Genomic DNA, 242181 nt, shown 5'->3' with positions numbered 1-242181 from the left:
ATGTTCTACTTTTCTGCACAAGAAACTGACTGCACTAGCGTGAACTAGGGCCATTGGAATACATGGAAAACACTGTGCATGCATTTTTGATGCAGAAAAAAAAAACCGCACTGGATTGCATCTAGTGTGAACTAGCCCTAAACCCCCGATAGAGTCTGTTGTTTCCCTTGGCGTGCACCGCTCTCCCGTCACCAACATTCTCCAATAATCAATGATGGCGTCATTTATTAAACATTCCTACATTTATTGCCTTATTGAAGTAACATGTTTGTTCAACAAACTAGATATCCTCTCATAAAGCAAAGCACAATTTTGTTTTCTTATAAATAGTATAAATTATTTTATTTACATAAACTTGTTACAAAACAAATAACTATATATTTTTTTTTCTTTTAAATATCCAAAGTAATTTTTTTTTCTATCCCATGACATTTGTTTGTTCATGAGCTAAACAGCAGCCAAAAGTCCAGCTGATCAGATGCTCCTGATTATGTGTACAAATTATCAAACTATTCACACATTGTACAGAGAAGAAAAATAGACAAGAGCGAGTTGCTTTCCAAGAACTACATTCACATTGACAACCTGTAGTGCTTGTGTTATCCTGTAATGCAAAGCTTGTACATAATGTCATCCTACGCTGTCATCTTCTAATAGATGGGGTTTCAGGTCCATGTACCGGCCTACACCCTGACCCGTTACAGTGGGGTGTCACTGCTTCAGTCCTTGTGGGCCACATTTGGACGAGATTATCTACAGTTTTGTTTTTTTGATTTTTTTTTTTTAAATAGGGTGCGGATGGGTTAGAATCTCTATTGCTGCCTGTGACCCTCATTGGATACATTTCCTCTCACTTCCTGCTCAGATAACTTCAGGAAAACAAATAGAGTGTTATCATAACAGGAAAACATAAGCGCGTTTCCAATTTTGAAATTAAATACACCTCCAATATGTGAATCCCCCACTAGAAAGTAACACTTTCTCCCTAGAAAGTAGAACTAATAAATAAAATATCTTTCTAAAATTAAGGTAAATTAATTAGAAAGGTATTTTATTTAAATATTTCCAATTTTGCTGTTCCATTTGAGAAAACTCCGCTACATATTCCTAAATCAATCAAAAATGTAGGTGATGCCCTGATTAACTGCAGGCTTTTTGAACAAATGTTAAGTTCACGCTATTGTGGGTTCCCCATGGTAGCATTTGTGGGGGCACAGCAGCCCATTTGAATGGGGTGCTGTACTTACGAACGCAGAGAAAAGGTCCCTGCATCTGCAGAGAAACCACGTAGTGCTATGCAGTTCCCAGCACAGGAAAAACGCTGCGGTTTCCAATGTGGGGTGTGCCATTGAGAATAAACAGTGCATCTACTAACAGCATGACATTTTTGATGCAGGGGCAGGAAAGTATGGGATTACACACAGTCCCACATATGCATATAGTGTGAACCTAATTAAGAGTGAGCCTGTCCCAAGTCTGTCCTCATTGACATACAGAGCAAAAAGCCCAAGCCTTTAACCCTTTGTTAGGATAGAGTGTTCAAATCAGGTTACAATTGATAATGAAGGTCTGCCCAAGCAATACAGACAGGGTTAATTATGGCAAATGCAGTTGCCCAGCCTGCCTCAAACAAGAGAGAACTACCAAGGGTTTTTCCTTGCTGAAGGGTTCAGAGCAGATAATCTACAAAAAAGGTAAACTGCAATTTTTTTTTAAAGTTCTGCTGTGTGAATAGGGACATGTAACAAACACAAAGTAGGCATTATCCCAATTTGGCTGCAAAAACGTGGAAATATACTAGAAGTCTTCATTTATACCTAAGCAATTTGAAGCACATTTCCAGAAGCGTTTTAATGCCGACACTCAAGATTTCCATGTTGTGTTTTTTTTACAAAAATACAAAATAAAAATTATATAACTTTTTAATATGTTTTGTATTCATGTTCATACACCCTGAAAGGCCCATCTTCTCTATTGAATATTTCCATGTTATTCTATTGTGCCCATGTACATGTAAGCAACGGCCTTTACAGAAGCTTCTTTGGGGCAGGATCATGTGTTTTTGGCCCCAATAAACATCAATAGGAGTGGCCTGAAAAATGATTCTGTGCCTAACCGCCATCTTCTTCTTCAAGTAACTAGCTTTCCATTCCACTGGTTAAAATAATAAGAAGCTCAACCCTGAAAAAGCACAAAAAAAAATGCGACCACAGATGGCGACGCTCAAGTGTGAATGTATCCAAAATATTTAACAATTGTTCTAATCCTCATCTATCTGGAAACATTTTTTACTTTTGTTGCTTTCCCTGTGTCTACTGGAGGGAATTGCTATTGCTTCCTGTCCCGGTCACCTAGACAGGATCTGAGAGGCAAGGCAGGGAATTGCTGTGTCCCCAATGGAACACAAGCAGCCGTAGAAATCTGGCAGAGGTTCTAACCCTTGCATGCCCTTTCCAAATTTAGAAAACCAGTTTTGTTAGAAAAAGTAGACTCCATACTCACCACAGGTCACACCAAATTTGGTGGAGTTCCGGTAAGTTAATAAAACCAGCCGTTTCTTTTAGGCCTACAGAACTCCAAGTGGCAAGATCAACAAGCTCTCAACTTTGCCCACCAATTGCAGCTGTTACCAGGGGCTCCCCTCTCTCCAGGTTTAACTTTACTATAGGTTATGGAGGTCAAGGAATTCCACAGGAGGAGTGAGACTGTACAGGAAGTAGATTCAGAAACCATACCGAGTTGATCTCGTCACCAGAGTCCCCAAGACATAAAAAAAAAAACAGCGATTCAACTCATTAGTATCTATTAAAATGGGATTTTTGTACTAAACGGAAAAGTTTCTGAGGGCTCATTGAGGGATAGAGGAATTCAGATACAGCCCATTTCTCAATGGATGAGAAAATAGGACTTTTGCACTCACTGTAAAATCCGTTCTTGGAGTCTACTGAAGAACACAGTCATTTATATACAGCCAGGTTATACTGCCTCCTACTGGAGAATTGGACACTAGCAAAGAAAATGACTATATCCAAATTCCTGGGTTCCTCAATGGCTGAGAAAGAGAAAGTAGGCTTTATTGGAATGATCCTTTAATGAGTGATGTAGGCAGCTATTGGGGACATCTCCTGAAAATGCTAGGTGCCTGGCTGTCAGACTGATCCAATGCCTATAACACTTGAGTCACTCAACCTTGCAATCTCTTTCCTATTAATATTAGCTTGGAGTTTCACGGTTACCAGGCCTAGCAGGTAAATACTGGCAGGGTGGTAACCCCATCAGGCCCCATAGCATATTTAGGCGACTGAGGCTTTTTTGAGTGTTTATTCACACTTTTTTTTTTTTTCTTACCAGATATGGGGGACAGAGGACGCTTTTTGGAAAATTAGGAAATTTATTCCCCCCCCCCCCCAATGGAGTGAATTGGACCATACTTTTTTGCCTTCCTCTGGGTTAACGATCAATATTGGGTTTTGTAGTTGGGAGGTTATATTTATTACATTTTTCTTCTATTGCGTGAACTAGATAGATTGTCACTATAGATAGCCATTGTTACTATATACAGGAGCTTCTTCAGGGCAGGACCATGTTTTTGTCCACATAAATTATTGGAACGGCAAAAAAAAGAAGAAAAAAAAAAAAACACTCTTCTTGAAAAAAAAAAGTACTTTAAGAATTAGGCGTGATGACGCTACAAGTGACGCCGCGCTCAAATGTTAATGCAACCATTAAAAACAACAAGATTCTTCTGTTTGTGTGTGAAAAATACTCAGGTGTGAATGATGCCTAAGGTCAGAAGTTTAATATGAGGGATTCACAGTATTGAAGCCATAGATAGCCAGGCAACTAATATTTTTCGGGGGCTAGGTTGCCTTCTTATTTATCTCAGTACAAGTTTCCAATTACGGAAAGTGGCCCAATAAGAGAGACTCATGAGGATCGCAGCCTACTAGGACTGAAGCAGTGCTCCCCTGCCTTATGTAAGGACAGCCCATCACCCACACAAGCAAAGACAGCAGCCATTTTGTGAGATAAATCCTTGTTGAGGAAAATGCTACCTAATGCCTTAGAAGATCTCAATTATCACCATCCAAATGAATAATTCAAGTCATTAAAACCCTTCAGTGATATCGCTTTTTCTATAGAGATGCATTGTCCTACGTCTGGAACCAGCTCACAAGAGGTCTGCCATGTCGTGAGGTGATAGTCATTTCATAATCTACAAAAAGCGAGGCCAAAGGGACCAGAAAAATTCCTTGGCAAAGGGAACTCGGAGGAAGACATCGTTAAAATCACGACATTCCATTTGGAACTCTGATATAGATTCAGTTTCCACGAGGTATCTGGCTTTTTTTTTTTTTTAAATCTAATTTTTTTTATAAAAAATATTTTTACAATTTTTTTTTAAATCATTAATGAAGTTCTCTATTAAATAAACCACTTTTTTTTCTCCTGAAACAATAGCTAAGCTATACATACACGTTGGTCGCCAACCTTTGACGTCAAGTACCTGCATCGTCACAGGTAAGGGGGGGGAACAGAATGGAGCAACCAAATTAAAACCCAATGCCATAGAGGCCAGTCTGGTCCCTTTGGCAAGATGGGCGTCTTAAGAAAAAAAGAAAAAAAAAATGCCGTCGTAAGTAGTTCTATCGCATTGCCTGTAGTACAAATTTTATAAACTGCAATTTGAGAAAATAAAAAGGAAATAAAAAACAAGCTTTAAAAAAAGAAAAAAAACAAAAACACACAACTGAACATTCAAGTGTTAAGGAAAAGCTAAAGAGTACAGCTTGGAAACTAGAACCAGGCACTTTTCATTTTCCTCTGTAGGTTTTAGGTCTATTTAGTCTATAAATCACACGCAAGCACATATGTGCCCTCGTTTTTGCACACACAGGTATAGAACAAAATTTTCTAAAGAAAAAAAAAAAATTAAAAAGAAAAAAATAAAACATATATAGCCCCTTAGCTACAGCTTAAACTCGCTGATTTAGGCAACTAATAGCAATGGCATACAATTGATAATTATCCACTCCACAGACACCGAGAAACAGAACCCAGGCCTCGCAAAACGGAGGAAATCCCTTAAAACGGTTACACATAGGCATGTCAGAATATAGGCTTGGCAGTGAATCACTTCAAATCATAAAGGTATTCTTTTTTTTATTAACAAATAAATATTAGATGATCTCCATTGTACCAAAACTGGATATAAGGAAAAAAAAAATAAAAAAAAAATAAAAACAAAAGACCTGTGCAAAAATACATATTTCAATATGTACAATCATTTTCTTTTTAACAAAATACGTTTCTTGAAATAGGGATACTTCAATTTTTTTTCCATATGATAGAAGAAATTCCAAAATAAGATACAAAATGTAGGGTTTTTAAAGTTTTTTTTTTTTTTTTTTTTAAACTTATAGTAAATTCATTTTCATTTCTTCAGGTTAAAGAAACAGTAGGAGTTTTAAGGAATAGCTCTATAATACAATCATATTGCCACCTTGTGGAGAATGCTATGGGCTGTTTTTTTGTGTGGACAGACTGGTAAGAAAGTCATTAGGTAGCAAAGCATGCGCCCCCTACTGGCCTGAAACATTAATGATTTCCTAGAATCACCTGGCGAGCATACAGTTTTCAGCTTCGAAGGGCCAGAAAGTTTGCAATATCCATAACGGTATGAAGGAAGCATAATTAAGATCTCAATGTTTATTATTGACAAAGAAGATTGACGCTGTATATTTCCTGACTTCTAGGGCATTATATATTAAAACAAAAGCAAATGATCCCATGATAGCAATCACCATGGGGGTAAGTGGACTTTAGTTTCCACTCACTTTTTTTTTGTTTGCTGCCTTAAAAAGACGAAGCCAGCCGATCACAAAAAAAAAAAAAAAACTGAAAAAAAGTACAATGGAAAAGATTTTCATGGGATGACTTGCACTTGTTTTAAGGGCCAGCTGAAATCATTGCGTTAACACAACCTATTGAAAGTAATGGGCTGCCAAAGAACCCCCCCAACATGCTAAACAAAAAACATATGATTATTTCCAGTAAGGGTAGTGTGTTGTGGTGCTTTGGGGTACTATTCATAATGCATGTCATACGTTACGGTGATATGGAAGTCTAACTGGGCCCCTGCAGTTTGCCATTTCATAATCCGTTAATTCTCTTAAGACAATATTCCCCCAACTAGTTGCATTAAAAACAGAGGTGTCAACATAGGACATACAATGTTTGATGTAAGCTTTGTTTGGAGTTTACTTTTTTCTGAGCAAAGCAAATGGTTGACCGAGAACATCAGAATGCCCTTCATAGTAATGGGCACACAAGAGAGTTGCCAAAGGGCTCTAAAGGGGGTGCCTGACTACACTTGTAATGATGCTGGAGCTGGCTAGAAATGGGAGTCAATCAGTACATTTTTTGGTTGGGTTTTTTTTAAATCCACATGGCAAAAAATTAGTAACCTAGCACTGCCTAAATGCATTTTATATATCAACCAACTGATGAAATGGTAAAAGAATCGCTGATTTCATACATAAGATCGGTGCTTCCAGAATTAGGAAAGAGTACAACAAAAACAGCCTATGAGAATACGTTGTTCGAGCGAACCTTTTCCTGCAACCAATGAGACTCTTCTTCATACGTTGTAATTATCCATATAGAGCCTAAGCAAGAAGCTAATTGATTGCCGGGGGCAAAGCAGGCTTTTTCCAACCAATCACGATGCCTGAACTTGGAAGCCTAAGAAGCCCAACTGGACCATTTCAAAACATAAAAAATTTCTACAGCTGTTAATGGTTTCACAAGTATGGCAGAAAATTGTGAGTTTTGTGTCTGTCATCTAGATCAGCTGGTCTCCCCTGTAGGTTTAACACTATGAAAACCAACATAGCTGAGAGGGCCCAAAAAAGTGACTGTCACTTCTTTAAAAAGCACACCACATGCAAGAGAAGACCTTTTATATTCAGCCATTCTTCAGATTTTCACTCTGTTCAAGAACGATGAGCACCTGAAGAATCTTCACATTTGACAGATGCCTGGTCCCCCTCTGTGCTCCCATTTGCCACCCCTTGTTACTACAGAGCACAGTAGCGGGAGTAGGGGACCCACAGGGTTTGGGAGGGGGGTGCAAGCGTCTGATGCTCCCAAGATGTGTCAGATGTGAGGATTCTTCTGATGGCAGTAGCTGCTGAACATTGGGCAGATGAGAAAAATGGCCAGCAGGCAAGGAAAGTATAAAAGGGCTTTTGCAAGTAGAGGTTTTGTAGGTAGAGCCAGTCACATAGAAATGAGTAATATTCTAAAGTCCCCCTCTATTATATTGCTGCAGCTTATACTATTCTGTCTGTCCTGAGGCTATAGTTTGTTTTGTAGTGTTGACGTGGACAAAGGAAAAGCTTCACAGACACTATCCTGCAGGGGCGGACTGACAACTCATGGGGCCCCCGGGCAATAGGGGATCATGGGGCCCCTGTGTCCTTGCCCAAGCTCAAAAAAGTCTATGAAAAAGGTACCAGGGGCATCTCATGGGGCCCCCTTCTGACCCCGGGCCCTCGGGGAGTGCCTGAGTTTCCAAATGGTCAGTCCGCCCCTGCTATCCTGTTATTTACTTTGTCTCCCGCTCAAGAAGTGCAGGCCCGACTGCTAAATACATTTCAGACCAGTTCTCTAAAAGGGTCCTTCCCTGTCAGCTATTCGCTGCCTTTGAAGCAGCCCTAGGACTAGTGTGCAGCCCCTGAGCCATAGAATGGCTTCCATCAGAGCCTAATCACAGCTATTTGCCTTGGCACTAAATTTCCCCTCTAGATTTAGGCTAGGCTTGCACTTTGCGTTTTTTTTTTATTGCTTGATACGTTTTTCACTGAAATCAATGGAAATGCATCAATACACGTCATAACACACGTCATAACACACGCAACTGCATCATGTGCATGTGTGTTATAACAGAACATTTAATACCAAGTGCATTGCAATGCACATTGAAAACACTGAATGTTAATTTGTGTTGACATGAGTTTCGATACATTTCTATTGTTTTCAATGGAAAAAGCACTAGGGGGCGGGGGGGACGCATAGTTGTGATTCTATTAGATTGTAAGCTCTCAAGAGCAAGGCCCCACCAACTCTCTTGAACTGAACTGTATTGTTACTGTGTCATCTCCCTTTATATTGTAAAGCGCTGCACATACTTTGCTTTAAAAATTCTGTATACTAATGATTCCAGCCTCTGTCATAAGTTTGGGCTGTGCACATTCTGAGCCCCTATCTGAAATCACTTGAGGGGGCTAACACTGCTATTCTGTTACTGAGCTCCCAGTGTTCCTGAGTCCCCAGTGCGGCCGCTGCTCCTATCACACAGACAGATGCAGTGGCCGAGCCTCTTCCATGATGCGGAGCCTGTAAACTGTGCAGGCTCTACGTCACCGAGCCTAGCGCTGCCGCCCACTGTGCCATCCACCCTGGGCATAGCCCTGCAACCACATACAAAGAAATTTCAAGTAGTCACTGCTAGATGAATCTGAAACTATTTCAAGACTTTGAAATAAAATGAAATACATGTCAGCAGTTCTTTATGTTGGGCTCTAAAAAATTTGCATACTCCTTTGTTAGGCTACTTTAAAAAAAAAAAAACAAACCGCAAAATGTACGTTTGATGGTCCTAAGCACTTTATGCCATTGCATCTACAGTGATGCAGTTAAAGAAAAATTGATATGAATTTCTAATTGTGAAGGAAGATATTTTTCTATCTTTTTAGCTGCCTTAAAAAAAATTGACATCAGTGAATAGTAGCTTATGCTGAGCCACTGTAAATACAACGTTAATCACGTCAATCTTCCTCGGATTGGGATGTAAGTATCTAAAGTTTAGTGGTCCTTTAAACTGTAAAGGTTCAACAGCGTGGGGGGGGGGGGGGGGGTTTAAAGTAAAGCAACTTTTTGAGCAGGATTACTGATCTGGGTGAATGTAGCTGCCCACAAACAATTCCTAAGCATCAGATTCAATGATATTAGCTGCAAACAGCTGCAGGGGTAACACTGAGCTTACACCAACAGGGAGTACCAGCACAGTACTGAATGCTCTTCATTTGGTCATGCTGTAATAAAAATGCAGCCTGGCCGGTACAAATGGGACTCGATGCCAATATAATTAATAAGAAAGCAAAGCCATACGGCTGGGTATTTTTGTTCCAGAAAAGGTGGCAACCTTATGAGCTGCTTCGTCACAGGAAGCAGAGATTGGCTTAGTACAGAACACAAATAAAAAGAGATAGTTTTCTCCATTGCTTACAAAAGTATATTAAAGAAAACAGCAGATACAGACTGGGTGTGAAAACCTAAAAAACGTGCATTGCTTTAAAGCATAACTAAAGTTCCCGTCAAAAACAACGAGCAGGCAGGCTCTTTATTGCAGAAGAGACATGCAATGCCTCTTCTACAATAAAATATACCAACCTGCTTGCTCATGGTCTTCCCCAGCATGTAAACAGAGCTGTGCATGCACAGCTCAGATTATATCACCAGCACAGCCCGTGTGCTGGGATGACCGACTCCTGAGCATGTGCAGCTCAGATTATATCACCGGCACAGCCCCTGTGTGCTGGGATGACCGACTCCTGTGCATGTGCAGCTCAGATTATTCACCGGCACAGCCCCTGTGTGCTGGGATGACCGACTCTTGAGCATGCCCAGCTTATATTGCCGGGACAGTCCCTGTGTGTCGGGATGACTGACTCTTGAACATGTGCAGGAGTGACGTCATCCTGTGTCAGCCAAGGAAGGTGGTTGAAGACCAGCACTCAACAGATAATGTCGGAGAGGGACTCTACAAGGCAAGTTTAGCTCTGCTTTAATATACAGGAGAGGCAGAATGGCTGCCAAGTATGGGAAAGAAAGTGCTTGGACAGGATGAAGTTATAAATGGGGAGAAGCACTGTGATGACTAAAAGAGGAACCAAAATGGCTGACAGGCGTATTGTTCTGACAAAAAGTAGTCAAAATGGCTGCCAACAGTGGGAGAGGCCCTGCTCTGGCCAACGGTGAACTCGAAATGACTGCCAGGTTGGGAAGAGGCGTTGCTCGAACGGTGGAGCCAAAATGGCTACTAAGTGTGAAAAAAGCAGGTGGATAATTGTTCTGGCAGACAGCAGAGCCAAAAAGGTCACTGGAAGTGAGAGAGGCTCTGCACTGGCCATAAGGGGAGTCAATATGGCTGCCAGGTGTAATACAAGCAGGTGGGGTATTTTTCTGACAGAAAGAGTTAAATTGGCTTCCGATAGAGGGAGAGACACTGCCCTGACTAATAGGAGTCATAATGGCTGCCAGTTGTATTGTTTCGTAAGGAAGAAGAGTCAAAGTGGTTGCCAGATGTGAAAATCTACTGCTCTGACAGGAAGTGGAGTCAGAACCGGCTGCCAGAAGTTAGCGACTCAAGTCACTGCTCTGACCACCAGGGGAATCAAAATGGCTGCCAGGTGGGACACAGCTGACAAGATGAAGGAAGCATCATGCACTTGATTAATCACCTTCTACCACACGGTAATCTTTGGGAGAGTTAACTAGATTAGTCTGTCTCTTCATTTGGTTTTTAGTCTGAAAACATTACCAATACAATCACAGTAAGTTAAGCGTAAGCTGAAAACAAAAAAATGCTTCTGATTAACTAAAATCTGACATACTGTTTCTGAGAAAATATTATTGACGTTAAAACTCCTCACAGCTTCTTAGCAAGTATAACCTGGAAAAAAAAGGCTGTCCAGCCCGATCAACAGTCTCATTTAATAAACTATTTCTTTTTGTAGTTGTGCTATTTTTTGTTTTTAGTAGTTAATCACTGGATCATTGCTGTTAAAGGGTAAAGCCGTATTCCTCTTCTGAAGGTCGTTGCGTCTTCTCCAATGGACGTTGTTCGACGTCTGAAAGTTACAGTGAAGTGTGCATTCTCTCTCTTTTGCTCTTGCCCGGGCTGGAGGACAAAAGGTGGCGCTCAACCCAAATCGAAATCTTACAGGTTTGTAGCGAGGCGCTCAGTCCACTAACACTGATAGAAGCGGCCGCGGGACTGACTGCTACACACATGGCTTCGGGATTGAGGGTTGGGCAGAAAAAAAAAATCCTGGTCTGGCTGATGCATCCAGAAATCGCTCTACACCTGAGGACCGCAGAGAGTTAGAGAAAACTCAAAGGCATCTTGGAGCCTAACACAGCCAGCCGGAGGTTGCTGATTGTTACCACACTTGTCCAGTTCGTGTAACAATTAACTGTCAGGGACGTGCCTTTGGCTGCAAAGGAAAACAGAGAGAAAAAAGTCACCAAGAAGTCAATGCAATGTGAAAGTTCCAGTGACCCCCCATGAGACATCGCTTTATTCCAGCAGCAGTGAGGAACCAGGAAGGAGCCTTCTACTCCTCATCTAGCAACTCCACCTCCAACCACAAGGGAATGAAGACAGTCACCAGCACTCCAAAGAGAACCTGCGAGGCTCCGTAATGTTGACATTTATTACATGCTGACAGCTATCATACAAAACAGAACACAGAAATAGAACACTGGACTGCTGGTGACGCTCTACATTCTACTGGACTAAAGAAACGGCACCATCCGTCATTACACCCAAATACTCCAATGAGTCATGTGTTGTGATGATGAACTGTGGTCATTACAAACTGCTTTGAGAGAACCAGTAACAACCCAATAAAAAAAAATCCATCACTTAATCTGATGTCATCTTTGTACTGGTAATAGCAGGATAGAAACCGTGTTTGATCTACAAGGTCCCATGCTATGTGGGAACATAGCCACCCTCCTTGGTGTCCAAGATGGACTTCTGTAGTTCCTGCCAATGTATCCAGCACCATCATGTACAAGCACTGTAAGCATTCCATTCAATAAAACTCCATCCATGCAGCACTGCCCATGGGATTCCGGATTTACAGCAAGACCAGGAAAAGAGCAACCATGTTGCTGCAAAGTCCTGCCCTGCTCTCTGCAAGGTGGCTCATTAGAACAAGAAGGAACTGGAAGTTGGAATGTGCGGAGAGCATTGCATTTGACTGCAGTATAAAAGGAGAAGTATGGCAATAACTCTTTTGGCTCTACTTCTCCTGTGGATCACAGGAGTGCCATTAGTTCTGCACTCCTGTGGACCCAGTTTCAGCTGATTGTGAGCTAAAGCCCGCTGTTGGCCGATGTCACAGAACCGGTCCAGGCTGCTGAGAGCTTGAGCCAGCCGCTCCAACCCCTTCCACATCCCGGAGCTCCAGTCAGCGCTGGAGGGGCAGAGCAGAAAGTCGGTGACTGAGACACGAGCTCTCTGCTAACTGAAGACCAAGAAATGAGCAATCAGCGGTCTTTGACCACTCAGGTCTCAGTGTACAGCCAGCATCAGATCCATGCTGCAGCCATCTAGCTATGATTGACTGATTTTATTTTTTAGATTCCTGCACTTCTCTTTCAGCTGTACTGCTCCTACCTGGATGTGAAGTAAGGGAGGGTAATGTATCAAAATTGGAGAAGCCAGAATTTGGAGCAGCTGTGCATGGCAACCAAGCAGATTCCATCTCTCATTTACAAACCTTAAAGCTGATCTCCAGCTTTTCTTTAAAGTGGTTGTAATATAAACCCTTCCATATACCCAGTGAAGTGACTGGCTTCAGATGATGCACAGAGATGAAACAAATCCTCCCACATATGTTGTACGTGTCTATCTTCAGTCTTCTCTTCTCTACAGCCATTCAAAGTGCTAAATTTAGATAGTTTGCCTGAGAGTTCAGAAAAAATAGGGTGGAGAGCTAAACTTACACTCTGCAGAGCTCAGGGAGGAGAGCTCAGAGAGCGGATTGCAGAGAAGAGACATACCCCCCTTTCACACAGCACACAGGTATAGAGCGGAGGCTGTCAATCTGCTGGATGTCCCTCCCCTGTCACCATTTTCTCTTGTTGTCAGGAAATATTGCCAGAAGTGAAGCATGCAGAGAACAGACACTTCATGCTCTGGAGCACAAACTATAGAGGAATATGCTCTGTTCGTATTTCATGTCTAAGGTTTATAACCACTAACTTTAGTTTTGGCCAAGCTGGCACATAAAACTTTCCTACAATAACAGGTGTGCCTACTGCGAGTGCTTTATAAACCGTAAGTAGCTATATACAGTATAAAGAACCGTATTTCAGCTAAGGGACACGAACATCCGTTCCACACCCGAACCAAAAGGGAGTCCGGCTGGATGGAGCTCAGCCATTCATGAGCAGCTTTGTGTTCTCTGAATTAATACAAAGCTTCCAATGATTGGCTGAGGTTACATAAAGTTTATACAGCACCCCCCGGGGGCACGTCTGTTAGTGTACAAAATAGTTTTTCTGGGACATTTTGGCCTTAATGGACTATATATAAAGTGACAGCAGAGGTGGAGACCAGCTTTAACTGAACAAGCTGATGATAGGAGCCGATTGGTTATTATGAACAGATGCCCCAGAATTTGTCGGCTCCAGTTTTGATAAATTCCCCCCTTGAATGTTTTCAAGTCTTCAAAAGGAATTTGATAATCTATTAAGACCCATTCACACCAGCAGGCGCATGTTATGCTCTATATAAACGCACGCCTGCTGCTGTGTTCTGTGAAGGGTCAGCATTGTTAAAACGCATGGCTAATTTTACTAAAAGGTCACAAACTTACATTTCAATCATTTCTACGCACTGCAGCGTGTTGCAGTATGGAGTAGTGTGTGTGTAAAACGCAGCTTAGCCTACTTTTTTCAAGCACACACCAACACAGTGCATTATATAGTGAGCTAAATGATTAGGACATAAGACACATTTCCTTTTCTATGCACTGGGCAAAGCTGTCCAACGCACATGGTGTTGGTGCATCCTATAGGAGCCCCTATGTGAAGAAGTACAACAAAGAGAAGAGTCTCATAACGTCTCTTTCAAGGCTTCCCCATGGCAGATTTTGTCTCTGCCCCTCCCATGAGGCCGGAGGTGAAGGTGTCTCTCTCCTGCAGCTGGACTCCTCAATTGTTTGTTCTAAGATCTGGAAAATCCCAAAGACACAACAAAGCAGCTTTTAATTCGCCTTGACATCCTCCATACAAATCTAAAAAAACCCAAAACAAAAAAAGATCTAAAGCTACCATGCTGGTGTCACTGAAAATACTAATATTTTCTTCCTGCTCCCTGGATGAGAGGAAGGTTTTCTTGGAATGTATTCCAAAGACCTCTCCCATCTTCCACGTAGTGTGATTTGGACGTCATCATTTAGTGAACAATATCCAGGCACGATGTTTTGCCCGGTAGCCTTACACCAACTGCAACGCTCTGCTGCTGTCCATTTAGAAAGCAATGGGTTAATAGCTGCTCAGCTTATTGGGAAATAGCGGTTACCATGGTGATGGCTGCAGTGCGCCCCACCCCCTCCTCCTCGTGCTGTCAAGTTGATGATCGTCTGTGCCATCATCCATTTCCTACCAGTAGCGACGCGGAGAACGTGCATCATTCACCTCGTCTGCTGCGTTGTTATCCAATTAGTGGAGCTGCTCTTTGTGGCTTATTTAAGGGCGACTCCACACAGCCCATGGCAGTAGCAGTGGAATGAGGGTTAGAGGATGAATTGAACCGTATGTCGCTACTCCTTGTTCAGCCCTATAGAGCCGTCCTACTCATATCTTGCAATGAGCCTTTGTCATCATTGGGCACTCTTTTGACCCAAGAGCTTCCACAAATGGCTCAAATTTTGTCTGACTTCTACTGAACTGGCCAAATTTCGAGCTGTGGGTGGCCCTGCAAGCACCAGGTAGAAAACAACCCAACAGCCACTGCGTCCTATCAGATTCCATCACTGCCCAACAGGTGTCATGGCTGCCTGAAGACCATGGAGAATTTTCCATCCATGCTGTTATCGTAGATGGAGGAATCAAGTGATTTTCCTTGACATTCGAGCTGTGTATGTCCAGCCTCACAGCACAGGATATGGCGGTGAAGGTATAGACCTCTGTGACATCCATGCACAAGGTCCCAAAAAGATCAGCCTGTAGCATGATTATTGTGACACAGTCCCAAAAGAGTCGCTCAGTCCAGCACTTTCAAGCAGACAATGAGCAGTTTGGTGACATGGAGGTGATTGGTGTCACAAAGGTGTAGGTGCAATCTGCACACTAGGCTTGTGCAGCCAGTGCCAAGGAAGGTGATGTTCTGAATCGTTACAGCCGTTTATGGGAGAAGTACAGCCTATGGATTAGAGGAGTACAGTTAGTTCTGCACTCCTGTGCCACGTTTTCAGCCTACAGCAGGCTGAAGCACGCTGTCGGCTGATGTCACAGACCCGCTCCAGGCTCTGAAAAGATCCAAACCATATGGTTGGGATCCACTCAGAACCCTGGACCAGAAGCTGACTCAGCCTCTCAGTGAGCCGCTGAGAGCCTGAGCCAGCAGCTCCCTCCCCTCCAAAACACAGCACACCAGTGAGAGCGGGAGCAAAGCAGAAAGCTAGAGGCTGACAATCTCTGGTTCTCTGCTCACAGAATGCTGAGAACTGAGCGATCAGCTGTCTTTGATTGCTCAGTTCTCAGTGCAAAGCTGGCAGGAACAGATGCTGCATCCACCTAGGCGAGTATCTTTTTTTTCCCCCTAAAACTCAAACTTGTCTTTTAAACGGTTTCTAGTTTGGATGCAGTGAGGAAGGATCAGAACTCCCATTGGGTGTTTACAGCTAGCTGGGGACTCCATTAGTGAAATTTCCCTTCACTTCTTGTTCTGCTGACAATGGTTCCACCAATTAGGAAGTGAGGGAAAATCTGCAACTGGGACAAAGACAGAAATAAAATGTGACTTGAGTGCTAGCCTTCCACCCCTCTACTAGAGAAGCAGATTTATTTCTGTCTGTGTTGCTGTAGATGAGTTCACCTTATTTCATGTCTGGTAAACAAGAAAAAAAAAAAAAATCAGGACAGAAAGTGATGAGAACCTTCCCCACTCTATACAAAGCTAAGAAAATAAGATTTTTTTGTACTCACTGTAAAATACTTCTTTGCGTTCACTGGAGGACACAGCTTCTACTTTAAATCATCACCTTCCACAGGTGTCACTATACCCCATAGGTAATCATCTAAAGCAGAAGCAGTGTCCTGCAATGAGTAGAAGCATGAAAAAAAAAATAGTTTTTGGGTTGAAGATACCCTTTAAGGGTTCGTCTTCGGTCACACCAAATCTGACTTTGAAATCATGAGACTTCACAATGTGTGACTTGGAAGGCGTCTGTGCGACTTCATGCACAGATGTCTATGCAAGTCACACCTGAACTGGCAATTAGTAGTACATGAAATACTTTTAAAATCAGTGCGATGCCGACGGGAGTCGAAATCACACTGATATGACCGCTTCCCACTGCAGAAAATATGGTGCAAATTGTCATGCAATTCGAAACTAACAAATCGGATGACAATTTGCATCGGTGTGACCAGAGACTAAAAGTTTTCATGGAAAGAAGTCACTTGGAGAGGGAAATTTTTGTCAAAAAAAAAAAAACAGAGCTGCAATTTGGCAGCTAAATACAATAAACAAACATAAATATAATATATACAAGGTAATTGTTTTACCTGTCAAACACCTTCTGTAATTCTGTTCAGCCAGTCTTTTAAACCATACCTCATAACCAGGCAGGTGTAAATTGTGTTTTTTTTTTTTTATTTTAAGTAAGCTAAGATTTGCAGCTTCCCTTGTCACTTTTGTACCCCCAACCTGCTTATGAACAGAAAGGAGACTTGGGAAGCAACAGAATTAAACATTATTCATCTAGCTCTGCATTCTGGTAGACATATGGATCACAAAACTGGCTGAACAGATTTACCAACCCCTTTTCAGGTAATCAAGAATTTAGCTATTTGCCAGGAAGCTGTAAGTTAGTAGCCTGGCTGTAATGCGGTTTCTTCTGCATCAATGCATTCTGAGACACTGACCAGGATCAAGCACACAGCCAGTAAAGTCAGGCTTGAAGTCAGATCTTCTGATCTAGATTGGAAAACAGTAGAGGACAGAGTACCCTCAGAAACCAGTAGTTTAAAAGAGAACCAACAGCGGTATAAATAAAACCAATAGCTTTATTATATTAAAGAAAAATTTGGTAATAGACCTAATTAGGTCAAAGGATCCTCCATTCACATCAATAAAATGGAGAACGTTATCACTTTAAAATGGCCCGGGCCACACTTACTCAGAATATAACATAGTACTACTACTTTACGTCTTATGTGAGCATAATATGGGGGTCAATAGGTCAGAGTCTTGCATAGTGAACTAGCCACTTGGTCAGTGTATCAAAACCCAAAACTCTGAAACCACTCTCCAAGGACAAGGTCCACCATGGATCCAGGACACTTGTAAATGAACAAACAATTGTGGCAATTTACTCACTGAGTTGACCCAATATTAACCGCAGGTTAACAGTTCATCATACAATATTGACATTACTACCCATTGATGTCTATTGAAGCTGGACGCTTTAATTGTCTTTAATCCACTTGTGGCTAAATTAAGTGGATTTCTCTGAATGAACATACCACCAAATTACAATTTTTTGTGACTGCCATTCCCTATAGGGAAAGTTAATGTGTCAACCTATGTAGTAATTACTGTGAGGTGTCATATTGATGTGGCTAATACTAACAATTTTTGTGACTGCCATTTTATATGGGAGGTAAACTGTTAACCTGTGGGTTAATATTGGGTCAACTCAATGAGTAAATTGCCCCAATTTTTTGTTCATTTACAAGTGTCCTGGAGCCATGGTGGACCTTGTCCTTGTTGGAGAGTGGGGTCTTGGGTTTTGATACACTGACCAAGTGGCTAGTTCACTATGCAAAACTCTGACCTACTGACCCCCCATATTATGCTCACATAAGACGTAAAGTAGTAGTACTATGTTATATTCTGAGTAAGTGTGGCCCGGGTCATTTTAAAGTGATAACGTTCTCCATTTTATTGATGTGAATGGAGGATCCTTTGACCTAATTAGGTCTATTACCAAATTTTTGTGAAGTATAATAAAGCTATTGGTTTTATTTACACCGCTGTTGGTTCTCTTTTAAACTACTGGTTTCTGAGGGTACTCTATGGCCTCTACTGTTTTCCAATGTGTGTTGCGTTTCTTGAGGACCCCACCTTAATTTGCTCAAGGTGAGTCAGTGAATACCATAGCACTGAACCTGAGGGCTCCCTAATTAGGGAGTGGTAATAATAATAAAACATGTAATATGTAGGTTTTATCTTTTGAGTATACGTCTGATGTAGATGCTTATTCCAGGTCAGTGGCAAAAAGACCTGGAAAAAAATATGGGTGTGACAGCCAGCCAACTAGTATTTTCAGAGAAAAATGGAATGGCAGTCTCCAGGTTTCTTTAAGCACAGGTTTCCTTTTAGGATACAGAAAATTCTATATTTCACAAACTAGCGAAGAGGGTATTTAAAAAAAAAAACAGATCCCTCTTTAGTTCCTTTTAACCAGAAATTTGTTTATTATGATCCCCAGCATGATGCCCCGTGCTGTGGAATGGTTAATAAACATTTGCACAGTTGCTGTCTCTTAATCCTGCCTGCTTTTTCGTTAATAGAATAAGAGAAGGCTAGAACCCCTATCAGATCTGTATTTCTGTAGAGGTATATATGCATATAAATATAAATGTTCAAGAAAGTAGGTACAATAGTAAACAGTGCGCTAATCAGTAAGAAATGTTAAAGCACACACACAGTCCACATCCCAAGTCAATGGTTGTAGGAGGGGTGAAAAAATCCTAGGAGCGAATAGAGTGCGCACTCACCAGAAGTGCATATAAAATACACTATGTGGCGTCCTTTATTGGGCTCTCCTTGAGAGCACCATCTCCCACAGTGCCTATCTGGACTAAGGAGTACCTTTGACGCCCATACTGTTTGATGAATCCTGGTTACTACTCTTCGTGGTGAGACAGAGGATGGTGTGGAGTGCGATCTGACCAGAGCTTTGGTGCCAGAGACATTCTGAAGAGTATACCTCTCTGCATGCGTATTTTATACTCACTTCTGGTGAGTGCGCACTCTATTCGCTCCTAGGATTTTTTCACCCCTCCTATAACCATTGACTTGGGATGTGGACTGTGTGAGTGCTTTAACATTTCTTATTGATTAGCGCACTGTTTACTATTGTACCTACTTTCTTGAACATTTATATTTATATGCATATATACCTTTACAGAGCATTCCTTTTGCACTCTGATTCAAGCGCTGCACCTATCTTTCTCCTTTTATTGATTATTGTAAGGTTGTTTGGTTACCTTTTTGGTGTTCTAGCTGCTTACACAAACCTGTTTGTAGCGCTCGCTATACCTTTGTTACACAGATCTGTATTTCTGTTTGTATCCTTGTTGCAGATTTTCCTTTACTTCCTGTCTTATAAATCAGTTGTCATCAGTAGAGGTACCAAATAAAAGATTTGTACGTCCTTAGAAATATTCAGGTATACTATTTAGTCACTGAGTTGTTAGTTGACACTGCTAAATTTAGCCTTGGGCATCTGGGTATCCAAGACTTCACGGCAGAAGATTAACCAATCTGCCTCACCCCATATTCCTTGTAAAACTTACTTAAACCGCTCCTTCCATTTATATTTATGTTCCTCAAATGGAAATATAATTCAGGACAGAAAAAAAAGTTACCGTCTCACCTGATGCCGCAGTGAATTATTGGCCAGCGTCGGCGTTCCTGAAATCCCGCTATTGTGTTTTGTGTGTATGTTGTTGACTGGCGGCAGTTTGGCAACCTTACTGGACTTGCTGCTGTTGTTGGTGATGCTGCTGGGCCCCGCGGAGCACTTGCGCTTTTTCCCCGTCAGTTTGTCCAGGGAAACACGAGAATGGGGGAACGCGTTGTGAGAGTTCACAGCTTGGTCGCCGCCAGCCTGGTGAACAAAGGGCCCCAGCGAGAGCGTGGAGTCGCTGCTGTTCATAACAACGCTCATGCGCTTTATCGATTCCGCAGGGTTCCCGCTAGGGGGACCCCTCCCTGATTGGTCGTGTTTAAGACTCACAGATCGATTGTTCACAAAGTTGAGGCCGACACTGTGCGGGCTGCCGTGCTGAGACAAGGTCGTGCCGGGGGAGTGGTATGTGCCAGAGTTCGCTACACAGTTTTTCCTAAAGGACTCAGTGGAATGAGAAGGGGGAGGCGCTAGCAGCTGGGGTGGGGAGTTGGTTTTCTTTTTCTTTCCTGAGCCGCTGCTGCTGCTGTTGGTACTACTGCAGTTCGTGCTGCTGGCGGGGGATTCCTTAGGTTTCACAGCCTTATTGGATTTTAACTTTTGAGGTTTGCTGGAGACTGGGCTAGGCGATGAGGAAAGCACTGACGGTGTGGATGCTGAAGAAGACACTTGTCTGGCTTGCATACTACTGGTGGCTTCGGTTGCAGTGTGAATGTTTAGTGTAGTTCCTTGGGGAAGGACTTTGTCCGAAGACGTACTGGGAGAGGCGACAGGGGCTTGGGGAGAGGTAACTGTGCTGGGCGGGAGGAAACCAGTGTTGTTCATACTCTGTGACACAGGCACCGAGTTTGTGCTGGTCCGGTGTGGAGCATGCATGGATGAACTGCTAGAGGCCGGAGGAATTTTCCTGGCAAGACAGAAAAGAACATGTGTCATTACAGTTCACTGCGCGAGCAGATGTGCTATTCAAATGATGGTTCTATGTCTCTTAAATCAATGCTTTCTTTCATCAAACAAGATCTGTCATTTTTGCAGCCAACCTTAAAGTATAACTTCAGGCAAAACAAATTTTTAGTTTTGGATTGAGTAAGGTTTAAAACATTTTTGTTTTCTGTGTCCCCATCGGGAAGAGGTTTCCCCACTTCTTGTCCCCAGAGACAACCCATGCAATCCATACATAAAAAGAAACCAAAACAAAAACATTCAAAAATTAAGTTCTGTTTAATAAAATGGCATGACACAGGAAAAAATTATTGAACACTCTGAAATGTATTTAATACTTGATACAAAACACTCTCAGGTTTAATTTGAGGATATGTACATCCAAATTGGAGGAAGGGTTTAGGAATTACAGCTCTTAAGAGTAGCCATCCCCCTTTTTCAAGGGGCAAAAGTAATTGGACAACTGAATGTAGTCATAAATAAAATGTTCATTTTTAATATTTGTTGAGAATCCTTTACTGGCAATGACTGCCTGAAGCCTGGAACACCTGGATATTACCAAAGACTGGGTTTCCTCCTTTCTGATGCTTTGCCAGGTTCTAACTGCAGCTGTCTTAAGTTGTTCTTTGTTTGTGGGTCTTTCTGCCTTTAGTTAGGTCCAAATATATATGGACCTAACTGTATATACAGTATCTCACAGAAGTGAGTACACCCCTTACATTTTTTGTAAATATATTCTATCTTTTCATGTGACAACACTGAAAAAAATGACACTTTGCTACAATGTGACGTAGTGAGTGTACAGCTTGTATAACAGTGTAAATTTGCTGTCCCCTCAAAATAACTCAACACACAGTCATTAATGTCTAAACCGCTGGCATCAAAAGTGAGTACACCCCTAAGTGAAAATGTCCAAATTGGGCCCAAAGTGTCAATATTTTGTGTGGCCACCTTTATTTTCCAGCACTGCCTTAACCCTCTTGGGCATGGAGTTCACCAGAGCGTCACAGGTTGCCACTGGAGTCCTCTTCCACTCCTTCATGACGACATCACGAGCTGGTGGATGTTAGAGACCTTACGCTCCTCCACCTTCCGTTTGAGGATACCCCACAGATGCTCAATAGAGTTTAGGTCTGGCGACATGCTTGGCCAGTCCATCACCTTTACCCTCAGCTTCTTTAGCAAGGCAGTAGTCTTTGAAGGTGTGTTTGGTGTCGTTATGTTGGAATACTACCCTGCGGCCCAGTCTCCGAAGGGAGGGGATCATGCTCTGCTTTAGTATGTCACAGTACATGTTGGCATTCATGGTTCCCTCAATGAACTGTAGCTCCCCAGTGCTGGCAGCACTCATACAGCCCCAGACCATGACACTCCCACCACCATGCTTGATTGTAGGCAAGACACACTGGTCTTTGTACTCCTCACCTGGTTGCCGCCACACACGCTTGATACCATCTGAACCAAATCAGTTTATCTTGGTCTCATCAGACTACAGGACACGGTTCCAGTAATCCATGTCCTTAGTCTGCTTGTCTTCAGCAAACTGTTTACAGGCTTTCTTGTGCATCATCTTTAGAAAAGGCTTCCTTCTGGGATGACAGCCATGCAGACCAATTTGATGCAGTGTGTGGCGTATGGTCTGAGCACTGACAGGCCGAACCCCCCCCCTTTAACCTCTGCAGCAATGCTGGCAGCACTCATACGTCTATTTCCCAAAGACAACCTCTGGATATGACACTGAGCACGTGCACTCAACTTCTTTGGTTGACCATTGTGAGGCCTGTTCTGAGTGGAACCTGTCCTGTTAAATCACTGTATGGTCTTGGCCACCGTGCTGCAGCTCAGTTTCAGGGTCTTGGCAATCTTCTTATAGCCTAGGCCATCTTTATGTAGAGCAACAATTCTTTTTTTCAGATCCTCAGAGTTCTTTGCCATGAGGTGCCATGTTGAACTTTTGGACATTTTCACTTAGGGGTGTACTCACTTTTGATGCCAGCGGTTTAGACATTAATGGCTGTGTGTTGAGTTATTTTGAGGGGACAACAAATTTACACTGATATACAAGCTGTACACTCACTACTTAAAATTGTAGCAAAGTGTAATTTCTTCAGTGATGTCACATAAAAAGATAAAATAAAATATTTACAAAAATGTGAGGGGTGTACTCACTTGTGAGATACTGTGTGTGTGTGTGTGTATATATATATATATATATATATATATATATATACACACACATATATACACACACACATATACACACTCACACAGTATTATACACATACATACACACAGAATGTCTTCATCACGTGATCCCTGTTGCATCATCTATTACCTATTAGTAGTGGCAAAATAATAAAAAGTTGCCATGCCAAAGTCACTGAATCCATAATCTTGTCAGTTAGTGGATTTTTATTAATTATAGGCCACATGCATATCTTCTACACACTTTTAAATGAAATTAGGAAATATTTAAACAGAACTTTTAAATAATTTGACACAATCTTGTTATGTGACCTCTCTGTCCTCATTCCCGTGTCCCTCCAATACAACAGCTGCACCTGTAGCAAGCACTTCCATCTTAATCCTGATCCAGCTCTCTCCCTGTGCCAGACTTATCCAAGATGATTTACTGCATTCACTTTATACAACCAATCATGTGTCAGGGAATTAGAGAAAAGAATAATACTTCTGCACATTACTGGGTGTGTGTAGTAAAAACAGGTTCACTTTGCAGTGGTAAATAACCCTCCATAGGCCATGCAGTGAGGAGGAACTGCTTGGTAGTAGACTTCAAAGGAAGATGTAATGTGAAAATGAATGGGATTGTCATTACTGGTTTCTTTTGAAGGTGCATGCTTCTAGAGCTGTCATTCTCATTCTATGCTCACTTCTTTATGACTCAATGACCCACCGTTGCCACAATCACTGCTCACCTGCATATTTAAAATGTATTTAAAACCAAAAAAACTTTTGCTTGTTAAGTTTTAGATAAAATAGGAAATGCGTAGACTGCTGACATTCTTTGTGTCCCGTTGAGGAGAAATCCCTCCACTTCCTCTTCAGTGTTCAACAGTCCTGGGGACACAAAGTGGTTGTAGGAAATTTTTCCATACTAAGGTAAAAGCTCCTCTTAGACCAGTGGTCATTATCTTACAAGGTATAGGAGGCCTTAGCTTTGGCCCCTGACATCACCAAAGGGCCACACATAATATTCATTGTATGTAATGCTACAGAAAACTGTTTGCAAATATGTCAGGAGATGGACAGTGAATGCAGATATGCTACTGGCATTGGAGACATACTGAGGAACACAGACAGAGTGAACATGTTACAAGAGACTGCTGAAGATCACCACCATTGCAGACCCTTTACAAATCAATGCTCCTATTTCTGACCGTTGTGACCCTCGGGTCGCATTGTAGTAATAAAGGGATACATGTGGCCCTTGGGTCGCAGGTTGGTCACCAGGGTCTTAGATGATGATGATGAAACAGGTGTTCACATTGGAAATGTTTCACTCTATTCCAGTAATAATTGTAACATTTTTAACAGGCTATTTTCTACTGGGGGCAGTTTTTTGCCCCATGTGTGTTAGGGTATGTGAGATGGCGCTTACTAATCCTCTCAGTTCAAAACATGCAGGTTCAGTACTACATCAAGTTTTAATGTACAGAAAGGCAGCTGAAATGTGTATGTATGACAGCTTGCCTTCACTATAGATTGACACAACAGACCTGAACACAGCAAGTGCCTGAGCCCCACAAGTCAAGCGAGACCTGTAAAGATAAAGCTATGGGTGGATTTTTTCCAGGTGGGGAGAGAATTTGTTAGGAGTAGGTAAAAAATAAACTGTCAAAAAGGGTGGAGGGTCCCAGAGGTCCTTTTATATTACCTGGACGTATCTATCTATAGAAACAGTATCTAAGTAATTGTCCACTGGGTTCCATGTAAACACTGGAGCATAACTACATGCTTCTAGAGAGACAGGTCACTCACATAGCTGCTGTGTGAATCACATCTCAGCATGCTGTGTCAACAGGAGCTGGACCACACATGGGAAAGGAGCAGACCGAACAACAAAAAGTGAAGCAGACATTCAAGGAGGTGGGATGCGCAGAGAACAAAAAAAAAAAAAAAAAACGACCAACCCTTAGGCCAACAATTTGTATAATGCCCTATAAACTTGCCAGGTTAGTTTTACAAGTGTCTGCCAGTGTTGGGGGGTTGAGGTTGAGGGTGGGGTGGAGAGTGATTGGGGCAAGTTTTCTAAACTCTATAATCAATAGTCTCCACCCGCCAGGAGCCAACGTTGAAGACATAATATCACCACCTGATTAGCCAACCATCATCTCATGTCAATGGGCTATCTGAAGGAAAGCCTAGGCCTCATTCACACGAGAAGCACATTGTAATGTTGACAAATGGTGTTACATGGTTGACTAATTCTCTTTACACGTGGCACATCTACCTTCTTTGTAAGTAGAAACAAAACAAATCTCCATTCTTGCAGTACGGCATATGAGTTTATAAAGGATCACTGCACAGGTACAGCAAGTAAGAGCAATAAAAACCTTGTGAAGAGAAAGCCAGCACTCACCAAAATCAAACCCTAAGTTTTAATCAAGACATATTGTGTAAAATAATGAAAAATGTGTGAAAGTAAACTTAATATACCAACATTTCACAACCACAAGTGTGTCACCTTAACAAAGGGGACCCTTGTGCCCATGAAATGTTGGTGTATGTTGTAGGTTCACACTTTGTCATTTTTACACAATGACCTTTTCAAAACGGAGTTTGATTTGATGAGTAATGCTCTCTTTTTATATGGGTAATATACGGTATCACTGTTAGCCATGCACTCTAATCTGTGGCGTTAGGGGTCTGGTGCTGGATGGACATGTCTAGAGCATTACAGTTTTGACAGTGCATCTAACCCCTCTCCACTCTGTCCTAATAAAGTGTTGTCTTTAGTGATACTTTTGAAAAGAACAAACTATTGCGGCAACTGCTTGAGCACCCTTGGTGGTGTTATAATTTGCCCCAACCCGTCACTTTTGTTCAACAAATTAGTCTTTATGTAAATGTGGAGAAAAGTATAAATGAAGACATGTAAAATAAAAAGGAGTTCATATACCAAAAAATATTATTAAAAATATTAAAGTGCGTTTCAAACAAAGTGCACTTCTGGTTTTAGCGTCACCCCAACCGACCTAACTCTTCGGCCCCAGTACTTGCCACCACCACAAAAAATTGTGTGTGCTGGACAAGACTTTACAGTAGATCACCATAACATTCTATGGGGTTGCCCCCCCAATACCACAATTATTAGGAGATAGTCCCATTTTAGTCTATGTCAGAGACATTATGATGGAGGAAAGTATGCATCTGGGAAAGGAGAAGGTGGGGATAAAGGAATAAGTGCAATTTAGTTGAAATGTGTACAAATCCTTTAACCAGTTACCAGAACGCAATATTTTTTGGGCAGATATCCTATAATGATGGTGGGTTTCATTATCACATTTTGCTGGCTGGTGATAATACCTACCAAGTGCTGGGAAAATTAATAATGTATTTGGAAGAGGTAACACAGCTCCTCTAAGTTTTGCAGAACTGTATTAAGATTAAGAGAACAAAAAAGCAGAAAACAGAAGAATAGAAAAGAAAAGTCAGAGACATGGACCTGTGACTGAAAAAAACCTGCCTTACACTTTTAAACCAATTTTGCTCTCACAAACTTCTATAGAAAGAGCAAACTGATTTCCCCATCTGCACATCCATACATGCTGCGCTACTGTATTCTGACAGTGGGATTCCCCCGCTGTCAGAATACATCGGACAACGCTGCAGTTGTTGGCTGAGAGCACTGAACTAGTGACAATATACTGACAGTCCTGTGCAGAAGGTGTCAATCACTAGATAGACTCTTCTCAAACAGGAACAGCCATACATGAATCGAAATTCCTGCTGAACTGGCAAAATTTTGATCTATGTATGGCCAGCTTTAGGCAGACTAGAAAAAGACAACGCTGACTAAAAGCTAGGGAACCACGGACAGATCCTCTTCTAGTTCTGAGGTCTAGAGATACCATTTCAGAAAGGCAGGTAAAGAGGTAACAGGGCCTCAAGATCAAAGGTGTCTGAGTGACTGCATGTGTTTCCCATAACAAGCAGACTTTCCATTCTGTTCTCTTGTAAATTGTTAGACAAGAAAAAAAAGAATTTTGTTTTTAAACTGAGGAAAAAAAAAAAAGGCAAACCATCATGGGGTCTCTGTGGAATCCTCCATGCCCTTGTCCTGTGTCCCAAGCTTTATCACACAATGGATATATAGTTGTGTTCAAAATAATAGCAGTGTGTTGAAAAACATGAATAAAGCTCAAAATCCTTCTAATAGCTTTTATTTCCATACACACAAATGCATTGGGAACACTACACATTCTATTCCAAATCAAAACATGAAGAAAAATATATCAAATTTGTGTTGTTCCTCTAAATAAATTGAAGAAAAATGAATATTAGACTGTTCAAAAAAAATAGCAGTGTTTGTATTCTTCTTTACAAACTCAAACATGCACTATACTAAACTGAAAAATGTTTGAAGATTTTGCTTTCCTTTGAATCACTTAATGAATATTTGGTTGTAGTCGCACTGTTTCTGAGAACTGCTGTACATCTGTGTTGCATGGAGTCAACCAACTTCTGGCACCTGTGAACAGGTATTCCAGCCCAGGATGATTGGACTACATTCCACAGTTCTTCTCTATTTCTTGGTTTTGCCTCAGAAACTGCATTTTTGATGTCACCCCACAAGTTTTCTATTGGATTAAGATCCGGGGATTGGGCTGGCCACTCCATAACGTCAATCTTGTTGGTCTGGAACCAAGATGTTGCACGTTTACTGCTGTGTTTGGGGTCGTTGTCTTGTTGGAACACCCATTTCAAGGGCATTTCCTCTTCAGCATAAGGCAGCATGACCTCTTCAAGTATTCTGATGTATTCATGCTTCACTGTCTTCACAGTGTACTGTGGCTTGAATTCAGTGTTTGGGGGTCGTCTGACAAACTGTCTCTGGCCACTAGACCCAAAAAGAACAATCTTACTTTCATCAGTCCACAAAATGTTGCGCCATTTCTCTTTAGGCCAGTCAATGTGCTCTTTGGCAAATTGTAACCTCTTCAGCACATGTCTTTTCTCCAACAGTGGGACTTTGCGGGGGCTTCTTGCAGATAGCTTGGCTTCACATAGGCGTCTTCTAATTGTAACAGTACTCACAGGTAACTTTACACCTTCTTTGATCTTCCTGGAGCTGATTGTTGGCTGAGTCCTTGCCATTTTGGCTTTTCTTCTATCCATTTGAATGGTAGTTTTTCGCTTTCTTCCACATCTTTCAGGTTTTGGTTGCCATTTTAAAGCATTGGCGATCATTTTAGCTGAGCAGCCAATCATTTTCTGCACTTCTTTATATGTTTTCCCCTCTCCAATCAACTTTTTAATCAAGGTACGCTGTTCTTCTGAACAATGTCTGGAACGACCCATTTTCCTCAGAATTTCAGAGAGAAATGCACTGTAACCAGCATGTACAACATTTGCTGCCTTCTTTCCTTAAATAAGGGCAATAATTGCCACCTGTTTTTCAAAGAATGACTGAAAAACTCCACACTGCTATTATTTTGAACATGCCCCTTTCAATTAGTGATTCAATTACACAGAATCAGCAGCATGCATGTCATGACTGTTGGGTCTGTTGGATTTCTATTACTCTACTACACCTGCTAGTAAATTATTTGCCATGTAGAAATATCATTTCTACCAAAAACAGTGATTGATCAGGTTAGTGATGTCTGACTGCTATTATTTTGAACACAACTGTATATGTCAGGGATAAACTGGGCAGGTTGTAATATTGTATGTACAAAAGCACCATATTATTGTACACATCAGTCACATATGTCTCTTGCAAACTGGCTCAGCTAAACTTCTGGTGAAAAGAACCAAGTGAAATCAGGAAATGTAAAACATACAAGTGGATATGGGTTAACCTGCACAAACAGAAATGACGTTAGCAGGATATGGTTATAAGCTCCTTGTACACACACACACACGATAGTGTCTGTATAGTTCCAGGAGGACATCATTCAACTGTGTGCGACCAATACCTTTCTTCTTGTTTTGCAGATACACAATTACTGACAGCAATGATGTTTTTCACTGTCTGAAGTAAAATTCCACCAACAAATCCCCAATGTAACCGGGAATTATTCCTTTCATCATGACCACTGTAAGAAAGCACCTGTTCCATAGACCACCAACAAAAGGGGGCACCGCTCCCACTGACCACCAATGAAAGGGGACACCTCTCCCGCTGACCTACAATGTAAGAGGACACCCATCCCACTGACCACCAATGAATATAATATTATTTAGCAGGGGTTCCCTGAGACCTTAACATTTTGTAAGCATTCCTTCGGTTAAAAAAAAAAGTTTATAAAAGCTGAATTATGCAGACCAACTAGAAATCCTGCTCATCTAACAGGATACACAACCTACCCATCTGTATACAATGTAATCCAATAATGTAAGCCAGCTTTCTACTGCTGTCCCCTAATTACAAAATTCCATTGTGAGATTTCCTGCAGTCACTTTTGGGTAGACCAACAGTAACTCCTGTCTTAACAGTATCGCTAGACCCTGTTCCAACTGGCTGCCTTCACTTGATGCAGAAATGACATTTCATTAACCAAGCAATCACTTACCTCCACATCTGGGAGTTTAGATGTTTGTCCACCATGAAGTTAAGTGCACATCGGATGTGGTCCCACCGCTTGTCGAAAACATAATACCCCCTCCCAATCTGTCTGCTACCAAATGAGCAAAACTGTAAGGAGAAAATGCAAGAAGTCATTTAAAAATATATATTGATTACTTTCACACCATACTATACATATTTAAGGAAAACATGTTACTGTATTAGTAAACTGAAAAATAAGAACCTACAGTTGCCCGAATGTAGCTTAAGGAAATCTTCCCAAAACCTAGGACACTCGGGTAGGTCAACTCATTGGGTTCTGTACCGAATGGTGCCTCAATGCAAAATGTGCAAACTCATCGACCAATAATGGTGTAGAAGGCAGTGTGTCAAAACCTAGCTTCATCAGCTGAAGGACAACACCAAAGCATTGTAATGTGAACAGGGCACATAGCAAAAAATTGTTTTCTATGGGCGCTAGCAAAATTTTGGAAAGAAAATTATTTTAAGTAAAAGTACTACATATATAAGATTTCATTTCAGATTTCACCTGCTTCCACTATGGAGATACAAACACCTTTTCTGTCATCCATTTATTTTTTTATAAATGTGAGATTCTGCAGGAAACCAAAAGGCAATAAACTAACAAGTACTGATTATGTGGAACTGAACTACACGTCCCATCATACACCAGCATTCTCCGGTGGCAAGAGTTGTATTTCAATCAGGTTAAATGATTATATTGCACACTGATAAACTTATTAATCTTGCTATACAGTATCTTCAAAGTGTGTCCAATGCAACTTAATATATTATAAATAAAAGGAAATTACTCAACCTGATTAAGTTTACTGCTCCCACAGGCTGCAGTACAGAGCTTGTCAATCAGGGTTACACCCCCCCAAAACCCTATTTGACTATTTTTATTATTATTGATAACTCATCTTAATACCCCGGTCACATCGGGTGCTACTTGGCATGCAATTTTCATGCCATGCGACTTGCAAATCGTAAGCTAATTTGCACCCTATCGTCCGCAATTACAGCGGTCAAACCAGTGAGGTACCGACTTGGTCGGAGCCACACCGATTTCTAAAGTAGTACATGTACTACTTTTGGTGCGATTTGCATAAACATCTGTGTCAGATGTCTTGCAAATCGCACCTGAAATCGGCATGTTATCTGACTTTGAAATCGTGCAACTGCACTGTAAGTCGCACGATTTCAAAGTAAGGCTTGATGTGACCGGGGTGTTGAGCATCAAGGAAATTTGTATTACAGCATATGAATTTGTTACTATGTGACGATGTCTTATATATTCATGTATTGATGTCGCCCCCAGATGGGAGTGACTGTTCACTTTTTTATTTTTCAAATATGTACTCTGTATTTACTTGAGTCATATATGCTGTATTTACCTTGTGCACGCAGTATAAAACACAGTATAAAAATAAATAAAGAAGACTAATACCACCACTGCTAGAAGGTAGAATTTTTGCAAGAAGAAAATTCAGATGCATCTCTCCAGCATGGATGACAACTTACTTGACTTTCCAAAATAAGTGCAACTAATCTAAAAGTTCAGCTATGCTTTAGTAATGGTAGCATGGAGTTTTGGGGAATATTAATGGATACGTTCACCTTTTTACAAGAGATGAATAAATGCACTTTTTTTTGCAGGTAAAAAACTGAAAGTACTATTTGTTTCTGGAGTCTCTAAAGCATTGCACCAGTGATCAGCAGATCGCTGGTGCCATGCAGGTCTCTTGCAGACCTGTCAGTATATCTGCTTGCCAACACGGAAAGTACAGGCAAGCAGATATACCGACAGGAAAAACCAATTAACTACCATGGCGATCCAAAGTGCCGTGGTAGTTCCATGAGAACTACAAGCTGACAGCCACAAAGGCTACCGGGACTTGTAGTTGATTAATTCACAGAACACCATGGATGAATTTTTTAAAAAGCTAGGGGGGAGGAGAAGATCGCCCGCTAGCTGTCACAATGGGGAGCGGGGAGGAGCACGGGCCGGTCCGTTCGTAACATGTTACAACCTGAATATGGGTGAGGTGAATCTATCCTTTAAGGTCACACTTGAACAAAGACGTGTAAGCACTACGAATAAGTCAGCACTTATTTGCTGCCGAGCACCATACAGTCTTAATGTAAAATGTATGAAACTATAAGAAGTGGTTCTTTTATTATTTGGTTTTGGCAGACTCTGGTAAAAAGTTCTACTAAACTCTGATTTCCCCACACTTACAGCTGCAGGCCGAGGGTGGTGGTCTGAGTAATGACAGTCCAGTTTTTCAGCAGGTTCCTCCTTTTCGTCCCCTTCCCCCTCATCACTAGACAAACGGGAGGTTGGCTCAGCTGCAGGTACGACTGGTTGAGACTCATGCACCGATGGTGAGCCGTTGGGAGCATTACCACTGTGCTGCGCTGGATAACTTGATGGCCTAAAGAAACAAAGTGGAAAAGTATATGTTTAGTAGCAGCTACAAATGCAAACCATCTAGGTTCACAAGGGAGAAAATGAAGTCTTTCAGGTCTCAGTACTCGGTTTTCCCCCCGTGGAACCTGCTCTGTATTTACTTAATTAGAAGGCTGGCAGGTGAAGGTGAATGTGCTTAGCTACAGAAAGCTTTAACTATAAAATTTGAAGAGGAGTTGCTCCACAGAATCTGCGGCTACAGAGGTCAGCGATGGCTCATTTTTCAAGTTTATGCAAATACTTAAAAATAAAAACAATAAAAACCTGTGGACAGGCTATGGAAATTTGTGTTTTTTTTAATCTTACACAGACATGCACTTTAAGAAATAATAAAATACCATGGTAGTCGCATAATTTTGATCAACACTTGGCAAAGCATGCACTGTGTGTATAGGAAAGGTACAGGTTGCACCATGCAAACGGCCTCACCTTGGAAGACTGGGGTTGTGAGGCTTGGCCTTGCTGGGTACTAAAGGCTTCGCTTCGGGAGCAGAGTGTCCATGAGAGTTTTGGTGCGGTTCCTGGGAAGATTTTGAAGGTGAGGGATGTGGTTCCCTGAGCGCAGACGTCTGCTGCTGTTGCTGTTGCTCAGCATGACGAAGCAGTTCTTTTTCCCTGGTTTTATTTTTGTGCTCAGCTAATAACACGTCAAAACCTTTCTTGCGCCCTTGTACTGCTCTCCGGTAGCCTAAGGAATGTGCCTAGGGAAAAGAAGGACTACCTTAATGAAGATGGCAAGAGAAAACTCATAAAACAAAGTTCTTTGGTTAATTTAAACAAAATAATGGCATGATGTGCCCTTCTATAAGTGAATTTTTCATTAAGCTTTTTAATAAATGCAGAAAGATCTCAGAAAATTGTTTTACTGCTTCACTTACAGCTAGACCCACCTTACTTGTCTAAGCTTGCAACCTGCCTTAAAACCAAACTGCAGCCAAACTTTATTGTCATTGCTGTCTGTGTCACCATTGGGGAGATTTATCCTCACTTCCTGTTGGGACAGAAGTGAAGGGAAATCTCTCCAGTAGGGACACAGACTGCAACAAAACACCTTTATTCCAGGTAAACAGGAAGTTTTATAACCACTTTCAAGTTATTACTGTGTTCAACTTCCTGTCCCAGGAATGACTGTTCCCCTCATTTCTTTAAGTCACAGGTTGCCAGAGGGAGAGAAAATGAGGTGAAATCTCCCCCATTGAGGTCATGGAGATCAATAAAAATATGTTGAAAAAAAGTTTGGCCAGACGTTTGGCTTTAGATCGAACCTTAGAATAAGTTTCTCTGTGTTCTTACACTGTAAACTAGTACAAACAGTAGCTTTCACTGTGGAGGCCTCTTTAGATATCGCAATAAGCAGCACACTGACAGCTAAAAATGATGCTAGGACATCTTTGGTGATGTCAGAGCTGTTTAGATTATCTAAATATCTTCTAATAACCATTTTGCCATTGTTTCTGAAGCTTGAGGCAAAGGATCCATTTTTTTTACCTGTTCTGCACTCATAAAACTGGGAGGCAGTGGAACTATGCAACATCTACAACTGCTGCTGACAGCTATAAGATGTAAGGCAGCGGGAGTACCTACATAGCTCCTAGTCCTTTTAATGGTTTTGTCAGTGTATTGCAGTTAGGGGTAACCATAAACATACAAGTAAATTCAGGGTTTCTGAAATTCCACTTATGTTATGTGGTCAGTGTATACAAAATACATGAGCAGCAAGATAGAGGAAAGGACTTACCTTGCATGTCAGAGATCTAGTGCAGGGCTTCTTTGTCTCAACATCGACAACTCCACAGTGTATATCGGGGTCAAACTCTCGATCTATAGAATATGAGACAATTGGAAACCAAACTACAGACAGCAACAACATCAACAACCTGTCTAATAAAGGGCAGGGGGAATGAACAAACATGTATCGGGAATGAAAAGTTCCCTGAGGGCAGAGATCAATGAGTGGCATATGCATATACTCCTGAGCTGGAAGATGGACTTCACATAGGCTAGAACCACATGCAGGATGCCTAGAAAATGCACACCTTGTTGCCCTCAATGGACCAGGGAATCCAAATGTACTGCATGCAAAGAAAAACAGAGGGCGCACAGGCCTAGTGCATTACCTTTAAAAAAATCATTTATTGTATAAAAGAAGTGGTAATATACTCACAATGGATACAATGTCAAGGGCACATCATATAAAGTACAGCAAGGTCCAATCACACTGGATGATATCTGTAATGGGATTCTTAGACTTCCAAATGGCTGACACATTTTGAGGACTTGCCTCTTCCTCAGGGCCAATAACTACCATGCCTGTATCCTCTCTTAAATGTACTTTATATGATGTGCTCTTGACATTTTATCCTTTGTCAGTATATTACCACTTCTTTTATACAATAAATTATTTTTAAAAGGTAATGCTCTATGCCTGGGCAGAGATCAATGTTTTATTAAATTACTACCTTTTCTTTTTCCGTTTTTTCACAACTTTCCACACTTGGCATTAATCCACCTAATACCTTCTAGCCAGCAATGAAACAGCCATAGTGGAAAGAACGGGAAGGATACAAAAGACATGGCAGTCTAAAGAGAAGTGGCCCAACAGTATGTGAATTTGAGCAAGTTGCTCTGGATCAGATTATATCCAGTTAGATTTTGGTTTTCTGACTTTCCTAAAATTAACTTTTTGCTCATCAAAAGTCCAAAAAACTGGATACAAAATGGAAATGTTTGTTCTACAAAATATTACAAATCAAAAAGACTCATCTGAAAAAAGCAAATGTTGTTAGTGCTCCAGCACTAATATTCAAATATTAGATAGACCATGGTCAGGCAGTGTGACCAGTTTATGGAAGACTTATAAAGAGATTGTATCTCTAAGGGCTCATTCAAATGCGTGCTCAGTCCTGTGCAGCGGCCAGAGCGGTTTGCTTTTTTTCTACTGCCGAGAAAGTAAATGTGTACGCACAGTGCGTACTCACCCGTACAGCCGAACTTAACAGAAACAAGAACACCACCTGAATGAACAGAAGGCTGACTGACAGCTGTGGTATACACAGACAGATCGTGTGCTGAAAAAGTGGTTAAAAAAGGCGCACCAGTGGGGTTCCCCACTTCAAACAAAAACCTTGAAGCATGTGGAAGCTGGGTTTCTATTACTTAGAACTATACCTGTAAAATATAACAAAAGTCGTACATACCAGACAATCTCTTGTGTAAATATTTCCTACAGTTTGTATCTTCAGCTTTCTTTTCCACATTCGGAGGAGTCGAGAGAATTCCTTTACCATTTGGTATCTGTCCAGGGGAAGGCAAAGGTGGCTTTGGTATTGATTGCCAGTTAAGGCCAGTCTTTACTGAGGAGCTGACAGAAGAGGAACAGGTAGACCCAGCAGCCGATTTTTGCAACGCACCATCCGTTTTTTGGATTGTATGCATCTTCTCCACTTTAACAGATGGGGTCATTCTGTAGGGCAGACAATTTTTTTTTAGTAAAATGAAGGACTCTGCTTAATGCTTTCAGTGCCCAACTAAAGCCTTGGTAAAAATTCTGGTATTTATACTGAGCTTCTTGAAGCTACAACAGCCTTATGCATGTCAGAATAACTTTTTCCTGATGCAACAGTTCTTTGTTCATTTCAACAGTAGGAAATAGGAAACCAAAACAGTATATTTAGAATACCTAGACTCAAATATAAAACTCACCAAAAGTACAGGGGTTAGAAAAAATTAAAACACTACTTTATTTGCAGGTGTGAGAGTGAGGGCATGTTTCGCATTGAAAGCAGAAGTGAGGTAACATTCTTTTGCTTCTGCTGTGTGATGAGACACCTAGCTAACAGGTGGGAAGCTTCACTTTTATCATTCACTGTGTGTTCTGCTAGTAATACATTGTCATGTCAGAGCTTACTGAGCTTCAAAGAGGGCAAATTGTTGGTGCCGCTTAGCTGGTGCCTCTGTGACTGAAGTTGCCAGTTTATTTGCTGTGCTGCGAGGTACAGTATCAAAGGTTATGACGGAATATACAGTTTCCAGGAAAACGTCTGTGGTCAACTGACCAAAAGAGACAAAAAGGACATTGCGCAGGATTGTGACCCGGAATAAGAAAACAGCTGCTGCAAAAGTGACTGTAGAGCTCAATCTCAGTCCCATGAAGACTGATTGGCATTAGCTTGCATTTTGTAATTGGCCTACCCCCCAGCAAAGCTGGAAATTGGAAGTTACATGAAGAAGCCAATAGTTAAAGTGGTTCTAAAGCCTGAAGGTTTTTAACCTTTGTGCATTCTATGCACAAAGGTAAAAAAAAGTTCTCTGTGTTGTTCCCCTCCAGAGCCCTCTAATACTTTCCTGAGCATGATCTTGATCCACTGATGTACATGGGAGCAGCGGCTCTCCCCTTCTCCATAGCCAAGTGAGCCAGTGAGGATGGAAAGTGGTGGAACTGAGCCTCGCTCTGTGTGTCAATGGATACACAGAGTAGGGCTTGAGAGTGAGCAAGCACACATGCCCCCATACCAAACAACTTGCTATAGTTGTACTCAGCAACGGGGAGGGGCCAAGAGCACCAGCAGGGGACCTGACAAAAGGAGGATAAGGCTGCTCTGTGTTCAACCATTACACAGAGCAGGTAGGTATGACATGTTTGTTATTAAAAAAAAAAAAAACACCACCAAACAACAAAAGCAAGCCTTTAATGTCACTTAAAATTTGTCCTTTCTACCTGTATCAAGAACACCCCCGACGTGTAACTTTTGACACAAGAAAAACACCTGTGTGCGCCAAGCACTATGGCCAACTTGGGAGGACCTATTTGAAATACTACATGTCTGATTGCAAAAGACACACAAGAACAATGGATTAGTTACCCAATGGTCAGTATTCCATCATGATCAATAAAATGGGGATGGAATTCAAAAATAATATTGCTCCTTTTACAGGATAGGGAATAGGAGAATGGACCCAAACTGGTCCAGTCTATCATTATAGCTGCTCTGGCATTTCTTAAACACAGAGGAAGTGTAGCTTACATTTTGTCTTGTGGTGCTTTGCTGTGTTGCGTGGGATGCATCGACCTGTTGTTCCCGCCTATCTGTAGCTTTTCTTTGGGAGATTTTATCAGCTTGGAGTTGGAGGAGGCACTACCACTAGCACTGCTGGATGTCCGCGTGCTGCTGCCAGCCACTCTGTTTTTAGTTGAAGGCGTGGAGTAGAGGGAATACACAGATGATGATGGAGGTGTCAGAGGGGCCTTGCTGGAGGAACCATGTCTTCTTTCTGGAATAAAAGGAACCTGAGTTAATAACCAAATGTCAAAGAAGATGATTTCAAATCAAGCAGCTTCACATTTCACAACAGTATCTTTTGTTGTATTATTTATTGCTGATTTATCCTATGGCTCTAAATATGTGGCTAAAGAATACCTGTTTAGATTCCACCTCTGCGCTCCTCTGACCAGTCTTGCTTTGGGGCTGCTGTACAACAAAGCATACCTTTAGGCTGTAGACTTAATTGGAGATTAGACCTCAAGTGGAGAAGATCTTTATCCCTTTCTACATTACACTGCAATGCACATGGGTAGTGATCTGCACCTGCAATCATCGGCAACTGTTGAACCTAGCCTAAAACTAGTCTTTAGTACAGACTCTGCCTAGCACTAGCAGCTCATCGACTTAAAGCACAGCTTCACCCAAAAGGGGAAAGTTTCCCTTTAAGTCCTCCTCACCCCTTCTGCCTCATTTGGCATGTCCTTTTTTTGGGGGGAGCGGGTATCTAGTTTTGACAGGTACCCGCTCCCACTTCTGCTCTGATTGCCTAGTTTCCTCCCCCAATGTTCTGATTGCCTAGTTTCCTCCTTCCCCGCAGTCTTCTGGGATATGTCACAGGTCCCCGAAGACTGTGGGACCATTCACAAAGCGCAGTGCGGCTGGAACATGTGCAGTGGGCAGCCTGCTGTGAAGCTGCAATTAGCATAGCCGGCTGCCCACAGTTAAGATGCCGGTGCCAGGAACCCAAAGGCTAGTGAAGAACTAACCTGGGTGAGGATGGCACTGGATCTCTGGACTGGTAAGTGTCCTGTTATTAAAAAAATCAGCAGCTAGAGGATTTGTAGCTGTTGACTCTCTTTTTTTCTAGCGTAAAGATGCTATGTAATGCTCGGAGGTGTATTATAATTTCTTCTCTTTTTAGAAGACCTGGTTATTGATTATAAAGAAAATTGGATAGACAGCCAGGTCCTGAAGCAAAACACGCCTGTGTGATAAGGCTATATTGGATGTAGCTATTCTACTCCTGCTTCAGAATTGTGACTTGGATTCACTTTATGGGTCCAGGGCTAGTATGTGGCATACAGTATGGGGGAGATTTACGACAACAGGTGCACACAAAGCTGGGTGCAGCTGTGCATAGCAACCAATCAGCTTCAAGATTTTATTGTGAAAGTTTAATGAACAAGGTAAAGTTGGAAGCTGATTGGTTACTATGCATAGCTGCACCAGAATTAGTAAATCTCCCCCTATGTGTCCGTGATGGATGTGTGGGGGTGCCAAATCCCATAGGAATTTCTGCTTTCCGACAAATTCCCGTTAAGATGCTTAACAGCATTCTATTCTTCAACAATCCTAGAAAACCAAGTTTATCCATGGCTGTACATGTGAGTTAAAAAAAAAAACAGAAACAAAGCCCTAGATTAGAATAGAAAAGTACAAAGTTCCGGAAAGGCTGATACCTCCCGGTGAACACCATTTACAACACAAGCACAGCAAAAGCCACCGAAGAAGACGAGAAAGCGGACGGATTCTGCAATGACTCAGATCACTGGTGGCTTTTTTTTTTTTCAAAGCAATGAGCAACAATCCCCTGACTGTCACACTGCTTAAAAAAAGAAAGCTTGCCGAAACATTCTAATGCAGGTCCACCTGTGACTCTGGAGCTGGAAAAAGTCATGTTGAACAGCAGCAAATGGGTGTCCTGAAGAACTATTGAGTGGAAGGGTTGCTCAAAACAACCAATCGGCTGCCAGATGTGAGCTGTATTATGTGGACTACGATGGGAAATGCTCTCAATGGAGTGTCATTTGACTGACATTTATAGTAGAGATAAAAGGCAAGGTTTTGTTTTTTTTGGATATACTAAAGAAGGGTTATAGCCCCTGTAAGGTTATTTTTACCATCTGTGCCCACTGGGGAGATTTCCCTTCACTTTCTGTCCCATAACCAAAATAAAAAATGAGTGAAAATATTCCCAAAGTAAGGGGAACCTTGGTTGTCATCAGAACCCCACTGGGAGATTTCCTCCCTATTCCTGCTCTGGGGGGGAACCCAAGAACTGGTATTTTCTTTTACTTTCGGTGATAATGGTATACAGGACAAACAGAGAGGGTGAATCAGCAATACAAACCTGACAGGTTTTTTAATCCCTATCCACTTTAGCCAAATCTAAAAGAGTTGTGCCTTCAGTTATACTTTTAACTGTAATTTAATGTGGATTTCGGGTATCTATACCCAGTTGGGGAGATTTCTCTTCACATTCTGTTGTGGAGATAGAACAGAAAGTGAGAGAAATCTCTACAAAGTGATTTTTTCCTCTATTCCTGTTATGGGGACAACTGAAAAACTTTGGATTCGCATCACTTTCTGTTTCAGTGACAATGCCCCACAGGACAAACTGAGAGGGTGAATTTCCCCGATGGGAATCGCAAAAAAAAAAAAAACTCCAAAAAAACTGGCTGCTCAAACCGGAAATTGATGGATTGCTATACAAACTTACTTTATTAGCATCCAACTATAGACTGATCATTGAGTCCATTTTCACTTTTTCCAAGCCCCGATGAAGCAGTCTAGATCCCATGAAACGCATTGGCTTTACAAAAAAAAATAATTAACAGCAGTTCTAATCCATTAATCTACCCAAAACATTAAAAAAAAAAAAAAATTGAAGAGCTGAGCTTTGGGTGGACTTACTATTCAAACGGCTATATTATACAAAAACAAACCTAGTAATACAATTTAGGTCCGGTTTATACCCTTCCCAGACATGAATTGCACAGGAATGTACAGTGCGTTCCTGTGCGATTCACATGCAGTGTCATTTCAGCCCATTCATTTTGAATGGGCTAAAACTGCGCCACACCAGCAGTAGTGCATGCGCTACTTTTTAAAACGCACTACAACCGGATTGCATAGTACAAATGTGCCATGTGTTCCGGTGTGGGCAAACATATTTGCAACCTGCACTTGGGGTGTCATTAACTTTGCATTGACACCCGCTGCAGATTGCAAATGGAGTGCGTTTTACATGCAGTCTGAATCACTCAGGAACGCACAGCATGTTCGTGTGCAATTTATGTGTGGGCATGGTGTGAACCGGCCCTAAAAGGGACTCACCCTAGTATGTGTAAGTATCTGAATCTCCATTTTAAAGGAGGTTCTAATAAGTTCAGTCTTCCTTCATGGTGAAAGCTGCGTGTGTTGTTGCTCCCTTGTATTCTTGCCCCATCAAAGCAGAAATGTCAACACAGTGTCAGGAAGTAAGGCCCTCATGCAGAATGACCAGGCTCTTGCCTGACTTCAAGGCTGACAACCAATACTCAGTCCAGGACACTGGAGGAGAGCAAAATTGTCAATTAACAAAGTATTTAGTTTTATTTCCTGTGATCCTCACAGCACCTTTGTTATATGACCGTTTTTGGGTGTCCATGTCCTGTGTTGGAGACAGGATAGCCTTACAGCCCAACACTTATGGAGAATTTAACCTCCCTAACGGTATTCCCGAGTGTAGCTCGGGGTAAAATGTCAGTTCCAAAAGCGGTAACCCCGAGCTACACTCGGGCTTACCATGCAGCGCTGCATAGGGAGTCCCTGCAGCACTTACCTTGTCCTGCGCTCCCGCGATGTGTCCCCTGCAGCTTCCCCGGCCATCTCCTCCGGCAGATGCCGGCATCCGGCTCCTGTGTTGTCGGGACGTACGGGCGCCGCCGCCGGCGGGAAATTTGAAAATTTTAAAAAAATGTCATTTTTTTCAAAACTATTTTTCATAGTAAAACATTGCTGTTTCAACCCATTTCACATACATTTTGTCCCGAGTGCTTTGTCCTGTGCCCTGCCTGCATTTTGTCTGTTCTTTCTGCCTGGAAACTTAGAAAAGTCCATGGCATCCAAAAAGTGTCCCTTTAGGTCAAAAGCGGGTTTAGATCAGCTAGAGAACAGCGATAGTAAATCAGAACCACTTGCAGAATTGAGTGATAATGATTCGTGGGGGAAATTCGTCATCAGACACTGAAAACAATTTTGCGACTTTGCTCAGCAATGTGCGAACTTGGCGCTATATTTCAAATTTCAGTGTTTTTTGTTTGATTATATTATTGAATTAAATGTAATATTATTATATTATTTTTTATGATTATTTATTAAATTATAATTTATGATTTTGTGTTTCAAATTTTATCATATCCGGGATGTTTAATAGACTCTTGTTCGGACAGATTTCAGTGAGTTATTCCTAAATATTACAGCCTACAATAAAAAAACTACATATTTCCATGCAAAATAATGGTACCGCTTTCAGCACCAAAAATCTGAAATAATCATACCGCCAGGGAGGTTAAGCAAATCAAGAATACATAAACACCTGAAATAATAATAATAAAGTATCCTCAGGGGTAAGGCTGCACTATAAGCAAACAACAGTGTAGACTTCAATTATTACAACTGCCCATTGGTGACTAGTTCTCTTTAAAATATGCATTGGTAATAGCTGAGAGAAAGTGTCATGGCTGCCAGCCTTTGCGTAATAAAATGCCACACAAGAAGCAATTAAATGCTAAGCACAAGCGCTGTCCTATTAATGAGGCACCGAATGCTGAAGCCAATCATAAAGGCTTATGTCACGATTTCATTGTGTATATGTGCAAATACAGCAAACTGTTCACTTACATTGCTGATTGTTACACTAAATGCTATCATGTAAGCTGAGGTGTCATTCAGGTTCTGTGGTCCTCGAAGTAGACATCTCTGTACAAGAACATGGGCAGCACAGTGGCCAAATGGTTAGCACTTCTGCCTGGCAGTACTACGGTCGTTGGTTCAAATCCCAACCACGGTACCACCTGCCTGGAGTTTGCATGTTCTCCCTGTGACTGCGTGGGTTTCCTCTGGATACTCCGGTTTCCTCCTACACTCCAAAGACATGCAGGTAGGTTCATTAGATCCTGTCTAAATTGTCCCTAGTATGTGTATGTATGAATGTGAGTTAGGGACCTTAGATTGTACACCTCTTGAGGGTTAGGGACTGATGTGAATGTACAATATATATGTAAAGTGCTGTGTAAATTGACGGCGTTATATAAGTACCTGAAATAAATAAAGAACAACCAAAGCTGAAGCAGGATATGAGAAGGTTCAGACACAAAATCATGGTTGTGGCAACTTGCAGACAACCACAAAGTGGAATAGACAGACATTAAAGATTATATTTTTTTTCTGCTGTGTGTGTGTGTCATATATGTGTACTTTATTAATCATAGTCTATCATTTTCATATACTTCTTCCATCTGGAGTATCTGGTTGGTCTGCCAGTCACCTTTCTTCCTTGTTCAAAACTGACCATACAAAGCACAGAAGCCGATCTACGCTTCTGAAGTCAGCTGTCATCCTACTGCTGGCCAGTCATAGGTACAGAACACTGTGCAGACACACAGCATCAGGGGCGTCCCTAAGGTTGGTGTCACCCGGTGCGGTAACACTTGGTGACACCCCCTCCCGACGATCCCCGCAGGATGGATCGGATCTGCGGATTGAGCATAATGGATCGGAGTCTGATCCATTATCCTCCCCAATCCGCAGATCCGATCCATCCTGTGGGGATCGTCGGCTTGCAACCTATACGGGGCCAACTGATCTCTCCACAAGCTCCACGAAAAGGGTAAGTTTTAAAGCAAGCCGAGGATCTCCGCAGGATGGATCGGATCTGCAGATTGGGAAGGATAATGGATCAGACTCCAATTCATTATGCTCAATCCGCAGATCCGATCCATCCTGCTGGGGATCGTCGGCTTGCTTTAAAACTTACTTTTTCGTGGAGCTTGTGGAGAGATCAGTTAGCCCCGTATAGGTTGCAAGCCAACGACCCCACAGGATGGATCGGATCTGCAGATCGAGCATAATGGATCGGACATGCACTGTGCCCCATAACCCCGCCCTCCCCACTAAAAGGAAGAAGAGATGCATAGTTGAAAAAAAAAAAAAGGGAAGAAAGGTCATTTCTGAAGCTAAGCAAAATGAATCATCCTGCCTGCCTTAGAAAATGTCTAACAGTGTATGCTCACATTTACTTTAAAGCTGAATTCCAGGTATGAAAATGTTTGCAATTTTTAATCCAAGATACACCAAAGTAAGTGTGAATGTGCCACGCCTGGCTGATCTCTGTGGAAGTGGACAATCATTGCAGTAGCCACGGATACTACAGCGATCGTTCACTTGGCACAAGTGTCATTCAGATAGGACCTCTTATTTTTGTCAAATACAAGTGATTCTCTGATGTGATGAGGTGGGGTCATGATGTCACCACCTCATCCACCCAGAGAACATTTTGCATTTATTAAAGCACAACTAAAAGGCAAAACTTTTTTTTTTTTTTTTTTAGTTTTGGATAGATTGATTAGAACCCTATCAGTTTTTATTGCTGTCTGTGTCGCCGTTAGGGAGATTCACCCTCCCCTATTTCTCCTGTTTACCGTAATCATCAAAAGTGAAAGTAAAAGATAATCCCACATTTTGGGTTGTCCCCAGAAAAGTAACAGAGGAGAAATCTTCCAATGGGAACACTAGTTCTGATAACCTGGGGGTCCCCAAGGAATTTGCTTAATTTGCAGAGATTTTCTCACTTCCTGTTTTGGCTATGGGTCAGGAAGTGAAGGTAAATCTCCCCCCATGGGACATAGATGGCAAAAATATAAACTGACAGGGATAATTCACCCTCCCTTACTCTATCCAAAATGGAAAAAAAAAAAAAAAAGTTTTGTCTGTAGTTCTACTTTAAGGAAAATGCAAGGTGTTTTCAGAATGGTGCCCATACCGTGAACAACCCCGCGTTCAATATTCAGCTGGGCAGCTTCTGGGCATGGGACCTAGACGATTGCAAGGATCACTGTAGTAGCGGTGCCAACTATAGTGATTCTTCGCTTCCACAGGGATCACTGATGGAATATACATACTTAGATTGGTTCAAACAGGACAAATGTAACCATGCAAAAATATTCATACCTGAATTTCATCTTTAAGCGCCTGGTCTGATGAATCACTCAAAATACAGCTTAAAAAAAAAGAAAAGAAAAGTATTCTCCAAATGTAGGTCAATGTTGTGCAGCTGCCTCTTTGGGCCTGATTGTGGTCTGACATGGGTCTTCGGGGGCTATAGCAAGCAATGTGTGGTTCTCAAAAGGAAACTACAATACAGCAAGGGCCGGTGTAGATGGGATTCTTTTCACGTCAAGCAGGTTTTGCATCTCTATTCAAGACTACGGGAATGCAAAACCTGCTTAAAACAGATCAAATGCAGCTCAGATCGTCAACTGCAGTTCAAAACGCACCTGTCAATGAATTCTGAAAGATCTTCTGAAAGCTTCTCAAATTGACACCAAACTGATGTCAATCACAAACCCAGAGCCTGTTGTCAAGGGGCCCTAAAAATGTTATATTCAAGCGCATCTAAACTTAAAAACAAAAATGTTATATATTTCAGCTTTCCCCATCAGATGTGGTGGGCATATTCGTTTATTTCAGGCTTCCTTGTCCTAGGGTGACAACGCTCACTCCTCAGCTGTATCTATAGAGAGAGACATAGTTGTCACACTAGACTGCTCTCCTGATTTGAACTACAATCAGGTCTTCTCCTCTCATCTAGTGTAGTTAGTCACATTCAACTGGACTTATTTTTATTTTTTTTTTTGGTTTTGTAGCTTATCTAAGCCACTTTGTCAGATTCAATGAGTGCCAGAAAACTACCCCAACATTTATATCCACACAGGTAGCACAGAGACCTTGATCCAATCTCCATGGAAGTGAAATATTACAGAACAAATCTAGTTCAATGTGACCTGGATAAACAAGAACATTCAGATGTATTCCTCTCCATCACATGGAGGACCCATGGAGGAGGGCTTGTAGCTTACAGTAGATGGCTTGGAAGGAAGATATGACTGTTTGTGCTTTCAAAATGACAAGGACACTGCATTTCCTGCAGGATCAATATGTATTTTCTGTACTTGCTGAAAATTTATTTAGCTTAGCCTGAACAATGAAGACTAATGCAGCTACTACATCTAAGGGCTGTAAAGCAGCAATGTGTTACTTTTTTATCCTTTCGGTCCATGTTTTAGATTCATGAAGACACACTGCTAGTGTCACGGAATGCCACTTTGCTGATTTGTCCACTGTAGTTTCTTCAGAAACAGACAGTTCTAGGAGTGTCGACCTCCTGTGTCCATTGCTATGCTCACTGGTTCCTCCAGCCAACCCCTACAGCACTATAGGGCACAGCCATGACATGGAGGTCCTGGGGGAGGAACCAATAACCACAGTGATATACACAGGAGATTGACACCTCAGGAAGTGTTGTTTCTAAAGAAACATCTGCAGATGATTCCTCTTCATCAAAGCGGTTTTCTGAGACGCAGGCTGAGGGGAGTATTTACTCTTCTTGTTCACACTGATGCGGTGCAGGATTCGCAGCGATTCCGGTGCATTTCCCACACAGCATCACAATCGCACTCCAATCATGCAAACCGCTTCAGGTGTCAATGTTTTGTTAATGACACCCCAAAAACAGGTCATAAAATGCAGTGCAATTGGCTGAATCGTTCAGACCCAAATGATCCGATTCCAGCGTGCCTGCACCTTTTGGGTGAGATGTGATTTGAGCCATACAAAATGAATGCACAGTGGCTAAATGGTTAGCACTTCCGCCTGGCAGTACTAGGGTCGCTGGTTCAAATCCCAACCACGGCACCACCTGCCTGGAGTTTGAATGTTCTCCCTGTGACTGCGTGGGTTTCCTCCGGGTATTCTGGTTTCCTCTCACACTCCAAAGACATGCTGTAGGTGAATTGGCTCCTGTCTAAATTGGCCCTAGTATGTGTATGTATGACTGTTAGTTAGGGACCTTAGATTGTACACCCCTTGAGGGTTAGGGACTGATGTGAATGTTCAATATATATGTAAAGTGCTGCGCAAATTGATGGCGCTATATAATTATCTAAAATAAATAATAATGTGCTCAAATCGCACTGCAAAGATATGCATGTGATCTGTACAGGATGCAGTTCCCGCATCAGCATGGACCAGCTCTTACAGGTATGGCTGTTATTTCAAATTGAATTTTTGTCTCCAGTCACTAGAAGGCTCCACACAAGCGTAAACTTTTTCATTTTAGTTTTGGACAGGGGACATACTTTTATCAAATTTTTATAGCAGTGACCCTCAGGGGATATTTTACCTCAATTCCTGCCTGTGTGATAACAGGGCAAAAAATTGAGGGCCAAAGGAGGTAGTATATCCCCCCCCCCCCCACACTCATTTGCTGCACCATAAATCTTATGTCTAAAACAGAGATCCCCATACAGATTCATCTTCAGTGGATATCTGTATTTTACAGCATTCACTTCCCAGCTGTTGAGATAAAATCATAGCCACAAAAGAAAACAAAAAAAAGTATGTTTTTAATCCAGCTGTTGAATACACACTGACAGAGAAACAATAAGGCCCCATTTACACAATTGTCTGAGGGTAGTAAAAATAGACAATTGAACTGTGGTTTTACCAACCCTCAACTGCCCAGCTGCAAATTAGGATAGCCAACAGCCATATTAATACACATTGCTGCGATTGCAGCATGGCAAAAATTATATTAGAGGTCATGTTCGGCAGGCAGTAACGCCACCAAATGCGGTTCATTCAAGCAAATGAGGACTCACTTTAAAGGTGTGTAATGCATGTGGTGCTGTGGCTTTTCAAATGGTGAAAACAGGCTTCCAGGAGGCGAAATTTAGCTTTCAAGCTTTCTGCCAAATGCCTGAGAAAAACAGAGCCACCGTGCAGTTTTTAGAAATGCGGCAATGATGGCAAACAAGCCCTTAGATACAGCCATTGTGCAGCACTACTAAAGAGAAAACCGGTTCTGCATATGTATTTAGAAAATATAGCATACCTCCGGTACATAAATGGTTACAAACTACACGTACAGAAATGGCGACATGCTTATACAATTATGTACATGCATCCAATTACTATCACACATATATGTGTTAAAATGACTCAGTTGTTCCTGAAGCTCTATTTCAGGCAGACATAACATCAATGCATCTCTGAAATCAGGTATACATCAGAAAATGTATTTAATTGTTTTTAATACAAGCAGTGTCTATCTTTTGACCCAATATCAGCCTACTGCAGTCTCTGTACAGAGCTCAGAGATGGGGGAAGCACTACAATGAGCCAATCAGGTGTTTTGTACTGCAAGAAGCATGTTAATAGGAGGAGAAAGCTGTACTTCTCATTTCACTGCCCAATCATAGGGCAGGAATGTGAGGAGACCTGTAAGTGAAAATAGAAGAGCAGCACAGAAAGATCAGGCCTCATCCCCTGCCAGACGGAGCTATGCAACTCTCAGGACAGGATGGACAAATACAAATCCTTTGAGAGGTAACACAGCTTTCAGGTGAATTTCATCTGAATTTAGCAGTTTGTCTGGAGGTCAGCTTTGCAATATGCTGGATATACAAATCCTGGCATGCACTATCAGCTACAGACTGGAAGAAAAACTCTGAAAGATAGTGTCACCAAATTAGTACAAAACACACTGATGCAGACTTATGGAGCTTAAAAGCCACAAAAAATGTAACAACAGAGCTTTGGGGATTTACATACCGATTAAAATATGTATGTTAAAGGACTAGTCCATCTCACACACACACAAAATCTCATTCTACATTTCATGTTCCGTGTTTTGTCTCAAAGAAACCCTGCTATTACCAACAAATACCTGTCGAATCTTGCAGAAATCCAGTGAGCTCCTAATTTCCTGTAAGGAGGTGACAACTCTGCAATAGTTGTGCTAAAAATCCCAAGCAGAGTTGTCAGCTACTTCTCCCACTTAATTTATAGATATGAGGACAGGACAAGGTATAGGACCATAGCCCACCCTTCAGAAGTAAGGATACTGACAAAATGCCCTATGTCCCAAAAATGTCACTGCTTCCTTCTAGCCTGAACCCCTCTTTAGACATCAAAAAATATGGCTGCCCCTATTATGATCGATAGGCATTTTAGTATAATAATAATTACATAACCCCTACCTAGGGCCTAACCTCCCTTGGGCCAAACAACTCATCAATCACCATAAACCTGGTTGCTAGCAAACGGCGTTCATTGACGTTAATAGGAAACACAACTCCTACATGAGCTTTTGAACTTTGGCCAAGCTTACTCAAATGACATTTTCAGAATCGCTTATGTGGCCCGCTTGCAAGCTCTTAATCCCTCGTTTACCAGATTATCCACTTTGATCAACTCGAAGCTAGAGAGACAACTTTAACGCACTGCAAGGATCCATCCCGACAAGACGGCGTTAATGAAGAAAAAAGGCGGACGGGGGGGAAAAAAAAAAAAAAGCGGAGAGGACAGGAAAGATGGAATGCAACATGACAACAGAGATGAAAGCATGTAGATACATTTGTTTCCTGCAGTTCCGTGTTGTGCTAGAGCACAGCCATACCCACCTTCTGCAAAGTCCATGCAGAGCTGGGCTTGCAGCCAATTCCAGCCTTGTGTTAGAGAGAGAAGCGAAAAAAAAAAAAAAAAAAACGCCCTCCCCACAACACGGTGCGTGATCAACCCTTTGTAGCAGCTCCCATTCACATATTTTGTCTGTGTTCCGTTGCACACTCTGTTCCTGACAAGTAAGACCTTGTTGTCATGCTTTGGGGACTACCCACACACTCCTGCCCGGGCTCCATATTTGTGCTTATGTAACATTTGCCAGTATTGTAAAGTGAAAATCAGGCACACAGGTCCTGGCAGATAAAGAGGAAAGAGAAAAAAAAAAAAAAAAAAAAGTGGGAGGGAGGAGGTGGAAAAACGAAAACAAGGGGGTGTGGTGTTCAGATTTTTTTTAAACCAAACAGTTGGGAGCTGCGGGGTGATTCTCTTTGAAAGCAAACAAGCTGGAATGGCAGAATGGGAGGTTAATTGTGACAGTTAATAGTCAGATCGCGGGAATGAGCAGGGATTTTTATGCAGACGATCGTGCCAAGTATTTTCAGGTTTGCATGCTGCCAACCCATAAAGCGCAGTTGAAAATTGCAGGAAATGACAGCCCAAATCTCAATGTAATACTTCTAGTGGAACTAAAGTGACACAATAAAAGCTGCAAGCAGGCAGGCTCTTTGCTGTAGAAGATGCATGCTATGTCTGTTCTGATAAAAAACAAAAACTTACATGTCAGTGTGCAATCTTATTTAAAATGCACGCTGAACTTCACATGTATGGGAATTGCGTCATTTCCCTGCCGGCCAATCAAAATGGCCGAAAAGCGTGTACCTGGAAGAAGCTGGCGCCAGTGAGGGAGGTCGCAGACGTTGCATCGCTAGAGGTATTTCAGGGCCTCTGTGACTCCATGCAAACAGCAACATACACAGATTACAAAAATATATAGGAGCTGGTTTAACTGCCAAAGGATTGAACAAACAAGGAAGGAGACTATTCTCTGCTGTAGTTAGGTAACACACACAGGTCTTGTCCCTCCCCCTCCCTATGACTGGACAAGGAAAAGCAGCACAGTGATGAGATCATCTTTCTGTCACTCTGCTCTCTACTCCTATCAGCATTCTCTCTGCAGTGCAGCATAACTGGCTGATTCCTTGTGCTGCTTCTCCCTCCTCTAGTCTGAGCTCTGCTGTAACAGGGGATTGTAAAAGGCTGATCCCAAGCCAAATTCATGTGCTGCTTATAAAATAATATATTTTATAATTTATTAATAAATACAGAACTGCTTTAAATTGTGTCCTTTATATCTGCCAGGAGTTCAGTGGACCTGTCTGTTAAGGAAGAAAACAGTCATTTTTACTGTGGGCACCAAGTACCTTTACAATTATTATAATTCTTAGATTGTAAGCTCCAAGGAGCAGGGCCCTCGAACCCCTCGTGTATCGCACTGTATTGTCATTGTACTGTCTCATGTATTGTCTCCCATTGTAATGTACAGTGCTGAGCGAACTATTGGCGCTATAGAAATACTATATAATAATAATATTAAAATGGTTTTCAGTGTGCTCTGAATTGCCACCTCCTGCCGTTCAATAACCCAGTGTAGCGGCATTGGATTATTAAGTGGTGGCAGTGCGAAGACGGAATATAATGCGCAGTCTATAAAGGTGCGCAGTCTATAAAGGTGCTCTTAATCAGGCTCTGTTCATATCTAGGCATTAAGTATGGCTCCTGAACATGCGTGGTGCGACTTGTGCTTTTTGCACGGCATTTTGGGATTGCGATCCCAAAATGATGTGCAAAACAGGATAAATTGCACTACGCATGTTCAAGTGCCATTCATATTCAAAAGGACCAGGAGCAAACCGATTCGACTTCGACTTTCCACAGGTGGCTGTACTTCTAATCCCCAGCAGATTGTTTCCCGATTTTCGGACTTCCTTTCGCGCCTCTATGCTGCCCCAGATCCTTTCCCTGTGGCCCAGGCAGAGGCATTCTTTCAAGACCTCCATCTTCCTGGATTAACCGAGGCAGCACAGGCGGCCCTCAACGCTGGTGTCACCGTACCGGAAGTGCTCCAAGCGATCAAATCTTTACGGTCCACCGCGGCCCCAGGTCCCGACGGCTTCTCCGGTCTCTATTATAAAAAATTCTCAGCCCTATTGGCGCCCTTTTTAGCGGCCTCTTTCAATGAGTTACGACAGGGCTCTTTGCCCTCTCCGGACGCACTTAGGGCACATATCTCTATGATTCCTAAGACGACCGACGATGTCCAGGAACCGCAAGCCTTCCGGCCCATTTCTCTTCTTAATGAAGACCTGAAGATATTGGGCAAGATCCTTAGTTTTCGCATCAATAAATATTTGTGTAGCCTGGTCCACCGGGACCAAGTAGGGTTCGTCCCCGGGAGGCAGGCGGGTGATAATGTCCGTAAGGTGGTCCATCTTATACATTTTCTGCAACAACGGAAAATCCCAGGATTCCTACTGTCCTTGGACATATATAAAGCTTTTGATTCTCTATCTTGGGAATATCTGCGGTTTGTGCTGTCTCGTTGGGGTTTCGAGGATTCTATTCTCTCTTGGATTCAGGCCTTGTATTCCTTTCCTTCGGCCTCCGTTAAATACGCTGGGTATTTCTCGGATCCCTTTCCTGTTGGGCGAGGGACGAGGCAGGGTTGCCCGCTGTCCCCAGCGCTCTTTGTCCTGGCGCTCGAGCCACTGGCTTTAGCGCTCCGGACCGATTGCAATATATCGGGGGTTCCATACTCCGGGACAGGAGTTTAAGCTGAGCCTCTTTGCGGACGATGCCCTCTTGACCCTTACTAATCCTCCGACGACGCTTCCTAACTTGCAACGAGTTCTTGAGCGCTTCTCCTTGATTTCGGGTCTATGTATCAACTTGGATAAAACCGTCGCTCTCAATATTACTTTGGCTTCAGATTTGGTTTCGCGCCTACAATCCCACTTCCCTTACCGGTGGGCTTCCTCTTCTCTGGAATACTTGGGCATTCGCTTGACCCCCACCTATGACTCCCTTTTTGCTGCAAATTATTATCCTTTGCTTAGCTCTTTATCTTCTCTTATGCATTCCTGGCAATTTCCGCACCTGTCTTGGATAGGACGAGTTCATTCAGTGAAAATTACCATCTTGCCGAAATTGTTATATTATTTTCGCACCCTCCCGGTGCGGGTTCCTCCTCACTTTCTTCGGTTGCTTCAGGCGAAGTTTATGCGTTTTATCTGGGCCGATAAACACCCCAGAGTCTCTAGAAATACGCTCTTTGCTCATAGACTCCAGGGTGGTCTTGGGGTACCCAATGTAGCTAAGTATTATCAGGCGAGCCAGATTGCCCCGCTGTCTATGTTGCACGCTTCCTCCGATGTTCCTCTCTGGGTCCTGCTGGAACTACCTAATTGTGCCCCTATTGCACTGTCGACACTCCTATGGCTTCCCCCTGCCCTGCGCCCTATGGCGCTGAGTCCGATGTTGCTCCATGGCCTACAAGTCTGGGACTCGGTACGTTACTCCAGTGGCCTGATGTCACCCTTTTTGCCCTTGCTTCCAATCGTTAACAACCCTCTTTTCCCACCGGGTCTAGATCACCCGAGGGCATTTTCTCGGTGGGTGGCTCATGGTTTCTCACAGGTGCAACACTTTTTGATTTTTCGGTCCTTTCCCGCCTGGAATGTCCTTCGGGAGTCTCGGGATGTTCCCCCAGCGGAATTTTTTCGGTACCTTCAATTGCGGCACTGGCTACTTTCGCTGAGAGCCACTTCTGCTTTCCCATATCAGAAATCTGCCTTTGAACGGCTTTGCCAGCAGCACCCGGGCGCCCCGGGCCTTATCTCCCTTCTTTACGCAGCTTTGAACAGACGCTCGTCTCACACTTCTCTTTCATATGTTGTTCAGTGGGAACGCGACCTGGGAGTGGCTGTGGATCCGGAGGACTGGAGTAGGGCCTGGTCACTCATAGCTAAATGTTCATTTAATACGACCACGCTGGAAGCAGCCTACAAGGTATTGTTCCGTTGGTACTGGGTTCCGGCTCGTCTGGCCCAGGCTAACCCTGCCTGTAGTGATCGATGTTTTTGGGGTTGTGGCCATCGTGGCGATGTACTGCATATCTGGTGGTCATGCCCGAGGTTGGTTCGTTTTTGGTCTCGTGTGTTTGGCCTCCTTTTCACTTTGTTCCATCTCTCCATACGCCGGGATGCTCGGTATGCTTTGCTTCATTGCCCCATACCGGGCCTCTTGGCTCGTCAGCAGCGGTTGGCTTCCTATTTGTTTTTATCGGCTACTAGGACAATTGCTCAGGCCTGGAAGAGTCCGTTTGTACATTTCCAGGGGGTGCGGGATCGTATGACTACTATGATGCTCAACGAACAGATGTCGAGTATATGCAACGACTCTCAACATAAATTTTTGAAAGTATGGGAGCCGTGGTTGCAATACGCCTTTCCCACGCTCCCCCCGGCCAGTGTGGGGAGGTAATGGAGTTTGGTATTGGCGCTCGTGGACCCCTGCTCTTTGGTTTTTTTTGTTTTTTGTTTTTTTTCCCTTTCTTCTCTGCTCTTCTTCTCTCCTTTTCTGTTTGTTTTGATGTGACAGTGGACAACTGTCTTGGTGGTCAGGAGGAAGACCGTCCCTTACACTGGTGGTCAGGAGGAAGACCGTCCCTTACACTGGTGGTCAGGAGGAAGACCGTCCCTTACACTGGTGGTCAGGAGGAAGACCGTCCCTTACACTGGTGGTCAGGAGGAAGACCGTCCTTTACACTGGTGGTCAGGAGGAAGACTGTCCCTTACACTAGTGGTCAGGAGGAAGACCGTCCCTTACACTAGTGGTCAGGAGGAAGACCGTTCCTTACACTGGGGGTCAGGAAGAAGACCGTTCCTTACACTGGTGGTCAGGAGGAAGACCGTTCCTTACACTGGTGGTCAGGAGGAAGACCGTTCCTTACACTGGTAGTCAGGAGGAAGATCGTCCTTTACACTGGTAGTCAGGAGGAAGACCGTCCTTTACACTAGTGGTCAGGAGGAAGATCGTTCCTTACACTGGGGGTCAGGAAGAAGACCGTTCCTTACACTGGTGGTCAGGAGGAAGACCGTTCCTTACACTGGTAGTCAGGAGGAAGATCGTCCTTTACACTGGTGGTCAGGAGGAAGACCGTCCCTTACACTGATGGTCAGGAGGAAGACTGTCCCTTACACTGGTGGACAGTATAAAGACTGTCCCTTACACTGGTGGCCAGTATGAAGACTATGGCTTTCACTGGTGGTCAGTATGAAAACTGTCCCATCCACTGGTGGGCAGTATGAAGAATGTCCCTTACATTAGTGGTCAGTATGAAGAATGCCCCCTTACATTAGTGGTCAGTATGAAGAATGCCCCCTTACATTAGTGGTCAGTATGAACAATGTCCCCTTACAATGGCACTCAGAATGCCAAACTTTGCACACCCTCTCTACGAAGATCATTGGTGGCATAGTGCTGGCTCTGCTGGGTGGCACTGGACACAAACTATGCTGGCACCATAAGATGGGAGGTGAATCAGCCACAGCTCAAGGAACTGCTATGAAGCTCTGCAGAAACCCTAGGGATCCATGGAACCCTGGTGATAAATAGATGCCCTAGTGTGATTCAAGCTTCAGTATGGTCTCATAATAGTTGGAATAGATCCAATACTTTGTCAGATAACAAAAGTAACAGATGGCAATACCATAATGGCTACCTGCAGAGAAAATCATAGAAAGCTTTAAGTGACACTACTTTTGTACTCTTATCAGCCTGCAGAAACAGCCTTGTGCCTTAAAAGCTTGCTATGATTTCCACTGCAATTAAAAAGCATCACTCTATTACTTTTGCTGTTCCGACAAAAGTAGGATTCTAGACTTGCCAATCACAAATGCATCTCCCGCAGCGTAGGTCACATCAACCTCAAGAAAGGAGCAGTACAGCAAGATTTTCTTTTAACATGAAACCTACGTGATAGGTAATTCAAAGACAATTGTAAGTATCTATGCACAGGTTACTTAAAGTGGACCGAAACCCTCCAACCCTTTAAGGCGAAGGCCGTTGCCTTCTTAGCCTCTGATTGATCTGCAGTTACCATGGCGCTGCACATGTGTATCAGTTATGACACCAGCCATTTAATGGTTTGGCGGTTCAGCTGAGATCACCAGCACATGTGACATTTATCAATCACGGCATGCCTTGACTGCAACTGTTTTTGGAGACTGATAAATCGACGGGTTTAGTTCAGCTTCAAAAAAACATGAGAGGATTAAATACATGATGAAAAATATTGCAAACCTGTTATCACATCTAACACAAAGAACTAAACTGTAAATGCAAACTAGGCATCACCAAGTGCCAATTTCACATAGAAGTCTATTTTTGAAGAGTTTCCCCGAGACACATGGAGTATATGAGGTCCGGGCCATTTCAGTACTAAGGAACGCCCCAATCCCAAAATGCAATGTGTGCCCATCTCAATGGAATGCTGAACTCCTGCACCATATTATTGTATGTACTGGCCAAGATCTTTGGTGTTGAAGTTTTAAATTACATCCTGCAGGCGTTGGGGATTTGGGTGCTCCCACCATATCCAGCAGCGACTTGAAAATAAGTTATAAAAAGATTGGCAACGAAAGATACCTAGTTTGTACTTCGGGACTTCATTCCACCCTTAAAATAAATAAATCAATCAATCTTGTGCCCAACCAATATTAAAAAATATGCTTTCAATAAAAGAACCAAAAAACAAAAAACACTCCAGTCTTCCAGTTGTACAGGCTGATTTCTCTCCTGTACTGAAATTTCCTACTTTTATTTCACTGCACAGTTAGCTTTCCACAGTGCTCATTAGAAGCTGCAGGAAATCAGATTGAGACCACCTCATTTCCTGGCTGAAGACATCCAACATCACTTATCCCATTCCTTCCCATCCTTGCTGTATGAATAGATGCTCCGCATTATATGTGGGTATTACCTAGGACACTTTTTGTGCAAATACAGGCTGCCTAGGAACACCCACTCTTTCAGACTGCCATCCATCACAAAATGTTGATATTCACATAACTACTTATCAGTACTGAGGCTCTTGAGAGAGTACGGAGGTAGGGTGCAAAGGTTTTCAGGAAGCTATGTACAGAACCCTGATGGCCCCTCCCACCAGCCACGATCTGTCTGCACTGCATAGAGATGCAAAGATTACATTACTGGGTCTAAAATAAGGTATGTAAAGAAAAGAAAAGGATTTGTTTAAAATATTAATTTGTATGGTGAGGGGGCACATGGAACAAGGAGAATATATCAGATTAAACTACAGATTTAAATTGCAATGACTGAACATGAACACAGTAAAATTTGTAAAAATTCCTCCTGACTGCAGAAGATTATGTCTAGAAATATAGCCATCCAGATTCATGCTTGTGCATGTGAGACAATGAAAGGCAAAATACATAAAGCAGTAAACAGGCAAGCCATGACAACATTATCTGTTTGATGTTAAACTACAAAGTTGTTTCGAACATGTATGGCCATACACAAATGCAGGGTTTTATGTCCATCTGTGGGTGTTAAAGTTGTATTACATAAAAGCATAACATTTCTATTACTCTTACAAGGCGCAGATATATACCCCTATGATACAGTATACAAAACCTCCCCACAAAAAGCCATAACGAGACATTTAGCAGCAATGGCAAAATGAATCACATAATAAAGAGATAATGATCACCAGGCAATATCACCTGAACTGAAACTCATCAAATAATGTTGGTGCATGGGGAGTCATCAAAGTTAAGTGGGCCATGAATGGTTGAAATCTGGGCTGGTTCAGCAGGGACCAGCCTAGATTCAAACTATGTATGGACAGATGAATTGTACCTAAGCTGATCGATCAATTGATCAACTTGGTTATAACCAGCCTGTTGGATTTTTACATGCGATTATTGCTAGCAACTATTATAACAACTAACATCAATCATTGTGTTCTCCCGGCAAGGATGGCTCCCCCCACTGGGAGAACACAATGGCTCCGCGGTAGGGATTCAGTTGTTGTCAGTCAGTGTTGATGGAAAAATCGAGCGATTTTATTTCCTGTAACATCGCTCCATCAATGGCTGGCTTAAGTTTAAGGCAGGCCATAGATTATGCAATTTTCTTTCCTTCCACCCAGGAAACTGCTTGATACCCCCATAGACACAGTCAGTATTGATCGGGGAGTCACTCCCGCAGAGCTACAGTGTTCTCGGAGGGAGCCTTCCCTGCCAGCAGAATATAATGATTAGTGTTGACGGCTAAAGTCACCAGCACTCAGAAAAAAACACAACAGGCTGGTTGTGCACAAGTTGATGGAGAGAGCTACTTGTGCATTAGCAGGGTGCCCATACAAGGATCGAAATTCGTCCAGTCCCTGGTGAACCAGACGAATTTTGATCTATGTATAACCAACTTAAGTAAGACCACATGTGGCTCAGTAGTTATGGTAGCTACATGAATTAATTGCAATGATAAAGCTTAAAAACTGTATGCCCAGAGCTTTGCAAATACTTACACGTGGAATTTTTTTACATGCTAATACAATGACTGCATGAGCAAGTAACAAATGTTCTCATTCCTATGGGGGGAGGATTCTCATTACTCGTGTCACACTGCAATGAGTTGGGCAGGAGAGATCAGAAGGTTGGTAGCACTAAATTCGTGTGAGAGCCAAGATCTCCAAAAACCTGATCAAGGGGCACAGATAGGAAGAACTGCCCAGTATATTCCAGCTCTTGCAGTCAGAACCAGGGGCGGACTGACAACTCATGGGGCCCCCGGGCAATAGGGGATCATGGGGCCCCTGCGTCCTTGCCCAAACTAAAAAAAAGCCTATGAAAAAGGTACCAGGGGCATCTCATGGGGCCCCCTACTGACCCCGGGCAGTGCCCGAGTTTCCAAATGGTCAGTCCGCTCCTGGTCAGAACCCTTTGTCATACTTGAAGGCTCCATGTACACTGCAGCAGATAAACTCACGTTCAGGAGCTTTTCTGCGTTTTTTTCAGCAGCCCCTGAACTCTCCCTAATGTTTTCCTATGTGCCCATGTACACATAGTCGTTTACAGACAGTTGAGTTTACAGTTGTTTTTTGAACGTACCAAACGTGCGTTCAGGAGTAGATTTTATCAGCGTTTCAAACGCCAACATTTTTTTTTTTAACTCTTCCACTTCCAGATGCTGTCCAGAGCCTTTTTTCATCATGAAAAATGCATGCAAATTGTCCTCCCGATACCCAAATGTACCTGGTTCACCATACTTTGAGGTTTCGCATGAAAGAAAATATGTTAGACACTGCTGCAATAATTTCTGCACAGAAATGAGCTGGAACACATCCAAACACCAAAAAAAAGAAAAAAAAAAAAAAAAAAAAAGACAGCTAATCTCAACAAATACTGCTCTCACTGCTTCTACTCTCTATTCCTCTCAAACAGTCTGAAATAGTTCATTTACCATTTTCCAGTGCATTCTGGGCACTTGGGAGGTTCTCCCGTGCTTATCTTTAAAAAACGCTTCTGAACGCAAATGCTCATAAAACGTGGCTAAACACGGTATGCAAACGCGGCAAAACTGATGTTTTTTAACCTGCGTTTTCCTGCTGTCAATTTCCAGCGTTTAGAAGAGTTCTCCAAACGCACCGTGTACATGGAATCTAACAGAGGTGTGCGTGGGATAATCATCTCCTCCCTTTACCACCAGAAGAAAGGCTTGGACAATGCTTGTTGCAAGAACACTTTGCCACATTATTGGCTCTTGCACTGCACAGGCACCTAAATGGATGGAAATGATGTCTCAACACAAGCTACATAGATGCCTATCCGTGTACTACTCCATGCAAGCCTTGTTCTGTTCCAATATGCCCTGCCTTAGGTCATCAGATAGAAGTACAGTCTGTACTTCTGGCAGCGCAACACAGAACAGAAAGTGAAAACAGAACGACGGGGCCCATGAGGATGCCAGTTATAATGGAGACAAAATGTACATCAGCTTATGACATAAAATGTAGAAAAAGAAGTTTTGATACATATGCTACACGAACAAGCAAAAAACATCTGCTCAAAGTGAGCTACAGTACATTGTGTGACATGGAAGTTAAGGCAAGTAAAAAGAATGTTGCAAGGACATTCATTCTGACAAAAAGCTTCCCATAAATTATGTGTATTTATAAAACTTTATGTATGTTATTTAGCTGTAAAATTCTACCTTATGTAGAGATCATAAAATCTAGGGCCATCTTGGATGTGATGATAGCCTTCCCATTAGATTCAGAGCCGTCACTCAACTGACATTCTATAAAGCACATGTCAAATACACAGTCCGCCAGGCCATTTCATGTGGCCCTCGCACCTCTCCTGCAGGTGTGGCACCCAGCCTCTCAGCAGCAGAGAAGAAGACAGAACTCCTCCTACAGATCCCTCCGCCTCTCTGTGCAGCTGCAGCACCCCCTTGTCTCTGCTTACCCTGGGCTCAGCATTCAGCAGTCTCCAGAAGCTACCTCCAGCTTTCCACTGGTCCTTCTCCAGATCCTGCACTTTCTACTTCCCAGCTGTGCCCCAGCTTCTTCCTGGCAGCAGCACAAAATAAGGGGGGGGGGGGGTGCACTGCGATGTGCAGGCAGGGAGGAACTCTACCGAGTTCTGCTATAAGGGGGGTGGGATGCTCTAGTCTAACAGATACAACTGGCCCCTTGAGGGCAACCATAATGCTGATGAGGCCCCTGAAGAAATGGAGTTTAACACCCCTGCTCTATAGTATTTCCCTTAGCTTCCACCCTACAGCTACATAATCATTTATGGAATGGAAACACTGCAAGTACAATACTTTATTGTGTGCTTTTACCTTCAGTTTTTTTTTGTTCAAGGTTAGTCTTTAAAGTGACTCGGTCACATTACTCATTAAGGAAAAGTGTAGACCTTGTAAAAGCCCACTCCTGATCCAGATCTACTCACCTATATCACACCTACCCATTACTCCGTTGCTCTGTCAGTCGGGAGTAAAAACTTGTGTAAACACAGAGTTGCACAGCCTCAAACTTTACAAAAGGTTGATGCTCTTTTCACATGCTGAGGCCCTGCAAATGGCAGTTCAGGCCCAAGCAGTGCACCCTGGAGGTGGTCACATGCTCCCCCAACACAGAGAATTTCATGAAGGCCCCAATGGAGAAATGGAGCATCATGGAAGTACGATGGTCGGTTGGTTTGGGGGCTTTCGAGACACTTTATCAATCTGCTCAGAATGGGAATAAGCACTCTTTAAAGGGACCTCCTAGCTTCCCCACAGTTGCAGTGTTTGCTAGGCAACATTAACAGTTCACTAGTGGGATTTCTTTGCTGCCTGGACCACTCTTTGGTTTCTAATGTTCCAGCAGTGTACACAAGAACATCTCTCTGAACTGTCACACATTCCTCTTGGATCTGTTCACCGAAGGCTGTGGATCTTTCTGATGTCCCAGAAACCAACAGCACTTTAAATGTATGCTCCATAAGCACGCCTGCTGTGGACACTGCGGATCAAGAGCACAGCTCAACACAAGTGGCAAACACCATAAAGCCTGAAGGCATGACGAGATATTCATGAACACATAAGGAAAGCTTTCGGTGATGCCTAGAGGGTCACCTCAATGCTTAGCAAAGAAGGAAACAATAAGAGTCAGAATATATCTTCCGCAAAGTAGATGAAAACAGACAACAGATGAAAGTGGATGATTGCAAAGCCGCATCAGCACTATTGTGTCAAATCTGGATTCCTTCTCAAAAGACGGATCAATGTAGGGAAGCCTTACAAAGAATGTTGCAGGGTGCAGCTTTGCAGTAAATGCATGCATATAATATAGAAAAACTACACAGCTGGTATAATAAATTATTCACACCTGAGGCTCATCTACATATCACCAATCGTGCCTTATTTAAATATACCACCAAACAGGTTTTAGGTCTGGGTTACTGTAAATCAATAAATAAAAAAACTATGAAAAGTGCAAAAATAATGCAATACAAATAATTTACATGGTAACAGATTAAAAAAAAAAACTTTTTTTTTTAAATTTTTTTTTGTAATAGTCATCAGCAGATATTATATGTTTATTGGTTGTTTATATTATTTGACATTGTTAATTATACTGGCCCTTTAAATAATAGGGGGTCATATAGTGATTACCGTATTTTTCGCCGTATAAGACGCACCTGACCATAAGACGCACCTAGGTTTTAGCGGCAGAAAACAGGAAAAAAAAATTCTGAACTAATGGACTGCAGACACAGTACAGGAGATGACCAGAGACTGCGGACAGCACAGGGATGACCAGAGACTGCGGACAGCACAGGGATGACCAGAGACTGCGGACAGCACAGGGATGACCAGAGACTGCGGACAGCACAGGGATGACCAGAGACTGCGGACAGTACAGATGACTGCTGACCTTTGGGGAGGTGGGGAGCGGGTACCTGAATTTGACAGGTACCCGCTCTTACTTTCGCTGAGTTTTTGTTTGATCTTACCTGTTCCTCGATCCAGCCGTGCGCTGTCTTCCCGGCTTCTGTAATGGCGCTCGGCATGACAGCCGGGTGCCCAGTGCGCATGAGCGAGAAGCACTTGCGCTTTGTAATTGGTCCGGCGGCTTCTGGGATCTGTGATGTGTCCCAGGTACCGCCTTACCATTCACAAAAAGCACCGCTTCTTGCGCATACGCACTTGGCACCCGGCTGTCATGCCCAGTGCCCACACTACAGAAGCCGGGAAGACAGCACGCCGCTGGATAGAGGAACAGGTAAGGTCCCGCTGCAGAGCTGAGCGGCCGGCCCGGTATTCTGACACGGCCACGGTGGAAATACCGGACCGGCTGCTCCATATTCGCCCCATAAGACGCACTGACATTTCCCCCCCAGTTTTGGGGAAGAAAAAGTGCGTCTTATACAGCGAAAAATACAGTATATATGTTTTATTTTTTTTTAGATTATTTTATATTGATTGTATTTATTTTGTCTTATTTTTTATGTGATTATTTTCATTTTTATGTAATATTTTTTTATCGGCTATTTAATATGTTATTTGTCTCAATAATGGATATATCTGCAGAGATCGAGCGGTATTGTGTCACCAGAATGCTGCTTATCGATTGGTTGCAGCATTGCTGCAATGCAGATTTAGTTTGTATATATGTTGGTATTCGATGTCTGTCATCCATGCCGCCCCTTGAAGACGGATGACGAAACGCGTAGGGAAGGGCTTAGTAGATGGGACGTCAGGACGCTCCTCGAGACTGCCGGCTGTGATCGCGGTGAGCGAGGCTCGTCCCTGCTTTAGCTTTTTGAGACTGATATTGCTGATGTCGGTTGGACAACTTTCTTGTGAGTGCATATTTAAGGATACAATAAAAACTATCTTTGTTTTAATATACTGCACCATGATACTCTTCTTTGATTCCCTGAGCATTTCCAAAGTTATGAAGGCATGATGACCACTTGCAGTAAAGGCTGTTCCATGTGTGCTGATTTGGCTGATTGCAGTCTATTGCTCCTAGATACTCCAACAGATCATCGCTCCCAGAGAAATTGCTATTTTTGCTGATTTATAATTTGATCAGCAAATAGCCCTGGTGAGTTTACCCATTTCGGTGGCGGATTTTGCTACGTGGTGTTTTTTTTTTTTTGTTTAAGAGATTTTTTAATCACTTATATTGGTGTTTGGACTTATATATGAATTACAGACATTTATAAATATATTTTTTATTTTATTTATGTATTTATCTGCATTTTCATGTGATTTGGTATTTAGCGCATTCCTTTATATATTAAAAAAAAAATAAACTCACCAATCGTGGAAACACTTGGATTTATCTCACCTTCCCCTATAGGATTATTCCCTACATCGGCGATTCCCATTCTTTGTCACACGAATAGCAATTGCGATTCTACAGTGCTTGGGCTATCAAGGGAGCTATACCTATACGTAAGGCGGCAGTTGCATTTTTGCAATTCTGCTTCTGGCACAATGTTGCCAACTACATACTCTAACGATAAGTATACATGGCCCTAAGAAATACACTATCACCAGCATGGAAGAAAAAAAATATACATTTCAGATTTTGGAAACACTCTAGTTGTATTTTTATGCCATACGCAGTCATTTCTGAGCTGTAGCTGCAGTACTTCTTTTTCACTGTTAGATGTCCTCAGCCTTTCGGTTGAATGACAGCCAGCGTCATTCCACCCACTTCCTGTGAGCCTAGCCTGTAAAGGACCCACCCCCTGGCTTCCAGGAATATGCTGCAGAGATCGGCGACATATGCCTGAGATGGTGGACTATACTCAGAGAAAAGAAAAAAGCGGGTATTGATATTTTAAAGATAAAAGAAAGGTGAAAAGTGCTCCAGGGGTGGGTGGGGGGTTGGGGTTAAAGGCTACACTTCAACATCAAATGTACTTGATGCACATGAACCAAACCATGTATATCTAGTAGCCATTAGTGGTCCACTTAATGTCATGGTTTCATCAACACACTTTTTGGTCCTATGGTAAAACATTTACAATTTACCACCCTGCAGTTTACTTAGAATACATAGATTAATTTGTTAAAAAAAAAAAATATGACACAAAAGCAAGTTTGGGAAAAGGTCAGCCAACATTGTGCCATAGCCCAGCCCAACATGTGTAACTATATGGCATCAGATCTAGATATCTTAAATCTCAAAAAGTACGATGCAAATTATATAAAGTACAAGGCATTTGTTTTTCTTCAGTTTGTATGGACGCATGTCTTTTTTTAGCCATGTTTTCTCGTCTTGATATAAGCAAAAGCTTAAACAAGTAAAATGCGATAAGGATATAAAATCCAGCACAAACACGTGAATAAAAACCAAAGTGAAGTACCACAGAAACCATTTTTATTTTACGATTTGCTTTTATTTAAAAGCTGCTTTAACCCTTGCCTGCAGGGTAAACAAATGTTAACGCTTGAACCTAGCTGTGCAACCATGTTAGTAAATATCATCATAACTACTTAGTGCAGTGGTTCTTAACCTTGTTGGAGGTACTGAACCCCACCAGTTTCATATGCGCATTCACCGAACCCTTCTTAATTGGAAAAATAAAATATGATTTTTAAAATTCAAAACATAGGTATATATTTATACATAGGTGCACAAAATGAACAAAACCGTTAAGAACAAAGAACAAAACCATTAAAACATGATTTTCACACAAAAACAAAAACATAATAATGAATATTTACTGCACGAATCATATGAGTCGGGTGTGGGTCTTCACCTCTGCCGAACCCGCAAGACTGACTCACTGAACCCCTGGGGTTCGATCGAACCCAGGTTAAGAACCACTGACTTAGTGTATCCAGATGAATGATACCATTCTTCCAGGATAAATCAGTCCTTCATTTGGTAGTTATGTTAACCCTCTTGCTGCTTGTCCTGGCGTCCCTTTAAAAAAGTGCTGCATGCCCGGGAGGGGTGGGGTGGCTGTCTTTGACAGCTCAGTTTCTGTGCTGGAAGTGCGCTCTCAGCACAGAAACATAAGCTACCCAGCGATGTATATGTGCAACATTTTAAAGCTTGCTTTTGCCATTGTGCATAATTGTCACATGTGTGGCAACTGATGGTAATCGATATCTTGATATTTTTAATCAAAGGAAAATTAGCTCAAAATAGTGAAAAAAGAAAACATTTATTTATTTAAACTTCATCTGATCATAGGGAAAAAGAGCAGACAGGTGGTGCAAACACCTAGTGCATTATCCAAGATTTATTAAACGATGTAAAAGACAAAAGCACGCTCACAGACATAGTGGGGTTTATTTACTAAAGCTGGAGAGTCCAAAATCAGACTCCCTTCTGCATAGAAACCAATCAGCTTCTAACCTCAGCTTTTTCAATGAAGCTTTGGCAATGAAACCTGGAAGCTGATTGGTTTCTTTGCAGAAGGGAGTCTGATTTGGCACTCTCCAGCTTTAGTAAATAAACCCCAGTATGTATAAAAAGCTTTGCATAATAGAGATGGCCGCAACAACGGGCAAGGAGTTCTAGTTTTCCTTGTGGTCAGGTGGCTGACGCATTTTGGGGACGAGTACCCTTCCTCAGAGCTTCAGCTGATCATACCCGATTTTTAATACCATATAAGTGTATAATATTTGTAGGGGTAGTAAAGCCGAAAAACAATAGTGCGCTTTTTTATCCTATCTAAAAAACCACTGACACTAAACAGCTCTGGATCCAGCACATATGCACACACACACACACACACACACACACACACACACACACACATATATATATATATATATATATATATATATATATATATATATATATATATATATATATATATATATATGACACTGGCAGCAACAGGTTAAATCGTGTTAACCACGTGCTCTCCAGAGGATTTACCCCCCTCTTCCTGACCAGGCCATTTTTTGCGATACAGCGCTGCGTTACTTTGACAATTGCACGGCTATTCAACGCTGCACCCAAATGAAACTTATGTCCTTTTTTCCCCATAAATGGAGCTTTCTTTCGGTGGTATTTGATCGCTTGTGCGCTTGACCCTCTGAGGACGTGCATCGCACGAAACGCGTCAGAGGGGGCTACAGCTTATGGACATCTAGCCACTGTTTGTGGCCAACTATTTATGGTCAGTACTCTTCTTTTGTTTACCCCTTTTTTGACTAATAAACGCTAGTCTCAACATTATTACACTATGTGGCGTCCTTCATTGGGCTCTCTCTGAGAGCACCATCTCCCACAGTACTTCTTTGGATCAAGGAGTTCCCTGACGCTCACACGTTCGGATGCTACTTGGCCACCTCTCCTTGCGGTGAGACAGAGGATAGGACGCAGTGCGACCTGACCAGAGCCCTGATGCTGGAGAGATCTTGCAGCAGTTACTTCCTTACATGCGTTATTTTAACGCACTTCTGGTGAGTGCGCACTCTATCTGTTTTTCCTGGATCTCCTTTACCTTGTACTACCATCACCCTGGGACGAGAACTTTTTGTGCGCTCTCAGCACTCTTTATAGACTCTATGCATTATTCACCTCTGTGGTATATCTGTTTTGACCACTGATATTTATATTTATCTTATAGAGTAATATTTATATTTTTGTTTTAGCGCTGCACCTATTTTTCTTTTACTATTGACTATTGCAAGGAGGATTGGTTGCCTTTTTGGTGTTCTAGCTGCTTGTGCTCTTGTACCTGTAGCGCTCGCTATACTTTTTTTCATGCGGTTTTTATTGTTTGCGCTATAAACAAAAAAAGACTGACAATTTTGAGAAAAAAAACTTTTGACTTTTTGTTATTAAACATGTCCAGTGAAGAAAAAAAAAAAATTTAATTTCGTCATAAATCTAGGCCAAAATGTATTCTGCTACATGTCTTTGCTAAAAAAAAAAATAAAAAATGCCAATACGTGTAAATGAATTGGTTTACATGACAGTTATAGCGTCTACAAATGGCAGTATATATACTGGAATTTATTTATTTTTTTTAATACTAGTAATGGTGGCGATCAGCGACTTACAGCGGGACTGCGGAGGGCATTCTGACACTGGGGGGAACTGTCACCAACATCCCCAGTGACACTAATACAGTGATCAATGCTAAATAAAAAAGCACTGACACTGTACTAATGACACTGGGCAGGAAGGGGTGGATATCTGGAGCGATCAAAGGGTTAACTGTGTTTTACTGTGTGTGCTTTACTAGGGAGGCATGCTATTTTGTATTGCTCTGCTATGCAGAACAATACAAAGCAGCATGCTAGAGATGTTTTGTTTACATACAGACATCTCCCGTCAGTGATACTCGGTGATCACCGGGTGCTGGCAGGGAATCTCCAGCCGGGACCCGGTGATTGACAGCTGTAGCCACCAATGGCGTGCCCCCTACCCGGAAATGCAAAATCACGTATATACACACACGTGATTTTACAGTCCTGCCACCCTGTAGCAATACTTGTGCTATAGGGCGGCAGGGAAGCGGTTAAGAAGTGCCCGTGTTGATGAAGCCCAAGTAGCGGGTAGTAAGGCCCTGTTCACATGTACTGCTGTAACACGCTTTTTACCACACTGGATGAATGCAAGTCACTGCTAGGACACACAGAGATCAATTGTTTTCTATGTGTTCTGTACATACTGTGAAACAACTGTGAGGTGCGGTGACCTACAATAAAATGCAGATATACTGCATTTTATCGCAGTGTGCAGGAAAGGATCGCATGTCACTGTACAGCAGTGCAACAGAGCACGCTGCTGTGCAGTGACATGAATGAAGTTTCACTTTGTGCACTTCAAATAAAGTTGACACACAAAAAAGGGGAAGTGTCAGGTGTGCTGAAACGCACACACTGCAGGCTCTCTGCGGCCAGAACAGAGAGCTGCCTGAACACTAAACTGTTGCAGTTTAGTATGTGGCCAGTGCTACCAGGCCCTAAAACTGCACAAATTTACCCCAATACTAGAAGTAAGCAACAAATAAATTCACACACAGAAAAAAAAAAAAAAATCTTTTGTTGCATCTCAGTGATGCAGATCTCCTTCAGCCTCTGTCTACATGCACTTCAGTGATGACTACATGGTAAGCAAATGTTAACTGTGTACCAGGCCTGCAGAATGTGTGTTGAAATAGCTACGTCTAGTTTCCCGTTGAAATGCGACGCAGGAGCACAACTGAAAAAGTGTTGTCATGCCATAAGCGTCAGTTCAAACTACTGCGACCTGAAAGTCATGCGACTTTGCCAGGCGACTTCAATACTATTCTGATGCCACTTTTGTGCCATGCAACTTTGCCTGTGGCCAATGAGAACATCAACTACAGGTATTCTTCCTGTAATGTCAGATCCAAATCACATCAATATGAATGAGGATCCGACTTGGGAGGCGACTTCCATTAAAGTCTATGGGCACAAGTCAGATAGAAGCCGCCTTTAAGTGGTACAGGAACCTTTTCTAAAGTCGGAGCAACTTCAGTAGTGCTAATTAAGACAGCTCTTACTGACTTACATGGGATTTCACATATCATGCGGCTTGGGGCCTCACAAGTCGGATCCCAAGTCATGGCAACGTGAACCGAGCCTTACAGGAAAGGCCTAAACAAAGGCTCTCATGGCAGGATAACCAGATTTTAAAGAAATCTGCAGATTTCAAAATATTAACAACTTCAGCCTCAGAGACATACCCTTACATCACTAGGTTGAAGGGGTTATAAATAATCTTCAGACCTAAAATAATTTTTTAAACCTGTGCAAAAAAACACACAAACGGCTAGAAGAGTGAAAGGGTTAAATACATTCCAGCAATGGTAACAATGTAAATACCTCAAATATTTTATATCATCACACCTAGTGCCAGCATAGTGCTGTAGGGTCATTGCATTTATTTTTATAATGCAGAATAAAGTCAAATGTGTTCAGTGCAAAAGGCGGTGTAGGGGGCACTGTGATAAGACCACGGCATCCATGCTGATTAATGAAGTGACTCAGGCTCCTGTGTATGTAGCAGACGTCACTGTGATTCATACACACAGTCGACAGACTCATCACAAGCGCAGTCATGGCAGTGTGAGCCTTGTGCACGTCTCATAGGCAGCTGACAACAACATTTAGACATTTCAGTGTTGGGGACTCCCCCTGTTGTTCAATCCCGGTAATGTTCCTTCCATAGAACAGGTATGACAAGTCAGCACATAAATATACAAAACACAATAAAATGTCGGTGCTATTAATGTCTGTACAGGGCTAATTCTATGTTTAAACACAGGAATATTCAGCAACCCTTTGGCTTAGCTCATGGGGGCGTCATTCTAAAAATTGATATGATGTAGATTTTCAGATTGTGGCTGAAAAATTGTACAAAAGGGGTTCAGGAGGCGATGCTTCAGCCTCCTGAATGTTTTTTTCTTTTTTGTTTTTTTACTCGATCCCCTAATGGGATTTCACATTAGAGCTGAAGTTTATGTATGGAAGATTTGGAGCTACGCAAGTATGTGCCATATCTGTGGGATTCCTCTGAAAGTTGGAACCACTGTAGTGGACATCGCCGATTGCTGCTGGCTTCCAGGCCCCATGTTAAGCGGCTGCACTGCTGCAATGTGAACACATGAAGACACTTGCTCGGCACGGGCACCATTTTCTCACTTATGACACAGCGTACTTTGGATGGGGTATCGGCATCATGATCTACGCTTCATCCCAGGGGCGGACTGACAAATCATGGGGCCACCGGGCAATAGGGGATCATGGGACCCCTGTGTCCTTGCCCAAACTCAAAAAAGCCTATGAAAAAGGTACCAGGGGCATCTCATGGGGCCCCCTACTGACCCCGGGCCCTCGGGCAGTGCCCGAGTTTCCAAATGGTCAGTCCGCCCCTGCTTCATCCAGAGAACATTTTGTATTCATTAAGAAAATGTAACTGTTACTTAAAAAGCAAAGTAACCGCTCAGCATGGGACCCAGAAGTCAGCGGCAATCACTGCAGTAGCGGTGCCAAGTAAATGTGTGTGCCATACCTGTGGAAGCTGGAAATCCCTGTAGCAGGCACAGATGGTTTCCGGGTCCTGTAACCTGGTTCTTAGTGAACAAAGGATGTTGCTCACTCGGTATGAGCGCCATTCAGATAATACTTTGTGTTTAGTCAATGAATGCAAACTGTTCCGATTGGATGAAGCGTACATTGTGATGTCAGTGCCCTGTCCCTCCACCTCATCCAACCAGAGACCGCTTTGCCTTAATTGAGGAAATGCAAAGTATTCCCTGAATGGTGCCTGTGCTAAGCGAGCAACTTCATGTGTTCACAATGCAGCCGGTCGACAGGAGCTGGAAGCTAGTGTAAGTTACTAGAGTTGTGGTGTCTACTACAGTGACTTCCAGCTATCACAGGTATCCAAACAGGTATGGCACCTCCATACTTACACCGCTCCAATCTGGACCAATGTAATTATGTCAAAACTGCCCCACTTAAACTTAGAGTGGTTGTAAAGGCTGAAGTGTTCTTTTACTTCCATGCATGAAGGTCAAAAACCTTCTGTGTGCTGATCCTCCCACACATACTTACCAGAGCCCCATCTTGATCCAATGTCTGGCACAGGAGCCTTGGCTCTCTCTTTCTCCTCACTGGCTGAGACACAGCAGTAGGAACCATTGGCTCCCACTGCTGTCAATCACAAGCAGTGAAGAGGGATCGGGGGCAGGTGTGAGCCACTCTCTGTGTCTCTTATATACACACTGAGCGGGGCCCAGAAGTGACCATGCACAAGGGGTGGAGGGTTGGGGGGGAGTGCTGCACCACTAAGCAAAGCATTGCACCAATGAGAGCTCACTCCTTGGCCCCTCATGTACATTTGCAAATGGAAAACACAGATCAACCACCTATCTTTACCGCCCCTCTGCTGCCAGTGTGAACCAAGTAAAAACACCTTTACAAGATTTCCCCCCCAGATCCTACTGTTTATTGGGTGATAATAAAATTTACCCAAGAATTAAACATGACTGCTTTTCATAACAAACATCAAGTACAATGTGACAAAAAATAAAATTGGCACTTAATGTTCTGGCCCAATTCATTTTAAAATGTATATTTTCAGGAAAAAATACACTAAAATTAATTTTAGTGCAAATACAATGTTATACTGATATGTTTGGTAAAATATTAAAGATGGGGTTGCATTGAGTAAATAGATAGCAAACATGCAAAGTCTTAAACTTGTGCGCACCCATGGAATTGCAAAAAAACTATGGTACTTATAATTTCTCCATTCATCACCAGTCATTGTCAGCCAGTCAGTGATCATCACCGGTTTAGAGTGAACCGTGAACTATGGCCCTAGAATTATTGCTCACTCCAACATTGGTGAAGATATCTCACGTGTGGCACAATTTATGTTACATACCTTGCCTTATGTAAGGTATGGGTAACGGGGTGCTTTAAATTCTTCTTTTATTCAGTTTTTAGTTTTTTTTTTTAACACTTTCATTCAGCCCACTGACTGAATGGAAAAAAACTAATGGTCTATGCCCAGATTAAATGTGAATGCACATTGCTTACACCGGGAAAAAACAAACAAACAAACAAAAAAAAAACCAGTATTATTTATTTATTATTTATTTCAGGTATTTATATAGCGCCATCAATTTACGCAGTGCTTTACATATATATTGCACATTCACATCGGTCCCTAACCCTCAAGGGGTGTACAATCCTTAACTCATATTCATACATACATGGGCCAATTTAGACAGGAGCCAATTAACCTACCAGCATGTCTTTGGAGTGTTGGAGGAAACTGGAGTACCCAGAGGAAACCCACGCAAGCACAGGGAGAACATGCAAACTCCAGGCAGGTGGTGCCATGGTTGGGATTCGAACCAGCGACACTAGTACTGCCAGGCGGAAATGCTAACCATTTAGCCACTGTGCTAAATAATAAGGTACATATTCTATTGTTGGGCCCATAGAAAATAAATTGGTCAATTCAAAAAACTTACTAAAGCACCCAGGCACAAGGTAGGAATGGGTGTTGAAACAAATACAGGCGTATATAACATATCCATTAACAAAAATGGTGAACAGGGAATGGAAGAGCAGAGATGGACAGGTCAAACAAGTATTTAAAAATTGTCAGATTCCTGGGGAAATATGTTAAATAGACGTGGTGATGAAACATTTGTCCTTGTATGAACTGAAAAGAACTGAAATAACCCACCGACAGAAAGATGGCAGCTAGAGGACAGAAACACTACGTGATCTTTCTGTAGAACTCCATCCACTACTCTGGCAGAATACCAGCAATTGGGCAATTCCAGCCAATCAAATCCTTCCCCGAGATCAGTGAGCCTTTGGTCACTTTGGACAGACATCCACTTTCTGATTGGACCAGCAGAATTGGACGCTGAATAGTTGTCTATGTGTATGTGTTTACGAACAATCCACTTTCTGAATATGTCATGCGTTGTCAATGCTGCTACAAGAATATTTGTAAAAATATAGAATCTGATTGGTGCTATAAACAGGCGATTGTAACAAGTACAGTAAATGAAGTGATCAGTCTCTACCCGCCAAGCAGAAATATTTACCTATTATGCGAATACTTTCTCATCTCCATCACGTTCACAATCGAATGCTGGAAGTCTCTGGGGGCCTGAGATGGTTATCTGTATCACAACAATGTGGCTGTAGTACAAAGTGACGTCTCTACTATACAGTGTCACCAATTCACAGTCTGAGACCTGAGTTTCTGTAAAGGGGATTTGTCACCGAGGAAAAAGTATCTGGATGGGCAACACTTGGATAGCATAAAAGAGATTCCGGCCTCTCAATGCCAAGATTCAGGAGGACATTTAACAAATGGAATAGTTCATTGCACATGGCCTCTAAATGCTCTATACAGCTATAGATGACACAAGGGGGCTGTATTATTGTATACATGGCTGTGCGCGTTATGTTGTGAGCTCCAGATAAATCTATTTTTGAAGTGTGTTCGGTAAAGTTTAGTTACCTCTAATTCTTGGTATACTATACCCAGAGAGTTTGAGGAAGATGCTAAAACTCTCCATTGTATTATGCTGCATTCTGGTATCAGCTTTGATCTTCTGACTGTTGCTGTGTGTTTCCCTGCTCCCAGCACAATTAAGGGGGGGGAAGCTGATCGCTTTCTATTCAACTCCTCCATTCAGAAAAAAATATTGTATTCTGTTCACTGAAGATGAGGCTTTATCTGAATGGACAAGATGAGAACCTGGCATTCACCAGCTCTTGCTCCTCCCCTGGTCCATTCAGAGAAAGCATAATTGTCAGTGAAAGAAAATGAGACGTTTTCTGAATGCGGGAGCTGAAGAGAGAGAAACCTCCCTATATCGCTGTAGGACCAGATGAGTCGACAGTATAATTCAGCATAATACAACAAAGATTTTTCCGCATCCCCAGCAACCAGCTGGATGTAGTATACCAAGGATAAGAGGTAACGAAGCTGGATCCAGCACACTTCAAAAAATTTTTTTCAAGAACCTAAATATTCATTCTTCAGCACTATCCACCCACCCAAGTCCAATTCATCAAGTCGTGGAAAAACAAATTCCTCCAACATGTTCACATACCGGTCTGAATTCACTTATTCAGTGTATGGACAATGGGGGGCGTCACCTACCTGATATGATTTTCAAAACTGTGTAAAACAGAACTTTAGAGATGTACCTACATTATTAAAGACGATAAAAACAATTCTGATTCATAAAATGGGTTTTATTGCGTTTTGAAAAAAGGATGTTATGTTGCTGCACCCTGTATGTGTATATATATATATATATATATATATATATATAAATAAGACATTTTCTCTTTATACAAATTTCTTTCCACTTAAGTTTTTTTGGGGGGATCTTAATATAGTGAAAAGCTGACTCCCAGAAGTCAAATGTATTCGTTATTCATATACTATTACATAAACATGACTTTTACTGAATTAATGTATACTAATGACACCAGTTTACATTAGTATGCCAGCATTTAAAATCGAAAAGGATGAAACTTATTCCATTTCCAATCAAGGACCTAAATTGACATGGAAGTATACTGATGGTATACTTCCAAATACCCACTGGAATAAAGTTATGACTTATTTTACTTTATATTCTCCTAGATACACAGTTTACCTCTAAACTGATTTATAATCTTGGCCCTTATTTAGATTGCATCCTCACTCCATGGGAGTTTGGGGTGGGAAGTCATCTGAGCACTGAGATTTGTGGCTCTACAAAACTGTCAGCTGGACTCAAGTGTGCATAACATCACATAACACAGGATTGTAGTTGTGAGATATAACAACTACAGGGATCTGTTAAATACGGTTATGGATATTTAGGAGCTGGAAGACCGCAAGTGTTTATCAGAATTTAGAGCAGCAACTGTATCATCACAGGTTTAGAAGCATATCTAAGCCCGAAACCAAAAATGTATTATATTGCAACGTATCTGTCCTTAGATCTAATGGCTGCCTTAGTTTACTAGTTTGGCTTTTTTTTCTCTTTTTGCACCCGGTAATTCTGCAAATGCTACATTTCCGGTCCCAGGGTGGCTATGCTCACTGTTCTTAATCTGTGGAGGGAAGCCATGGTTGTCACTAAGCGGATTCCTTATCTTTGTTGCATAGGTAGGTGTTCTTTTGTAGTTCACAGAAGGTAGCTGGGAAAACTGACAAGACTGTGATATATCAAACAAGTGTCACCGTTCAAAAACTCGCCTGTGTCTCCCAGTCTGGGTGTTGTGCAGGTGAATGCTTGGGAGCCAGTCCTTGCTCCGTATATCACCCTGCCTACACAGACCGCCTACCCCTAAGGTGATTCACCCTTCCAGGCTTAATCACAGAAACACAACAGTATGTTTGTGCTTGTGTCTGTATCTTGAGTAAAGTTCTCACTGGCCAGCGTTTATCATTGTGTGGCTTTTTTGCATGTTTGATATAGAAGTTCAGTGCACTGGAAGAAGTTATTGAAAATTGTTGGTAAGATAACCCACTATTTGCATTTGTTTTCTTTTTTTCAAGCTAAGAACAGCTGCAATATACATGTGAGTTTAACCACCAGCCTACAGGACACTTTTTCTCCTTCACTGACGTGCGCTAATGAGGCTGCACTGATGGGCACTGATAGGCTGCACTGACGGACACTGATAGGAGGCACTGATGGGCATTGACAGGCATCACTGATGGGCACTCATATATGGCACTGATAGGCAGCACTAGGCGGCACTGATAGGCAGCACAGATAGGCGGCACTGACTGGCACTGATGGGTGACACTGAAAGGCAGCTCAGATGGGCACTGAAATGTGGCACTGATGGGCACTGGCAGGTATGAGCACTGAGAGCTGGCAATGATGGATACTGACAGGTGGCACTGCTGGGGCTACACAGATCATCAGGGCACACTGATCATCAGTGCTCTGATGATCTGTGTACATGTCCCCTCCGAGGAATGCCAATTACCGGCTCTCCTCTCCTCATGCGTGACAGCTCGTGGGGAGAGAAATGCCGATAACCGGCATTTCCCTGTTTACATGTGATCAGCTGTGATTGGACACAGCTGATCACATGACCGAGCCGACATCTTCGGCTCTTTCAGTGGATCGGTGATCCGCTGTGTCCGAGGGACACAGCGCACCGCCGATCGCCATGCGCTCAGGGAGCCGCTCAGGCGCGGTTAGAATCGGAGGACGTCATATGACGTCTTCCCAGAGAGAACCGCCTTGAGTCCGTCATTTTACTATATGGTGGGCGGGAGGCGGTTAAAAGAGGACCATGATTTCCTGCGGGAGCACTATTTCTGCAGACAGCTGCCACACAAAGCGATAAGCATCTGACAGATCTAGCAGCCAGTCACAGCCGTTCACATGTAATCGAACATGTAGCGATTACCTATGGAAGATCAGCCCTGGGCGCAAAGTTTCCATCCGGAGCCGATCATCAGCAAGCAATCTCTGCATGTCCGACTACATGCGTATGGCCACGTGCGCTTTCAGCCTCTCACTGCTTTGCATGGCAGCTATTTGCAGAAACCCACCTGAATTTCCCACAGGAAATCGCAGTCTGCCCTTAAATGCACCTATGAATGAGGCCTAAAACGTTTGTTTTTAGATATCATTTGAAGCCAAACTGAAGAATTTTTTTATCGATTACTGCAATGAAGTTACACCTATAAATTGTAATAGTCTTTTTTTATGTGCACTTTTGCTGCAGCCTTTGTTAACCCTTTACCACTGCCTCCTACTGGCCTATTAAGGGGTTCTTAAAGCTGGAGGTCAGTATCAGGCTCCCGTTAATGAGATCAGTGGATCACAAGTCTGTCCCACAGGCTCCTAACTGTAAACAGTGACTGCTTACTTGGCCCCCAGCACCATGTGAGCAGATCCAGCACAAATCAGCAGTACCAGATGTACATATATACACTCACCAGCCACTTTATTAGGCACACCTGTTCAATTGCTTGGTAACACAAATTGCTAATCAGCCAATCACATGGCAGCAACTAAATGCATTTAGGCATCTAGATGTAGTGAAGATGACTTGCTGAAGTTCAAACTGAGGATCAGAAAGGGGATTTAAGTGACTTTGAACGTGGCATGATTGTTGGCGCAGATGGGCTGGTCTGAGTATTTCAAAAACTGCTGATTTACTGGAATTTTCACGCACAACCATCTCTAGGGTCTACAGAAAATGGTCCAAAAGGAGAAAATATCCAGTGAGCAGCAGTTGTGTGGATGAAAATTCCTTGTTGATGGCAGAGGAGAAGGGGCAGACTGGTTGCTGCGACATTCAGATGGTAGGGTCAGAATTTGACGTAAACAACATGAAAGCATGGATCCATCCTGCCTTGTATTAACGGTTCAGGCTGGTGGTGGTGTAATGGTGCGGGGGATATTTTCTTGGCACTAGCAAGGTGTACCTAATAAAGTGGCTGGTGAGTGTATGTGCCAGTATGGTATTAAAAGTCTACCGAACTGGTGCCCCATATATGTGTATGGTCAGTGGAAACAGGGTAAAATACTCTGTGCTGGCGAAAGGAGTGGCAGGGGAACGCAGCAGAGAAGAGTATAAAGTGTTTAAGGTATGGGCTTTTCAAAGACACGGTCCTATTGCCCTGAATCAGCAAGGTAACAGCATCTCTTTAAGACTGAACTTCTCTTTTGGGGACACCAGAGGACTACGCTTACTTTAGTTCTCCTGTGACCCAGATTCAGCTTACAGCAGGCTATTGGCCACTGTCAGCAAACACAGCAGAGCCACTCCAGGCTCTCAAGGATCCCAACAATACTGGTGGAATCCACCCGGCTGCCTGACTGACAGCTGGCTCCATCTCTCAGCGTGCAACGGAACGTTGGAGGCGGCTGCACCAACCTCTCTCCCTAAGTGCTGGAGAAGCAAAGCAGACCGAGAGCTGAGCAATCAGTCAATGTGAGATATTGGCAGCATCACACAACGATGCTGCAACATAGAGGCAAGTACAGATGATTCTTTTTTCCAATCCCATACTCTTCCTTTAATTCATCAGTTGATAGGAAACAAATATTGATGACCTATTGGCTTGTTTATGCCAATTTCCCAGCTTGTGCTATTGAGCTGGGTAAAACAAGCTTCTTACAACAGGAGGAAAGAAGGAAATGGGAAATGTGAAAAGATGACAAGAGCTCCGTCTGCTGTCAGGATAGAAATTCATATGCAGAATTAAAAATTTCTAAAAAAAAAAAAAAAAAAGATATAAAAAATTGAATAAAAATGTTATATATATATATATATATATATATATATATATATATATATATATATATAAAAAAATAAAAGTTCTGACCATAACCAAAATACATACAAAAGTCTACAAGTTCCCTTTAACGCTAGAAGGGGACCTTTCCTGTTGAATCAACTACCAGAACAAACATAACAGGTTAATCTGAAGGCTTCACTGAAAACCAATAATTTGTGTTAAATCCTCCGAGAATATTTTCATTTTGGGCTGTCAATGACAGGCACTTTACAAAACATTAGAACGGATGAACAAAATGTGCCATCTTTAATCCTGATTTAACAACGTTATTAAGTCATAGTTAAGCACTTACCATAATGTGATTGAAATGCTTGCGGCTTTATGACCTGATTACATTGGTTACACACAACTAGATAAAACTCATCGTAGGCCGGGCACAGTCCAAATATCGGCATGTCTGTGAAAATAAAAAAAAGGAGCATCCTTTAGAGTTATGAAAAGCAAGATAGCAAATTATATATTAGTACTAATCAAATTTAAAACTGCCAGTCTGCAGCAGCTAGAAAATGTAAAAGAAAAAGCAAGATTTGAGATCTCTCATGGTTAAAAGGGACCTTAATTTAAAAACAGGGTGGATAAAAATCAATAAAAAAAAAAAAAAAAGGATTTTTTTTTATTTAAATCGGATTTTTTTTAAAATAAAATGCTTTTTGAGGAAAATATATTACCATCCAAAGGTTATTCCATCATGAAATAAAGATTAGTTTTTTAATTATGTAGAATAAGGCTGTATATGTTTAATTTTTTTGGTAAATAAATTCCATGAATCCATTCACAATGTCATGCTCTTCCAGAGGTTTTTGTAAGATTATTGGGCAGTTTCTCTGCCTACAAGATATTATCACAGATGTTGGTTTACTTTTGCAGTTCTCAAAACTGAATTTGACTCAGCGGAGATCACATGCCTCTTCTTCACAGCAAAAATGTTATAACATGAACAGAGTTAAGAAAAAGACCTTAATCCTAACTTCTACAAACCTATGAATACAGAATCAACCCCTTCAGTGCTAAGTTTCAAGAAGTTCAGTGAATAGAATAGAAACAATATTTTTCTGATTGTTTGGAGTGGAATAGATCTGCACAAGAAGAAAGTGAAACTAAGTGTGAGGAGGAAGGGGCTGACAGTCTACGTTTCTTAAAATATATATATTTTGTTTAGCCAAATTAGTTAACAAACATGGATGTTTTGTTTAAGCAAATAACATATGCTGGAATGTTATTGTTTCAGTTGAATAAATCTATTTAAATTGTTATTATTAAGGTAATGATTATTTTTCTCCTTCCTAAGTACAACAGAAAAGTTGTCCAAATATGAATGATTAACCTATTAAACTGGGGATAAAAAAACTAATATGAAAAGTTGTTATTCTAAAAATCTTCATCTACTTGCATATTAAAGTTATACCAGCAAGAATTAGTCTTTATGTAGAAAACTAGGATTTAAATCAAGCCTTACTGACTAGTGATTTAAATCAGTTTGATATAAATCAAATCCACCCTGTTTAAAAATAAAAAACAACAGCAGTCAAATCATCTCTAGCTGAAATGTGCTGTCATCAGACTTAATATTATTCATCATGAACACTGTCAATATATCCTGTCTTTAGAGACAGTCAGGAGTGGGAATCTGAGAATCAAAATTATAAATTAAAAAGGATAAGTTCACCCATTTCTAGGGTGAAACATGTAACATGTTCCCAATGCTGCAGCCGCTGCCCCCCCTCGCTGTGACAGAAGTACAAGGAGAGGTTTTCCATATTAGCTGTCACTTTTTAAAAACAGTGCAGCCGTGCGGGGCTCCACCCACACGGCCGCATCATTCATTCAGTGTTCTGTGCATCAATGAGCTAAAAGTCACAACAGCCTTAGCGTCTGTCGGCTTGTAGTTCTCAATGAAATCTCACAACACTGTGGAGTGCCATGTTAGCTCACTGAATCTTCCCATCAGTATATCTGCTTGCCTATACGGGATGTACGGGCCAACAGTTCTACTGACAGGACAGCATGAGACCTGCATGGCACCAGCGATCAATGCTTTACAGGCTCTTGCAACCAAAAATAAATGCACATTTTTTTTACCTGCAAAAAATGTGCATTTATTATATTTTGAACTAATCCTTTAATATATATATTGATATAGTCATCACAGACCCTTTTTATTTGACAGTTTTAAGGGTGTTGTCTGAGAACTGAGCTCAGGTAGGAGATAAGACAGCCTCTGTGGGGGGCCTTACTGACTGAAATTCACAGCTTGAGAGGGAGAGAAAACAGTGCAATAATATAAACAACTGCTATCCCCTAGAATGGAAAGTTCATGCCAATTTATAGCTTCTCTTTAAAGCAGACATTGCATGAAGTGCCTTACCCCTTCCGTCTCCGAACATGCAAATGCCACCATTGTGTGGTCCATGATTAATCAGCAATTTATTGCTGTAGCCCATGCTAAATACAGGAAGCATCGTCCTCTTCTGGCAGGTGCCCCAGCAACTTCCCCTCTGTGCACTAAATAAAATCGTCCTGATATCATCAGTCTGCCTCTCCACCTCACCCAATCAGAAGAAGGCTTGTATCCATTGAAAAGTAAAATAAAAAAAAGTCTTCTTCTGAGGGGCGAAGTGCCGGATCAAGCAACTCATTTTATTGAGTACACCGAGAAGTCATTGGAACAGGGACGCTGCTGGAGGAAGGACGCTGCTTCTTGTGTGTAGCATAGGTCACAACAGTAAATTGCAAATTCACCATCGCCCACACAGAGGTGACATCTGTATAATTCATGGCCAAACTGGCCCAAAGTAAGTGTGTAAGATAATCCAATTTCTGGAGTTCTTTATTTTTGGGGACATTTCCACTTCCTGTTGAGTCTATGGGGGCCAGAAGGGCATAGATAACTCACTGATGGGAATCCCATAAACTGTCCAGAGGTTCTAACCCAAGGGAAAGGGAAGGGGTTTATCTGCCTACACTAAGGCAATAGACTGAGCAAATTTCTATCCTGCAACAACGGGTCACAGTCAGTGTTGCTAGGGGAATCCCTCCCGTATAGCTATTGTGTTTTCCAAGCAGGGGGATGGGGGAAGTTATCCACGCCAAAAGAACAGTGATTATTGCTATCAGCTATAATAGTCATCAATAATCACATGCAAAATCCAGCAGCATAAAAAAAACAAAAACAAAAACTTAACTGATTCCCCCATCCACGCATTCGCGTTAGAAGAAAGAATCCTCCCCGCTGTGTTGTCATGTTCTGACAGAAGTGACTCCACCCACCATCAGAATACACTGATCAATACAGCAGCCGATTGGCTGCATACACCGATGTATGCAGCCAAGCGGCTGCTGTGTTGACCAGTGCATGCAACCAAGCGGCTGCTGTGTTGACCAGTGTATGCAGCCAAGCGGCTGCTGTGTTGACCAGTGTATGCAGCCAAGCGGCTGCTGTGTTGACCAGTGTATGCAGCCAAGAGGCTGCTGTGTTGACCAGTGTATGCAGCCAAGCGGCTGCTGTGTTGACCAGTGTATGCAGCCAAGCAGCTGCTGTGTTGATCTGTGTATGCAGCCAAGCGGCTGCTGTGTTGATCAGTGTATGCAGCCAAGCCGCTGCTGTGTTAAGCAGTGTATGCAGCCAACCGGCTAATGTGTTGATCAGCGTATGCAGCCAATCGGCTGATGTGTGGATCAGCATATGCAGCCAATCAGCTGCTGTGTTGATCAGCGTATGCAGTCAATCGGCTGCTGTGTTGATTGATCAATACAGTAGCCAATTGGCTGCATACGCTGATCAAAACAGCAGCCGATTGGCTGCATACACTGATCACAGAAGCCGATTGGCTGCATACACTGACTGAAAAGTTTTCAACAAGCCAGTTCATGAGAAGTTGATCAATAGATTGACTACTCAGGAACAGGGTTAGATGGATCGAAAATTGGACAGTTTCTGCTGAACTGACCAAATGTTAATGCATGTATGGCCAGCTTAACTCTCTAATTATAATTAAATCTTTTCTACAGGCATATAAAAAAATGACATGAACATAACATCATTACCGAAAAAATAAAAACCAACAGGTCAGCTTTACTAAAAAGCCGCTTGCACAATGCGGGAGGTGTGCTGTACAGACAGCACTGATTAAAGATATTGTCTTTTTTTCCTGGCTTCAAGTTGTGAGCTACTAAGCACAGCATGGCCGGGTCACCAAGTAACTGAATTAGCCCCGCAGTCAATATTTACTTACGCTGTCAGCAACCATGATCATCACCTCTGACAAAGTCAACAGTGACTTCTCAAACAGATTGGAGGTTCCAGCGATACTGGGACCATGCCACCGTGTGATAAATCCGGCGCATCTATACTACGACAGATTGTTCTTGTGAAGGCGAAAAAGCATGCCGTGGAGTTAATGACAGACGACTGGACAGAAGAATTTCCTATTTATAGAACAACGCTGAAATCACTGAATTCCTAAAGAAATTCCAGATGTGGCGGGAGCAGAGACTGCTCCATTACCTTCAAACAGGATGCAGCTGCTGGGGGTTCATGTACAACAAAAGCTTTAATCTTCTCCATACACAGGACAATTTGCAGACAATTTTACCAAATTTAACCAGAATGTGATCACAGAAACCAATAGGATCAATATAATATACCCCAAACTGCTGGTAAAAATGTGTCATTGTTCAGTTACATTTGGGATTGAAAACTAGTTGAATTTGGTTACATCCGCTGTTTGTTAAGCAGGCTATACAGTGGGGATCGAAAGTTTGGGCACCCCAGCTAAAAATTTGTATTAATGTGCATAAAGAAGCCAAGGAAAGATGGAAAAATCTCCAAAAGGCATCAAATTACAGATTAGACATTCTTATAATATGTCAACAAAATTTAGATTTTATTTCCATCATTTACACTTTCAAAATAACAGAAAACAAAAAAATGGCGTCTGCAAAAGTTTGGGCACCCTGCAGAATTTATAGCATGCACTGCCCCCTTTGCCAAGCTGAGACCTGCCAGTGTCATGGATTGTTCTCAATCATCATCTGGGAAGACCAGATGATGTCAATCTCAAAGGTTTTAAATGCGCAGACTCATCTGACCTTGCCCCAACATTCAGCACCATGGGTTCTTCTAAGCAGTTGTCTAGAAAACTGAAACTGAAAATAGTTGACGCTCACAAAGCTGGAGAAGGCTATAAGAAAATAGCAAAGCGCTTTCAGATGTCAATATCCTCTGTTCGGAATGTAATTAAGAAATGGCAGTCATCAGGAACAGTGGAAGTTAAAGCAAGATCTGGAAGACCAAGAAAAATATCAGACAGAACAGCTCGCAGGATTGTGAGAAAAACAATTCAAAACCCACGTTTGACTGCACGATCCCTCCAGAAAGATCTGGCAGACACTGGAGTTGTGGTACACTATTCCACTATAAAGAGTTACTTGTACAAATATGGTGTTCATGGAAGAGTCATCAGAAGAAAACCTCTTCTACGTCCTCACCACAAAAATCATCATTTGAACTTTGCAAATGAACATATAGCTAAGCCTGATGCATTTTGGAAACAAGTTCTGTGGATCGATGAGGTTAGAATTGAACTTTTTGGCTGGAATGAGCAAAGGTACGTTTGGAGAAGAAGGGGCACAGAATTGAATGAAAAGAACCTCTGTCCAACTGTTAAGCATGGGGTTGGATCAATCATGCTTTGGGGTTGTGTTGCAGCCAGTGGCACAGGGAACATCTCACGAGTAGAAGGAAAAAAGGATTCAATAAAATTTCAGCAAATTTTGGATGGTAACTTGATGCCATCTGTGAAAAAGCTGAAGTTAAAGAGAGGATGGCTTCTACAAATGGATAATGATCCTAAACACACCTCGAAATCCACAGGGATTACATCAAGAGGCGTAAATTGAAGGTTTTGCCATGGCCTTCACAATCTCCTGACCTCAACATAATTGAAAATCTATGGATAGACCTTAAAAGAGCAGTGCGTGACAGACAGTCCAGAAATCTCAAAGAACTGGAAGACTTTTGTAAGGAAGAATGGGCAAAGATACCTCAAACAAGAATTGAAAGACTCTTGGCTGGCTACAAAAAGCGTTTACAAGCTGTGATACTTGCCAAAGGGGGCAGTACAAGATATTAACTCTGCAGGGTGCCCAAACTTTTGCAGACGCCATTTTTTTGTTTTCTGTTATTTTGAAAGTGTAAATGATGGAAATAAAATCTAACTTTTGTTGACATATTATAAGAATGTCTAATCTGTAATTTGATGCCTTTTGGAGATTTTTCCATCTTTCCTTGGCTTCTTTATGCACAATAATACAAATTTTTAGCTGGGGTGCCCAAACTTTCGATCCCCACTGTACATTAAGCAATTGTATTTCCACGAGTTGAAGGAAAGAAAATTGCTCGATTCCCCCATCAACAGTGAATACCTCCCATGCAGCTTTTGTATTCTGACAGATTTCCCGGCATCCGAATACAATGATAGTGATCAAATGAAAATCCCAAACAGGCTTGTTGTACGGAAGTCGATTGATGGATCGATGTCAATACAACCAGCCTGCCCATAGATGAATCGAAATTCAGCCGATCCCTGCTAAACCAGCCAAATTTCAATCCATTTATGGCAGGCATAAGGCTAGCACGGAGATGAAGTCCATATCTTAGATATAGAAAATAAATACACATAGATATATATATATACACACACACATACAGATATTAGAAACCCTTTAATCCAATTACACATTCATTAAATCATCCCTAAAGCTGAACTCCAAGAGAAAGATGTTGTCTAAATAAGGCCCTTTTTGCACAGGGCGGACTCCAGCACTGGATCCACCTGCTCAGCAGGGAATCTGTCTGCCGATCCCCACTGAGCAGGGGAATGACAGGTCCGTGTCGGCTCCATCTATGTAGAGTGAACACAGCCCACTGTGTTCTATGGGGCGGGCAGATGGAAATGGACTGCCTGTTTCCCTCCTACTGCCATCCAATCCGCCAGATGGATGGGGAGCAGATACCTATCCATTTGTTTTTAGTGGACAGGATTGGATCGGAAGTCGGAGAGTGTCATTTGACATCCACTGCTTCACAGTGGGCAATAGAGGGTCCGCCCAGGTGAAAGGGGCCTAAGCATGATATGCATTCTTCCATGAATCCTAGTAAACGTTGTGTATTTCTTCCAGTTCTATAAAGTAATCCAGTGTGAAACTTTACCTCTGTGCAGGAGATTCATGTAATCAAGACTGCTCAATACTATTCTCTCTCCTTGTGCAGGGTGACTGGTCTTGTCTCCTCCCCCTCCTGTAGCTTTCTGCAGGCAGCCTGTAGGGAGTGAACCTGCTGGGTCCCTCCCACAGCTCTGCTTTCTGCACAGGCTATATATAGCATATATAGATATCACTGCTACTTTAATGACTGGGAATTTGGTGCGCAAAGTGGATGTATTTACTTTTCTGGCTACTGGAGAATATATATGGAAATTAAAATTTTTGTGCCTGAAGCTCAGATTTAAAAGTACCAATTTAAAGAACCTGAATTTGGCTTGGTATCAACATCTTGCAGTTCATGATCAGCAGAGCTCGGATAGGGGGGGGAGAAAGAAGCAGCACAACAGTCAATCAGAAAAAAGGGCATGCTGATAGAGAGAGCAGAGTGACAGATGAGCTCATCAGTCTGCTGCTTCTCCTTTCACTGTCCAATCACCTTTCACTATGTGCAAATATACATGGGGGGTTGAATTAACAAACCTGCAGAATGCAAAATCTAGCACAGCTCTGCATAGAAACCAATCAGCTTCCATTTTTCGGCGAAGCTTAACTAAACAAAAGTGGCGTTGCACCAGATTTTGCACTCCCCTGCTTTAGTAAATCAACCCCATTGTCTCCTACCCTGCCAGCCTGGTATGTGCTCTGAACTACACATTCTATGGCGGGTAAAATGGTTCTATCATTTTTTTATTTAAAAAAAAAAAAACCCAAAAAAACAAAAACACACATTTAGGTCAGACGTAATCATTTAATGTTTATACATTCTTCTTCGTTAACATAGTTGCAATATACATGTGTATGTGCGTGTAAACATGTATATAGACGTGCAAACACATGTATGCACATAAATTACTGCACTTAAAGGTAACATTTTCTATTTTTGTTTTATATTTCTGTACTCATCGCTGTATAAAGGGCGTATTAATAATTACAGAGCTGCAATTAAAAGGAACTGAACTCTGAAAACTGTCCTCAAAAATAAACAGGCAGGAGATCATAGGACTAGTCACTAGAATTAGCTGTGGTCTCCCTGCAGCCGATATTCCCCCATTACTGACTTATCATGCCATACTTTACACTTTGCGTCTGTGGATGCGGAGATCATAGTAGAGCAGGGTTGTTTGCTTCATAATCGCAGGACGGCCAGCAAGGAAACCAGTAGCACAGTACTGACATCGCCAAATCTCACTCCAAAAACTGGCTAGACTAGCAGTCATATATAGCAGTGCCTTAGATCTCACACTGCAGATATTCAGCAATGAGCCTGTGGGCATAGGAGTATCTAAGAACCCTCAAGTACCAAAAGTGCACTGCTATTATTCAGGAGAAATTCCAGATAAAAAGGAACATTATTAGGATAAGGATTATTTATTTCAGGTACTTATATAGTGCTGTCAATTTACACAGCGCTTTACATATATATTGTACATTCACATCAGTCCTGAACCCTCAAGGGGTGTACAATCTAAGGTCCCTAACTCACATTCATACATACACATACTAGGGCCAATTTAGACAAGAGCCAATTAACCTACCAGCATGTCTTTGGAGTGTGGGAGGAAACTGGAGTACCCGGAAGAAACCCACGCAGGCACAGGGAGAGCATGCAAACTCCAGGCAGGTGGTGCCGTGGTTGGGATTAGGCACAATCAACATTTCTAGATGCTCGCATAGAAAATCTTCACGTTTTGAGTCCAGGTCTCCATTACGGCTGGGTGGGACATCATAGGGTTGATTTACTAAAACTGGAGAGTGCAAAATCTGGTGCAGCTCTGCAGAGAAACCAATCAGCTTCTAGTTTTTTTCTTTGTCAAAGCTAAAAGTGGTTCTAAAAGTAGAAGGCTTTTTACCCTAAAACATTCTCTGCATCAAGGTAAAAAAAAAACAAAAAAAAAAAACCTGCGTGCTGCGCCCCCCCACCACCCAATACTTACCCGAGCCCGATCTCAATCCAGCGATGTGCATGACAGCAGCAGCTCTCTTGGTTCTCTCCCTCCTCATTGGTCCAGAGACAGGAATGGGAGCCTCAGGCTCCCGCTGCTGTCAATCAGAACCAGCAAGGAGGGAGCTGGGGCGGAGCCAGGCTGTGCTAAGTGTGTGGCTTGCTATGGTGGTACTTGTCCTTAGGGAGGAACCAGGAGCATTGGCAGGGGACAGAAGAAGACGAGGATCGGGGCTGCTCTGCACAAAACCAGACCACGAAAGTTACCTTTTGTTATATTAAAAAAAAAAAAAAAAGTAAAAATATTCTTTACAATCACTTTAACTGAACAAGCTGAAATTAGAAGATGACTGGCTACCAGATTTTGCACTCTCCACCTTTAGTAAATCTACCCGCATGACTTTTATATCAGCCTGGAGTTCAGCTTTAAGAATCGGTGATTGATGTGTCAGCAAGGACCCCCCCCCCCCCTTTTGTTATTGATGATTTGTAGAGCGGCAGACATCTTCCATACTGCTGTACAACACAAGGACATGTAATATATGTACATACACACACTCGGTATGCCAGCTGTACTAACAGAGCTTACAATCTAATTCAGAAGAAAGGGATACAAGAGACTGGGGACAAGAAAACCGGGACGCAATGCAAAGTCCTAGTTTGCACAGAGCTTGAGAATAGGTCAGGCCCTGCTCTGCGAGAATGATTAGACGTTTGTCTCAGGCGGCGGGCCGCTGCTGCAGCATCAGGTAAGAGAAGAGAAATGTGACAGGCAGACACTGAGCCGAGTCTAGGGGGAACGCCTACTTTGACCTACATGTAGAACAGCTGCAACTTTCACACACACTCTCTCTGCACCCTGAATGGGGGATGGGAACATTTAGGCATTCCCATACACAGGAGAAGCACAGGTCCCCTGTGAGCATGGACTACCTTCAAAAGGGCAATGCTGTGTTGTCAACAGAAAGCTCAAGAGGCAAACAATAGCTCCAACCTGCTGGCATGCAGCTCAGGCCATAGCAGCTGAATGAGCATTTCGTCTGCTCAGACAATATTTAAGCTGGTGGTCTAAGCGGAGGTCCTAAGATGCCTATAGACAAAGCAATTGTCGCATGGTCCCCGTATTCAGAAACACGATTTCCACATCTCCTACACAGCACGATTGCAGTTGGCACTGCTGAAATCTTTTGTATCACAAATGAAAACTGTGCTATGAAGAAGCAACTTCAATATGGGTGCGTACAGGGGCGGACTGACAACTTATGGGGCCCCGGGCAATAGGGGATCATGGGGCCCGTGTCCTTGCCCAAACTCAAACGGTATGAAAAAGGTACCAGGGGCATCTCATGGGGCCCCCTACTGACCCCGGGCCCTCGGGCAGTGCCCGAGTTTCCAAATGGTCAGTCCGCCCCTGGGCGCGTACAAACTATAAATGCAGTTAAAAGTCGCTTCACCTGTTATTACATTTTATTGATAAAATTTGCAATGCATTCAAGGAGCCCTAGTAGTTTACAAATCGTGGTGCAATGTAGACAAACAAAGATTCTTTAAAATACATATTCAGGCTAACTGTGGTTTTGAAAAGCCTGCCCAGAAAAGTAGCATTCTGAATGATCAGCGCAATCACGTCAGCTAGGACATAGAGGGTCTGTTGAATGAGCCCCCACAAAAGGAACAAGCTTGAAGTTGCAGGTATAGTTCATCCACAAATATGCCCATGCACTCTCCCAACCACCACAAGAAAATCGCTTTCATTGCAATATCCACAGAGCCACGCATGTGCGCTCCCTCCCCATTACAACAGCTCTGAGCTCATCACTCCTGGTACAATATCCACAGATCCACGCATGTGCGCTCCCTCCCCATTACAACAGCTCTGGGCTCATCACTCCAGATACAATATCCACATATCCTCACATGTGCTCTCCCTCCCCATTACAACAGCTCTGAGATCATCACTCCAGATACAATATCCACAGAGCCATGCATGTGCTCTCCCTCTACATTGCAACAGCTCTGAGCTCATCACTCCGTATACAATATCCACAGATCCACGCATGTGCTCTCCCTCCCCATTACAACAGCTCTGAGCTCATCACTCCGGATACAATATCCACATATCCTCACATGTGCTCTCCCTCCCCATTACAACAGCTCTGAGATCATCACTCCAGATACAATATCCACAGAGCCATGCATGTGCTCTCCCTCTACATTGCAACAGCTCTGAGCTCATCACTCCAGATACAATATCCACAGATCCACGTATGTGCTCTCCCTCCCCATTACAACAGCTCTGGGCTCATCACTCCAGATACAATATCCACGCATGTGCTCTCCCTCCCCATTACAACAGCTCTGAGCTCATCACTCCGGATACAATATCCACAGATCCACACATGTGCTCTCTTTTCCCATTACAACAGCTCTGAGCTCATCACTCCAGATACAATATCCACAGATTAATGCATGTGCTCTCCCTCCCCATTACAACAGCTCTGAGCTCATCACTCCAGATACAATATCCACAGATCCACACATGTGCTCTCTTTTCCCATTACAACAGCTCTGAGCTCATCACTCCGGACACAATATCCACAGATCCACGCATGTGCTCTCCCTCCATATTACATTAGCTCTGAGCTCATCACTCCAGATACAATATCCACAGATCCACGCATGTGCTCTCCCTCCCCATTACAACAGCTCTGAGCTCATTACTCCGGATACAAGATCCACGCATGTGCTCTCCCAACCCATTACAACAGCTCTGGGCTCATCACTCCTGGTACAATATCCACAGATCCACGCATGTGCTCTCCCTCCCCATTACAACAGCTCTGGGCTCATCACTCCAGATACAATATCCACAGATCCATGTATGTGCTCTCCCTCCCCATTACAACAGCTCTGAGCTCATCACCCATGGCATGTCTACAGATCCACACATGTTCTCTCCCCCCGCCCCCCCCGTCACAGCAGCGCTGGGCTCATCACCCATGATGTAATGTCTACAGATCCATGCATGTGCTCTCCTCACTGTCACAGCAGCACTTAGCTTATCACTTGTGGTGAAATGTCCAGTTTGACACCAGTGGACCGCCAGTTTGACACCCGTGGTCTAGGATATGCAATTTAAAGAAAGCTTAAATTGTCTACACTATGTTTTCTATGAATAAACCCAAAGTGGTGAAATGTGCCAGTGTAGGCATTCTCTAGGCAGGGAACATCTTTGTGGTTACCAGTAAAGTCTTGTGATGTCACTAGAATACGGCTGCTTTATTTCTTGTGGTGTGTCTGGAGCGAGGATAGATCCCATTCAGCCCGACACCTGATTTCTGGGAGACAGAGGAACTCAAATTTTAGAGTGGAGGATGTTTGTATATCTTCTCATCACTGGCATTACTTTAATCTGAATTGTGTGATTTATTGGAAGCAGAATCCATATAGTACCTTACACGGTCACTTGGAGTGTGCATCCTCAAGCCTGCTCTATTTACCTTCCTATACCACCAATCCTATTTAAACTGCCAAGGTAGGTCTGAACTGGATTGATGGCTCAGAGAATCTTCTATGCTGATATATTTCAGCTCTCGAAGTGTAGAGTGTTGGCCACATTGGGGCAGCAGAACCAGAGTTAATAGGGCTTGACCTTTCATTCTCTATGGTAAGTTGGCACTCTTCTTAGGACTGGTGCAGTAAAAAGAGGGAAGGGTATCATCAGGTGGGCATCCCCCTCTTGACATTTCCTTGATGAACCCACTACCTTTTTCTAAGGAATAAAATCAAAGAGTTGTATGCCAATAGCCCATGTACAACCAAACTTTATGATTCATTGGGGAAATCAATTGGCCGGGTTGGTTGTTTAAAAAGGAACCCAACAGAAATACAAGAGCCACCTCTTTTTAGAATGCAAGCTCTAAGATCGATAGCCTTATCCTTCCTTCACTACTTGGCATATCAGCAGCAAAAACGTATTGGTAACAATTATTTTGTGGATAGCACCATCTAAGCGCCATGTCAAGGGTAGCAATACTGTACAGCTACTGCAATGGATTAGCAAGTGCGCACTGTGTTTTTGCAGAGAAATGACAGCTTAAAAAAATAGAACTTCGGAACTCCTTGAAATCAGCTCCAGATAGCCCCGAGCACTTACTGACCAAACTGAAAATTGGAGGCGGGAAAGTAGGTCACTTGCAGATGACACACTGTTGCTATCTGGCTAACACAGGAGTCAGTGAGGTCTATTGGGTCTTTGTACTCTGTCACCTCAAGGTTTAAAGTGATTTGATAATTATAGTTCTCACATGAATTACAACTAGAGGAATCCAGAGATCTCATTTATGTGTATGGGTATACATAAACAACCATAAACAAAGAACTATCAGGAGAATTCACTACAGCATTTTCTATCCTTTTCTGGTGGTATGGCCCTTTAAAAGGTCCTGCACCAGATTCAAAATGTCATGCCGCCAATTTCAGAATCTCTACTGAAAATGTGCAGCAGATTCAGGCAGTTGTTAATAGTGATATTTTTTCAAAGCAAAGGTATTCCTGCAAAAAATCCCAGAATAATTACCTCCAGTTGGTAGAGAAAAAAACTGGTAGTAATAAAGACCAACTGTAAGTTGGTAAACGGAGACAGGCAGAGTACCTGTCTCTGTACACATTGCAACAGGGTAGCATTTTTGCTACTGCTACCACTTCTCCACCTGCCACTGGCTGATAAGGACACTTTTGGCTTCACAGACACTGACAGTGGGCAGAGTCTGAAGGGAAATCTGAGGAACTAGGTCCTCCTTAGGTTGGCTCTCTCTCCTACTGTGTAACAACAGGCAGTGGATGGATACTATAGCCAATAGCAAGCTGTCTATTGGCTATCAATCCCTTTACTGCCTACTGACAATCACTAGAATAACTGATAGGGAAACTAGTGTGTCTGAATTCCCATCAAATTTCAATAAACTCCAGCCACTACTCTGAGAATGCTCAGCTACACTTAGGACGGAGTGGCCACTTTCAGGTTTTAGTGTGCCTCCGCACGTTGTGTCCTAAATTCTGTTGCCCACACCGACATTTGTTGTGCAGAGGTATGATGGAATTCTGAAGTGTCGAAGACACTCTAAATACACCTGAATATCTTTCTATAGTAAAGCTGAGTGCAGTACTAAAACACGAACCAATCACAACAAGCCTATTTACACTTTTCTACACTTGGATTCGTTTATTTATGTATTGTAGATATTGGGGCAGCACAGTGGCTAAATGGTTATAACTTCCGCCTGGCAGTACTAGGGTCGATGGTTCGAATCCCAACCACGGCACCACCTGCCTGGAGTTTGCATGTTCTCCCTGTGCCTGCGTGGGTTTCCTCCGGGTACTCCAGTTTCCTCCCACACTCCAAAGACATGCTGGTAGGTTAATTGGATCCTGTCTAAATTGTCCCTAGTATGTGTATGTATGAATGTAAGTTAGGGACCTTAGATTGTACACCCCTTGAGGGTTAGGGACTGATGTGAATGTACAATATATATATATATATATGTAAAGCGCTGCGTAAATTGATGGCACTATATAAGCACCTGAAATAAATAAATAAAATAAATATTCATACTGCTTCCTAATTAGAAATTAGTAATGTAAATGCAGGCAAAACTGCTCTCTATGGCAGCCTCTCTCAACCAGGGTTCCTCCAGAGGTTGCTAGAGGTTCCCTGAGAAATGAACAAATTCTGCCTCTCAGATTAGTAAACACTGACTCCAGCATCAACGTTTTTCTTTTAAGTTCTTTGTAAGTGGGGTATTCTTTCTACTGACCACCATTGTAAAAAGACCCAATGTAAAAGGACACTTTTCCATACCACCAATGTGAAAGAACACAGTTTTATTTTCTGGTCATTCTGTCTTTATCCATGCCAATGTGCCATAAGCTGTAGTATTTATTTGCAGTTATTTCAAGTGTTCCTCCATGTTTTAAAAAAAAAAAAAAAAATGGTTGAAAAGACTGTTCTATGTTATCAACCTTTTCAGTTCTAAAATCACATAAAATTGGTTGTAAAGGCAGAAGGTTTTTTTTTTTTTACTTACCTGCATTCTGTACACGAAGGTAAAAACCTTCAGTGTGACACTCCCCCCACAGCCCCCCTAAAACGCACCTGAGCCCCCACTTGATCCAGCAATGGGAGTTTGGGCTCTGCAGGACTCCCTCTCCTCATTAGCTGAGACAGCAGCAGGAGCCATTGGCCACAGCCAGTGAGCCAACGAGGAGAGAGCGGGGCCGCAGCTCTGTATGTCATATGGATACAGAGCAGGGCTCAGGAGCGAGCACGCACCAGTGCCCCCATAGCAAGTGGCTTGCTATTGGGGGCACTGCTGGTGGAGGACCCAAGAAGAAGAGGATCGTGGCTGCTCTTAGTAAAACCACTGCACAGAGCAGCAGGTAAGTGTGATGTGTCTGTGTATATGTGTGTGTATATATATATATATTTAAACTGTAAGCTCTCATGTGCAGCACCTCCTAAACTTCTTGTCTTGAACTGTATTGTAATGTACTGTCTACCTTTATTTTGCAAAAAGCTGTGCAAACTGCCTCTATATACAGTCAGGTTCATAAATATTGGGACATCGCCAGAATTCTAACATTTTTGGCTCTATACACCACCACAATGGATTTGAAATTAAACTAACAAGATGTGCTTTAACTGCAGACTGTCAGCTTTAATTTGAGGGTATTTACATCCAAATCAGGTGAACGGTGTAGGAATTACAACAATTTGCATATGTGCCTCCCACTTGTTAAGGGACCAAAAGTAATGGGACAGAATAATCATAAATCAAACTTTCACTTTTTAATACTTAGTTGCAAATCCTTTGCAGTCAATTACAGCCTGAAGTCCGGAATGCATAGACATCACCAGACGCTGGATTTCATCCCGGGTGATGCTCTGCCAGGCCTTTACTGCAACTGTCTTCAGTTCCTGCTTGTTTTTGGGGCATTTTCCCTTCAGTTTTGTCTTCAGCAAGTGAAATGCATGCTCAATCGGATTCAGGTCAGGTGATTGACTTGGCCATTGCATAACATTCCACTTCTTTCCCTTAAACTCTTTGGTTGCTTTTGCAGTATGCTTTGGGTCATTGTCCATCTGCACTGTGAAGCGGCGTCCAATGAGTTCTGAAGCATTTGGCTGAATATGAGCAGATAATATTGCCCGAAACACTTCAGAATTCATCCTGCTGCTTTTGTCAGCAGTCACATCATCAATAAATACAAGAGAACCAGCTCCATTGGCAGCCATACATGCCCACGCCATGACACTACCACCACCATGCTTCACGGATGAGGTGGTATGCTTAGGATCATGAGCAGTTCCTTTCCTTCTCCATACTCTTCTCTTCCCATCACTCTGGTACAAGTTGATGTTGGTCTCATCTGTCCATAGGATGTTGTTCCAGAACTGTGAAGGCTTTTTTAGATGTCGTTTGGCAAACTCTAATCTGGCCTTCCTGTTTTTGAGGCTCACCAATGGTTTCCATCTTGTGGTGAACCCTCAGTATTCACTCTGGTGAGGTCTTCTCTTGATTGTTGACTTTGACACACATACACCTACCTCCTGGAGAGTGTTCTTGATCTGGCCAACTGTTGTGAAGGGGGTTTTCTTCACCAGGGAAAGAATTCTTTGGTCATCCACCACAGTTGTTTTCCATGGTCTTCCGGGTCTTTTGGTGTTGCTGAGCTCTCCGGTGCGTTCCTTCTTTTTAAGAATGTTCCAAACAGTTGTTTTGGCCACGCCTAATGTTTTTGCTATCTCTCTGATGGGTTTGTTTTGTTTTTTCAGCCTAATGATGGCTTGCTTCACTGATAGTGACAGCTCTTTGGATCTCATCTTGAGAGTTGTCAGGAACAGATTCCAAATGCAAATAGCACACTTGAAATTAACTCTGGACCTTTTATCTGCTCATTGTAATTGGGATAATGAGGGAATAACACACACCTGGCCATGGAACAGCTGAGAAGCCAATTGTCCCATTACTTTTGGTCCCTTAACAAGTGAGAGGCACATATGCAAACTGTTGTAATTCCTACACCGTTCACCTGATTTGAATGTAAATACCCTCAAATTAAAGCTGACAGTCTGCAGTTAAAGCACATCTTGTTTGTTTCATTTCAAATCCATTGTGGTGGTGTATAGAGCCAAAAATGTTAGAATTCTGTCGATGTACCAATATTTATGGACCTGACTGTAAATACCATCAAAAAAGTAATAATGCACCTCAGCCCATGGAAAAACACAATTACTGAATTAACAACAATGCAGCCTACCACATTCCTCTGGATATTCATATCAGCGAAATGTCTTTTTTAACTGTATTTGTTTATAGGGGATGTAATTCAGCATGAATGGAAATGCACATATGCCTGCATGTTTTTCAAAGCAAAAGTGTGAATCAAGCCTAGAAGGGAAAATACTACTAGATGTATATTTTAAAAAAAACAAATAAAAAATAACTTATGAAAAGATACTAACATAGCAACTAGTTATGCATTAATGAAAATCGATGGCTGCCTGAAAATTGCCTCTTTTTAAAAACCCTTTTTGGAACTAGTGACCAAGGAAGCTTAGATGATCTGACCAAATTTAGCAGTGTCAGCCATGTGGCAAACAACCTGACTATAAATCTATGACTAATATGTCAGTTTGACAGCATGACCTGGGAACTAGGAATGTGAACAAGTGTGCATTGCTAGTTGGCTGCAGCAATATTAACAAACATTTACATGGCACAGGGCACGGTGAAGGAGGAATTAAAAATATGTATTTTAGTCATAAAGTGGTTCAATTGACATCCCACTATTCCCTGCACATCAGATTTCAGACTTGGGAGTGGGAGGTTATGCTTTGTGACCCAATCAGGTCCTTTCTCAATGCACAGGGCTGCCAATCTAAGTCTAGCCACACGTGCAGATTCCTTCTTAAACACTAAACATTGCAGTTGAAGGAATCTCCCCTGCTGGCTTTGCGTGTTGCTTGCAGGCACCCGAGGTTGTCAGAATACCTGAACAAGAGTACATCTGATTGGATGCGCTCATTGTTTGGCCAACAATTATCCACCTGACTCCAACAAAAGCAATGAGCAGACTGAAGATATAAAAACTTCAAAATTACTATAGTAAAACAGTGGTGTCACCTTTCTGGCAGCACCGTATGGCTGGGTGAGTGGACAGCAAGACTAACCAAACAATATTTTGGCTACTAAATGGTTCACATATAAGCACATTAATTATTTAGCTTCCACATTCCAATGACTTTTACAAGAACCACTCTATGAAAATAATCTACGGTGAGTGGCCCTTTAATAGGACATGATATTCATCATGATCTAAAAGCAACCAATCAAATCAGCTTTATCAAGATGAAATAAATTGCCAAAAACTGAAATCCTATTAATATAAAAAGTAGTATATAGGTGCTAACTAATGTACATAATACCATTGTGTCTTATCTTCAGCCATATATAATATAGCTGTGCAAGGAGCATTGCACAAAGTACCATGCCAGCCAATCAGAATTCATCCTGGACTTGCCAGGCTGAAGAAAAAATAAAAGTGATTGGTTGCTATGGGTTACTACACTCCGCAGAGTTTATTAAATAAGAGTCCATGTGCTGTTTAAACACTGGAAATAATGATTGAAATGTTGGTTTTATTAACCACGCCGCGGCTGTCTAACGCTGAGCAAATAACGATCTGCTCTAATATTGACACTAAAAAGCACGTCTCTTGTGGCAGTCCCAGAAAAAAAAAAAAAAGTCTCCTTTCTCAGGCATCACACCGCCGAGTGATAATTGCAGGAGACACTGTCAGAGACCACAGTGGAGCAATCCGAACAGAGACGGAATAAAGACTCTGACAATATGCTGGGGGCTACGGGAGCAGATTCTACGGCTTATTCGAGGGACCAAAGTGCGCATTAGCTCGGCTTATAATAAAGAAGCAATTAGCTGAAGATCTGTCCAGAGTGTGGCCTGATTTCTGGGCTTTGTACTGAATGCCGAGAGAGAGTCACACATTATTAGATAATTAGAAGGAGAAATAAATAAAAAGAGGACATCATCTATTTTTTTCTGTTCAAAAAAAGAAAAAAAAAAAAAGGAGATGTGCTATTCGCCAACTGACATCATAAAACATTTATCTCTGAATTCCAAACGTCAAGCTAAGTGCATGTCGACATCTTGGGAGCCCTGAGCCATAAATTGGGCTACAGGGTGTCTACAAGGCTTTGGATGGGGACATAAACCTAGTTCTACAATTAAAAAGAAACATCGAAAATATAACTAAAATATTGCAAAAATGCAACATAAGAGATCATTTGGGTGATTTGGTCACTTATAAATCAGATCTAATAATCATTCTCCGTTTGTACACCCTCCCCATCCAACATCACCTGGCTGCCAAATATTGTTGTTAAATCTCCCTCCTGACCTACACAACCTAACATAGTAGAATGTCCAGGATGATGCGACATCTTTACATCAAAACTTCTTCACATTCCTTTCTGTGCATGTCGTCCCAAAGTACTTCTCTCCCATGAACAGAAAAGAATGCAGAGAAGAAGTTTTGCTGCACCAGACCTGAGGAAGTAGCCTGAGCCACTATGAAATGCATTGAGGGAATTTTTCATATCAGGATGAAGTTCTATTGATGTTATGGCATCTCATCATCCTGAATGTTCTACAGTGGCCAAAAAAGAAAAACACGAAAAAAAAAAAAAAAGTATGTGAGCCCTTAGGACTTACCTGGCTTTCTGCAGTAATTTGCCATAAAATGTGATCTGATCTTCATCTCAGTCACAACAATAGACAAACACAATGTGCCTAAGCTGATAACACATGAAGAATTCTATTTTTTTTTTGCTTTTTTTGAACACACCCATTAAACATGCACAGTGCTAGAGCAAAAAGTAAGTGAACCTTTGGCATGAATAGCTGGCTGAACCACCTTTGGCAGCAATGAATTCAAGCAAGCGCTTTCAGCATTTCTGGTTGGTGGGATGTAGTTCACGAAGTGACAACTCAATGTGCCTAAAAGCTGATAACGCACAAACAATTCTATTTATTTATTTATTTTTTTGCTTTTTTTGAACACACCCATTAAAACATGCAGAGTGTGCCAGAGCAAAAAGTAAGTGAACCTTTGGCATGAATAGCTGGCTGAACCACCTTTGGCAGCAATGAATTCAAGCAAGCACTATCAGCATTTCTGGATCACACCTGCAAAACATTCAAGAGGAATTTTTGACCATTCTTTACAAACTACTTCAACTCAGACACATTTGTAGGATGTCTGATGTGAACAGCTCTCTTGAGATCATTCCACAGCATCTCTATGGGGATAAGGTTTCAGCTCTGACTGGGTCACTCCATTTCCTTAGCACATTTCCTGTTCCTGAAGCCAGTCTGTGGTGGGTTTACTTCAATCTTTAGGGTCATTGTCCTGCTGCATCACCCAACTTCTACTAAACTTCCGATGGCTGACAGTCACCCCGACATTATCCTGTAGGATGTTTTGGCAAACTTGGGAATCCATTTTCCCCTCAAGGATGGGAAGTGGTCTAGGCCCTAGAACAGTGAAGCAAGCCCAAACCATGATGTCCCCTCCACCATTCTTCACCGCTGGGATGTTTTGATGTTGGTAAGCTGTGCCCTTTTTGAGCCATACGCGGTGCTGAGGATTGTTCCCAAACAATTCAACTTTCACCAGTTCATAAAACATTTTACCAGAAGTGTTGCGGTTTGCGGAGGTGTGCTTTGGCAAACTTAGGGCTTGGTCACACTTGACTTCTCCCCAAACACCCCTATAGCGTTTGACAGACGTTTGGGGAGCGTTTGAGGAGCGTTAAAAATTCTCCCCAAAGGCTTAACGCCCTATGCGTGTTTATGAGGCGTTTCATAGGTGTTTTCCAAGCGCTACAAATCACACCACAGATGCCTATAATGAAGTTAATGGTATTAACGCCCCACAAAAACCCCGCAAATGCCTGCCAGGTGTTTGAGGAGTGTCACCATAGACTTGGATGGGAGGCGTTGAAAGGCTTCAACTGCTCTTGACCCAACACGTCAATTTTGCCGCAACGCTAACGCTTCAGTATTAACAGTACTGTGTGCTGCCATGTGTGTAATTTTCATAGGCGTTTGAGGAGCGTTAAAAACACCCCTCAAACGCCTTCAAAACACCTGCTTACAACGCTAGTGTGAACTGAGCCTTAAGGTGTGTAGCAATGTTATTTTTGAAGAGCAGCGACTTCCTCCGTGGTGTTATGCCATGGATACCCTGCTTGTTCAAACACTTCTGTATGGGAGACTCATGAACAGGGATGCTTGCCAGTTCCAGTGATGCCTTCAAGCCTTTAGCTGTTACTCATGGGTTCTTCTTTACTTCACTGAGAATTCTGCATTCCACCTTGGGAGTCATCTTGGCTAGGTGCCTACGTCTAGGAATAGTAGCCACAGTACTTAGCGGTCTCCATTTATAGACAGTTTGTCTAATGACTGATTGATGCCTAAACACTGAGATTGTTTTGAATCCCTTTCTATCCTTATGGAGATCAACTACTCTTGATCATATGTTTTTAGAGAGTTCCTTTTTGTGAGGCATGATTCAAATCAGCTGATGCTTCTTATGAACAGCAATCTTAAAATGTTTGAGTGCCTTTTATCAAAGTGGCTCTAAGGCTCTGTTCACACTTGTGCAACTTGTCATGCGACTTTGGACAAGATGCAGCCCATTCTTCTCAATGGCACCCATTCAGCTCTATGCGACTTAAAAGTTGCATCGATTTTAAAAAGGTTCCTGCACTACTTTGATGCGACTTGAGTGCTAGAGTATGTAAAGTCAAATTGGAAATCATTTCATTAATTGGACTCGAGCTGTGCAAACTACTAACTTCAATTAGCTTTAGCGGAAGTAATTAGTCTATGTGTTCACTTACTTTTTCCTCCGGCACTGGGAATATTTAATGGGTGTGTTAAAGTAAAACACAAGAAATTAGAATTGTTTATATGTCGTCAGCAGCTTAAAGCGGGACTCTAGGCTCCCCTAAAATTAAAAGTCAGCAATTAAAAGTCTACAAATCCTGTAGCTGCTGACTTTTAATAGAAGAACACTTACCTGTCCAGGTATACACCTATGTCCTCACCCAAGCTGATTCTTCAATCGGCTTTGGGTGCAGGCGCCAGCATCTTCAGTAAGGGAAATCAGTAGTGAAGCCTTACGGTTTCATAGCTGGTGTCCTACTGCGCATGCATGAAGCTTGCTGCACTTTGTGGATGGTACCGCAGTCTTCTGACACCTGCAAAGTGTCCACAAAGGCTGCAGGGGAAGGAGGGTGCCAAACTTCCATCTCAGATCAAAACCAGGTACCCACTCCCCCCAAAAAAAGTGCTAAATGTGGCATTGGGAGGGTGGGGGAGGCAAACAAGCGGAACTTCCCCTTTTATGGTGAAGTTCTGCTTTAAGCACATTGTGTCTATTGTTGTGACTCAAATAAGGATCAGATCACATTTTATGGCAAATTACTGCAGAAAACCAGTTAATTCCAAGGTTTAACATAGTTTTTCTAGCCACTGTACATTGGAAAACATCTTTTCTTCCCAGAACTGAAATTCCTATAAAACCAAAACATTCAGGTTTTTTATGAGGTCTGAATTGAGATAGATATTCTCCAGGGGCCTTAAAGCCTAACTCCAGGCTAAGGTGGCCCAAATGAACTATTTTCTTTACTAAGCGATGTGTCTGCTGTGAACACTATCATATGGTACTAGCATTAACTACATAAAAGTAGTGGTGCAGTGAAATGAAAATTCTAGTGCCGAAACTGAAACTTCAAAATGCACTTGGCAAAAACTCCAATCTGAAATGCAGTGTTTAAAAATGAATATATATTTTTTATAAAAAAATACTCTTTGATTAAAAAAACCAAACAAATAAAAACACAATATATACCCCAATTTTTTTGAAAAATATGAAAGAGGATGCAACGGCGAGTAAATGGATACCCAACATGTCACGCTTTAAAATTGCGCACGCTTGTGGAATGGCGTCAAACTGAGGTACTTAATTTCCATGGGTGATGCTTTACAAATGTCTACAGGTTACCAGTGTAACGTTACAAAGGATGTCTAGTGCTAGAATAATTGCTCTTGCTCTGACGTTCGTGGTGATACCTCACGTGTGTGGTTTAAACACCGTTTACATATGTGGGCGTGGCCTACGTATGTGTTCACCACTATGTGCGAGTATGGGGGGACGGGGGCACTTTAACCTTTTTTTTTTTTTTAATGTAATGTTTTGGGGTTTTTTTGCACTGTCCCTTTAAAAAATTTTTTATCACTTTTATTCTTATCACAAGGAATGCATGCATCCCTTAGATAGAAATAATTAGTGACAGGTCCTCTTTATGGAGAGATATGGGGTCATCTCTCTTCATAAGACCCCACATCTCTCCTCTGCAATGTAAAGCATTAGATCAAAAAAAGCATTGATCTAGTACTTTAAAAGAAAAAGAAAAAAATGTCTGGAACTGGAAGTGACATCTCTCTGGTCCTCCAAGGGTATAGAGATGAGTGGAGGCCATCTTTCCTTCACTAATCTTTATGTCCAGCGCCGGGAGATTGTTCGATGGTTTCTCAGGTAAGGCTGAGAACTACCGAGCGGTGGCCGGTGGCGGCAGCGGGATGGTTTTTTAGCACCTATATCGGTGCTTTTACAGGCTTAACAAAAAAAAACATCTATGTTAGCCTATGTGTCCATACACACACTAGGCATTTTCAGGAATATTAGAAGAGGAGCATTTACAGGCAGAAAAAAAAGCCATGACCAGTGTGTTGTGGAGAGCAGCTTTTGGGCAGAAAAACACTTCATTCACTACAATGACCAGAACAAATGAATATGCTACCAAGCGGAATCCATAAGCACTCAAATGCCTGGCGCACCTAACTTGCCTAAACGCACGTGCCATATGCAGCTTTAGGCACATTCTTAAGCTACTTTTTCCTGCCCGAAATAAAAGGCCTTCAGAGGAGAATTTCAAATGGGCTGTGTGCATGAGGACAGAAAGCATCTCCCAGTGCAACATAATACATAGTAACAATTATATTACAATTACAAGACATAAAACATCACAGATCTTTCATACGTAAACTCAAATTACTATGTATTTCACGTAACTGACACATAGGAAGAAAGAAGTTGATACTATGTGATTTACTTAAAGTGAAGTTCCAGCTGAAAAAAAAAAAAAAAAGTCAGCAACTACAAAAACTGTAGCTGCTGACTTTTAAAATACAGACACTTACCTGTCCCTCGGTCCAGGTCTAGGCGATCGAAGTGGGAGCGGGTACCTGTCAAATTCGGGTATCAGCTCCCCCCTCGCTCCCCAAAGGTGCCAATCCTAAATAGGGAGTGGGGGACAAAGCATTAAAGCGGAACTTCCCCTTTTGAGTGGAGCTCCGCTTTAAGAATGGATGGACCTGATCTTTGAAGTTTGTTTATTTTTTTACACAATTGACCATAATTGCTGTGTATTTATTTGCATTACTCAGACAAACATAAAAAAAGTACCGCTATAAGGCTCCTACCACTGATATCAACCAACTTGACATGCAATAAACTAGTGCAGATGGAATTTAAAAAAAAAAAAAAAAAAAGCTTATCAGGCTACAATATGCTACAGAAAAACAACAACCGACTGCAATCAGGTCGCCAACTCACTGTGACCAAAACTGAACAAGGTAGTGTAAGATGTCTTCAGTTTGGCTCTCCAGCCATAGGAGAGGTTCTTCAGACACGTTTCACCCCCAGTGGGCCCAAACTGTTAAGTCCACTAGTGGGCAAAATGCACCTGAGGGACCTTTCCTGTAGCTGGAGAGCCGAACTGATGCCAACTTACACTACCTGATTCAGTTTTGGTCACAGTGACTTGGCGACCTGAGTGCTGCCTCTGTGTGAGGAGACACCTAGCTAACAAGCGGGAAGCCTCACTTTCATTGTGTGTTCTGCTAGTAATGCATGTCAGAGCTTATGGAGTTTCAAAGAGGGAAAACTGCTGGTGTCAGCTTAGCTGGTGCCTCTATGACTGAAATTCCCATTTTACTGGTTGTGTCATGAGGTACAGTATCAAAAGTTATGACGGCATATAACTTGTCTGATAAGCATAAGCACGATAGCCATGGCCAACTGACCAAGAGAGACAAAAAGGACATTGCGCAGAACTGTGACCCAGAATAAGAAAACATCTGCTGCAAAAGTGACTGCAGAGCTCAGTCTTCCAAAGCCCGCGTCCACAACAACTGTGCGAAGGGAACTTCATAAGCAAAACATTCATGGGTGAGTTGTAATTGCCAAACGAATAGTGACCGATATTAATGCTCAGAAGAGAAGAGTGGTGCCACACCCATAAATTATGGACCATTGATCAGTGTAAGACTGCAATGTGGTCAGATTAATCTAGCTTCACACTGTTCCCAACCACAGGACATGTTTACGTGTGCTGAACACCGTCCCAAACTTACGACCAGGACTGTTTTGTGCAATGGTGAAGAATAGAGGGTGCACAGCCAAGGTTTGGGCAGCCATATCTTGGTATTCTGCAGGTCCCATCATCATCACCTTGAAAGGTAGAGTCACTACCAGCGACTATGTACACCCTAGAGTGCAGTCAATGTTTCCCGAAGACAGCAGCATTTACAGAGACGATAATGGTCTGATTCACACAGCTGGTGTTGTCAAATCATGGTCTAACAAGCATGCAGACAAAGTCTCACACTTCCCTGGGCGCTGCAATCACCGGACCTCAATATCATAGAGCCTCCAATTTAGGAGAACAAGGTTCTGGCTCATTTTCTGCCTCGGGTATCTCTGTGAGAACTGGAATGATTTTTGCATGAAGAGCAGTATCAGATTCCATTATCCACCATCCAAGACTTATATTTGTCAATTCCCATTTGAATTCAGGCCGTCTTGTTTGCCAAAGGATGTCCAACACCATAATAGGTAGCGATTTTGTTCTTTCTACTGGTGTTTCCATAATTTTATACACACACATTGAATTATTAGTGTGTTGAGTTATTTCAGATTAGAAGAAGCGTGGGGTGGGGATTAATTTTATATAAAAGTAGCGCTGTATTCCAGCACTATCTCAAGGGACTTCCTGTCTGCTGCCGAAACGTAATCTAGTCTTGCCAAATGCTATTATTTTAATTATCAGTAAATAGAAGGCTTCCTTTGATTGGCCGAGGTGGAAATTGTGATCACCACATGCCTCTCCACTTTGTCCAATTAGAAGTAGTCTTGTATTCATTGATAAAAAATAAAAGGCTTCATCTGAATGGCTCAGAAGCACTCAGCCAGACTCAGTTTTGTTCTGCCAGCAGAAGGGAATCTCCTGAGACACTGCTGGAACGCAGCGCTGCATTCTCTATGAGGCTGATAATGATACAGCACGATACAGGAATGACAGCAGCCGCATCACTTTATAAAGGAAATAGTTTGTTTGGATCACCTTGACCAAAACTATTTCAAGTGAGAAAAAAAAACAAAACACAGAGTTAGGCTTTAAATATTGGTTGCCCACCAGCAATGGCTTTCAATATCAATACAGATTTAAGTACAGATAAATCTTCTTGATTATCCTAAATAGCCTCCTGAAATATAGAAAATGTATCTACTACACTATAAAGTGGTTTCTCCCGTCTTCCTATTTTTGACAAACCCAAATATGCTTTAGAGTTATTTCACAAACACCCGCAGACAAACTGGTCTCTAAGCACTCCCTCCTGCTTTCTACATAGAACAAGCACATACATTCAACCGATGCGAACAAGTCACGCTTGGCCTCAGTTGAAGTATAATGAAGTGTTCTTGCATGACAAGACCACTTACTGTTATCTCACATATATATTCTTATTATTGTAGCCAAATTTACCACCCTAACTCCTCCCACAGTTTTTACACTACGTAGACAGTAATATACTGAAACGTACGGATTGTTCCCGATTGGTGTGCTATTACTTTGTGGAAGGTTTGCCGAATGGTTCACGAAATATAGGCGTTTTTGTGGTGAAATTGGTCCCATAGAAATGAATGGCGGAATGTTTAAAACTAGAGTGGGAGCTGACAAAAGAGTGTGAGATGAAAAATCAGGACATGATTTCTAAACTGCCATCACTCCCACCTACACAAATCTTATATAAAAACGCTCAGCTATCTCTGCTGCCACTAAAAATGCTCACGGCTAAGCCATAGTCCTGATAGTTTTCACAATATGACCATTTGTTTGCAACTCACGCCGCCCATTGACATTCATTGAAACTCCACTCTAGCCACCTGAAATTTGAAGTGCAATTTCTAAACTGCGACTGTACCTTCATTTTTAATATTTCAGAGACATACTACACATCAAAATGTAGGTCTGGGTCTTGTGATTCTCACAATATAAAGCTCTTCGGTGTAGGATTTATAATTTTTACACTACAACCGTTTGAAGATGGCAACCGGCAGTGAAGTGAGCAAGTTGGAGCAGTTTGTTTTTAACCGCTCCTCTGCCCTTGCTGTAGGGTGAGTTGCCATAGGAACCCAGGTGTGTGAGCAGGCAGCAGAGTGACAAAAGCTACTCCGCCCACTCCAGTTGTAGACTACTGGTGGAGGCAAGAACACTTCACACAATTTCCCCAGAAATTGTAGCTTTTCTAGTTTATAAATATTATAATCAATCAGTATTCTAAAAATCTTACAGGCTTACTTAGCAAAGAATTATATTTACGCTGTGACTCTTCATTCTTAAAAGTCAGAGTCACTTTAAAAAGGTTAGTTCTCTTTTATAATAAAAATTATAGTGCAGTCAAGGGGCCCCAATAGTTTCCAAATCATGGTGTAGTGTTGAGAAATTTAGCTAATTTCTTAATGGTCTTAAGGCCAACTGCGTATTCCCAGCCAAAAAAAATGTAGTACTCAGATTGGTGTTGTCCTACATAAAAGCTAGAATGAATAGTATGCTCAGCACACCCTCATCATCAAAGGAACGAGCTTGGAGCTGTTGTATTGCTCACCCACAAATCTGAACAGTGTAGTGTTGCTATTTGTTCCTCGATCACAGCAGTGCTGAGCTCATCTTTGCTTTGACAGGGGGAGGCTGAGCACACTGTGCATCTGTGGATTTGTGGACAAGGGAAAGCGCGCTGGGCATGAGTGAGTTTTTTGGCCAAGGGAAAGAGCGCTGGGCATCCATGATAATTGTAGACAAGGGAAAGAGCGCTGGGCATCCATGAGAATTGTAGACAAGGGAAAGAGCGATGGGCATCCATGAGAATTGTAGACAAGGGAAAGAGCGCTGGGCATCCATGAGAATTGTAGACAAGGGAAAGAGCGCTGGGCATCCATGAGAATTGTAGACAAGGGAAAGAGCGCTGGGCATCCATGAGAATTGTAGACAAGGGAAAGAGCGCTGGGCATCCATGAGAATTGTAGACAAGGGAAAGAGTGCTGGGCATCCATGAGAATTGTAGACAAGGGAAAGAGTGCTGGGCATCCATGAGAATTGTAGACAAGGGAAAGAGCGCTGGGTATCCATGAGAATTGTAGACAAGGGAAAGAGCGCTGGGCATCCATGAGAATTGTAGACAAGGGAAAGCGTGCTGGGCATCCATGAGAATTATAGACAAGGGAAAGCGCGGTGGGCATCCATGAGAATTGTAGACAAGGGAAAGCGCGCTGGGCATCCATGAGAATTGTAGACAAGGGAAAGCGCGCTGGGCATCCATGAGTTTTGTAGACAAGGGAAAGCGTGCTGGGCATCCATGAGTTTGTAGACAAGGGAAAGCGTGCTGGGCATCCATGAGTTTTGTAGACAAGGTAAAGCGTGCTGGGCATCCATGAGAATTGTAGACAAGGGAAAGCGCGCTGGACATCCATGAGTTTTGTAGAAAAGGGAAAGAGTGCTGGGCATCCATGAGTTTTGTAGACAAGGGAAAGCGTGCTGGGCATCCATGAGAATTGTAGACAAGGGAAAGCGCGCTGGACATCCATGAGTTTTGTAGACAAGGGAAAGAGCGCTGGACATCCATGAGTTTTGTAGAAAAGGGAAAGAGTGCTGGATATCCATGAGTTTTGTAGACAAGGGAAAGCACGCTGGGCATGCGTGAGTTTTGTGCACAAGCAACACAGCAGCTCTAAGCTCATTCTTGATGCGGATGACGTGGGTGCGCTCAATGTACGTTACATCCACGCTTACGTACATTACAGCTCCAATCACTTTAAATGCTACTTTTTCGGCCAGGCTTTACTTAAGCCGTGATTGGCCTACAGGTTATATAATTTAAAAGGAAGCTCAATTTCTCTACGCTGTGATTTGTAACTAATGGGTCCCCTTGACTGCACTGCAAATGTTATTATAATGGTGAACTATAAACAAACCAGACCCTCTGATGAATTTCCAAAGGAGGTCACTTGTAAGGTGGAGCCGCAAGTGTGATGTCATCTTGCTAGGGGTGTTTCCCAGGAGCGACAGGAAGTAGGACGGATCTGTATTACCCACAGAGAGAGCAGTATATGGAAATTTGATAAGAAATTATTCTGCCTATGTGAATGTCTTCTTAATCTTTTGCGAGAAACAATCTGAGTTTAACAGAAAGCACAACAATGTGTCTTTGTTATAGGCCATGTACACACTGGGCAAATGGCTATGTGGCATACAGGGCCATCTTTTTCTAGTACATGGATGTGCAGGTGTTGCGTACATCCACATGCCGGTGTCCCATTGTTGTCTATTGAGACACGTGGCTGCACAGATACAGCCGCTGCATCCCAACATGACATGTAGGTGTGGGTCCCAGGGCTCATCTTGTGTCCGTGCAGCCACGGTGTCCCAACAGATAACAATGGGATGCCAGAACAGGGAGACACACAACCTGTGCATCCAAGTGTCCGTAAAAGATGTCCCTGCATGGGGAACGCAGCTAAGAGCCCCATGTGAATGAGGCCATATGAAGCTGTGCTGGGACTGCTGATAAATCTGTGGAGGAGTAACCCTTCAGAGTCTTTATTTTTTCCACACACATTTTTTATTGATCACTACAGAGATATTGATTTTGAATACCTTTTAGATTACTTACACATGCACTATGGGAAGATTAGACTGGAGATGAAATGAATATACCTAGGACTGATTGATGAACATACATGTTATAAGTGACTTCTGAACCACAAGGATTGCACGTCATTCGTTATGCACGATTAGTGGTCTATCATACATAGGTGTTCCTGCATTATTTATGTATATGTGTGGTCACTATTGATATCATCATATTGGTTTGTTCATATTTTTATCACTTTTTATTAAGTAGGATGATTGTGTATTTAGGAGCGCTGTCTGGAGAGTCAGAGTCTGGAGCGGCACCTGGCTCAGTCTCTCAATGAGGAGCTGAGAGCCTGAGCCAGCCACCCAATCCACAGCTCAGCGCTCCAGTGAGTGCAGGGAGGGACAGAGAAAACAGCGGTGGCTGACAGAGCAGCTGTGAGAACTCAGCGATCATGTGATCGCTGAGTTCTCACACTTTGGGCCGGCGGGTGGGGCCTTGCTGCATCCACCTAGGTAAGAATAATTGAGGGGAAAAAAGCCCACACTTCTTTTAAGTCTAACATTTTCTGCTCTGTCCACTGCCTGACTTCACACACAATCTCCAATCTCCTACGGGTGTAGAAAGTATCAAATACCAAAGCTATGTTACACTCTTCCACTACAGTGTTCTGTTAATTGATGCCGTTATGTGCACTCAGAAGCTGAGAGACCGGCTGTCAAGCTGTCATGTTTCACATGACTGTCATATGCCTTTAAGTGTTCTTTGCATTTTGTCTCTGCTCCTCCCTTTCCTTTGGTTTAGTTCTCACTGTATAGATAGCCCACCCTTTTTCCCAGTAATGCATTTCAGCTTCAAGCAGGGTGGATAAAAATCAATGACTTTTTTAAAAAAAAAATCAGATTTTTTTTATTTAAATCGGATTTTTATTTAAAATCGGATTTTTTTAATTTAAAATCGGATTTTTTAAATTTAAAATCGGATTTTTTTAATTTAAAATCGGATTTTTTAATTTAAAATCGGATTTTTTTAATTTAAAATCGGATTTTTTTTATTTAAAATCGGATTTTTTTTATTTAAAATCGGATTTTTTTAATTTAAAATCGGATTTTTTTTATTTAAAATCGGATTTTTTTTATTTAAAATCGGATTTTTTTTATTTAAAATCGGATTTTTTTTATTTAAAATCGGATTTTTTTAAATAAAATGCTTTATGAGGAAAATATATTACCATCCAAAGGTTATTCCATCATGAAATAAAGATTAGTTTTTTAATTATGTAGAATAAGGCTGTATATGTTTAATTTTTTTGGTAAATAAATTCCATGAATCCATTCACAATGTCATGCTCTTCCAGAGGTTTTTGTAAGATTATTGGGCAGTTTCTCTGCCTACAAGATATTATCACAGATTCTTGGTTTACTTTTGCAGTTCTCAAAACTGAATTTGACTCAGCGGAGATCACATGCCTCTTCTTCACAGCAAAAATGTTATAACATGAACAGAGTTAAGAAAAAGACCTTAATCCTAACTTCTACAAACCTATGAATACAGAATCAACCCCTTCAGTGCTAAGTTTCAAGAAGTTCAGTGAATAGAAACAAAATTTTTCTGATTGTTTGGAGTGGAATAGATCTGCACAAGAAGAAAGTGAAACTAAGTGTGAGGAGGAAGGGGCTGACAGTCTAAGTTTCTTAAAATATATATATTTTGTTTAGCCAAATTAGTTAACAAACATGGATGTTTAAGCAAATCACATATGCTGGAATGGTATTGTTTCAGTTGAATAAATCTATTTAAATTGTTATTATTAAGGTAATGATTATTTTTCTCCTTCCTAAGTACAACAGAAAAGTTGTCCAAATATGAATGATTAACCTATTAACCTGGGGATAAAAAAACTAATATGAAAAGTTATTCTAAAAATCTTCATCTAGTTGCATATTAAAGTTATACCAGCAAGAATTAGTCTTTATGTAGAAAACTAGGATTTAAATCAAACCTTACTGACTAGTGATTTAAATCGTGATTTAAATCAGTTTGATTTAAATCAAATCCACCCTGGCTTCAAGCCTCATGTCTTATGGAAGTAGATCACATTATGATCTTTTGACCCATCAGATGTTCATTGTTCTAAGATTCTCTCAGTTTATGGAATAAACTTCACAAGATCTACAAGGTGTCATCTAGATCGAGTCACCGCCTGTGTTATTAAACTAAAATTGGAGTTATCGCTATCTCATCACAACTGTAAGTTACAGTTCACCCCAACTCACGCTGGGGATCACGCTTTCAATGCTTAGATTGGAGAGACAGAACACAAGCCATCAATTGCCAGACATCAGGCAACCTTTGATTCTAAAGGTGAGGAGTCAAGAGTCAAATTAAAGGGAGCAAAGGTAAATCTTTGCTTGCGTGTTGCCATAACATGAATATGTGAAGAACCCTAAGGACACCGACACAAAACTGCCTTAGAGTCAGTGCTGCAGGTGAGCTGATGCAAAGAATTACTCAAAGAAAAACAGCCAACCAGCTACAGAATAGCCAAAGAAACTAGAAACCGCGAAGACACTCTTAGCATTAAAGTGTATCTAAAGTCTATGTTTTATTTATTTATTACATTTCCATGTTGTCCATGAATATGAGACGCCAAAAATTCCTCCCATGTCTATTGGTGGCTTTCAGTGAATCAAAGGGGAAAAGTGATTGGAGAACTTAATTAACATGTATGAATCAGCTTGTATGAGAACCCCCTTCCGCCAAAGTTAGTTCTCTACAGGGGAGCATTTGAAAAAAGTAAAAATGTGTCTACTCATTTGTAGTGCATCTACATTTTCCCCAATCTTTAAAGTACAACTACAGGAAAAATGTGGAGAGGGATTAGAATCCCTGTCAGGGTTTTATTGCTGTCTGTGCCCCCATTAGGTAGATTCATCCTCTATATTTGCCTGTTTATCATTATTACCAAAAGTGAAAGTAAAACAAAATAAGAAAATCACAAATTTTGGGTTAACCACGAAAAACTAATAGAGGAGAAATCTTCCAATGGGAATGCTAGTTCTGGTCACCTGAGGGCCCCAAGCGATTCCCTTAATATGCAGGTATTTCCTCTCACTTCCTGTTTTGGCTATGGGACAGGAAGTAAAGGTAAATCTCCCCAATGGGACACAGAGGGCAAAAAAAACCTGACCAGGGTTATAACCCTCCCTTACTCTATACAGCATGAAAAAAAAAAAAGTTTTGCCTTTAGATCTATTTTAAAGAAGAACTATAGGCAAAACTTTTTTCTTTCATTTCAGATAGAGTAAGGGAGTGTTATAATCCCAATCATATTTTTTTTCCGCCATCTCTGTGACATTGGGGAGATTTAACTTCACTCCCTGTCCCATAGCCAAAACAGGAAGTGAGAGAAAATCCCTGCAGATGAAGGGAATTCCTTCGGGACCGCGAGGTCACCAGAACTAGTGTCCCCATTGGTAGAGCTCCCCAGCCATTACTTTTCTAGGGACAACCAAAAATTTGGGATTTTCTTTTACTTTCACTTTCAATGAGAATGGTAAACAGTTGAAATAGAGAGGGTGAATCTCCCTAAACGTGGACAAAGAGAGCAATAAAAACTGACAAGTGTTCTAATCCCGCCGCAATCTATCCAAGACTAAAACAAAAAGTTTTGCCTTTAGGCTACGTTCACACTAGCGTTGTGTGCAGGCGGCAGAGAGGCGTTTGGGAAGCGTTTTTACCGCTTCCCAAACACCTCTGGCAATTCTGCACATTGCAGCACATGGTGCTGTTCTAATGGAAGCGGTAGCGTTGCGGCAAAACGGACGCCTCTGGACAATTCAGGAGACATGGAAGCCTCCTATTCTTGTCTATGGTGCCGCTGTTGCGGGGCATTTGCGGAGCAGTAACACCATTCAAACGTCGTTGTAGGCGTTTGTGGGGCGTTTTTAACGCTCGGCAAACGCCTAGCCACCGCCGCTAAACTGCACATGCGGCGTTTACGAAGCGTTTGCCGAGCGTTAAAAAACGCTCTGCAAACGCCGGACCAACGCTTGCCAAACGCTATAGGGGCATTTGGCAAGTGTTGGTAAAACAGCCAAGTGTGAACGAGCCCTTAGTTATACTTAACTTCAGTTTCAGACATGAAAAAGATAGGACTCTGGTCAAATTTTAATTGTCGTTTATGTTCCTGCTGGGAAGAATTACTCTCTCTTTTTGTCCTGGTGTCACTAGGAAAGAAAGTAAGTGAGGGAAATTCCAAAATTTCAAGTTGTCAGCAGAACGGGATTACAGGGGAAATCTTCTAATAGGGACACTAGCGGCTTTGGTGGCGTTTTCCCTCCTTTGGAGAGATTTCCTCTTACATTCTGTTGTGTATACAAAAAAAAAAAAACACTTGACAAGGGTTCTAACCCTTTCATAAGCTTTCCAAAGTAATACAAAAAAAGCTTTGGCTTAAGGTTCATACTAGTTTGCACTTTTAAATGCAACAGCTAGTGCAGTGTTGGGTCTGGTAGAGATGAAAATGTGCAATCAACGCACACGACCTGCGACCGTGGGCTGGAACCAGACACGATCAAATGGAAAGAAGGTCACCAGCACACCGAGGATCACCAATATGGGTCCAAAAGCTTTAATAAATGAACACATAGTTACAGCAAGGCAAGGTTTCGGCGTCTCGCAGGACCCCTTCATCAGGCATGTGACCTGTCACATGCCTGATGATGGGGAGCCATGTTATGTGTGTTTCAGTGCATCACACTGCTGTTTTTTTCCAACTTTATTTGAAGTGTCATTTATTGACACTTCATTCAAGTCACTGCACAGCAGCATGACAACATACAGTGCCGTTCAGTTCAGTGCAGAAAAATGGAGATATTGTGCATTGTTCAACATTCCAGTGTACCACACATCACAAAATCATTGTGTTGTGAACAGGGCACATAGAAACTGTTTTCTGTGTGTCCTAGTGGTGACCTGTATTTATCCAATATGAAAAAGCACGGGTCACCACACATAGATGGGTAGAATTTCGAAGGAAAATTCTAAGAAAATAATGTTCTATGAAAGTGTGTTAGTTTCTCTAATCATTAGTGGGGTCAAACCATCATTTGTTTTCACCTGCAATGACGAGAAAAATCAAGATGAAAATGTTTCCTCAAACTAATTTCAAACATTGTATGTGATTTTTGTTCGGTAGTCTATTCCTAGTGCCAAGTCTATTCATTCCAAAATCAAATTTTAAAAGCAAACAATCTAACAAAATTCAAATGTTCTGAAAATTTTTGCTAAGACTTTTCTTAAGAAATTTCAATCGAAATTCTAACCATCTATGGCCAGCTTTGGGCCTGTTCACACTAGAACGAGGTGCGGGAGACCCGAGTTCCTTGCCAGTTTCCTGTACTGTCCATGTGCTCTGCAGCGGGTGTTACTGCAAAGTTAACGACGCCTGAAACTCAGGTCATAAACACATGCGATCCAGTTCCAGGGCATTTCCAAAAACAATGCACGCTCTACTTTTGGTGTGGGGCGATGCGATTTCAGCCCATTCAAAATGAGTGGGCTGATATTACACTGCACATAACTGCATGTGAATCGCACCGGAAGCGCACAGCATTGCAGTTCCTAGTGTGAATGAGCCCTTAGGCATACAAGCTATTAGGCTACAGGGTAATAATTACAAACTAAAACATATAGGAACCTACTGTTCAAGATGCAATCAAAAACAATGACCAACTGCCTAAAAAGTGTTAGCTGGAGTTAGGTTCTTTTCACATTGATCCGCTGTGGTTTCCCTACAGCACACTGTTCCCCCCCGCTGCAGCTCTGTCCGCTCTTCATCTCCTACGTGTGCCCCCATAGCAAGCCATGTGCCGAGCCTACTGCTCTCAGCCTGTCCTGTGAGACCAGGGAGAAACCAAGGCCGCTGCAGGTGAGCAATGCATTACAGTTAAAAAAAAAAACAAAAACAAAAAAAAAAAACACCTTTCGACTTTAGAACCACTTTAACCGCTTCCAGTCCGCCCTATAGCAGAAATACTGCTACAGGGTGTCATGGGTGCGCAAAATCACGTATACATACGTGATTTTGTATTTCCGGGTAGGAGGCGCACGAGTGTCCTACCTACACCACCATTCACGGCCACAGCAGTCAATCACTGGGTCCTGACCAGTTCTTATTTGCCAGCGCCCGGTGATTTCGGACGATCTCCGATGGGGGGAGAACCGTTGTGTTTACTAACAGTTCTCCTCCCCGTCAGCTTGGGCACACTGATTGGATGGTTGTGCACAGCACAGCCATCCAAATCAGTGTGCTTACAGTGAAGCACACTGACACGGCCCCCTAGTAAAACACACCCAGCACACAGTTAACCCTTTGATCGCCACTCATGTTAACCCTTCCTGCCCAGTGCCATTAGTACAGTTACACTGTCAGTGCTGCTTTTTTTTTTTTTTAGCACTGATCACTGTATTGGTGTCACTGAGATGTCACCAAGTCAGTTCCCCCCCAGTGTCAAAATGTCCATCGCAGTCACGCTATAAGTCTCTGATCACCACCATTACTACTAAAAACAATAAAAAATAATCCCAGTATCTATACCGCCATTTGTAAACGCTAAAACTTTCACGTAAACCAATGAATTTACACGTATTGGGATTTTTTTTTAGCAAAGACATGTAGAATACATTTTGGCCTAAATTTATGACGAAATTACATTTTTTACATTTTTTTACTGGACATGTTTAATAGAAAAAGTCAAAAATATAGTTTGTTTTCTCAAAATTGGTCTGTTTTTTCATAGCGCAAAAAATAAAAAAACCGCACAGGCGATCAAATACCACCGAAAGAAAGCTCAATTCATGGAGGAAAAAAAAAGGATGTAAATTTTGTTTGGGTGCAGTGTTGCATGACCACACAATTGACAGTAACACAGCGCTGTAACGCAAGAAATGGCATGGTCAGGAAGGGGGGGGGGGTTAAATCCTCAGGAGGGCAAGTAGTTAATGAAACAATTTTCATTTTTTCATTAATATGTCCTACTGTGCTGTATTTTACCAGCAGCAGAACTGAATTCAGGCAACACCCGTATAATAGCAGGCAGGGGAGATCCCTTCCATAGGCGACAGTAAATCTAGCTGTGTATGGCTAGCTTAACCTTTTGCAGCCCAAGTAATGCTTATGTGTGGTGGCAAAGAGGGTGGGCTTTAACACCTACAGGACACACAGACATCTATAGACAATAGAAACACATCAACTATGGGGTTTTACCACCCCCCAATGTAATTGAGCCCTTACTGTCCTAAGTCCCCTATAGGACTGCTTTGCACCTGCAGTTTTCCTGAGTGTTAGCTGCGCTTCTGAAAGCACACCAAAACTCCTGGATTCAATTTGAGATGGAGGACCGCATCAGAGGGTTCCAAGGGCTATGGGTTGGGTACCTCTGGGTTAAAGAAACTACAATGGTGTGTATACAAAACAGAGAATACTGGGAACTCTTGTCTACAAGACAGTGTGTAAGAACAAAAAAAAGAAAATTAGCATTTGTACACTAACCCCCTAAAGCACCAATCTGTATGTAAATACAGTACAACACTTTGCAAATCACCTCAGGTCTAATCAACAGTCCAAAGACAATACAAACTCAAGTAAAAACAAACAATGATCCCAAATAGCAGTAAAAAAAATAATCACCACAACTACAAAACACAAAAGACTCAAACTAAGTATCCTAATAGGATTAGGACATATAAAATGTATTTAAAATAAAATGGGAGAGTGGGTATAGCTTTAATCAGTCTTCTCTGGCTCTACCTGTGCCAAAGAACCCATGGCCTACTGCTGCCAATCAATCTTTCTGAAAATGTTAGTTGCCTGGCTGCAATAATAGGCCGGAGATTCGAACCATCTATAGGCAGGCTGTTTGTACCCAATTCGAATGTTGTACGACTTGGGTAAAAACCAGCATGTCGTTTTTTTCATGCAATTATTGCCAGCGGTTATAGCAACTAGCAACAATCGCTTTGTTCTCTTGCAATAATTGGCTCCACCCTGTGTCTCCCCATCTGGGAACACAATAAGTTTGAGGGAGGAATTACCCCATCAACGGGAATCCAGTGATTTTCTTTCTTACAACCTGTGTTTGCAGGACAGAAAATCAGTCTATGGCCAGGTTAACTTTTCTTTTCTCTGCTCCAGTCACGTGAACCCCTGTCAGTGAGCAGCGGCAGCAGGGCAAAAAGGATGGAGCACTTGACAACGGCTGGGAATTCCAGGAGCTGCGATGTCACCCATAGGCTCTCATGTCTCAGCTGTTGTTGGCACTCCCTCTTTTCCCCTGCAGCTGCCACTCACTGACGCAGGGGAGCCAAAGCTGTGGAAGTATATCAGCAAAACAGACTAAAAATAGGTAACTATACACATATTACAGGATAGGTAGCGGGGGGGGGGATTTTTAAGTACCGTTAAGCCAGCCATACTTGGATCAAAATTTGGCCAGCTTAGCAGGGACCGGACGAATTTCAATCTATCTAGTCGGATTTTTCCCTAATGATCAGAGCAGCAGGCTATAACCAGCAACACAGATCATTGTATTCTGCTGGTGGGGAAGGCCCCCCACCGGCAGAATACTAAGCTCAGTGTGAGTCATTTCCCCATCCACATCAAATATGTAGATGGCTGAACTAGTCCATCTTATAAATTCAACCTGCTGGTTGAACAAAAAAAAAAAAAAAATCATGTATGGCCAAGCTGTAGCAGGAGGTAATTACCTCAAGCCAATATGCAGATCAGAAATTCCTGCTTGACTGGCTGTGTGTCTCCTGCAGATAATGGACTCAGAAGTACTGAACCCTGCGACAGCCAGGCAACTAGCATCATAAGGGGTTCAGCACCAGAGCCCTTCGTATTTTCCTCAGTGCAGGTTTTCTTTAACAAGGATTAACCATTCTGAAACCTTGTGGGAGCAGCCGCAGTTGGAGAAAGTTTGAGACTCGATACTGAGAATGCAACCAGAAGGTGTGAAACCAGCACAAGCACAGCCTGAAATATATCACTCAGAAGTAAATGAATATGCACACTGTGTACAGAAAGATCATTGGACTCCATTGCTCACTTCAGCTTTATTCCAAGCTGTCATGCTTACCCTCTTGCTTCAATCCTTTGAGTCAATGATCCAGAAAAAAGTATGTTGGTCAGGACTTTTAACATTACTTTGAGTTGCCTGATCTGCATACTTTACACAGGTCAATGACTCAAAGTACTGATGCCAGTGACAGTCAGATAGATAGAAGGATGCAAAAAATGTCAGTCTGTGTATTTTCCTTATGAAATATTTGCATAAATTATGTCAATGCTGATTGACTTGAAGGAGATATTTGGGGTTCTGAAAAAACCGAAACAAAAAAAAAACCCTGCATATTCACCTATGGCTGTATCATCAGTGTGATGGTGCAGCTGTCCCCTGCTGGCTCTAAGACCAACTGATTATCACATGACTACTGATTGCTCAGTTCTCAACTCACTCTGAGCAGAGAGTGGTAACTGTCAGTCACTGCTCTCTACTCTGCAGATCACATGACTACTGATTGCTCAGCTCTCAACCCACTCTGAGCAGAGAGTGGTAACTGTCAGTCACTGCTCTCTACTCTGCAGATCACATGACTACCGATTGCTCAGTTCTCAACCCACTCCGAGCAGAGAGTGGTAACTGTCAGTCACTGCTCTCTGCTCTGCACTTCCAGTGCTCACTAGGCTAAAGAGTGGGCAGGAGCGGCACACAGAGGCTGACCTGGCGCCAGTCAGGATCCTTTCAGCACTGGGCTCCGCTCTGTGACACCAGACTTTGGCTCATTTTGGTAGATTCTGTGTCACAAGGGTGACTGTGACCCTGAAGAGAAAAAGCTTTGGCCAAATGTCTTTTAATACCTACAACATGTTTAGATATAGGTAGTGAGCACGTGCAAAGAGAACAATGGCAGTAGCACCAAAGAGAGTTGATAGCAATGGTAAAGGACCATGGCCTTTAAACACATCTGCACCTTGACAGGATGGCTCCAGCTTAACAGCACTGGGCAATGTGAAAATCCACCAATTGCAATACACACATAGGGTCCCATTCATAAACCAATTTCATATAGTGGGTTAATGGCTCTAGAACCCTGAAGTTTGGTTCAGTTAAAGTGTTGTATTATTATTTCATGGTGTACCTATGGAGAAAACTAGGCTGGCAGCTTGTGTATACTGAACGATTTCCACAATCACCTTGAAATGTGATGGAAATAAATAAATATAGAAGTGAAGCACCACACCGTAACATTTGAGTCCAAAAAAACAAAAAACAAATTTAAAACATAAGTTGTCTATAAAAGCCAACAAAACGTCAGGGGCTAAACTCTGCTTCTTTCATCAGAACTTGAGGAGACTAAGAAATAAAAGGTATTCAGACTCAAAGAATAATGGAGTTTTTGTGACAGTGAGAGAACTGGCACAGCAACAGTCAGCAGCACAGGCTACAACCACTGTTCAGTGTGTTCAGTGGATTCTGAAAGCAGGGAACCCCACTGTCAGAATACAACAGAGGGGGAATGCCTCTATCCACCTCGCTGGTGTGGTTGAAGGAATCTGTTTATTTTCGTTCGGCCCTCTGGTTCCTAGCTAGCCTTGCTCTCATCAAGCCCCGATAAAGGGGAAAGTTTAGCCCCTGAAACTTGTTGGCTTTTATACACGATCTAAGCTTGGAATAATTCTCTTCTTTGGACTTGAATATTATGTTGTAGAGGCTCGAGCCTAGGTTTACCCATTTATAAAGCAGCAACATGTCCTAACTGCTACAATTTGACTGAACACCACATATAGAAAACTCTGCATACCAGTATAAACAGTGCACTTTGTGTTTCCTCAATAGGAGTCAATAACGCTGGTAACATTATCTGTGTAAAGTCACGTTAAAAACTTGAGTATTTCAGCGTTTTTGTATTAGCGCTTAGCGGCGTTTTGCTGTGCTTGCGTTTTTTAGTTACCAAAAAAAAAATTTTTTTAGTAAAAAAAAGGAAAAAGTCCAAAATCGCTGGTTTGCCTCGATTTACTGTGTTTTTCAGGGTTAAAGCGTTTTTACAGCTAAAAAAAACTCCTCTAGAAACCCACTAGTGCTGGGTTTTTTTTCCACCCAAAAAACATTGATTACAGTGTATGTGTATATGGACACATAGGAAAACATGCTGGGGGGTTTACTGGCTGTAGAAGAAAACGTCAAAAGCCAAAACAGCCGCTGTAAAAACGTGCAGTGTGCATGAGGACTCACTGTTTAAGTACCAGTACCAAATAATAAGTGCAGTACCTGTACCTCTATGAATTTTATAAAGCACATGTACCTTAATAGAACGATTTGCACAGCACTTTCTATGTGCTGTTGCAAGTGCCCATTTACTATAACATGCCTGCACCTACAGTATTTATAAAAGAAAAAAAAAAAAAAATATATATATATATATAAAATGGAGAAAAGATTTGTTGGACATCCAAGGAGGAGGAAAGCAGCCTCTACCCACTACACAAACTTGACACAGGCATGTGATGGGGCCTGTGTTCTCTCCGTATGATTTCTTTGCAGTATGATGCAGAGTAATATACTACAGGGCATTACAAGCACCCCACTGCATGGTGCGCCTGTACAAACCCCAGTACGCCTGCACAGTATGGAGCATCTGCTGCAATGCTCTGTTTATGTCCCCTTAGGGAAGCTTTGAGGGTCAAAGCCTGCCTCAAAAGTAATAAATCGGTTCTTAGAGGGCACTAGTAGGGTTAAATCTTCTAACAGAGACAAGTATGAGATCTCCCTGCTGTAGATTTGGTCTTCTCTCCCTCAAGGTCCCTCCCTCTCTGGTCTGTCCAATATATCAAATCAACATTACACACTATGGACAATTCACATCGGGGATTCAATAATGACCGTGGTCACTAAGGGAAATGTTTATATGTCTAATTAGGCTGCAAATGCCATTTAAGGGTTCGCAAACATGGACATACAGTTTGCTGCGTTCACTCTGCTAATTTATACGGATCTGAAAACAGCAGTATTGTATGCTATTGACACATGCACACTGGTTCGCAGTCTATAGCTGCGTAAGCAAAAATGTGAAAAATTTGTGCTGTGTGATTTAGACTTCAGGTCATTCTGAGTCTACACTGCCATAGATTGCACACTATGGTTTATGTTGGCCCTGAAAGGAGCAGTAGGCCTAAGCTCTTTTGGCCATACTTCTCTTACGGATCACAGAAGTGCACTTCATTGTCCCAGGCTAAAGCCTGCGGTCGGCTGATATCACTCAGCCAGTCCAGGCTCAGGATGGATCCCGACTTCAACGTTGGGATTCACCTAGATGCCTGGACTGACATCTAGCTCAACCTCTCAGCGTGCCACTTACAGCCGCCCCCTCCACAGCCCGGTACTCCAGTGAGCGCTGAAGGGGCAAATCAGAGAGCTGGTGACTTGACAGTCATCAGCTCTCTGAAGACTGAGAACAGAGTGATCAGCTGTGTTTGATCGCTCAGTTATCCGTCTTAAAAGGCAGTGGGGACAGATTCAGCATTGGACTGATGCTGCATCCACCTAGATCAGAGGTGGGCAACTGTGGCCCTCCAGCTGTTGGTGAACTAAAAGCCCCATCATGCCTCTGCCTTTGGGAGTCATGCTTGTAACTGTCAGTTTTGCAATGCCTCATGGGACTTGTAGTTCTACAACAGCTGGAGGGCCACAGTTGCCCCCCCTCCCCGACCTAGATGAATATAACTGTTTGTTTTTTTACTTTCTGAACTTATCTTTAAGAGAATCACTCATGTGGCAATGCAAAATGACTGAAGAGAGATCGCTCTGTACTGCAGCATAAACTACTTATTCAGGGCTGACATAAAAACAGTGAGTAAAATCAGCAGTGCAGGTGGATCTAGCCCAACAGCTACAAGTGCCTGTACTGTATGTCAATATGAGCTAAAATCCAGTATGGACCACTTTCTACATAGGAGCTTGCTGCCGGAAAGATCCTGCATTAGTGGTGTACGTTTGTGTGCATGGGTCCTAAAAATGCCAGCTGCTTGGCTGTCCATCTGATGCAACAGCTTCAATTCTTTCAAAACCAAGAGTTCTGACTTGACTTTCTGCACACCGGTTCTGACGAATAAAGGAAGCCAGCACATCATTCAATTTAAAAAACATGCTGCAGAAACTAAGCCCTGGTTCACACCAGTGCGACTAGTCATGTGATTTGACAGTTTCAAATCACATGACAAGTTACACTCTATTGTTGGCAATAGAACTGTTCAAATCGGTGCAACTCAGACTTTGCGTTGCCGCACCAATTTGAGAAAAAAAAAAACTTGCGCTGTTTTTTTGCAATTTCAGGTGTGGTTTGCATAGACAACTGTGCATTAAGTCACACAGATGTCAGTCAAATCTCACGGACATGCGGCTTTGAAATCGTGTGACTTAAAGTGAAGTTGCAAGATTTCAAAATCGGATTCAGTGTGAACGGACTGTAAAGATCAGTTTTGGGTAGGGTTTGCTTCAGGCGCATACTAAAAGACTGGAGCACTGCTTGCACCACCTTCCTTTTTACAATAGCTTTGCATTTAAGGGAGATATGATCTTCATGTCATCTGCACTGCCAAGTCTGACAGGTGCAGTGCAGTATGCCAAGCACAACGCACTGCAACATGCCATAGGCACAAGTGTGCAGAACCCCAAAGGACAGTCTGATGAGTACAAGTTGGATAAGGTAGCCCTAGACTTTAAAGTTCATCACCCCAACTTTTGCCCTTGTGGGGAAAGTCACCCCATCTATCTGTCCTGATGACCATTGTCAATAAGACAGGAAGAGAAGGGAAATCCAGTATTGTGTGACTGTTACCAGAAGAGTAGACAGGAGATATTCCAACGGCAACACCTGTACCAGTGACACATCCAAGAGGGGATTTCCCCCAACTTTGGAGATGTTCTCCTACTTCCTGTTTTGTTTTTTCTTTTGGGTGGGAGATTTCCCCTTATTTCCTGTCCTAGAAACAATTACATCAAAACTAAACTAAACAGGTTTGGATAAAGATACCAATAACCAACGGCCATCTACGGCAGTCCCTTGCCAGCCTGATGTACAATGTACCAGGAGTTCAGATTTGATGGCAAATCATAGCAATCACTCACCCTCCTTACTGAGTCTCATGGCTTCTCGTTTCTTATCAATCTCCTTTAAAGTTTCATCCAGTTCTGAAAAGAGATCAGACAGATATAGTTAGTGTGACACAGCCAGCAGTATTTAATAAAAACGTCCAACTTTGTTGTTGATTCACATATCGGGGACCCAGCAATCCCTATTCAGTCAAACACAGCACGTTTATAGTACATAGAGATAAATAGGTCTCAGTGCCAGCCTGCCATGGCACCTATTCTCCCCGGGTCATGTCATTACTGAACTGAGCCATGTGCTTCTAAGTTTGGATCTACTACTAAAAACTGCTGAACCATGATGGGGGCAGAGTGGAGGGATCCCGAACTGTAAAGACATAGGTTGGAAACGTCAATTCCTGCAGTGCTCCTGACTTGGCTCACGTGATCCTGAACATGAGGTTAGATTACATGACCTGCAGTTACCTCAGGAACATTCTGGCTTGGCCTCAGATGTGGTCAGGAGTTGGAGCACTGCACAAACAGTTGCTTTCGACAGGTATGTTTTTATTTAGGGATGAGGATTGGTATAGCCGACACACGTAAATAAACTGTATTGAGTAAAATGTGCATATAAAATGTCCTACGCGTTTCGGCAATAAGCCTTCGGCATAGCTATGACGAAGGCTTATTGCCGAATCGCGTAAGCCATTTATAGGCACTTTTTACTCGCTTAACAAAGTTTATTATTCAGGAAGACGAGTGCCGGCTATACCAATCCTCATCATTCAGTTGCATCTGTGCTGGGAAGACACACAGAGCCAGAAAACTGACATTCCACCTCCGTGGGGACTATCTCTGGGTGTAGCACCTACTTGTTCACAAACGTTTTTATTTAAGACCCATCCCCCATAGTACATGCTCATTAAGGCTAGATTGGGGGGAGGGTGGGAGTTAGAGGAAGAAAGTGTAATACTTACCTTATTCCTGCTGTCTGTGTGACCGGTCCCCAAGAGAGCTCTAGCTGGTGGTCACACAATGATGACATTAAGTACAATGCAGGATTGACTCTTGCATTTTATGTGGGAACAGTGAGGCCACCCACTCCCAGAGCAGCGGAGAGGAGAAGATGGAGTGAGGAGTAAGGCAAGTATTACACCTTTTTTCCTCTACCCCCAAACTTAAGCATTTAACAGCTTCCATGCCGTCCTATAGCAGAAATACTGCTACAGTGCGGCACAGGTGCGCAACATTATATAATATATATATATGGTTTTTAAGTTCCGGGTAGGGGGTGTGCTCCCTACCTGTGCCACCATTTGCGGCCTCGGCTGTCGATCACTGATCCCCCGCCAGCACCGGCGAATTCCGAGTATTACCAACAGGGGAGAGACCTGTGTATAAACAACACAGATCTCTCCCGTCAGCTCCTGAACGCTGCTTTGTATGTTTGTATGGCTCTGCATAGTAGAGCCATACAAAGCACCGTGCCTACAGTGTAAAGCACACAGTTAACCATTTAATTGCCCCACATGGGTTAACCCTTTGAGGACCATAAGATTACAGAACGCCAAAAGTATCAATTTTTTGTTTTTAAAGTTTGTACACTTCCGTTGCTGTAAGTAAGCCATTTCATGAAATAATCAGCAAAAAGCTAGATCCATTTGTTGATGAGAACTAATATTTTGACTCGAACCAAAAAAAAAAAAAAAAAAAAAGTATTTTACGTTCTTAATCAGATGATACAGGCAATTAAAAACATGGGACAAATACGTCCCTTGGTCCTCAAAGGGTTAACCCTTTCCTGCCCAGTGCCATTAGTACAGTGTCAGTGCTTTTTATGAGCACTGATCACTGTATTGGTGTCACTGGGGATGTCAGTGACACCAAGTCAGTCCCCCCCCCCGTGTCAGAATGCCTGCCACAGTCCCACTATAAGTCGCTGATCACCGCTATTACTAGTAAAAAAAAAAATCCCAGTATATATACCGCCATTTGTAAATACTATAACTTTCACATAAATCAATTAATTTCCACGTATTGGGATTTTTTTTTTTTTTTTAGCAAAGACATGTCGCAGAATACATTTTGGCCTAAATTTATGATGAAATTTGATTTTTAAAATTTTTCTACTGGATATGTTTAATAGTAAAAAGTCAAAAATAATGTTTTTTTCTAAAAATTGTCAATAAAGCAAAGTAGATATACTGACAGGAAGAATCAATGAATCTACCACATTGACAGGCAGCGGTACCAACAGTGGGAACATGTTCCACTCAAAAAAAAAAAAAAAAAACAGGTGGAGCATGTAGCATGTTCCCAAAGGTGACCCTTGCAGTGCAGAGCCCCCATTACAAGGGAATCTCAACAATCCCAGAGTTCAGTTGAAGGCTCCGTTCAGATGTTGTGTCGGGGGAATGTGAAATCCCACTTGCCATTTCCAAAGTTCCTGCATATTGTGCACAGGACAGCCCAGTCCCTTCCAGAGACTGCCCTATGTATGTTTGTCGGCCAAAAGAAACTCCTGTGTGATTTGTAAACACGCATTTTGCAGAATCGCACTGCGCTTGGGGTCTCATTACGAATAACAGCACCCAGACGCTTCTTGCTTGATTTGCTGCGATTTGTAATCACAAGCAGAATTCCGGAGATTGTGCCCGCTATTCCAAATTGCCTAATGTGAACGGGGCCTAAAGTGTTAGTTCACCTTTACAGGAAAAAATGAAAAAGGTGAACCAACACTGTACACCCTCCGCATCACCCACGGTCCCTGCTGTACTTACCTCTGTAGACGAGGAGCTGTCAGTGTCCATACAACTGGTCCAGCGTTCTGCGGATTTTCTCCTTTTCTGTCCAGCGCATCTGGGACAGACTAAATTGATTTTGATTGGTCAGCACCTGCACAGTGAATCGCTCCAATCTGTCCCAGAAGAGCAGGAATTTCAAATCCCTGGACTGCTGGACCAGCTGCATGGGTGCTGACAGCTAATCATCTATGGAGGTGGGTACAGTGGTACTGCGGGGGAGCAGGGTACAGTGGTACTACGGGGGGCGTGGGGTACAGTGGTACTACGGGGAGCGGGGTACAGTGGTACTACGGGGAGAGGGGTACAGTGGTACTACGGGGGGAGTGGGGTACAGTGGTACTGAGGGGGAGCGGGGTGCAGTGGTACTGCGGGGGGAGTGGGGTACAGTAGTACTACGGGGGAGCGGGGTACAGTGGTACTACGGGGGAGCGGGGTACAGTGGTACTGCAGGGGGAGTGGGGTACAGTGGTACTGCAGGGGGAGTGGGGTACAGTGGTACTACGGGGGAGCGGGTTACAGTGGTACTGCGGGGGGAGTGGGGTACAGTGGTACTGCGGGGGGAGTAGGGTACAGTGGTACTGCGGGGGGAGTGGGGTACAGTGGTACTGCGGGGGGAGTGGGGTACAGTGGTACTGCGGGGGGAGTGGGGGTTGGCACACGGAACACTTCTATCCTGGAAGAAATAGAGTGAGATCTATGTGGTATCCACAGCACTTTACAGACGGGTTGGTGAGGAAGTGAGTGGAAATCCAGTGCCTGGAAAGTGCAGTGTGACCTGTCTGGGGTGTTCCGTCTGCCCATCTATGACCTGTGATCACACGGATCAAACACGGACTGCAATGTATCCCTAGGGGCGGGCACATATAAGCAGTCTTGTGCACATCCGGGACTGTTCAGGGTCATCACACCGCACACAATACATCCAGGTCTGAGCTGAATGGATGTAAACAGACACATTCCAGGGACATATCCTTCGTGGCAGAGCTTATACCTGACAGGGGATCTGACATACATTTCCAGGGGCATATCCCAGAAGATGGGACTGTGCTTGAAAACTGAGTGCATTGGTGAGCTGGGATTTCCAGGAACATGTGGGCCCTGCAGGGATTTCCTAGCATTTACCATCCCCCAACCTGACACGGAGCCAAAGTAACCCCAGTATGGGCAGTGCTCAGTCTGAACTATATCCAGGGACATATCCTTTGTAGTAGACCTTATACCAGGCAGGGGATCTGCCATACATTTCCAGGGACATATCAGAACTGGAGACTGATATCCAGAGACATGCCCCCCCAAACCAGGGACAGGTCACCCCCATCCATTTCCAGGTACAAATCCCCCAAACCAGGCACTGTGCATGGAGACCAGAGAGGGGTGACAGCCATGGACTTACAGGGACAGGAGACCTACCCCTTCTATACATTTCAGGGGACAGGCGACCCCCCTCCCCATACATTTCAGGGGACAGGCGACCCCCCCTCCCCATACATTTCAGAGGACAGGCGACCCCCCCTCCCCATACATTTCTGGGCACAGGCGACCCCCCCTCCCCATACATTTCTGGGGACAGGCGACCCCCCCGCCATACATTTCTGGGGACAGGCGACCCCCCCCGCCATACATTTCTGGGGACAGGCGACCCCCCCCCGCCATACATTTCTGTGGACAGGCGACCCCCCCCGCCATACATTTCTGTGGACAGGCGACCCCCGCCATACATTTATGTGGACAGGCGACCCCCCCCCCCCCGCCATACATTTCTGTGGACAGACGACCCCCCCCCCCGCCATACATTCCTGTGGACAGGCGACCCCCCCCCCCGCCATACATTCCTGTGGACAGGCGACCCCCCCCCCGCCATACATTCCTGTGGACAGGCGACCCCCCCCCCGCCATACATTTCTGTGGACAGGGGGCCCCCCGCCATACATTTCTGTGGACAGGGGGCCCCCCGCCATACATTTCTGTGGACAGGCGACCCCCCCCCCGCCATACATTTCAGAGGACAGCCGACCCCCCCGCCATACATTTCAGGGGGCAGGCGACCCCCCCCCCGCCATACATTTCTGGGGAAAGGCGACCCCCCCGCCATACATTTCTGGGGAAAGGCGCCCCCCCGCCATACATTTCTGGGGAAAGGCGCCCCCCCCCGCCATACATTTCTGGGGAAAGGCGCCCCCCCCCGCCAAACATTTCTGGGGACAGGCGCCCCCCCCCCGCCAAACATTTCTGGGGACAGCCGACCCCCCCCCGCCATACATTTCTGGGGACAAGCGACCCCCCCCCATACATTTCTTCTTCGGACAGGTGACCCCCCTCATTTCTTCTTGGGACAGGTGACCCCCCTCATTTCTTCTTGGGACAGGTGACCCCCCCCCATTTCTTCTTGGGACAGGTGACCCCCGCCATACATTTCTGCTGGGGACAGGTGAACCCCCCCCCACACACACATTTCTTCTGGAGACAGGTGACCCCCCCCCCCATACATTTCTTCTGGGGACAGGTGACCCCCCCATACATGTATGGGGACGGGTGACCCCCCCATACATTTCTTCTGGGGACAGGTGACCCCCCCATACATTTATGGGGACGGGTGACACCCCCCCCATACATTTATGGGGACGGGTGACCCCCCCACACTTCCAGAGCCAGGTGAGCCCCACATCCATTTCCAGCGACCCCTCCCCCCATTTAGGGCGACAGGTGATCCCCTCATACATTTCTAGGGCCAGGTGACCCCTCCCCCTTCCATCCATTTCCGGATTTCCGGGGACAGGTGACCCCCGTCCAGGCACATTTCCGGCTCTCACTCACCGTCTGCCCCGTGCAGTCTGGTCGCCTCCAGCCAGTTGGTCCAGGGTTGTCCCAGCATGGCCCCCGGACTGGGTTGGGCCCCCGTGGCTCCGTCCCCCTGGTGGTGGTGCTGCTGCCGCCGTTGCCGGGCCCCCGCTCTGCGCTGCTCCCCTCTGACGTCATCCTCGGGCCGCTCCGACATTCTTTCCGCTACAATGTATGAGGAGAAAAGTGATCAGAGGGGGGAGGGGAGGAGGAGCGGGCACCCCCCACCCCGGACACAGCGTGCCCCCTGCCCGGCTCCTCCCTCCCCCCTCCCGGCAACAAAGGGGTTAAACACGTGTATACACAGCGCCACGGCCAGCGCCGGCGACACACACCGCCCCTCCCCCCCGCCGGCACCAGCTTACCGCTCGATCCCGGGGGTTAGGTCAGGCTCGGGGCCCCCAGGGGGCCACAGCGCGTCATCACGACCCCCAATCTCCCCCGTATGACCCTGCCGGGGATTCCGGAGGCCAGAGCGGAATTACAGGTCTTCCTTCACCCGGCTCGTCCCTCCCAACCCCCGCCCTCCCCGACAGGAACTTCCCGCACACACAGGGGGAGGGGCGGGGGAGGAGCCGGCACACACCAGCTGACAGCTCACACACATGTCACCGCACAGAACACTCTACTACACAACATACAGCCGCCGAACACCCTCTACTACACCGAACACACAGCCGCCGAACACCCTCTACTACACAACATACAGCCAACGAACACCCTCTACTACACAACATACAGCCGCCGAACATCCTCTACTACGCCGAACACACAGCCAACGAACACCCTCTACTACGCCGAACACACAGCCGCCGAACACACAGCCAACGAACACCCTCTACTACGCCGAACACAGCCAACGAACACCCTCTACTACACCGAACATACAGCCGCCGAACACACAGCCAACGAACACCCTCTACTACACCGAACACACAGCCAACGAACACCCTCTACTACACAACATACAGCCAACGAACATCCTCTACTACGCCGAACACACAGCCAACGAACACCCTCTACTACGCCGAACACACAGCCAACGAACACCCTCTACTACGCCGAACACACAGCCGCCGAACACCCTCTACTACGCCGAACACACAGCCGCCGAACACCCTCTACTACGCCGAACACACAGCCGCCGAACACCCTCTACTACGCCGAACACACAGCCGCCGAACACCCTCTACTACGCCGAACACACAGCCGCCGAACACCCTCTACTACGCCGAACACACAGCCGCCGAACACCCTCTACTACGCCGAACACACAGCCGCCGAACACCCTCTACTACGCCGAACACACAGCCGCCGAACACCCTCTACTACGCCGAACACACAGCCGCCGAACACCCTCTACTACGCCGAACACACAGCCGCCGAACACCCTCTACTACGCCGAACACACAGCCGCCGAACACCCTCTACTACGCCGAACACACAGCCGCCAAACACCCTCTACTACGCCGAACACACAGCCGCCAAACACCCTCTACTACGCCGAACACACAGCCGCCAAACACCCTCTACTACGCCGAACACACAGCCGCCAAACACCCTCTACTACGCCGAACACACAGCCGCCAAACACCCTCTACTACGCCGAACACACAGCCGCCAAACACCCTCTACTACGCCGAACACACAGCCAACGAACACCCTCTACTACACCGAACATACAGCCACCGAACACACAGCCAACGAACACCCTCTACTACACCGAACACACAGCCGCCGAACACCCTCTACTACACGACACCCAGCCGCCGAACACCCTCTACTACACGACACCCAGCCGCCGAACACCCTCTACTACACGACACCCAGCCGCCGAACACCCTCTACTACACGACACCCAGCCGCCGAACACCCTCTACTACTACACAACATGCAGCCAACTAACATCCTCTACTACACCAAACACCCTCTACTACTACACAACATACAGCCGCCGAACACCCTCTACTACGCCGAACACACAGCCAACGAACACCCTCTACTACGCCGAACACACAGCCAACGAACACCCTCTACTACACCGAACATACAGCCAACGAACACCCTCTACTACACCGAACACACAGCTAACGAACACCCTCTACTACACGACACCCAGCCGCCGAACACCCTCTACTACACGACACCCAGCCGCCGAACACCCTCTACTACACGACACCCAGCCGCCGAACACCCTCTACTACACGACACCCAGCCGCCGAACACCCTCTACTACTACACAACATGCAGCCAACTAACATCCTCTACTACACCAAACACCCTCTACTACTACACAACATACAGCCGCCGAACACCCTCTACTACGCCGAACACACAGCCAACGAACACCCTCTACTACGCCGAACACACAGCCAACGAACACCCTCTACTACGCCGAACACACAGCCAACGAACACCCTCTACTACGCCGAACACACAGCCAACGAACACCCTCTACTACGCCGAACACACAGCCAACGAACACCCTCTACTACGCCGAACACACAGCCAACGAACACCCTCTACGACGCCGAACACACAGCCAACGAACACCCTCTACGACGCCGAACACACAGCCAACGAACACCCTCTACGACGCCGAACACACAGCCAACGAACACCCTCTACGACGCCGAACACACAGCCAACGAACACCCTCTACTACGCCGAACACACAGCCAACGAACACCCTCTACTACGCCGAACACACAGCCAACGAACAACCTCTACGACGCCGAACACACAGCCAACGAACACCCTCTACTACGCCGAACACACAGCCAACGAACACCCTCTACTACGCCGAACACACAGCCAACGAACACCCTCTACTACGCCGAACACACAGCCAACGAACACCCTCTACGACGCCGAACACACAGCCAACGAACACCCTCTACGACGCCGAACACACAGCCAACGAACACCCTCTACGACGCCGAACACACAGCCAACGAACACCCTCTACTACGCCGAACACACAGCCAACGAACACCCTCTACTACGCCGAACACACAGCCAACGAACACCCTCTACTACGCCGAACACACAGCCAACGAACACCCTCTACTACGCCGAACACACAGCCAACGAACAACCTCTACTACGCCGAACACACAGCCAACGAACAACCTCTACTACGCCGAACACACAGCCGCCGAACACCCTCTACTACGCCGAACATACAGCCGACGAACACCCTCTACTACGCCGAACACCCTCTACTACACCGAACACACAGCCAGCGAACACCCTCTACTACACGACACCCAGCCGCCGAACACCCTCTACTACACGACACCCAGCCGCCGAACACCCTCTACTACACGACACCCAGCCGCCGAACACCCTCTACTACACGACACCCAGCCGCCGAACACCCTCTACTACACGACACCCAGCCGCCGAACACCCTCTACTACACGACACCCAGCCGCCGAACACCCTCTACTACACGACACCCAGCCGCCGAACACCCTCTACTACACGACACCCAGCCGCCGAACACCCTCTACTACACGACACCCAGCCGCCGAACACCCTCTACTACACGACACCCAGCCGCCGAACACCCTCTACTACTACACAACATGCAGCCAACTAACATCCTCTACTACACCAAACACCCTCTACTACTACACAGCCGCCGAACACCCTCTACTACTACACAACATACAGCCGCCGAACACCCTCTACTACACCGAACACACAGCCGGCGAACACCCTCTACTACACCGAACACACAGCCGGCGAACACCCTCTACTACACCGAACACACAGCCGGCGAACACCCTCTACTACACGACACCGAGCCTCCGAACACTCTACTACACAACATACAGCCGCCGAACACCCTCTACTACACCGAACACACAGCCGCCGAACACCCTCTACTACTACATACAGCTGCTGAACACCTTCTACTACTACATACAGCCGCCAAACACCCTCTACTACACCGAACACCCTCTACTACACAACATACAGCCTCTGAACACACTCTACTACTATACCGAATACCCAGCCGCCAAACGCCCTCTACTACACCAAACACACAGCCGCCAAACGCCCTCTACTACTACATACAGCCGCCAAACACCCTCTACTACACCGAACACCCTCTACTACACAACATACAGCCTCTGAACACACTCTACTACTATACCGAATACCCAGCCGCCAAACGCCCTCTGCTACACCGAACACACAGCCGCCAAAGGCCCTCTACTACTACACAGCCGCCAAAGGCCCTCTACTACTACACAGCCGCCAAAGGCCCTCTACTACTACACAACCGCCAAAGGCCCTCTACTACTACACAACCGCCAAAGGCCCTCTACTACTACACAACCGCCGAACGCCCTCTACTACTACACAACCGCCGAACGCCCTCTACTACTACACAACCGCCGAACGCCCTCTACTACTACACAACCGCCGAACGCCCTCTACTACTACACAACCGCCGAACGCCCTCTACTACTACACAACCGCCGAACGCCCTCTACTACTACACAACCGCCGAACGCCCTCTACTACTACACAACCGCCGAACGCCCTCTACTACTACACAAACGCCGAACGCCCTCTACTACACCGAACACACAGCCGCCGAACACTCTCTACTACACCGAACACACAGCCGCTGAACACCCTCTACTACACAACACAGAGCTGCTGAACGCCCTCTACTACTATATACAGCCTCTGACCACACTCTACTACTACACCGAACACCCAGCCGCCAAACGCCCTCTACTACACCGAACACCCAGCCGCCAAACGCCCTCTACTACACCGAACACCCAGCCGCCAAACGCCCTCTACTACACCGAACACACAGCCGCCAAACGCCCTCTACTACACCGAACACACAGCCGCCAAACGCCCTCTACTACACCGAACACACAGCCGCCAAACGCCCTCTACTACACCGAACACACAGCCGCCAAACGCCCTCTACTACACCGAACACACAGCCGCCAAACGCCCTCTACTACACCGAACACACAGCCGCCAAACGCCCTCTACTACACCGAACACACAGCCGCCAAACGCCCTCTACTACACCGAACACACAGCCGCCAAACGCCCTCTACTACACCGAACACACAGCCGCCAAACGCCCTCTACTACACCGAACACACAGCCGCCAAACGCCCTCTACTACACCGAACACACAGCCGCCAAACGCCCTCTACTACACCGAACACACAGCCGCCAAACGCCCTCTACTACTACACAACCGCCGAACACCCTGTACTACTACACAACACACAGCCGCCGAACACCCTGTACTACTACACAACACACAGCCGCCGAACACCCTGTACTACTACACAACACACAGCCGCCGAACACCCTGTACTACTACACAACACACAGCCGCCGAACACCCTCTACTACCACACAACACACAGCCGCCGAACACCCTCTACTACCACACAGCCGCCAAACATCCTCTTCTACCACACAACACACAGCCGTCAAACACCCTCTACTACCACAAAGCCGCCGAACACCCTCTACTACACAACATTCAGCCTCCGAACACCCTCTACTACACAACATTCAGCCTCCGAACACCCTCTACTACACAACATACAGCCGCCGAACACACTCTACTACAACTATTCTAATAGTTTAATATAACGCAGCAACATCCACACATGTAGGACACCCAACATTAGAGGTGATTTATTCTCCCAAAACAAATACACCTTTGCACACTGGTACTGACTAGTATTCCAGTGTTTCTCTTCTCCCTCAGTTTTTCCCCACCAGCTTATGTGACCCCAGCACTGATGGAGGGAGGTCAAACAGGATGCTACGCAGGCAGCTGACATCCTCTGTATCAATCATGATGTCATTGGTTGTCTAGATGTCAGCAGCTAGAAGGTTGTAATGGTGGACAATGAAAACCTGTGACTAACAAAAAGGCAGGCTTGTTCCGTCCGCTGGCTTGTATACAAGTTTTGGGCAATTTTTAAAAAGTTTGCTAAGGCACCCTGGTTGAAAGACTGATTTACTATACATATCACTACACACCATCTACTATACCTTCTACGCACCATTTAAGCCCCGTACACAAGGGCTGATTATCGGGCAGTATCAGCTGGTTCAACAGAAAGCGGCCAACATTCAGCCTGTTTGAACGGCAGCCAGTCCGGCTACTGTTGAAGGTGCATGACCGAAAAAGGTCTGCCGATCGGCTTCTGATCAGCGCTCTCAGCCAATGGCTGAGAGGCCATTGGTGATCTGGCCAGTAACACTTCTTGTATTAGAGCATCCCCACTCTGGATGAAGGAGCACAGGGGGCACCTTTGGACAGCAGCATTGGTTATCTGGCCAGTAACACACCTCCTGTATTAGAGCCCCCCCCACTCTGGATAAAGGAGCACAGGGGGCACCTTTGGACAGTGGCTGCTGTGGCTCTCAGCCACTGCAGGGGGGAGAGCTTGTGTTTGTACAGCAATGTGTCAGTTTTGTTTTCATTCAGCCCGCTGGGTTGAATGAATAAAAAAAAACACAAAACTGATGGTGTGTACGGGGCATTACTATACCTTCTTCACACTGTACACCTTCTACTATACTTTCTTTACATCATGCACATCATCTACTAAATATTAGTTACGCGCACATCTCTACATTGTACATATCAACTACTATACCTTCTACACACCATACACTATACCTTCACTACACCATCTACTATACCTTCACTACACCATACAAGTCATCTGCTATTATACCTTCACTATAAAAAGTTAAATGGTGATGAGCTCATATCAGCACACACCCTACCCACACAAAGGCCTAAAATATAACATTTATTTCAAACCTTTGCTAAAGTATTACAAAATGTGACAATACCTCATGTGACCGACTACCCACAGGGTGAGCAAAACGTGTTTCAAAAGGAGACCGATTTACTTCTCTCAAGACTGATCATTACTGTGCAACAAAGATTCAATATTCATAATCTCTTTGACACTAGGGATACAATATTGTCCATTTTTTTTCTTTCCCTGAAAGAATATAAAATCATACATGCTTAACCCCTTCCTTCCGGCCCTTTAAGAGTTTCAGGCGCCAGGAGGCGGTGCGGGTGGGGTGTGGTTTAGGGATCATGGGACCGCCGTGACGTCATCACGGCGGTCACATGATCAGGAAAGGTCCTGTTCGAAAGAGCAGACTGGGACCTTTCCGTGAGTACCAGACGTGTGATGGGAGCGCACAGAGCGCGCGCTCTCAGCACATGTGTTTTTTCTTACATGAACGCAAATGTGCGGCCACTTGGCGTCTAGGCCCAGACATCGGGAGGCTGGACATTTGTGTGCGGCCGGCGTAAAGGGGTTAAAGCGGAGTTCCAGTCATTTTTGTGTTTATTAAAAGTCAGCAGCTACAAAAACTGTACACACACTTACCTGTCCCTCGGTCCAGCGATTGTTCTCACCTGAGCCATCTCTTCTCTGCCTCTTCTCTCCCCGGCATCTCTACTGTGGGCACCAGGCTGTGACAGCTCGTGGCGGGTGCCCACTGCGCATGTGCGAGTCGCGCATTCTCATTGGTCCAATAGTCCTCTGGGACCTGTTAAGGTTCCCAGGAGACTGCGGGAAGGAAGGAGGAGGCCGAACTTTCGGCTCACTTTGCCTTGGCGAACTGAGCAGGGAGTGGGTACCTGTCAAAAAGAGGTATCCCCCCTCCCCCCCAAAAGGTGCCAAATATGGCATTGGAGGGGGGGGGGGGGGGAGACATATGTGGAGCTTCTGCTTTTGAGTGGATCTCAGTTTTAAAAAGTTCCCGAAACCCTAAATGTTTCACCCTAATTTAAATCAAAGCAGCCACATGGCTAAAGTAAACTAGTTTCCTTTGAAACAAGTTTTGCTCTGTGAGTAGTCGGTCACATGAGGTTTTGTAACACTTTAGCAAAGGTATTAAAATAAAAGTGATACTTTAGGCCTATGTGAATAGGGTGCAGTGATTTGAGGACATCACCATTACTGATTAGTTCCCACATTGGGGCCATCTGATATATTATTTGAGAATCAGGCTTTTGTAGTATTGAAAGTATACCTTCACTACATCATGTTCTATACCTTCACTACACACTAGTCACGACCTATACCTCCACTACACACTAGTCATTATCTTCTTTACAGTATCTCACAGAAGTGAGTACACCCCTCACATTTTTGTAAATATATTCTATCTTTTCATGTAACAACACTGAAGAAATTACAATTTGCTACAATGTGACGTACTGAGTGTACAGCTTGTATAACAGTGTAAATTTGTTGTACCCTCAAAATAACACACAGCCATTAATGTCTAAACCGCTGGCAACAAGAGTGAGTACACCCCTAAGTGCAAATGTCCAGATTGGGCCCAAAGTCAATATTTTGTGTGGCCACCATTGTTTTCCAGCACTGCCTTAACCCTCTTGGGCATGGAGTTCACCAGAGCTTCACAGGTTGCCACTGGAGTCCTCTTCCACTCCTCCATGACGACATAACGGAGCTGGTGGATGTTAGAGACCTTATGCTCCTCCACCTTCCGTTTGAGGATGCCCCACAGATGCTCAATAGGGTTTAGGTCTGGAGACATGCTTGGCCAGTCCATCACCTTTACCCTTAGCTTCTTTAGCAAGGCAGTGGTCCTCTTGGAGGTGTGTTTGGGGTCGTTATGTTGGACTACTGCCCTGAGGGGATCATGCTCTGCTTCAGTATGTCAAATACATGTTGGCATTCATGGTTCCCTCAATGAACTGTAGCTTCCCAGTGCTGGCAGCACTCATGCAGCCCCAGACCACGACGCTCCGTCCACCATGCTTGATTGTAGGCAAGACACAGTTGTCTTTGTACTCCTCACCTGGTTGCCGCCACACACGCGTGACACCATCTGAACCAAATCAGTTTATCTTGGTCTCATCAGACCACAGGACATGGTTCCAGTAATCCATGTCTTTAATCTGCTTGTCTTCAGTAAACTGTTTGCGGGCTTTCCTGTGCATCATCTTTAGAAGAGGCTTCCTTCTCGGACGACAGCCATGCAGACCAATTTGATGCAGTGTGCAGCGTATGGTCTGAGCACTGACAGGCTGACCCCCCACCCCTTCAATCTCGGCAGCAATGCTGGCAGCACTCATACGTCTATTTCCCAAAGATAACCTCTGGCTATGACGCTGAGCACGTGCACTCAACTTCTTTAGTCGACCATGGGGAGGCCTGTTCTGAGTGGAACTTGTCCCGTTAAACTGCTGTATGGTCTTGGCCACCGTGCTGCATCTCAGTTTCAGGGTCTTGGCAATCTTCTTACAGCCTTGGCCATCTTTACGTAGAGCAACAATTCTTTTTTTCAGATCCTCAGAGAGTTCTTTGCCATGAGGTGCCATGTTGAACTTCCAGTGACCAGTATGAGAGAGTGAGAGCGATAACACCAAATTTAACACATCTGCTCCCCATTCACACATGAGACCTTGTAACACTAACAAGTCACATGACACTGGGGAGGAAATATGGCTAATTGGGCCCAGTTTGGACATTTTCACTTAGGGGTGTACTCACTTTTGTTGCCAGCGGTTTAGACATTAATGGCTGTGTGTTGAGTTATTTCGAGGGACAGCAAATTTACACTCTTATACAAGCTGTACACTCACTACATTGTAGCAAAGTGTCATTTCTTCAGTGTTGTCACATGAAAAGATAGAATAAAATATTTACAAAAATGTGAGGGGTGTACTCACTTCTGGAAGATGCTGTATCTTCACTAAACACGTCACTACACCATATACATAATATCCATTTTCTACACCATACACATCGTTCACACCTTACCTATACATACTGAATCATCTATACCTTCTGCACTCACATGTCACTACAATATACACATTGGGGTTTATTAATTAAAGCTGGAGGGTGCAAAATCAGGCTCACTTCTGCATAGAAACTAATCAGCTTTCAGGTTTTATTGTCAAAGCTTAATTGAACAAACTGAAATAGAAGCCGATTGGTTTCTATGCAGAACTGAGCCTGATTTTGCACTCTCCAGCTTTACTTAATATACCCCATTGTCTACACCTTCCCTACCCCATATACATCATCCACACCTTTTCTACATGACATCACTACTACACCATACACATTGCTATCTCTTATATATTTACCATACACATCTACACCCACCTTACACCTTATCAGCTGTACCATCTCTATACCTTATATACACTATATACATCATCTATACAATTACTACACCATGCGCATTGTCCACACCTTATACATACTATACACATCATCTATACACCATACACATCATCCAGGGTGGATAAAAATCAATGCTTTTTAGAAAAAAAAAAAAAATCAGATTTGTTTTATTTAAATCAGATTTTTTTAAATAAAATGCTTTTTGAGGAAAATATATTACCATCCAAAGGTTATTCCATCATGAAATAAAGATTATTTTTTTTAATTATGTAGAATAAGGCTGTATATGTTTAATTTTTTTGGTAAATAAATCCCATTAATCCATTCACAATGTCATGCTATTCCAGAGGTTTTTGCAAGATTATTGGGCAGTTTCTCTGCCTACAAGATATTATCACAGATTCTTGGTTTACTTTTGCAGTTCTCAAAACTGAATTTGACTCAGCGGAGATCACATGCCTCTTCATCACAGCAAAAATGTTATAACATGAACAGAGTTAAGAAAAAGACCTTCATCCTAACTTCTACAAACCTATGAATACAGAATCAACCCCTTCAGTGCTAAGTTTCAAGAAGTTCAGTGAATAGAATAGAAACAATATTTTTCTGATTGTTTGGAGTGGAATAGATCTGCACAAGAAGAAAGTGAAACTAAGTGTGAGGAGGAAGGGCTGACAGTCTAAGTTTCCTAAAATATATATATTTTGTTTAACCAAATTAGTTAACAAACATGGATGTTTAAGCAAATAACATATGCTGGAATGTTATTGTTTCAGTTGAATAAATCTATTTAAATTGTTATTATTAAGGTAATGATTATTTTTCTCCTTCCTAAGTACAACAGAAAAGTTGTCCAAATATGAATGATTAACCTATTAAACTGGGGATAAAAAAACTAATATGAAAAGTTGTTATTCTAAAAATCTTCATCTACTTGCATATTAAAGTTATACCAGCAAGAATTAGTCTATGTAGAAAACTAGGATTTAAATCAAGCCTTACTGACTAGTGATTTAAATCAGTTTGATTTAAATCAAATCCACCCTGACATCATCTATACCTTATATACACCATACACATCATCTACACATTTACTATACCATACGCATTGTCCACATCTTATATACACCATACACATCATCTACACATTTACTATACCATACGCATTGTCCACATCTTATATACACCATACACATCATCTATACCTTCTCTACACCATACACATCATCTACACATTTACTATACCATACGCATTGTCCACATCTTATATACACCATACACATCATCTACACATTTACTACGCGCATTGTCCACACCTTATACATACTATACACATCAACTATACCTTATATACACCATACACATCATCTATACCTTATATACACCATACACATCATCTATACATTTACTATACTATACGCATTGTCTACACCTTATACACATCAACTATACCTTCTCTACATCATACTTTCCATCTAAACCTTATATACACCATACACATGGTCTACACTTTCTATACACCATATCATCTACACCTTCTCTACACCATATACATTGTTTCTACTTTCTTTACACACGTCACTACTGTATACCATACAAATAGTCTACACCTTCACTACACACAGGTTCTAACTTCAACTTTCCATAGGCACAGCCATATATTTCCTGTTACCTTTACCTTCTATACACACATCCATACATTCCCCATCATCTCCCCCTTCAATAGATATATTCCCCGTCATCTCTATTTTATATACACATCCATACATTCCCCATCATCTCCCCCTTCAATAGATATATTCCCCGTCATCTCTATTTTATATACACATCCATACATTCCCCATCATCTCCCCCTTCAATAGATATATTCCCCATCATCTCTACCTTATATACACATCCATACATTCCCCATCATCTTTATCTTCTACACATATCCATAAATTCCCCATCATCTGTCTCTTCTATGCATATCATCTCCTTTTTTGTACATATATCCATATATTTCACTTTCTCTACTGTCTACAGCATTGGTCCCCAAACTGCAGCCCCTTGGTTGAAAGTAATTGGCCTGTGGTACACTATTCCTCCCACTGACAATAATAATGGGATATTATATTATTAATAATATATTAATATAATATCCAATTATGTTTGTCATTGTACATTTATATACTGCTCAAAAGAATTAAAGGAACACTTTTTAATCAGAGTCTAGCATTAAGTCAGTAAAACTCCTGGGATTTTGATCTGGTCAGTTACGTAGCAGAGGGGGTTGTTAATCAGTTTCAGCTGCTTTGGTGTTAATGAAATTAACAACAGGTGCACTAGATGGGCAACAATGAGACAACCCCCAAAACAGGAATGGTTTTACAGGTGGAGGCCACTGACATTTTTTCTTTACTCATCATTTCTGACTGTTTATCACTAGTTTTGAATTTGGCTAGGGTCAGTGTCACTACCGGTTGCATGAGGAGATACCTGGACCCTACAGAGGTTTCACAGGCACTCCAACTCCTCCAGAAGGCAAATCAATACATGAAGGTTTGCCATCTCTCCCAGTACAGTCTCAAGAGCATGGAGGAGATTCCAGGAGACAGGCAGTTACTCTAGGAGAGCTGGACAGGGCTATAGAAGGTCCTTAACCCATCAGCAGGACCGGTATCTGCTCCTTTGTGCAAGGAGGAACACTGCCAGAGCCCTACAAAATTACCTCCAGGAGGCCACTGGTGTGCATGTCTCTGACGAAACAATCAGAAACAGACTTCATGAGGGTGACCTGAGGGCCCGACGTCCTCTAGTGGGCCCTGTGTTCACTGCCCAGCACCATAGAGCTCAATTGGATTTGCCATTGAACACCAGATTTGGCAGGTCTGCCAATGGAGCCCTGTGCTTTTCACAAATGAGAGCAGGTTCACTCTGAGCACATGTGACAGACATTAAAGGGTCTGGAGAATCCATGGAGAACGTTATGCTGCCTGTAATATCGTTCAGCATGACCGTTTTGGTGGTGGGTCAGTGATGGTCTGGGGAGGCATATCCATAGAGGGAAGCACAGACCTCTACAAGGTAGACAATGGCACCCTGACTGCCATTAGGAATCGGGATGAAATCCTTGGACCCATTGTCAGACCCTACGCTGGTGCAGTGGGTCCTGGGTTCCTCCTGGTGCATGGGAATGCCCGGCCTCATGTGGCGAGAGTAAGCAGGCAGTTCCTGGAGGATAAAGGAATTGATACCATCGAATGGCCCCCATGCTCACCTGACCTAAATCCAAAAGAACACCTCTGGGATATCATGTTTCGGTCCATCTTACGCCACCAGGTTGCACCTCAGACTGTCCAGGAGCTCAGTGATGCCCTGGTCCAGATCTGGGAGGAAATACCCCAGCACACCATCCTTCGTCTCATTAGGAGCATGCCCCAACGTTGTCAGGCATGCCTTCAAGCACATGGGGGCCACACAAATTACTGAATACTATTTTGAGTTACTGCAATGAAATTTCAGCAAAATGGACTAGCTGGCTGCATCATTTTTTCACTTTGATTTTCGGGGTGTCTTTGAATTCAGTCCTCTGTAGGTTGATCATTTTCATTTCCATCAAACGATGGAGCATCCTTACATTCCTAACACATTACCCCGTCCATATCAGTGTAGATATGTGTACAGACACATTCACAGTTTAACCAATATCTAGAGTATATATTATACACAGCTACATTTCATATCATATATACACCTAGCTAAACATACGTCATACTCTTCTCTTTTTGTTTATTCTTTTATAAAGTCCTGATAATAATCTGTATGTTATATTCATAAATCCACAGATTTACTATTTGTATATTACCCATACATGTTGCTATCAGTGTCAACACACAAAATGTATACATACATCTACATATTAAAATTAAATCATCTGTTCCATTTATACACAAACATCGACAGAATTTCTCTTATGTATTCATTATAAAAGACACAAAAGTGGAGGAGGCAGCATTTTTTTACGTCACAACCCTACAGGCACATGGATTTCCCATTATCTGTACCTTTTGTACATTAGTCACACACACATAGGAGGCTGGACCTTACAGACTAGCTGACAGCTCACACACATCATATACTCTCATACAGACAATCACACGTCACTACCACCATACAGACATGTACATTTACCATTGTCCAGCCTACCTGTTACCTATGCACAAAACACAGTATACTCTTCCATATCCCCACCATCACTATATAAGATCTGCACAGTTTATAAATACAGTTGCAAGAAAAAGTATGTGAACCCCTTGGGATTACGTGGAGTTTTGCATGAATTGGGCATAAAATGTGCTCTGAACGTCATCTAAGTCACAACAATAGAAGAACACAGTCTGCTGAACATAATACTACACAAACATTAGATGTTGCCATGGTTTAATTGCACATAACATGTAAACATTCACAGTGCAGGGAGGAAAAAGTATGTGAACCGTTGGACTTAATAACTGGTTGACCCTCCTTTGGCAGCAATAACCTCAACCAAACGTTTCCTGTAGTTGCAGATCAGACCTGCACAACGATCTGGAGTAATTTTGGACCACTCCTCTTCACAAAACTGTTTCAGTGTAGCAAAATTCTTGGGATGTCTGGTGTGAATCGCTCTCTTAAGGTCATGCCACAGCATTTCAATCGGGTTGAGGTCAGGACTCTGACTGGGCCACTCCAGAAGGCGTATTCTGTGCTGTTGCAGCCATTGTTTTGTTGAATTACTTGTATGCTTTGGGTCATTGTCCTGTTGCATCACCCATCCTCTGCGGAGCTTTAGTTGGCGGACAGATGGCTGTACGTTTTCCTGCAAAATGTCTTGATAAACTCTGGAATTCATTTTCCCATCAATGACAACAACCCGTCCGGCCCTGAGGCAGCAAAGCAGCCCCAAACCATGATGCTCCCTCCGCCATGTTTTACAGTGGGGATGAGGTTTTGATGTTGGTGTGCTGTGCCTTTTTTTTCTCCACACATAGTGTTGTGTGTTCTTCCCAAACAACTCAATCTTGGTTTCATCTGTCCACAGTATATTTTGCCAGTAGTGCTGTGGAACATCCAGGTGCTCTTTTGCAAACTTCAAACGTGCTGCAATATTCTTTTTGGACAGCAATGGCTTCCTCCGTGGTGTCCTCCCATGTACTCCATTCTTGTTTAATGTTTTCCTTATTGTAGATGTGTCAACAAAAATGTTAGCATGTGCCAGAGATTTCTGTAGGTCTTTAGCTGACACTCTGGGATTCTTCTTTACCTCATGCAGCATTCTGCGCTGTGCTCTTGCAGTCATTTTTACAGGACGACCACGCCTAGGGAGAGTAGCAACAGTGCTAAACTTTCTCCATTTGTAGACAGCCTGTCTTACCGTGGACACATGAACATCAAGGCTTTTGGAGATACTTTTGTAACCCTTTCCAGCTTCATGCAAGTCAACAATTCTTGATCGTAGGTCTTCTGAGAGCTCTTTTCTGTGAGGCATGGTTCACATCAGACAGTGCTTCTTGAAACCAGTAAACCCAAAACAGGTGTGTGTTTTTTAAGGGCAGGACAGCTGTCAGCAACACATCCAATATCATCACACTGATTGGAGTCAAGGTTGGCTCACTCCTGGCTCCAATTAGCTCTGGGAGAAGTCATTAAGCTAGGGCCTCACATACTTTTTCCTCCCTGCACTGCGAATGTTTACATGTTATGTGCAATTAAACCATGGCAACATCTAATGTTTGTGTAGTATTATGTTCAGCATACTGTGTTCTTCTATTGTTGTGACTTAGATGACGTTCAGAGCACATTTTATGCCCAATTCATGCAAAACTCCACGTAATCCCAAGGGGTTCACATACTTTTTCTTGCAACTGTATATTACATGTACACACAGAGGATGTATGTGTGTGACCGAAAATACACATCATTATGTATAATACACATTACTGTAAATATATAACGTGTACATCATTAACACTAAATATGTGCATGAAGGAAGGCATCTGCTGGACCAAGTGACATCACACAGATAAGTGAGCCAATAAATTGATATGTTGTTAACTACTAAAAGATAAAAAGGGAAAACAGAATAGGACGGAATAGAATAAAATAGAAAAAAAAAACCATTTTGATTTAAACGTTTTTACAGTCAGCTTTAGTTTGCAGAAAGGGGGGCAATGTTTTTAGTAAAGATTCCAGGGTTTCCCAATATTTTTTTTATACGTATTGATTAATGCACTCAAAGTGGTTGTAAAGACTAAAGGTTTTTTTTACCTTCATGCATGAAAGTAAAAAACCTGTGTGCAGTATCCCCCCCCCTCCCAATACTCACCTAGGCCCCCCCCCCGATCCAGAGATGTGCACTGGAGTCTGGCCTCCCTCTTCTCATTGGCTGAGACAGCAGTGGGAACCATTGGCTCCTGCTGCTCTCAATCACAGCAAGTGAGCCAATGAGAAGAGGGAGGCCACACTCCAGTGCACATCACTGGATCGAGAGGGGGCTTAGGTGATTTTTCACATACGGAGCTGTGGCTTGGCCCTACCCTCTCTCTTCTCATTGGCTGAGACAGCAGTGGGAACCATTGGCTCCTGCTGCTATCAATCACAGCAAGTGAGTCAATGAGAAGAGAGAGAGGGCAGGGCTGAGCCACAGCTCCATGTGTGAATGGACACATGGAGCAGCAGGTGCCCCCATAGCAAGCTGCTTGCTGTGGGGGGACCCATCAGGAGGGAGGAGCCAGGAAAGCATGCGGGGGACCCGAGAAGAGGAGGATCCAGGGTGTTCTGTGCAAAGCCACTGCACACAGCAGGTAACTATAGGCATGTTTGTTATTTTTTGAAAAAACATTTTTTTAGAAGCACTTTAACCTCCTTAGCGGTATTCCCGAGTGTAGCTCGGGGTAACATTTCAGTACCAAAAGCGGTAACCCCGAGCTACACTCGGGAATACCATGCGGCACTGCTCCGGCATGTGTTCTTCACTTACCTTACCCTGCGCTCCCGCGATGTGTCCCCTGCAGCGTCCCCGGCCATCTCCTCCGGCCGATGCCGGCATCTGGCTTCTGTGTCCTGTCCCTGTGACGTCGGGACGTACGGGCGCCGCCGCCGGCGGGAAATTTAAAAATTTTAAAAAATGTCATTTTTTTTTTTTTTACATTTTACATAGTAAAACATTGCTGTCTCAACCAATTTCACATACATTTTGTCCCTAGTGCTTTGTCCTGTGCCCTGCCTGCATTTTGTCTGTTCTTTCTGCCTGGAAACTGAGAAACGTCCATGCATCCAAAAAGTGTCCCTTTAGGTCAAAAGCGGTTTAGATCAGCTAGAGAACAGCGATAGTAAATCAGAACCACTTGCAGAATTGAGTGATAATGATTCGTGGGGAAATTCGTCATCAGACACTGAAAACGATTTTGCGACTGAGCTCAGCGATGTGCGAACTTGGCGCTATATTTCAAATTTCAGTGCTTTTGGTTTGATTATATTATTGAATTAAATTTTTTATTATTTTTATATTATTTTTATGATTATTTATTAAATTATAATTTATGATTTTGTGTTTCAAATTTTATCATACCCGGGATGTTTACTAGACTCTTGTTCGGACAGATTTCAGTGAGTTATTCCTAAATATTACAGCCTACAATTAAAAAAAATACATATTTCCATGCAAAAAAATGGTACCGCTTTCAGCACCAAAAATTTGAAATAATCATACCGCCAGGGAGGTTAAAGACTAACTCCACTTTTGCTGAAAAAAAAAAAAGAAAAAAAACATTCCCCTCTGGGTGATCTATGTACTGCAGGAATTTTAGCAAACTTTGTGCAGATTCCTACCTTTTCCTGCTCTGAAAGTAAAGCTGTTTGTTCCACTATGTCTTTTGCATACTGATTCTAAATGGAAGTGACTAATTCATTTTAATCAGTTGGTGCACTATCTGTGTTCTGATGAGAAAAGTTGTAGTGTCTGCATCCCTTTAGAACAGCGGTTCTCAACCTGGGGGTCGCGACCCCTTTGGGGGTCGAACGACACTTTCCCAGGGGTCGCCTAAGACCATCGGAAAACACATATTTCCGATGGCCTTAGGAACCGAGACACCGCTCCTCTATCTGTCTCCAGGTGTGGGCGGGATGACATGCCGTCCCTGTCATCTGGACACACCCCCGGGATCAATCCTTCCTCGTCGGTGATTGGCCGCCGGAACTGTAGCTCAGGAGAGGCACACAGGCGGCCAATCACCGGCGAGGAGGTGGAGCTTGGAAAGGAGGAGCCGAGCGGCACCGCGAAGATCGAGCAAGTGAAGAGGAGGAGAGCGGCCGGAGAAGGAAGACATCTGACCGGTAAGTGTCTGTACCATGGGAGAGGGAGGGAGCGAGCGAGCCCAGGCTGGAGCAGGGGTCAGCAAGATTGGTGTCAGTGGGAGGAATAGTGCCCAATCATTGGTGTCACTGACACCAGTGTTGGGGCACTATTCCTCCCACTGACACCAGTGTTGGGGCACTATTCCTCCCACTGACACCAGTGTTGGGGCACTATTCCTCCCACTGACACCAGTGTTGGGGCACTATTCCTCCCACTGACACCAGTGTTGGGGCACTATTCCTCCCACTGACACCAGTGTTGGGGCACTATTCCTCCCACTGACACCAGTGTTGGGGCACTATTCCTCCCACTGACACCAGTGTTGGGGCACTATTCCTCCCACTGACACCAGTGTTGGGGCACTATTCCTCCCACTGACACCAGTGTTGGGGCACTATTCCTCCCACTGACACCAGTGTTGGGGCACTATTACTCCCACTGACACCAGTGTTGGGGCACTATTCCTCCCACTGATACCAGTGATGGGACACTATTCCTCCCACTGACACCAACGATGGGGCACTATTCCTCCCACTGATACCAACGATGGGGCACTATTCCTCCCACTGATACCAACGATGGGGCACTATTCCTCCCACTGATACCAACGATGGGGCACTATTCCTCCCACTGATACCAACGATGGGGCACTATTCCTCCCCCACTGACACCAATGATGGGGCACTATTCCTCCCACTGATACCAACGATGGGGCACTATTCCTCCCACTGATACCAGTGTTGGGGCACTATTCCTCCCACTGACACCAGTGTTGGGGCACTATTCCTCCCACTGACACCAGTGATGGGGCACTATTCCCCCCACTGACACCAATGATGGGGCACTATTCCCCCCACTGACACCAATGATGGGGCACTATTCCCCCCACTGACACCAATGATGGGGCACTATTCCCCCCACTGACACCTATGATGGGGCACTATTCCTCCCACTGACACCAATGATGGGGCACTATTCCTACCACTGACACCAATGATGGGGCACTATTCGTACCACTGATACTAATGATGGGGCACTATTCCTCCCATTGACATCAGTGATGGGACACTATTCCTCCCACTGACACCAATGACATGGCACTACTCCTCCCACTGCAAAATTACAGTTATGAAGTAGCAACGAAAATAATTTTATGGTTGGGGGTCACCACAACATGAGGAACTGTATTAAGGGGTCGCGGCATTAGAAAGGTTGAGAACCACTGCTTTAGAAGTTATTCACCATTACGCTGATGATAGTTTGAACTTTCAGATCGAAATACTGTAACATATTCTGTAATGCCTTGCTTCATTTCATGGAAAAATACACACACACACAAACTATTACATATAATAACTCTTAGGGAGTATCTCACCCAAAATGGCATCTTTGTTGCAGAGGATACCTAAAACCTGACTTGTATCTTAGTGCAGAGATCTTCACCCAAGCAAGAATTGACATTTCTGGGGGCATTCTGTACACCAACTGTCCACAAAATGCCTCCAGATTGTCATATTGCCATGAATTTTACAAAAAATGATGGTGCTGCAGAATGAAAAGGAAAGGTCAGCATTCAATTACAATATGGATTGTGTATGCTATAGTAATTTTTTTCTTTATTTGCTATATATTTTTCCAGAAAAGTGGAATTAACATTCAAATGAGAAAAGAAGCATTAATCTTTAAAGTGACTGTAAATTTTTTTTTTTATGGGGGAGGGCTAAAGATGGTTGTTTACCTTAATGCATTAGAGTAAAAAACCTTCTGCCTTCAGAACCACTTTAAAGTGGCATTCCATCCATCCTCCAGAACCATGTACACCAGTTCAGCTGCATTGTGGAGTAGCAGGACCCTGAGAGCAGCTGGGGCCCACTACCAACAGTAGGTTACCCATCATTGAGCTAGGGAGGGGTGGATCCCAGTTTGGTACAGTATAGTACCCATGTTTCAGAGCACTCTACAATAACAGTGAAATGATGGAAGCACACTGGAGGAGGGAAGTTTACCATGCTAACCAGGACATCAGGTTTGCCTTGAACTAGCACACACTCTACATTATATGGACAGCACACGTGGATCATAGATATATACACGTGAAACTCGAAAAATTAGAATATCGTGCAAAAGTTCATTTATTTCAGTAATGTACCTTGAAACGTGAAACTAATATACGAGATAGACTCATTACATGCAAAGCAAGATAGTTCAAGCTGTGATTTGTCATAATTGTGATGATTATGGCTTACAACTCATGAAAACCCCAAATCCACAATCTCAGAAAATGAGAATATTACATGCAATCAATAAAACAAGGATTGTACATAGAACAATATTGGACCTCTAAAAAGTATAAGCATGCATATGTACTCAGTACTTGGTTTGGGCCCCTTTTGCAGCAATTACTGCCTCAATGCGGCGTGGCATGGAAGCTATCAGCCTGTGGCACTGCTGAGGTGTTATGGAAGACCAGGATGCTTCAATAGCGGCCTTCAGCTCTTCTGCATTGTTCGGTCTCATGTCTCATCTTTCTCTTGGCAATGCCCAACAGATTCTCTATGGGGTTCAGGTCAGGCGAGTTTGCTGGCCAATCAAGCACAGTAATCCCATGGTCATTGAACCAGGTTTTGGTGCTTTTGGCAGTGTGGGCAGGTGCCAAGTCCTGCTGGAAAATGAAGTCAGCATCCCCATAAAGCTCATCTGCAGAAGGAAGCATGAAGTGCTCCAAAATCTCCTGGTAGACGGCTGCATTGACCCTGGACTTAATGACGCACAGTGGACCAACACCAGCAGATGACATGGCTCCCCAAATCAACACAGACTGTGGAAACTTCACACTGGACTTCAAGCATCTTGCAGTGTGTGCCTGTCCATTCTTCCTCCATACTCGGGGTCCTTGGTTTCCAAATGAGATGCAAAAGTTGCTCTCATCAGAAAAGAGGACTTTGGACCACTGAGCAACAGACCAGGTCTGTTTTTCTTTAGCCCAGGTAAGATGCTTCTGACGTTGTTTGTTGTTCAGGAGCGGCTTGACAAGAGGAATACGACATTTGAAACCCATGTCCAGGATCAGTTTGTGTGTGGTGGCTCTTGATGCACTGACTCCAGCCTCAGTCCACTCCTTGTGAAAATCCCCGCCACTTTTGAATGGCATTTTCCTGACAATCCTCTCCAGGCTGCGGTCATCCCTGCTGCTTATGCACCTTTTTTCTTCCACACAACTTTATATTAATGTGCTTTGATACAGCACTTTGGGAACATCCAACTTCTTTTGCAATTACCTTTTGAGGCTTTCCCTCCTTATGGAGGGTGTCAATGATGGTTTTCAGCACAACTGTCAGGTCAGCAGTCTTTCCCATGATTGTGATTCCTACTGAACCAGACTGAGAGACCATTTAAATGCTCAGGAACCCTTTGCAGGTGTTATGGCTTAATTAGCTGATTAGAGTGGGACACTGAGCCTAGAATATTGCACCTTTTCACAATATTCTAATTTTCTGAGATTGTGGATTTGGGGTTTTCATGAGCTGTAAGCCATAATCATCACAATTATGGCAAATCACGGCTTGAACTATCTTGCTTTGCATGTAATGAGTCTATCTCATATATTAGTTTCACCTTTTAAGTTGCATTACTGAAATAAATGAACTTTTACACGATATTCTAATTTTTTGAGTTTCACCTGTATACTAACACCCAAATAGCACCGAGGTAGTTGGAGAAAGATATAATGTCTCAAGGTGACCCCCTTTCTTGGGTCTACCGGAGAAAGGGGACCACCCAAAAATATTGTTCTTGAGATCTCATTTCCTCCTGCCTCTACCTGGGTGCTCTTTGGACAATCTGCCCCTTCAATTTGTTAGTATAATGAAGTATATTTTCTATGCACACTGTATAGGATACTAGTCCCATGTTTCTTCTTGATTACTACTGGTAGGGATTGATAAGATTGAATCCCTACTGGGACATCTGGCACCGGATTTTCTGTATAGCTCTTATTTTGTTGATATTGGGTGTGCAATTGATATTTCTACCGATTGCCTTATAGCTTATTTCACACCAGACACGCATCTCCCAATTTTGCAGCATCTGTATCAAATTCTCATTGTTTTCACAGGACTCATTCCTGCCATAGCACAGCACTGCAGCACACAGGAAAAAAAAGACCTGCATGCTGCATTTTGGGTGCGATACCCTGCAAGATGCCATTCAAATTTACAGAAAGTGAGGCTTCTGACCACAGCGCAATGCATCAAAATGCAGCATAACGGACTGCAATGCCTCTGGCTGTACAAGTTGTGGTGTGAATAATGCGTCATAAACGCTGGACATTTTTGCTCTCTCTCCTAGATGCCTTTCCACCTGGCAGCGGTGTTTTGGAAGAAAAAAAGCTTGACGCTTGTAAAAGTATGTGACTCATTTAGGTGTGTTACGAACTTGGTGTTAATTCATTTCATTAGCTAGAATTATAGTTTTTTCTGGCCACTGAAAGGAAAAACACGCCTAGCGCTTAGGCACACTGAGCATTTTTTTCTGCCAAAATGCCGCTGCTCCTGGAAGTGCTGGCAGTGGGGTTTTTTTCGGCCTGTAAACGGCTAAAATGCCAGGGCATTTAGAGGCAGAAAAAAAACCCAACAGACTCCCCTAGGAGCAGCATCAATAACATGAAGCCTAAGACTTAAAGGGTTTATTTATACAAGATAAGGATTTTTAAGAACAGGCAAAACACATGGGCGTGAAATCCCATGCTTTTTACCTTGCCCTGCTTACACCAGGGCTTAGTGATGTGTTGTGGACAAAAGTGCCACATGCTGCATTCAGGGTGTGTTCACCTGGATTTTGTCATTTAAATCAACTGAAATGAGCACCTTTTGAAAATTAAATGTCATTCAATGTGCATTAACACATCCAATATGACTTGACCTGCTGATCTGTGTATGCCTAGCATACCAGTGATTGCACATTTCACGAGAACAGTCTGGGATGGTTTTCTTCCTCTTTAAAAAGCACCAGTCATAGGGCTTAAAGCAAACCTGTGTTTTGCCCATGCAGGCCAGAACAACATGTTTGCTTTAACCGTCTTCCAGCATCACATACTCACCTTTCATCATCAAGTACTGAGCATGTGCAAAATAACGGCTCACTTTAACCATATGAATACCGGGCAATTTTACACCTTCCTGCCCAGGCCATTTTTCAGGTTTCAGCGCTCTCACACTTTGAATGACAATTGCGCGGTCATACAACATTGTACCCAAACTAAAATTTTATCATTTTCTTCACACAACTAGAGCTTTCTTATGGTGGTATTTAATCACCGCTGGGGTTTTCATTTTTTGCTAAATTATCAAAAAAAGACCGAAAATTTTGAAAAAAAACACATTTTTTTTGTTTTTGTTTTTTTAAAAGTTTGCAAATAAATAATTGTTCTTCATAAATTTAGGCTGAGATGTATTCTGCTACATGTCTTTGGTGAAAATAACCCAAATTAGGATGTATTATTTAGTTTGTAGGAAAGTTATAGAGTTCACAAATTATGGGATAGATCTGAGTATTGATCAACCCTGAAGTACTGACAGTCAATCTAATTTCTTGAGGTCCAAGAATGTCAGAATAGTACAGATATCCCACAAATGACCCCTTTTTGCAGAGTAGACAGTCCGACGTACTTCATAAGAGGCATGGCGAGTTTTTTGAAGTTGTATTTTTTTTTCATAATTTTTCGGAAAATGAAAAAATGCAAAAAATTATTTTCACTATTTTTTTTTTTTTACATACTGTCACCAGTGCAGTACAGCGTCATCATATAACTGGATGGCGGTGAACAGGGACACTGACTGGTGACAATATGAAAAAAAAAAAAAAATTTATTATTTTTTATTACATTTGTTTTCTTTTTTTTAAGATTTTTTTTTACATATTTCACTATGTCCAAAGTAGTACAATGTTACCATAGTAACATTGTACTACTTTGGGGAAGTGATCAGTATTTTCTTTCTGTTTTTTTTTTTTTTACACAATTTGCTTATAGCAAAGAATTACTTTGCTATAAGCAAGCATTTACCTGAATGACATCCATTCACTCAGGGTTTTTTTTTTTTTTTGTGCTTAGCTGTGATTTGGCCACAGCTAATCACATGACATGTGCATGTGATTAGCTGTGACCACTCACAGCTAGACAGTAGTATACAATGGATGGCATGAATGAAGCCATCCATTGTATACAACTGTCATGTGACCTGCTGCGATTGGTAACAGCAGGTCACATGGTACCGGCAACGGGGCCGATACTCAGATCTGTCATCGGCCGTGTCCGAGGTACACGGCCGGTGAGAGATAGCGCCGCTGCGCCACTCTGCAAGCGCGAAAAGTGCGCATGTGCAGGAGGACACCATTTGGCGTCCAACCGGGAAATCCAGTACATTTTGCCGGCCGCCTTTTGGCCATTGGCCGGGCGTGTATTGGTTAAGCATGAATGTAAAACATCAGTCTAGCAGGCTAGCAGCTAATGAGGTCTGTGGAAAAGGTTTTATCTTTGTAATTCAGGCACTCCTGCCAGATACAGTAGCCAGAATCATGACCTTTGCTGCAGCAATAGTACTGCTTGGTCAACAACAACCAACACTCCCATCACACTGCTGACTGCAAAGCAGCCCATGCATTCATCTTTTTCATTTAACCAGCAGGTTTAACGAAAAAAAAAAAAAAAAAGGATCGGATTCCCCCATCCACACCTTCAATGATCATTCCTCTGTGCAATTGTGTTTGGATGGGGGGAAGCCTTCGCTGCTGTCAAAATAAAATGATCAGTGCTGCTGGCTATAGCCAGCGACACTGATCGATTAGGAAAAACCCAACAGGCTGGCTGTACAGAAGTGTATTGGTAGATAGCCTTCTGTACAACCAGCCTGCCTGTACATGGATCAAAATTTGGCTGGTCCCTGCTGAACCAGATGAATCAATGTATGGTCAGCTTAACAGCAGCAGAAAGCTAATGAATCATCACTTGCCTTCATATCCTGCTGGCATGTTCCCTGTTAACACCATATGGATGCAAAACAGCCTAACTGGCTCTTGCTGCTGCTCCTCCCCTTTGCAGCCTAAGTTCTTCAGTACAAAGGACTACAGACGGCCAATATCATTTACACCAGTCACATTTAAAAATACACTTAACATACAGTAGCTGCATTGATTGGTCATTTTTAATATTTGTCCGCTTTAAATAATAGGAGTCTAGCTTTAAATAATTAGAACTGTATGGGCTTACTTACAATATGTGATTTTTTTAAACTCCTATTTTGCTTTTACATTGTTTTGTGTCTGGTACTTTAGCCTGAGTCAGGTCATCTGAAATCTGACAACCATTGCCTATGAGTGATTTACTATAAAATATTCAAGTTTACAAAGTCAACATCTGTCCCCCGCTGGCTCTAAGGGTGAGAACTCAGTGTTCACTTGACTGTCTGCTCTGCCCCCCCCCCCCCCCCCGGGGGCTTACTGGAGCGCTGGGCTATGGAGGGGAGGTAGCGGCTGGCTTACGCTCTCAGCAGATCACTGAGGGGCTGAGCCAGGTGCCGCTCCAGACTCTGGGGTGGATCCCGACTTTGAAGTTGGGATCTTTTCCCACTGGATAGAGAGTGGCTGATTTCCCCGTCTGAGGAGGGCTGCACCCCTGAAGCATTTCATTTGGTTGTCGCTGTCCTGGTACCCTTGGCTTCCATTTTGGCTGTGCATATCCTGAGGCGCTGGAGAGTACATACGATATCTGGGATCTTTTCCCAGCCTGGGGTGGCTGAGTGATGTCAGCCCACTGTCAGCTGAAACCGGGTCACAGGAGTGCTGAACGAACTGCACTCCTGTGATGCACAGAAGTACTGCCAAAACAGCTTTGGTTGTACATCTCCTTTAGCCCTGGTTCACATATATGCGGCTGTGCGGGCCGCGTTTTGCGCGGGCAGGAGAGCCCATTCATTTGAATGGACTCCTGTGCCCCGTGACACACAGGGAAGAAGTCCCTGCACTTCTTCTGAAACCGCAACACGCACTGGAACCACGGTTCCCAGTACCGTTGAGTTTTCCAGTGCAGGCGGCGTGCCATTAGAGCTAATGGCACCCGCCCGTGGGTCCACATTCCTCTGTGCGGGTGGTGCGGCTGCACGGATTTTCATGTGGATTCACAGCGGTACCACACGCACAGATGTGAACCAAGCCTAAAAGGAGCACTCCATCAGCAGGTGGTTAAATGTTGATAAGGGTGCATGCACGTGGTCCCGTACAGCACATATTGGGGTGTCATTTTCTACTCGAGAGTCACAGATGCAGCATATAGCCCACTGCCATCAGCCTGTCAAAATCAGTAAGAGACTGCTAGCAGAGCATACGTCTCCGTACGCAAGTCTGGGGCAGCGCATACATCTCTGTAGGCACGTACCACTTGGATGTCCAAATACTGCCATACAGCCACTTTGTATTTCAGCCTGTCATTGGTTTTGAAAAGTTGCTGGCAGAAGGCTGTACCCTGCACCTGTGACTTCTAGGTAGAGAAATATGCCCAAATGTACGCTGTACGACCCCCTTGAGACCAAGTGCTTGTAGTTTTTTTGTGTCCATATACATTTTCCCTTTTTGCATAAGGGGGCAGCCGTACCAAAACACAATAGCTATTTGGACTTAAATATTACAATGTGGTGCTTCAATTCTAAAATTCTCATCCCCACCTAAGGCCAAAGTGATCATGGAAGCCCTACAATGTGTAAAAGCTGCCGACCCAATATTCAGATTCTCTCTCTTTTTTTCTTTTACACAGCTATTGTAATATTGGACTACAGGAACACTATAAAATAAGTATACAGGGAAGTCTTCAGGGCTCCTATCCATTCTCTTAAAGTAGTTCTGTGCATTAAGGTAAAAAACTTTCTGCTAGCAGCTCCCCTCCCCAGCCCTCCCTTATACTTACTTGAGCCTGATCGAGATCCAGCAATGTGCTGGACTGAGAGGCAGCAGAAGGAGCCATTGGCTGTCAATCACACCAACTGAGAAGGGAGTGGGGGCGGGTCCGAGCTGCACTCTGTGTGTCAATGGACACACACAGCTGACTCAAGAGCGAGCTCACACTAGTGCCCCCTAGCAAGCCACTTACTATGGGGAAACTTGGCAGGGGCGGAGGGGCCAGAACCACCAGCAGGGGACCCAAGAACAGAAGGTTTGGGGCTGCGGTGTGCATAACCAATACACAGCGTACGTAAGTATCACATGTTTGTTATGAAAAAAAAAAACCCTTTACAACCACTTTAAGCAACTGCTGCCTATGTACTGTCTCCCAGCTACTGAGTGTGCATTGGATAAGGTCAGGCAATTGATAAAGACAACAACAAAATCAATACGGCAAAGCAAGGAGGCAAATATAAATATTTCACAAGTAAGCCTGCAGAATTATAATCAATAAATGAATGAAGAATGAATGTTCAGAGTCTCACATGAGCTCAGTTGGGACTGGTTCTCTTTAACGCACTGGTGGACCGCTACACTTGTAGAGGAACTTCTGCACTGCACACACATTGCTTTTTAGGAATATTATTTTGCGTGCGACACGCTTGACTGACAAGCATTTATTTATGGACTTCTAATTCCCAGCAATCCATTTCCTAGTCCTCCTGATAAGGCGAATGAGCCGAGTGCATGTATGTAAATAGGGTTACTGCACCTCTTAGGGAAGTACGGAGACACAAAACTACCATACTACATATTTAAAATGAATTAATCTATTTTTTTATGCAAAGCCACGGTTGCCAGGCAACATAATTTCAACACAATGGTCTACTCTACCCTGATCCTGAAGCAAAAACAGAACAATTATATGACTACTGCCTGATCTGTGACAACGTGACATGATTTCTGAGCTCACGGACGTGACAGATCCAGCGCTCGGCATGTGGAAAAGGCAAATCTATTATTATTTATTACAGCCATTTATACAGGCCTGTCAATGTACGCAGCACTTTATGTACTATCCATTCACACCAGTCCCTGCCCTCAAGGAGCGTACAATCTAGTATCCCTATTTCACATATATACACATACTAGGGACAATTTAGACAGGAGTTAATTCAAGTGATTGTAAATGATTTTTTTTTTTTAATAAAAAACATGTAAGCTCCTTGAGCGCAGCGATTGATGTAAATGTACAATATATATGTAAAGCGCTGCATAAATTGACAGCGCTATATAAGTACCTGAAATAAATAATATTATACTTACCTGCTCTGTGTAAAGGTTTTGCACAGAGCAGCCCCGATCCTCCTGTTCTTGGGTCCTCCCAACGCTCCTGGCTCCCACTCAGCCCCCCCCCCCCCCACATGCTCCAATAACAAGACGCTTACTATGGGGGCACTCGTGTGTGCTCGCTCGCTCGCCCTGCCCCCACTCCCTCATCAACGGCTGTGATTGACAGCAGCGGAAGCCAATGGCTCCTGCTGCTGTCTCTGAGCCAAGTAGAAGGGAGAAAGCGGACAGTGCTGATGTTCTCGTGCACAGCACTAGATCAAGATAGGGCTCAGGTAGGTATTTAGGGGGGCTGGGGGAGATTGGGAGGGGAGCTGCATGCAGAAGGTTTCTTACCTTAGTGCATACAATGCATTAAGATAAAAAAAAACCAAAACTTCTTTTGAGAGTAGGAGGAAACTGGAGTACCTGGAGAAAACCCAAGCAAGCACATTGAGAACATGCAAACTCCACGCAGATGGTGTCCTGGATGGGATTCAAACCTAGGATCCCAGTGCTGCCAGGCAGATTTGATAACCTCAGACACCTATGAATTAAAATTGCTGCAAGAAGTATGCTCTTAATCCACTTAAACCTGAACTCCAATTAAATGGTTAAATACACATACATGTGAACCTTCCAAAGGATTTTGTTTATGTTCAGCCAGTCTTGTGGTCCTAATACTCCTGCCAGACAGAACAGCATGGTGACCAAGTAACACAGCATGGTGTAAGCTTGTTAAGCAGTGTTACTTTAACATCCCTTTGCAAAACAAAGGGGGGGGGGGGGTTAAAAATAAATATAAAATTAGAACTTATAAAATATTAAAGATACACACATACCTTTTTTACAAGGGTCTCTTGGCCAGTCTGGTGATATCACGGGTCCTTCCTCTTGGTGGAGAACCTTACTACTGCACTGAATTGCTTGCAAGTAATAAGATGTGAGGGCCGTTCAGTGCAGTAGTACTCTGAGCCCAGGCAGGCATGATGACATACAACTAGCGGGTGTGTCCATGACAGCCTGGGCTCAAACGTAGTTGGTTGAAATATGCTGGCCACCATTTAACCTGGAGGACTGGCAACATCCAATCCAGAGAGGACTGCAGTATTACAGTGAAAGATGACTTTTTTTTTTTGTGGAGCATCTAAATTTTAATGGAGTTTTATCAATAATAGTTTTTAATTGCTACGTAACTAGTGTTTTAGTACATCTGCATGGAGTTTGACTTTAAAGTTTAACTGCACTTCTAGTGCAGCTACACTTTTATTAGTACGCTCCCCTCCTATCCCCTCTTCCAGTCTTATACTCATCTGTCCCGGATCTGCCAAGATTTCAGAACCAACGCTTTTGGAAGACTTTATTCATCTGGCTGCCCTATGCGAGAGAAATGCACAAAAGAGGTGCCTGGACCATTTTCACAATTGCGCCACACCAAACTACATTGTACTATGTTAGATTAGTTTTACTATGGTACCATGCATTTTGGAGTGTGCGAACGCACGTGTTTGCAAGATGCATAGGGGCGCCATTAAAAATGGTATGGTACTGACACTGGTATTGCACGTCTGTAAAGAGGCAGTGTGTTTTCTGCACTGAAGCAAAGAACAAGATTATGAGTGCATTCCCACAACGCACTGGTGTGAACAAAGCCCAGATGGATGTTAAATTGAGCCCCACAGTGAGGGCTTTTTATCAGTAAGTTCACCCATGACACTTCCTGTTTTAATATTACTGCGTCCTGTTCTCTGGACAGAGGGGAACATGTTGTCTATAGGAAAGTCATCATAGGAAGCATTGGCTGAGCTGAGAACCCACCCTCCCCTCCTGAAGACCGCTGGGATATATGACATCGTTTGCCTAGGCATGGAAACCAGGAAGTAGCTGAAGAAATGTAAACAAAGTTTAAAACAAGTAAATATGATATACTTTCTATTTATCTATTTACTAATGCTACCAGCATAAAAAAATTAAAAATAGTCAATGTTGATTGAGAGAGTGAAGTTCTACTTTAGGGTGGCAGTACCTTGGTTAGAAGAATTGTAAGCTTGGGATTAGGTGGTGCCAGAGCATCAGGTTACTGGCATATTCTATGCTATTTTGTAAAATTTGTACTAAACTACTCCCAGTGAAAAACAAAAACCGCCAAGGGCCCTTAGACAAATAACTACTATTAGGCCTTCCTTTGATGCCTCTGGGTGTCCCTGGTCTTGGTGCCTCCAGCCCCTGCCAGAAGGTACAGCTGACTATTTTTTTCTGTTCTCTACCACATCTTACCTATTCACTACCCAATTTGCTCTGCATGCATTTAAAACACTTCTGTTAAGTTCTAAATAGTTTTGATGCCACAGTTATAGCATCCTTTGCCTTCAGAATGGAATGTTGAATATAGATCTTGCTGGGTTATCTATTTTAACAAACTACTGAGGCCCTCATAAATAGCTAGAATTTTGGCCAATTTGCTGCTAAATCAGCCAAATATATGAGCTATGGATAGCCCTGTAAGCACCACCCTACTCAACAAACGTCGATTAAAAAAAAAAAAAAAAAAATCGACTGAGCTAGGTGAAATATAATCAGCCGAATACTGACTGAATCCTATCAGACAGCCTTGGGTGTTGTGGCTACCTGCATACAATGGCTGGCAGTGGAGATTGCTCCTTCTACACATTTTCCTTTGTCCAGCCTATGGGTTTAAGGAGAGAAACCCGAGCTGGCTATTGCTTGTAGCTTACCAAACATTAGCTAAGGTCTGCTATCTGAGTGTGTAAACAAACAGCCACCACTCTTTGTAATCAACACTTTCAGCCTGGGTTGACACTTGTGTGGTGTGGGACATCACATGTGATTGCGCAGCCTATGGCATTAGGGTTTGCACCCCAAAGCTCAAAACACACTTTTATAAATAAATGTAAACAAACATTTTATTTTTATTTATTTTAAGGTACTTATATAGCTCTGTCAATTTACGCAGAACTTTACATATATATTGTACATTCACATCAGGCCCTAACCCTCAAGGGGCGTACAATCTAAGGTATTTTAAAATAGATTAACAGCTTCCCGAACACCCTATAGCAGAAATACTGCTACAGGGCGGCACGGGTACGCAAAATCACGTATATATAGATGATTTTGCATTTCCGGGTAGGGGGTGTTTGCAAGGTGCGCGCGTGTCCTACCTGCACTGCCATTAGCGGCAGTCAATCATCGGGTCCCGGCCGGTGATTATTCGCCGGCGCCTGGTGATTGCCAAGCATCTCCGATGCAGAGGAGAACTGTATGTAAACAATACAGTTACATGCTCTGTGCTGAATGGCCTGCTGTTCATTCACAAACTAAAGCATTGTAAACAAAGGCCCAGGGAGCAGGGGGAATATGTGCAGCATGGAGTGATTAGGGTGTGCTCAGGCACCTCCAGGCACCCCTTTTGCGCACGCCTATGTTCGCACAGGAATTGCACCGCATTCTTGTGCAAATCACATGCTATATCTGTGCGGTGCACACATTCATTTTGTATGGCTCAAATCGCACTGCATCCACACCAAAATAGTGTAAGACCCATTTTTCGCCACACCTGAATTGGATCGCATGGGTGTTCAGAACCATTCAATCCGATTCTGGCAACCGAACTACATTTTGTGAGTTGTTTTGGGGTGTCATTAATTTAACATTGACACCCACAGCAGATCGCATGAATGCGACGCACAGGATTCGCTGCGTTTCCTGCATCGCATACATGTGAACCGAGGCTTAGAGTGGGGCTGAATCCTATGACATGGTCCCAACACCAATGGACACAGCTCTCACAAAGTCAATCATCTTGTCTGATGTTTTTACAGTCACAGATCCCCCATCTTGACTAACTAGCCAAGTCACCTTAAACCAGTTCCATTTCTCCCTTCTATTTGTTTTTTTCCTTTAACATTATTGGCACTTTATTTTTTAGTAATTTTGTCAGGTACCCACTCCCACTTCTGCTGGAATAGCCTAGGTGATTCCATCAGAAGTTCTCCCCCTGCCTGATACCTCTTGGGCAATGTCACAGGTCCCAGCAGTCTGTGTGGCCATTCATAAGTCGCATGCACAGTGTGAAGCTGGCTGTGAAGCTGCAAGGAGTTACATCCGACTTCTCACAGTAAACTGCCTGGAACCCCAAGTCTAGAGAAAAACTGGCCCGGATGAGGACAGTGCTGGATCACAGGTAAGTGTCTTTTTAATGGTTTTTCACAGAGCAGCCCCGATCCTCCTCTTCTTAGGTGCCCCCCCCCCCCCAGCCGCTTGCTTTTGGGGCATTCGTGCACGCTTGCTCCCGAGCTGACTGTGTGTCCATTGACACACAGAGAGCACCTCGACCCCTCCCCTTGCTGGCTGTGCTGGTTGTGATTGATAGCAGTAGGAGCCAATAGCTCCCACTGCTACCTCTCTGTTCAAAGAGGGGAGAATGAGCCAGGAGAGCTGCTGCCCTCCTGCACATTGTTGAATCAAGATCGGGCTCAGGTAAGTATTTAACCTCCTTAGTGGTTTTCCCGAGTGTAGGGTAAAATTTCAATACCAAGAGCGGTAACCCCGAGCTACACTCGGGCTTACCATGCGGCGTTGCTCAGGGGGTCCCTGCAGCACTTACCTTGTCCTTCGCTCCCGCGATGTGTCCCCTGCAGCATCCCCGGCCATCTCTTCCGGCCGATGCCGGCATCCAGCTTCTGTGTTCCGGTTCCTGTGACGTCGGGACATACGGGCACTGGAACCGGCGGGAAATTTGAAATTTAAAAAAAATTTCATTTTTGCTGTCATTGCTGTTTTAATACATTTCACATATATTTTGTCCCTACTGCTTTGTCCTGCGCCCTGCCTGCATTTTGACTGTTCTTTCTGCCTGGAAACTTAGAAAAGTCCATGGCGTCCAAAAAGCGTCCCTTTACGTCAAATGCGGTTTTAGAACAGCGATAGTAAATCAGAACTACTTGCAGAATTGAGTGATAATGATTCGTGGTAAAATTCGTCATCAGACACTGAAAACGATTTTGCGACTTTGCTCAGCGATGTGCGAATTTGCCTCTGTATTTCAAATTTCAGTGTTTTTGGTTTGATTATATTATTGAATTAAATGTATTATTATTATATTATTATTTTTTATGATTATTTATTAAATTATAATTTATGATTTCGTGTTTCAAGTTTTATCATACCCGGGATGTTTACTAGACTCTTGTTCGTACAGATTTCAGTGAGTTATTCCTAAAAATTACAGCCTACAATAAAAAACTACATATTTCCATGCAAAAAAATGGTACCGCTTTCAGCACAAAAAAAATCGGAAAGAATCATACCGCCAAGGAGGTTAAGAGGGGCTGGTGGGGAGCTGCATGCAGAAGGTATTTTCCTTTAATGTACAAAATGAATTAATGTAAAAAAACAAACAAAAAAAACCTTGTACCTTTAGAACCATTTTAAAGTGAATTAAGGTTATATTAAAAGCAAAAAAAAAAAACACAACAAACATGTCATGCTTACCTGCTCCGATCCTCCTCTTCTCGGGTTCCCCGTCAGTGCTTCTGCAATGTGCCCCCAGAGCAAGCACCTTGCTATAGGAGCACCCAAGCAGACTTGCTTCCGAACCGCTGCTCTGTGTATCCATTCACACACAGAATGTTGGCTTGCCCCCCTCTCTCCTCATTGGCTCACTGGCTGTGATTGACTGCAGTGGGAGCCAGTGGTTTCTGCTGCTGTCACAGCCAATGAGGAGAGAGAATCCCCAGAGAATCGAGGCTCTAGTGCACATTGCTGAATCACAATGCGGCTCAGGTAGGTATTAGAGGGTGCTGCCTAGAATACATTAAGTTAAAAAACCTTGAGCCTTTAATTTAAATTGAGGTTCTAGTTTGTGGTACAGATGAGTTCCATTTTAATCAAACAGTTCCCCCTCTACATCATACATGTCTTAACTATAGTAAATGTGGTCCCTCAGTGGATTTTCTGAAATTCCATAGACAGAATAAGAAAGGAATTCTGTGTAATACACATCCTCTGTTATTCAACAAGACACACTCTACATTCCTAAAGGTTACTTTTTCTAATTAGCAGGTGAAACAACTCTGCTAAACAGCTGCATATACACAACAAAAGGGCTTTGTCATGGATTGCCCTAAAAAGATGTGTCCCTTCAACAGCCCAAAATCAGTGTATACTCAAGACATCATAGGTGACTGAGTGCATTGTAAAGCGACTACTACTGGGCTCATGTAATAGACATCTCTCATTAAAGGTGTCTGATATTGGTTTACTAAAGTGTGATATGGGGTACCCCAAAAACATCAAATGTCCACGAACAACCAGTGACCCAAAATATCTGACAAATACATTTTTCTTCTAAAATACATACAAGGCGGAGAACAGAAAGGTATTCTCCATGATGGCTTATCTTGAAGAAAGACAACGTTCAGCCAGCAAAATCCAAAATAGCCAAATCTGTCCTCAGAAAGAACAGAAAAGATCTGGATGCCTGGAAAAGTCGAAAAATGGCCAGAGATATAAAATAATTTCCTGCGCTAAATGTGATTGACTGAATCAGTATATCTTCTATATGTGAACACCTTAAAAGAATAGTCCACCTTTCTGACCAAGTTTCATGTTACACCCGTGCTTAGAGTTTAATGTATAACATGGTTCTATTCCCCAACCCCCACACTACTTAGCACCACTGAAGATTTGCCTGCTGTTTGTGTCCCTGGTAAGGAGACATACTTTCTCCATCTGTCCCAGTGAGCATTGTCATTGGAACTAAAAGTGAGGGAAAACCCCCAAATTTTTAGTTGTCATAACAGGAACACAGAGGAAACCTTCCAATGTAAACATTTTGGCATGTTGTAGTTTGCACGATTTTTACTTTGCTTTTTGCTGCATTGCTCGCTAGTTTTTTCACATGGCAAAATGTGTGTTTGCTTCTGCGTTTTGGGTGGTGTTCACAATAATGGCCGAAAGTGCGGCTAGTTCATTTTAGGTGTACAAAGGTGGCCATACACTATACAATCTGATTATATCATCTCATTTAGATTTACCAAAACTATATAATAAGAGGACACACTATCTATCCAATCACTCTGTATAAAGTCAGGGAGACCCTTCCACTATAGTTGATGGTAAAAGAGATTGTACAGTCAGATTGTAAAACATATGGTGAGCTTTACATACTTCCAAGACACACTTCCCTTGTTTTCAATACTACTGTTCTATCCACATAGGCTGTGATCGCTTAGCTCCTGCACACTCTGCCAAATGAACGATCTGTGCAAGAAAAAAAAAAATCAATGGAGTATTTAGTGAGAACGGTGATCGCTGATTGCATTGGAAATTCATGCACCCGCAGATGTGGGCGGAAGCCATCTCCTGTAGGGGCAGGGCAGGTGCAGGCTGTGTGTTAAAGAGGTCAGCTGATGAACTACTTCCTGTTCTGTGTATTACTGGTTTTCACAATGTAATGTCTGTCCAGGAAGTAATACAGAAATGTTCTATACAACCAACTGGAGGATGAGGTAAGGGATGGTCCAGGAAGAATAGAAAGGTTTTTCTTTTCTGCAAAATAAGTTTATTAATACTATATTGGTACATTGGGAAGCTGGCATTATGAAAAGAAAAAAAGTTGAACTTAGGCTGGCCATAGACGGGCCATTTATCGGCCGAATTGTCGGCCGATAAACTAAAAATCGGTCAGCCCCGTTGCCGATGCTGCCACCAATGTCAATGAAAAACGGACGTTTTTCGTGGATTTTCCAGCATGACCAATAAAAATAAACGAGAAGATCCGTGAAAAACGGCTGACGGGCTGGTCCCACTAACGGCGTGAATATCGGACGATTTTTCGTGCGGACGAAAATTCGGCCGATAAACGACCCATCTATGGCCTGCATTAGCCTTTAAGCTGGCCATAAATTGTTAGAATGACCTAACAGATTAGCATGGTGGATGGAGGAATCCTCCCTGCTGTGCTATTGTATTCTGACAGCAAGGACTCCTCCACTGTCAGAATACACTGGGTGGCGCTGCAGCCACTGATCGAATGAAAAATTTCCAGCATCTCATTCGATAAAAGACAATCGACAGATCGTTGTCTGTCAACGGGAAAGACCATTGATGGATAGAAATTCAGCCTGCCCCTGCTTAACTCACCAAATTTCGGTCCATCTTTAGGATCAGGCCAGCTTTAGGAACAAGAATTCCTGTTATTGAATAGTGCAGTTACACTGCATATGATTTCAATAGCTGATTAGTATATAATGGTGAATGGTCAATTAATCAATTATCCAGGGAAAAAAAAAACAAATCTGTCCCTAGAAAGTGAAGCTCAGACAGCCACATACCTTTCAAGGATGCATTCCTACAACTTAAGGATGTAGTTACTGATTTATGAATAGCTTCAGAAAAGATTCCTAGTTTTCTGGTTCTTCCTTCTGTAGTGCAGCTCTGCAGAATGGAACATAAAGAACAATATAATTACACATAATACAATATGCAAATGAGAACTTCACTTTCATTAAAAAAAAATGTAATTATAAAATAATTGCATGGCATTACGATATGTAGTGTTATTAAAGGTTAACTCCAACCAATGTTATTTTTGGCTGTCTGCAGAGAAGACTACTTTTCTCTTCCGGTTCTGTCTGACAGATGTCACCTAGATAGGCAATATGGGAGAATCTATGTCTTGGGGACAAGAACAGTAATCTGACAGAAGTTTGAAACCATCTTTAGGACCGCTTCACACCATGAAAAGCGCAGTCCTGATGAGTTTCTGCATGCGAGTTTCGGATGTGTTTCTGCTGTCCCCAATGTGGTTTTGATGAATTTAGATGCCTTATGGAGTGTTTCCGTGCGTTCCTGTACAGTTCTGTGTAGAAAAAAAACGCAGCATGTTCTACTTATCATTTCTGCACTGGAACTGACCGCACTGGTGTGAACTAGGCCATTGGAACAACAACAAAACATGGAAACCAAGTAAAGGAAAATGAGTCCCTGTAAGAAACAGGTAGCAGGCATTGGACCTTGGAAAAGTCCTTGTAATACAAGACCAGCTGGTCTAGAAGGAAGGCCCTAAGCCTTCACTCACCTGACCCTATAGGGCCAAGAAATGAAAAATTTGTACATGAAGACCTTGTCAATAAAAAAAAAAAAGACATTCACTTCACCATGGTGAGAACCCTGAAATAACTAGAACCATAACCTGAGAAGGGTATGAAAATGTCTCAAGTCCAGCAGAACGGAAGGTTAGAACCTAACTACAACCCAGATGGAGCACAGGATACGCTAGACACACCAGTTATGCAAAAGACACCTCTGGAGCACGCCTCAAGTGGGATCCTAGGGAAAATATCCTGCCTAACGTTGCATTGAACCCTAAGTCAAAGGGCTAATAATGCTCCAAACTCCCTATATCCAACAAGACAGGTGGACCCGTGGTACCAGAACCAAAAGTCTTATCAGGACATTGAAGAATGCTTGCAGGACAGTGAATCTAGGGCAGGGAACAGGGCAGGCAAGGCCTTCTTCACAAATATGCAGGTCAGCCAAGGGAGAGGGGCCTAACCTCAGGTTGACAGGCCCCAAGAAAGTCCTTAGGGCATGTCATGTCCTTGATGGAGGACACATGCAGCAGGAGACATGTTTCTTCTTCTTCCTGCAGACAGCACAGGGAGACATGGGGCCCTCCACATACATCCTTCACCTGCAATGCAATTTCTGAGATACACCTATGTGTGTGAACTTTTTCTCCACGTCTAGAAGCTACCAGTTGGGAAGCTCTGTTTTCCAGGGGGATCGCCCTTAAGTGAATCAGTACGGGTAAAACTGAGATCCATAGTCCATAGTGCAGCCCATAACCAGACTTGCAAAAACTCAGACTTTTCTCAGCAATGCTGAACTAAAGACATCCATCTTGTTAGGATTCTAGCAAAAACCTGAGAGATGCTGGGTACAGGAGGGGTTATCCTGGTTTGGCCTACAGAATTTTTGTTTGCCAGTGTCCAGTCCTCCTGTATGAGGCAGTATAACCCGAGTGTATATGACTTTGTGTCCCTCAATGGATAAGAAAAAATAACCAACTTCTGTAGTCCCAAGATAAGAGCAAGAAGGACCAATTAAACTTCCTGGGATAACAAAGGAAGTGTGCACAGGACACAGAATAACTATGAAAGCGGTTGTAAAGGCTCTACCTTCATGCATTCTATGCATGAAGGTAAAAATCCTTCTGTGCGCAGCAGTGCCCCCAGCCCCCTCAATACTTACCTAAGCCCCATCGAGATCCAGCGATGTGCATAACAGCCGCTCATTGGCTGAGACAGCAAGCGGATCAATCACAACTAGTCAGCCAATGAGGAGAAAGAGGGGGTGGGGCCAAGACAAGCAGCTTGCTGTGAGTGCACCGGACAGAAAGGAGGAGCCAGAAGAGCCTGTGGGGGACCCGAGAAGAGGAGGATCCAGGCTGCTCAATGCAAAACCACTACACACAGCAAGTAAGGATAGACATGTTTGTTATTTTAAAAAAAAAACAAAAAACAAAAAAAACCTTTATATTAACATTGTATTTTTTTGCACTTTTCAAACACAAAATGCATTAACCACTTGCCTACCGGGCACTTTTACCCCCTTTGTGCCCAGGCCAGTTTTCAGCGCTCTCACATTTTGAAGGACAATTGCGCGGTCATGCAACATTGTACCCATATGAAATTTTTATCTTTTTTTCACACAAATAGAGTTTTCTTTTTGTAATATTTAATCGCCACTGGGTGTTTTATTTTTTGTACTATAAACAAAAAGAGCAAAGAATTAAAAAAAAAAAAAAAGTTTTCTTTTTTCTATTATACAATTTTGCAAACAGGTAATTTTTCTCCTTCACTGATGTGCATTGATGAGGCTGCACTGATAGGTAGCACTGAATGGCGGTACTGCTGGGCAGCATTGATCAACTGTGCTCATCTGCCCTGTGACAGCGTGAGGAACGTGCAGCCGATAACCAACAACTGTATTTACTCAGTGATCTGCTGTGTCATTGGACACAGCTGATCACATGATAAAATGCAGTGATTGGCCTTACACCTCATCACCGGGAGATGCGTTTGTCATTTACTAGCCCCTTCCTTTCTGAATGAACACAGTGAGTGATTGGTATGGCTTTTTGGCTGCAATTCTTCCATGAAGACCACTTCTGGCCACACTTCTCAGGACAGTACATAGCTGTACCTAGGTACCACTGGTTTTTGCCAGTTCTGTGCTGAGGGCACTGCTGGACATCTTCTGATGTTAAAGGGAAGCATGATGTGTCTTTCATAGTAGTAACCTCTGCTTTTGAAGTTTTACCTACAGGTTTGGCTTACCTGGTTTTACCTGTAGTTTTACTTACAGGTAAGGCTTACCTGTAGGTACAGTGAATCTCTCCTAAACTTGTTTAGAAGACATTCACACTGGATACAGCCAGTGACGTCACTGGAGCCAGAAGGGATGGTAGTGGTATGCCGTCCCTTCAGAGTGCATGAACATGCACTCTGAGGGGACAGCATACCACTACCATCCCTTCAGAGTTGTGTTTCGGAAACAGTGACTCCCGTATGTATGCGCGGGAGTGACGTCATTGTGGCTCGGCCATTCAAAGGACCGGAGCCAGCGAACCCAGAAGGAAGGCTGGGGAAGATGACAGCACACCACTGGAGGGCTTTGTTCTAAGGTATTTCATAATGTGCTATTATGCAATGCATATTAGCACATTATGCCATTAGTTTGTAGGGCCATTTTTTTTTAAATGAAAAGCAGAAGTTCACTACCGCTTTAGGTTTCTTTGTGCTTCTTCCAAAGGGCTTGAACAGCACATCTTGAAAATCTTTTCCTGGGAAAGACCTTACTGATGCAGTATTTCTACCCTGCGGTTGGTTTACTAAAACTGGAGAGTGCAAAACCTGTTGCAGCTCTGCATAGAAACCAATCAGCTTCCAGGTTTTGTTGTCAAAAGCTTAATTGAACAAGCTGTTAGAAGCTGATTGGCTGCCATGCACAGCTGCACCAGATTTTGAGTGCACCAGTTTTAGTAAATTTACCCCCTTGTGTATTGTTGCTGTGCTCAGTCTTGGCATGGTGAATGACCTGTGACATGAAACTCTTCCTCAACTTCAACTTAGTAGCAGAGTTTGGCTGTTCCTTGCCCAGTTTTAAGCTTCCTACACAGCTGTTTATGGCTCAGATAATGTCTGTGTTTCAAACTACATGTAAAATGGATGATCATTAGCACCTGCTTGGTATAATTGGTTAATTATAAACCTGAAACAATTGAGTACTGTCTGTGATATTTTTTTTATAAACCTGATTAATCCTAGAAAATCCCCGACTTTATGCAAGTGTAAGAATCGATGCTGGTTTAAAGCCAAAGGGTGGTCATACAAAATATTGATTTGATTTAGATTTTTTTTCTGTTCGCTCACTTTGAAACAGCAATATTTTGATCCATGTATGGCTGCCTTTGCATAGTGTAGACTACAGAATGTATGGATATGTCGATAGATAGATAGATAGATAGATTAGATGCGGAGTATGTATAGACAAGGCCATGGTAGTCATAACCCTCTAGCAGTAAAGGAACTACTAGTCCCAGCAAGACATAGAGAGTGGGAATTGGAGAGAATGTACATAATCCATGGAGAGCACCCTGAACCCCTCAGGAACAGAAGGAACTACTAGTACCAGCATTCCTTATAGGTCGATGCCATAGACAATGATCTAAGAGGTACTAGGACTAATTGGGTAGTATAGAGAATGTATGGACATGACGCATGATGGGCAATCTGCACCCCTCCAGGATAGTAAGAACTACTAGTACCAGCATTCTGATAGATACTATGGTTAGTTGGTTGGTGCAGACATGACCCATGGTTAGAGCCTGCATCCCTCCAGCACAGGAAGAACTACTAGAACTATCTAGATTGATAGATAGATATGGGTATTTCAGAATATATATGGACATGAACATGGTGGCGGCACCCTGAACCCCTCCGGCACTGGAGGAATTCCTAGCATCAGATACACTATATTGCCAAAAGTATTTAGCCAGCCCTCCAAATCATTGCATTCAGGTGTTCCAATCACCTCAATGGCCACAGAAGTATAAAATCAAGCACCTAGGCATGCAGACTGCTTCTACAAACATTTATGAAAGAATGGGTCGCTCTCAGAAGCTCAGTGAATTCAAGCGTGGTACCGTGATAGGTTGCCATCTGTGCAATAAATCCATCCGTGAAATTTACTTGCTACTAAATATTCCACGGTCAACTGTTAGTGGTATTATAACAAAGTGGAAGCAACTGGGAACAGCAACTCAGCCATGAAGTGGTAGGCCACGTAAAATGACAGAGCGGGGTCAATGCATATTGAAGCGCACAGTGCACAGAAGTCGCAAACTGTCTGCAGAGTCAATGGCTAAAGACCTACAAACTTTATGTGGCCTTCAGATTAGCACAACCACAGTGTGCAGAGCGCTCCATGGAATGGGTTTCCATGGCCGAGCAGCTGCATCCAAGCCTTATATCACCAAGTGCAATGCAAAGCGTCAGATGCAGTGGTGTAAAGCACGCCGCCACTAGACTCTAGAGCAGTGGAGACATGTTCTCTGGAGTGACAAATCACGCTTCTCTGTCTGACAAACCAATGGACAAGTCTGGGTTTGGCGGCTCCCAGAACGGTACTTGCCTGACTGCATTGTGCCAAGTGTAAAGTTTAGTGGAGAGGGGATTATGACGTTGGATTGATTTTCAGGGGTTGGGCTTGGCCCCTTAGTTCCAGTGAAGGGAACTCTCAGCCCCGGTTCACATATATGCGGCCGTGTTTTGCGCAGGCACAAGAGCCCATTTATTTGAATGGACTCCCATGCCCCGTAGAGAAGTTCCTGTACTTCTTCCGAAAACGCAGCCTGCACGGGAACCTTTGTTCCCAGTACGGTTGCGTTTTCCAGTGCGGGCAGCTCCACAGTGCGGGTCTGCAGTACTCTGTGCGGGTGGTGCGGCTGCATAGATTTTCGTGCAGATCCACAGCAGCACCACCCACACAGATGTGAACCTAGCTTTAAGGCGTCAGCATACCAAGACATTTTGGACAATTTCATACTCCCAACTCTGTGGGAAGAGTTTGGGGATGGCCCCTTCCTGTTCCACCATGACTGCGCACCAGTGCACAAAGCAAAGTCCATAGAGACAAGGATGAGCGAGTTTGGGTTGGAGGAACTTGACTGGCCTGCACAGAGTCCTGACCTGCGAGCCAGGCCTTCTCATCTGACATCAGTGCCTGACCTCACAAATGCGCTTCTGGAAGAATGGTCAAACCTTCCCATAGACACCCTCCTAAACCTTGTGGACAGCCTTCCCAGAAGAGTTGAAGCTGTTATAGCTGCAAAGGGCGGGCCAACTCAATATTGAAACCTATGGACTAAGAGTGGGATTCCATTAAAGTTCATGTGCGTGTAAAGGCAGGCGGCTCAATACTTTTGGCAATATAGTGTATATAGGTATGTATGTACAGCATATGCGCAGAGTATGTACGGACAAGGCCATGGTGGGCACCCTGCACCACTCCAGCACTGAAGGACCCGCTAGTACCAGATATACTCTGTGTATACGTATAGACATGTCCATGGTGGGCCCCTGCGCCCCTCCAGTAGTAGGGGAACTCCTATTATCAGATCTATACGTACAGAGTATATATAGACATAACATGGTGGGCCCCTGCGCCCCTCCAGCAGTAGAGGAGCCCCCAATATCAGATATATAGCTATGTATGGACATTACATTTACAAAATATGTATAGACATGGCTATGGTGGGCCCCTGCGCCCCTCCAGTAGTAGGGGACTCCTATTATCATATATATATATACATACACACACACACAGAGTATAGACATGACATGGTGGGCCCCTGAACCCCTCCAGCAGTAGAGGAGCCCCCAGTATCAGATATATACGTACAGAGTATATATAGACATGACATGGTGGGCCCCTGAACCCCTCCAGCAGTAGAGGAGCCCCCAGTATCAGATATATACGTACAGAGTATATATAGACATGACATGGTGGGCCCCTGAACCCCTTCAGCAGTAGAGGAGCCCCCAGTATCAGATATATACGTACAGAGTATATATAGACATGACATGGTGGGCCCCTGAACCCCTCCAGCAGTAGAGGAGCCCCCAGTATCAGGTATATACGTACAGAGTATATATAGACATGACATGGTGGGCCCCTGCACCCCTCCAGCAGTAGAGGAGCCCCCAGGATCAGGTATATACGTACAGAGTATATATAGACATGACATGGTGGGCCCCTGCACCCCTCCAGCAGTGGAGGAGCCCCCAGTATCAGATATATATGTACAGAATATATATATAGACATGACATGGTGGGCCCCTGAACCCCTCCAGCGGTAGAGGAGCCCCCAGTATCAGATATATACGTACAGAGTATATATAGACATGACATGGTGGGCCCCTGAACCCCTCCAGCGGTAGAGGAGCCCCCAGTATCAGATATATATGTACAGAATATATATAGACATGACATGGTGGGCCCCTGAACACCTCCAGCGGTAGAGGAGCCCCCAGTATCATATATATATGTACAGAGTATATATAGACATGACATGGTGGGCCTCTGCACCCCTCCAGCGGTAGAGGAGCCCCCAGTATCAGATATATATGTACAGAATATATATAGACATGACATGGTGGGCCCCTGAACCCCTCCAGCGGTAGAGGAGCCTCCAGTATCATATATATATGTACAGAATATATATAGACGTGACATGGTGGGCCCCTGCACCCCTCCAGCGGTAGAGGAGCCCCCAGTATTAGATATATACGTACAGAGTATATATAGACGTGACATGGTGGGCCCCTGCACCCCTCCAGCAGTAGAGGAGCCCCCAGTACCAGATATATACGTACAGAGTATATATAGACATGACACGGTGGGCCCCTGAACCCCTCCAGCAGTAGAGGAGCCCCCAGTTTGAGATATATATGTACAGAGTATATATAGACATGACATAGTGGGCCCTTGCACCCCTCCAGCAGTAGAGGAGCCCCCAGTACCAGATATATAGTTATGCATGGACATTACATGTACAAAATATGTATAGACATGGCTATGGTGGGCCCCTGCGCCCCTCCAGCAGTCAAGGCACTACCAGTCCCAGCATGCACGCCCACTCTCCGTCCTGACCCATCCAGCCCCTGTACTCAGATGACCCCAGCTGACTGAGCCGCCTGCGGCCCTCCCGCACTACAAGTCCCAGCATGCCTCGCAGGCCGCACATGCCCCCCGGTGTGTAGAGGGCCCCAGTCAGCGTATTTCGGGGCGGCGTGTCCTGCCCCCCGCCAGTGTTCCCTCACCTATAGAGAGCTCGGCCCGGTGTGTGCGGCCTCCATACTTGTCCCCGGCTGCTGCATTGTGGGAGTCTGACCTCACTACCCGCCGACATGGGAGCCGTCACCGACGGTAAGTCAAGGCCCTGCTCCTCCCCATAGCGGCCCCCCCGCCCAGGAGACTACACAGCGGTCACCGCAAAGGCCGCACAGCAGCCCCGGGTTGTAGTTAGCGCTGGGCCGGGATCGGAAAGCTGAGTTTCTCGCGGCCTAGACTCTACACCACGGCAGTGAGGAAAGAGGGAGCCCGGGAGTACGGGCCTCAGTGTTTCCCCGTCTCTATATTATTATGTGTGTGAACTCCTAGTGTAAGAAAGGGCCGGATATGTGTGTCCGGGGTCCTCTCCACCATGAGGAGGGGATTATACTGGAGGAGGGATGGCGGGAGAGGAGAGCAGGCCATGGGCCCCTAGATGTCCTCCATGGACTTTATTCTGAGAATATGATGTTCAGAAAATGATTAGAAGAACATTGAGGCATTCAGGAGCCCGGGTGTCCATTACTGCATCCAAGCACATTATTGTGGAGGAGGGGAGGACTGAGGTGGACAGACAGACAGAACTTTGTCTGTTTGTTTGTTTTGGGTGGAGGAGATGCTTCACCCTCTATGTTCCCCGGTGACCTCCACCTACAGCCTCATACAGAAGCCCTCACCACCCTCTGAAAAGCGATCTACTGTGGGCGATATATCACCTGTTGTAACCCTGAAAAGGCCGAACCGCTGCACTGCAACAGCATGCATTGACACAGTTGCAGGGCAGTCATGGCGTGGCCTCATTCACTTGAATGGGTGGCATTCAGAGGTGGTGCTGCCTGCCGAACACAACGTGGGGTTCACGCTGCATGTATACTGGGGCTCTTCTAACCCAGGGATAGGCAACTGGTGGAGATCGACCTGAACAACTTAGGCTGCTCATACATTATACAATTTTCTGTCCAATTTCTGCCCAATTTACCTTCAACTATGTACTGCAAGAGCCTGCCTAATTGGATACAATTGAAAGTGTTTAGGTTTGACCTCGTATTATATGGTTGTTGGTAAATCTAAAGCAAAATTCTCAAGAAAATTTTACAGTGAATGGCCAGCCATACATAGGTCGAATTCCGAACGATATTTCAATTGAAAATCGAAAACATTGTTTGTTCTGTAATCCGATGGTGCCACCAATGATTTCGAAAATTGGTTGTTTTTCATGAATTTTCCAGCATGCCCGATAAACGAAATGGGGAGGAACCACAAAAATCGGCCGGTGCCATTGCCCCAGTAACAGAGCGAAAATCAGCCGATTATTCTTAGGTCCGATTTTCGAATGAAAAATCGTTCAAAAATCTACCCATGTATGGCCGGCCTTAGGGGAAATCAAAGCTCCCCGGGCACAGTGTCACCTCCTCACATCTGATTTAACCGCTAGCCTGCAGGGCACTTATACCCCCCTCCTGCCCAGGCCAATTTCCAGCTTTCAGCGGTGTTGCACTTTAAATGACAATTGCGCGGTCATGCAACACTGTACCCATATGAAATTTTTTTCATTTTTTTGTGACAGAGCTTTATTTTGGTGGTATTTAATCACCTCTGGGATTTTTATTTTTTTCTTAAACAAACCAAAAACCACTGAAAATTGTGAAAAAAAAAAGTTTTTTCTTAGTTTTTGTTATAAAATTTTGTAAAGTGATTTTTCTCCTTCACTGATGTGCGCTAATGAGGCTGCAGTGATGGACACTGATAGGCTGCACTGATGGACACTGATAAGTGGCACTGATGAGGAGGCACTGATAGGTGGCATTGATGGGCACTGAAAGGCAGCACTCATATATGGCACTGATAGGCTGCACTGACTGGCACTGATAGGTGGCACTGATTGGCAGCACTAATAGGTGGCACTGACTGGCATTGATAGGTAGCACTAAAAGGCAACTCAGATGGGCACTGATATGTGGCATTGATGTGCACTTGTAAGCACTTTAATGTGGCACTGATGGGCACTGGCAGGTGGCATGGATGAGCACTGATAGCTGGCACTGATGGACACTGACAGGTGGCACTGCTGGGGCTACACTGATCATCAGGGCACACTGATCATCAGTGCCCTGATGATCAGTGTAGATGTCCCCACCGAGGAATACCGATTACCGGCTCTCCTCTCCTGTCAGCGTGACAGCTCGTGAGGAGAGAAATTCCGACATTTCCCTGTTTACATGTGATCAGCTGTGATTGGACACAGCTGATCACATGACCGAGCCGACATCTTCGGCTCTTTCCGTTGATCGGTGGTCTGCTGTGTCCGAAGGACACAGCGCACCACCGATCACCACACTGCGTGCTCCCAGAGCCGCGCATGCGCGGTTAGAATATAACCATATGATGTCCATATGAATCATATGATGTCCTCCCAGAACGAGAGAACCGCCTTGCGTCCATCATTGTACTATATGGCAGGCGGGAGGCGGTTAAACCTCTTAATTGCTGTACTACCGTGTCACAGCAATCATGGGTTTAACCATTTTCCTGCCGGGCACTATCCCCCTCTGGCCAGGCCAATTTTCAGCTCTGTTGCACCTTGAATGACAATTTCACGGTCGTGCAACACTGTACTCATATGACTCTTTTTTTTTTTCACACACACAGCTTTCTTTTGGTGGTATTTATTCACCACTGGAGGTTTTTATTTTTTGCACTAGAAACGAAAAAAGAGCAAAAAATTGGAAAAAAAAAGTTTTTCTTTGTTTCGATTATAAAATTTTGCTAACAGGTATATTTTTCTCCTTCACTGATGTGTGTTAATGAGGCAGCACTGGTGGGAATCGATGATGCTGCACTGATGGGCACTGACTGGCGGCACTGCTGGGTGGCAATGATGGGTGGCATTGCTGAGCATAGATGGGCACTTTTGGGGCTGCACTGATTATCAGTGCAGATGTCCTCTGTGAGACTTGCCGGTTATCGACAGTACTTTCCTCACACTGTGACACCTTGAGGAAAGTGGTGCCGATAACCAGCAACTGTATTTACTTTGTGATCAGCTGTGTCATTGGACACAGCTGATAACATGGTAAAAGGCCGCTTTGATTGGCCTTTTACCTTGTCATGTGATCGGCTGTGTCCGTAGACAGCGCCAGGGCAAGCTGCTGGGGACGCGTTTTGGGAGGACGTCATATGACACCCTCCCAGAACTGGACAACAGCGCTGTAGCCGTCATTTGGCTATAGCCCCGTTGTCAAGTGGTTAAATTGGGTGATAACATATCAACATATCGCCTCACTACCTTTCAAACATACTTATATCGCTTTGCAGAGGAGCAGTAGTGTCTGCTGCACTTGTGAATGAGCCCTTAGTTGCTTTCGGCACGCTTAGGGCTCGTTCACACAAAGTTGGGGGGTGGTAAAACCCTGTGGTTGAGTCAGTTTTACCACTCTCAATCCCTACCCTCTTTAGCTCCTGAGATAGCAGCCAAAGGTGTACACATGCCACAGCAGGAATTGCACCCATTATTGATTCTGCTGTGTGCTACCACCTGTCAGTGTAGACCCATTCAAGTAAATGAGAGGAGAGCCGGTAATGGGCATTCCTTGGAGGGGACATGTACACAGATCATCAGAGCACTGATGATCAATGTGCCCTGATGATCTGTGTAGCCCCAGCAGTGCCACCTGTCAGTGTCCATCAGTTCCAACTGTCATTGTTTTTTTTCAAAATTTTCAGTGGTTTTTGGTTTGTTTAAGAAAAAATAAAAAAACCCAGAGCTGATTAAATACCACAACAATAAAGCTCTATCTGTCACAAAAAAAATTGATAAAAATGTCATATGGGTACAGTGTTGCATGACCACGCAATTGTCATTCAAAGTGTGACAGCGCTGAAAGCTGAAAATTGGCCTGGACAGGAAGGGGGTATAAGTGCCCTGTAGGCTAGTGGTTAAGGTACAAACACTTCAGGATGGAATCGATGTTCTCTGTAAAAAAACATCCTTTACCCAGATTGTTTCATGGCTACGCTGGATCTGAGGGATGCGTAGCTTCACATCTCCATACAGCATGCATGTCAGAAATACCTAAGGACAGCGGTAAGGATTGGTACAGAAATCCACCAGTGTTGGGCTCTACCTTTTGGTCTGGCCTCTGCATCAAGAATTTTTACGAAAGTGCTTGTGGAGGCCTTGGCCCCCATAAGAATGAGATCTATTATGATCATTCCCTATCTGGACGATCTGCTCTTCATGGCCAGGTCTCACCAACATTTGACAGGATCTGCGTGTTGCCCAGGACTTCCTTCAGAGCCTGGGGTGGCTCTCTGACTAGATCAGGTGCTGGCAGAGCTGCAGAACAATTTGGCCATTACAATAAGGGATATCAGGAGGGCAGTAGGTCTCATAACATCATGCTTCCTGGCTGTTCCCTGGGCGAGATTCCACCAGTGCCCACTGCAGTCTTTTCTTCTGAGGGTTTGGAACGGGACAGGTCTGCACTGGATCTTCCAGTCTGGGGTCTGGAATGGACCACACCATATCTGGCTATCATCACGACCGATGCCAGCAGCTTTGGATGGGGAGCCCATCTAGGCGGCAGAGCGGCCCAGGGGTCGTGGTCCTTGGGGAAAGGTTGGAGGTCCTTGAATCAGAGGGAGCTTCTAGCAGTCCAGAGAGCGCTGGATGCCTTTCAGGCAGATCTAATAGACTGTCACCTGCAGATCTGTTCAGACTTTGACTACAGTGGCATACATCAACAAACGGGGGTACAAGAAGTCTTCCTGTCCAAGCAATCGTGGACAGCATACTGTCTTGGGCCAAGCAAGATTTGTGTTCGATATCTGCCAACCATCTGAAGGGAACCCAGAATTTCCTAGCCGACTTTTTAAGTCGGCATCCAGTCAAGCACGACGAATGGTCTCTCAACCAGGAAGTGTTTGCGACTATCACTATGAAATGGGTCATGCTGGAGGTGGATCTCTTTGCTTCCCAAGAAAACAGGAAGGTCAGCCAGTTCTTCTCCCTAAATCTGCGGGATCGGGCCTTGGGTGTAGATGCCCTCACAAATGTGTGGGAATTCAGTCTTCGTTATGCGTTTCCACCAGTGAGGCTGATCCCATCAGTGCTGCAAACATTTTTGGCGAAAAGGACAAACCTCATTCTGGTGGCCCCATTTTGGCCGAAGAGACCACGGTTCTCTCTGCTGTGGAGCCTTTCCTTTGATCCCCCTTTCCCTCCTCCAGAGAGGGAGGATCTAGTCTCTCAGGGTCCAGTGCTACACCCTCAGGTGAAGACTTTGAAGTTGGTGGCGTGGCTACTGAAGAACAACTCCTGAAATCTCAGTGGTTTTTTGACAGAGTAGTGATGACTTTGGTGAACTGCCTCAAGCCAGTAACCAGAGCTATTTATACTAAGGTCTGGAAAAGGTTCAACTCCTGGTTGTCGGATAAGGGTCGGAGCCCTCTGGATATCCCAGCGGTCCTAGATTTCTTCCAGGATGGGGCAGATAAGGGCTTTTCGGTTAGTACTTTAAAGGTGCAGGCCTCGGCCCTTAATGTTTTCTTTCAGGTCCCTCTTCAGCAGAGGATCCCTTTGTAATTTATTTTTTTCAGGGCCCTTTTTGTCAGGGCTCCGGGTATGACCAGAGGTGTGTGGACTGACACAGGGAAACGCAGGCTTCAGATATAGTATAAACAATATAATTTATTTAAGACTAAACAATACATAAACGCAGTGCAAGACTAAACATAAACACAGTGCAAACAAACCAAACCAAAACCCCCAACAGATAACAAAAGAACAATACTAAGCGTAGTCGGGCAGGCAAGGTACAAAGGAGCAGGCAGAGCGTAGTCAGACGGGCCGGGTCAGGAACAATCAGGCAGACAAGGTACCAAAGGAGCAGACTGGAGAGTGGTCAGGAATAGCAGAGGTCAGGACAGGCGGAGTTCAATCAGAGACAGGGGCTCTTGGGAAACATACACCAAGGCCCTGATTGCAAGTCTGGCCATTCCTTATATGCACCTCCTGCAATCAGCCTCAGGTGTTTTGGCTGACTGCAGGAGTGAGCCTCTGGTTGCTGAGAGCACCCGCTGGCCAGTCCTGGTACTGCAACCCACAAGGCAGGTGAGTCCCACCACTATTGGCGAGTCCATTCCTGACACTTTCCAAGTCCAGGCTGGTGGTGGTCAGGTCCTGTCTAGTTTGGGATCTGTCTTTAGTCCTTAAAGCTTTGTTCCTTTGAATCTCTGGAAAAGTCTTCAACAAAGTTTTTAACTCTTAAAACTGTATTTTTTGGTAGCAATCACATCAGCCCGTAGAGTTAGTGAATTACAGGCGCTTTCCATTAGGTAACCCTTTTTGTCAGTTCTTGAGAATAGAATTGTTCTCAAAACGGATCCTGGGTTTCTTCCCAGAGTTTCCTCCTCCTTTCATAGGTCCCAAGATATAATTTTGCCAACCTTCTGTTCTGCTCTCGTAAGCAAGGAGGATGAAAGATTGTTAGATGTTAGAAGGAGCCTTTTGGCCTATCTTAATAGGTCCAGAGAGTTCAGAAAATCTGATTCTCTTTTTGTTCCTTTCGCGGGAACGTGGAAGGGTTTCGGTGCTTCTATATCCACCATAGCCAGATGGATTAGGATGGGTATTTTGGAATCATATAATTTATTAGAGATTCTGCCTCCGTTTGGTAATGCACACTCAACCAGATCCTTGTCAGCATCCTAGGCAGAGAGAGCTGGTGCCTCACCAAAACAGATTTGTAAGGTGTCCACTTGGTCCAGCTTTTTTAACTTTGTGAAATGTTATCGCCTGGATCTGCTTTCTAGTGAGGATCAAGCATTTGGGCGCAAAGTACTCCAAGCAGTAGCCCCACCCTAGTGAGTAAGTTCTTGATTATTATCTCAAGGGGCTGTCCTGAAAGACTTTTTTGAGAAAACCAGAGTTAGACTTACCAGTAACTCATTTTTAAGTCTTCCAGGATAGCCGGGATTTCCCACCCTAATGTATGTTTATGCATAAATGGTTATGTCTTTTAGTGCCTTCCTTTGGTTCTTGGGAAAACTGAAGAGGGAGGCCTGAAGGTCCACCTTTTTAAGGTTCTGGGCTTACGCGTTTCCTGTCCCAAAGGGAAGAGCTCTACGTCTCAAGGGGCTGGCCTGGAAGACTTAAAAAAATGAGTTGCCGTTAAGTCTAACTGGTTTTCTCCCAGCAGGAGAAAAGCAGCTTCAAAAACACTCCTCAGCCATGTTTTTGCAAACACATTTAGGCACATCAAGCGCTTGGGCATTCATTTCATTGTCCAGAATATTATTTATTTTGGCCATGGAAATGAATAAACAAGAGCTAGACGTGCCTAATGCTAAGGCGTGTTTTGGTGGGGTTTTTTTTTTTTCATGTGAAATGCTTCTCTTTTGAATGCACAGGTGACTTTTTTTTCTTCCTCTAAACTCTCTTATAAATGTCTATAGTGTACATGGACATAGAGGACGTTATTTACTAAATCTGGTGCAACTCTGCATAGAAACCAATCCGCTTCCAGGTTGTATTGTCAAAGCTTAATTGAACAAGCTGAAGTTAGAAGCTGATTGGCTACCATGCAGCTGCACCAGATTTTGCAGTCTCCAGTTTTAGTAAATCAACCCCATAGGCTAAGATAGAAGGGAGTTTAGAGGTAGGGAAAAAAAAAGTAAAACGTCAATTTTCGTGCTCAAGTGTGCATGAAGCCTTATTGTGTAAGGCACTGTTATGCTTCAGAGCCAGGTTGACTCTGAGGAAGAGGTTGTGTCCTCGAAACGCGTTAGCAGTTGGTCATCCAGGGTTCCATCGTATGGACTCAGATGTTGTTTGGATCATACATCTTGTTCAGTTTGACATGCCTGTGTTATTATGTCCATTGTGAGTATGATACCTATTTTGTTTCTTCAATAAATTATTTTAAACGATAATGCACTAGGTCGGTGCGCCCTTTTTCTGTTTCTCCATTTATATCCAGTGTATTCGGACCACCCCAGTCTGTTGAGGGCAGCAAGCAGTGCATATTCCAGAACATTCCTATTGAGTACTTTCCTACTGAGTCCTTTCCTAGCGCAGGAGTAAAGTGTTTGTTGTGTTGGGTTTGCCAAATGCGACATGCCATTCCATTTTTGCCGTGGACTGTGTACATCCCTGAGTGACTGTATTTCTTTGTTTGGGTGGGCAGTTTGCTTTCATCGCTTCAATGCTTCCCATGTGAACTAGCCATAAACCAGGTGGTGAGGGTGGAATGTTGGTGTTTGTGTTTGGTTTCTTTTGGGTACCAAATGTGTAGCTGGATTCAGTACGTATCACCGCATGGCCTTGGGTACATTTGTTTCACTCATCCCGGTTTATTAGTAATGAAGTCCTACAAGATTTAAACATTTTGTTTCTGATATTAAATAACTTCTGACAAACAAAACAACATAATTTTTTTAAATGTATCTTTTTTTTTTAGATGAAGTTATTCGTAAACGTCTTTTAATTGATGGGGATGGCGCTGGTGATGACCGAAGAATCAATCTGTTGGTGAAAAGTTTTATAAAATGGTGTAACTCTGGATCTCAGGAGGATGGGTAAGGATATAAAACATAGTAGTTCTTTCATAATAATGGAAACCTTTCATTATATGTTGTGACTTTTTAGATTTCTTCAGTTTTCAGAAAGTTGGCACAAAATTGATTTTATAAAATATCCATTATCTAATGAATAATGGTTCCTTTTGAGTAGCAAACAAAAAAAAAAACATTCTCTAGGCCTTAAAACAAACTCGCATATGAGATAAAAATATTATCTCACTGAAAGACTGTATAAACTATGTATTGCCTAAGGGAGCTTTTGACAAGTGGCCGGGCGTCGTTAAAAACAGGTGGCTGAGCCATGGTTTTACTACTCCTTGGCTGCCCACCCAAATTGTAACAATACAGCTGGACAGGGCTGCACACATGCCTCAGGCATAGAATTTTTAACTCGTAATGCAGCACTGCTTGTCAAACGCACTCACTGAGTTCAGAGTGGCTGTACCACAACAGTGAGCCAAATGCTCGGCTTGCAGTTGCACATGGTCCTACAATATAAAATTCAACAAATAAGTAAAAAAAAGAGCAATAGAACCTTCTGAGCCACTGCTCTCTGAACAGCAATCCACAGTGGATCGCTTTTCAGAGGGAGTTAAGCAGTAACGCAAGTTTGAAAGAAGCGTTAAAGACAATTCCAGGCTTCCTGTCACTTTAAATCAGTTATTTGGGCTAGCTGGGACCAAGCAAGTTATTTGCATGCCAGAGTGGACAGGCTGCTGCTAAGGCGGTACTATACTATAGTAACTTGTTCTAATACAGTAGGCAGCCATGTGTTCTGGCAGCAGTACCAGAGACTTTACCTTCACTATTGGATACAGACCGAGTAATTTTTCCCATATTCCACTATTTAGGAGATTGTTTACTTCAATGAATACAATGCTTCCTTTGTTTGACCAAGGTGGAGAGGTGTGTAGATGACATCAAGATCTCCACCTCGGTCAATCGGAGGAAACCTTGTATTCAATGAAAAAATACAAAGCTTCTCCAATCTATCTATCTATCTATCTATCTATCTATCTATCTATCTATCTATCTATCTATCTATCTATCTATCAATTGTTTCTGTCCCAAATGTCAGAAATCCAGTACCCTTGACCCCAGTATCCAGCAGTTGAGGGGAAGTCTCTAGGACACGGTGGTTTTCTTATGTAGCACAAGGAAATACAGTATACAGCTTAAGCAGCAGCCACTCCATTCTGGTATGCATATCATTTTTATGGTCCAAACTGACCCAAACAAATTATTTAGAGTGCCAAGAAACCTGTGATTCTCTTTTAAAGGAAATTCTAGTAATGTCCCCTTTCACATTAGTCAGAAATGTGCATAGACATCCACTTTCTTCACCCCCCCCATGTATCCCAATATGTAAAGCTTGGTTCAATGATACACTAACAAAATCTGAAATACACTTGCCCATTGACTTCTATTGCTTTCCCAGGAGTCTCACCCTAAGCTCAGAAAGAATTCAAAACAAGCAGAACGCTAAAATATCATCTAAAAGTAAAAGTAATCTACAGGCAGGCAATAAGGCAATGGCACAAGCCGATCTTTTTATGCCAGGTCCATTTTAAATGAGTGTTTCTTAAAGGATGTGTATACCACTGATGTACTTCTTCTGACTGGTAAACAATCGGGAGTACACCAGTGGGGTACGCTGAGCATAAAAAAAAAATACGGATAGAAGGCATTTGGTCCACAGTTCTATTACCTCTGTTCTTTCGTTTCTGGTAGTGAAATTCAGGTACTACTTAAGCCAGCCATAGATGGATCTAATCCTGTCCTGTTCAGCAGGGAACAACTGAGTTTCGATCAATCTGCGGGTAGGATGGTTGTACTGAAGTTGGTCCTTTTTGATCAACTTCAGTACAACCAGCCTGTCAGATTTTTTTTAATTTTTTCTGCATGCAATCACTGCTGGTGGCGTGGTCATTGTGTTCTGTCGGCAGGGAAGGCTCCCTGCCGGAAGAAAACAATAGTGCTGCAGCAGGGATTCCCCGATTAATACTAATTGTGTTGATGGTGGAATCGAGCGATTTTTATTTATTTTTTTTTCCTGCAATCAGGGGTTGCAGGAAAACAAATTGTATATTGTTTGGCCTTCTTTAGACTTAGCAGAGGTTGAGGGTGTACGTAGTTGACCAAGGACTGCAAACACTGACCAAAAACCACTTCTATATAAAATTTCACTTTCCAGCTATATGTTTTCACACTTTTCTCTGAATTTTCCAGATACACCCAATACCAGCGGATGCTTAGCACTTTGTCTCAGTGTTCATTCTCCATGGGAAAAACTCTCCTTGTACATGACATGAACCTGCGGGAAATGGAGAACTATGAGAAGATCTACAGTGACATTGGTAAGGATGAGCAATGCTGAATTCTCCATCTGTTATGTACTTGTTCCGTATTTGAAGTTTGGTCCTAACTAATCTCAAATAGACTCTTTTTGCCCTGTTTTGCATTTTAATAATGTTTTCTGCTTCAAATAGACAAGTGGGGGTGTTTGTACTTGGAACCCCTGTGGATTTGTTTGGTGTAACACAGCCCAACCTGCCAAACCTGTTTGCCTTTAGTGGGTTTCTGGAGCAAACAGGTTTAGTAGGCCAAGAGGTGGAAGCTTCAGAGCTGCTCAGTGGTGTCACTCCAGCAGCTGATGATCAGGGGTGGGCTCCACACATGGCAGGGGAGGGGTGCATGTTGGTGTACCATTTTCTGTCTGAAAGTGTAAGTGCCTAGCACACTGATACATTTTACTGCCTATCACTGCAATCCACAAACCAAAGTGATTTACAGTGCCATGCACTGGACGTGGGTTCCGCAGCTCACTGCTACAGTAATGGGTGGTGGTGCTTTTTTTTTTTTTTTTTTTTTTAATTATTTTTCTAGAGGATGTTTTTGTGTGCTAAGGTGCCTTGCTAGGTCAAAAATAGACACATCCAAAATATGATGAATATGCCGTTATTGCGACATTATCTTTTAAAAGCAAGGTACAGACTTGTGTTCATTACTAAAACTTTAGGCCACAGATTAGGGTTCAAAGCATGTGTTGACCCTTCCTTAGTCTTGTTTATGTGCAATATACTGTATGTTCAAAATAAATGAGCTGTGTTAATGCAGTGCACCTTAATGTGCAAAAACTAGTTGTGGTAATGCAAGTATATGGGGTCCTAGAATGTCTTGAACTGAAAATAAAATCTCCTAAAGAATATGCTACTGAAAAGAACTGAGCACTGTTAGGCACATATATAAAAATTAAAAATTCAGTCCTAAATTTCTAAAATTTCTTTTGACCCCTTTCTATTTCTATTTTCTCTAAGCTTGGCACTCCAACTTGAGTGTCAGGAGACAGAGGTCACCTGAAGTCTGGAATATGAGAGTTATGCTGTTTTCATAATCCCAAGTTTTGTCTCCCAGCTCCTGAGAGTACATAATGGGACCACAGTACAGACCCCTGTAGTTTAAGGCTGTGTTCACACTACTACAGCTGCAATTTAATCCGATTGTCAGTGCAATTATGTAGTGCCACTTGGTTGTGTTTTTGATACTATTGCGTCTTTTTGGTAGGAGAAGGAGACCTGATGCTGGTTGATAAAAAGCCCTAATAACCTGCAAAAATGCATGTGCTTGCTTTTTTGATATGTTTCCATTGAGGTATCTGTAGCCAAATTACAGTCCCATCAAAGTCCCCTTTTCCAAAAACACGGCCATGCTGGACGGCGTGGATATAACCGAGCACCATAAAGAATAATGTGATTTTCGTTGTCATGCGATTCTGTGCGACTCAAGTAGCATCTGAAATCGCACCAGTGGGAACCAGGTCTAAAGGAACAATCCAGCAAAGCTTTTCCTGATATCTAATATACACATGCTAATACTAAACCACTGGTGCCAAAGAAGGAACAGTACTAGGAACTATAGAACTTTTCAGGTGTATGATTTCATAGGTCCAGACCATTCAGAAGATGAGGTTGCTAGCAACTTAAAGCAGAGTTCCACTCACTCTGTAAAAAAATAAAAGTCAGCAGCTACAAAAACTGTAGCTGCTGACTTTTAAAAAAACAGCCACTCACCTGTCCCACGATACCGTGTTGCCCCCGCCGCACCCGTTTCACCAGCCTTCCTGTATTCCAGGAGGCCGGCATCTTCAGTGTGGGCACCCGGCTGTGACAGCTTGCGGCTTCACAGCCGGGTGCCCACTGCGCATGCGCGAGTAGTGCTGCACTTCCTGAATGGCCCTGTCGTCTTCTAGGACCTGTCACGTGTCCCACAAGACTTCAGGGAGGGAGGGTAGGAGGACAACTTCCATTTCCGATCACCTAGGCGATCGAAGTGGGAGTGGGTACCTGTCAAATTCAGGTGCCAATCCTTAATGGGGAGCGGGGAACTAATCTTTAAAGCAGAATGTCCCCTTTTGGGTGGAACTCCGCTTTAAGGGATTTTGCTGGCAGAGACCACGTTGTGTAGAAAATGAAGGCAAGGATTGAAATCCATTTGCTGCTTACACTTTGAGTCAGTTTATATGAAATGTTTACATGTCATTAGAGTGTGCTTTAACTTCATTTTTGATATGTGAATGCATCCTGAAATATAGAACATAAAGGGAGCCAATACCCTATACTAGGTAGAATAAAAAGTTTCCTGCATCGAGGGTAAACCTCAGAAAGTCTAGTACTTCCAGATATGGGATATACATAAAATGTCCCCTGCCTTTCTCGCAGTTCAGCAATCGGCATCTGAGCAGCCAGTCACCAAGAATGAACTGTGTCCCTGAAGGTGTGCATGTGTTAACTTTGTGCTCTAATTTCACCAGTTTTGGGAAAATCTGATGGCAAAAAATGGGCAGGTTCAAGTTTTTTTTTAAAAACACAAGTCATAGCTTAGTACACACTAATGCAAGCTCTTCTGTTCTGGGATCCCTCCTTATGTCAATTAAAAAAATGTGCAATTAAAGCGGAAAAAGAAAAAAAAATCACCTTAAACTATAGCTTCCGGTGGCCTTCTGTAGGTGTTCAGGATCCAAGATATCATGGGAAGACACCTTTAGCAGAGTGCATTTATAAAGCATTTTCCATGTCAAATTTTTAAAATTAAAATAATAGGTTTGTTATACTTACCTGCAATTATTTTGCACAGATTGGGCCCCAAACCTCTTCTTCTGAGGTCCTCCACTGGCGATGTCCGCTTGTCTTCTTTCCCGCAAACCGCTTGCTATGGGGGTAGATGAGCAAGTTTGATTCATAGACACACAGCAAGGCTGGGCCTCACCTTCTTCTCACAGAATTTGATTGACAGCAGCAGGAGCCAATGGTTCCTGCCTCAGTCCCTGTGAGTTAACCACTTGCCCTCCAGAGGATTTACCCCCCTTCTTGACCAGGGCATTTTTTGCATTACGGCGCTGTGTTACTTTAACTGACAATTGCGTGGTTATGCAACGCTGCACCCAAATTACATTTAAGTCCTTTTTTTTTTTTTCCCTGAATTGAGCTTTCTTTTGGTGGAATTTGATCGCTTGTGCGGTTTTTTATTTTTTGTGCTATAAAAAAAAAGACCGACAATTTTGAGAGAGAAACAATATTTTTGACTTTTTGCTATTAAACATGTTCAGTAAAAAAAAATCACATTTCGTCATAAATGTAGGCCAACGACTTATAGCAGTACTGCGGCAGGCATTCTGACACTGGGGGGGAACTGACTTGGTGTCACTGACATCCCCAGTGACACCAATACAGTGATCAGTGCTAATAAAAGCACTGACACTGTACTAATGGCACTGGGCAGGACGGGGTTAACATGTGGGACAATCAAAGGGTTAACTGTGTGCTGTTTTACTAACGTGTGTGTGTGTTTTTCACTGTAAACACACTGCTATGTATGGCTCTGCTATGCAAGGGCATGCATAGCAGTGTGCAGGAGCTGACAGGGGAGATAACTGTATTGTCTTCATACAGTTTTCTTCTTCCGTCAGTAATGCTCCTCAATCACTGGGTGCCGGTGAGTAATCACCGGCTGGGACCTGTTGATTGACAGCCGAGGCCAGGAATATTGTTGCGGGTAGGGCACGTGCGCAGCTTGCGCGCACCTCCTGGCCGGAAATGGAAAATCACGCGTGTATATATGTGTGTGTGTGTGAATTTGAATGAGGACTCCGTTAAGTATTTAAGGGAGGTGGGGGAGCTCAGCAAGTTGTAACATTTTTTTTTTCCTCTGAAGTGTAACTAAACCCACAACTGTATATGCAGTAAAGCATGCTTGTTATACTCACTGTGGAACCTAAAGGGTTAATCCTCTGCATTGTGTAAAAATACTGTTTGATCCTGACTTCTCTGATCCTCCTCTTCCAGTGTCTCCCTCTTCTCTCCTGATAAGACATATCATGTGGAGACACTCTGCACATGCTCAGTTTTGTGTGTATTGCTAGAGAGGGTTTTTTTTTTTGGAAGAATGTGTGTGATCAGCACAGGGCCAATCAGCACTGTCCAGACAGAGGTCAGGGGGTTCGACATCCTCCTAGAGAAAACTCCTCCTACAAGCTTAACCAGTGCTCTGCTGAACACTGACAGAAGTTACAAGACTGCTCTAACTACTGATGAGAAAAGGTATTTAGCAGTTTATATTTACTAAAATAATTGCATTTCCATGATCTGTGTACTGTGGGAGATCAGATATAGTGAATGCAGGGTCCTGGGAGACCAGATATAGTGAATGCAGGGTCCTGGGAGATCAGATATAGTGAATGCAGGGTCCTGGGAGATCAGATATAGTGAATGCAGGGTCCTGGGAGATCAGATATAGTGAATGCAGGGTCCTGGGAGACCAGATATAGTGAATGCAGGGTCCTGGGAGACCAGATATAGTGAATGCAGGGTCCGGGGAGACCAGATATAGTGAATGCAGGGTCCTGGGAGACCAGATATAGTGAATGCAGGGTCCGGGGAGACCAGATATAGTGAATGCAGGGTCCGGGGTTTAGTAATCAAGGTAAATAACATTTTAGCTTTAGAACCACTTTTAGGTATGTGGGACGTCACTCCCACTTAAGTGAGGCTGTCATCTTAGGTGACTGTTTTGTTTATTTTTTATCTTTTTGTATCTTTTTTTATGGTTTTCACTTAGCAGTTATAAATCAGTGGATGGGGGCTCTCAGATAAAATGTCAGAATGACCTGCTGATTTTTCTTTTCCAGAGAGCAGTATTGCAGCAGCACATGAGAAAATAGCTGAATGTAAGAAACAGATTTTACAGGCCAAGCGGATCCGAAAGAATCGTCAAGGTATGACATGTTTTTACTGTACGCTGAACCTTATAGTGTATGTGTGACCACGTGTTATGGAACATAAGATCAGAATATATGGTATGGCTTTAAACTGCTAAACCTTAATGTTTAATGCCTCATGCACACTGGACGTTTTGCCTTGAAGCCTTTCCTCCTGGCAGCAGTGTTTTGGCAGGAAAAACACTTGACCCTTGTAAAAGTCTGTAGATCGTTTAGGTGTGTTAAGCGATTGGGCGTCAATTCACGTCATTGGCGCCAATTCACTTCATTGAAATGAATTATAAACAAACAAGTGATGCTGCGCTGCTAACACACTGTACAAAAAAGCGTAACTAAATAAATTGTCCCAAATTTAGATCATACACTGAGAGATCAAACAATCTTGATAAAATAACAATTCTTCAATAAATCTTGTGGTGTCTTCTTATATTAATGTCCCAAAGCCCATCAAGTGAGATTATGCAAAATCAAAAAACGGTGTCACCTCTGTGTCCTCAGAACTCTCACCTTAGAGCACATGAAAATGCGCTTTCATAACGAATAGACAGGAAGATTTTCCAATTTCTTAATCCATAGCCATATGGTAGTAATCAGACATCTTAAATGTGCATTTGACTGTCAGATCAGAGCTAGGGATCGGTCCCTTTAAGCGCAATGAAGGTCTCATATATCGATCTTAAAAGGAACAAGAAAAACTCCCAGTAATATTTATTGAAAAAGTGTTACACTCACATGTATTCAAAGATAAAAACGCTTTAAAACATAAAATCACTAAATGCAGGCTGTGAATCCCATCAGCTGGTTTCAGTAATCTCGTCTGCTCAGAGCCACGCCCCTTATGCGTTCCGTCACTTTTTTCATTTAAATTAATTAACACTCAAAAGCTAAATGCGCCAAGTGATTAAGCACGTTTACAATCGTCAAGCATTTTTTTCCTGCCAAAACGCCACTGCTCCTGGATGCGCTGTCAGTGGATTTTTATTCTGCCTCTAAACTCCTCTAAAAGTCTATATGTGCAGTGGCCAAAATGCTCAGTGTGCCTTAATCTAAAGTTTTTAAGGTAGTGGTGTTGATCAAGGAAGTTTTCCTTTCAACCTCATATCAAATCTCTCACAAACACATGCAGACTCCACCTCCGCAATATCGCCAAGATACGCTCCTTCCTTACCCCAGACACCACTAAACTACTAGTACACTCCCTGATTATCTCACGCCTGGACTACTGCAACTCCCTCCTCACCGGCCTACCCCAGTGCAGGCTCTCCCCGCTTCAGACCATCCTGAACTCAGCGGCCAGACTCATCCACCTCACCAGCCGCTCCACCTCTGCCACCCCCCTCTGCCTCTCCCTCCACTGGCTCCCCATTGCCCAACGCATTAAATTTAAATTGCTCACCTTGACCTATAAGGCCATTCACAACACTGCCCCTAACTACCTCACCGACCTGATTCCCAGGTACCACCCTACCCGTACCCTTCGCTCTTCACAGGACCTCCTTCTATCTTGCTCCCTGGTCTCCTCCTCCCACGCACGACTGCAAGACTTCTCCAGGTCCTCCCCCATCCTCTGGAACTCACTACCCCAATCCATCAGACTGTCACCTTCCCTCCTCACCTTCAGGCGCTCCCTGAAAACCCACCTCTTCAGGGAAGCCTACCCCACCCTCACCTAACAGCCGCTGCCCTTCCCTCCTCCTACCACTCCATCCCCCACAGCCGTTTCCTCCTGTGCCTCTACCCCCTCCCTCCTAGATTGTACGCTCGAAAGAGTAGGGCCCTCTAACCCCTCGTGTGCTGTTTGATGTTACTGTTCTGTTTCATGTATTGTCCCCCCTCTATTGTACAGCGCTGAGCAAACCCTTTGGCGCTATATAAACTCGATAAATAAATAAATAAATAAGTGTAATGTGAATTCTTAGTCCTGTATTAAAGGATAAGTTCATTACACCCATATTCAGGGTGTAACATGTTATGAAAGCATCAGCCCCTGCTCCCTGCTGATCCCCTGCTTTGACCTCTGTCAAATTTAAAAAATGCAGCCGTGCGGGGCTCCACCCGCCCGGCCGTTGCACTCCTTTGTGACGCTGTCGGCTTGTAGTTCAAAATAAACTACCATGGCGCTATGGAGTTCATTGCATCTTCTTGTCAGTATATCTGCCTGCTTGTACATCCTATACAGGCATGCAGATATACTGACAGATCTGCAGGAGACCTGCATGGCACCAGCGATGTACCGATTGTTGGTGCAATGCTTTACAGGCTTCTGCAGCAAAAAATAATAAATGCACATTTTTTACCTGCAAAAAAAATGTATATTTATTTTTTTTACCAAAAGGTGAACTTATCCTTTAAAATAAAAAAGATGAAGGGCCAGTAAATTTAAATTACATTTTTTTTTTATGAAAGAACTGTTGAGGGCATATGAATAGAGAGAGACCTTTTATCAGAGTATGTAGTTCCCTTGTATTTGAAATAAATTTGATAGACATACAATATGAAAAAGTACAGCACTAATAAACAAATTAAATGTGCTATATCAGAGACTGGCCACACCCTCAAATAGACAGTATGAAGTCCATAGGAACAATGTCCTGTAAATTATTATTATTATTATTATACAGTATTTATAAAGCGCCAATAGTTCGCTCAGCGCTGTACATTACAAAGGGAGACAGAACATGTGACAGAACAATACCAATACAATGCAAAACATGAGGGGATTGAGGGCCCTGCTCTTTCGAGCTTACAATCTAGGAGGGAGGGGGTGGTGGCACAGGAGGAGATAGCTGTGGGGGATGGAGTGGTAGGAAGAGTGGAGGAGGGAGGCAAGTTAGCAGGGGGTGGGGTAGGCTTCCCTGAAGAGATGGGTTTTCAGGGTGCGCCTAAAGGAGAGGAGAGTAGGTGATAATCTGATGGGTTGGGGCAGGGAGTTCCAGAGGATGGGTGACACCCTGGAGAAGTCCTGGAGGCGGGCATGGGAGGAGGAGACCAGGGAACTAGAGAGAAGGAGGTCTTGTGAGGAGCGGAGTGTGCGTGCTGGGCGGTACTTGGATATTAGGTCAGTGATGTAGTTCGGGGCAGTATGGTGGACAGCTTTGTACGTCAGCGTTAGGATTTTGAATTTGATCTGTTGCGCAATCGGAAGCCAGTGGAGGGATTGGCAGAGGGGGGTGGCGGAGACAGAGCGGTTGGAAAGGTGAATGAGTCTGGCAGCCGTGTTCAGGATGGACTGAAGAGGGGATAGCCAGCGGCGAGGCAGGCCAGTGAGGAGGGAGTTGCAGTAGTCGAGTCGTGATATGATGAGGGAGTGGATGAGCTGTTTAGTGGTTTCTGGGGTTAGGAACGTGCGGATTTTGGCGATGTTGCGGAGGTGGAGTCTGCACGAGTTTGTTAAAGATTGGACTTGGGGCTGGAAGGATAGGTTGGAGTCAAGAATGACACCCAGTACTCTGGCCTGCAGGGCGGGTTTGATGGTAGCGTTGTTGGACGTGACGGAGAAATCAATGGGGGGTGGTGTCCGGGCTGGGGGGAAGACAAGAAACTCGGTTTTGGAGAGGTTCAATTTAAGGAAGTGGAGCGACATCCAGTCTGATATGTCGCTCAGTAGGTGTGTGATTCGGGCTGAGACCAAGGGGGTGAGGTGGGGGGTTGAGAGATAGATTTGTGTGTCGTCGGCATAGAGGTGGTAGTTGAAGCCGTGAGAGTGTATGAGTTGGCCAAGGGAGGAGGTATAGATGGAGAAGAGAAGGGGCCCGAGGACAGAGCCTTGAGGGACCCCAACAGAGAGGGGGAGTGAGGGGGAGGTGGTAGCATTATAGGTAACGCTGAAAGAGCGTTGTGACAGGTAGGATGAGATCCAGGAGAGAGCAGAATCTCTGAGGCCGAGGGAGTGTAGTTTTTTGAGGAGGAGGGGGTGGTCGACTGTGTCGAAGGCCGCAGAGAGGTCAAGGAGTAGGAGCACTGAATAGTGTCCATTAGCTTTGGCGGTTAGCAGGTCGTTGGAGAGTTTGAGTAAGGCAGTTTCGGTGGAGTGTAGGGGACGGAAGCCGGACTGTAGGGGATCGAGGAGGTTGTTGTCGTTGAGGTGAGAGCATAGGCGGGTGTAGACTAGGCGCTCGAGGAGTTTAGATGTAAATGGGAGCAGGGAGATGGGTCTGAGGTTGTTCGGGTCATTGGGGTCCAGGGAGGGCTTTTTAAGTATGGGGGTGATGTGTGCATGTTTCAGAGGGGAGGGGAAAGTGCCTGAGGAGAGGGAGAGATTGAAGATGTGGGTGAGGGAGCGTAGGATGGAGGAGGAGGAAGGTCGTAGGAGTTGTGAGGGGATAGGGTCGAGGGGGCAGGTGGTGAGGCGGGCATCAGAGAGGGTCTTGGAGACTTCCTCGATGGTAGTAAGGTCAAAGGTGTGGAGTGTTGGGGGAGCTTCAGTATGAGGAATGTAGGGTGGGGTGGAAGAGGAGGTCAGAGCAGTGGTGGGGCCGTGGGAGAGGGGTGATGAGGGGGTAGCTGAGTGAGGGTGAAGGGGGTTGGAGAGAGTTTGAGCAGCGACGAAGTCCCTGCGGGTTATGTCGAGGGGGAGGGGGGATAAGGGGGTAGCTGTGTGAGAGGGGACAGGTTGAGAGGGCGTGTGAGTTGCGGCAATGTCCTTGCGAATTGTGTCAATTTTGTTTTTGAAGTGATTGGCAATCTCAAGGGCAGTGAGTGAGGTGCTGGGTGGAGGTGGGGGTGGAGAGAGTAGAGAGTTGAAGGCAGAGAAGAGTCGGCGAGGATTGGAGGAGAGGGCCTTGATGAGGGTCAAGAAGTAGGCCTGTTTGGCAGCATGGAGGGAGGAGGTGTAGGTGCGGAAGGCAGATTTGTAGCGGGTGAAGGCTTGTTTGGATTTGGTTTTGCGCCATAGTCGCTCCAGGGCACGACTTTGTCGTTTGAGGGTTTTGGTGTGATCAGTCTGCCAGGGCTGGAGCGGTCGGGGTCTGGTGTTGCGTGTGGTTAAAGGCGCTAGTGAGTCAAGGGCTGTTGAGAGCGCATTGTTGTAGGCGGTCAAAGCCAAGTCGGGGCAGGACAGGGGGAGGATGCGGTCGTGGAGTTGATCAGCTGCAGAGTGGAGGGAGGCAGGGTTAAGGTTGCGGAGGTTACGGCTGGTAGTAGTGTGATATTTGGAGGGGTAGGCGTTGGAGGACGAGGAGATAGAGAAGGTGATCAGGTTGTGGTCAGAGAGAGGGAAGGGGGTGTTAGTGAGGTTGTGGGGAGCACATCGGTTGGAGAAGACAAGATCAAGGATATTTCCGTCGGAGTGGGTGGTGGATTGTATGCACTGTGCAAGTGCAAAGGAGGAGGTTAGGTGGAGGAGACGGGCTGTGTCCGGGTTGTCGAGGTTGACAGGGATGTTAAAATCCCCAAGAATTATGGTGGGTAGCTCAGAGGAGAGGAAGAAGGGTAGCCAGGAGGAGAAGTCATCCAGGAAGCGGGGTATGGATCCAGGAGGCCGGTATATCACAGCAATCTTCAGGGGGGTTGGGGAGAATAGTCGGACGCAGTGGGCCTCGAAGGAGGAGAAGGATAGGGAGGGGGGGTTTGGGAGGACTCGGAAGGTGCTCTGCGGTGACAGGAGCAGACCAACCCCACCACCTTTACGACCGTTAGGCCTGGGTGAGTGGGTCCAGGTGAGACCTCCATAGGAGAGTGCAGCAGGGGAGGTAGAGTCAGTGGGCTGGATCCAGGTTTCGGTGATCGCCAGGAGGTTGAGGGAGCGGGAAACAAAGAGGTCGTGGATGGCGGTAAGCTTGTTGCACACCGAACGGGCGTTCAGGAGTGCACATGAAAACGGGGGAGAGATTTTAGGGAGCAGGGAGACAGATACTAAGTTGCGGGGGTTGCAGTAGGACGTGAAAGTGGGAGGGTGTTGAGCGGGTGAGGGAGGTGGAGGGCCAGGATTTGGGGAGATGTCCCCCGCGGCTAGGAGGAGGAGAAGGGTGAGAAAGGTGGCATGGGAGCGGGATGTGCAGGAGCGTGAGAAACTCCTAGTGGAGGTGTTGGGGTCAGTGGGAGAGTGGAGTAATAGGAGGAGGTGGTGGGTGCCATAGAGGGGTGAGGGAAGCAGTGAGGACACGATATACAAATGTTTGGGAGGGGCAGAGGGATATAGTGAATGGAATTTGGGAACGGAGGAGAGGAAAATGAGAAGGAGGAGTGGAAGAGACATTTTGGGGAGGTGAAGAGAGCAGTAGTAGGGAGATGATAGCAGTGAGGGGGAGATGTACAGGTTGTGGGGTGGAGCAGAGGGGTAGAGAAATGAGATTTGGGAACAGAGGGTAGTAATATGATGAGAAGAGAGGCGTATTATATAAAGGCACACAGAGTGGGTCTCAGGCATGTAAGAGGTTTCCCAGGGTGTTTGCTTGCAGTCTTCCAGCATGCAGTAGAGCTTCTAACTGTTGTTGTGTCTTCCTGCTGCTTGGGTTCTCCTGCTTTAGTTCAACTGCTGCGTTTAACTGCTTCTTCTACGCACTCGTTCGAAGCCGCACTCAATCTGAAGCAGCACCCCATCAGAGACTGTGCCCCCCATCAGAGATCTCCCCCATGAGCTGATCTAAATTTATAGGGAGATGCTCAAATGAGCATTCAACTCCACCCCAATTAGAAGCTGATAAAGATCACATGAGGAGTGGGGGATGATTCTCTCAGGAAACAGACACCGATCGTAAAACGGGTGCAGCTAAAGGTGAGAACTGGTCAACATATACAAAAATATAAATACACCATTTGTTCTGAATATAGCAGGAGTCAATGCGTTTTGGAGTTAAGAGTGGAGGTAGGAGAAAGGAGCATTTACCCAGGAGGAAGGCAGCAGGAGTCAATGCGTTTTGGAGTTAAGAGTGGAGGTAGGAGAAAGGAGCATTTACCCAGGAGGAAGGCAGCAGGAGTCAATGCGTTTTGGAGTTAAGAGTGGAGGTAGGAGAAAGGAGCATTTACCTGTGAAAGTAGAGAAGGCATAATTAGATTGCTGCGTTTAACTGCTTCTTCTACGCACTCGTTCGAAGCCGCACTCCAATGACAAATAGATGAAATGGTGACTTTGTTACTCCCAGTGAGGCACTCGTCAAAACCGTGTAGGAAATATAAGAAATGCGCACTCACCAGATGCACATTAGGTAAGCGCAATATTTATAGTGCTTACCTAATGCGCATCTGGTGAGTGCGCATTTCTTATATTTCCTACACGGTTTTGATGAGTGCCTCACTGGGAGTAACAAAGTCACCATTTCATCTATTTGTCATTTACCGGACATTGTTCCTATGGACTTCATACTGTCTATTGAGGGTGTGGCCAGTCTCAGATATAGCACATTTAATTTGTTTATTAGCGCTGCACTTTTTCATATTGTATATATTCAAGAGGTTATATGGTTTCCTTGTAGTGTATCAGCAGCTTATGTTCTCATCATCTTAGCGCTCGCTGAATCACCTTTAAATTTGATAGACATAGCTTCATAAATTACTAGGTTGAAAAACAATTAAAAACCTCTCAATTGCTGACAAGATAGAGAACAGAGCGATGACCACATCAGTGTGACAAGGTCACTTCATTGTCCAATCAGCTGCCCTGGGACTGGTCCATGACCAAGCTGTAATTTGCCAACTGGAGAAAAGTTGTCACTAACCTGGCTATGCAGTGGGAGAATGGTGCATAAAGCACACAATTGAGTGGACATAACAATGTGTATTAGGTTGTTCACTTGGAGTTCAGCTTTAACTGTACAGTGGGTATTCAGTCTCTGCAAAGTTGTGATGGTGATGCACATATTACTTAGTAGATTCAATAATATTAAGTTTGTTTTATAGATTTTTAAACTGTTTTTTTTTATCTTTCCAGAGTATGATGCATTAGCTAAAGTGATACAGAATCACCCAGATCGTCATGAGACATTAAAGTATGTATTTCTTAGCTGTCTTGCATTATTTTATGGGAACATTTTGTGAATGCATAAGAGCTCATATAGAATTCACATATTCACCAGCACACCCAGGTTCTCCAAATGTAGTCTAGAAGGCTTTTATTGCAGAAAGATCACATCACAAAGGAACAAGTGCATTGTTTCAGAGCCTTGTAAGACCCCTTTGTCAGGCATGTGAAGCCTTTCGGACTACATTTGGAGTTCCTTGGTGTGCTGGCGAATATGTGCATTTATCTGTGATGTCTCCAGTATCCAGCTGGTAGTTTTTGTAGCACCCGCTATTGATGAGTCATTTTTCCATAAACGTGTGCAATGGGAGGGCGGCATTGTGGCTTAGTGGTTAGCACTTCTGCCTTGCAGTAATTGGGTCATGGGTTCAATTCCCAACCATGGCGCCTCCTGCATGGAGTTTGCGTGTTTTCCCTGTGTTCGCTTGGGTTTCCTCCCACACTCCAAAGACTTGCTGGTAGGTTAATTGGCTGTTGCCTAAATTGTCCTAGTTTCATCCCTGGCCACGCGGGATTTCCTGTATGGTAGGGGTTGGGGAAAGATCTGGCAACCTACCCTGTAAAATAATTGCTAAGAGAATTCATGGAAAAAGTTGCTTACGAGTGACGGTCCATGCAGTCGCCAAGGGTCAGATATAAATGGATAGATAGAGAGAGAGAGTGCAATGGGATATAGATAAGCTCATATAGACAGGCTTTTTTCTGTGTCTCACATGAACTTAAAACGCAGGCCAGAAGGGTGTCATCTACGTCAATGGTGTAATGTGATGGCTCTGCGGCTGCATTTGACCTGTATTGTGCGGCTTTTATTTATTTTTTTCTTTATTTCAATTTTAGGATTTTAAAGTTTTTTATTGAGATGAATTTGTATTTCAGGCAAGATAGAACCCAAATTCAACCCATTGTTATGGCTATGTGTTTGGCATTTAAAGCTGATCTCCAGCTTTTAGCAAAATTATAAATATTTGTGGACCCAGCTGGTCCAAATTAACTATTTGCTTCACTAATACATGTGCCTGCTGGGAGCACTGTGTACATTCTATGCACTGTATGTAGCATCAGCTACAAACAGTATACAGCACTGTGTTCCGGTAGTGCAACTCCCGCAACAAAATTGAGTCAGTCTGAGTGCTGCTTAGCCACTCATTGATAGCTGTGTATTTCTGAATGAATAGAAAGGTTTCTCTGATTGGCTGAGGCGGAAATTGTGATGTCATCTGCTCTCCTCTCTGCCTCAGCCAATCAGAAGAAGCTTTCTATTCATTCAAAAAATACAAAACTTCCTGTGAGTGGCTGAGCAGCGCTCAGACAAACTCAATTTTGTTCCAGGAGTGGGAGAGGAGTTTCTCATCTCACTGCCAAAACACAGCATTGTATACTGTATGTAGCAGATGCTGCATTCAGGGGTGAATTTACTAAAGGAAAATAGATTGTGTTGTTGCACTAATTTTCCCCAGAGCTTAGTTAATGTGGTGAAGCTTCACTTTGTAAAGAGCAAGGGGAAAAAAAAAATAAAACAGAGTTTTTGCTTGCACATGATTGGATGATGGAAATCAGCAGAGCTTTACTAGATTCACTAAGCTCTGTGAAAAATGAAAAATTATTACAACTGAGCTTGCAAAATGCACGCTCAGTTGCATCACTAAAATGCACTACTTATACTTCACTAAAAGCTGAAGATCAGCTTTTAAGGCAGAACTCCGGGAATTGTTTTTCCATGCAGTGGTGCTGTGCCTGCACTGAATTAGTTACCTGCTTGTTTTGTCTAGGGGTTCATAGAAATGCTATATTCCCCCCCCCCCATCCTCCAGAAAACCGTGCTCGCCCACATCCAGTGGTGGAATGTTCCTGCTGTCCTCACATTCAGAGCTGGTCTATGGGCGTAATGACATCATGAAATGCCTACTGCACAATACCTTTAGACCACCTGGCGGTGAGTATGGTTTGGGAGTAACAGGTACCAGTCTTGCACGGTGTGGATCTGATTATGTAAGTATATCTCCGCTCTCACCCCTACACAAAAAGAGCAGTTAACTCATGCAGTGCGGTCACTGCCCCAGTGCATGGGAAGAAACATTTCCATGAATTCTTCTTTAACCACTTCCAGTCCAGACCAATTCTGACATTCCTCTCCTACATGTAACAAACATAATTTTTTGCTTGAAAACTACTTAAAACCCTCAATATTATATATTTTTAAGCATAGGTCCTGGGGAATAAAATGGTGAATGTTCACAATTTTTTAATGTCACGCGATATTTACGCAGCGGTTTTTCAAACTCAATTTTTTTGGGAACAAATACACTTTAGTGACGTTAAACTGTACTTTTAACTTCCACATCCTTTATAATAGGTCATACTCTCCAAGCTAGATTTTCCAAATTACTAGAGATGATGGAAAGTGACAAAACAAAACGCTTATATTTCAGTATGAGAAGTGAGACTCTGGTTTGAAGCTATGGCATTGCACTAAGTACCTTAGTTTTGTGATTGTGTACAATGGGTTACATACTGGTAAAATGTAGGGCTGTTTCATTTATTATGCAGATTTTAGACAGGTTGTAAATCTGCATAATAATTTGTGCTGTGTGTAATATTTCAGGCAACTGGAAGCATTGGACAAGGAGCTGAAGCAGCTGTCTCACACCAAGGAGAATGTTGAAGACAAGGTACGAATTAATTTCTGGAAGATATTGCTGTGTACTTTTAGCTACAGAGCTTACTGTGATATTCTGTCTTATTTCTAAATGTAAAAAAAACTGCCTAAAATATGTAAAGGTGATAGTTACGCGCTACACCTACAATTGAATGAATACAAAGCTTCTTCTGATTGGCTGAGGTGGAGATTGTGATGTCATCTGTCCACCTCTGCCATTCAGAGGAAGGTTTGTATTCATTCGCAGAATACAAACTCTCCCTGGTAGGGTGATTTTATCACTGTGGGACCAATCATTAATGATCGGTGTGTTTGTTCATTACTGATTGGAGTTTATACACTGCTGAAAAAAAATGAAAGGAACACTTTGAAAACACATCAGATTTCAATGGGGAAAAATATCATTCTGGATATCTATACTGATATGGACTGGGTAATGTCTTAGGAACGTAAGGATGCCCCATCGTTTGATGGAATTGAAAATGATCAACCTACAGAGCACCGAATTCAAAGACACCCCAAAAATCAAAGTGAGAAAATGATGCAGCAGGCTAGTCCATTTTGCTGAAATTTCATTGCAGCAACTCAAACTGGTACTCAGTAGTTTGTATGGCCCTCATATGCTTGTATGCATGCCTGACAACGTCTGGGCATGCTCCTAATGAGACGAAGGATGGTGTCCTAGCGTATTTCCTCCCAGATCTGGACCAGGGCATCACTGAGCTCCTGGACAATCTGAGGTGCAACCTGGCAATGTCGGATGGACCGAAACATGATATCCCAGAGGTGTTCTATTGGATTTAGGTCCGGCAAACGTGGGGGCCATTCAATGGTATCTATTCCTTCTTCCTCCAGGAACTGCCTGCATACTCTTTCCACATATGGCTGGGCATTATCGTGCACCAGGAGGAACTCTGGACCCACTGCACCAGTGTAGGGTCTGACAATGGGTCCAAGGATTTCATCCCAATACTTAATGGCAGTCAGGGTGCCATTGTCTAGCCTGTAGAGGTCTTTGCATCCCTCCATGGATATGCCTCCCCAGACTGTCACTGACCCACCACCAAAGCGGTCATTGTGAACGATGTTACAGGCAGCATAACGTTCTCAACGGCTTCTCCAGACCCTTTCACGTCTGTCACATGTGCTCAGGGTGAACCTGCTCTCATCTGTGAAAAGCACAGGGCACCAAGTGGCAGACCTGCCAATTCTGGTGTTCAATGACAAATGCCAATCGAGCTCTCTGGTGCCAGGCAGTGAGCACAGGGCCCACTAGAGGACTCAGGCCCTCAGGCCACCCTTATGAAGTCTGTTTCTGATTTTTTGGTCAGAGACATTCACACCAGTGGCCTGCTGGAGGTCGTTTTGTAGGGCTTTGGCAGTGCCCATCCTGTTTCTTCTTGCACAAAGGAGCAAATACCGGTCCTGCTGATGGGTTAGGGCCTTTATGCTCCTTTCCAGCTCTCCTAGAGTAACTGCCTGTCTCCTGGAATCTCCTCCATGCTCCCGAGTCTGTGCCGGGAGACATGGCAAATCTTCTAGCAATGGCACGCAGTGATGTGAGTTGGACTGCCTGTGCAACCTCTGTAGGGTTCAGGTATCGCCTCATGCTACCAGTAGTGGCACTGACTCTAGCCAAATGCAAAACTAGTGAAAACAGAAAAGATGAGTAGGGAAAAAATGGCAGTGGCCTCCACCTGTAAAACCATTCCTGTTTTGGGGGTCATCTCATCATTGATATGCTGTTTTGCTGGATATGTTTGTCACTGATATATTAATATCACCCAGCTGCGCTGTGGGACCTTTCCTTCCCTTTATTTTAATATTATTGTCTGTACACGTATGCTTTTTTTTCATAAACCTTTTTAAAACTTCCCATGAATGGCTGAGTGGCGCTCAGCCTGACCACTTTGTTCCGGGAGAGAGATGGGAAGTTGCCCAGCAAGCACGCCTGTTAATGCAGTAATAGTTTGTTTGGGCCAACCTGGCCCAAATCATCTATTTAAAAGGACATTAAACATGGAGATCAGATATAAGTGTCATATGACATTAAATTAAGGTATCGGTGTGCAGCAACTTGATGTAGTGAAGTTTTGGGTCAGTTGACATGCCACTTATGCCTAAATTTGTAGAGCTGCATATTCTGTAAAATACATACATAAGTGCAAAGGGTAATGTTATGCAAAATTTCATAAGAACTAGTCAGATTTTACCTTTTAAACAGTTCTGAGTTTAAAAAAAAAAGAAGAAAATTATGGATTGGCTGATAATGCCTTACTGATTAATGATCAGTAAATTCACTTGTTATGCAGGCCATAGATGGGTCGTTTATCGGCCGAATTTTCGTCGGCACGAAAAATCGGCCGATAATCACGCCGTTAGTGGGGCCAGCCCATCAGCCGTTTTTCACGGATCTCCTCATTTATTTTTATCGGTCATGCTGGAAAATCCGTGAAAAATGGACATGGGTGGCAGCATCAGCAACGGGGCCGACCAATTTTTCGTTTATCGGCCGATAAACGGCCCGTCTATGGCCTGCCTTACTCTTCTGTTTGTGTTTTCTGCTTATCTTTTACATTTAGCCCTCTGGTATTTAAGAACCAGACAGCACAAAACACAGGCACATTTAGAATGAAATGATAATTATCTGTACATGTACATTTATAGAATCATATAATAGTGTTTGGAAATGAATTCATCAATATTTGTCTTTGTTGTCTTTTAGCTGGAGTTAAGACGAAAACAGTTCCACGTCCTCCTCAGCACCATTCATGAACTCCAGCAAACCCTAGAAAGTAAGCTCTGCTGTCCAATATTTATCCTTTTGAAAGTGTCAGGGATGTGAGTAGATGAGCTTTGCTTGTAAGGTAAAAAGCAACCACAGTGTGTGCTATACCGTACCAACCAATCATCTGATCGCTGATCAGTCTAAAGTAAGCTAAAGGTAGCCAAACATTTATTAACCTCCCTGGCGGTATTCCCAAGTGTAGCTCGGGGTAAAATGTCAGTACCAAAAGCAGTAACCCCGAGCTACACTTGGGAATACCATGCGGCGCTGCATAGGGATTCCCTGCAGAGCTTACCTTGTCCTTCACTCCCGTGATGTGTCCCCTGCAGCGTCCCCGGCCATCTCCTCCAGCCGATGCCGGCATCCGGCTTCTGTATTCTGGTCCCTGTGATGTCGGGACGTACGGGCGCTGGAACCGGCGGGAAATTTTTTAAAATTTCTTTTTTTTCAAAACGAATTTTACATAGTAAAACATTGCTGTTTCAAACCATTTCACATACCCTACTGCTTTGTCCTGTGCCCTGCCTGCATTTTGACTGTTCTTTCTGCCTGGAAACTTAGAAAAGTCCATGGCGTCCAAAAAGCATCCCTTTAGGTAAAAAACGGGTTTAGATCATCTAGAGAACAGCGATAGTAAATCAGAACCACTTGCAGAATTGAGTGATAATGATTTGTGGGGAAATTCGTCATCAGACACTGAAAACGATTTTGCGACTTTGCTCAGTGATGTGCGAACTTGGCGCTATATTTCAAATTTCAGTGTTTTTGGTTTGATTATATTATTGAATTAAATATATTATTATTTTTTATGATTATTTATTAAATTATAATTTATGATTTCGTGTTTCAAATTTTATCATACCCGGGATATTTACTAGACTCTTGTTCGGACAGATTTCAGTGAATTATTCCTAAATATTACAGCCTACAATAAAAAAACTACATATTTCCATGCAAAATAATGTACCACTTTCAGCACCACAAATCTGAAATAACCATACCGCTAGGGAGGTTAATATAATTAAAATGAATATTTGATGATGTGACAAAAAGTGAAAATTGAATTGGTATTGTAAACCACACACCCGTGAATTGATCAATGTAGTGAGGTTTCGATGTTGGCAAGCAGTCTGCTGTGGCAGAATTTCATCTCTTATTTCTGATTGATTGAAATTAATATCTACATGTGTGTCAAGCACCAAAAAAAAAAGTCTTCCTGTGAAAAAAATATTTATTACTCACCCTGTGAATTATGTGGTTCCTTCTGCGAACACCCAAGTGACTACAGAAGAACAACAGTAGTGACATAGAAGCCAGGGAACAGTGAAGAATCGGGCATTTGACACTCATGAAAGTATGTCGAATGCTAGAGATGCTTCAGCCAGTGTAGATCCTTAAGAGGGTGAAGATCGGAAAGACACATTTTTTTGTTTGCAACAAGTCACCTTAATCACCTACAGGGGTACAAGATACAGTGTTGCAGATTGAATGACAAAAAAAGGGGCAGATGAATATATGGGATACTTATTTCTTTATTTGTTTTCTAGATGATGAGAAACTGGCTGAAGAATCTCAAGATGTGCAGATGGAAACTGGAACTCAGTAGACATACACCTTTTTTTGTGTCTTGTTAGTTTAGCTCCATGTTTTCTATATATTCTTTAATATTCTGGATTTCATGTTGAAGCTGCTTTATAGTTCAACTACAACCAGAACTTTTTTTTAACTTTTGGACAGAGCAAGAAGGGCTAGAGCCCCTGTCCTATTTTAACACATCATAAAAGCAAAAGCTATGTTCTGTCTCTGGTATAGATTTTTACAGGAAATATTTGTTTTGCATTTGAACCATTTTTTTTTTTAAAGTTAAAATAAAATGGAGTAAGATTTTGATTTCATTGCTGTTCATTAACTTTCTTTTTTTATACTATCAGAATTATTCAGTAAGTCAAAAAACAAATCTATATAAACCAATCAATATTTCACTGCTCTGACACATGTGAAATGGCTGCTATCAGTTTCTACACTTTATACATCATGTTTGTGGTATGTATTTTAATTGTATGTGAAAATACATTTTTTATATTTACTATCTGACAGGATTTTAGCTTAAAGTGGTTCTAAAGCCTCAATGTTTTTTTTTACCTTCATGTATTCCCCCTGCCCCCCCATACTTGCCTGAGCCCTATTGCAATCCAGCGCTGTGAATGAGAGCTGCAGCTGTCCGGGCTTTGTCCTTCCTCACTGGGCAGATCAATAGCAGCAGGAGCCATTGGCTCCCGCTCCTGTCATTCAGCTCCAGTGATGAGGGAGCAGGAGGTGGGGCCAAGTCCCGCTGTCTGTGTCAATGGATGCAGGAGCGGGACTCGAGAATGATCCTGCACAAGTGCCCCTATGAGAATCTGCTTCCTATTTGGGGGCACCAGCAAGAGGGGAGGAGCTAGGAGCACTGGCAGGGGACCCAAGAAGAGGAGGATCGGGCCACTCTGTAGAATTCTAAGTATAGACATGTTTGTTGTGGTTTTTGTTTTTTTTTTTTTCTTTTACAACCACTTTTAAAGACATAGTTCACCTTTACCAAAGAGCTGCCTTTGCAGACAAGGGGCGTCTGTAGTTAAAAACAAACTGTGCAGCTCTGACCAAAGTTGAAAAAAATTCCCCTGCTATAGGTGTGGGCCATTTCCATACCTCCTGAGACCTTAGTAGGCCTCACTTAGCAACATCCTGGGAGTATTCCAGTCAGGCATCATAAGGTACATAAATGGCCTACACCTATAGCAAGGGTATTATTAAACTTTAGTCCGAGACACACCTTTTGTTATTATCCACAGACACCCCTTATCTGCATAGGCAGGTTTCTGGTAAAGTTGAACTAAAATTTAAAGAAATAAAGCATGACAATTAGGGAATGAGCAGATTGATGTTGGCAAAATTGCATTTCAGAGTTAAATGTTGCCAAGATGGAAACTCACACCTTTGCTCATTGAGTTGCCTAGGTACATTTGCTTGAACAACAAAAGATCTACTTTTTACATTTTAGGGGACGTTTTGGAGGGGTTTTTTTTTTTTGTAGTTTCATTTATTTCCTTTAGGGGCATATAAAGGTTAAAGGAGAAGTAGGACCAAAACTCTTTTGGCCTTATTTCTCCTATGGGTCACAGGAATGCACTATGTGTTTTCGGTATAAAGTCTGCTGTGGGTTGGCATCACTCAGCTGGTCCAGACTCTTTGTTGGGAGTTGGGATCCCAACTTTTTGGCCTCAGTCAGCCGCTCCCACCCCCTCCACATCCCAATGCTCTAGTGAGTGCTGGAGGGGCAGAGCAGAGAACCAGTGACTGAAATCATCAACTCTCTGATCACTGAACACCGGGAACTGAGCGATCAGCGGTTGATCTCTCAGTTTTCGGTCTTAGAGGCAGTGAGGGACAGAGGCAGCATCGGAACAATGCTGCATCCACTTAGGTGAGTATGATTGTTTGCTTTTTTTTTTAATCCAACATTAGTCTTTTAATGTTACTTTTACTAAACATTCATTGGTGGTGAATCAATCACTGTCATTTAAAACACATACTCTTCAAAGTCACTCCTGTAGTTAATGTTTGAGTGTCAGATTCGCAGATTTATAAATATGCCCAATTTGGGGGTTTTTTTTGTGTTATTCGTGTCCTGCAGCTTTTTTTTCTAATCTTGTTTGTGTTGTTTTATTTTCTTTCTGTAAAATAATGAAGCTAATGGAAGGGCTATTTTGGCCAAAGAACAAATCTAGGATGAATATAGGAGCATACCTAATCCTTAGGAGCCATTAATAGTCCATTGCACCCTTTACCTGGTTCCCACCCGGCCAATAGCAGACTGATGTCTGGGTGAGCCTTTCCTCACTCCGGGTGGACGTCATATGACGTCCTCCCGATCAAGCCACTAGTGCTGAATGCTGAACTCTAGACAGAAAAACTTTGCTTTAACCACTTGCCGACCACCTACAGTACATTTACTATGGGTGGGCAGCACATGCTGGCTGGATCACATACATGAACGGTATCCAGCCTGCACAGGTTTAGGAGCGGGCTGCGCAGTGCACCCAATCCCCCCATTCTACCACAGATCTGGAGGAAATACACAAAGTACACCAAGATTCAGGAGAGAATGCACATCTCTTATCTCAGAGGTGCACGTTCCCACGCGTCACATTTAGGGCAGTCCATTTAAAAAAAAAATTAAAATCACACCAAACTGTGGTACCATGGGTTTTGGCGGGTGTGAACACGCACCTGTTTGCTAGATGGTTGGGGGGAAGCATTAAGAATTAAAGGCAACTATGCGTGTCTGCAAAAGATAGTGTGGTGCAGAAAACATGAGATCTTGCACGTGTTGCCACACCGCGCCTGGTGTGAACAAGACATTGATGCATTCTGTCAAAATTGCAGCTTTTCGAATTTCTCAATTGTTACCATTATATAGGAGAATTGAGAACTCCCACTTTTTCATTCCTAATGGCACTGTTTTCTCTTTGTGATATATTAAAATCAAAGATGCTTCAATCGCTTTTTATTTTTTGTCTTACGTCAGCAATTTGCTTACGTGCAAAGAAAGCAGAAAAACAGGTTCACTATGTTATTATTAGCAAGCTTTGAACATTTAGTTCTATCAGCTATCACAAAGTGGGCCGATCTCAGCCATCCCAGGGTACGTATATAAAGGTGGGTAAGTGAGCGCAAACAGATCAGGTGAGCAGCTAACATACAGGGTAAACCTCAAAACCTTGGAATAAGACTTATAAATGGGGTATGTAGCGCTAGAGAACAGATGACAAGCACAGGGACTGTTACAATATGAAGTAATCACATAGAAGTTCATATAATGACTCATATATATCAGTCAGAAGCAAAACAGAGATGATCCAATGCTGCTCCAGATCACATTCGGTGAGATATAGGAAGATAGTGAGGTTGTGCGCTTACCACAAGTACACACAATATGAGCATTGTATGCAATTCAACAGCAACCGGGCATCATGGTCTGGTCAATAGCCTGGGCACCCTCTGGTCATATCCGAACATCCAGGACACAGGTACACCGCTAACCAAGCTCCCTCTGGCTTTCCAATCCAAAACGTCACCTTACATAAGCTCATTAAAAAAACGATCCGGGAGGCAAGAAAGCGCTTATAGTGAAGTACGTTTATTAAAAACACAAGATGTAAGCAGAACGACCAGAACTTACATCGACAAACTATACATCCAGGCCCAAATGGTTAGGCTCCCTGGTGGTTAGTGGTTAATACAACATGCACTGCATACAGATCCAGGTCCAATAAAAAAAAAAAAAAAAACATGCAGTGCATGTTGTATTAACCACTAACCACCAGAGAGCCTAACCATTTGGGCCTGGATGTATAGTTTGTCGATGTAAGTTCTGGTCGTTCTGCTTACATCTTGTGTTTTTAATAAACGTACTTCACTATAAGCGCTTTCTTGCCTCCCGGCTCGTTTTTTTAATGAGCTTATGTAAGGTGACGTTTTGGATTGGAAAGCCAGAGGGAGCTTGGTTAGCGGTGTACCTGTGTCCTGGATGTTCGGATATGACCAGAGGGTGCCCAGGCTATTGACCAGACCATGATGCCCGGTTGCTGTTGAATTGCATACAATGCTCATATTGTGTGTACTTGTGGTAAGCGCACAACCTCACTATCTTCCTATATCTCACCGAATGTGATCTGGAGCAGCATTGGATCATCTCTGTTTTGCTTCTGACTGATATATATGAGTCATTATATGAACTTCTATGTGATTACTTCATATTGTAACAGTCCCTGTGCTTGTCATCTGTTCTCTAGCGCTACATACCCCATTTATAAATCCCAGGGTACGTGATCCTAGTAACAACAGCAGATACATGGAAAACAGACATTCTTAAACTTGTACTTTCTGGTGTTCTTTTTGGAAATTCTCTGGAACTGCTTTGAACACTGAAGGATTTCATCTCCCAGAGACTGACATTGACGTAATTCCTCGTGTCTCTGCTCCAAGAGCTTGCTGGATTTCTCTGCTATTGTTTCAATGAGGTCATCCACCTGTAATATAAAAGGAAATGTGTGATTTTACAAGTCCTTTAGCCAGGGCAGAATTGAGAGGTTTGGAGTGTGCTTTACTTTACATTCTAGCAATCGTCACAGTGGGGCCCATCCCTGCCTGTGCTTTGCTTTGAAAACATACCCGCTGGGTCCTGTTTTTAGTTCTTTGTGTCCACTTGTACCCGTTCATTCCACTAGTGCATGTACACTAAGAAGAGGACCCAGCATGGGAAGCTTCCAGTGGAAAAACTTGAGGGTCTGTCAGGGTTGTACAGTGGAGATCACTGGAATGGTGAGGAAGGCAAGTATGTAATCAGTTGGGCTTTACTTTTTCATTTAAACATGACATCCAGGTGTGGATATTTTTACATAGGAAAGGTGGTGGTGGTGGTGTATGTCTCTATCTGAGAAGTGATCTCAGAGCGAGTGTGAAAGAGGACCTAGTTGATGGAGAGTGTGATGAGGCTGAAGTATTATGGGTGGAACTGCACATGGGGGTGCGTACTACAAAGGTAATCATTGGAGTTTGCTCTAAGCCTCTCCGTGTTAATGAGGAGGTGGAGACTCAGCACCTTGCACAGATCGAAAGGGCTGGGACAGTGATAATAATGGGAGATTTTAACTATCCGGAAATTGACTGGAGTAATGGTACTGCAGGAACAGTTAAAGGGCAAAAATTTTTAAACTTACTACAGGACAATTTTATGGTACAGTTCATAGAGGCCCCTACTAGGAATGATGCTCTGCTGGACCTGGTCATCTCAAACCATGCAGAGCTTATTACGAATGTCCATATAAAGGAACATCTGGGTAGCAGTGACCATAACATGATTTCATTTATTGTTAGCTGTAAACAGAAAGCACATACGGGAAAATTAAAAACACTCAATTTCAAGAGAGCTAATTTTCCAAGGCTGAGAGCTGCTCTCCAAGACTTAGACTTGGGAGGGAGGGAATATTGGCATTGATGAACACAACACAGAAATGGGATTCTTCAAAAAGACTGTATGTGAACACACTGCAAAATATATTTCCATGGGCAACAAGTTTAAAAGGCTAAAATCAAACCTATGTGGCTTACGGCCAAAGTTAAAAAGGCTATAGATAATAAGAGAAGAGCCTTTATTTATCTTTATTCAATATAAAAATGAAGGCATGCTATCATCATTTAAACATTACAAAGAATATAACAGAATATGCAAAAAGGAAATAAAGACCGCAAAAATTGAAAACGAATGACAGATTGCAAAAGATAGCAGGACCAAGCCCAAAACATTCTTCAAATATATTAATAGTAAAAAGGTCCAGTCCAGCATGTAGGCCCTTTACAAAATAATGTAGAGTGGGTTACTGGGAACAAAGAGAAGGCAAATTTATTTAATACCTTCTTCAGCTCTGTTTATACAAAGGAGCCTGGGGGAGCTCTTGTCCATAATGGGCATGGTATTGACACAGCTCTAGGTGATCCACATTGGCTCACAATTGATATCCAAAAATATTTAGACAGAATAAAGGTGAATAAAGCACCTGGACTGGATGGCATACACTCACGGGTCCTTAAGGAATTGAGCTCTGTCATTTCAAAGCCATGGTTTCTAATTTTTAGGGACTCTTTAATGACTGGCATAGTACCAATGGATTGGCGTAAGGCCAATGTGGTGCCAATATTTAAAAAGGGGTCAGAATCTTTACCAAGTAATTATAGACCTGTTAGTTTAACTTCTATAGTTGGGAGAATACTGGAGAGTTTAATAAAAGACCACATAGATGAGTTCTTGCTGGAAAAAAATATTTTAAGCAACAGACAGCATGGATTCATGAAAGACAGAAGTTGTCAAACAAATCTTATTTCTTTTAATGAGGAGGTGAGCAAATCCTTGGACAGAGGGGTGGCGGTGGACGTTTTATACTTGGACAGAGGGGTGGCGGTGGACGTGATATACTTGGACAGAGGGGTGGTGGTGGACGTGGTATACTTGGATTTTGCAAAAGCGTTTGACACAGTTCCCCACACACGGCTAATGTGTAAGGTAAAGTCTATGCGCTTGGAAAAATCCATATGTAAATGGATAGAAAACTGGCTAAAAGATCGTATTCAGAGAGTAGTGGTTAATGATTCATACTCTGAATGGTCTAGGGCAGGGGTAGGCAACCTGTGGCTCCCTAGCTGTTGTGGAACTACATTTACCATGAGGCATTGCAACATTACAAAACTGACATTTACAGCTATGACTTGCAGAGGCATGATGGAACTTGTAGTCCTGCAACAGCTGGAGAGCCGCAGGTTGCCTACCCCTGGTCTAGGGTCATCAGTGGTGTCCCCAAGGTTCAGTGTTGGGTCCCTTACTTTTTAATATATTTATAAACAATATAGGGTCTGGGATTAAAAATCCAATTTCAGTCTTTGAAGATGACACCGAGCTGTGCAGTGGAATAACGTCCTTACAGGATGTCTCCAATTTACAAGCCGACCTCAATGCATTGTTTCATTGGGCAACTATGAGGCAAATGGGCAGCACAGTGGCTAAATGGTTAGCACTTCCGCCTGGCAGTACTAGGGTCGTTGGTTCGAATCCCAGCCATGGCACCTCCTGCCTGGAGTTTGCATGTTCTCTCTGTGCCTGCGTGGGTTTCCTCCGGGTACTCCGTTTTCCTCCCACACTCCAAAGACATGCTGGTAGGTGAATTGGTTCTTGTCTAAATTGGCCCTTGTATATGAATGTGAGTTAGGGACCTTAGATTGTACGCCCCTTGAGAGATAGGGACTGATGTGAATGTACAATATATATGTAAAGCGCTGCGTAAATTGACGGCGCTATATAAGTACCTGGAATAAATAAAATAAAATAAATGAGGTTTAATGTTGATAAATGTAAGGTTAGGCACTTGGGGACTAAGAATATGCATGCATCGTGCATACTAGGGGGGGTACAATTGGGGGAATCAATGGTGGAGAAGGATCTGGGGGTTGTGGTAGATCACAAGCTTAATAATGGCATGCAATGCCAAGCTGCGGGTTCTACTGTAAAGCGAGCAAAATCCTCTCTGGTATTAAAAGAGGTACAGACTCCAGAGAGAGATATCATATTACCCCGTTACAAATCATTAGTAATGCAGGCCATAGACGGGGAGAAAAACGGCCGATTTTTCTTTTAAAAAACGAAAAATCGGTCGTTCAAGCGGCCGACGTTACCATCAATGGTAAAAAAAATCGGCCGATTTTCATCCCGTCTACAGCCGGCAAAAAGTGTCCCTGCAGAGAGCTCCGCTATTTCTTTGACAGTTCTTTGACAGTTCCTTGACATTTATAGAGGTTGCAACAATGTATCTATTTGTTTCCATTTAGGATACAGATGTTTTTATTCGGAAACAAACAGATACAATGTTGCAACCGCTGTAAATGTCAAGGAACTGTCAGAGAACTGTCGAAGAAATAGCGGAGCTCTCTGCAGAGACACTTTTTGCTGGACTGGAATTCCTCTTATTTTCATCCTACTTCTTCTTCATCCTCTTCTTCTTCATCCTCATCCTCTTCTTCTTCATCCTCATCTTCTTCATCATCCTCTTCTTCATCATCCTCTTCTTCTTCATCCTCATCCTCTTTTTCTTCATCCTCGTCCTCTTCTTCTTCCTCATCCTCTTCTTCCTCATCTTCTTCTTCATCATCATCCTCATCCTCTTCTTCTTCTTCTCCTTCTTCATCCTCATCCTCTTCTTCTTCTTCATCCTCTTCTTCTTCTTCATCCTCTTCTTCTTCTTCTTCATCCTCATCCTCTTCTTCATCCTCTTCTTCATCATCCTCATCCTCTTCTTCATCCTCTTCTTCTTCTCCTTCTTCCTCATCCTCTTCTTCATCCTCATCCTCTTCTTCATCCTCATCCTCTTCTTCTTCATCCTCATCCTCTTCTTCATCCTCTTCTTCTTCATCCTCTTCTTCTTCATCCTCATCCTCTTCTTCATACTCTTCTTCTTCATCCTCATACTCTTCTTCTTCATCCTCATCCTCTTCTTCTTCTTCCTCATCCTCTTCTTCTTCCTCATCCTCTTCTTCTTCCTCATCCTCTTCTTCTTCCTCATCCTCTTCTTCTTCTTCTCCTTCTTCTTCTTCATCCTCATCCTCTTCTCCTTCTTCTTCCTCATCCTCTTCTTCTTCATCATCCTCATCCTCTTCTTCTTTTTCTTCTTTTTGTCTTCCTCTTGCAGGTCACTGCTCATGCGCAGATTTTTTATCGGTAAAAATCGGCCGATTTGCCCACTATTGCCGCGAAAATCGGCCGATCGGCAAAATCGGCCAATTTTTTTCCAACTTTACCGGAAAAAAAAACGGCCAAAATACAGAAAAACGGCTGAACAAATAGCCCACTAACGATCCGAAAATCGGCCGATTTTATTTTCGGCCGAAAAATCGGCCGATTTTCGACCCATCTATGGCCTGCATAAGACCTCATCTCGAATATGCAGTTCAGTTTTGGGCACCAATTCACAAGAAGAACATTGGGGAACTGGAGAAAATACAGAGAAGGGCAACCAAACTGATAAGAGGCATGGAGGAGATCAGCTATGAGGAAAGATTAGAGGAACTGAATTTATTCTCTCGAGAAGAGGAGATTAAGGGGGGATATGATCACCATGTATAAATACATCAGTGGTTCGTATAGTGAACTCGGTGTAGAGCTATTCACCCTGAGGTCATCACAGAGGACAAGGGGGCACTCTTTACATCTGGAGGAAAAGAAATTCTAATCTCCAAACACGGAAAGGTTTCTTCACAGTGAGAGCTGGGAAAATGTGGTATAGACTCCCTCAAGAGTTGGGGGATCGGGAAGGAATTTTTTTCCCAGCAGGTGCAAATTGGATCATGCTTTGCTGGGGGGTTTTTTTGCCTTCCTATGGATCAACTGTGGGTATAGGATTATAACTTTTTTTTTTCTATGGTTGAACTGGATGGACTTTTGTCTTTTTTCAGCCAGACTAACTACGTAACTATGTAACATTGGTCCAGGTCCTGCTTAGACCACTATAACTATGCATGCACAATACCTGGCCGATCAACTTGGAAAATGGAAATCACTGAAATAGGCACTACTACTAAAGTCTCAGTTAATGCAAAGCATTCTTCAATTGAACAAGGTGGAGATCGTGTTGTCACCAACCAACCTCAACACCTTGAGAACACCTTGCATCCATTGAGAACATGCAAAGTATTTTCTAAATGAAGCCAGTGCCAAGCAGGCAACCTCCTGTGTCCAGTAAGCAGTCACTCAGCACAGGACGTGGAAGTTAGTGGAGATCACTGTAGTAGCAGTCCCTTAAACAGTGATTTCCAGCTGCCTTGGGATAGACCCTCCAGGACTTCTCCAGGGTGTCGCCCATCCTCTGGAACTCCCTGCCCCAACCCATCAGATTATCACCTACTCTCCTCTCCTTTAGGCGCACCCTGAAAACCCATCTCTTCAGGGAACCCTACCCCACCCCCTGCCAACTTGCAAACCTCCTCCACTCTTCCTACCACTCCATCCCCCACAGCTATCTCCTCCTGTACCACTATCCCCTCCCTCCTAGATTGTAAGCTCCAAAGAGCAGGGCCCTCAATCCCCTCATGTTTTGCATTGTATTGGTATTGTTCTGTCACATGTTCTGTCCCCCTTTGTAATGAGCGAACTATTGGTGCTTTATAAATACTGTATAATAATAATATAATAATAATAGACCACGTAAGGTATATGCATTGATACATTGGTCTAAGTTGGAGCATAAAAATATCCATACCAGAAATTAATTGTCCTTCAAACCCTAATGAAGTGGAAAACTTTATATCCCCTGAAACATGTTGGCTTCTTGTTAGGACCTCTGTGGCAAAATATACTCTTTGATGCCTAAACCCTAGGTTTTGGTGTTCTTCCTCCCCCCTACACCTTGTATGGTGTCATGTTAAGATGACGCTAGGTGCACACCACCCTGGAAACAAATAATTACCCCCTAGCAATCCTGCCACCCAAGACCACTGCCTGTGTTTGCAGAAATGCATCCCTGATTTAATGCATGTTATAGGTACAACGGAGAAGCAATTGTTCACATTTTTTTGTTTTACAAGAATTAGACGTGTTATGTGCGGCAGCTTTGTCAGTGATCTACACAGCACTCACTTCTCTTTTATGGACAAGCTATCTGATACAATCACTATTAACTGTTCAGCATGATGATTTACCTGCATCTGTAGGCCATGCACTGTATATTCAGACTGCTGTTTCACTTTCTCCACAGCCTTCTTCTTCCGTCTCATCAGTGCAAAGTGTCTCTTTTTAGAAGAATATGAGCCCTACACAGAGGAGAAAGAAGCTATACAATTCACTATAGCCAAACAATACACACATTCTAGCTGTAACTGTAATTATAATAACAGTAAACGCTGGTTTGAAAAAAAAAAAGTGATCTATTCAAGTATGTAAGGTATGTAAAGTATGCTTAACTCAGAAAAGTACCTTGGTTTCAGCCCCCTCCACTTCTGTTCTGACTTTTTATTAGAGGGTGGCCCCTTCTCTTGCTCACTTCTGAGACGGACTATGAACTATGGGCTATGTAGCAGGGGCGGACTGACAACTCATGGGGCCCCTGGGCAATAGGGGATCATGGAGCCCCTGTGTCCTTGCCCAAAATCAAAAAAGCCTATGAAAAATGTACCAGGGGCATCTCATGGGGCCCCCTACTGACCCCAGGCCCTCGGGCAGTGCCCGAGTTTCCAAATGGTCAGTCCGCCCCTGCTATGTAATGAGCATAAAGTAGTACTTGCTTTAATGAATTCTAGGTATTTAGCTATACATCATATGTAATTATACATTTTATGATGTTCTAATGGTGTCTTTAGAGTTCTGACCCTATATACTCCCGATGAAGCGGACATTGAATTTTCAGGAAACGTGTCATGTTTAAGGCTGCTTAATCAATATTGTCATGGGGCGATAATTAGAGAAAAATCTTTGTAATCATGTTTTAATAGTTGAACAATTGATTAGGTATGACAAGTAAAAGGGTCATTTCATTTTTTAAGATACTTATAGTTGACGCTTGGTATACAAAGATACTGTATATACATATATAAAGTAGTACCACTTGTAACCAAAAGATGGCAGTGCAAAATCACGCATGTCAAACTGATGTATCCACTAGATCTGAAGTTGATCATTTTGTGTACTTGCAGAGTATAAAAACAAAAATGGGTGTAAAATCATTAGGTGAGTCGACAAATCTGTGGATATCTTCAATAAGACAGAGCCACAAAATATGGAGGAGTATTGCATATGAAACAATGCCACTGAGTGTAGACACCGGCTGTATGTTGCATTTAAGACATACCATAGAAGCGTATTGGTAGTTTTGGGGAATACAAAAGGCAGTTCTTGTCTTAGCAGAAGGCCTGCTTCATACCATTAGTGGTACTACATTAATTATGAGCTTTTCCATTTAAATAGATATTTTATACATATGCTGCAATAATAGGTAATTAAAAGTGCTAAAAAATTACTAAACAAAAAGGGGACTCTATGTATTTATTACAGGTATTTTTATAGCGCCATCAGTTTACGCAGCGCTTTACATATATTGTACATTCACATCAGTCTCTAACCCCCAAGGAGCTTACAACTCAAGGTCCCTACCTTGCATTCTTACACACACATACTAGGGCCAATTAAGAGAGGAGCCAGTTAACCTACCAGCATGTATTTGGAGTGTGAGAGGAAACCCATGCAGGCACAGGGAGAACATACAAACACTGTGCAGGTAGTGCCATGACTAGGATTTGAGCAAATTACTCTAGTTCTGCCAGACAGATGTGCTAACCACTTAGCCACTGTGCTGCCCATCGATTCTGACATCAAGCCACTGCTGGGTCACATGACCATTGCCAAAGCATTAGTCATGTGACCTCTGCCAGAGGGACTGATGTGTATGCAGAGCCAGTCCATTACTGTTTCTGTTTAAATGGTGATTCTGCCTTTTTTGCCGAGACCACATGATCAACGCATTGTTCGTGTGACTCTAGAAATCATTTTTTTTTTTTATGCTCAGGTTAGAATTTCAACACTTTCAGCGATGTCTTGTTACAGTGTGAGTGTTAAATATTTATAAAAATGCATATGTCCATTTTAAAATCTATATTATACACTATATCAGTGTTTCTCAAGCTTTTTGCAGTCAATTTTGCACAATATCTAAGCATCCCATTCTAAAATGATAAAAAAATAAAAACCTACTAGTTTTACCTATTGCAGCAACATTCACACATGTAGGACACTCGACATTAGAGGTGATTTATTTTTACAAAGTAAATGCACTTTGCACACTGGTACTTACTAGTATTCCATTATTTCTTCTCCCTCATGTGTTCTCCCCCACATAGCTAATGTGACCATAGTGCTGACAGAGAGGGGCAGGGGGTCAACGTCCTCCTTATCAACTGAAGACATCTGCTGTTGTTAGTATGCTGGTGGCTGACCTGCACTGGTGCTCAAGGCTGTAATGTTGCACAATGAAAAAACCTTGGTCCACCCACTGACACAATTTTTTGGCAATTTGGGGCAATTTTTAGGTATTTTGCCAAGACACTCATGATGAATCCACAAGGCACCCTGGTTGACAGAGGTTGCAGTATATGGTCAGAAGTTTGTGGACACCTGACCATCGCACCTATATGAGGTTAGATTTTTTAATGTCCCATTCCAGAACCAGGGACATTAATAAGGAGTTGTCCCCATCTCCCTTTCCTTGCAGTTAGTATATCCTCCACTCTTCTGGGAAGGCTTTCTATAAGATTTTGGAGTGTGTATGTGGGAATTTGTAACCATTTAGCCAAAAAGAACCTTTCTGGGGTCATGTACTGATGTTGGATGCAAAAACCTGCCTCACAGTAGGCTTTCCAATTTTTTGGAAAGGTGTTTAGGTCAGGTTTCTGTACAGGATGTCTCAACTTTTTCTACACTAAATTTATCAAACCAGGTCTTTATGGCACAATCATGTTGGAACAGAAAGGGTCTTTTCCAAACAGATGCCACAAGACTGGAAGCATATGATTGCCTAAAATGTCTTTGTATGCTGAGGTATTACCAGTACACTTCACTTTAAACACATGAATTCAACTATTCAGAGTGGCATCTACATATTTTACAGCAAATGGGATATCTAATTTACATGCTGCCTATACCTGTCTCTATAAATGCAGCCTTGGGATCAAGAGTCCATCTCCATACAGACAGAAATGATGTGAAGAATTACTTAGATGCTTCACATAGAAGTTCAGCTCCAGCTATCTTGAAAAGGATAATATGGGTCTAGGGGACATAGAGAAGAAGATCTACTTGCCCGATCTTTGGTTCCTCCATGCTGCAAGATCAGTCCCTGCAGTGTTCTCTATTTTATGCTCTATGGTTTTGATGGCTCCAAGATGGATGCAGGGTCTATGGCCCTCCAATGGACATGAGGGTGCTAAGGGGCACTCCATTTCCAGAGCACAGGGGAGTGCCATCTACCGGGGGAGTGCAGGATTGGGTAAGTAAAAATTATGTACTTTCCCCTAGATTAAACAAGCAGTAAACCCTTGCAGTGCTGATGCAGCCCCACTGCACTGGACGATTTTCAAATGTCCCCTGGAACTGGGCTCTAATAAGTTGCTACCATAAGATCTTCCATCTGGAACACATAAGATTTTTTAGCTATACCAATAATAAATCAAATTGTTTTATAGGTGATTTCCCTGGTAATAATGTCTTTTTAGGTAAATTGGAGTTGCTCAATCATCTTTGGAGGTGTGAAGCTGTACATTGGGTGTTATGTTGTTTTGGATGTGGTCACTTACCGACCACAGCTGTTGTGATCTACCAGTGAGCCTAAGTAATGTGAGAATACGTGCACGTAGAAGTAAGACACTGGCACAAAAATGCAGTTTGCCAACTTCCTAAAATTCTGTTTTATTGAGGAACTAACAGTAACATTTATAGGTCTCATGATGCAGGCAAAGCATATACATTGATTGGGTGAAAAGTCCACTAGGTTTCTGTGTGTTCTTCCATCCGTGTTGATATCTTCCAATCATTGTCCCCAAAACGACTCATTCCCTTTTATGGAGGTTGTTTATGTTAAAAGATACTTTTCTTCTAATGAGTCACCTAGGGTGAGACTCCGGATGAAGGCGCCATCTTAATTATCATTGTTCTGTCAACCTATATCTGATTGTTTACTTAAGAGAGTAAGGAATTTTAAAGAGCAAGAAGCAGAAAGTAGCAAGACTAAAATTGTCATTTTACTGATCATCTAATAGAACGTGGACTGTCTATCACAATCCACTACAATGTGGGGTGGGATGAGCTGTCACACTGTCACAATTCGTTTAAAAAGAGCCCTTTGGGGGCTATGGACTTTTACCTTCTGCAGGCCGGTGGGAAGTGAGGTGACAGACACGCGCCTTGTCATTCTCTTGGAGCGCACAATGAGGTTGTCCGTCGTGAGTTGCTCCGTCTCTGCCTCTACAACATTAACATCCAGTTGGAGAATTGCTTGCAAAGAAAAATAGTCTTATAAGTTACACTGAGCAAATAACTGTAATTACATGGCAGAGGTGTAACTTAAAGCTACCGGGCCTCAATGCAAGGATTAGAGTGGGACTTTCTCATACAAAAGCCTTTGACAGTCCATGTAATCAGTGAGGTGCTAATATGTCATGCATGGATAATAAATATCATGTAAGAAGTTATAAAATGCACACTGTGGGTCAGACCCTCAGCCAAAAGTCAAAGCATCTGATTTCTATGGAAAAAAGGTTGCTCAGAAAATAGCAATTCTTCACAAGTATATTTAAAGTACAACCAGATCCATCACATTTAGATACTATGTGATGTGCAAGCCTCATAAAAAAGACTAGTGACTTCCTTTACCCTTCCTGACTGAGCCAAATCCTCCTTCATTTGTGTCTCACACATTCCCTTCCCAGACACTGCAGCTCATAGTGGGAGGGTTTCAGCAACAGAGGCAGTGCAGTCAATCCAGAAAACATTGGGCAGGATTGGGTGTTGCGGGGTGCTGACTAACAAGCTACAGACTTGTGAATCAGCAGTGACAATGCTAATAGACATGTCCCTGGAAATATTTTTGCAGTAGTGCAAACAAGGCAGAGAATGACAACACTGCTATGAATTCATGAGCAGTGCAGCATTGTTGCCACTGCATCACAGGAAGCTGCATTAGGTGGACTTCACTAGCAGGCTCAACAGGTATTTGTGGAACTTTGCAAGAGGACTAAGAAAACCTTAAGTGCAGATGCACTTAAATTAAGGACTGCAGAACATTTTCTTTTAATGGGAGGCCACTGGTCTTTCAGAATTTGTGCTAAACTGATTGACAAAAAAGTTCAGAAATTCAAACTGAAATTATGAACCGTTTTGTCTTGCCTGACACACAGTCACCAATCAGAATTTAACTTTCCAGCTGTCATTTGATGAATTGGAACCTGTTTTACTTAAAAGGGAAGGTATGACCTTTTTAATTTGCTTTAGATAAATATATAAAAGAGATCAGCTTGATGTTAAAACTATATTATTATTTGTAAAAGTTTTTTTTCTATTTGTAATTTGTAGCAAAATATGTGTAATGAGACAACCATATTGGTTTATTATATATGCAGTCTCTGCTTCCTGCTTTGCAGTGCTACACAGTAGTTGTGCTGTACTGCCCCTATTCACAATGTAAGTCTATAAATCAGCTGATTTACTGAAAACAGACTCCCTGTATGGCTGATATTTTAACAGTGAGTGTTCCCAGGGCATTTGTTAGAAACCACAGGGCCCCAAACAGCCAACCTGACAGGGCCCTTCCCAACAGAAACACAGTTTACTATGCTTCGGTTTATGAATGAACACAGTGAGAGATCAGTACCGATCACTCATTGTATTCATTCAGTGAAAGGAAGGGCCTGGTAGATGTGACATATTTATTAGGGTCCTATTGTGTGCTTGCAGCTGCCGGTGGGAAGGAGAGGAGGAAAGCTGGCAGCACTGCCGGGGTGGGGGCACACAGGGGGGGCTAGGGCAGCAGGGGGAAAATGTATTGTACACAGGGAGGGTGATGGGTGCAGTGAGGAGGTCAATTACTGGAACAGATCCCCTGTATGTTTCACTCTGCAGCAGCTGAAAGCCAGCGGGAGGCAGAGGAGAAGCTTTTAGCTGCTGCAGAGAGAGCCTTATATCGGCTGCCTCCCCTGTGCTCATTACTCTCCCTGCCCACATCTGAGTCACCCAGCTGCGTGGGTCCCCCTGCTGGCCTGGGCCCCATATAAAAGGACTGGTGATACCCCCTTATCCACAGCCCTGAGTGTTCCCTGTAGGTGCAGATAATCTGTAATTAAACTGTTACCATGTTTTTTTTTCGTTTGCTGGACTGCATCTTTCAAGATGAAGAAATAGCCTTTGGGTGGATCTCACCTCTTTCACACTGACAGCCCAGCCACCTACTGGAATTCTAACATTACAGCCACATGCTTTGCAACTGCTGCAATGTGGACTTGCCTGTCAAACGTATCCATTTAAATCAATTTGGCAACACCACAAACATTTGGCTTGCAGTTGTGGCACAGTCCTGCAGTGTAAAAATAATATGTGGCAATTAAAAAAACAAACAAAAAAACAGACACCTGGAGGCGCTACTGCTGCTTCCTGATGCCCCTTTTTTTTCAGTCCAGGAAAGACCCATCCCAGTTAAAAGATAAGTTCACATTTGAGAATATGTTACATGTTCCACGCGTTTTTAGCTGCAGCCGCCACCCCCTTCCCCTCTCTCTGACAGATAGTACGGGGAGAAGTTTCCCCGTACTGTCTGTCAGATTTGAAAACAGCGCGGCGTGGTAGTTCATTGAAGCTTCCTGTCAGAATATCTGCTTGCTTGTTCATACGGTACAGCAAACAGATATTCTGACAGGTCTGCAGGAGACCTGCATGGCACCAGTGATCTACTGATCGCTGATGCAATGTTTTCCAGGCTCCTGCAGTCAAAAATAATAAATTACCTGCAAAAAAATGTGCATTTATTATTTTTGTCAAAAAGGTGAACTTATTCTTTAAGGAAGAAGAGGAAGGACACTTGATATTATTGGACTGGCCTGAAGAATAAAAATATACAGTTGCAAGAAAAAGTATGTGAACCCCTTGGGATTACGTGGAGTTTTGCATGAATTGGGCATAAAATGTGCTCTGAACGTCATCTAAGTCACAACAATAGAGGAACACAGTCTGCTGAACATAATACTACACAAACATTAGATGTTGCCATGGTTTAATTGCACATAACATGTAAACATTCACAGTGCAGGGAGGAAAAAGTATGTGAACCGTTGGACTTAATAACTGGTTGACCCTCCTTTGGCAGCAATAACCTCAACCAAACGTTTCCTGTAGTTGCAGATCAGACCTGCACAACGATCTGGAGTAATTTTGGACCACTCTTCTTCACAAAACTGTTTCAGTGTAGCAAAATTCTTGGGATGTCTGGTGTGAATCGCTCTCTTAAGGTCATGCCACAGCATTTCAATCGGGTTGAGGTCAGGACTCTGACTGGGCCACTCCAGAAGGCGTATTCTGTGCTGTTGCAGCCATTGTTTTGTTGAATTACTTGTATGCTTTGGGTCATTGTCCTGTTGCATCACCCATCCTCTGCGGAGCTTTAGTTGGCGGACAGATGGCTGTACGTTTTCCTGCAAAATGTCTTGATAAACTCTGGAATTCATTTTCCCATCAATGACAACAATCCGTCCAGGCCCTGAGGCAGCAAAGCAGCCCCAAACCATGATGCTTCCTCCGCCATGTTTTACAGTGGGGATGAGGTTTTGATGTTGGTGTGCTGTGCCTTTTTTTTCTCCACACATAGTGTTGTGTGTTTTTCCCAAACAATTCAATCTTGGTTTCATCTGTCCGCAGTACATTTTGCCAGTAGTGCTGTGGAACATCCAGGTGCTCTTTTGCAAACTTCAAACGTGCTGCAATATTCTTTTTGGACAGCAATGGCTTCCTCCATGGTGTCCTCCTATGTACTCCATTCTTGTTTAATGTTTTCCTTATTGTAGATGTGTCAACAAAAATGTTAGCATGTGATAGAGATTTCTGTAGGTCTTTAGCTGACACTCTGGGATTCTTCTTTACCTCATGCAGCATTCTGCGCTGTGCTCTTGCAGTCATTTTTACAGGACGACCAAGCCTAGGGAGAGTAGCAACAGTGCTAAACTTTCTCCATTTGTAGACAGCCTGTCTTACCGTGGACACATGAACATCAAGGCTTTTGGAGATACTTTTGTAACCCTTTCCAGCTTCATGCAAGTCGACAATTCTTGATCGTAGGTCTTATGAGAGCTCTTTTCTGTGAGGCATGGTTCACATCAGACAGTGCTTCTTGAAACCAGTAAACCCAAAACAGGTGTGTGTGTTTTTTAAGGGCAGGACAGCTGTCAGCAACACATCCAATATCATCACACTGATTGGAGTCAAGGTTGGCTCACTCCTGGCTCCAATTAGCTCTGGGAGAAGTCATTAAGCGAGGGCCTCATACTTTTTCCTCCCTGCACTGTGAATGTTTACATGTTATGTGCAATTAAACCATGGCAACATCTAATGTTTGTGTAGTATTATGTTCAGCAGACTGTGTTCTTCTATTGTTGTGACTTAGATGACGTTCAGAGCACATTTTATGCCCAATTCATGCAAAACTCCACGTAATCCCAAGGGGTTCACATACTTTTTCTTGCAACTGTATATAGGTTTATAAAACAAAATCAAAGACAGATTTACAATGCCAAATGTGAGTCATATAAATATGAATAAAAAGTAGTAATAGCAATGTTTCCTGGGATCTCACGCTGACCCTCTTGCCTTAATGTTTGAGTTATGGACCCAGAGTATTCAGGAGAGGACTTCAGACTTTCTTGACATACTGTACAATACTTGTTTCATGTCAATAATTCTGAAAGTATTGAAGACCGAGGATCAGCATAATAAGCAGGTAGCTCACAATGGCAGCTACCACATTTATTTAAAGTTTAGGTATGGCTTTTTTTGCATAGATTCGTTGGTCCAGCTTGAACCAATACAAGTACAGTTGTGTTCAAAATAATAGCAGTCAGACATCACTAACCTGATCAATCACTGTTTTTGGTAGAAATGATATTTCTACATGGCAAATAATTTACTAGCAGGTGTAGTAGAGTAATAGAAATCCAACAAACCCAACTGTCATGACATGCATGCTGCTGATTCTGTGTAATTGAATCACTAATTGAAAGGGGCATGTTCAAAATAATAGCAGTGTGGAGTTCTATTAGTGAGGTCATTCATTCTTTGAAAAACAGGTGGCAATTATTGCCCTTATTTAAGGAAGGAAGGCAGCAAATGTTGTACATGCTGGTTACAGTGCATTTCTCTCTGAAATTCTGAGGAAAATGGGTCGTTCCAGACATTGTTCAGAAGAACAGTGTACCTTGATTAAAAAGTTGATTGGAGAGGGGAAAACATATAAAGAAGTGCAGAAAATGATAGGCTGCTCAGCTAAAATGACCGCAAATGCTTTAAAATGGCAACCAAAACCTGTAAGACGTGGAAAAAAGTGAAAAACTACCATTCGAATGGATAGAAGAATAGCCAAAATGGCAAGGACTCAGCCAACAATCAGCTCCAGATCAAAGAAGGTCTAAAGTTCCCTGTAAGTACTGTTACAATTAGAAGACGCCTATGTGAAGCCAAGCTATCTGCAACAAGCCCCCGCAAAGTCCCACTGTCGAAAAAAAGACGTGCTGAAGAGGTTACAATTTGCCAAAGAGCACATTGACTGGCCTAAAGAGAAATGGCGCAACATTTTGTGGACTGATGAAAGTAAGATTGTTCTTTTTGGGTCTAGTGGCCGGAGACAGTTTGTCAGATGACCCCCAAACACTGAATTCAAGCCACAGGACACTGTGAAGACAGTGAAGCATGGTTGTGCAAGCATCATGATATGGGGATGTTTCTCATACTACGGTGTTGGGTCTATTTATCGCATACCAGGGACCATGGATCAGTTTGAATACATCAGAATACTTGAAGAGGTCATGCTGCCTTATGCTGAAGAGGAAATGCCCTTGAAATGGGTGTTCCAACAAGACAACGACCCCAAACACACCAGTAAATGTGCAACATCTTGGTTCCAGACCAACAAGATTGACGTTATGGAGTGGCCAGCCCAATCCCCGGATCTTAATCCAATAGAAAACTTGTGGGGTGACATCAAAAATGCAGTTTCTGAGGCAAAACCAAGCAATAAAGAAGAACTGTGGAATGTAGTCCAATCATCCTGGGCTGGAATACCTGTTCACAGGTGCCAGAAGTTGGTTGACTCCATGCAACACAGATGTACAGCAGTTCTCAGAAACAGTGCTTATACAACTAAATATTCATTAAGTGATTCAAAGGAAAGCAAAATTTTCAAACATTTTTCAGTTTATATAGTGAATGTTTGAGTTTGTAAAGAAGAATACAAACACTGCTATTTGTTTGAACAGTCTAATATTCACTTTTCTTCAAATTTGATATATTTTTCTTCATGTTTTAATTTGGAATAGAATGTGTAGTGTTCCCAATGCATTTGTGTGTATGGAAATAAAAGCTATTAGAAGGATTTTGAGCTTTGTTCACTTTTTTCAACACACTGCTGTTATTTTGAACACAACTGTATGAATGTGCCATACCTGTGGGATCCCTGTGGGAGCTGAAAATCATTGTAATAGTGTCTGCTACTAAAATGATCATTGCTAGCTTCTGTGTTCCATGTTCAGCGGCTGTCCTGCTACATTGTGAACACAGGGCATTGCTAGCTAGGTATAGGTGCTATTCATTTTTCCTCAGTGAATGCAAAGTCGCTCTCTGATTAGACAAGTCAGAGTTTGTGATATCACCTCTCCTCCTCATTCAATCAGAGAATGCTTGAGAAAATGCAAGGTGTTCTCTAAATGGTGCCCATGCCAAGCAAGCAACCTTATTTGGCATGGGCTTTCTACTCCAAAGCTAGTAGAGATCACTGTAGAAGTGGTACCTACTACAGTGATTTCCAGCTTCTACAGATACATACCTACATTGATTAAAGCTGGACCAATGTAACTAAGCAAAAAAATTCATACCTATACTTCAGTGTACTCGGTCAAATAATTTGGACCGCTTGTCCAGTAAAAATGGAGTTCTTCACCCCACCTCTATGTATCGGTGTAACCCTTGTCCCACTCCTCATCACATTCTCCATCAAAACAAAATTGCAGTCATGAACTGTTTCTTTCCTGGAACTGAAGGACACTTCAGTCCAGCACATCTCACCTACAATAAGAATGTCACAGCTATATTGAGGTCAGCAGTCTACACTTCACTTTAACACTACTTAGACAGCACAAAAGCCTACAGAGACCTTACAGATTCCAATTCCATTTTTTACAAACAACTGACCATCTTACCAGCCTGTGATATCCTCCTCCCTGACCTCTTGGCTGTCTCCCGTGTCAGTGGCAGATGCTGAATTATTTTAGGAAGGCGATACAGTTTTGGGGTTGTCATGGGTGAACAATTCTGAGAATATGTGGCGTTGCCGAGTTTCATGGATTGGGGTTCCTTTACTTTAGAATGGATGATCTTGCTCAAAAAGAACTTCATTTTGTGACCGAGACCTCTCTTCTTCTGCTCTGAGGCTGTAAAAGATCCAGAGTCACTGTCACTGTTTTGTTCCTCCTTTGGGACCAGAACATTTTGATTCACTAGATTCTCAGAGACAGTTCTATGCCACCTGAATAAAAAGACAAAATGTGCCAGGGATATCATCAATATGCTATAAGATAAGTAACTGAAATCTAAATATATAGAAAGACTCCTGTACAATCACTACTATGATGACTAAATGATGGATATATAGGTAGATATATGAGAATGATGTATTCCCTCCACCGAGCGTGTATCGGCAGAATGTGGCAAAATGTGTTGCTGCTATATCAAATATATGTTCACATCACATATAAAGAAATACAATTGAGTGATTAAGTGAAAGAGTGCTACACATAAAAATAAGTGAAATACAGACTGCTGAAATCATTTCATCAAAACATACAGTGATATTATCAGCTTTCCTTACCTCAGACAGTGACAGCACTGAGGAAAGATAATGCCGATAACCAGCATTTGCTTACATGTGATCAATTGTGATTGGTCACAGCTGATCACATAGTAAAGAGCCAATGTGATTGGTTCTTTACCCTGATCAGTGATCCGCTGTTTCCGAGCGATGCAGCCCACTACCGATTGCCGTGCTGTGTGCCCCCGGGTGAAGCTCATGAGTAGCTTGACAGGGAAGACATCAAATGACATCTACGTGAGGGACGGAAGACCCACCTGGCTGTCAATCTGCTATAAACCGGTCGGGATCTGATTAATTACTTAAAGTTACCCTGCTGTAACAGTGCAGACATCTACAGGTACTTGCATGTGCCTGCTTTTAGAGCAAGCCCCTCCCCCCCACTGCCCAATCACCAGGCAGTTCTGATTGGTGCGGTACTGACACTTCCTTTTAGTGTCAGAGATTGCCACCTCTCTCCTGCCTACATACATAACTGTTGACCCATCACTATAATGAACTGCTTCACTGGCCAAAAGAAATGTATGAGAGACAGGAGGGTCAGGTAAGCTTGTCCAAATAGTCGGAGCTTTGCCCAGTCACATTGGCCCGGTATTCAGATTTCGTGAAATCTGCTGCAGGCACTTCTAAGTACCTAACCTTTTTTGTTAAAGGAAAAATATTACTTTAACCATAACCCCATAAGGCTGACCATTACATGATTATATCCTTGTAAAAAAGTAGGAACTAGGCTGGACTAGTAATGGGTACCACATCCCTCACCAAAAAGTATAAAAAGAACAAACTTTTAAGGCCTGTCTATGTAGTAAAAAACTATACATATTGTTTTGTTCACATAGATCATTAAAAAAGGAATAATAAAAAGACAAAGCCATATATGGCAAATGGTAAACATGAATACATTTTTGCCTTCTCATTCAAATAATGCCAGTCTTTGCATATGAACATATGTACATCCTTTAAAAATAACATCATAGTTTTTCCTTTCTTGACTTTTGATGTGACACAATACACTTGGGCAAAGATGGCAGATGAGGTGTCAGGGCAACATAAACATGAGCATGTGCTGAGAAGAAAAAAATATATGCATGTACTGAGGAAAAGACATGGAATAATTACCAGTGTTGTACATGCCTATGCTCGTTTGCACAGAAATGTGTGCAGGCACATACGTGTGCATGCTAGTATAGGTTTGCACATTGGTGCATCTTTGCACACACCGGCCACCATAATTGGTGTTGAACACTCTACGTAAGGTCAATAGCTGCACTCAGAGATTGCTGGATGATCTTCATCTATCAGTGCTCCTTGTTCCTGTGTATCCTGTATTCTTTGGACTACCCGTTTCTGGCCTGTATTGCCTCTCGACCTTCCTGCTGTCTGATTCCTGGTTTTGACCCTGGCTTGTGCTTCTTTTGTCCAACTGTGTGCGACTCTGGCTTGCTTTTCTGATTACTCTCCTGCCTGCTCCTCTGGATTCCTGTGTATGACCTTGTCTCTGTCCTTGACCATGCTTCTGCCCACTCCTGGGCTTCTCTTCCCATGTATGACCTTGGTTACCATCCTGACTATGCTTCAGTTTGATCCTGACCTTACTTCTTCCTCAGGTATCACCTTGCTTGTGGTCACTGCCTTGGTCACGCTAAATTTCCAGGAAAAACAGAGATTGTGCTGACAGTCCAGCTGCCAGCTACCAGCTACCCTGTGGTCTTCCATGCAAGCACATCAACCTAAATGGCACCCATGTTTCTTTGAGCCTAGGACTCCCTTTTCTCGCTTCCAGGGGTGCCTGGCTCTCAGCCATAAGGGAAGCCCTCTCGTCAGATCTGCCTCTAACCAGGTACTGTATCTACTAAAAATCTGGTCTGGTATCATTGAAGAAGGCATCCAGCTGCTCTCTGGCCTTTTAAGTACAGACACCTTTAAGGCATAGCTCCCAACCGTCCCTGATTTGGAACAAAGTCCCTCTGTCCCTCTTTTCTCCTCATTTGTCCCTCATTTTGGTCTGTCTTGGTTCTATATAGTTGTACATAAAATGCACTATTATTCTTTCAAAAAGTGTTTTACAGTGCTAAACCTTTCATCTAATTTCTAAATTGCTGTATATGTAAAGTCCAAAGCCAATCTATAGGAATAGTGGCAACAGCCAATCATGTTTTGTACAATTCTCCTTTAAAGGGGGTGTGGCAGGGGGCATGTCCTAGGCTTACATACTTTTGCTAATAGGTGTCCCTTATACCCATCTCAGAAAGTTGGGAGGTATGCTAAGGATCTTAGAGATTGTGTGCTGTTTAACCCATACAAATCATTAGTAATACCTCATCTGCAGTTTAGTTTTGGGCACCAATTCACAAAAAGAACATTGTGGAACTGGAGAAAGTACAGAGAAGGGCAACCAAACTAATATGAGGCATGGAGGAGATCAGCTATGAGGAAAGATTAGAGGAACTGAATTTATTCTCTCTTGAGAAGAGGAGATTAAGGGGGGATATGATCAACATGTATAAATATATCAGTGGTTCATATAGTGAACTCGGTGTAGAGCTATTCACTCTGAGGTCATCACAGAGGACAAGGGGGCACTCTTTACATCTGGAGGAAAAGAAATTTAATCTCCAAACACGGAAAGGATTCTTCACAGTGAGAACTGTGAAAATGTGCAATACACTCCTTCAAGAGTTGGTTCTGGCCTGCTCAGTGGATTGCTTTAAAAAAGTCCTGGATTCTTTCTTGGAGACACAGAATATAACTGGATACTAACATGTATAGGTAAAGTTGATCCAGGGAATATCCGATTGCCTCTGGGGGGATCAGGAAGGAATTTTTTTCTCTGCAGGAGCAAATTGGATCATGCTTTGCTGGGTTTTTTGCCTTTCTCTGGATCAACGGTGGGTGTAGGATTATAACTTTTTTTTTTATAATAGTTGAACTGGATGGACTTTTGTCTTTTTTAAGCCAGACTAACTATGTAACTATGTGACCCCATCTGGTACTAGGAAGTCAGCTGCACGTCTAGCAAGGGGAACACCAGCTAGTGTTCCGAAGAGCTTTGTCCACCTGGCCTACTTTTAAAGGGATACTGCTCTGGGGCTCTAAAGAAGTTACTACTACTACCACTTTTACTACTTTTTTACTACTGCCTTAAAGCTGAAGTCCACTGTTTGATTCAAGCATTCATTGCCCTAAAGATTAGATAAAGTCCTCAAGTGTACACAGTTCCTATTTCTGGAGTATCCCAGTCATCTCTCTCATAGCTATCCAAGGTGTCCAAAAATAAAAACAAGAAAAACAACACCCCTAGACTGGTTATTGGAGAAACGTGTGAATGAGCCTATGTGCCTGGCTGTGGGGCAAAGTAACTGGGGAGGACCTGGACAGTTTCACTGCGGCTCCTATGGGAGTAGCGCTACAAAAGCAATGGATGGTATTTTGTGGTTCACTTTAACAGACAAGCTGTGCTATCTTACAAAGGAGGAAGAAGAGTGATCGTGGGATTTTTCAGACCACAAAGACTATTCAAAATTGTAAATCTTCACAGGGAGATATATCAACGACAGAACAAAGGCGACACAAATATGCAAATATATTAGTGAAATATTACAAGATATTTATAGCACATGTAAAAAAATCAACTTTGAATCTAGCCTTGACTGCTACAGCCTGCTTGCATGACTGCATTAAGTTTAGGCTGAATGGTTCAAAAAAAGGAAATATCTTCCAATTCAAATATAAAGAAAATGAATTGAAGGAAAAGATTGCAAGACATGCAGCCATCTTTTTTTTAGTTTGCATACATATAGCTGATTGACTGAAATCTCAAACCGTATCTATGTACACCTCTTCTCTTTGCCACTTGATAACCTCCAATAACAACTCTATGCAGCTGACACCCAAATCTATCTCTCCACTCCTCACTTCACCCCTTCAGTCTCCTCTTGCATTACTAACTGCCTTATCAGCATGGCTGTCACACCACTTCCTTGAACTAAATCACTCTAAAACCAAACTGATAATATTTCTTCCAACTTATGCCGTCCTCCATGACTTTTCCATCAAAATCAGTAATACAACTATCAGTCCTCCCCTCACACCAGGATACTAGGTGTAATCCTGGACTCTGTCCTGTCCTTTCAGCCCCAAATCCAATCACTGTCAAAAGCTTGTAGACTTCACCTCTGTAACATCTTTAAAATTCACCCCTTTTAACTAATGAAATCACTGAGCTACTCATTCACTCTCTTGTTATCTCTTGACTATTGCAACTCCCTTCTATAGGCTATCCCTTCTTCAGTCTTCATGAATGCTGCTGCCGTCAGACTCATCCACCATACCAACCACTCAGTATTTGCCACCCCTCTCTTTCAATCTCTCCACAGGCTTTTGCTGGCCCAATGAATTAAATTCAAAATACTAACAACAACATCAAAAAGCCATCCATAACTCTTCCCTAAGCTACATCACCAATTTTGTCTTCAAATATCACCCAAAATGTCCTCTCTGCTCCCCCCCAAGACCTCTTGCTCTCTAGCTCCCTTGTCTCCCCATCCCATACTTGTCTCCAGGACTTCTCCAGAGCCTCTCCCATCCTCTGGAACTCTCTACTTCAGTCTGTCCAGCAAACTCCTACTTTGGCTGCCTTTCAGAAATCCCTGAAAACTCATCTCTTCAAGGAAGCCTATCAAACCTCCAACTAAGTGAACTTTTAACTCTTTCATCAGCTCATTCCTCACAGTTATAACTATTTGTACCACTTGCCCCACCCTATTATTTTGTAAGCTCTTATGAGCAGGGCCCTCTGAACCCTCTTGTATTTTTTTGTATTGTAACTGTACTGTTTCCCTTTATATTGTAAAGTGCTGTGCAAACTGTTAGCGTTATACAAATCCTGTATAATAATAGTAATAATTATGCTCCCAGATACACATGGACTTGCGTACTGGTCAGATGACCCTTTTTTGAAACACTAGCCAGCCAACCTCCTGTAGGGTTCTGAAAACCCCCGCTGTGTTCTTGAAAAGGATCCCTGTTTTGAGTCGCAGTAAACAAAACAAATCTCTGCCAAACAAGGATACAGCACAAGTCTAAGGGCCTGTTCACACCAGAATGGGGACCAGCATTCTGTGTTGTACCACCTGTGTCACCTTGCGATCTGCAGCGGGTGTCCTTGAAATTTAACGACACTACAGGTCGCAGAAGATCACATGGTACAAAGCTGCATTTCCAAAAGTAGTGCATGCATTAGTTTTGGTACGGTGCGATTTCAGCCCATTCAAAATGAGCCATTCCTGTGTGATTTACATTCAGTTCCTAGTGTAAATTGGCCCTAAAGGAGAGCTCCACATTGTCCATTTTCATTTTCAAATTGCTGCTTGAGCCATATAGTATTGTAAAAATTATTTTCCCAATTCAAACTGCAGCTGCTGAGGTCTCCTAAGCTGTAAAAAAAATTACGATACAACCACTAAAGCTCACTACTAATGGGATGCCTACACTGCAGGTTCCCATATCAGAGCTCTGTGATCCCACTATGGTTAATGAACCAGACTCTACCATACAGAAAGCAGGACAGGATGAAACCAACATTTATCTGTTCAGAATAGAAAAAGAAAAAGTAGGAAACTGCAACAAACTTTGATAAAATGCTACATTGTACACACAATCACCTGCCAGTTTATTAGGTACACCTTGCTAGTACCGGGTTGGACCCCTTTTTCCCTTCAGAACTTCCTTAATTCTTCGTGGCATAGATCAACAAGGTGTTGGAAATATTCCTGAGATTTTGATTCATATTGACATGAGTTACTGTTGCCTTACTTTCTTCTCAAACCAGTCTGCCCATTCTCCTCTGACCTCTGATATCAACAAGGCATTTTCATCCACACAACGGCCACTCACTGGATATTTTCTCTTTTTGGACCATTCTCTGTAAACCCTAAAGATAGTTGTGGGTGAAAATCCCAGTAGATCAGCAGTTTTTGAAATACTCAGACCAGCCTGCTTGGCACCAACAACTATGCCACGTTCAAAGTCACTTAAATCCCCTTTCTTCCCCATTGTGATGCTCAGTTTAAACTAAGTCATTCTCACCACGTCTAGATGCCTAAATGCATTGAGTTGCTGCCATGTGATTGGCTGATTGGCAATTTGTGTTCCCAAGCAATTGAACAGGTGTACCTAATAAAGTGGCTGGTGAGTGTAGATCACCCAAAAGAGGATAGTCCTCTCCTTTTGTTGTTATTGTCCAAAAGTGGAGTTATTATTATTATAATACAGGATTTATATAGCGCCAACAGTTTGCTCAGCGCTTTTAAATATAACGGGACACAATACAGCAACAATACAGTTCAATACCAGAGGGTTAGGAGCTTACAATCTAGGAGATACTTCTTAAAAGCTTGCACAGCATCTGGTTAAGTGCCTGGTCAAACCATACATACTCACATATCCTAGACCTCTTCTGCAGGGTGACTGAAGCACACTTTGGGCAAACGCTGGTATCTGGGCATTCAGTTATACATATCCCCGCCAATGGCAGGGAACACTCTCAGATATGATTCTCATCAAATGTGTGCCATATTTACCACCCTGCTCTTTGCTGAGGAAACCAAACTCATCCTGGCACCATTCCACTGATAGCTGGGAGTACGGCATCACACGGTACCACCAATAACTGTGAACACTGATCCTCATCTTCTGTGTGCCACAAATAGCTGATAGCTGGGGAACCCGGTATAGTTCCGTAAGTGTCCCACTGATAGCTGGGGAACCCAGTATAATCCCGTAAATGTCCCACTGATAGCTGGGGAACCCGGTATAATCCCGTAAGTGTTCCACTGATAGCTGGGGAACCCGGTATAATCCCATAAGTGTCCCACTGATAGCTGGGGAACCCGGTATAATCCCGTAAGTGTCCCGCTGATAGCTGGGGAACCCGGTATAATCCCGTAAGTGTCCCACTGATAGCTGGGGAACCCGGTATAATTCTGTAAGTGTCCCACTGATAGCTGGGGACAACTCATCTCTACTCTGACCCTGCCAGAGATCCAGGAGCTGACATCTGTCAGTAAACCAATGAAGGTATGAGAATTCCATCCTGATAGGTCTCATGAGGAGCACAAAAGAGGAACACGGTTTCTGGCTCAACTTCAGAATTAATGGGAGTAGGGTCCTATGGGGTAGGAGCGAGGGCAAAGTCTACCCAAACATATGCCACCATGGAGTCTGTCAGGACAATATCTTTAGGGCCAGTTTTCATTAGGAATCGCACAGGAAAGAGCTTTGCGTTCCTATACAATTCACATGCAGCTTTCAGCCAATTCACTCTGAATGTGTTTGCATCCAGGTTTTGGGGATCATTAACCTAATATTGACACCCACTGCAGATAAAAACTCCAGTGCATTTTGAGTGCAGAAAATGCTCACCTTCTGGTGTGAACTGGCCCTTACATTTTCAGCAACATTTTGTCAACTTAAAGTGTATATCCACATTTGCAGTCAAATTGGAGAACCCTGCAGCCATTCTATATTTGTTTTGTGTTCCCATTCACACAACATACCTAAAAATAATTTTACCTTTTTAGTTGTTGAATGGATCAGGATTATACATAGGTTTCTACAGGCAGTTTCTTTTGTTTCGTATAGCTTCCAATCATGGGATGTACTGAGGGACAGTGTACTGTCATGCAGTGTACCCCCTAAACCTTAAGAACCCTAACCTTTGCTTAGAACCGAAGGTGTGCACATCTAGTTTGTTTACAATTGACAATGAGATTTTACAGCACACTACAGAGTTAATTGTGATAAATATAACTCCCCAGCCCCCTCCTAAACTTTACAAAGTAGGGGAAAACTACGTAGAATTATTAAGCATGGAAAAGCATGTTTTTGTAAGTTATGCTATGTGAATGAGAACAGGTAACAATTATAAATATAGGTGTTATATAGGGACCTTTTATTGTACGCTCCTTGAGGGTTAGGGACTGATGTGAATGTACAATATATAGGTAAATCACTGCGTAAATTGACGGCGCTATATAAGTACCTGTAATAAATATCCCAATTTAGCAGCAAAAGTGAAAATACATTTTAAGGTGAGCGTAGGATTAAGTATTGGGAATACGTACCTAGCCATGCCCTTTCTCTTTGCCTTTGGAGTATTACATTTATTCTGCTGTAAAAACTTTGCTTTCTTCAGCAGGTTTAAAGATTCTGATGAGCCTGATTGATGTTCCATGATTTTGTAAATTGTTCATATTCTAGAGGGTGCCACGATATCCAGAAATTATCCTCTTCAGCTCCTAGTCATTAATTTTGCCTTGTCATAGTGAAATCACTTAGTTAACAGAGACAGTTCTTGCAGTTCTGGTCTGAAGAGCGGGGACGCGTTAGTTGCTTTGCGTTGACAGAGAGCTGTTCCCAAACTCTTCCCAGTAGTAAGTGAAAGATTCATCACTGACTTGTGAGATTCCATTTACATCTCTGACCTGTTCTTGGGATGTGTACATGTGAATACATGAATTGTAATGACAGTGAACTCAGAGTTCTGTGTTTCCTAAATTTTGACCTGGACAATAGAGAAAAATATATTTATCTCCTAATAAATCCAGAAAACTCAAAAAGAACAAGACTTTAAAGAGGATCTAAACTCACCTTGGATCCAACGATGTGGCATCCCAGAGCTCCTCACCCGGCCACTGACATCTTCAGGTGGCCGGGTTTCGGGGCTCAATCGCTGGCCACTGTCAATGGCCAGTCGGGGATGATATCATTTCCGCACATGCATGGAAGTTCAGTCAAGTTTGGCCTTTCGTATTTGTACAGTGAGCTGTTACAGGGGCGGACAAGCAGGTAGGTAACTTTAATGCAGAAGAGACAAAGCATGTCTTTTCTGCATTAAAATTCCTGCCTGTTTACCTATTTCTATTTTTGTACCCAAAGTTCCCCTTTGAAAATGGTTGGTTTCTCAAAGAAATATTTACACTAATATCTTAAAATCAAACAGCATTACAGTATTTAGTATGACCGAAACCGAAATTGTGGATGCCACTCAGGCTGAAAGGATCCCAATCAATAAAGCCAACTTCTGTGAGTGCAGGCTAGAACAGACCTTGTCCTGGCTCCAGACAGCAATTTAAGGGGGGGGGGGGGGGAATGTCCATGTGAGCCACACATCTCTGCAAAATCAGGCAAGAAAGTGTAGCAGCCTCAGCCTGGGATCCAGCCAGGTCACGCTCCCACCACGTTTCACTTCACCCTTGGAGTTTAATCAGTGGGATCGTGATTAAGCTCCGGGGCAGAGTGAAACGCGTTGGCCTGGCTTGATCCCGGTCTGAGGCTGTTACACTTTCTTACTTGGGGTTTGCAGAGATGTGCTGCTTATTAAGACATTTCCTTCCCTGTACATAGCTTTATTTAGTATACCGAAGATGAGTAGCCACTCAAACTGACCCGATGTAGCCACGGTGTATGGCCTCAGCCAGCACTACTCCGGCCACATACTCTGATGTGTTATGCCCCATGCACCTTCGGGTATGGCTACACTTCTTGATTGGTGCACATAGACTACGCAGCAGAGTGGCTAAATGGTTAGCACTTCCGTCTGGCAGTACTAGGGTCGTTGGTTCGAATCCCAACCACGGCACTGCCTGCCTGGAGTTTGCATGTTCTCCCTGTGTCTGCGTGGGTTTCCTCCGGGTACTCCGGTTTTCTTCCAAAGACATGCTGGTAGGTTAATTGACTCCTGTCTAAATTGTCCCTAGTATGTGTATGTATGAATGTGAGTTAGGGACCTTAGATTGTATGCCCCTTGAGGGTCAGGGACTGATGTAAATGTACATTATATATGTAAAGTGCTGCGTAAATTGACGGCGCTATATAATAACCTGTAATAAATAAATAAATAGACACCTTCTCCCATGTTCTGAGTACTGGCGGGGTGATCCTGAAGCCTCCAGTTTGGAGTGGCGCTACAAGCCTTTTATGAGCACTTTATTCAGCCATATTTAGTAAGTACATTAAAATGTTTTAGGGATAGGTGGATCCATTTCTTAAAACAAAAACAGATAGCATAGTAGTTCAAAGCTCTTCAATGAACATAAACCCCAAGGCAGATGAAGATATACATGAGTGCTTCCTTAGGGGAACAGTAGGGGTTATGTTCTGTAGAATCCAAGAATATCAGCAATATTAGAGGGACGTACCTTCAACAGAATTAACCGTTTACTTTGGAAGATGACATTGGTCCATCAAACGCATACTGTAGGCATCATGCAACCTAATCTTGACAGCCATCTTCAAAAGATATCTTATAGGGTCACACTGTCTCCGAAAGTACAAGGCACACAGCATGGCTCCCAAAGTAGCATGGTCTGAGCAGTGATGGGAGCCATGCTGTGAGAATTGAGATTCTGCAGGGGAAAAGTTGCAGTTCCTCATCTTCTGGACCTTTTGCTTGGGTGGTTATGGTGCCTTGGTTAGGATGTGGTGGTGTATTCTGGCTATTATCCCAAACAGATATCAGGACAATAGAGGAGAAACACACAGAAATCAGATGACCACTTTACAGGGATTGGGTTTAGGAGTAAAGTTGGGATGAGAAGGTAGATTTAGTACCAAAATATTTTGTTGGAACTGAGAGCTAAATACCACTTTGCATCATTTTTTTTCAAATATATTTTATTTAGCCCATTCTTCTTTTTTTTTTTTTCAACATTACACTTCTCCAAGGGGAACACATGAGAATAAATGGATGTTGGGGAAGCACAATAAATAAAGAGACCTTGATATTCTGTTGGCTGAGGGTAACTCAGAAACTTAGAGATCTATTAGTAAAAGCAGCACACTTTACACATATTACACATAGTTAGGCACACATGTAACCCCTGATCATCCTAGATGTTAATCCCTTCCCAGCCAGTGTCATTAGTACAGTGACAGAGTATAGTATTATCACTGATCACTGTATTAATGTCATTGGTGATGTCAGTGGCAGTTAGTCAGTGTCAGTAAGTGTCAGATTGCCTGCCACACTCCCACAACCCCATAATAAATTGCTGATTATTAGCAGTATAAAACAAAAATCCAGTATACAGTATATCCCATAGTTTCTAGGCGCTATAACGTTCACACAAACCAATTAATATACACCTATGTGATATATTGTTAGGTGACAGGTTCTCTTTACTGAGATATCAGGGATCTAAAAGACCGAAGATTTCTCACCTGCCCTTTAATGGTCCTACTGGAGATTACAGTCCATTAGCTTTTTCTTTAATCGTGCTGACTATGAAAAGTGACACCAAGACCTGGAAGTGAAGTTTTGCACACCGTTTCTGGGTCATGAGCAGGAAGAGGAGATCAGCAAACTGATGGTCACTAGTCTCCCTCCCTCTCCCCAGTGGCACCTGCCATGCTGGTCCCAGGTCTGCCAATAAGTGCACAGAGCCCAGGAAACATGGTGGGGGCAGTGGAGGGGTGGCAGTTGCTGGGATGTGTGGAAGCAATTTGGCAGCTTCACAGCTACTGAATCACTTCCATCTGACAAGTAATATTACCTACAACTGTGGCAGTAGAAGGGCTGAAAGCCTTTACATTTTATTATCTTAGAGTTAATAAAGCATGGTCCTAGAATTATTGCTCTCACTCTGATATTCATGAAAATAACTCACGTGGTAAAATTCATATTTGTGGTGTTGAACCACGTTTGCATTTGCGAGGAGTATGCTGTAAGCAAGTTAGAAATTTGCATTTTGTAGAACAGTGTAGTGTACTGCAGAGTAGTGTAGCATAACATAGTGTAGAGTAGTGCTGAGTAGTGTACCATAGTGTAGAGTAGAGTAGTGTAGAATGGTGTAGTGTAGAGTCATGTAGTGTAGCGCAGAGCAGTGTAGCACAGGGTTGCATATTTGCATTTACATGTAGTGTGCTATAAGTAAGTTAGTAATTTTCATTTTGTAGAGTAGAGTAAAGTACTGCAGAGTAGTGTAGCATAGCATTGTGGAGTAGTGTAGAGCAATGCTGAGTAGTGTAGCATAGTGTAGAGTAGAGTAGTGTAGAATACTGTAGTGTAGCAGAGCGTAGAGTAGTGCAGTGTAGAGTAGCGCAGTGTAGAGTAGCATAGAGCAGTGTATTGTAGCACAGAGTAAAGTAGCGCAGCATAGAGTAGTGCAATGTAGAGTAGCGCAGCATAGAGTAGTGCAATGTAGAGTAGCGTAGAGCAGTGTATTGTAGCATAGAGTAAAGTAGTGCAGCGTAGAGTAGTGCAATGTAGAGTAGCTCAGTGTAGAGTAGCATAGAGCAGTGTATTGTAGCATAGAGTAAAGTAGCATAGAGTAAAGTAGCGCAGCGTTGAGTAGCATAGAGCAGTGTAATGTAGCATAGAGTAAAGTAGTGCACCGTATAGTAGCGCAGCGTAGAGTAGTGCAGTGTAGAGTAGCCCAGTGTAGAGTAACATAGAGCAGTTTAGAGTAGCATAGAGCAGTGTAATGTAGCATAGAGTAAAGTAGCGCAGCGTAGAGTAGCATAGAGCAGTGTAATGTAGCATAGAGTAAAGTAGCGCACCGTAGTGTAGCGCAGCGTAGAGTAGTGCAGTGTAGAGTAGCCCAGTGTAGAGTAGCATAGAGCAGTTTAATGTAGCATAGAGTAAAGTAGCGCAGCATAGTGTAGCGCAGCGTAGAGTAGTGCAGTGTAGAGTAGCGCAGTGTAGAGTAGCATAGAGCAGTGTAGAGTAGTATGGAGCAGTGTATTGTGGCATAGAGTAAAGTAGCGCAGCGCAGTGTAGCACAGCATAGAGTAGTGCAGTGTAGTGTAGGGTCTGGCCATAGAAGGATTACTTTGACACAGTTGGCCAGCCTAAACATGCATTGTGTATGTGAACCAGAAATCCTTGTCGTTATGCAAAGTTTGATAGAAATGTACAAGAGTGTATAGCAGTATGCATATGGTTGATTCAGATTTTTCATTGGTGGAGATACATTGGTAAATAGGGCAAAGATGTGTTCACTTTGCATACCCGATTGTGTGCCAAGGAATTTAAAAAAATGGTTATTTTTTCACCTTATTTAGAAGATTAAACACAGTTTTATATTATTTACTAAAATAAGTAAACCTTTGCAACGTCAACATTAATTTTACTAATTGAACAACCTCTATCTGCTGGAGCATGTTACACCCTAAGGGCTGGTTCACACCACATGTATAAAAAAAAGCATGGATAGTTGATTATACGGTTTCCAATGGCATAGTTTGCACCACTGCGGTCAGTTCCAGTAAAAAGTATAACATGATGCATTTTTTCTGTACTGAACTGTCCTGGAACGCGGTAAAACACATAAAAAATGCACTGCAATGCACTTGTTCTAATTTAAGGTGAATAAAAAAAGGGGAAAATATTGCACCAGAATGCATAAAAAACACATAAAAAATGCACCAGAACGCATAAAAAAAGTGCATGCAGAAACGCATCCAGAATGCATTCAGACTGCATTTCTATGGTATGAACTGGCCTCAAATAAAGGTATAACATGTAACATTCTCCAAAAGGTGAACTCTTCATGACAATTGGGCCGCAGTGGCTGCATGGACACAGTTGCTGCTCCCAATTTGACATCTGTGTGGGTACGGGTGCATGTCCCTGAATGCAGACAATGTGATTTCAGGGACATGCACCCTCACAGATGTCAAATTGGGAGCAGCGACTGTGTCCATGCAGCTGCTGCATCCCAATTGACATGAATGGGACTACAGATGCATGGAACTCCTGCGCATCCTGTGCAGGCAACACACGGCTCTCTCACATGTGTACGCATAAGTACACCCATGTGAACAAGGCCTTAGCAGTGATTTACTTTGCATTTTTCTTGGCTGAATTTGATGGTCTCTTAGGGGACTGCATTTATTTACACTTACCATATTATTATACTACATTGAGGTGGGATTGCTTTAAATAAAAGAAACAGCAGGTGGCAGTAAAAGCCAACTTTCTGGACTGTGTAACCCAGCCATTCTCAACCTTTATAACACAGGAACCATCACTAATAATATTATCTATTACTGTTCATTACTGTGAACAATACACATATATATATATTTATATAGAAATAAAAGTGTAAGGAATATGAACATACTGAATATATTTGTCATGCAGGGATGCTATATATGACAAAATTGTTTTCAGTTACAATTAATAATAGTATGTTCAGAAAATAAATGCATTCAATAAAAACCGTAGTGTTCCCTTAGTTCACCTTTACACCCTCCCCACCCCCTCGGTCCCCACTGTACCACTTTACCTCCGGGGTTGCTGAGCTGTCAGATTCCCTGCAGTTGTTTCAGCAGTGTGAGGATTTGAAATCCCCTCTCTTCTCTCTCTTTTCTGTCAGCACTACCAGAATGTACCAGATCGATTCTGATTGGTCAGCAGCTCCAGCAGTCCAGGGATTTAAATAAATTAAACACCGTAATAATATAAATATTCTTGCGGTGTCCTTGTGAATAAATAAATAAACATAAAACTCTCTTCAGATATCGTGTTAATCTTGTGGCTGCAAAGATATGTGTGACCTTCTCCACTTTTAATCTATATGGCACCTCCTGTATTTAATCCACACCATGCAGGTTGTGTCCACCACTGTTCACCACTGCGCTCACCACCATATGTGGATCTGCTCACTTGCAGGTCATATGTGCCTTTTTCCCTTATGTGGGATTCCTTTGATAATTCCCCTTTAAGACTGCTGTTTCTGGGTTTCATACCTCCACTGGTTTAAAACCTTTCTGCGATGCGGTCCCTATCACTATGTAGCACTACCCCCTTAGGAGTCGCTGAGTCTTTGAGTCCCCCTATAATCCTGCACAGCCAGGCAACACACATTTTCTTCCACACTTGCACACTGGAGACAGTAAACAGTCCTTGAGCTTTGTTTTTATGTTTTATTAAGGGGTATTGAACTTGGATGGGGTTAAGGGGTGTATGGGATTAGCAATTATGTCCAAGTCCACAGACAAAGAACCTCTTCTTGCAGAGCCTTCCATCCCTCCTGGTGTACCACCTCAGACCCCAGATGAATTCTCCTCTGCACCCAGCTACCTGAGGGAATCTTTGAGCAAGGGGAACCAGAAAATGCCTCTTTAGCCAAGTAGCTCCAGATGAGGAGCTAGTTGAGTTGGTCACCTGACTGCCTTCTGCCCTTATCTGGCCCAGGGGGTGTGGGATTACTCATTCAATCCTCTTCTGCAAGCTTCTGAGCTGGTGACTGCCTTCAGGCCTTATGCTGGGCTGGCTCCTTCCCTACTTCCCAGGACAGTGGAGGCTAAGAGATCCTCCATTCCAGCTCCCAGTCCCCTCCCAGGCTCCATTATCCAGCCTTTACTCCATCTTCCACCTGACTCCCCTCCCCTGCTGATCAGGCTCTTTCATATTCAAGGGCTGTCCTTGCCCGATGCCAAGCATTCTTGGGGATTGGCCAAAATCCCATAAGTATGCAGATCATCCCCTCCTCACCCTCACCCACTGCCTTCTGGAAACTTCTCAAGCTTCTAGACCGGGGGGGTATCAGGGAGCTGACCTGCAGAGCCCTCAGCCTTGACCTAAAGTTAACCTGGCTGACTTATCCCAGGCTGCTATCCAGCCCCTCACTAAAAAACCTAGCTAATTCCCCCAGGTTAACTAGAGGGGTGCTACATCTACAATAGGCTCATGCAAAACATGAAATTCCCATAGTGCAGTATGTATAAAAATAGTGTTTATTTATTAAAAATGACACTCACATTTAGATAGAAATAACAGGCTTAGACTGCTTCACAGTTTAGACCAGCCTTTCTCGACCAGGGTTCCATAGACCCTACAGCTGCTCCAGAGGATGCCGAGGGTTCCTTGAGCAAAGAATAATTTCTGACTATAAGACAGCCTACTCAACCTTTTGTATCGAATAATATGATATAATTAAAATAAAACATTTTGTAGGTCTCAGGAAACCCCTGCTTAAATACAATCATTAATGGGGGGAAGGGATTAGGGCAAAGCCCCTTTCATTAGCCAGTGTGAAGATGCCCCCCTTTACAGACAGCTAAAGAGGGGCAGCAGCTCCCACGTCACTTCCGGTTTCAGCTCTCTGGCATCTGGTCCTTGAGAGAAGAGACCCCTTACACTGGTGGTCAGTGGGAAAAATGCTACTTACATTGGTGGTCAGTGAGAAGAATGCCCCTAATTGATAGCCTAAAGATCATTGGTGTTAGCGGCTACTTACCTAGAGCAGTCATTCTCAAATAAGGTTCCTCCAGA

General features: G+C 43.3%; 3 protein-coding genes across 5 annotated transcripts; 1 reads left to right on the top strand and 2 right to left on the bottom strand.

Moving 5' to 3' along the window:
- Positions 1 to 310: 310 nt before the first annotated feature.
- On the bottom strand, positions 311 to 164451 carry ATXN7 (ataxin 7). Of its 2 annotated transcripts, none has more exons than XM_089675994.1 (12): positions 164348 to 164451; positions 127125 to 127313; positions 121543 to 121605; positions 77313 to 77417; positions 36937 to 37183; positions 35110 to 35375; positions 33651 to 33733; positions 32342 to 32613; positions 31682 to 31877; positions 29426 to 29547; positions 19692 to 20631; positions 311 to 11282 (listed from the first exon to the last, which is right to left on the bottom strand). In XM_089675994.1, exons 2-12 carry the CDS (start codon positions 127303 to 127305, stop codon positions 11265 to 11267), a joined length of 2493 nt encoding a protein of 830 aa, XP_089532120.1. In that variant the 5' UTR covers positions 127306 to 127313; positions 164348 to 164451; the 3' UTR covers positions 311 to 11264. The 2 variants fall into 2 exon arrangements, with proteins under 2 accessions (XP_089532120.1, XP_089532118.1); XM_089675992.1 differs by lacking the exon at positions 164348 to 164451 and adding an exon at positions 127514 to 127670.
- Positions 164452 to 172303: 7852 nt separating this feature from the next.
- On the top strand, positions 172304 to 203561 carry THOC7 (THO complex subunit 7). Its single transcript, XM_089675991.1, has 8 exons — positions 172304 to 172508; positions 180872 to 180989; positions 183222 to 183349; positions 188176 to 188262; positions 196133 to 196190; positions 198825 to 198891; positions 201604 to 201673; positions 203214 to 203561. The coding sequence occupies exons 1-8, from the start codon at positions 172490 to 172492 to the stop codon at positions 203270 to 203272; spliced, it is 606 nt and encodes a 201-aa protein (XP_089532117.1). The 5' UTR covers positions 172304 to 172489; the 3' UTR covers positions 203273 to 203561.
- A 3911-nt stretch (positions 203562 to 207472) lies between these two features.
- On the bottom strand, positions 207473 to 234285 carry CUNH3orf49 (chromosome unknown C3orf49 homolog). 2 transcript variants are annotated; one of them, XM_089676030.1, is made up of 5 exons: positions 234026 to 234285; positions 225235 to 225560; positions 218151 to 218281; positions 213943 to 214053; positions 207473 to 207734 (listed from the first exon to the last, which is right to left on the bottom strand). In XM_089676030.1, the coding sequence occupies exons 1-5, from the start codon at positions 234133 to 234135 to the stop codon at positions 207537 to 207539; spliced, it is 876 nt and encodes a 291-aa protein (XP_089532156.1). In that variant the 5' UTR covers positions 234136 to 234285; the 3' UTR covers positions 207473 to 207536. The 2 variants fall into 2 exon arrangements, with proteins under 2 accessions (XP_089532156.1, XP_089532157.1); XM_089676031.1 differs by having other exon boundaries at positions 207474 to 207734; positions 218151 to 218251.
- Positions 234286 to 242181: the final 7896 nt, after the last annotated feature.

This window comes from Staurois parvus, unplaced genomic scaffold (genome assembly GCF_062004578.1).
Source record: "Staurois parvus isolate SC_StPar_1 unplaced genomic scaffold, SC_StPar_1.0 ptg000162l, whole genome shotgun sequence".
Classification (NCBI taxonomy): domain Eukaryota; kingdom Metazoa; phylum Chordata; class Amphibia; order Anura; family Ranidae; genus Staurois; species Staurois parvus.
This window is presented reverse-complemented; position numbering and strand designations above follow the sequence as displayed.

What these genes read in the sequence shown, in the direction of transcription:
- CUNH3orf49 (XM_089676030.1), bottom strand. Translation starts at nt 234,135, where the DNA reads ATGGAACATCAATCAGGCTCATCAGAATCTTTAAACCTGCTGAAGAAA. An exon ending in GAGGAGGATATCACAGGCTG is followed by an intron (nt 218,282 to 225,234) that starts GTAAGATGGTCA and finishes TTTCTTTGCAAG; the next exon opens with CAATTCTCCAACTGGATGTT. An exon ending in TTCCCACCGGCCTGCAGAAG is followed by an intron (nt 214,054 to 218,150) that starts GTAAAAGTCCAT and finishes TCCTCTGTGTAG; the next exon opens with GGCTCATATTCTTCTAAAAA.
- ATXN7 (XM_089675994.1), bottom strand. Translation starts at nt 127,305, where the DNA reads ATGTCGGAGCGGCCCGAGGATGACGTCAGAGGGGAGCAGCGCAGAGCG. An exon ending in AGCATTTCAATCACATTATG is followed by an intron (nt 37,184 to 77,312) that starts GTAAGTGCTTAA and finishes CTTTTATTCCAG; the next exon opens with AAAGAAGACATGGTTCCTCC. An exon ending in TTTACACAAGAGATTGTCTG is followed by an intron (nt 33,734 to 35,109) that starts GTATGTACGACT and finishes CATATTCTATAG; the next exon opens with ATCGAGAGTTTGACCCCGAT.
- THOC7 (XM_089675991.1), top strand. An exon ending in GATCCGAAAGAATCGTCAAG is followed by an intron (nt 188,263 to 196,132) that starts GTATGACATGTT and finishes TTATCTTTCCAG; the next exon opens with AGTATGATGCATTAGCTAAA. An exon ending in AGGAGAATGTTGAAGACAAG is followed by an intron (nt 198,892 to 201,603) that starts GTACGAATTAAT and finishes GTTGTCTTTTAG; the next exon opens with CTGGAGTTAAGACGAAAACA.